Source organism: Lissotriton vulgaris, chromosome 4_1 (genome assembly GCF_964263255.1).
Source record: "Lissotriton vulgaris chromosome 4_1, aLisVul1.2, whole genome shotgun sequence".
NCBI lineage: Eukaryota > Metazoa > Chordata > Amphibia > Caudata > Salamandridae > Lissotriton > Lissotriton vulgaris.
This window is the reverse complement of record NC_141691.1, coordinates 1,794,102,357-1,794,390,714: the sequence shown is the minus strand read 5'-3', so window position 1 is coordinate 1,794,390,714 and position 288,358 is coordinate 1,794,102,357. Positions and strand designations below refer to the sequence as shown.

The window sequence follows — 288,358 nt, the reverse complement described above, 5'->3', positions numbered from 1 at the left end:
AGCCCATTGTATCCATCTTGGATGTATCGCTTTCGCATGTGGGATGCTAGCCTTTGTAACAGCTTCTAAAGCTGGTACCGGAGTTAAGACAATAATAAGTTTCCCCTCAGCCAGTACTCTTTCTCTTGCTACAACAGTCAGAAGTGAAAGGCATTTTTGCATTTGTTTACAGGTGTGATTTGTAAGTGATTGGTACAGTTTCTCCTTGTTAAAGGTCAAATAAGTGTACCCGCACTGACCTGCCATTATTTGGATCACTAAGTGGAAGCAATCATGCCTTCCTGGAGAAAACAAAATATATTAGTATGTTCTTGTGTCCAATTTCTGGCTGAAAAGTCAGGTTTTGTTAAGTTATCGAAAGCTTTACTCTTTGTGCATAATCTAAAATGTATGTTGTGCCAAAATTTAGGAATCCAAGTATTGATTGTAATTTTTTGAAAATATTTTGGAGGCTGGAGCAGCACACATTTTTCTAAAAAGGTAGCTGCCAGACTTTTGCCTTCACTTGACATCTCATATTCTAAAAATAGAACATTGAGGTGGGCTATTTTAGTTTTTTAAAAGTTTAATTTGTGGCCTTCTGCAGCAAATCCCGTAATAATGGTGCTTACCCTGGTCAAGTGCCTCTCTAAGTCGTCGTCTGTCTGATAAATATACTCCACATATGGCAACGCTTCTTCGTCAAATTTTTGAATTAACTCTGTTACTCTTGCTCAAAATACACCTGGGCTGTTTTTATACCCTTGTGCTAGACGACAAATTTGTCGTTGGATCCTTTCGCACTGAATGTGGTTAGATACCTGCCTTCAGGCACTATATTTTGGCAGAAAAATCCATTTCAGCTATCAAGTGTAGTTTTGTACTTTTTGTGCACAATGTTATTCATTAATGCAGCACTATGTGCATTTGGACAGCAAATGTCTTTGTGCATGAGTTTAAATGTCTGTAATCTAAAACTAGACGATATGTATTGTCGGGTTTAGCGACAAGAAACAAAGAACTATTCATTGTAGAGGTACATTTTTCAATTACCCCCTAGTATTTAAGTTGATCTAAGATCTCCCTGACCTGTTTTTTAGCTTCTTGCTTTATTGGATATTGCTCCTGCGCATTAGGTGAAACTTTTAACAGGATCACATGGTAGATTGAGTTCTCATCCCACCCTGCGTGATTTTTGTACAATGCGGGAGCTTGGGCTACTGCCCACTCCTGTGCATATGTATGTTTAAGGTGAACGGGAACATTGTTGGAAAATGCAGGAAAAAGGATACTTTCTCCCCTGGGGCACTCCATTATGAATGCAGGCGTCCAATCTTGTTCTGCTAACAGGATGTCATAACCAGATAACAAGTTCTTCCAAAAAAGAGCATTTACTTTCCTGGGCTTGTCCCCCTCCAACCGGAGTGTTATTTCATATAACTTATGTGGGACGCTCACCCTGGTGCCTGGTGTTTCCACTGTGATGTAATCATTCAACTCCGCTATCGCCAGAAATTCCGTCAGGTTCAGGCGAGTTATTGTTACTTCTGCCGCACTAAACAGCATCGTCAGAGGCAATTCCCCGTTCTGAAGTTGTGTCCTCAGAATTCTGGGCATGTCGGACTTTCTTTTTCTTGAATTGAGGTTTTAAGTTTTGCTTATGTTCTTCTTTAGAAGTAAAGTCTTGAACGAGCTTCTTGTCTCTGGTCTGTGTGCTCTCCTCTCTATTTTCTAACCGTCCTTCTATTTCTGGGGTTTTCTTCGATCCCTGAAAGAAACGAGAAGAACGTGTATCAGTATCCTGATATCTGTCAGGTTTCCTAATCTTATCCCTATTCCTAAGGTTATACCTCCTTTCAGAGGGCTCCTGTGGAGGAGACCTACCTCGGGTTCGAGATCTCTTGTCTTTAGAATTTTCTTTTTTATTATCGCACTTCTTTTTAGAAGAAGTAGGTGTCTGCTTAGAAATGTCCTTTTCAGGACTGCCCTGTAGTTGAGGTTTCATAGCTCTTCCCCCAAACTATCTCCGCCTTATTCTGCCTATGCAGTTTCAATTATTTTGGGTAGTTCAGCCTCCTGAATTAACGGGCCGAACTCCCTTAGGCGTTGGAGGATTGCCACTGATGCTGCTTCCACTTTAATATTAGCTAGTATTATGGCTGATACCTGGTCGTAGCTAAGTAATAACTTCATACCAAAGTTTAGGGAAGGTTCCCCACTGTAGACTTTTTGTATTTGTCTTAATACATCTGGTATTACTGCTAATGAAGGAATACCATTCTGATATATATGACTGCAACAACTGTACCCCAAGAGCTGCAATTCTCTAACTGTGGTCTAATCGCCATGGGCAAACAGATTTTAACATTCTGTTTTTTTCAAATGGTGTTGTATTTGCAAATACTGCTTCTAACTGGGTTATTTTCTGAGCTACCCAGAAAGGAATTTGTTAATGGTTTGTGGGCACTTTGCCCATTACCGTGTGTAATTTTTCCGGACTAATTTTAGTATTAGTGCTCTGTGTAAGAGCTGCAGTAGGTGCAATAACTGTAGGTTGGACCGCTAGTGTCCTGAAGACGAAGTGAGTCATGTTTCTGTAGAGTTTTATCAACTCAATAATTTTAACGAGTAGTTCATCACCTGGCATTGTGTTGAAGTCTGGATGTGGTGCATAGGTTGCTAATATTGGCCATGTTGCTCCTGGTCTTCCTAAAGGACAAAGCCTTGCTCTTCTTCTTGTGTAGGGTAGGGCCCCATTAAATCAGAAAAAAAGGTTCCTGGCAGGTAAGTGGAATCTCAATCTCTGCAAATGGAGTGTACACCACTAGAACTTCTTCATGTTTGTAATATTGGAAGTTTTATTTTACAGCATCTGTGAATCTTTGAGTGCCTCTATCACGAATATTACTGCACCTCCTCTGGGTGATAACCCATGTGTGACAAGTTTACCTGTCATAGTTTGTCTTGCTTTGGGTGCAATATGTACTGCATTTGCATCTTCCTCACCAGACTGATTAAGTCCTAGGTGTACGTCTCTCTCCTCGTCAGACATCGTTTTTAAGACACGGAATTACTGTCCGAGGAAATGATGAAAACGTTTTATGCAAAGGTTTTATGCACAATTTTGGGATTTTGTTTTTTCTTTCAAGCTTGATTAACCAACAGCCAATACAGAGGATATCTTGCCTACTCACCTGTGGCGGAGTTTTTTCCCACCTACTCCAGACATCTCTGGGTTTTGTAAGTAGGGTCTCTGAGAATAAGCATGACTGAGCTACTCACATTCTACTGTTGAGTAAGGGTGCTATGTATATACCCTGTTGGGTGAACCATGTTTGACACATTGGGTGCCATGTTTGACACGTTGGGCGCCAGGTAGTATAGTTCCTGTAGTACCCTTTCATGCCGGCCCTTTGCTGTTTACGGATAACATATACTGTGGGTTTGGTGGCAAACTGACTCTGTACACCCTCACAGAATATGTCAGTCTATGTTTCTGCATTAGCTAGCTCGCAATGCCACTAGAATCTGCTGTTATCAGAGAGATTCGTTTTTGGCAACCTCAGATCATAATAACCTCAGACTCGTGGAAACAACATACTACTTTTCACCCAGTCACTCGTGCTCGCTTGTTTTGCACTCAATGAGATACACAGCTGAAATGGTTGAGCGTGCTTACAATGAGAATTTATTGTACTGTAGTACTTCTCATGTAAAATAAGTGCACTGCTACAACTGTAACACAGGAGCAGAGATATAGAACCAGCAGTACAGCAAATAAAAAGAAATAGTATTGTTCTACCATTTTGCAATAGTCATGAACACATACATGACTATAAAATGCATTTATAAAATAAAGTGCATACTCCTAAGATGCCTGTCTAAATGTGCCTAAGTGTACATAGCATGTGAGTAGGTGTGAAAGAGCCTAAATCTAAGAGCCTAAGTCTAACAGCCAAGAATCCCACTAGGATTTAGTCAAACCCCCACACCTGAATAGTGAGAGTGTGGGACTTCATCCTGGACTTGAGCAGGACACCCCGCAAGGGATAGTCAGTCCGCTGGAGCAATGGCATGCCGGAGCCGCAGCGTTTCTGGTCAGTGTGTCGGCCTAAAAGTCTTGGTTCCCTCCTGCTTTCTGATAGCAAGAGATGCTGTCTTTATATAGTTAATGTGCATATGTTCCCCATTGTTCAGTATGAGGATGATGTTGAGATTACATCTTGTGTGTCGATGAGAGAGGTGAAGTGTACCTCCTGGAGAGTGTACTCATAAATTATTTATATGTGCTAAGGATGATGTCTTAGCAATTTTGATTGGGAAAAAGCCACCCTCAGCATGGAACTAGGTAAAAGGTTTAGTCCATAAAAGGCTACAGTCCTTAGAAGGAAGTCTGTCCTTATTTGAAGTTATGTCCTTATAAGGCTTGTTCATGAAATGATGAGGAAATGATGTAGGGAAAGTGTACAATGTTCCCGGACCTATTCAGGCTGCCAATATGAAATATAACAGCAGATTTGCTAGAGGAATGAAATAAATATTAAATAATAAAGGCAACAATATTGTAACTGTGGAATCATCACAGCTGAGAGGTCTTGGCTTTAATCTGCAGGGTGGAATCATTTCAGTCTGAGATTGCCCAGACAAAAAAGATCCCATCCATTTCAGTACTGTGCCAGAGATCCTAATGCCAGCCAGAGTAGATCCATAATATTATGATCAAGGGTATCAAAGGCTTCAGACAGGTAAAGCAGCACTAAGGCCCATGCTCCACCGTTAGCAACCTTAGTTGAAGACTATCCAAGACAAAGACTATGTGCAATTACATACTCCTGGTGAACACCAGCTTGAAGAGAGTACAAGAGGACATTTGATTCAACATATTCAGATAAGTGTGAAGAGACAATCTTTGTAAAGGGAAGTAGGGAGATTGGCCATAATGTATCAATGTCTCTGGATCAAATCTTTGTTTTTTTAAAGAGGTTTTACTGTGGCCCACCTCCATCTCAGAGGTATTCGCCTTCAGTCAGTCATGTCTTTCAGACAAATTTAGCCCTAAAAGTACATACAATAACAACTTCACTATCCATAAAAGTGCATCTCCAAAAATAAATAGTAAATCACAGTTTCAAAAACCAGATTAAGAAAATCATTTTGCAGATGAAATAGCATTGAATTCTGTAAAAGCACTGTATGTATCAAGAACGCACCAGTTGAGCAGCAAACAACTTGATTCAGCGGGTTTACATGAAAAAAAAAATATGATTTAAAGAATTGGAACCAGATAGAGACAAATAAAACTGCCTATAAAATTTGGAAAATATGTCAACTGGAGCAGTGTCTGAGATGAAACTTCATCACAGAGGCATGGACAGGTCGACGCTGTATCATATTGGCCCAAAGGAAAACACAAACCCCTTTAACTGCCTAACCAAAATCTCATCAGTAACTGTATTTCCCACTTGTTATCAACCACAGAAAGGTAGGAGATTAGGCCAGGGGAGTCTGGAAGATTAAAAACTTTTCCACAGTGGGTTTGGCTTTTTCTACCCTTGCTCTGTTGCCCTCCACCCATTCCCAATAAACTGGCTTAACCCAGTTTTGTCATTAGAATTATTTTATTTATTGAGGAATACAAATAGAGTTGCCCCAGTCTCTTACATAATTGCTTCATATGCTTAAACCATTGGATTCCCACCCTAGGTCACAAGACAAACATTCTTCAATGATGTCCCTGTTTAGTGTGGCATGTCTATTAGACCATATTGACAGCCACAAATAGAAGGGGCTTCATTTAATATGATCTGATACATGTTTTAGTCCTATCTCCCTCTGGACAAAATGATGGGAGCTACTGGGTGGTAGGCCAAAAAGATGTGTCCAGAATATATTTTCTTCCACTTGAAGACACTTGCAGGCCCTATATCCCCAAATAGCCGCTGCACAGGAAAGAATATGGATACAACTTGCAAGACCTATTAGACGTACATGGTGACCCCCAAGTAGTGAAACCTGTCCACCAATTTAAGAAATTTACCAGTAAGCAGTATCGGCGTAATTTTAGGTCTAGCACCTACTGCCAGGTAATGGATTTTGGTCAGATTTGTCTCCAGATCTAATCTGTTCATATAAGCAACAAAGTTGTCAATCATCCCCTTGAGGCCCGAGGGTGTTTGAGACATGAGCACAGCATCATCTGCTTACAGTAGTGAGGCTATGGGTTGATTTTAATGGCCAAGATATCCCTGCCTAATGATGTTAAATATCATTAAGGCCATTGATATATAACAGGAATAACACAGGTACCATAACACACCCATGCCTAACTCCCTAATGTAGCTCAAATAACTCTGTACTCTCAGACCCATACCTAATGCATGTCCTGGCTATCAAGTGTAGGGCATGCAAAAAATCGACCAAGTAATTTTCAAGGCTCAGCTCTATTAACATTCCCCAGAGTTTGAAGTGGTTTATCCAGTCAAAAGCATCACTATGGTCCATAAAGGAGCGATATATCACCGCCTCCAAGCTATAGTATACTTATTAAATGAGCTGCAACTGCTTAAGGCACTGATCCTGGGGGCCTATGTCTTCCCTAAATCCATACGGCACAGGTGACATAATATTAGATTCGACAGCCTCAGGTCAGCATCCACTTGAGGACGATGCGGCTGACAATTTTACTAACCCTGGGCGTGGTATGCGTAGTGGGGCAATGCGAAGCTACGCAAAGTGGGCGAGAAACTACGCCCACCTACGCACTTCGCATAGCCCCACTATGCGCCTCCCTCCCACCCTCCCCTACATACCTAATTTTTGTAAAGGCTGAAATAAAAGTAAATAAAAGGCACTTACCTTGTCAGCTGCGTCCCGCTGCTCCCTCTGCTCGCTCGCTCCACCGTCGCCACCATCTTGGATACCAATGCGCATGCGCGGCCGCCCGCGCATGCGCATTTCTCGCCAAGATCCAGACCTTTCATATAGCTTTAAATTGCTTGTGTTTTAAAAAGCTTTCTTGACAGTAGACTGTTGCACCAACAGCAATTCACCTTTCCGAGAATTTATGCAAATATGGTAGGAAAGAAAGGGAGGGAGTTTATGGATGGAAAGTTTTAATATTTGTTAAAATCTAATTGCTGCCTTTGTATTAGGAGACTGATAAAAGTAAAAAGGGAAGGACTCAAACACGCTTCTTTACATACTTAGTGGAAAGGCAGAGGGAAATATGACATTCCTTTATTAATGTAATGACTGCACTTTCATAATTGCTTTATTTACCTTCTTGCTTCTCAAATTTGCTTAAAAATGCACAATTTACCCATTTTTTTTCCAAAAATTTCTTGGGGGCGAATCCCGCGAACCCCACTTACGATGTTCGGGCTCACTCGCCACTGTACACAAGGTTTATGCCCACCTCTTTCAAATGTCACCAGCCATCACTGGTCCTGGAGCTTTTTTGTTTGCTGGACTTTGGACTCTTGCCGCTAAGACTTCCCCATTGCCGCTGTGGGTGCACCTTGTGTGCTAACTTGGATCCCCTCTTGCCCTGAGCTAAACCCTAGGAGATTTTTTCCCACATCCAACTTGACTCTAGGGGAACCCTGGTTATAACCTCAGAAACCCAACACCGACAACATAGTACCTTTAAACCGATAACTTCATTTCCTCCCATAAGATTGCACTGACTTCTTTTCTGTGAAAAAAGATGTGTGTGGAGTTGGAAACTGTATGAAAACCTAAGCAAATGTGCTCTAATGAAAACTGACTTACTTACCTTTTATCCAGGAAATGTCCCAGTGTGATATCTAGGCACATCAAACTAAGTAGAGCAAGTAATCTGAAAAGTAGTCTAAAAAGTTATCACAAAGTAATTGCAACGCAACTGGAAAGCAATGTCAACTGATTATGAACATTTGACCTACCTCTAACAAAGCCAACTGCATTCAACTGTATTATAATAGAAAAGTAGTATTTTACTTCCCTGCAACAAAACCTACTTGGTTCTAAAAAGACAAAGAAATATTTGTATACAAAACAATTGATTAGAGTTCAGTCTTTGACAGTGTGAAATAATTTCTTGCCTGAGTGCATACAATAAATGCTTAACACTGCCCTCTGATAAAGCCTTACTTCTCACCCACACTACCACAGATAGAGAGTAAGTTAGTATCTATTTTTACCTCTGTAAGCCTTTGTGGATCCGCTGGACTCGGTGCTCTTTGGTATAGTATAAACTGAGCCAGCTTCCTACAAAGTGGAGCATCTAGTCAATCTAAATCAATCGTTGTAGGGGTCACATTCATCACAGTTTGTTAAACAGTGTTCTCTAGCCCAGATAACATGGCAAAGAGGTTCCCATTTAAATATGGTCATGTGACTGATCCCCAAACACCGATGGACAGACATACTGCTTAGAGACCACCACAGGTCATCAATATATATATAAAATTAGCCAAGGGGCTGATCAATCTACCTCTCAGCCAGCAGATAGCATGAAGGAACAGAATATTTTGCGCTAAGTACCCAGCAAAAGTCTTGGTTGTTCGGCCTTACAAGCTTACTTTCCTTGCATACAGAATATTTTTATAATCTGCAGTATTAAGATTTACATTCCCAGAGAACCAGTAAGATACCTTCTTTTTTAACTGCTCTGTGATCTCTGTGGCAGCTAGCACTAATGGGGGTACGTTTGTCAACACAACCACGTAAGGACATGCTTCTGGTGGCAAGTTAATAACCTTATTTCTATCCATTTACATAGACTATCTGGAGGGCTCAGCCTAGCGATACTGGGCTAACCTTGCCACTTGTACAAGCCCTGTAAGCTAAAAACTGTTTCCAGGTGTATCTTGTGTCAGCCTTCTAATAGACCATTCTGTAGCATTTAGCATTATAGCCCTCTGATTGTGTTCTATCAAAGGAGGCAAGACGGTGCCTGAAATTACGTTTCCAGTTGAGTTATGCACATGAGTAAAATCTCCTGCGGATCAAACCTCAACCAAGTTAGCAATCACCTTTCTATGGCTCCTATTCGCTTGACAAAGGGATCAATGCTGACGAAGATTGCAGCCATTAATGTATCAAACAACTCCTCCCAATCAGACCCAATGCACTGATCCCTCGAGCATGTGCTTCGATTTGGTTGGTGCTGAGTTGCTATTTCCTAGATCCATGCTACTAGAACCTTTCTCCGTTTTAACCCTTGGGCCAGAGACAATCAGTTGAGAGCTCTTCACAGTGTTTGGGGTCACGTCAAAGCCCCTTGACAATGAAGGTTCCATAAACGGGGAGTTATAGTGTCACTGAAACTGTTTATGGTATTGTTCTGTTCTTCCGTAGCAAAGGATACGGGAACAAGCAGCTGACCGTTCCATTCCAGTGAGAGCCGCCTCTCTGCTAAGCCTATTTCTTTAGTGATTACACCAACTGCCCAAGCAGGGAAAGTGACTAATGCACTGCGATTGATGCCGGTAAGAGTTCTGGAGCTAACCACTTTTCTCTTTCCCATTCTGACCATGAGTACTTACAGGTCTGATGCTGGAAAGAGGTCAAATCTAAATCACCAGTACCTATTAGGCCCACTTGATGCAAGAAATGGTACTCCAGAACCAAAGGGGGTGGCCCGACCAGCCTTTTTCTGACCGCGGACAGGTCCAGATGAGCCCGCTTTTGGCCTGGTCTTTACCCAGGTCATGCTCCATCACAGTCTGTGCATATCACCTGCTTCAGGACAGCGTGTTGCAATATATAGCGCTGGCCTGCAGGGCTCCTCTCCCTCATGCCTCCAGGGATCTTGAACATTACAGTTCCCGTCGGAGTCTGTAGTAGTGTTCTATACTGCAGGAGAGCATGCCGCACTATACATCCCTGGGCTGCAGGGATCCCCCCCCTTCCTTCTTTGAAGGATCTTGGGGTTGCAGTCCTGGCTTGAGTCTATAGTTGTGTTCCGTAGGTGGGAGAGCATGTCACGCTACATAGCACAGGCCTACAGGGCTACTCCTCCTCCCCCTCCTGCATTGAGGGATCCTGGGCCCTGCAGTCCTGACCTGAGTCTGTAGTGCTGTCACCCTTGAATCCAAAGTGCTGTTAAAAATATTCATTAACATAAACTGTTCCTTCGAGAATGCAAGAGTGATATCATTTGGAGAACCAGAAGCATGATCCTGTTTGCTGCTCGACTGGAATTTGTCAAATGTGTATCTATTGACTTATTTAATGAGACCCAGGTGAAAGCAAGAGGGCTCAGATATAGAATATAGAATCAATCTCAATTTTCAGTTAAATTCATTCCAATTTCCAGAGTTTATTTCTGAAAAGATTTAGCAAGCAGTTTACACAACTCAGTCAATGACTTAGGGCTTGATTGTGACTTAGGCAGGCTCGTAATAGGCCGCCATGCCAGCACCCGGCTGTGAGACCGCCAAAGGTGTCCGCACACTGCCCACCATATTAGGAGTTTAATCCTGGTCTGGCGGGCGGTGCTTTGGCAGTCCCTAGACAGTGCCTTTTTAAGGCTCATATCTGAGCCTTAGAAAGGCACCACAATGGGAGCATCAAAGCAGGTACCTGCATGGCATGGACTGGGCAGTCCATGCCATTCAGGAAAAGGGCATGCATGCACACAGGGGGTCACACCATGTTTCCCCCCCTGCATGCATCCCCTGGCCCAGAGGATTCAGGAGTTTTCCCACTGCCACCCTTTTCATGGCAGGCTCACTGCCATGAAAAGGGTGAAGGTGAGGAAACTCCTAATATACTTGGCGGTGGTGCAGTGGCACCGCCAGCATATTGTGGCCTCACACCGCTGCAACACAGGCAGAGGGATAATAGATCCCCAGCGGTTGCCATGATCCTTCTGACCTCCAAACTCGTAATAGGGTGGTCGGACCGCCGGTGCGGCAGTTCCCGCACTGCCACCCTGGCTATAGCTGTCATAAGGAGGCCATTAATCAAGGACAAACCAGCTTCAGATATTTGCAATTCATTTAAAACCTCATAAAGCTCTTTATGACAGATTAGGAGCTTTCGTCAGACTTTCTGATTATTAGACAGCTTTTCCTCCTTTATTTGCAATTGGTAATAATAAACAATATGGGCATACTCTAATTTGAAATTGGGATCATAATTTCTTTGCCATCTCAGCCCAAGATGTATAGTTTATAGTTTTAGTTAACAGCATTTATGTGTATAACATGGCTCATGATGTTTTTATTTATACTTTATTTTTTTTAAGGAATTATTTCACTTAATACATTGGTTAGTCTTTCATGCTAATATCTACAACATCCTTTCATTTTCAAGCCTTGATCTTTTCCTGCATTGTGAATTATCTGTGCTCTGTATGAGCAGAAATCAGGTTAATCTCACTCTGATTTTTCTACGGTATTCAGCTTCAGTCCACCCTGACTAGATACATCTTTTTGGCTTGTTCCACTGGACGTTTTTGAGCTCCATAAAAGAGACCAAGTGCCTGATGTGTTAGAGTTTGAAAGTCAGGTACTCCATCAAAAACTTGACAGACATCTCTTGTCTGCCTTATTACAAGTGCATTATCATATAAAGCACTTGTAATAAGGTAAAGAGGCTATCCATCACATTTCTAATGGGGTAAATACTCCATCAAACTCAGAATCAGGCCATAAGTTCCCTACATAAAAACCCTACTAGTCCAAGGTGCATCAGATATCTTCTAGAACAGAGTGCTTCAGCTGACATTACATTTGAACATTTCAGCAGAACTTCATCAGATGTGTATGTAACTGTGAGAGGACTTTGTTGGATACAGTCTTCAACCCGGCCCTCCAGAGAGGATTTCTAAGGTAAATATTTTTGACAGGGTCATCCCACTAGATTTAGTAGGGGTATCATGTTTGCCATCAACTTGTACATTGGTCCTAGTCAACTGCACCCATAGATACTATGCTATTCCTTGATGCCTTTTAACTTAAAAATGATAACAATTAATTTACATGATTTCCCTTCTTGAAATGTAATCATTTCTGTTTTGTTTTTCTTATTATATGTTTGCTTCTTTTTAGAAATTGGTTGTGGTATTTTACTTTGCAATGCTTTTACTTTTTGACTGTTGTGGTGCTTCGTTGAGCCTGGATACTCTGTGCCATAAATGTAAAGGGAATACATCCAAGTTTAGTTAGTGAACTTTGTGTATGAACTCACATGTCCCTGATAGACCTGACAGCCTTAATGTGGTCTTCCCCCAAACATTTTGCCTCACCTCCTCATTTCTGCTGCACTTATTGTTGTTGCCCTTATGACTCTTTACCACTTCTAACAGTAAAACATTGCTTATGTTCATTCCATAAAACATGGTTACATTGGCTTATTGCCAATTGACCTATTTAATATACTTATAAGGTGCTTGTAGAGTGGTATACCATATCACCAGGGGCTGTAAATTAAATTCTACCATGGGTCTGCAGCACTTATTGTGCCACCCACTTAAGTAGCACCTTAATACATGCCTCTTAGTGCACTTTTCAACTGCTATGTAGACTTGGCATTAAATTCCCTGCCAAGCCTTAAACTCCCCTTTTATTATATATGTCACCCCTAAGGTAGGCACTAGGTAGCCCGAAGGGCAGGGTGCTGTGTAACTAAAAGGTTGGACATATATTTTTAGGTTTTACAAGTCCTGTAGTGAAAACCTCCTATGTTGGTTATTCACTACTTGAAGGCCTACCCCTCCCATAGGATAACCTTATTACATTTAATAAGCTGTAATTCCTTCTTCTGAGCTGGTAGCACTGTCATATTTTGCATCGTTGGCACTGTGGTGAAAAGCCCTATGAAATGGTAAAGTCTGTTTTTTTATCACAATTTTAAAAATGTAACTTTTAGAAAGTTGTGTATTTCTGCCCATAGCGCTTTTGTACCAACAGCCTGGCCTGTGTCACAGAACTAGGTGTAACTGAGATTTAGACTTAGTGAATTCCTCCCAGACAGTCATACAATAGAGGGATTACGATTGACTCAAAGGGCGATCTGCTGGCAGGTTGAGTGTAGAGCTGAGCACAGCCCCACTTTCAAATAAATTGCCTGGGCTCGGCCTTCCCACAAAGGGCCTAATGATGCCACATTGTCACTGCTGTCAGCTTGGAGCCAGGGAAGGGGAGGCTGAAAATTCCATGCACTTCAACATCTCTGTATAGAAGATTCTACCACCTTCTAGACCCAGGGCACCAGGGTATAAACATAGGAACTCAGACACCAACTCTTCAGTGCACTTCTGAACCTGTGGATACTCTGCCAGGAAGAAAGACTGCTTGCTGCTGAAAGGACTGCTACTCTGCTGGAATGTTGATGTGAAGGGCTGCTGCCCTACTGGACTGCTGCCCTGATTGCCCTTCTACTCTGCTACCTTCTGCGTTGGTACAAGGACTGGATCTTCAACTTTCCCATGATCACCAGAGTGACTCACAGGGGCTTGTTTGATGGCCCCCTTTTCAGAGCCACAGCCACACAAAGGCTTCTTCCATCTTGAACCCGCAACTGAACCCAGCCTGTCCCTCCCGTTTTGGACTCTTGAAAATGGTGCAAAGGAACCCAGACAGCTGAATTCCAAAAGAGGGACTTTTGGCTATAAACTGCTCTGAGAACCAGGAGGAGTGACTTTGATTTTTTCCCCACTACGTTCTTCTCAACAGCAGCAAATAATTTTCAGTGTCCTTTGCCAAAGGGGTATCTGACCTTGTGGAACTGTCTTCGGTTACAGCTCTCTGCCTCGTTCTGCTGGAGATTTTTGAATTCTATTTTGGCGACCAAGTCCAAACACAGAAATCTTTATTGGGGTCTTGACCCAAGGCCATTCGATGACAATCCTCCCTCTTTGGACACCTCCGACAGCCTTGGCCAACTGAACTTTACCTTCTCAGAGTATTTTCCTCAAGACTTTTCAAAGTTTGAAGGTAATCACTGACTAGGTGTAAATCAAGGAGAACTTGCTATAATATCGGTGCTCCTAACGTATGCTTGTACAGGGGAAACACATTTGTGTTTTTAGAAGACCCTCACTCATTCCTGTGTTTTGTCAGTGAATGGCTTAACGTTGTGATTTTCCAGAATAAAATCTCTCTATCCATCCTTCCATCCAACTATCTATCTATCTATCTATCTATCTATCTATCTATCTATCTATCTATCTATCTATCTATCTATCTATCTATCTATCTATCTATCTATCTATCTATCTATCTATCTATCTATCTATCTATCTATCTATCTATCTATCTATCTATCTATCTATCTATCTATCTATCTATCTATCTATCTATCTGTCTGTCTATCTGTCTGTCTGTCTGTCTGTCTGTCTGTCTGTCTGTCTGTCTGTCCATCTAACTATCTAGCTATCTTGTGCACTCGTATTGCAATGCCTATGACCTCACACATAACATCACTCATGATATGTTCTAAGGTATCACTGATAACATCACTGACAACATCTGAAATTACATCATTATTGACATCATTGTGCATGGCAAGTGTGCAAGTTATAGTTACTTCTGAAACCTATACCTGGTAAATTTCAGTGTTTTATTTGTTTAAAATTGTATTTTTAACAGACATTTTCCCCTAACTATAACATCACTTTAAACTTCTTTTCTTTCCACTAAATATGTTGCTCGGCGCAAATGAAGTTCCCATAGCAGTCTTGCAGACTAAAAAATGCCATTGCCAAATTCAAAGTCGTTATTTGTTAGTGTTGTCTCTAATATTTTTAGCAACATGTTCGTGTGCTCCCATTTGTTGATGCTATCCCTTTTTAGGAACTATTTGCTAGCTTGCCAGCCCACACTATTGCTTGCAAATATTTCCGAGAAAGGGACATGCTATGGGGTGGTTCGAAAAGAACGCTTGCTATTAAAAAACTAAGAAATATATGATGAAAAGAATAACATGATTGCAATTCATCTATGATTTACTTTTGATATAGGATGGCATAGAATCCGAGTTTCAAGTATACTTCGAAAGTTGAAATAACAACCTTTTCAAATTTTGGCCAGCATTCGCTATGAGAATTCGCCAAAATCGATCTCTTAGAAACATTAATTTATGTTCAGAATACTAAAATTGAGCAAATGCTGAGCACATAAAAGTAGCTGGCACAAATAACATTGGTCGTGCATACAGCAATCATGACAGACATATAAAATGGACTATTCCCTATGGAGAAATGTTAAGAGTAAAGCGAAATTGCTCATAATAAAAGTGAGATGAAAGTATTGTCACACAAGTAAAATATAGATTACTGTATCGTGGTCAGAAACAAAGCCCATGATTGCATGATGGCTATCAAAATAGAAGAATTATTGGGAACACATGCACAACTCCAAAAGAAAGAGAAAGAAATGCCAATAACATAAGGTGGTATAACTTTGAACAAGGAAATGACATTTATTAAAATAGTGTTTAAAAAACACTGGCATATTTCGCAAGGAGATCCATATCGGAAAGATATGTTAGAAAATCATTCACTAATGACATTTAGGAAAGCACCATTATTTTCAACAATGCTGAGCAAAAGATATTTTGAGAAACCAAAATGAGGAACATGAATGGGAAAAAACAGTACAAGGCTATTGGAAATGCTTGAAATGTAAACGTTATAAACAAGTCAATAATGTAAAGGACTTTAAATATAATGGTGAAGTATACACCAATAAAAAATACATCGCATGTAAAAGCATATTTGTCATTTCTACGTTGGATTGGTCCGGCAGAAAATGAACACTGGGAGCACAACTTGTCAGTTACACAAAGCGACTGGTAGAACATCTCAGTGCAACTTCAGCTAAGATCCTTCTTATCAAATAGGGAGGACTTACCTCATTGAGTATCATGGACCACCAGGTTTTTTACAGTTCTCAGGTATAGACGCTGTTGAAGGATGCAAACGAGGGGGTGACAGTATGAAGACAATTGGAGTCGAAATACATAATTACATTCAAATCAAATGATCCTTTTGTTCATAAACAGGACACGAATTGTTAGTAAATCTGTAAACTTCCTGACATGGATAAAATATCTTGTCAAGATAAGAATGTGACGCTAGGAACAAAGCACCTGGTGCCTCATTTATGAGGCCCGTGCGTCACTTTTTTGCCGCCGATGCGTCACATTTTGTGACGCACCAGTGGCGTAAAAAATGCGCCTTGTTGCGCCATATTTACAAAGTGACGCATTTAGGTAGATGAGTCACTTTGTAAACCCCTGCGCCACATTATACCTGCGCCAGGTATAATGTATGCAAGGGGGGGCGTATTGACGCAAGGAAGGGTAGTAGAAGTGACCCAGTGAAATCTATGAGATTTCACTGCGTCACTTTTAGGACACTGTTGCGTCAAAATCTTGTGCCCGCCTCACAGCAGGCGTAAGACTGACGCAGGCCCTTTCACATGGGGCTTGCCCCATGTGAAAGGACGCATTGCTGGAGTTGCGTCACTTTTGTGACACACTCCAGCAATGCGTCACTTTTGCGCTTACAGATACGTCAGAAATACTGACATATCTGTAACTCCTTGCGACATGATGCGTCATACATTACATATGGCGCATCAGGAATGTCGCAAGGAGTGCGCATTGAAAAGTGACGCATCGCTGCTTTCACGCAGCGATGCGTCATTTCTCATAAATGAGGCACCTGGTACTTTATCAATTATAAAATAAGGTCAAGCCCACTGGAGGGCCGAACTAAGGGGTTGATTACAATGGTGGTCAGAGATATGTACGAGCGCCATCCCTTCAGGAACTGGACCACCCAACTTGGTGTCGGTGGTCTGACCAGTTGAATTAGGATGCGACCACCACCATGTCGGTCACAATGCCTATATTTTGTTTAGTGGCAGGTACTGTGGCCTGCTGCACACGCTGCAGTACAAAAAAAATGGACATGACACATAACCCTGCACTATGTGGCAGGCCCCGTGCAGAGCCTGCCACATGGTGCAGGGATATGTAGGGAGTACCATAGGTGCCCCCCAAAACACACAGCTGAGGGCTAGCGGGGAAAGGGGGACTGCTGCCGGCCCCCAATGTCAACTTTCCGCCTGCCTTTTGATGGCAGGTTAACCGTCATGAAACGGCGGGCAGAAAGGGACTCTGTAATCGCTATGGAGGTGCCTGGTAGGCACTGCCACAGTTGTGGGGGATACAGATCCCTTCGATGGTCCGACGGGCTCCTTCACCGTCACCGTAATCAGGCTCTTAACTTTGGTACTTTATTAATTATATCAGCTAGCCTACTTAACTGATAACCAATAGATGTGACCTAATTACCTAACAATAAATGGCTGAAGTCGACCGACCATTAGCCTCTATCTTATTTGGGGGGAGATACTTCCCTAGAACATATCTAAAGCTAAACTAGCTAGACCTAACATAATTAGTCCCTGCCAGATTTGTTTTGTCATTATTAATTGTGCACCGCACATGCTTATATCATGAAAGCAAGCAGAATGCAACATTGTTAATTTTAATTGTGCAATATGACTCATGAACAGCAGCAACTTAAGGAGCTGTCAGTTTTTAGTGATGTGGCCATTGGCATCGTCATATTGATAGTGCTGTACCACAGTCACTTAAACGGATAAATTACTGGGAGACTCAAGACAATTACGAGACATTATTACTTTTTACTTCCGTTCAATGTGACAGCAGAACCATCACATCACTTCCTGTTTTCCGAATGGCCCTCAAGACCTGGCTGTTTGATTAAGCCTCTGCAGCCTGCAAGCGCCTGGATACCCTATCGAGTGATTAGCTGCACTATTATAAATCCTAATTGATTGATAACCATCAGCCTATAACTGCCAGCCACCTTCCAATAAATGGCCCTTCAATGCAAGCTAACTTGTAAGCATTTCCATCTCCCAAACATCCATATGGTATCAGAGGATCCAGCACAGTGTCTCACAAGCCATGCACATTTGAAGCTGGTGGGATGCCTAAAATAAATGAATGAATCTGTTTGTCTGGGCTCAGTCACTGCAGAGGTTCCTCCCAGCCGTAGCCTGATCAGAGCTACTGTAAATGGGATGGATATAAGGACTTATGCACACTTAATAGTTCAGATAAGTTAACTTGTTATTCAGTTTTTTCACTGCTAAAGAAAGGGTTGTACAAATATTTTCTAAAAATTGTTTCTCACATTTAGGTCTCTGGAGGACACATATTGCTTATCTTTCGGTGATCTGTGGCGAGATTCCCTGCTATGCTCCTTGGACAATACAATGCTTTTCTTAGTGAGAAAGACCACCATTTTTGGCATTATAGTCAACCGCTAACAAGAAGATCACCTTCCAAATATGTGCTTCTGGGATCAAGTAAAAGTTTAAAGAAAATTAGAACGTGCTACAGCAATAGAAAAATTCAAACCAAATGTAAATATACAAAATGGGAAAGTGTTGATTCTATGATCGGGAAGAGCAAGCGGGTGGGTGTATTGCCTGCATACATGTATATGAGAGTCCCTTGGATGGTTAGTTTGTTGTGTTTCTTTTTTGATAAAAATTCTGTTACGTATTTTCGACAATACCAATGAGGGAAACGGGTAATTTCATCTATGGTGGGTAAATTCAGAATACATTGAATCTTCTCTTAAATTTTACTTCAATGTAGTAATCGGAAAAAAAAGTAACTTTGCCTATTAAAAAGAGTCTTCCTTCACTCATTAGACACTGGCAATAACGTCTAGAACTTTAGGCCATATGTTCGACCATACAAATCTGCTTTTCAGTAATTGCGATTCACAAAATTGTATGTACCAACAAGTATTAGATAGAATTCGTGATTTCATATAATGTAATATTTTAAATAACTATTTCCTAATTGCCATTTCTCATTACTCCCTATGTTGTGAGTCACAATTAGGGGAGTGACAATTTTAGTGTCAGTTGCAGTGGCACTTCCTAAAAACATTGCAAGTAGGAAGTGACCCTCCCCTTCCAAACTCCTGGGCCCAGGTGCGCTCAGGGTGTATCAGGAGAGGATCTGTGACTAACTCAGTCACAGGGAACTGCAGTGGGAACAGATACAGCCTGTGAAGACTCTGAATGATCAGAGGTTGCCAGAAAAATAAAAATGAACGTTTTCAGAAATGAAGCTGGAGAATCTCGTTGAAAAATGTGTGGTAAAGAATTATACTTTTTGGCCAGTCTCCTCCAACTGTTCCTGAGGCCACAAAACGATGCATATAGCAAGAAGAGAGAATCAATGTTATAGGAGTTCTCACCCATAGCATTTCAAGATTAAAAAAGGAAGGTTGCCCACAGGTAGCAGGAGGCTTCAGACACTGACTTATGGACACACCTTCCTCCCACACCCATAGAAATAGAGTCCAATGGAGGCAATCGAATCCACCATTGGGCCAGATTCAGTCATTGGGGTGAGTGGGTTTACTATATCTGCAGCAAAGCACGGAAAATGTTAGCAAATTATTTAAAAGTTAAATCTGAATGTAAAACTATTGGACCTATTCACTCAGAAACAACTAACAAACTCCTTTCATCTGATTCTGACATTGTAGACACATTTCAGACCTCTTAAAATCTATTATACACAGAAGACACAAAGCCTTCTAAAAGGGATTTTGACTCATTTTTCCAAGGTATTCCCAAACCTAAATCAATTTCTGATACTTTTTTACTTCTTGAAAATGATATACCTCTTCAAGAGATAACAGATGCCTTTAAATCATTGAAAAAAGCCTAAGCGCCAGGTCCAGATGTCTTCCCAATTGAATTATTTTTAGGTTTTTCCTCAATTTTTGCCCCCAAATTATTAGATCTTTTCAATTCAATCCTTTCTAAATCTAAAGCCTGTGGCTCTTTTCTAGAAGCCCTTAATATCGTAATTCCCAAACCAGACAAAGATTCTTCCTTTTGCAAAAATCAATTATGATTGTAAAATTTTTACAAAGATTTTAGCCTCCTGATTGGAGACGATTATTCCTTTTTTCAATAAACCAGATCAGGCTGGTTTTGTCAAAGGTCAGCTTTCCTCCAATAATGCCAGAATGTGCTCCTCTCCCCTAGCTGCCCTATCACTTGATGCTGAAAAGGCTTTTGACCGAATTAATTGGGATTACATGATCCACAACTTGCAATGGTTTGGTTTTGGTCTTAATTTTATTTCATATGTCAAACTTCTTTACAGGTGGAAGAGTGTGGCTCAATGCTTAGAGCTGCAGACCCTGATGCAGAGGTCTGGCCCGGGACCTGGGTTCAATTCCTGACACGGCAGGGTCTTGGGCACATTTGTCTGCGTACTTGATAATTCTCGCCTTCTCTAATTCTCTAATCATGGGGTCCCACGCTGCAACTCTGGGCAATAGCTTGCTTAATCTTCACAACAGCCCCTACAACACTGGGATGCCTGGCTTCACCTAGGAGGTGCCCAGGAGGGGCATCTCACAGGGAGAGCCAGGAATGGTTCCACAGCGTTATACAGTGCCGGGATGCCCCTGTGATGGGCAGCTGTGCGCTTTACAAGTATCCTACATTTACATTTTATACTGCCCCACGCATATGTATATTTGTTAATGGCTTTTTCTCCTCATATTTTCAACTTCAAACAGGCACACATCATGGTTGTCCACTTTCCCTATTTCTTTTTCTTCTATGCTGAGAACCATTTCTTAAACGAATTAGACATAGTCCCAAAATAACTGTTTTTACATTTAACTCCCATCAAATTAAACTGTCTGCGTACGCAGACGATATCCTTTTTACAAGAGATTACTCTTTTATCTAAGGTTTCGGGTTACAAATTAAATTTCTCCAAGACTGACATTTTACCTTTACATTTAATATGTTATTATTATATGTTTGATTCAACTAATTTTACTTGGTGTCCTCAAAAGATTGAGGGGCCAATTTCGATTCAGGTCGAAAGGGCTCCTTCCGACCTAATCGGTCAGTGCGACGGAGCCATTCCAACTAGGATTTTCGGATTGCCTACGACGGGCTCTAAGGGCCCGTTTGCCATCCGCACATCCTTCAGTACTCCCCCAGTCGCCACTTTACGACCGAGGGAGTAATGATGGCAGCTTTCCACTGCCTTTTCGTGCCTGTCTGTCTGGCACAAAAAGGCAGTCGGAAATTGTCTTTGGGGGCCCCCAGCAGGGCCCCCATAGGTGCAAGGGTGTGGATCCCTGCACCCGGTGTCAGGCACCTTGGGTTGCTGGCCACAAGGTGTAGGGATGAACTGCACCCCTGCTTTTCTCAAAGCAGGCATGCATTCCGATCGGAATGCATGCCTGCATTGTGAAGTATGCGAATGCGACCAAACCTTGTTTGGTCGCATCGTATTAGCAGGGCCATAACCTACGACAGCAGGTCAGTGGGTTACTGCTACTGACCGATGTCAGAGGGATCTGAGTCCGTCCAACATCGGAATCAGCCCCTCAGTATTTAGGTAAATGGTTTTCCTCAAATATTCCTGACACTCTATCTCATAATTTTAATGCTTTAAATTTACTAATTTGTTAGCTTCTTGGTCTCCATTATTTTTATCCTGGTGGGGCAGATTGGATACCATTAAAATGATCATTGTCCCCCAGGTAGTCTTCACACTTTCAATGTTACCTTTTAAAATCCCTAATTAATATTTTACACAGATTAATTCTATATGTACTACATAATAAATGTGCTCGTATTGCTCTCTCTAAATTGATTAACCCTAAATCAGAGGTTGATGTTAGATTTTCTGACTTTAGATAATATCACAATGCTTTTTTGATTCATCAATTTTATACTACGTCTAAAGATTATCAAGATTTACCTATGCCATCTTGGGTTACTGTTGAACGTTCATTGCTAAATGATTTTTCTGTTCAGGATATAATGTTCATGACCAACTGTACCTTCATTTCCAAATATCCGATCTTGAAATATTCTCATTATATAATGCACACACTTTTTTTCAAAAATGTTGATACATACCAATCTCTTTTTTATCTTCTTCTATAAGGTTTAATAAATATAATAAATTCCGTCACAAATCGTTTTACTAAAAACATTGGAGCGAGAAGGGCGTTTTTTATGTTAATCAATTAATTCCATTTTGCCTTTTCATCAATGACAAGAGGGATTCAATCTCCCCAATTTTTATATGCAACAATATAATACATTATCAACTGCTCTCCAAAACATTTTTACAAAAATGTATCTCTAATCCAATTCCAGTTTCATTTACACCTAATAAACCCCTTTATCAAACTCCATCTGACACCATTCCAAGTGCCTCTTTTAGATATAGAAAACCGTATCCCTATCTACGAGCACTCAGAATAAATCTACTATTGAATTAGCTTGGGAACAGGATTTATCTCAATCACTTTCCATTCCTCAATAGGATCGGCTGTGGCAGAAGATTTTCAAAACTTCCAAAGCCACCAATATTACACAATCCCTTTATTTTATTTATAATAGAGTTGTTGTTACTCCCCTCTTTCTGCATAAAATTAACCAATCTGTATCACCAGTATGTTGGTCATGTCTCTCTGCTGAAGGATCATTGATACATTTACTCTTTTATTGTCCCAAGGTTTAAGATTTTTGGAAAGCTATTTGGTCAAAATGCCTGTTGATTTTTTCTTGTGGGGTTCCATTTACTATTCATAATATATTTTTAGGTACAGCATCTCCTGATTTTGACAAACTCACTTCAAAAACTATTTACTTGATCTTTTTATCGCTGTTGCGTTTAAAGTTATACGTGTTGGAAAGACAATTCTCAATTATCTTTTTTGCTTAGGTGGAATTTAATTTGTGATGAACATATAATTTCTTCTGTATCTCAAAAATCTATTCATCTAAAGATTAAATCTGACTTATTATGGTTACCATTCACTACATTTCTCTCATCCAAATCATCTTTCCTATAACATCTACTTTTCCCTCTCTCTCTTTCTCCTCTTCCTCTCTCTTTTCTTCTTTCTGTTTACTTTTCACTCCATTTTTCTTTTTCCTTTTCCTTTTATAACACATTTTTTGAAACTTATATATTCTATCTTCTCCCAATTTCTGCTAGAACACTGTATTTTAGTATAATGCTCAGTTTTAATATTCTTATGACTTCTTTATTTGTATAATATTAGGAGTTTTATGATAATATTTGAAATAATTATATTTCCCTATAAATTTTGCTTTTAAATGGATTGTATTTTGTATGGTACTTTCTATATTTCCTCTAGGAATTGTAATGTGTTTCTTTAAATCGGTGTTCTTGCTCTTAAATAAAAATTCTTTAACAAAAAAAAAGAACAAATTTAAGCAAAAACTGAGGAACAACATGTTACTAGTAAGCACTGTGTTATAAAGTAATGGGATCTACACATACTTATAAAATGCATTGAGAGGTGTAGCTCTTACGAACAAGAAGCACAATAAAATGAACCCAACCCCAAGCAGCTACAAGGTCCCATTCATTCGAGCATGGATCGCTGGTGTGTAATTGGGCTATTATGAGAAAGAGCGTACGAGCCCATGAGAAGACAGGTATTGAAATACCAACAAGAGGACAATTTCTATCTTTAGAAAAATCTATGTTACTAGTGCAATGAAAAACTACTACAAGCAACGCATGCCCTTGGAATTAAGATGGAGTCACCAGTGAGTTTATCTAGGTTGGAAGCAGCATGGTCTTCCAATTCACACTAGTGAGATCTCAGCCTACACACATTTAGTGAAGTCCTACAGAAAAAAACAAAGCTATCAACAACTATCAAATGAAACAATAAGTAACCCAAATTAACTGCTTGACTACTGGGGCTTGTGCTGCCCCACGTGTGGGTAGGCCTAGTGACCTCAACAGAAATGGATCAAACTGCGGTCAATGCAAGTCCTCTGGGGAGGGCAGTCCCAAAATCTATGTTTTAAAAAAAAAATCTGTCCTGGTATCTAGTGGACTTTCTGCTCTAAGGATGGCAGATCAAGGGTACTCAACCCTATCCATTCCGGGGGGTACAGAAAGACCGACTGACTTGCTGTTGGGGTAGGGGCATGGCGGGCATCTTTTACCTCTGTATTTTTCCTGAACTTATTTTATGGAGTCTAGTGGGTATTCTGCTCTCCGGCGTGGACAGATTAGGGGTAATCACCACAAAAACTGTTGGTACATTTTTTGGGGCAGGAATGGTCATGGCTAGCAGCCCTAACCTCTACATTTTTCAATGGGCTGCTTCTCAAAAATCCCCGGTGTCTGTTTGATGGATCCCTGCTTGAGGATCGCTCTCCTATGGCAATCCCCAAGGAGGGATCCACTGGGCGAAGATATCATTCAAAAAGGGAGATTCCCCTCTTTCCAATGATACCTCTTCCAGTATAATCAGTGCTGAGGGGGCTGAGAAAAGCCCCTCGGGCACTGATGCAGTGAATGTAAAACAAGCCCATCCACTTGTTTTACTGTGACTTTCGGAAAGCTCTTAGAATAAAATAGAGTAAACGAATCCCTCTGGTGCAGAACACCAGAGGGGCCTTTGAATGCCTCCCCAGTGTCAGCCAATAGACACACTGGGGAGGTAGTGAAGTTGTAGGACCTTGGCCAACATCCACAAGTAAGAGGTTAAATATGAACTCAGCAACAAACCAATAGAATGTACGGCTACAATGTAAAGTAAAACTCATTATTAACAACAAAGGAGTACACTGCCTATAATCAGTAGCCAACACTCTATTATTAAAAAACAAATGTCCTACTCGCCACCCGGTAAATAAAAGGAAAAATCCAAACCAACATAACTAAAATATTTTTTAACTAAATAGTATAGAATTTTTTTTAAACATCAGTCAAAAAATATACGACTGAAATTGAAATTAAGACTGATGATTGTAATTAATATGTATTGTAATTAGTTAGACAATTAAAGAGTCACAACCATACAAAGCTCAGAACTGCAAGTAAAATCACATACAAGCAATTAACTACAACAGATAAAAAGTTATGTAACAAGTACCAATACCTTTAAATACACATACATAATTCTGACCCACAAAAACATAATTTGAATATAACTTACTGTTAGGTAGCTGCAGATCTTCCTCCATGTCCATGTAGGCAAAAATATAATCTACCAAAAAGTGAAAAATAATTTCAAAAAGCCTAAGTCTTAATGAACTATAAAAAAGAAAAATGAAAATGAAAAAAATGCTCCTGGACACACAAAAAAATCAAAAGAACTCAAAATGAAAAATATTGGTTTACTATAAATCAAAATGATTTTCTTCGAAGAAAAAAAATATCGGCTTCTATACAATACCTTCAGATCCATAAACCTGTAAAACAACATACAATATGCACTACCAAAAAACATTTTCTTAAAACATAACATAACCATCCCAATTATTCTATACCACGCAAATTACATTCAGTTACATGAAATACTGATTCATAACTAAAAAACTATACATAAGCCAAACGAGAAACACTAGAAGGCAAAATTACAAAAACTATTAATGAACATTAGAAAACAACAAAACAAAACAATGACTACCATTTAATAGTGCTCCTACATCCCCCTACCCTAAAAAACCTGTACAAAACCTTAAGAAAAGTCTTACTTGCTTCGATAAACAGCAGCACCTTCCTGTGATGTATTTTCAGGAAAATGAACCAAAAATGAGACAAATATTAAGGGGCCAATTAGGGGGGGGATCACCAACGCCCACACGGCGGTGGCGATCGGCCCGTGACCTGACCCCACCCGCCACCCATTTTCCCCGCCATATTACCATAGTGGGGAGGACCGCGGCCGACTGAAAGACCGTCCGCCACTTTTCCGCCTTGTCAACGAGCAGAAAAGGGTTTAATACTGTGGCGGTGTCAGTTAGACACCGCCAGCCATATTACCATGGGTGCCGTAACATGCCTTTCGGAAAGGTATGCAGGAATAGACTGTGGGGGCGACTCTGTGGGGTGCACATGGGGGGTAGCTATGGTTCCCCCCTGCAGTTCCATGCACAACCTGGCAGGCACCGTGCAGTACCTGCCATGTTGTGCATGGCAGTGCATAACATGCCTTCCTGGCATTGTGGTGGGTGGTGCTGAGTGTACCACCCGCCACAATGACAAGAATGCCCCCACGGAACCCCCACCCTTATGACGAGCGGTCCCGTTTCCCGATAGGTAGGACTTTGTCCGCCTGCCATCCTAATGACCCCTTAAGTTAGGAATTTAAAAAAATGACAATTAAATGAACTTCCTACAGAAAACAACGAGAATTTAATTAGAAGTTTTTTTTAAATAAAATTTAAGGGGCAGATTTATGTTAACTGGCGCATCCCCAGGGATGCGGCAGTTAACATGCGCCACAGTGCGCCACAGCTCCGCCACCCATGGTGCGCCGCATTTATAATGCGGCGCACCATGGTGCAAAAACCGCACAGATGCGTGACACATCTGTGCCGGAAATGTGGCGCATTGCTGGAGTTGCGTCGCAAGCGCGACGCAGCTCCAGCAAGGCTCGGGGGTGCTGCATCTACACAAAGCTGCATCAAGACCTACGCCTGCTTCAAGCAGGCGCAGGGTTTTGACGCAGCATTGGCCTGAAAGTGACTGAGTGAAATCTCATAGATTTCACTCAGCCACTTTCAGGCGGCGTTCCTTTGCAGGAACGCCCCCCCCCCCTGCGCAGGAATGTATCCTTATGGCGCAGGGCTTTACAACGTGACGCATCTCCTAGATGCATCACGTTGTAAATAGGGCGCATTGTTTGCGCCGCAGTTGCGTCAAATAAAGTGACGCAATCGCGGCGCAAGGGCATCATAAATCTGCCCCAACAAATGTAAAAAGATGTGCATAATTTAAAACATGCCAAAAGAGTGATATGAAAATATGAAAAATTATGTAAAGTTTAAAATAAATAGTACAAAAAAAACAATATGGCATTATTTAAAATGTACTTAAAATGCATGTGACAATTGTTTTACAAAAATATATGTGAAATAACTGTATTAATGTAAAAAAAAAAGTCCCCCAATTGAAAAATTGAAAAAATATGAAAAGGTAGAAATGTACAACGTTGTTTGAATATTATTTACATTTTACTTAACATTTTATTTAACATTAAAACTGTATTAAAACAGTGTTTAGAGGCGTGGCCAAGATGGCGGCGGAGTAGGATGTGGTTTCAGTCCCTCCGATGCCACGATTCACATCGCCTTGTAAAGCACCCTCTTCAGGGCCCATCCGTCTGTGACCCTACGCTACCTGGTACCCTGTGACGATCCTGAGCTGATTGTGGGTTTCAGTTTTGATTGGGGTGGCGATCCGCCACAGACTGTGGTGCGGCCTACACTCGGACGGCCCTGGGGCCCAGCGTGAGGTCTGGCGGCAAGACAGTGAAATATCGAAGCGACGTCCGGAGCGGTGTCACTGCCCTCCGAATTGGCAGCGCTCTGCGACCCTGTCGAGGGCCGACGGTAGAGGCACTGTTGACCGCTGAGGGCCAGATGGGGCTCCGGCTGTGAATTGCTACAGAGACGCCCTGCAGACCCGGGAGTGTGCGGCACCAGGAGAGGGTGCCAGGTGCAGAGCGGAGGACTTCGGCGGGGCTGCCTACTTGAGGGCGGGGCATCGTGGCCTGGCCTAGCCTTGAGAGGGACGTGCTCCGTGGCTCCCTGGACGAGCTGCTGTTACCGCCGGCGGTTACTGGTGAGGAGCGGTAAGGATTGCTGGCAGCGGGAGTGGCGGAGAGGAGGTGGCGGCGAGTGCGGAAGATGCGGGGGGGACCCCTGATTCCTCTCAGTGGAGGAATACGAAGGCGTCTGAGAGGCCTGGAAGTGAGTGATTGGCAGCTGCCTGAGCTGGAGTGGTGTGCGGCCTAGTGAAGCCCAACAGCTGAGAAGGGGAAACTTGCCAGGCCTCACTGAGGCCCAACTACGGACCTGAGTGGCCGCGAGGGCGGTTGTGATGAGCGGTCTGCGACGCGGTGGTCGGTGCTTGCCCGGTGCGTGGGGCAGAGAGTGAGGTGTTGGCCCCGACCATCCCCCAGACACAACGGGCCTTGCGGCACATACTGATTGTGGAGGTGGCACTACGCTGACGGCCCAGGGGGTCAGAAGAAGCATGGGAGCTGCGCGCAGATTTCGGAGTGACCCCTACCTGCAACGCACGTATGGTCAGGGAAGCTGTATGATATACAAGAGTGGAAGTGTGCGCAGCAAGCCGGGTGAGGCCTTAAAGTGGTTGTCCAGGGCCTAGCTGTTCCCAGCGTTCTCGTATGGTGAAAGGGGCGACATTGGACCAGTGGCGTCACTAGTGGGTGCGGGGGGTGCGGACCGCACCGGGTGACATCCTCACATGGAGTGACACCATCTGTAATGAGTAATGAGTAATGTTTTGTTCTTTCAAAAAGCGATCGCCATGAGACGTAAAATGCCAAAATAAACCAAGCAGGCGCTCAGTTTTGAAAGCTTTTTCCAAAAGGCATTCACCTTTGAATAAATAAATACATTACCGATTCCGCTCGCAGGTACAGATTAGTTGTATCCATTAATTCAGTATGTGCATAAGAAGGAATAAATAATGCCAACATTAGGGATTTTACAGAAACTCCGAGGCTAATGGTCTTCTTAGCGAATCTGTGGAAATCTCAGATATAACTAAACTGATTCTAATTCCACTTACATTTCAATTTATATTTGAATATCTATGTAGCAGCACTAAAGTAATATATCGCATCCAGGCGCTAGAACAGGAAGGAGGTTTAACAGTCGGATGTAGAAGGAGTTTTAGTAATGTATTATTAAGGGAATAGTTGCTTTACGGCTTTTTTAAAGACAATAAGGGACGGGTGTGAACAATCATTTGAGACCTGGAAATTAACATTTTCTGTCACTTTTGGATTCACTTCGGGAGAAAGGGTGAATCAAAAGATGCTAGCCTGGGACACAGAGGCCAAGTGGGTGAACCGAGAGAACAAAAGCAAACAGCAGTATAGTTAGCACAGAGGGGCTGGCGAGGCATAGTGTACACCTTTGACCAAGCAGTCTTCTAGCTCTTTGCATTTATGGCAGGAAAAGAAAGAAACTTTGAAAGATTTCTTTCAGGGTAACGGTAAGGAAATTCTTAATAGCCGGGCCAGCAATTGCCAGGTGTATGAAGAGGGTGAGAAAATGGGTCATTTCCTGGCCTGGATGGCCAAGGAAAAAAACAATCAAATTCAAATTACTGGTATAAAAGATCCCGGTACGGGAGAGATAGAAAGAGACACCGGGAAGATGGGGCACATTTCTGAATTTTTCTGACTCTCTGTATAGTCAAGCACGTCACCTGATACAAGCGAAGCGACACAGGACCTGCAGGTTTAAGCCGCCACCTCGGGCGTGTCACAAACAACGTGCGTCTGCGCAAACATTTGCACATATGTGCGCTGCGAGATGGTGCAGGCAGAGGGTGAGATGGTGTAGGCAGAGGGAGTTATGGTGCAGTCAGAGGGTGAGATGGTGCAGGCGGAGGGTGAGATGGTGCAGGCGGAGGGTGAGATGGTGGAGGCGGAGGGGAGATGGTGCAGTCAGAGGGTGAGATGGTGCAGGCAGAGGGAGGGATGGTGCAGGCAGCGAGGGAGATGGTGCAGGCAGAGGGTGAGATGGTCCAGGCAGAGGGGAGTTGGTGCAGGCAGATAGGGGGATGGTGCAGGCAGAGAGGGAGACAGTGCAGGCAGAGGGGAGATGGTGCAGGCAGGGGGGAGATGGTGGAAGCAGAGGGAAAGATGGTGCAGGCAGAGGGAGAGATGGTACAGGTGAAGGGGAGATGGTGCAGACAAAGGGTGAGATGGTGCAGGCAGAGGGTGAGATAGTGCAGGCAAAGGGGAGATGGTGCAGGAAGAGGGACGGATGGTTCAGGCAGATGGTGAGATGGTGCAGGCAGAGGGAGAGTTGGTGCAGGCAGAGGGTGAGATGGTGCAGGCGGAGGGGAGATGGTGCAGTCAGAGGGAGAGATGGTGCAGGCAGAGGGAGGGGTGGTGCAGGCAGCGAGGGAGATGGTGCAGGAAGAGGGTGAGATGGTGCAGGCAGAGGGGAGTTGGTGCAGGTAGAGGGTGAGATGGTGCAAGCAGAGGGTGAGATGGTGCAGGCAGAGGGGAGATGCTGCAGGCAGAGGGGAGATGGTGCAGGCAGAGGGAGGGATGGTGCAGGCAGAGGGTGAGATGGTGCGGGCAGAGGGAGGGATGGTGCAGGCAGAGAGGGACATGGTGCAGCCAGAGGGTAAGATGGTGCAGGCAGAGGGTGAGATGGTGCAGGCAGAGGGAGAGATGGTGCAGGCAGAGGGGAGATGGTGCAGGCAGAGGGTGAGATGGAGCAGGCAGAAGGAGAGATGGTGCAGGCAGAGGGTGAGATGGTGCAGTCAGAGGGGACATGGTGCAGGCAGAGAGGGAGATGGTGCAGGCAGAGGGGACATGGTGCAGGCAGAGGGAGATGGTGCAGGCAGAGTGGGAGCTGGTGCAGGCAGAAGGGAGATGGTGCAGGCAGAGAGAGAGACGGTGCAGGTGGAGGGGAAATGGTGCAGGCAGAGGGAGAGATGGTGCAGGCAGAGGGAGAGATGGTGTCGGCAGAGGGGAGATGGTGCAGGTGGAGGGGAGATGGTGTGGACAAAGGGAGCGATGGTGCAGGCAGAGGGGAGATGGTTCACGCAGAGGGTGAGATGGTGCAGGCACAGGGTGAGATGGTGCAGGCTAAGGGAGAGATGGTGCAGGCAGGGGTTGAGATGGTGCAGGCAGTGGGGAGATGGTGCAGGCAGAGGGGACATGTTTCTGGCAGAGGGTGAGATGGTCCATCCGGTAAGTTGTGAGGGGGTGACACCACGAGTTACCTGCACCGGGTGACACCAACCCTAGTGACGCCACTGCATTGGAATGGTGTGGTGCCCTTCCTCATCCCCCACTGTGCCTGGGCGTCAGTACATTAGGATGGCGACAACTAGACAGAGGAAAGATAACCCCGTAAAGGATGGGACCCATAAGGCGGTGGCGCAGCCAGATTCTCCGATGGCGGGTACATCCCTGCGAAGGGGCGAGAATGAGGAGCCAGCAACCAAGTCCTTCATGATTGAGCTCTTTGCGGCCATTAAGGAAGATATATCGGAACTGCGCTTCCAATTGGCCTTTGACCTACGCGAAGTGTGGAGTGACATCAACGGAGTTGGGGAGTGTGTCGCACGCTCGAGGAGCATGACTTGGGGATGGCAGAGGACATCCATCAGCTTTAGCAAGACGTGATTTGTTTGATGGAGCAGAACCTGGACCTACAAGCTCATGCTGAGGACCTGGAGAATAGGTCCCGGCGCAACAAGGTTTGGATTCGAGCAGTGCCCTGGAAAGGTGAGTGGGCAGACCTGAGGGAGTGTGTGTAGGCCCTTTTTAGGCACGTCCTTAATGAAGAAGACCTGCAAGAAATTCGAATGGACCGTGTGCACCGAGTCGGTTTGCCGCGGGGTCCCAGGGCGTCCCCGCCTGATATATTGGTCTGCATACATGATTTTCAGTTGAAAGAGCAGATCCTCCGTAAAGCACACAACTTTAATCCCCTTCAGTTTCGGGATCACCGCCCCCCCCGCTATTTCAGGACCTAGCGGCGTCCACACTGCTGAAACAACGAGAATTCAAGCCCGTCACCGCCCGCCTATGTGAGCAAAATATGCCCTACTCCTGGGGGCACTCGTTTCGGCTCATGTTTAGATGGCAGAACAAGCTGGTCCAGGTTCGGTCCCTGGAAGAAGCCTTGGACCTTTTAGGCCTGGAACGGCCTGATTCACCGTCCGGAAGTGGCAATTCCGCTACCAGAAGGCGGCGACGCTCGGCGGACTGGCAGCGAGTGGGCGGGCCAGCGCCTGCAAGGAAACCCGACTTGTCCGCAAGTCTGCAGGAGAGAGGAGCTGCGGTAGCTTCTGTGGTGTTGGTGACTAAGGCAATGCCAGCAGAGGGCGATGCAGGCGAGTGAGGCCCTGAGTGGACTAATGGCAGGCATTGGGGGGGGCTGCCCCTATGAGGTAACACTTGAGATTTATGTCCTTGCCCATGAGGGAGTCCTGTATCAGGAACTGGAAGACTGGTGACTGGTGCCATGTCCCCTTGCCTTTGGGGCCTATATAACGAACTGTCGTTTGTTGCTCTCTCTTCGTCCAGTTATTTTTAAGTTGTGGGGTTTTTGTTGCTTGTTGCTGGAGGGAGGGAATTGGGAGGGTGGGAGAGGGACTCCACATCTGCTGTAGAAGATTGTCAGGTGGGGCCATGATGAGACGTTCTTTCCCCGCCATGGTGAGGTTGAAATGCCGAGGGTTACGCCGCGCTATCAAAAGGGGAATGCTGGGGACAGATTAGATCTCCGGGTATTGAGTGTGTTGTACTATTTGCTTCTAGCTGAGACTGGTGCAATAGCCTTTCCCCTCTGTGTGGTGTGCAATGCCTAGGGAATTGAAGGTGGTGAGCCTTAATGTTCGCGGGCTCAATAATCCTGTAAAGCGAGCTGCAGTTTTGTCCCTTCTTGAGAACGCGGACAGCGATGTGTGCCTTTTGCAAGAAACCCATCTTCTTGCAAAGGATACACGGCGCATGCAAGACAAGCGTTTTCCCTTACAGCTCTGGTCCTCGGGCCTGAACAAGAAAAATGGTGTGGCGCTGCTGTTTAGCTGTCGAATACGCTGCAAGGTCTTGGCCCATATGGTAGATATTAGAGGGAGGTTGCTGGCAGTGCGAGTTCAGTGGGGGGACATAATTTTTACAATAGGATCTCTGTATGTCCCAAATGCCCAGCAAGAACCCTTCCTATGCACTGCCCTGGCACAGGTTATGGCATCCCCTGACGCGTTAATCTTGGTGGGTGGGGACTTTAATCTTGTGATGGATGGGGGGTTAGACAGATCAGAACACAGGACGCCCCACGCAGGTGCATGAACGCGGGAGGGGAAGGAATGGCTTGTTGAAGGTGGGCTTCATGATGTGTGGCGGGTACAGCATCCCCAAGAGCATGACTTTACCTATTATTCTGCTGCACACAAGACGTATGCACGATTAAATCACTTTCTGGCCTCAACGGCCCTTTTACCGCACCTCTCTGAAGCAGACATTACACCACTCTCCCTCTCCGATCACGCCCTCAAATCAGTGAAGTTCTCCCTGACGAGCGACCGGCCGCCTTCAGCCGGCTAGCGGCTTAAGGACTCTATGTTGCACTCTGACTCAGTGGTCACGAAGATCCGGGACACAATCACTCGCTACCTAGTTGAAAATATGGTAGAGGACACTGTGCTTGCGTCAATCTGAGAGGCCCTGAAGTTAGTGGTCAGATGGGAGTTCATAGCGCTTGCGGCTACATACTCCCGGTTGGGCAAGGGAGAAGCAGGAGGAATTAGAGGGAAAAGTGTGAGGCCTAGAAGCGATACATAAAAGGACTGGTGTACCTAGAGTATGGAGAGAGCTAGAAACAAAGAGACGCATGCTCAAGCACCTGGACCTAGTCAGAGCAGCTTATGCCCTACTGCACCTGCGACACAAATTTTATTTATGCGGAGACAAAGGAGGTAAGATGCTGGCACACAGGTTGCGGGCACGGGCTCAGGCTTATGCCCTCACCGAAATCAAGGAACATCGGGCGACACCCCATACCAACGATACGGACATTGTTAAGTCCTTCCGCCATTTTTATCACTCTCTGCACACGAGGGAGGGTGCGTCCCCGGAAGATATAACACAATACCTTGCACAGGCCAACATCACACCTATCCTCCCTGAGTCGACTGAGACGCTGGATGCGGAGATTCGTGTGGAGGAGGTAATCTCTGCCATCTCCAGACTCAAGTTAGCTAAATCGCCCGGACCAGACGGGTTCTCGGCCATCTTTTATAAGACCTTCTGTAGGGAACTAGCCCCATTTTTAACACAGATCTTCAATTCCTTCCTTGACACTGGAGCAGTCATCCCCTCCATGTCAGAGGCAGCCATTACAGTCATTCTTAAACCCGGAAAGGACCCTACTGAATGCGGCTCTTATAGGCCGATCTCTCTCCTTAACATAGATGCTAAACTGTTCGCTGGGATACTTGCAACGCGGCTTAATCCTCTAATGGATGGCGTGATCGACCCTGATCAGGTGGGTTTTATCTCCACCAGACAGGGGGGAGACAACTCTAAGAGGTTGCTTCATCTGCTTGATCTGGTACATCTCTCTAAGACACAGGCTTTTCTGCTGTCCATTGACGCGGAGAAAGCATTTGATCGTGTAGACTGGGGCTTCCTTTTTGCGGTGCTGAGAGCATGGGTGACAACTTTTTGCGCTAGGTACAGTGCCTTTATGCAGCTCCCACAGCGGTGGTTAGGGTTAATGGACGCAAATCGGCCCCCTTCTCCATCACTAGAGGGACACGGCAAGGGTGTCCCCTTTCGCTGCTCCTTTTTGCGTTATATATGGAGCCTTTTGCCCAGCGTGTCAGGTCTCACCCCGATATATCAGGTATCGGCTTTGGAGCTGACGTGCATAAAATAAGCCTATATGCGGATGACGTCATTCTGGCACTGCAGGATCCCTGCTCTTCCTTACGGTATTTGTCAGCGGAGCTGCGTGCCTTTCATGCGGCGGCGGGGTTCAAAGTCAAATTTTCTAAATCTCAAATCCTCAACATCTCGATCCTGTCCGCTGATGTAGAAGATCTGCGGAGGGACTTTGATTACCAATGGACACAGTCGGACATCACGTACCTTGGCATACGTCTTGCCTCGACCCTGCCCAGAACGCTATCCGTGAATTACACTGTGCTAAAGGAACAGGTCACTAAGTCCCTTTCGGACTGGCCCTGCCTCCACTCAGCATGGTTTGGTAGGCTGGCCGCCATTAAGATGACCATCCTTCCTAGAATACTCTACCTGTTTCAGATGTTATCCCTAACACCACCATTAGGCATGCTGAAGAAACTCCAGGGGATGCTTAACAAATTCCTATGGGACAACAAAAGACCGCACGCCCCGTTCACCATGACCACTTCATCGAAGGCTGTTGGGGGCCTGGGTTTCCCTCAGCTTTCGGCATATTTCCAGGCATCCTATCTACGATATCTAGTGGAGTGGAATAGGCCCACTGGCTTTTCATGGACCAAACTGTTGCAGGATGTAATATTTGGCGAGAGCTTTGGTTGCCGCGTAAACGCAGAGCGTGGGGCTTGTACTCCTCCCCAGTTACATCTCTGACGCTAAAGGCCTGGGATCAATTGGCGCTTCGTAAAGGGTGGAAGTCCTTCCCTTCTCTGATGACACCGATAGTAGACAACCCTGACTTCCCTCCAGGTTGTGCTTCACCGATCTTCCATCGCTGGCGGGAGAAAGGCTGCAAGATGGTGGGTATGCTCTTTGACTTAGATGGGCTAATCCCATTCCCTGAGTTACGGGTGGACTATTTCCCCCTAGCTGAGGAGGATGCATTCTATCATGCTCAAGTAGCACACTGGGTGACCCGTCCGACCAATGTGGCCCTTTGTCAAGACCGCTTACGACCTTTGAACGGTGGCTCCTTGGAAAAAAGGATGATCGAAGCCTAATATCGGAGCTGTATGCCATGATCCTACGTTGCTCCCGGAAACAGCACACGAAAGCGCAGGTTCGTTGGGAGGTACAGCTAGGACTTCCCCTCTCGACTAAAGAATGGGAGCAAGTTTTCTACATAGCGCACCACACGACCTCTACTACAGCGGGAACTGAGTCGGCATATAAAACGGCGACCTATTGGCATTATACTCCAGAGCGGATTGCGCAATGGGATAAGGCTAAATCAGGCCTCTGTTGGCAGGGTTGTGGCATGTCTGGAAATCTGAAACACCTTCTATGGCGCTGCCCGAAATTAGAACGCTATTGGACGACAGCGCTCGACGAGTTAGATGCAGTGTTTCAGATCACACTGCCCCTGCTTCGTGAGAACACCTTATTGGGACTTCCCCATCCTAAATTCTTTCCCTTGCGCTCGCTACCTGGCAGGCAAATTGCGTTGGCCCTACTAGCAGCGAGACAAGTGCTTTTAGCGCAGTGGGGCTCCCCAGCGACTCCTGATTTCTGGGACTGGCTCCAACGTCTGTGGTACACCCTTGCTATGGAGCGACTTTCCCTTGGCATGGATGGGAAGGGTTCGGAATATGCTACCCTATGGGCACCGTTCCTTCGGCTTCTGTCTAAAGACCTCCGGGAGGTGACGTGCCCGAAGTATTTACAAATCTTACAACTTATCCCTCTAGAACCGGTAGGTGCCACACAACGTACCTGAGACTTAGAGGGTCTTCCTTCAAAGAGGAGGGCTACACCAGGGATCAGGTGGTGTTAGTTACAGTGGCTGCGGAGTGGGGTAGTGGTGGCTGGGAGGGGATGGGTGGCTGGGGGTGGCTGGGGGGAGTGGGGAGGGTAGGGTTTTTTTTTCGATTGTTTCCATGTTTGTCTGGAATTTCTTTCATTTAAAATGGCAGATGTGTTGCACCCGGTAGGGTGGCAGTGCTGTCTCGAAAACGCGGGGTCAACCTCTGGGCTGTAGACCCATACGCTGTGTATGATTAATATTGACCTGCGCCATGCCGGCGAGTAGATGTAGGCAGCTGGGCTGTGTATAAAGGTGTTTGGTCCGCTTAATAAAATGTTTGATTCTAAAACAGTGTTTATAAAAAACTATGAAAATTCTTTGCTCATGTGGAAAATATATATGTGAAAAATGTATATTATATATATAGGCATTACAACTACAAAAATATAACTACAAATCACGAACTGTGTTATGTACCTTTATTATTAAAAAAACATATAAATAAAAATATAAATATTAATTATGTATGTGAAAATTGAAAAACCTATGCTAATATACACCATTTTGAGAAATAAATTGAGCACTAAAGGAGTTACATTCACTATTCCTTCCTTAACCTAATTCATTTTGATGAAGCTGTTGGACACAAAGGGGTCGACTACAATGCAGGTTAGAATGGCTCAGAATTGGATTGGGGTCTGCTGAATCCGATTGGGAACCCGTCTTTCCAACTGATTTGGACAGCTGTCCAAACGACCGAATGCAAGGTTTGAAAAGCATTCAGACTTTGCGAGTCAGTTCCAACTTCAGTTCCACAGTTACCCATGAACACTACTACCACGGGCATGTGTCCTTGACACAGGCTGCATCCTCCCACTTGGTCCTGGTTCCTCAGTGACTGGGGTGGTGATAGCGACCTCAGAATCCAGGATAGGGGGCACAGGATGGTACTGACTGAGCCCAACTGTTGCCAGCTGCCCAGGCTGACCAGATGGGCCAGGACCACCATCCACGTCCACATCTCCAGGAGGGCTGGTATCACTGAGGGCTTCAACCTGTTGAGAAACTTTGTTAGTGGTGTAAGTGAGGTATCTACATCCACAATGTTTGTGTCAAAGGAAATGGGACCTAGAATGAAGAAAAAAGGATAGAGATTAGTATTGTCATCTATTTGTGTGGAGTTGAGTTTGGTTACTAGACATTTGAAGACATTCAATACATGTAGTAGATTTCACCAGCTCATTAGATGTGCAGATATGCAGCATTTTAGCTTTAGTAATAGACACTACATTGCCAAATCATTTCAACCAACAAAGGGTAGTTGTAACATGTGTATTTGACCATTTCAAGGCACAGTTGTGCATAATACAGGCGAACACACAGCTTGGTTGTGTATTTAGCATTGTTGATCAGGAGAGGAGTGCAGATACAAGGGGTCACCTGTCACTGCTAATCAGCTGAGTATCCTTCATGGCATATATATATATATATATCTTAGGGGTACACCATTGTTAGGATGTCACTCATGCCATCAATAGTTTCAGTTGATGAGACCCGGACACCATCAGGCAAAGTATTCAGACATATATTTGAGTAGAACATTGTCTGTGCATTACACAGTCCATGATGAGTGAAAATCAGTTGTGACATGGCAGTCAAGTGAGAAGGGGCAAAAGGTGTTGGTTTGAACTCCAGCCACAGGGCCTCATGCTAGAAATGGTAGCTTTTCTACCTCAACCTATCAAAACTTGACAAATGGGAACCCACATGATGAGTGAACATCAGATGTGAAATGGCAGACAAGTGAGAAGAGACAAAAGGAGGCTAGCATCTTGGTTAGAGTTCTAGTCATAGGGTCTCATGGTAGGTGTAGTCAGTTCAATCTCACTTTAACAAAATTAGACGAACAGCTGGTATGCAATACCTGCTAGAAACATACATTTGGTATTGGTCATGCATTTACATAGTCACACATCTCATGGATCTTGGAATGATATGTTTATGATAATCCACTTTCAGACACCATTCCAACATGTCATGGAGTTTCATACATTTGCACTTAAATGCAATAATACACATCGACACAGACAAACCAACATTTTAGATACTTTGGACATTGCATGTAAGGAAAGTAGCTAGACAACACAATAGCAAAAGCAGAGTTGAGGACAAACAGGACATTGTGCTTTGTGACAGTTATTTAAGTGAAACCAACCAGAGTCCACTCCCACCGGTATTTCTGTCAAGCCCTCAGCATGCAGCATGGCCAATACCTTCTCCTCCCAGGGAAAGAATTGTAATAGGGAGCTGAGATGGCCACTGCCAGTCCTCTGGGCCTCCAGGTGGTGGTGTTGTACCAGATACACACCCTCAACACGAGGTCGGTCCACATCCTCCTAATATTGTTGTGTGCGCAGGGTGGTACCAACTGCATTTTGAATATCCTGTCCCACATTTCCATTTTCCTACTCAGATTGCTGGATTGGGGAATCAACAAATTGGGGCTCTACTCTGATGATTTCATCCACCATGGCTGTCAACTCAGCCTCAGTGAACCGTGTTTTTTTTTTGGCCAGGCATGAAAGCAAAAAATATTCGAGTGACTATATGAAAGGAAAACAAACAAGTTATACAGGTAGAAACATCCAAAACTGAAATTACAGGTGGTGGAGTGTGCTAAATGGTGAGATAAAAGAAATATGGGGGCTGCCTTGGGTCAGAAAGCTGTATCCTATCTTCTGTGCTGTAGGAGAGGGATAGGGTGGGTTTTATAGTGTGATTTACAGGTATGTCCACTTTGCAAAAACACATCAGCTGCGTAGTTTTAAATCAATCCAATGGTCACTGTTGTGGTGATTTTGTGCATTTGTACCTTGGCGGTTTACAGCTGTTCGGTAACAGCCACTGGGAGACCGCCATCACTACGGTGTAGTCATAATATGCTCGACTGGTATGCCACAGCCCTGACGGCATCGGAGGATGAAACGCCAACATTGCAGATCGCCGCCGTTCCGGCAGGAACAGAACCATTGTCGCGGCCAGTTTTCCAGATAGCGTAACTTGTAATATGGTGGGGGGTAGATCGCTGGCACTGTGGTGTCCAGGAGGTCCCGGACGTGGTGGTCGGAACTCCAAACTCTTAATCAGGCCCTTAATCATTATAAAATATGTAACGAACATATTAACATAATAAAACATTACTAAAACAGTGCACAAAAACCCCAAATTACACACTAATAAAAGACACTGCCATTAATACAACCACATTTACAAAAATCCCACAAACCATACTATAGCTATCCTCTGCACCCTCCCCATACTCCCCCTACTCACAAAAACCTTAAAAAAAATCTTTCAAAACTATTTACCTGTTCTGATGAACAGCAGCACCTTAAATAGAAGGTAGTGGTAAAAAAAAGAAATGGCTGCCAAAATAAACAAATAAAATGACTATCTCACCATAGAAATTAACAGGAATTTTTTCGAAAAAATGTATTAAAATACGATCAAAAATATTAAACATGTAAAACACGTCAACATTTTTTATAACAAAATGAGGAAAATTGTAAAGTATAAATTAAATTTGAATATAAAATATATAAAATGATTTAATAGTTGATAAAAATGTATGTTAAAAGGATTTTGAAAATATGTATATCAAACAATTTTAAAAAAAGTTTTTAAAAAATGGGGAAAATGGGATAAACTGGTAAATTTACAACATGCTATACAATTTAAATATGAATTATGTAATATTAAAAATTGGTTACAATATATTACTTATCTATATATAAATGTATATTTTTAATTTGAAATAAATGCCTAAAAATATAAAAAACGTAAATAGAATACATTTTTCAAAACGTTGTTACCTATCTCTAAATATAATTATATGTAATTAATAATATGATTCATTACAAACATAAAACAAACAATTTTTTATTTTATTGCTAAACACCAACAATACAAATAAATAACACAAACGATTTCTACTATACATATTGGGAATTAAAAATAATGGATTGCACAGAAAATGACAAAATTAAATAATCACACTCCAAAATTAACAATTTTTAACCTAGGGGCTGATTACAACGTCATGTGACTGACACTGACGTCCCACAAACATTTATATCCGCAGTCAGACCACTGCATTATGTTGTGGTCGGTCGGACCGCATTGCCCCAGGGACCGACTGTTAGCTTCCCACGGACTCAAGGAGCCTATCGAGTGGGCAGTCAGATCGTACTCCCCACAGTGGAGGTGGTCCCTTCTCAGGCACCACCGTAGGGATTACGATTCACCAGCCTTTTCGGAAGAGCAAACGTGAAATGGCTGGTGGAAACAATTTCACGTCGGTTTTTCCGAAAAGGCTGGCAGAAAGGCTTTATTGAGGCCCCAGCAGGGCCCCTGTCCCCCATGATCCTCCACTATGGGACCTAGGGGGGACTTGTGATGCCCCCCTAAACATCCCTAAATCGTGTGGCAAGCACTGCATGGTTGAATGGCATTTCAAGGAAGCATGTACCTGAATAACTGTGTGCCCAGCTGTGTATATTTAGCAGTCACAATTTTTTGTGATGACAAATTAAACCATGGTGCCTGCCACAGGATGCAAGGATGTTTCAAAATATGCCTTATGACACTGGGGCTTCTGCTTAAGGGTGGGCGGTAAATTCCAATCCGCTCGCTGAATATGCAAATTCGGCAATTCCACGTTCCACACGGAACACGGGAAATTGCCAAAAATTCCACGATCCGCGATGGAACGGAATTCATGGGCTGTGACTGAGTAGAGGTATTGCACAAAATGCCGGGCATCTTCTTGGATAAATGCTGGGCAGGATTCATTCTGGCACGATGCTCCTATCACAAAAATTAAACTTCAACAGGAAGCACTTACGGATATAAAGCAGGTGGCCAAGTTAAAGCTCAAATTTGGTAACGCATTAATCAGCCCATAAAGTTTGTCAGCACTCTCAGGGTAGCATGTCTACTTTCTCCACATATCTACAGTCAAAAATTAGCTGTGATCCTTGATGGAGTTCTTTGCATCCATGAGTTTAGCAAGCGCAATCCCTGTGTAGTTCCTGTGACCAGGAGGTTCTTTCTCCTCATCTGCTGCTCTGATCTGTCTCTGACCCTTTATAAACAATAGGCATGTGAACTTGCATAGCAGCCCCGGCCGTTTGGCCCCGCCCCACAAACACTAGCGGTATGCAACATCTTCTTGCCCTTTACTCACTATGTTGGACAGCTCACTCAAGGGACCCTGGCGCCTTTCGGTGCGGTGACAAAGTTAAAGACACACATGGACACTAGAGGCAACTCTTCTGACCCTTTACTCAGCTGTAGGGTAGGTAAAGCACTATACATTTTTCCAGTGAGGTAGCACTTACTGATTAGCGAGTAGAAAGTCCTCCAGTTGAGTAGAGTAATTGTACAAAACGGTGGCATCTTCTCGGGTAAATGCTGGGCAGGATTCATTCTGGCACGATGCTCCTGTCACAAAAATTAAACCTCAACAGGAAGCACTTATGGATATAAAGCAGGCGCTCTAATTAAAGCTCAAATTCGGTAACGCATTAATCAGCCCAAAAAGTTTGTCAGTACGCTCGAGGCTAGGCAGGTGTGCTTTCTGCCCATATCTACCATCAAAAATTTGCTATGATCCTTTATGGAGGTCTTTGCATCCATGACTTTCTCGAGTGCAATCCCCGTGTAGTTCCTGTGACCAGTAGGTTCTTCCTCCTCATCTGCTGCTCTGATCGGTCTCTGACCCTTTATAAACAAGAGGCATGTGAACTTGCATAGAAGCCCTTCCCATTTGGACCTGCCCCACACACAGTAGCGGTATGCAACATCTTCCAACCCTTTACCCACTATGATGGACAGCTTACTAAAGGGACCCCGGCACCTTTCGACACTGTGGCAAAGTTACAGACACACATGGTCACTGGAGGCAACTCTTCTGGCCCTTTACGCAGCTGTAGTCTAGGAAAAGCACTATACATTTAGCCAGTAGAAAGTACGCAGTTGAGTAGAGGTATTGCACAAAAGGGTGGCATCTTCTTGGATAAATATGCAGGGCAGGATTCATTCTGGCACGCTACTCCTGTCACAAAAATTAAACCTAAACAGGAAACACTTGCAGATATAAATAAAGAAGGTGCCCGAGTTGAAGCTAAAATCAGTAATGCATTAATCAGCCCAAAAAGTTTGTCAGCAGGCTCGAGGCTGGGCAGGTGTGCTTTCTCCCCATATCTACCATCAAAAATTAGCTGTGATCCTTGATGGAGGTCTTTACTCTTTGCTTCCATGACTTTCTCGAGCGCAATCCCTGTGTAGTTTTAGTGACCAGGAGGTTCTTTCTCCTCATCTGCTGCTCTGATCGGTCTCTGACCCTTTATAAACATGAGGCATGTGAACTCGCATAGAAGCCCCCACCCACACACACTAGTAGCAAAGTTACGGCTGTAGTGTAACAGGCGGAATCAGCAATTCTGTGAGCTTGTGGAATTCCGCGTGCCCGCGGAGACTTTTTTCCGTTTCGTGGAACTTTGCGTAGCGCGACTACGCAAATTCCGCCCAGGGTTACGTGTGCTGCAGCCCTTTTCCAAACAGATATTTTTCACAACAATCTTAAAAGCAACACTTAATACAGTATTTTTAACTTCGATATTCCTGTTGACAATATTTTTGACATCCTTATATTCTTGAATCAATATTTTTGTATCATGATATGTTTTATTCTGCTATTTTGTCCAAACATCATTGCCTGCTCCTGTCTTCTTGGTACTCCCCATGTTATCTGATTTATAATTCAGATGACACTATACTCCATCACAAATATGACAGATGCCCCATCCATTGTATTCAATTACATTATATCCTATTGCACTTTTATACAGTATATCCTTCACATTTTGGACAGAGTATTTGTTTGCCGAAATATAAATCTGGCCCTAAGACGCACAGAAGGCTGGGGTAGCGATCCAGGAGCTTTCTTCCTGATCCTTGCAAACTGAGTCTCCTAGGATTCTCCTCGTACATTAGTTTTTTGGAGCCTAAGTGGAGGCTGGTACATGCAGGTATTGCTTCCCAGGTTGCTAGGCCCAGATCAGGCTGAACTTCACTTCTCAGTCAGTGCTTTCTTTAAAGAACTGCAATCTGATAATAAGTGTTGTACAGCCAAAAGAGAATCAGGGATGCCTAGAGCATCACCAGGGTGTGGTTTTCTTCCATTTGACATCGGGGAAAGAAGCACCACACAACAGTATGGCCCACATGTGGGGTGATTAGTAAAATAAATCGCACCCACATGACCAGACACCAATGGGCAAGAGGGGGCTCTAATAAGAGATGGGTAGGAGTCTAAGGATATTGTAACCCCTGTGCGAGTCACTTCGTATCATTGTTAAGGGGTAATCCGTCTCAACGTCATTCAATTCTGATGGTCTGTTTAACAGCTCATGATTGTGTGCCCCAACCCACCAATCCATCAGAAGTAAGTAAGCTGCCCAACAGCAGCATTCTTAAGCCCTGCCTCTGTGCATGGGTCTGTTACCTGTCCACTCATATGTGGCCCAGAAGACTCACTTACTCACTCATCATCTATAATCCAGTGTGCCCTGCTCATCAGCACTTTTGGATTTTTCCATGGCCCCCTCAGTTGTATACTTGTCATCTCCTTGTTCCCTGCCTACTGGGTCTCAGCGGTGGCTGCCATTTTGGTCACCCTCATCAACTAATACTCCAATTTATTACACTGGTCCTGTTGTTGATCCATGCAGTAAACTGGATGGGAGAGTCTCATCTCTTTCCCAAATAATGACATCATCAATAGGACTGTGATCTAAACAGGGCTTGGTCCAAGAGTAGATTTAATGAGTTTCAAATTGCAGCATTGGGTTAGGATCAGCAATGTTGGAGCATGACAACCAGAGGGGGGTTGAGGCCATATCTTTTTAGGGGTCTACATTGACTAGGTAAAGGAATTATCAAGGTCCATAGATTCTCCTAAAATAGGGGAATCTCCCAATATCAACCTGTCTGTGTCTTATTTGCCTTGCTGGGTTTACTATTATGGAAGGGAGGACGCAAATGTAGACAGCCCACCTCTCCTCTCAGTCCCCTGAACCCACATGCAGATAGGGTGCCATTTTTTGGCATGTGCATGTCAGAGTACCAAGTCTACAATATGCTTACTGAAAAACAATTTGTGAAATAAAATAAAGTTTGAATGCATCCCCATCCACGTTCTCTATAGAGCAGAAAGTCTCAAGTCCTCCTGAGTGCACTTTTTCACCACCATAAAATAAACAAGCAACCGTAATCCAAAGCATAATATACGCAACTTGAGCTACTGGGGGTATTGCTTATCCTAGGATTACACCATACATCTGCAAGCAAACCACTTCAGCACCCTGGAACTCTAAAGACATTGTGGGGAAATAAATGATCCATCCACAGATTGTAAAGAGAATGGAATTCCGAGGACCTCTTGATAGTGAAGTCCCTCCTTTCAACATGCAGAATGCTCATTGCATCAGCCAAAGCAAAGTACTATAACAACAACTTTAATGAAGCAACTAACAAAAGCGCTGATCGAAAAAATAAAGCATTGCATCAACCCTCTGCCAGAACCATCTATTCCTCACTCCAAAGAAAAGTGCAACACCATCAAACTCTTCTTCAGTGAAAAAATACAGAAGAGCCAATATCACATCAATAACACTAAGCTTGTTTCCTGCAATGGTCAGCTTAAAATTCATATTTCAAATAGATCTTGCCGACATACTCAAGTTCCTCAAAGCCACTTCTTATGAAGATGATGTCTTACCATCATCCTTCATCAAATCCCTCCCTGGAGAATGATATAAATACAATTGTCAATGCAACTCTCACTCTTCGCAGAGGCTCTCAAGACAGGTCAGATCCTCTCTCTTAAAGAAATCTACACTAGACCCTGATAACCTTGCCAGATATCAGCTCAACACTCACCTACCAGTAATTGGCAAAATAATTGAAAAAGCAGTCTATGTTCAACTCCAAGACTACATCAATGCTAAACATCTCCTATACGGCTACCAGTCTGGTATCAGATCATGCTGCAGTACTAAGGCCTCCACCTTACACATCATAGACAATACCTTCCTGATCACAGATGAAGATGACCCCTGCCTCCTGATATTGATGGACCTCTCAGATGCCTTTCAAACAGTTGACCATCCCACCCTTATAGGCATATTGCCAGTTGGATTCACTGGCAATGTCCTTGAATCGCTTTTCCTTCCTTTCTGACTGAAACCAGATTTTTCACATGGACACCTCCAGGTCAAAAAAGATCACTAACATTTGTGGAGTCCCCAGGGCTTAATACTGTCTCCTGTAATCTTCAACCTATGCATGGAGCCACTTGGTGCTCCATAAACAGATAACGGCATCAAGATTCACTAATATTCTGGTCATACACAACTTTACTGTGAAGCATTCTCTGCTTCAGATATCCAACATCTTAAACAATGCTTGCACATAATTCAGACCTAGATGTCCAACATATCCTTGAAGCTCAACCCAAAAAATACATATTTCTTGTTGTTTAAAAGAACAATAAACAAAATACAGTACAACCCTGGCTCAATACCATGAATGTTGATGACTTCGAACCCCAATTTTCACAGAATGCCAAGTCATTTGGGTTCACAATGGCCAGCAACCTCATCCTCAAGGAACACATTTAAAATAAAACAAAGATGGTCTAATACCAACTCTCTTGTCTAAAGAAAGTCAAATCTTTTCTTACCTAGAGGAACTTCAAGAGTGTTGTTCAAGCCCTCATACTCTAACATTTGGATAGTTGTAGTGTTTTACTCCATTACCTCAGTGACTGCATAATGGGAGTACTTAGGGGCATCCTACATGCTTTAGAAAATCACATCCAGGGCCTGAAAAAATATGATCATACCACCCTCATCTTGATGGAACTCTATTGGCTCCCATAAAATGTCTGCACCATCTTCAAAACCAGCTGCCTCATTTGCAAAGGTATCACAACCAGCACTCTTGCTTATCTTGCAGACACGTTCACCATATCCGGTGGATCACACACCACTCAAAGCCAGGACAACACCAGACTGCAGACAGAGAAGTGTAAAGAAAACAAGACAGCATGCCTTTTCCATCTATGTACCCATAATCTGGAACAACCCCATATCCATAAGGGCCATTCCAACGCTGCTTCAATTTCAGAAAAAGTTGAAGGCTCACCCCTTTAAAGAATCCTACATTATAATGCATTACTCATCCACAACCCTGATTCCTCTCCTCTTGATCACTTTTTAGTCTTTTACTATGTACAATGCTGCTATAGAAATACAATATACATACATACATAGACAATCTCTGAAGATGGTAGTTAGGAATTTCTTGTAATGTAATACTTCCAGTTAGTAAAAAATCAAACTGTTGACAAACACTTTACTTTGAAAACCTTACAAGCCTTATCTTGCCTCAACTACCACTATTTTACCCCATTTTGCACCACTGTCTCTTAGCTCATTCGTCCTCTCACTTTTGCTTGGGAAACTATGGCTTCTCACCTTAGCTCATCACACCCCCTGAGCTCCCAGGACACACCCTCCCTGCCTCTTTCTTATTAGAGTTTTAAACAGCGCAAACTTGACCCAAAGGTATCAGAGCACTTTACATGAGCACCAGTTACATTACAGATGGACACATTCATTTTTCGTAGGCACGGGGAGATTAAGTGATTTGCCCAGAATCACAGGATGTTGAGCGCCCCTGCCAAGACTTGATCCCGGTTCCCCAGCTTCGAGGTTGACCGTTCTAGCCGCTAGAACACATCCTTTTCTCTTCTGTATAAGTTATTCAAAATGAGGCAGTCATGAGTTTTGTATTAATTTAAATACCACATGGTTTGCATTCTTGGTTCTTTGAGTGAACTAATCTAGAACCGTGGAATGTGAAAATACTGAGGACAGAAATGGTGACCTACAGATATATAAACTCCAAAATAATGATAATACTGCATTGTTAAGGTAAGCATATATAACTATAGATTTACTAATCTGACTCCACATCTATATACATTGACAATGCAGAGGAAGTTGATGTGGAATTTGTGCAGCTTTTTAGTAAAGCAAGCTTTGAAGCTGATGTCTTTGTGAAAAAAAGTCTTTCCTCCTTTACACTTTTAATTGACATGGAACTTATAGATAACTATTATCCATCATCACTGACCGATATACCTTAACACTGAGATATAGCAATGCCCTACATCTTTGTCTAAATAATACTCTTCTCTAATGCTGACAAGGAAATCAGAATCACGTCGCTAGACTTAGGGGCATATTATCAAGGAACGAAGTTAAAATTATCGCCGCTTCAGCGTCAGGAAACTGCAGCTAAAGCAGCGATACTGGGCTTGATAATATGCCCTTGAGAATTCCAATAGAAGCCCATGTTCTGGTGTTAACATGGGCTTCTATTGGAATTTGCAAGGGCATATTATCAAGCCCATTATCGCCATTTCAGCAGCAGTTTCCTATCGCTAAAGCGGCGATAATTGTAACGCCGTTCCTTGACAATATGCCCCTTACTTTCTCTGACATGTGCTACACCAAACTTAAACCTGTGCTTGACCAACTACTACCTGAGCTCAGTTACCCATGAAGTGAATGGTATAGGCTCAATATTGCAAGTAACAGAAGCTTGCTTCATCTAAGGGGGTTGCATGTGTGATGGCATTAATGACTCCTTCGTAGTCTATAAATGAGTATGGCATTGGAGGGTTCACTGATAAAATATCGATGTAACAAACATCAATGTTCTAAATATCGAAATAACAACTATAGAATGCAAAAATATCGATTCCTCATACTTAAACAGGTAAGTACAAAAATATTGATTTAAAAATATTGAAGTAAAAAATATAGATGTAAAAAATATCGAATTAAAAATGTATATAACATAAAATATTAAATGATATTATTATTTTTAACAAACTAAATTAAATTGAATAAACATCTTAACTAAATACTACAAATTAACCTAATCAAAAAAATATAAACACAGAAATATAATATTTTATGCATATATATATTTAAATGATATCTTGATTTAATTTGTAAACTTTAAAATTATATTAAAAAGTTAAATATATAACAATATTTTAAAATAAAAAACATTTCATAATAATTTAAACCATTAACATATTTAAAAAATGTAAACAATAAATGCAGCAGTAGGGAAAATGTTGGATAGCGAAGGGGTCAAAATTAATATTCCCACAGCAGTGAGTGCAACAGTAGGGTAAGTGATGGATAGCGGAGGGGTAACAATTGCTATCCCACTCCAATAAGTTTAACAGTAGGGAAAGTAATGGATAGCAGAGAAGTAAAAATTACTATCCCCACTCCAGTGAGTGCAACAGTATGGAAAGTGCTGGCTAGCAAAAGGGTAAACATTACTATTTCCCACTCCAGTCAGTGCAACAGTAGGGTAAGTGCAGGGTAGCAGAGGGGGAAAAATTACTATTCCCACTCCAGTAAGAGAAACAGTAGGGAAAATGTTGGATAGCGGAGAGGAAAAAATTACTATTCCCACTCCAATGAGTGCAAAAGTAGGAAACGTGCTGGATACTGGAGGGGTAAAAATTACTATTACCACTCCAGTGAGTACAACTGTGGAGAAAGGGCTGGATAGCATAGCAGAGGGGTAAGAAATACTATTCCTACTCCAGTGAGTGCAACAGTAGGGAAAGTGCTGGATAGCGAAGGGGGAAAAATTACTATTGCATAGTAAGGGACCCCCTCTGGAGAAGTATACTTTCAGGCCTGAGAGAAGAGGGGAAAAAGACAAAGGGTACTAGAAGCACTCCCTCATGGCCTATCTATTAATACCACTAAGGATGAAAACAGCAATGGGCTCAATAACACAATAAATCATATCATTGACACTCAACAATAGAAATTCAGTTCTCATTTCTTTTATTATTTCATTTCTTTATATACTTTATGACATTTTATATGTTTTTCCTTCTTTTTTCAATTGTTAAAAAAATGTTCTTCCAAAAATGAATCAACAAAAGGAGAAGCGGTGACCAGGAGCTTGTTGAGGTCCAGTGTCCGGGCTCCTCAAGTGCTAGTAGATAAAAATGGACACTGCTCCGTGATGAAGGGTGCATGCATGTCACCCTAATAAGAAGGGTGAGGAAAGACTAGAATAGGGGAGAGAGGAGAAAAGAGGGTGAAGTGAGGAAAAGAGGCAGATGTATATCCCCAGTTTCAAGGATCCAATCCCGAAGGGGAGGGCCAAGTCTTGCCTCCTATTCACCCTCACACACTCAGAAGGATGTCATGTTTCATCATCGGGCTTTTTTTGGCTCCTCGCCAGGCCGGTGCTGCATTGCCTGACTGGCCCCCGAAGGGTCTCTTTCACAGAGATCTTTTAAAGAGAAAACTCCGTATGATGAGTGTGGGTGTAGGGCCGGGGAAGGGAGTGGGAAGGAATCCAGAGAGGTGGTATAGTGCGTGCAAGGGAGGTTAAAACTACCTAGGGGAATCCACTGTGGGGTGATTTATTCTTGTGGTGCTTCTGGTAGGCTAAAAAACCCGAAGGTTGGTGAGTTACTAAGGGCTCAATGTGCCAGTGTAACTAAATACACGGTCAATATGTTTCACGCTATCGGAGTCCTCATGATCTGTAGCGTTTCTTCAGGACGAAGAGGGGAGTAAAAGTGTACGTCAGTGAGGAAATGGGGGTACGAGGTGACGACCCCGTCAATAGTGTGAGGCAGCTTACAATGGACCCTAGGAAGAAGTACCTAGACAAGTCAGGTGATCGCTATAGGTAGATCTGTCCATGTAGTGCCCGCTTAATGTGGGGTGGAAAGGCTTCAAAGGCTAGACATCGCTGGTTGTGCCCTCATCTTTGTTGAGGTTTCAGATGGGTGCTCGCTCCTGCTCACCTACCTTTGCCAGTGGCTGCCTGGAAGTACCTATTCTAGTGTTTCCTCTCCATTCTTATTAGGGTGACATACATGCACCCTTCATCACGGAACAGTGTCCATTTTGATCTACTTCCAAAAATGAATACATAACAGAAAGCAACATCAATCCTGTCAGTACATCAAATATATGTAGAACATATTTACATGTATAAAATCTTGACAAGACAGAAACCTGGAAAACACATAAATACATCAGTTTCACACAAACCAATCAAACACATTCAGACTCACACAGAGTCCATGCAAATTGCATCTGATTAAGGGGGAGATTATAGATGGGGAAAGGATCTCCACGACCAGATTGAATCTTATGTTCGAAAAAGGGGAAAGCTAATCTGAACAAACGGTTGACGCGCATTTGGGTGGTGTAGGAAGAGTAGTTAAACCATCTTCATCAGGACCTTTCCAGATACCCACATAACTCTGATAACACCCAGGGAACCTTAAATTACATATACAGTGTAAATGTTATGAGCCCATAACCTATCTTTAATTTATTGATTGGACAAAAAACAAATGTATAAAAGAGAAACATATTTCTCTAAGAATATAGAACAAAACTGACAAACAGTAGAGCCCACATTACCAGGTTCTCTAAACCCCAATACTCACCAGTAGGGGTATCACGATCATAGTTTCCAACAATAAATCAATTATATAATTCAGGTAAGGAAAGAAAGAAAGAAAGAAAGAAGAAAAAAGTGTGCAGTCTAGTAGTACCTTAAACCCATCAACATTATTTGAAAACTCACTAAGACACAGAAAAATTACTATTCCCACTCCAGTAAGATAAAAAGTAGGGAAAGTGTTGGATAGTGTAGGGGGAAAAATTACTATTCCCATTCCAAAGAGCCCAACAGTAGGGAAAGTGCTGGATAGCGGAGGGGTAAAAATTACTATTCCCACTCCAGTGAGTGCAACAGTAGGGAAAATGTTGGATAGCAAAGATGTAAAAATTACTATTCCCACTCCAAAGAGTGCAACAGTAGGGACAGTGCTGGATAGCGGAAGGGTACAAATTACTATTCCCATTCCAGTGAGTGCAACGGTAGGGAAAATGTTGGATAGCGGAGAGGTAAAAATTATTATTCCCACTCCAACAGTAGGGAAAGTGTTGGATTGCAGAGAAACAAAACTTACTAATAACATATATATATATTTTTTTTTTTTTAAAAAACATTTATTGATCGTGTCAGCATGTCATGGCAAATTCATCATCAACAAATACATTCAAGTTTTGTATTGTCCTAACATATCAAAACAAGAAAAAAGAGACAAAATACAGGTCAAATCAATACATAAATACAATTCCTAAAAACGGATGCAAAGCAAAAAAAGAGGAAGAGCAGTAAGGAGATGGAAAGAAAAAAAGAGAAAGAAAAAAAAAGGGATATGAAAGAGGAGGGAAGACGGTTAATAGACTTTACCAGTTGCCTTATACGGTTTGCTCTTTCCATCTAGCAATAGGAGCCCATATTTTCTGCCCCAATTCTCATCTTCTACCCCCTCTCATCCGATATACAGAAGATTCGATATTATGTCTAGCTAATATCCTAGGCCACAAATTGATGAACGTGGGAGAATCGGGGCTGATCCACTGGGAGGTTATACATAATCTCACAATAGTCATGGCAATAAATACAATCTGATCTTGTCTGAGTTTTCCCCTACTCGTTGCATTCTACACCCAAAATGATTAAATCTGATGTTAATATTACCAGGATATCAAGAATTGAGTTCAGAAAGGATTCAATGCCCTGTAAAAATTTAGCTACTAGGGCAAGCAGAAAACATATGTATGGAATCAGCAGCCCATGTCTCACATCTGCTACATGCGCTACCCCATGAGCTCCCCCATTTGGATACCTTTACAGGAGAATAATATAAATCAAAAACGGACAAAAAATGTTAGTTCCTTCAGCTACCTGTTATTAAAATCTGATTAACTAATTCCAATGACCCCTCTAGATTCACCCCTCCCTTCCCAATCTTTCTCTCCCATCTAGCATTCTGGATACTTTTATCATCATGGAGAACTTCCAATAGTATTTGGTATATTTTCCCTATTTCGTATTGTTTCCACTACAGCGATTTTCCTCAGATTTACATTCAGCCCTTGCATGGTTTTGCCCAGGAAGCTCCTAATCTGCAAAAACTTAAACAAATATATCCTAGAGAGATCAGGCTTCTCTTGTAAATATATGAAGGAGACTATTTGACCATCACTACATACATCTCCCAGAGCGTTAATTCCTGCATTCCCTCAGCTATTAGTGATTTGGTCTTGGAATATTGGCGGTAAAAGGCTTTGAGCCAAGAATGGGGTATAAGCATTTCTATTTGAAATAGTAAGCTTACGTCTTTCTCCAGATCGAATAAGCTGTCCGAATTATTTTGAATTTGGTCTTTTTATAGTAGCTGGGTTCTGATAATGTGACTAAACATTGGCAAGCATCGCCCCGAGCGCTATTTCATATATGGTTGGTCTAGCTGTTACTGAGATTTCCCCCTTAACCCCTACCACGAGTACCCCTATATTTTGCAAGAGTGCTGTTCAGTGATACAAGAGAAGACTGGGTACACCCCCTCCCCCTCAATCTTGGAAGAATCATCCATTGAATTGCCCTTCTGGATCTGCGATATCCCCATAAAAATCAGAACATGCCCTTTCTGCTTTTGCAATGCAAAATGCCGGAAATTCCAGAGGTATGGTCCGGAACAGATATAGAAAATTTGGAAAAATTGACATTTTAATAACATTGCTTCATCCATGCAATGAAAGGTGTAAATGATCTAATCTCTCCATTGTCTTATTGGCAGTATCGATCACTGGCAAGATATTTAACTCCGGTATGCTGCTGTGATCTTAACCCCCAGATTGGTAGCTTCTGGAACGGTGGGGATATCTACCAGGAAATGGGTATCCAAATGCAAGATCTGGGCCTTATCGATACTTAATTTGTACCCTGAGACAGTGCCAAATTGTTCAGCCAAATCCTTCACTACTGGGAGAGCTGATCTTATATCACTCGTAAGTATCGCAATGTCATCGGCATACACCAATGATTTGTATTCAATATTGTTGACCTTTGCTGCTTTCATATTCATATTCACGTCCAATTTATTTAGGAAAGGATCAATATATAGAAAAAATAGGAACAGAGAGCAGGGGCACCGCATTTAGTGCCTCTGCTTATATCAAATGATTTCGATTCTTGTCCAGATATACGAATTTGAGCTTCAGGTAGTATGTAAAGTGCCTGTACTGCTTGGACACATTCAAAAGACAATCCCTTTGATTGCAGGACAGACCACAGAAACCTCCAGGAGACCATGTTGAATGCTTTCTCTGCGTCCAACAGGATCATCTCGAGTGGTGACTTCATGGCATGAGCCCAGTCAAAAAGGACGATAACACGCCGAACGTGATCCGTTGTATCCCGACCAGGAATAAACCCATGTTGGTGAATAGAAACCAGTGGAGTAATGATCTTACTGAGCCTAGAGGAAATCTTTTTTGAATAAATGTTATTACCAGTACTGATAAGCGAAATAGGTCTATATGATGATGGGCTAAGTTCAGGTTTGCCTTTTCTTTAAATAATACTATAGTAGTATTTCACCAAGACTCGTGCGTTTGACCCTTTTGGGCTAGTTTAAATAAAGATACAAGCTTAATTCAAAATGCTTGCCGGAATGTCCTAAGGAATTCCAAAGGTATCCCATGAGGGCCCACAGCCTTACTGGTGGCTAATGAGGTTATTGCATTCTGGATCTCTTCCCTGTGATTGGGGCTTCAAGAATCTCATTTTGTTCGGATGTGACCTTCGCTGTTTCCTGTTCACTGAAAAATTCTTCTAAAGATTCTGCGGCCATATCACTTTCCGCTGTATATATTTGCAGGTAAAAATTCTGGAATGTGCCTAAAACTCCTTCCAGAGAATCCTGGATCTGATCAAATTGATCTTTGATTCTACAGATTCTATTCGAACCTCCCCTCTGTTGTGTACGTGTGGTCAAGAGCCTCCCTGTGTTTTCCCCAATCCATATATATCAGCCCTGTTCTGTACATATTTAATGGCAAGTTCGTCCCCAAAATGTTGATGTAGCCTAGCTTTTGTGACCACAATGAGCTGCTGACACTCATCTGTTTTTGAGCCCCCACTATTTTCCTCATGAGCTCAACCTCAGCCAGCCTGAACTGTTCAACCCACCCTCTGATCTTTTCCTGTACTGTCCTGTGCCGATATAAATAAAAGCTAAGGGTCTCGCCCCGTACAGCCGCTTTAAATACATCCCACACTATAATTTCAGAGGTGGTGCCTCTATTTATATTAAAGTATTCCATAATCAATTTAGCCATATGCACACAATATTCCTGATCTAATAACAGTTTTCTTTTAACACCTTGGCTGCTTGTCAGATTTTTCCCCTGTGCTGGAGCACAATGTAAATAGGTGTGGTCATGCTCAGCTCGTCATGAGCACCCTAGAGGTATACTTCATGACGAGCTGAGCTCGTCATGAGCACCGAAGGGGTTAAAAGTCCATGTCGTCTGGGGTCTAGGGAAGCCACTTAACAAGAATTCCACTACTAAAGGATTTCTGGCCTGAGATTATCCTAGGGGGGAGCTCGATGTTAACTTTCTCAGTGGTTTGATATGACATAAAGAAATAGTCCAAACAGGCAGTAGGGGGAGCCGAAAAGAAAAGAAAACCTGGATCCCCCTGCCTATGTCTGTGCCAGACATCAACCAATCTGTGTTTCCCAACTAGTCCCTGTAACGCCTTGAAAGTTCTACCCTTTCTTCCCTGATACAGGAGATTATTAAAACTGCTATCTAGATGAATAAAAAAATCACTGCAAAGGACTAACTGCGACGGCCATGAGGCCAGTTCTATACCTAAATAATTCAGCATTTCTTTGGCATACAGATTCAACTCGTACAAAGAACAAATTGAGAATGAAGTTCCATTGATTACAGCCTCCAGAATCACTCATTGACCCAATTCATCCTCCTTGGTGCGTTTACATATTGTAACTCCATGGTTTGCTAAGATAGATACCCCGTGTAGTAGTGCCTTGACGGGTATTGCCAATAAATAAAGGCCCAAATCCTTCAGCCAGCCTTGTTTACCCCAGGGTATGTAGGTTTCTTGCAGGCATAAAACATCTATCTGCATGTATCGTATGAGCTTGGCCAATAAGTCTCTTTTTTTCTGTCATTGAGACCACAAACATTTAAGGAGCAGATACCAATTTTACCCTTTCTATCTATCATCCTTCTGAGGTACAAACTCTTTACCAGAATTCATAGAATAATACAAATAATTCAAATAAGCTTTGCAAGAAACATTGTTAAATGCTTTAAAAAAAACAGCTGCCTTGACAATGTATGTAGAACGACAATAGTGCACCCTGACCATCCATCCTTACCCCCGTGCTCAACCCTGCCCCCACCCCTCCATCCTGAGACCACCCAATCCCCCCCCCTTCAACCCACCACATGAGGCATAAGGACCAACGTTCCCTGGTGATGAAGACCTTGGCCAACACCCCTTCCTCAAAGCTAACCTCACCTTCCTATAGAATGACAGGCATAATTTAAGACCCGAAAATAGGTGAGAAAAAAAAAGAAGAAAAGCCGCCATAGGGACCAAATACCATAGATTAGACATCCCAAAACCACCCATGAAGGAAGGTCGAATACTAAAGCCTTTAGTACCCGTATCCTTCCATCACCTACAATGATTGCATAAAGTATTTTGCTTGAACTTCAGACAGAAAAATATGCATTTGTCCCTGAGTCACCACCTTCAGTTAGCAGGGTTCAGCAAGAAAACCTGAGCTCCTTTTGCCTGAAACAGAGGATTTAATTGGTGCAGTTGCCACCTGTTCTCAACTGTCGCCTGACAAAAATCAGCTCTCACAAAAAAATGCTCATCAAGTAATGCCTCTTGGGCCAGAAAATTATTAAGACATATAAGGATAGCCAGTGGCCGATTGTCAGCTTGCCCCACTTTTTTTGTTGATTAAAAGGAAACCGATGGGTCCTTTGTAACTCAGTTTTCCAGTCCCATTGCTTGAGTTGTGGGAATGCCTCATTGAAGAGTTCAATCACAAACTGCCGGGCATCCACACCCTTCTTGACCTCAGGAATACCTAGAATCCGCAAGTTATTCCTCCTTGAACGATTTTCAAGGTCAGTCAATTTGCAAAATGTGTCATCTTTCAGGTCAGACTCGGTGAGAGTTTTTTGTGCAGCCAACTCATCTTCCAGCAGTGAAATTCTGGCTTCCACTTCACCAATTCTAGCTGCAAAACCAGAGCAATTCTTTGCAACCCTGCGTATAGAGCTTTGCAATTTACGACACACACCTTGAGTGCAAGAGCTCTCCGATCGAGTCTCCTCACGATGAGCCATGATGCTATGAACTATAGTAGAGAATGTGATTTCTCCGGTCCACTTGGATTTACACTAGTGGTTTCTGAAGGTTCCCCTCCATCTAATACTTCCTTCCCGTCAAATTTATGTGAGGAAGAGTAATCGAATGTCATTGAATCAGCCGAACCAAAAATCTTCTCATGCAAAATAGCTTGATCTTTCTGTTTGCGAATTGGTCCAAGAATGTGCAGAGTCTTATCTTCATCTTCTCCCCAACGCAGGCTACTACCATCACTTTCTTCCTCAACCCAGTCTTTACCAAAACTGTCATCCCCTGAGAAGTTAGAGTGGTCCGACATAGAGTTGAATTTGTCCACCTCTTTTGTGATTCCTGAGGCTACACCCTCTTCTTGAGGTGCCTGCAGATCAGCTTCCAAGCTGTCAGCGCCCTTATTGGTAATATTCTGATCGACTGCCACTTTTTGCGGACAAATGCTAGGCAGAACTCCATGTACCATAATGCATATGCCTTGCTATTTAGCTGCTATTCCATCTACTACCTCCGGATGGCTACTAGGCGAAATCAGGGCTTCTTGATGGTCAACCTGCCCAGTGCTACCAGCGAGACTGACTTCCCCCTCAAATTCACCTTCACCCTCTCAACCAGATGCTTCCACATTCGAATCTTTCACTGCAGTTTCAACAAGGGATAGTTTAATACCTTGAGTTACGTCCTCCTGAATTGTAGGAGCTGCCTCAGGCATAGTCTGAAGCATTCCAGCCTTGAGTGGTGTATTTGTTCCTGCCGCCGGATCCCGAAACGTCCTGTTCTTCCCACTCTTTACTTTGAAGAGGGCAGGGACCGTCTGTCATCCTAGGACAGATACACCACCTTTGCAGGTTTGATCCCCGCTCCTGGTAATCCAGTCGACGTCCACTAATAACATTTAAACAATAGAAAGTAATTTAAAAATCATAAAAATAAATAAACAATATTTAAAAAATATACATTTAAATATATAAAACATAAAATAAACACATATAATATAAATTACATATAGCAAAAAGCTACAAATATTATATTAAAAAAATGAATAAATACATTTAAAAACAATAATTGTTTAAAAGGAGCAACTATTAACAAAATTATTTAATTCATAAATGTATTTATTTTGTTTCCTTCCCTAGAACACCTCACCAATAAAAAAACACTTAAATGTTTTATTTAATTTTATTTACATAATTAACATAATTAATAATCAATTAAAACATATTAGTAATAAAAAAGAAACATTTATTAAATACACGTGCTTTAACACTGTAATATCCACAACACACACCTAAAACTAATTACACAATCATCCTATATAATTTCGAATAAATTCATGTAAATTAATTAACTAATTATTAATTTATCAATTAAAAACAAATTACTTCCTTCGCTTCCTACCATTTACACCTATAAACACCACAACACACACCTAAAACGATTTTCAAAATTAACATAATTAATTACTAATTATTTATTTAAAATTAATTAACAACTAATTATTCAATCATCAATTAAAAATAAATTGCTTCCCACCCTTCCCACCATTTACACCTATACATACCACAACACACAACACACAACACACACCTAAAACTAATTACACAATTACCATGATGATTTACTAATAACTTATTTAAAATGAATTAACAACTAATTATACATTCATCAATTAAAAAAAAATTACTTCCCACCCTTCCCACCATTTACACCTATACATACCGCAACATATACCTAAAATAAATTACACAATTACCATAATTAATTGGTAATTAATTAATTGGAAATCATTAACAAATTAATTCATTCATAAAAAATTACTTTCCACATTTAACACTATAACATTTCAATCAAACAAATAATAATACATAAAAAATAATCAATACACCTAATATAATTACATTAATTCCCACTCTATTTCCGTATAAACCAACAACCTGCTAAGGTACTTAAAACGCAAAATTCAAATAAAACAAAATTAATAACTACAAAAAATAATCAAGAAATTCAATATAGTTAAACTTCTTCCCACCCTATTCCCCTATAAACCCACAACCCGCTATGGTACTAAAAACGCAAAATTCAAATAAAAGACAAAACTAAGAACTACTAAAATTTTAACACATATAATAAAAATACAACAATTTGTATACAAAAAACACATCACATACATATGAAGTATATACTAAAATACGTAACTTTAATAAGAAATCGATAATTTTACCAACTATTTTGTTGCAAATAATATTAAACACTTCGATATTTTAAACAACGATTTTTTTGCAGACGATTTTAAACACTGCGATATTTTAAAAATCAATATTACTTACCTAACAATCGATATTCTTGACCACAATATTTTTTCTGGCGATATTTCTCACCCACAATATTTTTACATCGATATAGGTGCAAGTCGATATTTATACATCGATATTACATCTCTGCACTGTATGGGAGGTATGACTGAGTACCAAATAGAGTAATATGTACAAAAGGAGCTTGGATGATGCTATCAGTGATGTCATCAGTGATGTAATTTGGGATGTCATCAGTGATGTCATTAATGTAATAAATTATGTCATAGAACTCGTAATGAGTGATGTAATGTGTGAGGTCATAACTAGTGCAGGCGGGAAAGCAAGTTTTGGTGAATTTCAGAGTTTTTTTTTAGCAATGATAGTATCACAGAGACTTAGGAAAAACTAAGTGAATGGCATACTGAAGGTTTACTGTCATGGCATGAATTCCGTTTCATTAAAAGGGACTATCCCAAACTTCCCATTTTCTACCTTCTACCGAAGGTTCATAAGAATCCTAGGGCCAATTGTTTCATCAATTGGGAGTATTAACGAAAATCTATCCAAATACATCGACCATTTCTTAAGAGAATATGTGTGCCAGTTACCCTCGTACACCAAAGACACCACAGATTTCCTTAATAAGATAAATAACATCCAATGGACAGAGGGCTCTCTGCTCATTACTATGGACGTGAGTGCCTTATACACTATTATCGATCATGTTCAAATAATGGAAGCCAGCTACTTTTTTCTGAAGAAAAGAGAGATAGGCTATTTAGAGCACACTCGCATGCTGGTGGAAATGATGAAACTATGCTTAAGAAATAACATATTTATGTTCGATGGGGCAATGTATAAACAAATACGTGGTGCGGCCATGGGTTCGGCATTTGCCCCGAGCTTTGCCAATCTTTTTCTAGGAAAATGGGAAGAGAAAATTAGGAGCAATGACAGTTTCGTCCAGGATTTTGCCAAAGTAAAAAGTTGGATGAGATATATCGATGATCTTTTAATTGTGTGGGGTGGAACTAATGAAGAAGCAGAAAGTTTCATCAAAAAATTGAACAACAACACATATAATATACATCTTACCCACACTATATGTAACCACCAGATTGAATTCTTAGACACCACGATAGAGGTCAGCAATGGTACTCTTGTCTCGAAATTACACAGAAAAGAGACGGCAGGCAATAGCCTTTTACATGCCCTTAGTGCACACCCTGAGCCACTCAAGTGGAGCATACCATACGGGGAACTGTTAAGGGCAAAGAGGATTTGCAGTAACACAGAAGGCTTTGTCCAGGAACAAGCAAACATGTTGTCTAGATTCAGAGAGAGAGGGTATCCCGAGTAGGTACTCACCAAAGCAACAAGAAAGATATCAGAGGTGGGGAGACCAGAAACCTTACAGCCCAAGCCTATTAATGAGAGTGAAAATAATCCAACCAGGATTATTACCACCTTCAACCAGAGGTCTGATAAAGTTCACAAAATTTTAGCGGACAATTGGATGATCTAACAGACAGATCACGCAATAGGCACCCATTTGAAAGAAAGGCCCCAAATCACCTTATAGGAGAGGAAGAAATCTGAGAGATCTCTTAGTCAAAGGTGACATATCTGACAACAAAAACAGCACATTCAGGGCCTTAAAGGTTTCTATCCCTGTGGCCACTGCAGGGCTTGCAAAGCTAGTTTTATGGTGAAAGAAATAGAAATCCCAGGACGTTCTGCCAAGCATGAGATTAAACAGTTCCTTACATGTAATATCAACTTTGTTGTCTACGTACTTGAATGTCCATGCAAATTGAAGTACGTAGGCAGCACGAGATGCATGGTTAAGAAGCGGATTCAGGAACATTTGAGAGCAGTGACACACTCAGATGTTCGAAACCCAGTTGCCAGACACTTTCAAGAACACCACCAATCTGACAACTCACTGCTTAGGTTCTTTGCATTAGAACAAGTTAATATTGGCAGAAGGGGTGGCAACCGATATTTGGCACTGAGAAAGAGGGAGTCCACATGGATTATGGAATTGTAAACGATATTCCCTGGCGGCCAAAATTTAGATGAGGAATTGGCAATTCATCTTCATGAAGAGTAGTCAACAATATGAGATAGCCTACACCAGTATAGCGTATGCCCAATCTAGGCATTATGTAAGACTTCTATTGGCTAGTACTAAATTGCCCATTTCCCTGTTGTTCTGGAATATACTGTTTAATTATTTGATGTATGACAATATTTTAATGTATGAAATTTTAATAGTATGTTTATATGTTTCTTTTAGGAGGAAAGGAAGGGAGACATCACTTTTTTAATGCACTTCACTCTTACCTATCCTTTTCTTTGTCGACAAAAGAAGATCACTTCACCTCATAGAGATAAGACTTCCACTGTTTGCACTTTTGACAGTTTTTGGCTCAATTAATTGTGTATATTGGGAGCTGACGAGATTCAATCTTGATGGTTACTTGTTTGCATGGTTTACTGATTGGCCTATTTGGGACTTTTAATGGATAGAATTACCAGTATATGGACAGTACCCTGCTGGTTTGTGGTTACTATTATCCAGACCTAAAAGTAGGATATCTAATAGAAAAGTTTGTTATCGGGCACTAGACTAGATGATTTAACAATCCTGATACTCGACCATGGACTCCGCTGGCGTGGTTATTAGTATAATAAGGGCCATATTAATCTCAGACAGTGTTACCGTTTAGGCACTTGCCGGAACAGGATACAGTTCTTATGACAGAACACACCGGGGAATGAGGCACTGTAATTGTAATTATTATAAAATTGTTGTCTCACATACACTCTGAGTACATTACAATGTAATAATGTATGGTATATACTGTTTACCTTAAATTATTTACCATTCTAAAATAGCCGACATATTCACATGCGAAAATGAACTACTTTTCATTGTCACCTCATTGCTGTTTATGATTTTTTCACTGAACTTTATTTAAATGTGCCAAAATGTCATCTTGGTTAACGTGTGATCAAGGCACAACTGGTGTCGAAACGCGTAACGTTTCCTAAGGAAAAAAATTGAACATCCATAGTCCTGAGTGCGCGTATTGCTTACTGGAAATTTGATTTGGAGATTAAACATAGTTCGGCTTTGGGTCTGCCAAAAAATGCACCAACTGACGACGGGAGAACGATCCCGAAAGGACCTCTTTGGATTTGGAGAAAATATATATATATATATATGTATCTATACATATTAATATGCTTCCCTTCATGAGAACTACACTCATATCTTCTTCACAAACAATTCTCTTGCGGTGGAAAAGCCCGCCCTGTCCTACCACCCCAGTTTTTGAATACTGTTCCACTTCATCTCAAAACCATTACATGCAAAGTTACTTTCAGAAAGAAAATCTGCTTTTCTCAGAATAACTCCTCAGAGAAATACTGTCCACACTCCCCTTTCTACATGCAGTGCAAAGAAATATTTTCCATATGGGCACACTATAAATTTCATATAACACAACATCTCCAGATATTCATGAATCGTGTTCAGGTGGCATCTCTCAACTCTTGCATGGTAGGCATAATTTAAAAAATCTGATTAAAGATTGTACCTTATTGCTGCAAGTGGCTCAATATTCAGAAGGAAATTCCTCTTTTTTAGGTCTGGCTAGAGAGAGTTTCAGCTAAGTGGTAAAGATCATGTAAATGCAAAGAGAAAAAGGAATTGAAAGCAATTTAGCAATGGGGAATTGGGGCTGCTCCTCATAATCTTCTTCATGAAAGACTGATTGGTCAGAAGGTATGATTATCCAAAGAAAAAAGGGGTAAGTAGACATAATATCGAGTTTTTTATTTTGACTAGACATAATATAGACTACAAAAATATCGACTAGAAAAATGTAATATCGACTAGAATAGCAATAATATCGATTCAAAAATATAGCATAGACATAATATCGACTAGACAGAATATAGACAACAAAAAAATCGAATTTAAGTTAAGTTAATATTAATGTTTAATTTTTGTGTAATATAAATCTGTAGCGGGTTGTGGGTTTATAGGGAAATAGGGTGGGAAGTAATTTAATTATATTTAATTAAGTATGTTATTTAAATAATTGGTATTTATTTAGAATTAATTGTTAATTAATTATTAAATGGTAATTAATTAAAATATAATTGGTAATTCATTTTAATTGATTAAGTGATATATATTATATTTTTTGTAATTTATTTTCTGTAGCGGGTTTTGGTGTTATATGGGAATAGGGTGGGAAGTAATTTAATTATAATTGATAAAATATGTTATTTAAATAATTGTTATTAATTTAAAATTATTTGTTAATTAAATATTAATTGGTAAGTAATTTAAATATAATTGGTAATTAATGTTTATTGATTAATTGATAATTTAGCGGGTTGTACGTTTATAGAGGAATAGGGTGGGAAGTAATTTAAATATAATTAATTAAATATGTAAATTAATTAAACGTTATTTATTTAGAATTATTGTTCAATAATTATTAATTGGTAATTAATTACAATATAATAGGTAAATACATTGAAATGATTAATTGATAAATATGTTAATTTAATTAATTTAATTTTGTAGTGGGTTGTGTGTTTATAGAGGAATAGTTTTGGAATTAATTTAATTGTAAGTAATTACATTGTTTTAAAAAATATAATGAGTTTATTTTGTAAAATAATTTTAAAATTTAAATTAATTGATTGTTAATAGGTAAAGTATTAGTATTAGTAGGTAATTTATATTATTAAATAATTAGTATTTTACAATTTAATAGATTAAATAATATAATTTACACAATTCTAAAATATTAAAAATTATTTGTGATAGATTTTACTATTTATGTTATTTATATTTATATAAGAAGAATGTACTTTCCCTACTGTTGAACTCACTGGAGTTGGAATAGTAAATGTAACCCCTACGCTATCCAACGCTTTCCTACTGTTACACTCTCTGGAGTTGGAATAGTAAATTTTACCCCTACGCTATCCAACGCTTACCCTACTGTTACACTCTCTGGTGTTGGAATAGTAAATTTACCCCTACGCTATTCAATGCTTACCCTACTGTTACACTCACTGGAGTTAGAATAGTAATTTAAACCCCTATGCTATCCAACGCTTTCCCGACTGTTGCACTCACTGGAGTTGAAATAGTAATTTTAACCCCTACGCTATCCAACGCTTTCCCTACTGTTACACTCTCTGGATTTGGAATAGTAATTTAACCCCTACGCTATCCAACGCTTTCCCTACTGTTACACTTGCTGGAGTTTGAATAGTAAATCTAACCCCTACGCTATCCAACGCTTTCCCTACTGTTACACTCTCTGGAGTAGGAATAGTAATTTAAACACCTACACTATCCAACGCTTTCCCTACGGTCACACTCTCTGGAATTGGAATAGTAAATTTTACCCCTACGCTATCCAACTCTTACCCTACTGTTACACTCTCTGGAGTTGGAATAGTAAATTTTACCCGTACGCTATCCAACGCTTTCTCTACTGTTGCACTCACTGGAGTCGTTAGTGTACATGTAACCCTCTCGCTATCCTACGGTAAAAATATTGTATATGTTTTGTTATTATTATGTCGATATATATATATATATAAGTATTAATGAACTTTTTTTTTAAGTTACATTAATTTTTCGATTATTTAAGTATTTTAAATATGTTTATAAAAATCTAATTTACTGTTATATTACTTTTAAGGGGGAGACCAAACAAATAACTACTCACTGCATACGCGAGCCAAGCGGGACCAGACCAGCCAATATCGACGTTGAGCACCAGTACCAGACGAGCGCAGGAGCGCAGAAGGTCACACCGCCACCAACCGCACCGCCGCTCCAGGACTACATATCCCGGCAGCCTCTGCGGCGGCGCATTGCCCTGATGCGAATAGAGCGCCAGGAGGGGCCAATAAGAAGCAGAGCCCTCGGTGGAGCGGGGGGAGACCAAACAAATAACTACTCACTGCATACGCGAGCCAAGCGGGACCAGACCAGCCAAAATATCGACCTTAAGCACCAGGAGCGCAGCAGGTCACACCGCCACCAACCGCGCCGCCACTCCGGGACTACATATCCCGGCAGCCTCTGTGGCGGCCTGACGCGAATAGAGCGCCAGGAGGGGCCAATAAGAAGCAGAGCCCCCAGCGTCGCGGGACGCTAGCGGGACGCCTGGGGCTAAGCCCGGGCAAAGGGCGGGCCCTCTACGGCCCTCAGCGTCCATAGGAGGCTGGGCTGGGCCACCCCTCTTTCTTTCTCCACACACATCATCGGCCAGGTAACCATCTACTGCTTGCTCTGTATACCTTACTCTAAATTTTGGAGTGGTTAACCTCAGGATATAACTCTGCACTGATACTTCTTATCCCCTGTGCATTCTCTATTTCTTTGACTTGATACAGTATGAGGAAGGGTTTGAAAACCAGAAGAATGCCTACTTTACAATCAAAAACTAAACAAAAGGAGTCTATCCCCCAACCTATCCCCACCCTTTCTGCAATTGACATTATGTTACAACAGACTATAGGGGTGGTATCTTCTGCTATAGCCAACACAGAAAGGAGGCTATCTTTACCACCGACAATATTTCTGCACGACTCTCAGGAGGTAGCAGCTGATCCCCCGGCCCCATCTCTAGATGCTACTGATGAGTTTGACTTAAGCCTTGGGGTCACTGCCTCTTTCGCTGAGCTTCCATGTGGCCAGCCTTCTACCGAGCTACAAGGGGACTCGCAAAATACCCTGCCAGACTTAAGTCCTACAAGGGATGGGAGAATGATAAGTAATATAACGCCATGAAAAGGGAGTGTAGGTACTGCAAGTAGCGAACATAAGAAAAAGAAAATGTCCAAAACTAACACACGAAATCATAACCTAGTGACCCAAACTCCTAATTCCTCATCAGGCATACCTTGTTGGGTAGCAAACATGGTAGCCGATCTTAAAGCAAGTCAATTTCAAGACAATTAACTTGCCACCGGAAGCTTCACCCTTTGCAGTCGTATTAACAGGTGTACCTCCACTGAAGGAGGGAAGAAGGGAAACCTATGTTGAACTAAGAAATAAATGTGCACAATGGTTACAACTAAATAGACCCTTACCCCCACATATGTCTGGGGAAATACTTGCAGTTAGAAGAGGAGACTGGATAGGTAGGAACACTAAAACAATAGCAGGGGACGTTATAACCATTAATTTCAGGAACACAGAGGTAGTGAATTACATATGTAATGCACCCATTAGTGGAGCTAACACCCAAATCCACCGATTCCCTCTTTCCTAGTAGTTTCCCAACAAATAGGGCTTACTTACAAGCTCCCCACCATACTTTCCACCAGTGGCAGTCACCTTGGCAAGGCCCTCCTGTAGTCGACCCTTTCCTATCTCAGTTTGCACACTGGAACAAGTTCTGTGCCCTTGACGAGGTAGATTGACTTACTCTCAAGGTAACCCGTGCCCCACCCCTGGACTTGAAACGGGGGGAGGAGGAGTACACGATGACTGTACCGCAAGCCACGGGTTCTAATCCCTCAACCGTGACAGCTCCTAGTAAAATCCAGCCAATATCTTCTATGCAGTTAAGCGAGTGCCTGGGATCCCAAAGCAATAGTAAAAACAACGGTAATCTTGATAAGGGATCAATAAAAATCCTTAGCTGGAACCTTGCAGGTATCCACAGGAAACTGGGTTTGCCTAAATGGAATGACCTGGTTGAGGCGCACAAAATGTGTCTGTTCCAGGAGACCTGGAGTGTTGAACCGCTCCATCGGGTCGGATTTGTAACCCATTTTGTGCCTGCTGAGAAAGCTATAAATGGGAAGGGAAGTCCCTCGGGGGGTCTCCTCATCTGGCTAAGCATTTCCCTCAACTGCTGCATAACATCCAAGCAGGTTAACAGCCCAGACATATTAGGAATCTTATTGAGAAATCCTAGTAGGGGCCTATCCCTTGTCTTATATAACGTCTATGCTAGAGGCACGAAAAATGGGTCTACGTCATTGGTAATATCCAACCTTGAAGCACAACTCAGAGACCATACTGAAGGTGACCACACTTTAGTAGCGGGTGATTTTAATTGTACCTATAAGCCACTCCCTATAGAGGACATTCCAGATCTAGGTGAGGATGATAGTAGATAGGGTATTCCAGTATTAACTATCCCCCCAATAAAAAGATGGTCCCGTAGTGCAATCCAGCTAAATGCCTTGACATTAGAGTTCTGCTTAAGAGCTACGAACGGCCGCACAATTTCAGATCGCCTGGGTTCCCCTACATTCAACAGAGTTAATCATACCTCAAGGATTGATTATATCCTGTTGGATTTAAAGCTTTGGGGATTGGTACGGGATATGGTAGTCTTACCTACTGTGGAAAGCGACCATAACTCGCTTTCCCTATCTTTAACCAATCCTTGGTCTAGCAATTCATTTGTAGCCCTACCCAAACGCACACACAAAACCACTGTCTCTTCCTGTGGAAGACGCTTAAAGTGGAATAAAATCTCTACTGATGTTGCCACTATAAACAAACTACTTATGGCCTCACAAATGGAATTAGATACTACCAACTTGGCCCTGTTAGCTGAAAAGGCAACACCCATTTTAAGGCAGCTGTTAAGTCTATAGCGGAAGTATTCCAGGTAAAGGGTTCTGCAGGGAGGAACTTGCCTCATTATAAACCCAGGGGGAAGCATGATTGGTATACATCATCATGCAGACGAGCAAAGTCTCTTTTAATAGAGGCCGTTAAAGGCAAATCCCAACCCCTGATTCAGATAGCCAGGAAAGAACATAAGAGAATATTGGCATACGCAAAAAAAGAGTGGGAAGAGGAGTACTGGCGTACTCTTAAAGGGGCTAGCTTTAAAAAAGACCCAAAATGTTTCTGGGACACAATTAGAGCCAGAAATAGACCAGACAGTGATCTTAGAACATGCAATATCCCAAGCTAGGCGTGGGTCAATCACTTTTCAAAGCTATATACTCGCCAAGACGGCCCTAATTACACTGATGTCTCGAATGTTGTTGAAGGGAGGGAAAAGGCTTTAACTACGATCCATTTAGATTGGGAGACCCACTCTGATAAATTTGACTTCACAATAAAAGAAGTGGAGTATGCCATAAGTACCATCTTGCCCCAAAAAGCTGCTGGTCCGGATGGCATTCCTGGGGACCTGCTGAGATCAGATATCCCGAAGTGGGGAAAATTTATCCACTGCCTACTCACTGCCATCTGCAGGGGTGCTCCGATTCCCTCATCTTGGAAAGGGGCGGAGGTTGTCCCCATTTTTAAAAAAGGTGCTAGAGATGATCCGTCTAATTATAGACCTATTAGTTTTCTGGACATTAGCCAAAAAGTAGTTGGTAGTCAGAATACTGGATTGGATAGATGAGAATAAAATCCTCTCTGACTACCAGGCAGGATTTAGAGTAGGTACTGGTACAATTGAACAAGCTTTCAGGTTGATGATGGTGTATTGGAAGGTCGTGGTTATAGGCAAAGGCAGTCTTTATCTTGCGTTTATCGATTTAAAGACTGCCTTTGACCTTGTACCGAGGGAGACCCTTTGGAGAGTCTTGGCCGACATGGGGTTGCCACACTACATTCTTTCATTACTTGTCAGGCTCCTTGAAAATAGTTTTGCCCAGATAAGGTGGGGCTCAGAAGGTGAAAAAACTAGTAGTATCCCGGTTGAGAGAGGAGTCCGCCACGGATGTGTGTTAGCTCCCACTCTCTTTTCCCTTTATATCAATGGGGTGGTCGAGCACCTTCGGAAACATCCCTCAGATGATCCATCCCTGGCTGGGGAGCGTATACCTACCCTTCTTTTTGCCGACGATACGCTTTTGATATCGAAAACCCCAATAGGCCTCCAAAGACTTCTGAACAATTTTCAGTCCTTCTGTTCTGAACAGGGCTTGGTAATTAATACTGATAAGATGAAATACCTTGTGTTGAACACCCCAAAAAAAACAGTTTGCCCCCCTACTTTGAATGCAGAACCATTGGGGAGGGTTGAAGTATTTGACTACCTAGGCATTCTTCTGTCTCATAAAATGCAATGGGCCCCTCATCTTGACAAAATGCTGCTAACTCACAAGAGATTAACAGGAGCCCTCCTGAAAGAACAACGCTCTTGTGCAACCAGACCCATAGCTGCTGTTCTTGAAATCTACACAGCCGAAGGGGTTAGTTCTGCTCTCTATGGGGCAGAGTTATGGGGCTCATGCATTACTAACGAACTGCCAAGATCCGAGAGGAAATTTTGCAGGGCCATTATGTCACTCCCGCAAGGCACTCCCATGGTCCCATTAATGCTGGATCTAGGACAGAGCTTTCCAAACTCTGTGTCGGGACACAGTATTGTGTCGCCTGCCATGTGTGGGTGTGTCGCTGGAGGATGCATAGCTGCCAAGATTTCAGATGGCCATCATGGTTCCCTCTATAATAAACGTGCACTACAAAGGATTCCACTGCATTCAGTAAATACTTCACAGGAACCTCTGAAGTGCGGCTGATGGTGATGCTGCTGCGCTTCCAAATGCATTTCTAAAGACGTGTTTTTCGTCTTTAGAAATGCTAATGGGGGACGTTTAAATACCTAAAGGGCTTTCATTAAACAGCAGGAGACAATTCCCAGAGCTTTCTCTGCACCCCGAGTCCCGTCTGCCAAGTCGACAGACCTCTGGCTCCTCCACCTTTTGTTTTCTCCTTCTCTGTCTGGCTGTGGCATCACACGTGCTTGTCTGAGGCATTAGCAGTTGGTATGCTGGTTGGTCTCATTTCAGTAGCCTCTGCTATTTTTGCTAGCCATTCACCTCTGCAGTACTTGTTAAACTTTTCTGTACTAGACTTTTGGTTCTCGTTTATAAACTGCAAATAAAATATTAGGAAACAAAAATATGTAAGAGGCACAGCTAGAAGTCTGTGCTGATCTTGGAGGCTGGTGCTTTTTACCTGAAATGTTAGCTTTAGAAACAAGCATTTGCAAAAAGGGTAACCTGATTTAGTCCTTACTAGACTGTACCTCACCTGTAACATCTGTACTTTGAGAACCCCCCCTAACCTTCTTGGGTGCATCAGGCTCGTTTGCTACGCTCGCTGCACTGCTTTACCGTGTCGCGAAATGATGCATGTCTAGAAAGTGTGTCACCAACATGAAAAGTTTGGAAAGCTGTGATCTAGGATGTCGCCCCATTGATGACCTAGCAAAACTTCGGCCACTTCTGCTATGGCCACGCCTGTGGCGAAATCAGGAACTTGCCAAATATGCGCAAGGCCTTTCAGAAATTATGTCACTACCAGGGTGGCACAAAATTAAATGGCTGAGAGACATGAAAACTTTGCTATTTAACTTGGGTCTAAATGAAGCTTGTACAAACAGATCTTCTCCCCCAAAGGCAACCCTCAAGAATCTTTATTGGAATTGGATTGCATCACAACGGAATACTAACGATTCTCTGGGCAGACTCACTGAGGACTTTTTGAAATTCAAGGACCTACCAATTCGGGAACTCTACTTAGACGTTATTGAGAAACCTTTTGATAGGGCCCTTTATTTTAAATTTAGAGCAGGAACTCTCCCTTTGTATGCCTTCTCATCACGGTGGAAACCGCCTGCACAAACTACAGAGTTTTGCCCAGTACGCAGACAGACCAGAGACAGTGGCGCATTTCATGTTTGAATGCGGAGAGTATATCTTACCGAGGAAGAAATGGCTTAAACATCTATGCCGTCAGTTGGGCACTAGGCGGCATGCGGAGGCATTACGCATACTAATGTCTGATAGTCGCACTTTGTATGCCTGTACTCTCGCCAAGTTTTTATCATGGGCTTGCTAAAAGGCTTAAATTAACTGTTTAATTCCTTTTTAAATAACTTATGAAATGCTTCTTATTTAATGAATACTTAAACTTTTTAAAATTGTTTGCATTTAAATTCTTTGTATCTTTGTTCTTTTGCCTCTTTTAATGAACTTATGTAATTTAAGTGAAGCTTTTATGATAATTTTTATCAAAATAAAGCTTTTTGACTTGACTTGACTTACTTTTAAGTTACTTTTAACATATTTAAAAAATTCTATATTTTGATATTCTATATTTTTTACACTCGATATTTTGGAGTTGATATTTTTGTACTTACCTGTTTGAAGATAGGAAGTCGATATTCTGTCAGTCGATATTTTATCCTCGATATTTTGGCATCTTGATATTTTGTCTGTCGATGTTCTGTCAGTGATCCGAAAAAAGGACTTCTATTGCACTGTGTGGATAGTCAAGACGCCAGCAGCCGAACCACTCAAAAAATACTGCCACCATCCATCATATCTTTACCTGCAATCCCCTAATGGAAGTTGGTCCTGCTGCTGACCGAATCGCCCTAGCATTCTGCTCGTGGCAGCATATATGGTCATGTATGTGGAGTACAGTAAACCTCTATTTATTTATTTACACATACCTTGTTGATAGTTCACTCATCAATATGTTTGCTATGATATTATGGTCGTACGACATTAAAGACTCATTATTGGGGTACCGTGCTGAAGACCAGAACTGGAAACGAACTAATCTCAGTAAGGCTCACAAAGGAACCGTATTGGCTTTTGAGAGTCTTCACCTTCCCTAAGTTGGCATCAATGTCAAATGGTAATGAGAAAGCAGCCTCCTCCTCATACTCGGAGGTCTGTTCGCTTCTATCCCCTTGCATGTGACACTGCAATGCCCGACAGCAGACCTCACCCCTACAAACCCAGTGCTGCAGGCAACCTGAAAGTTCCCACAGCCTCAAGCCACCACATGGCACAGCAATTTTCTTTGTTCATCTTCATGTTAGCTCTTTAGTGATCTTTTACACATCTGGAAACAACACCCATTCTCCCCTCTCCTTCCTCCAGCCTGCAGTGGCCTCTCTCGGTGTCAGGAACTTGACGAAGATCAGGACAAAACTAAAAAGCAAAGAGAGAGTGACCTCAGCAAGCAAAGGTTAATTCTGGAGGATGAGTTCAGTATGCGCAAGACAGATAGGTGAACTTCGGGAGCAAAAGGACAAGACAGAATCTGTAGACAAGAACAGGTTGGCACCGGGACCGTGGAACCGAATACCGTAATGCCTGCAAAGACAAAACTACCCAGACAAGAGCTATGAAAAATAATAAACAACGAGATGGCAAGCAAACAAACAGAAGCATGATGGGCATACTGTAGGCAAACTATTAGAACTGATAGTTTCTATGTTCCTTGTAAGTGATCTCTCTGGAGAGGAAAGTATCGTACAAAAGACAACGAACAGTTACTCTCACAGAGCCTGGGAACAGACCCAGAAGTTCTTATAGAAAAAGAGTGATGTGTGATTCCCTAGGCAAGAGGCAGTAAGCTTCACAATCGCACTGACACCCTCAGTAATAATATCAAGATACCAACTCAGCCACAACTAAGCATGGGCGGAAAATCCGTTACGCTCGCGGATTTTGCGGATTTTCGGTAAATTCGCAATCCGCGAACGCTCGCGAATTTTCCGAAAATCCGCAAATTCGCACGCAGTGGATTTTTTTTTCTTGGTGATACAATTTTGCGGCGTGCGGTGTAAGTTCGCAATTGCGAACATGTAGGTGCGGCGGGCAGCAACAATCTCGCACTCGCGAAATTACAAAAATTGCAATTCTGCACAAGAAATCCACTAGCAAGCAGCATAGACCTTCTGAAAATGATGATTTTTATCAGAATAACTCCTCAGGTTGACATTTGCCTGCACTTTTTGGGATTTGAGGCCTTTTGACTTTCTTTGGATCTTTTTTGGATTAGAAATCAACTTTCACAAGTAAGCTTGTTTGGGGCATCACAGTTGCTGTAATGCTGTTCTGCAGAAAAACGAGTTTTGCAAAAGTGAAAGCATTCAGCAGGTGCAAAAGTTCAAACTCATCATTAGTAACCATTCCCTGTAGTGCTTCCTGACTGGGGCCCCTCCAGAGTTCAGTTGCTAGATGCAATAATTGTATAACCCTGCTCTGACCCTCACAGCAGGCTCATAGAATAGCTACAAGTAGGCCACAAAGGTCCTGGAAAAAAAAATTGCACTGCAACAGAAAGCAAATTACAGATAAGGAAGCAGGTGCCAGACTGGAATTTTAAAACAGTGACACATTAATAAATCAACCCCAAATTAATTCATGTCAGTTGAAGCAGAGCAGGTGTGCTTGCTTTTCCCCCCATATTCTACAGTGATGAAGAACCAGAGGGTGGCATTGATGTACCAGAGGGTGACATGGGTGAAACAGAGGGTGGCAGGGGTGAAACAGAGGGTGCTGGGAACCTGTGATGATGAACAAGACACAGAAACAACATAATCGCGACCGTTGCGAGCCAACATGTAAGTTCGCAATTGCGAACTGGTACAAAACCCTCGCGAACTGGCGGAAATCCTTGCGAACAAAAAAAAAATCCGCAAATTCCGAGTTCAGTTGCTAGTTGCAACAATTGTATGACCCTGCTCTGACCCTCACATCAGGCTCATAGAATAGCTACAAGTAGGCCACAAAGGTCCTGGAAAAAAAAATTGCACTGCAACAGAAAGCAAATTACAGATAAGGAAGCAGGTGCCAGACTGGAATTTTAAAACAGTGACACATTAATAAATCAACCCCAAATTAATTCATGTCAGTTGAAGCAGGGCAGGTGTGCTTGCTTTTTCCCCCCATAATATACAGTGATGATGAACCAGAGGGTGGCATTGATGTACCAGAGGGTGGCATGGGTGAAACAGAGGGTGGCAGGGGTGAAACAGAGGGTGCTGGGAACCTGTGATGATCAACCAGACGAAGAAACAACATAATCGCGACCGTTGCGAGCCGACATGTAAGTTGGCAATTGCGAACTGGTACAAAACCCTCGCGAACTGGCAAAAATCCTTGCGAACACAAAAAAAATCCGCAAATTCGCAAGAATTCACGGATTTTGCGGATTGCGAGTTCGCAAATTCGCAAAATTCGCAAAATTCGCAAAATTCGCAAACGCCAGATTCGCAAAATTCGCCCATGCTTAGCCACAACAGAGGACAACAGGGAATGTTATGTTATGTTATGTTATGTTATGTTATGTTATATATGGATTTATAACGCGCTCCGATAGTCGAGACTGTCCTGGCGCGGGGAAGAAACTGAATCAGAGTGTGTAGGGAGTCAGCTATTCATGGATTTATAAAGAGGTGAGTTTTAAGCAGTTTTTTAAAATTAATCAGGTTGGGCGCGTGTCTGAGAGCGTCGGGCAGGACGTTCCACATTAGAGCTCCCTTTACCGTCAGAGATTGTCCCCCCAGGCGAGCTCTTTTAAATCTGGGGACGACCACCTGTTTTCTGGAGGTAGATCGCAGCTGCCCGGTCGGGAGGTAGAGAGTAAATCTTTTGGCAAGATAAGGAGGGTATGGTCCATTGAGAGCTTTGTAAACGAGGACCAGAGTTTTAAAGCGCACTCTTTGGGCCACTGGAAGCCAGTGAAGCTCCTTCAATTGATTGCGAACGCTGAGTCTCCTCGGGATGTTATAGATGAGTCTCACCGTTGCATTCTGGACTACCTGTAGCTTTCTAATCAGGTAATCAGGTGCCCCTATATAAAGGGCGTTCGAGTAGTCCAGAAGGGAGAGCACCAGAGCTCTGGCTACCGTTTCTTTGGCCGTTTGAGGAAGAAGGGGAAAGAATCTGCGAAGAGTGGTCAGGGTTCCAAAACAAGTCCCCGCCAGTCTCGAGATCTGGTCGCGAAAACACAGGTTGGCTCCAAACCAGATACCCAGGTTCTTGGCTATCCCACTCTCTCCCGTTGGGCATGTTGATTCACTGGGCCAAATAGACTCCTTAAAGTCAGTGGGAAATTGGCCGTAGAGCAGAATTTCTGATTTGTCCTCTCTGCATTTGAGGCAGGCTCTAGCTAGCCAGGCAAATACAGAGGATAGGCATTGGCGGACTCCAGAAGTACAAATGTTCTCCTTATTCCAGGTGAAGAGAAGTTGGGTGTCGTCGGCGTAAGCCATAATCTTTGCACCCCAGTTCTCTGCCAGCCGGATCAAAGGAGTTAGATAAACATTAAATAGAAGGGGACTCAGGGTCGACCCTTGTGGTACTCCAGTCTCTACCCTTCGGAATAGGACCAGAACTACTGAAATAGGACTAGGCTCAGGGAAAACAAGGAGCGGACTTAAGAACAGGTACAGGGTGAAGCCAGAGTATACAGGAATGGGAAAATTGAAATCCAAGAAAGGAAGCTAGAGACAAACTAGCTCAGGAGTGGAAAAAGGAAAATAGAGCCAGGAACAAGAATCCAAGATTTAAGTCTGAGCACACACTGGGGCAGGAAAGGGAAACAACAATGAACAGAAACAAGAAGACCAAGATCCTCATTACAAGTTTGGCAGTGCAGGAGAGGGACCTACCTGCTCCTGCACTGCCAGACCCATGGTTGACCCGTCCCAAAAGAGTAGTAGTTTTATTCTGTGTGCCAGACAGTTCTTTGGTATTCGCATGGCAGTGCCTATGAAATAGGCACCACAATGAGAATGTCAAAATCAGTACCAGCATGGCACGAATTGCTCCAGTCCATGCTGTGCAGGTACTGGGGTGCATGCACACAGGGGGGTACAACATGTGCTCCATGCATGCACCCCACGGCCATGAGGCAAAAGGGGGCCCCTTTTGTATCTTCTCCGCCACAGTTTTCATGGCGGGCTCACCACCATGAAAACTGTGGCTGAGAGGAAACTGGTAATATGCTTGGCGGGACAGCAGCAGTCCAGCCAAACATATTGCGACCTCAAAACCGCCCAACAGCACCAGGGATCTCTGATTCCTGGCAGTTGTGGCAGGTCCAGGGTGGCCTAGCCGCCTTTGTCATAATAGGGCGGTTGGAAGACCTCCCCCACTGCCACCCCCGCGAGTCTGGTGGTCCGTGGACTGCCTGGCTCCTAACGAGGCCCCAGGTAACAAAGCAAAGACTAGATAGCAGGGAATAAAAGGAAACCAGCATACATATAAACCGGGAACAAGCCTAGAATCACAGCAGCAAGACAAAACCCAAGCAATTGGGGCTTAAGCACACAAAAGACTGTTGGGAGCTGCTGCACTGGGCTTCCAGGGCAGAAATTGCTGCCATTTATTCGTGGTGTGTGTAACGTCATTGGATATCGTTAATTGCCAATGGAATGTTTATGCACAAACTAGTTTTCAAAAGTACTTTATTATCTACACTGCAACAGTTTCCTGTTAATTCCTCAAAAGAAAGTCACTTTCAGCAGACAGTTTCTTTTCTGTATAAGAGTGTGCGACTCTTTTGGAAAATATACCTTTGCAAACAATCATTATTCCGATGCAAAAAAAGTAGCAAACATTTTCAAATATTTAATAAACGTTTCCCCTCATGAATTTCAGGACGTTACATTATATTCTTAAGGGGGTGGCCCTTCCTAAAATGTCACTATGTGTAAGGAAGTGACATGTTAATTTCACAGCACCGAATAAAATCCAGATCTAAGTGTGTTGGGGCCCTTCACGAGTTTACTCTTCTGAGAAATGTAGAGCATGTGAACCTGTTGCTTGACAGATCTTTGACGATATTCAAATTCCTTAGAGACTCAAAACATATTGGCGCGCACACTTACAATAAGCAGGCTGACCTGGGGGTGATTGTTCAACAGTGTACCACTGAGGAGTTGGAACTGCTGAAACTCCCTGGTAATCCCATAACAACACATATTCAGATTCAAGCTCAGTCCACGTGGACTTCCGCCAATTTATGTACTGGAAGATAAGAAACTTGAAAATGCAGTTATTATACAAAACGGATAAACTGTGCTCTGAGATGGGAACAAGGGCCCAGTTTACTCCTACGACCCTCTCCAGGAGATGCTCGCGCTGCACAGGAAAAGGAAGGGACGAGCGTATCATTTATTTTCCCTTTTATTATGGAGATAAATATTAGTCTGAACTCGACTCAGATAAAAAGAAGATGAAAAATGTAAGTTATTACGGTTCTGCCCAGTCTCACTTAATTTGGAGGGGACCCAAAACAATTTCAGAGATTGCAATCGGCATTCGTCAACTAGTGTGCATGTATTCCAAGATAAACTTACTGTGGCTGCGTCTCTTTATACATTACATCTCGACAAAACTAAGACGCTGTAAATTCGTTTGCAAATTCCTGATGTTATTTTTCATCCCAAAAGCCACGCATGCAGAAGGAAAATCGAAATAGAACAACTATCGAGGGAGGGTCAAAGGGAGGGTGGGTCACGCACTATTACAGTCTCCCTCATGCCACAAAATATGTTTCACAAAGAGGATCAAACACTATATACGAAACTGTGTGAGTTTTGGTGCTTTCCAGCTCGAGGGACATGTTACATAAAGTAAGTATTGCAAGTGCTAACTTAAGAGGCGTCAGAAACCAAAACATTTTAACAGGCACTATTTCATGTCCTTCGTGGTAAATAAGGCAGTGCTTGACATTTCCAACCTAAATCACACAAACGGTGATGGGAGGCTGTTTCAAATAAGTCTAACCACTGGTAATATCATGGGGTAGCATTCCAACCCTTCATTCTTGTGTTGACCATGCCACCTCGGTTTGGACCCAGCCATATCTAAATCAGTCTTGACCCTGCTCCTCATGGGAAAAATCCAGCCCGAACTGCCAGGCCAGGTCCTCCCTGAACAGGAACACATGCAACCATTAGGATGGCGGGCGGATTGCCCCCGCCAGGCCGGCGGTAGTCACCGCCAGCCTGGCGGGGGCATTCCGCCCGCCATCCCTGTACAAATGACCCCCGCCATATTATTATGGCTGGGGGGTCCACAGCGGACAGAAAGACCGTCTGCCGCTTTTCATTTCATTGATGGTTATATTCTGTTTCTATTTCCATTAGTTATGGAGATAGTTCTAAAGTAGTCATTTTGTTAAACTAAAGAAGCAAGTGTGTTCTCTTTGATGCATTTTTGTTTGGGAAATGCATTATTTCAGAATGCTTCAGTATGTTATGATTATATAGTGCTATTCACAAGCCAATCTTCCACTTTCATTTGTTTTACTGTACTGTCATGATAACATGCCCCTTTATCAATGGTACATTATTAGACCTGTCATCCTAAGGTGGGTCTTCCTCCAACCTTTTGCCTGTTTACCTCAACTGTTTTGCTGTAGCTTGTGTGGGCCTTAGGATGCTGAGTACTTTACCACTGCTAACCAGAGCTAAAGTGCATGTGCTTCTCCCCTAAACATGGTGACAATTGTATATACCTGATTGGCATATTTAATTTACTTATAAGTCAATCAATCAATCAATCAGTGAATTTGTAAAGCGCACTACTTACCCGTGAGGGTCTCAAGGCGCTGGGGGGGGGAGGGGAGGGATCCTGCTACTGCTCGAAGAGCCAGGTCTTGAGGAGTTTCCTGAAGGTGAGCAGGTCCTGGGTCTGCCGCAGGTGGGTGGGGAGGGTGTTCCAGGTCTTAGCGGCGAGGAAGGAGAAGGATCTGCCGCTGGACGTTGTTTGTTGGATGCGCGGGACGGCAGCGAGGGCGTGGCTGGTGGAGCGGAGCTGGCGGGCGGGGTGTAGAAGTTGAGTCTGTTGTTCAGGTAGGCTGGTCCGGTGTTGTGGAGTGCTTTGTGTGCGTGGGTGAGGAGCTTGAAGGTGATCCTCTTGTTGACGGGGAGCCAGTGCAGGTCTCTTAGGTGGGAGGTGATGTGTCTGCGACGAGGGATGTTGAGGATCAGGCGGGCGGAGGCGTTCTGGATGCGTTGCAGCCATTGTAGGTGTTTGGTTGGGATTCCTGCGTAGAGTGCGTTGTCGTAGTCCAGTCTGCTGCTGATGAGGGCTTGGGTCACCGTTCTTCTTGTTTCCGTCGGGATCCACTTGTAGATCCTGCGAAGCATTCGGAGGGTGTTGTAACAGAAGGAGGAGACGGCGTTCACCTGCTTCTACATGGAGAGGGAGGAGTCGAGGATAATCCTAGGTTGCGTGCGTGGTCTGTGGGTGCCGGTGCTGTTCCCAGTGTGGTCAGCCACCATGAGTCGTCCCATGCAGAGGGTGTGGTCCCGAGGATGAGGACTTCCGTCTTGTCTGAGTTCAGGTTCAGGCGGCTGCTCCTCACCCACTCGGCAACTGCCTTCATTCCCTCGTGGAGGTTGGTTTTGGCGGTGCGCTGGTCCTTGGTGAGGGAGAGGATGAGCTGGGTGCCGTTGGTGTAGGAGATGATGTTGAGGTCGTGCTGGCAGGCAACTTGTGCGAGGGGGGCCGTGTAGACATTGAACAGGGTCGGGCTGAGGGATGAGCCCTGTGGTACACCACTAATGAGGTCAATGGCTTCGGATCGGAAGGGTGGGAGGCAGACTCTCTGGGTTCTGCCGGAGAAGAAGGACGTGGTCCAGTCCAGGGCCTTCTCCTGGATTCCGGTTTCTTGGAGGCGTGTTCTTAGTGTGCGGTGGCAGACCGTGTGGAAGGCGGCTGACAGGTCCAGGAGGATGAGGGCCGAAGTTTTGCCATTGTCTAGTTGGCGCCGGATGTCGTCTGTGGCGGCGATGAGGGCTGTCTCGGTGCTGTGGTTTCGTCTGAATCTGGACTGGGATGGGTCTAGGATGTTGTTGTCCTCGAGGTGGCTGGTCAGTTGTATGTTGGCGATTTTCTTGATGACCTTCGCCGGGAAAAAAAGCAGTCAGAAGTCCCTTGTAAAGTGGTATAACATATTCCCAGGGCCTGCAATCTAAATGCTACTAGTGGGCATGCAGCACTGGTTGTGCCACCCACACAAGCAACCTGTCTCAGGCCTTCCATTGCAGGGCCGTGTATACAATTTACTGCCACTTAGACTCAGCATTTAAAATTACTTCAGAAACTGGAGCGAGGTAGCACTCAAATCGAGCTGTGTTCGGTTGGAGTGCTACCTCGCTCCACTTTCTGAAGTGTTTTCATGCACGCTGTACCTTGGTAGACCACTTTACCAAGCTTACGCTAATGGATCAAAAAGGAATTAACTTCGTAGAATGAAATAAGTGGAAGAAATAAGTGTGTACTTGGCCCCCCCTTTTTTAATTTAAAATTACTTGCCAAGCATTAAACTCCCCTTTTATTACACATACGTCACACCTAAGGTGCACCCTAGGTAGCCCTAAGTGCTGGGTGCCATGTAAGTAAAATGTAGGACATGTACTTTTAGGTTTTACATGTCACAGTAGTGACAAACAGCTAAATCTGTTTTCACTATTGTGAGGCCTATTCCTCTCTAGCATTGTGAATTCCTTAAAACAAATTTAAGCTTTAATTCCTGATTACAAAGGAGTAGCTAAATCATGTTTCATATCTTTGGAATGGTAATGATAAATTCTCTTTAGTGGAAAAGTTAGTTTTGACATTATTATTTTAGAAATGCCACTTTTAGAAAGTGGACATTTCTCTGCACCTTCCTTGGCTCTGTGGGCCTGCAGCCTGTCTCCAATTAGGGGTGGGCAGTACTCACAGAAATTTTACTTTGTGGAATTCCACAGAGTTATATAAAAGGGTGGGTGTGACAGAGGACTCACCTGCATTAATGTGCATTCTGATAGCCTTCTGGGTCAGTAAGGTGAGCTCATTCTTACATCCTAATAGGCTGTATCCTATCCCCACACAAAGGACTGATTACCTCCCCCAGATAGCCAGGAAGACAGGAATGGGATGAAAGGGTACCTGTGTACTTCAAGGAGCTGCTTTAAAGTCACCCTCACTTCAAGGGCACATTTGGGAAAAAGTACTGGGGTTCTGACTTTACCAAATCAGCACACTTTTTAACCTGTGGCAAACTCTGCTGAAGTAGTGACTGCTATGCTTTAGGGATTGCCATTTTGACTTGACTGACAGTTCTGAGTAGCTGCTTCTCTGCTTTGTTGAGTTGCCCTGCTGCCTGTTAATCTCTGCCCTGCTGAGGATAAGGACTGGTCCATCTCATTTCATCCCAGAGTGACTCCAAAGGCTTGCTGGCATGCGTCCTGTTTTCTGAAGTCTCAGGGACAGTAAATATTTCCTGCAATTCTGCTGGTGCTGTGAAATTCTGCGGAGTTCTGGCCACCAATCCATCACTCTTTATTTTAGGGGCTCCAAAATTGAGGTAAACTACAGCGAGCAGTGTCACAGGTAAACCAATTAAGTAGTCAGAAAACATGTTTTCAATTAGAGAACGATAAACTGTTCTAACATGAGATCGGCTGTTGCACTCTTTGCGCGGATTGGCTGGAGAACAATCTTCCAAGAATTGAAGTTCAGCGGATATTTCATAAGCATATAGCGCTGTATTTTGCTGCTGCTTGCCTGCCTTTCCTGGTGGGTGGGTACTTCCGACAGTGAGTGGTAGCTTGTGATAGGTGTGCTAGATGCTGATTTCCTCTGTGATTGGCATGGCTGAAGTAACCGGGGCATCCTGGAAGATTTCAGCCTCTAACCAATGGTAAACTCGGCATAACTCTAATTCAGCTAAGCTATTTGGTAACATGTGTGGAAAAGTGTGCCCCTAAAGCTAAATGTTTTACTTTTATAGTATTAGCATATTATGGAATTCCCTCGTTTCAAGAGAACAGACGTTTGTGTCTGTCAATCAACATTACACATGATGGACTGATATCTTGTCCGGGGTAGTAAGCACTATTTTAATAAAGCACACTACAGTACAGTACAGACCTTTATTTAGCAGTGCACCATTTGCTCCTGGACAGCCCTAACTCAGCCCAGACAAAAGCAGCAGCACACTGAACTCTAAGCGCTGAGTTCACTTATAGTACCCGTGACACTCCAGCTTCTTTCAGATCTATCAAGCACTTATGCACACTACTATGCCATGCACATGCATTTTTAACAAGGCTGAATGGGCCATATTTCACTGCAGTAAGCAAATACTAGTCTTGTATGGGTGACATAGGTTGTGGCAGTAGGGATACATGAAGCCTTAACCCATACAAGTCTTCTGGCATGGTCCTGCGTGGTAGTTCATATCACAAAACACTCACCTTTCACCCATGGAGATGAACTGTCAGTATTGGGAAATCAAATGGCACATTGAACAGGAGGAGAGAGAGGAGCTGCAGCAACAAAAGAAGCACTAAAAGGCCACCACTAAAGCTAGAGCGCCAGTGTTTCCCTTGCCTGACAGCATCAGGCACCCACGTTGAATGAGGTGGCCCGGGTAAACTCCAATTAGAGCACAGAGTGGCAAAACTCTGCAAACTCCACTGGCGGAGCGGAGATTATTGCCCAACCCCATCTTCAATACATGTCTGGGCTAGGTGACAGTTTGTGAATTCCCCCTAGACAGCTACAAACACAGGAAGGGTGGGTGTGACAGAGGACTCACCTGCAGTAATCTGCATTCTGATAGCCTTCTGGGTCAGTAAGGTGAGCTCATTCTTACATATGTATAGGCTGTGTCGTATCCCCACACAAAGGACTGATTACCGCCCACAGATAGCCAGGAAGACAGGAATGGGATGAAAGGGGACCTGTGTACTTCAAGGAGCTGCTTTAAAGTCACCCTCTCTTTAAGGGCACATTTGGGAAAAAGTACTGGGGATATGACCTTACTAAATCAGCACACTTCTGATCCTGTGGCAAACTCTGCTGGAGTAGTGACTGCTATGCTGTAAGGATTGCCATTTTGCCTTGACTGATAGTTCTGAGTAGCTGCTTCTCTGCTTTGTTGAGTTGGCCTGCTGCCTGTTGATCTCTGCCCTGCTGAGGATAAGGACTGGTCCATCTAATTTCATCCCCGAGTGACTCCAAAGGCTTGCTGGCATGCCTCCTGTTTTCTAGAGTCTCAGGGACAGTAAATATTTCCTGAAATTCTGCTGGTGCTGCTGGGCTATGCCTTCTGTGAGTCCAACCCTTATATGAGGTGCCCCATTCAGTTTTGGGCCTCAACCCAAAACCGATGCATCATCACCACTGTGCCAGTAGGAATCTACATCGCCCTTTGATGCAGATGCTGTTTGACAACCGCAGTTTTACAGCCTGCATGAGTTTCGTAGGTAACCTGCCCTCCATCGCGGTCAGACAGAACTTTGGATTTACATTGGTCCCTTGCGACCTAAAGCAACTTTTTAGCGCTATTGACTTCTAAGCACTGTTTTTGCATTTATTCTTTAAAAATTCCCATCTCAACTTCTACTGATTGGATGTTTGTCATTTTGGTCTTTGTTAACCTAGATAAATACTCACTATGTTTCTAAACCTGTGTGGAGTCTTTTTGTACGGGCTTTCCATGAAGTGGGCGGGGTGCATCGGTCAACAGTTGTGCGCAGCATCCGGAAGGTAGTGCTCGCGTCGGCCAACGGGAGTACGGAATGGGTTAATTATGTTACTGTGTGTGTTTATTGCACAAATACTTCACACATTCCCTCTTAAGTAAAGCCTGTGCCAAGCTGCCAGAGGGTGAACACAGGTTAATTTAAAGTATGTATCTAGCCTACCCTGACTAGGATTGCTGTCCCTACTTGGACATGGTGCATACCTCTGGCAACTAGAGACACACTTCTAACATGGTTCAAGACTGTTTTACATATAGCTGGGTCCAAACTGAGGTGAAATGGTGCGCAAAATAATGATGTATTGTGATACGGCCTGAGTAATGATCAGTGGCTGAGATTATTTCAAGCATTCCATCCATCACTTTTTGTATACTATTAGAAAATTGGCATTTTCTTGTTCTAACCATTTGTTGTTTGTGGCCTGACCCTGGGCCATGTGACTAGGTGCATCTCGTTTTTTGGTCTTTGTGTATTGCTCCCTGACAGTGAGACAAAGGGAAGATAGGTGTTGGCTGGATGGCCCACTTTGAGTTAACGTGGGGGAAGAGTTGGCAACTACTACACTTGCATGCCACAAAGGGCAAAGACAGGGAAGAAAGGGATGCCTGGCAGATCAGCGGTTGGAAACCTCTAGTAGCTTCCTCTACTTCAAAAGTGGGCACCAGGCTTACATATTAGATCCTTAAACCAAACTCTTTAGTACACTTTTGAACCTTGTGGACTCTGCCTGAAAGAAGGACTGCTGTGCTGCTGAAAGGATTGTCACTCTGCTTGACACTTGCTCTGAAGTACTGCTGCCCTGCTGTCCTGAGCTTCTGACACTCTGCCCTGTTGCCCTCTTACCGGGTAAGTCGGACTGGACATGCATCTCTAAACCCAGGGCCCCAGAGTGACTCCATGGGCCTTTTGGCCAACCTCCTGATCAGAAGCCTCAAGGGCATAACATACTTTCAGTAACCTTGAACCCAGCAACTAAGCTCTGCCATTTATGAGTCCAGCCCTCCCAAGAGATTCCTGCCCTCCCAAGTGGTGCCACTCCAGTCCTAGATCTTTGTAAGTGGGCTCAAAGGTGCATTGCCAGCACATCTGTGGATCAAGCAGAACCGAAGCATCTCCTCATTGGCACAGTGCATCTCCTGCTAAAATACTTTGTGCTCTCTCCTTAAAACATAGTAGAATTGGCTTATACCCAATTGACATATCTATTGTACTTGTAGGTCCCTGATCCAGTGCACTTATGTGCCCAGTGCATGTATATAAATTGTTCCTAGTGGATCTGCAGCACTGCTTTTGACACCCACTTATTTAACCCTTTAAACATGTCTCAGGCTGCTATTGCAGAGCCTGTGTGTGCAGATTTGAACTGCCATTATGACATGGCACAAACCTTCCTTTTTATTTTTTTGTAGGTCACCCCTAGAGTAGGCCCTGGACAATGTATTTAAAATGTTGGACATGTACTTTCAAAGTGTATGTGTCTTGGTAGTGAAAAACTCTTACATTCGTTTTTCACTACAGTAAGGTCTATCTTTCCAAAAGGATAACCTTGATATTACCTTATTACCTTTTATAAGTGTAATTTTCAAATTATAATCGATGGGAAGAGATTACTAGTTTATGTTTGGTGTCTCTAGGACCCTACATGAAAATCCTAACTGATGGTGAAGTCAGATTTTAAATTACAATTCTAAAAATACCACGTTTGGGAGGTTAGCAGTTTTTTGCCATAGCCATTTGGTGCCTGCAGTCTGTCTATGGTCACATGACTGGGTGTAGTTGGCAGTGGGGCTTTGTGTATTCCACGTAGACAGTTGCACACAATGGGAGCTTAGATGTGCCTGAATGGGCCAAGTCACTGGCAGGATGGGAGGATGGCGCTGGGCCCAGCCTCGCTTACACCTGAATAGGCTCAGTCCTGTTTCCACATAAAAAACCTAATGACCATCCATTTTAATTTCAGCAATCTTTAAGCCAGGGCAGGGGGCGTAGTGAATTCTATGCACTTCAAGGACACTGTCTAGAATCTTCTCCCACCTTCCAGAACCAAGGTACCAGGGTATAAAAAGGGGACTACAGACACCAGCTCTTTAGTACACTTCTGGACTTGTGGATACTCTGCCAGGAAGAAGGACTGCTGTTCTGCTGAAAGGGCTGCTACTCTGCCAGACAGCTGCTCTAGAGGAAGTTCTCCCCTCCTGTGCTGCCCTGCTGCCTACAGTCCTCTTGCCTGGGTGACCTTCTGATCTGAAGCCTTTGGGACATAATAGACATCCCACAACCTTGCACCAACACCTATACTCTAGAATCTGCAAATCTACCCTGACAAGTTGTGCCACCCCAGTCCTAAGCCCTAGGAAGTGGGTCCAAGGTGTTTGCCAGCCTTTATGTATTCAGCGGAACCAATGCATCTCCTCTGCTGCATGGCTGATCCCCGAGCAGAACCGACGCATTGCAGCCACTGTATGGTTTGGACCCGTTGTAAAGACTTACATCGCCCCCACAGTCCTTGGAATCAACCATCACTCTGACTGTGCATTGTAGCTTAGACATGGACCCTCACATCACTGGTCAACAGCAGCCTCAATGACACAATGAGACTCTGCATCGCAGCCCCACAGCTCTTCATTATTATTATTATTAGGGGCATTTCAAGTTTCAAGTTTATTTATTTATGATGACGGAACTCTTAGGAGATCCACATAACAGTTTATCGAAAAAGAAAAACAACTGTAATTACATAAGTGAATAAAAATATCAATACAATGTTAGAAAATATTTAAAAAAAGAAAACAGTTTAAAACAAAACATTTTGTTTGGGGGATTAAACATGGCTGCTATAAAATCATAAGCAGAGAAAATGCCCAACTGAAAGCACAAAGGTTTTAACCATTTGCGCCTGTGTACCATAAGGGCTGGACAAACAAAAACAACATGGTATAAATCCTGGGAATATAGTTTACAAAAATCACAAGTATCAATACCACCATGCCTTTTAGACAAAAGGCAGTTCAATGGGAGTAAATCATATCTTAACAAAATAATAAATCGCCTAACTGCATGGGGAAGATTCCAACCTAAATATGGCTGAAGTTTTTTAATTTCACAAGAGTTACCAAAAGGTAACATTCCTCTCTTTACTTTACGGGTCCTACTATCTACTCTGAAACTCAACTCCCAAGACGTGGTCTTTAAGGATAACTTTAGTTGGGCAGATGATAATGAGAAAAGACTTTGTTCATCTAACTTTAATAAGGTAATTGCCTGTCTGAAATTCCTTACAATAGAGGAATAGCCGTTGTAGGAGCCCAGCAACTCATTCTTTATTTGGAACCTCAGAGTGCCAGGCTTTCCTTCTGCTATATTAAAAACCCAACGCACCACACTCGCAACTGCCTGAGACCATGCACTGCGCAGGCCAAATTCATGTCTTAACGAACACGTAGAGCTTACAGTATTTACTGAGGCTAAATTACGTAGAATTCTTCCTTCAATAGAATCTAAAAAATTCCAGCATGCCATATCCACTATTTCTAATCCGTAGATTAGGGATGCGGGGATTTTTGCCCGGTAAACCTCGAGCAATATAGAAAAGTGCCTCCTACCTGTCGCTTTATATAAGGAGATAAGACTCTTCCCTTGAGCAAGAGCTTTCCTACTATTGTTCTCAATATGGGATTTTTCGGATAGGTTGCTCGTGACTATCTTCCCAAGAAAGGGATAGGATTTAACTACTTCTAGTCTTTCACCCCCAACGGACCAGTAATAATTATCGTATTTAGGTTTTCTCCTTCCACAGAAGCACATTATTTTGCTTTTTGAAATGTTGATTTTTAAAAAATGAGCCTCTGAGTAGGAGTACAAAGCTTTTAGACGATGATTCAAGCCCTTTGGGGTGAGATCCAGAAGTAAAATATCCTCAGCGTACATTAAGCATGCAATGGATGATCCCCCTAATACAGGTGCAATACCATTGCTAATGGATAGTATGGCTTTGGGAAGATCAGCAATGTATAAGGAGAATAACAGGGGCGCCAGTAGGCAGCCCTGTTTAAGCCCATTATTTGTGGGTATTATCCTAGAAAGTCCTCTCTCACCACCCATTAAAACTCTGCACCAGGTGTCTGTGTGAAGTGCGATAACCAATTTCAATAGGCTGGGGGGCATTCCTAACTTTATTAACTTACTCCAAAGCAAAACTCTATCCACTTTGTCAAAGGCCGTAGAGAAGTCGATAAAAGCTCCATAAATACCTCCTCTACGGACTGTGACATATTTTTCAACCAAAATTTGAAGAGCGGTAAGATTATCCAGGGTACCGTGTTGTTTTCTGAAACCGGTCTGCTCTAGTGGGAGAATTGCAAACATAGTCACCCAGTCATTTATGGAGTTCAATAAACATTTGGTGAAAACCTTGCCTATGGCATCTAGGAGTGCTATTTGTCTGTAATTTTGGGGTAAATTCCTAACGCCCTTTTTATAAATTGGGATTAACAGACTCCCTTTCCAAGAATATGGGACGATGCCATTGGTATAGCAAGCTTTAAAGACAGGATATAAAATTTTTCCCCATAGGGTACTATGAGTTTTCAATACTGAAATTGGTATTTCATCTGGGCCTAGTGCACCAGACGAGCGGAGAGCTTTAATTGCATCAGCAATTTCTAATTCGGAAGGAGGATCGTAAGGAAATAAGTCTTCCTGCAATTTATTAGTGTCAAACTCCTCACCATTACTGCTGTATAAGCTCTGAACAAAATCTACCCAGGTTTGCTCATTTATTGATATAGGAGAAGGTCTGGATCTTACCCCACATCCCTCCCCGATTAATGACCAAAAGGTCTTAGACTGGCCACTCTTAGCTGCTTCACGAAGTTTACACCAAAGGGCGTCTTCTTTCTCACGTTTTAATCTAACCTTCAACCTGTTTCTTCTTCTCCTCAGGAGTGAAATTCTTTGTCTACGATCGGGAGTGGGGAAAAGATATTGGGCCCTGACCAGTTTGTTTATTTCTCTATTTAGATTACGAAGATCAAAGGGAATTTTGGGCATTATCTTAACTGAAAAAGGCTTTCGAGCTTTTAGTTTTATGGTTTGCAGGAATGACGTAAAGCAACGTAGCTCTCTGCCTTCCCATAAGGTTAAGTTATCTACCGTATGTTCTAACAAATTGGTCAGGTTTTTAATAGTCCCGGGGTTCCAATGGCATTTCCTTTTTTTAATATTGAAGTTCAAAAGATCATCCCCGATGTTCCATAAATCTCTTTGAGTAGAAGATACGTTTAATTTTACCATTAAAACATTATGGTCACTAAGATCGGTAACTAACACTGCCAAATCCTTCAGAGAGCTAAAAAAAGTGCTATCGACTATTACATAGTCCAATATCGAACCACCATTCCCTGATTTATGTGTTAGATGGGCAGGGCTATCAGAGGGGAACCTTCCATTGACTATGATACAATCTGCCTCGATTAAACTCTCCAGGATTAATTTCCCTCTTTTATTTGTTTTTATATTCTTTGGGAGGCATTTGTAGAGCGCCTGGTGTACGCCTACAGGCGTGTCCCCGCGCTATAAAAGTGGGGTAAGCAGTTAGACAGCTAGTGCAACCGACTACCCTCTGAAAAGGTAGGTCTTAAGTTTAGTTCTAAACAGAGGTTCTGATGCCTCCAGGCGTATCTCAGACGGGAGGTCATTCCAATGCTTTGGTGCCAAAAATCTGAACGATCTTCCCCCCATACGTGCTTTCCTGATTTTAGGAATTTTCAGGAGGCCTGTACAGGAGGAGCGCAGAGTCCTAGTGGGCTCATACCTGGTCACCAGGCTCTGTAGCGGGGCAGGGGCTTTGCCACCTAGAATCCGGTGACACGTAGCAAGGGCTTTGAATTCCACCCTGCTCCTCACAGGCATCCAGTGCAGAGCCTGAAGTGCTGCCCTGGAGGAAGATCTTCTAGGAAGCCTCAAAGTAAGGCGAGCGGCGGCATTTTGCAGCACCTGTAGGCGGTTGAGAGCCTTTCCCGTGGCCCCCAGATACAGCAAATTGCCGTAATCTAGGCGTAAGGTGACTAAGGCATGCACCAACGTCCGACGAGTGGAAGTGGGCAGGAAATCCAAGACCTTTCTTAGAGTTCTTAGGACTCCAAAGCATGTCCCCACCACACGACCAATCTGGGATTCGAAGGCAAGGTTGGTGTCCAACCACAGAAACGATGCATCACCTTTTCTTCACACCACATCCCCGAAACTGGACTTTGCATTGCAATCCCTCGTCAATGGGATCTTTCATGGCAGTGCAAGGCCTTGCATCTGAGCCTCGTCACATATCGGGACCAGTACATTACTTCACCTGTGTGACACATCTTTGACATATATCCTTGCAGAGCTCCACAACTCTTATTTTAATGTACTTTGGGGCTCATTACGATGGCAGAAAAATAGCCACCATCATCATAAGATTTACCCCCGCACATTATGATGGCCGTGGGTATATCAGCGGATGGAAAGTACGCCCGCTTCTTTTCCCCTGGTAGAAATCGTCACGATTGCCTGGCGGAGCGGTCAGCATGCTCACAATGGCAGGGGAGCCTAGCATGCTCCGCTGGCACAATTATGATATCGGCGGAAGCAAGCCTTTCCGTGGCGGTTGAACCACCATTGAAAGACTGGAGGAGAATGTCTTCAGGTGCCCGATGCGGGCCCCTCATGTGTTGGGGGAGGTGTGGGTGCACTGGGGGGTACGTGTAGTGCCAGCCATGAAGTGAAGTGAAATGCACAACAGGCTCTTTTTAACATTGCAGCCACTGCCGCAATATTAAAGGCGCAGAATCCAACCGCAGTGTTCATGGTCCCATCATAATTGTATATGCGGGACCCCCGCACACATGGCGGTCAGAGCCAATCACCGCTACAGTGGCGGGCGGACAAAGTCTGCCCGCTATCGTAATGAGCCCCTATGTTCCACAGCCGAACTCGGTCCCTGTAGCTGGCAGGCACTTCATCGTGGTTGGCTTAAACTTGTGACTTCGTCCCAGTCTGGCGCAACCAGATATCAACTGCTGATGCTTTGTTCTTTTGGCGCTATTTTCATTAAGGTCTATTAACATCCATAATTCTGGTCCTACATATTGAATTTTTGTTGTTTTTGTCTTGTTTCATTTATTGAAAATTACTCTATTTTACCAATACTGTTGTTGGCTCCTTTTGTGATGTGTTTCCACTGTGTTACTGTTTGAATTGTTGCACAAATACTTTACAGTTTGCCTCTAAGTTAAGCCTGCTTGTTGTGTGCCAAGCTACCAGGGGGTTGAGCACTGGTTAATTTGTGGTTGCATGTGCCTTACCCTGACAAGTACTGTGGTTGCTTCTTGACCAGGGTTCACACCCCAGTCAACCAACTACCCGATTTCTTTCAATATGCAAGTGTGGTAAGTGACAGTTCCGCTGCCTCATTAACTCAGAGTGACCCATCCTCCCTTTGTCTCACTGTCTGGGAGCAATACCCAAAGACCAGCAGCCAGTGACACCTAGTAATGTGATCCGGGATCAGGCTGCAGGCACCAAATTGTTAGGAAAAAGAAATGCCAACTTTCCCAAAGTAGTATTTTTAGAATTGTGATTGAAAATCAGACTGTGGTATAGAGTCAGAATATCGAGTTGGAAATGTCGATCTGCACTAATATCAACTTTGAAAAATCGACAAACAGAAATATAGACAGCAAGAATATCGTGTTCCAGAATATCAAGTTTAAGGTAAGAAATATTGTTTTTTTAAATATCGAATCAATAATATTGTTTGCAAAAATATTGTTGCTAAAAATATCATTTTTTTAGTTCGTTTTATGTGTTTTAGTATGTATATTATATGTGTGTGCTCTGCTTTTTGTCTACGTTTTGCTTTTGTTTTTTAATATATGTGTTACTTTTTTAGCAGTTATTGATTTTATTTTAATAACATTTTGCGTTTTTGTTCCGTAGCGGGTTGAAGGTTTATAAGGGAATAGGGTGGGAAGTATTTTATTTATATAAATGTATTTTTTAATTTATGTATTAGTTTTGATTTAATTTAGATGTATATATATTAATTATGGTAACTAATTTATTATTAATTAATAATTGGCAGTTAATTTTTATTAATTCATTAATTGGTAAATATATTAATTGTGTAATGTGTTTAGGAGCGGGTTGTGGGTTTATAGGGGAATAGGGTGGGAAGTAATTTAAGTATAAATAAATCATTATTATTTTGTATTAATTATTATGTATTTATTTAATAATGTGTGCTGTCAACGTTGAGAACGCATCCGCCACTTTCTGAGAGCGGGGGAAACATGGCGGCGGCTGGTTGAGCCGCGGCAGCACTCCGCATATGGGCTCCTGCAGTCTTTGATATCGGGGGTTCAAACATACCTCCTTAGAGATTCGCCCGCATACTTCTATCGCGGGACGGCGTACAGCTTCTCCGCCATTCTTACCCGCAAAATTGCGGTCTAAACAAGTTACCTCGAAACGGCGGCGTCTCTCCGCTATACCTCTGACTCCCATGTGTTTAGGGGAGGAGACTACTCAGAAGACTACAGCGTCTGCAGCAGCGGAGATTGCAGCGTCTGTGGCAGCGCTCTCGGTACCGGAGGGTGTGCAGGAGCCACTGTATCCCACAGCAGCAGATCAGCCGGTGCAGAAATCCCTGCGTTTTCCAGCGGGGGGGGTGGATCTGGTCGCTGGCCGCCCTGGAGCTTAGGAGAGGTCGCCGTATTCGAGGTGTTCTACCTGGGCGGCATGGCTCTATTGTAGCGTCACAGGCACAGGCAGATCATTGTGAGGAGGGAGAGATTCTGGATGAGAAGCAGCCTCAAGCCCAGCAGCGATGTCAACGCAGACACTGCAGACGCCAGAACAAGAAACGATCCGGTAGTAACAGTGGTAACAGTGGTGAAGGGAGTAGTGGGGATGTTTTAGAGAGCTTGAAATCTGAGGGCACATCGGTGTCTACTGGGGAGGCCATCCGGGGAGGCAGAGAAAGGGGAGGGGGAGAGGGCGCACGAGAGGGAAATGCACAACCACTGGTAAAAAAGAAAAAAGTAACAATAAAACGTCTTTTTTCCAAAACTTTGAATCCAAAAGCAAGCCTCCCGCTTTTAAAGCAGATACAAGTGTAAATACGAGTGATCTGAGGGATCCAACTAGTGTCAGCATTGGAGAGGGGGGTTTGTGCTTAAAGGCTCATGCTAGCTCTAACAACAACACTGCTACTGGTACTGACAATAAAAAATTGTCGACATATCTAACAGGCCAGGTTAAGGCAAAGCGCTCGTATACTCCTAAGTTAGCAAAAAGTAAGTCAAAAAACTTTGCTACCGCTTCAAAAATAACTCCCTCACTGCGTTCCTACTTTAATGTGGTCCCTCAAGTGGTGCTGTTGGGCAATAACCCCCTCTCCCCTTTACAGAGTCAGGAGGTAGGGGATCCTATACCGAAAGTACGGATGGCTTCTAGAGAAGTTGAAGGATTTCCTATGGAGGATACGGTGAGCATGAATGTCCCCACCTCTGATCTTTCACTGGATCTCACTTTAGAAGGTGTAGAGGGACCAAATGAAAACAGTATTTCTGCCACTGTTAAACCTAATGAAGACAGCAATATTGCGAACTATAACAACAATGATAAGGGCAAGAATGATAACGACAGCAATCTGGACCAACTGCTCTCCCCTATGTTAGGAGAGACAGGTCAAGTTGATCCAGTGGATTATCATATGCCCAGTAATCTGGAACACTCTGTGCCTCCCTTGGTTCTGCTCTCCCCACTGGCCCCCCCATTACCTTTTGCTCCTCCTAGTGTAGCACCTGGATTGAGTTTGCAGTCGGTTCTTCAAGATGCTGGCTCAACAGCTTCTACTAGTGGCGGGGGAGATCCTAGCATTGCCTATGACGCCACTCGTGCCTGGAATACTGATCTGGTCACCACATTGCAGGCTTCCTTTCAGGCAATGTTTGCAACTTTGGCCGCAGACATTAACAAGGGCTTTGAGACCTCTGCATCAAATCAAGCTGACATCCGATGCTTCTGTCAATCTCTGGATAGTAAGCTTGGTGCTCTCACCACCAGGACAGAAACTCTCGAAGATTCTGTTACAGAAGTGAACATCAATTTGAGAGCCACAAAAGCAGAACTAGTAAACCTTAGACAAGAGAATCAGAGCTTGTCCAATAGGATTGAGACTTTAGAAAACCATGCCCGGAGGAATAATCTACGAATTTTGAATATACCGGAGGAGAAAGAGGGTTCAGATATTAAACAATTCGTGGTCTCTCTGTTAAAGGAAGCGTTACAACTAGACATGTCTGAACAAGAAATAGCCTTGGATATCCAGCGCATCCACAGAGAGCCTTTTCGAAGGAACCCCCAGAGAACAAAACCCAGAAAGGTTTTGGTTAATTTTCTCACCTATTCTGTTAAAGAAAGTATTCTGAATATTGCGCTGAAACAGAAGGTGGTAAACGCTAAGGGGTTCAACTTCCAGATTAGATCAGACTTATCTAGAATTACACTTGATGAGCAATGGGAGCTCGGTAAGAGGTTGAAAGCCTTCAGGAGTCAGGGGGCCGTTGCCCAGTTAGTTTTTCCGGCAGCACTAAGAGTTATGTATAAGAACACTATGCACAACATAAGATCAGTGCAGGCTGCAGACGAGTTCCTGCTGAGCATGGGTAGGAGGACGGAGACTGCTAAGTAGTTTGGGCTTATTTCCTACTCCATTTGTTCTTTGGTCCATGCTAGTTATCTGCCTCCTTCCCTTTCAGGTTTTTGACAGGCTCACTAATAGCTTACTAAAAGTTAACTTAAGACGTTGTTAAAAACTTGTTAAAGGTATAGAATCTCCATTTATGTTGATATAAAGATATTGAATAGAAAAACTAGGAGATACATAGAATAGAGTAAAGTGGTGTTGGGAAGGCGGAGAAAAAAAAAAAAGAAGAGAAAAAAAAAGAGGTGGAATGCCTTCACACCGGTTAGCACATTCCTGATAAACCTGGTGACAAGATTTACATTCACTTAAGGGTCTAATAGGGCTTAATCTCACTTAATCTCACTTAGTTTTCTTTCTTTCTTTTCCCCCAAATTCGGCTGTTGGTTGGTAGTGGCAGGGGTCCATAGCGGTGTGCTATCTTTCTGGGAGTCCAGATAGATAGAATGGGGGTTTCCCGTGGGTGGGGGGTTTGGAGTGGGAGGAGGGTTAGGGGGGGGGGGGAAAGTAAACATTGTCCTCTTAAACGTCCTTTAAAACACTTTCTAGAGGGGAAAGACAGGAGTCAGCTAATACATAGCTCATCTACCAGAGTATGGCAGAATTGGTCTTCGGTTCTTGTAATTTTTATCCAGTATAATGCATAATCTTCGCATTTTGTCCTGGAACACTAATGGTCTTCGGACTTGTCCAAGAAGAAATGACATTATGCAATATCTACGAGATTCTGCTGCGCAAATATTAGTGCTCCAGGAGACGCATTTGGCAGAAACCGAAATGCTAAACTTGTTGGGTAAGAATAGATGGATAGATTTCGGGGTTGTCACATCACAAACTCCACATATTAGGGGGGTGGCCATCCTTTTTAAAAAATCTATTAGGGCAAGGCTTGTCACTAAACAGGTAGACCCTTATGGCCGATGGGCAATAGCTTCAGTCATTATTTTGGGTTCACCACTTACGATAGTAGGATACTATGGCCCAAACCAGGACGATCCATCAGTCTTGGCCACACTTTTTTCACAACTATATCTATTCCCAGAGCCGGTTATTTTGGCAGGCGATTACAACATAGTATTGGATCCAATATTGGATAAGTCACCTTCCAATAGGGCTATACCTCTATCTAAGACTAGGATGTTTCTGTTAAACAACATGAAAGCATTAAATTATAATGATATCTGGAGGACACTTCATGGGTCTCAAAGGGGGGTCACATTTAAGAACTATAAATTTCACCACCAGTCTCAGATTGACTTCATTTTGATTAGCCACATTTTGGTTAAACAGGTTAAATCAGTCTCTCATTTACCTTTTCATCTTTCTGACCATACAGCTATCCTTCTTGAGCTTGAGGTCATATCAAGGCCCTCTCTAAGAAACTGGTCTTTTGACAGATCAATACTCGCCTCTTCCGATATCATAGAGGCATTAAATCATGAAGTTAAGTCTTTCTGGGAGATTAATCAGGGGACTGCCCCACCTGGGATTACCTGGGATGCATTCAAAGCTACATTAAGGGGTTATCTAACCAATATATCTGCATATAAAAACAAGACCTACAGGGATGCAATAGGCTATCTTGAATTGGAGATAGCAGGAGTTCAAGAAGAGATTGACAGGAACCCAGCATCATCAGGGTCCCCATTAGAGGAGTTGCAGGACAGACTAACGGTTTTAAAAGAAGATCTTGCCTCTGTTTTGAGCGCACGGGTTCTAGAGAGATGGGAGGCTAGTAAACTGGCCCATTTTGAATATGGGGAAGGTGCCGGCAAGCTCCTGGCCTGGAAGTCGAAGACAGATAGGGTCCGAAACAATATTAGTTCTATTAACAAGGATGGAGTAATACACTCTACAGATGAGGGAATTAGTGGAGCTTTTAGAAGCTTCTTCAGCGAAATATATCACGAGGATAAGAATGTACAACCCAACCAAGCAAGGGACTGGTTATCTGGGACTTCTCTTCCTGCCTTAAATTTAGAACAAAGGAAAGCCTTGGATGGCCCTATTACTCTGGAGGAAGTACGTTCTGCTATCTTTAAAAGCAAAAAGGGCAAGGCTGCAGGACCCGATGGGTTACCTTCCGAAATATATAAAGTAATTTGTCCAACAACTCTTCCTCACTTAACAGACTTGTTTAATAGTATCCTACTGGATGGTGTCTTACCTCCCGCCTCTTGGGACAGGGCCTCTATAACTTTGATTTTAAAACCGGGCAAACCAGCAACTAACTATGGGTCATATAGACCAATTTCAATTCTTAGCACAGACTATAAAATCTTTGCGTCGGTGCTTGCAAATAGATTGGGAGGGGTAGCAAACAACATCCTGCATTTGGACCAGAAGGGATTCGTAAAAGAAAGGCAACTTTATGAACTGACTTACGACCTCATTGGCGCAATAGATATGGCCACATTAGCATCGCTTCCCTTAGCAGTTTTCACTCTTGATGCTACAAAAGCTTTCAATAGGGTAAATTGGATGTATTTAGCGGAAGTGTTGAAAAAGATTAATCTAGGTGATAATTTTAGGCGAGCTGTAAAACTACTATACAAAAACCCTTCTGCTTCATTATTGGTTAACGGGGAACTCACTGAGCCATTTAGCATTACGCGAGGAACCCGTCAAGGGTGTCCCCTCTCCCCACTTTTGTTTGATTTATATATAGAACCTTTTGCCCAACTAATCCATGACAACATTAATATAAAACCTTTTATTTTTGAAGGCTGGGAGCGGAAAGTCGCACTATATGCGGATGACGTTCTTATTTTTTCATCTGAGTTGAGCTCGGCGTTTCCTACTGTAATATCCATTGCAGAAGAGTTTGGTGCAATATCCGGCTATGAAGTCAATGCATCTAAGACCGATATTATGGTCTGGAATCATCCTGCACCGGTCGTGGGGGTACAGCCTAGTTCTACTCTCAGGTATCTCGGTTTAAATATCTATACGGATATTAATAAGATCGTCCCTTTAAATTTTGCTCTTGTGGCTAAGGAGGCTCGCAGATTGATGAGAACATGGTCTGCTCTTCCTATTTCCCTGATAGGTAGGTCTAACCTGGTTAAAATGACTATTCTACCTAAGATTATGTTTTTGTTTAATACTATCCCTCTCTTTTTTGATCCATCTTTGACTGCCAAACTTGAAACCGAAATAAATAGATTTATATGGAATAGTCATACGCCCAGATTATCTTGGAAGAAGATAAGACGTCGCTGAGAAAAAGGGGGCCTAGCAGCACCAGATTTGCAGTTTTATGGATGGGCCTTTCAACTTTCTCACATCAGGATGCTTTTAAAGACCCCTAATAACGCCGGGTGTGGGAAACTATTTTCAGCACTTCTTAAGGGGGAAAAAATCAGGCAGACAAACTTTTTGTTAAAATTTGGTGACCCTAAGTACTTTAAGAAGGTTAAGCTAAAGGTTTTGAGGGATCTTGCTAGCACATGGGGTACTTTTAGACGTACACTCAAACTGGACTACTACCATAGTAGGGCCCCATTGTCGGACTCTCCGGGCGCGACGTCTTGGCTTTTGGATAGTCTAGCTCTCTCAGTCAGAGAGGCCGGACTTACATCATGGGGGGACCTGTTTGTTGAAGGAGTTCTACTTTCATGGGAGACTCTGAGTTCAATAATAGGAAATTGTTTCTCACGATTTAAATACCTTCAAATCCAGAGTTGGGCTCAGGCTTATAGTCAAGGTAGGGGTAGGTATAAAATAGGCGCTGAGAGTAATCTAGTAACCCATCTGATTGACAAACCACCTTTCAAAAAAGAGATTACATTTTGGTACAACCTCATGTTAGACGAGACTGATGGCGAATTCTTGCTCCCCCACTCGCTCTGGGAATCATATATCACCAACACTGATGTGGAGGGTTTGTGGCTAAAATCATTTAAGATTCTGGGGGAGACGGTGAAACCTTCCTGGCTTCATCGTAACCACTTGTTTACATTGCACAGGGTGTACTATTCTCCACTACGTTCATCAAAGTTCCCCATTAATGCTCTTGTGGCCTGCCCCAGATGCGGTCTGGTAGCCGCATCAGATGTTCATATCTTTTTTGAGTGTTCATTCTTAACACTATTTTGGAATGAAATCTGCGCTTCCCTCTCGTTAGCGATAGGTTCGCAAGTCAGCCCTTGCCCTATGTTAGTCTTTTTTGGTATCATACCAGAGCTTGATGGCATAAGTAAAAAACTGGTCTTCTATGGCTGTTTGTTGGCTAGAAGAGAAATATGTAGACTTTGGAAAGATAAGGCACCTCCTCTCTTTACCGATTGGCGTGCATCTATGTTATAGATGTCTAAATTGGACATGGTTAGAGCGGGTAACCAACATAAGAGGAGATTTTGGCTACTTTTGAACTGGTAATCATGGATCAGAACATCATGGGTTTTTTTTTTTCCCCCATGTCCTATGATTTTGCTGCTTGGAAGGGTCGTGTTATTTGATCCCCTTTTGCTATATACACCCTACATGGGCGACTTCGGTTACGTAATGGGTTGTGTACAGCAGTATGCTAGCCCTGTTGGTACCATGTGATGATGATTAAGTAGCAGATGCTTTGCACTGCGGGATACTCCGGTAGGAATCATTAAAATCCCCCCCAGTAAATCTGGGTCAGTGTTCCTGTCATCTCCTCTAATTGTTCGTTACTATATGGTCACCAAGGGCGAATATGAGGACACAACAAAAAAATGTGTGCTGTTAATTGTAGTAATTAGTTTATTATTCATTATTTATTAATTGGTTGCTAAATATTATGAATTAATTGGTAATTATGTTAATTGCGTCATTTCTTTAGGATTTGATGTGGGTTGATATGGGAGTAGGGTGGGAAGTAATTTAATTTAATATATGTATTAATATATTTTATATAACATTTATTTAATTTCATTTTATAGTATTAACTGTGGGAATTTATGTATTATTAATTATTAATAATGTGTTTCTAAATTGGTATTAATAATTAATTAATATGTAATTAATTATGTTAATGGTGCCATGTTTGTAGAAATGGGGGGTGGGGTTTGTAGGGGCATATGGTAGGAGGTAATTTATTTATAAAAAATAATTATTTATTAATTAATAGTAATTAATTGATTACATTTAAATATGGCAAATGTGTAATTAATTTGATGTGTTAGTGTTGGAGTTTATAGTGGTAAATGGTTGGAAGTAAACCATTTTAAATTGTGTTTATTGGAGTAGAGGGTGGAAACTAATTTACTTTAAATTATTTAATCATTACTTGATCATTAGGATTAATTTATTACTTGATAAATATTTTTGATAATTGTTTATTTTTATTTTGTTTGTGGATTTTGGTTGTATAGGGGTAACGTTTGGTTATTAGATTCATTCTACCTGTTTTAATGTGTTTTTTAATTATTTTTTGTTTATTTAATAATTATTTGTGTTAATTAGGGAGGTACACTTTTATTTAAATGTTGATGTGTGTTTTAAATTGGGTGGTGTTACAGGGTAGGTACAAAAATATTATATCTGTGATATAGTTAATGTTTTTGATCATAGATAATTTCTATTTAAAAACATATTTATTTGTTTGTAAATTTAAAAAAATAATCTTTGGATGTAAAATTTAGATATTTTTAACATTATAATATGTGTATGTTTTCAATTTTTTTCAAATTTTATATATGTGTTTATTTGTTTTTTTATAATGTTTTGTATTGTAATTAATATTTTGTATGTTTTTAAATTTGAATTTTCTTCAGTGCGAATAGTAATTCATACCCCTCTGCTATCCAACACTTTCCCTAATGTTGCACCCACGAGAGTGGTAATAGTAAGTCTTTGCCCCTCCATTATCCAACGCTTTCCCTTTGTGTTTTACTCGCTGGAGTGGGAATAGTAATTTCTTTCCCCTCCGCTATCCAACACTTTCCCTACTAATGCAGTCACTGGAGTGGGAATAGTAATTGTATCACCCTTGCTATCCAACACTTTCCCTACTGTTGCACTTACTGGAGTGGGAATAGTATTTGTATTCCTTGCACTATCCAACACTTTCCCTACTGTTGCACTTACTGGAGTGGGAATAGTAATTTTTACACCCCCACTCTCCTACATTTTTCCTACTATTGCACCCACTGGAGTGGGAACAGTAATTGTTGTCCCTCCCCTATCCAACACTTTCCTACTGTTGCACTTGCTTTAGTTGGAATAGTAATTTTTGTCCATCCGCTATCCAACATTTTCCCTACTGTTGCACTTGCTGGAGTGGTAACAGTGATTTTAACTTTTACGCTATTCAACACTTTCCCTAATGTTGCACTTGCAGGCGTGGGAATGGTGATTTTTACATCTCCACTTTCCAACACTTTTTCTACTGTTGCCTTCAATTTAGTGCAAAATGTAGATTTAAAATATATTAAATATTTTAATATTTTAATTTATAACAGATATATATATATATATATATATATATATATATATATGTTTTTCATTTTTATGTTACAGGTGTATGTATATATATTATATTTTTTAATATATTTATAACATTTTAAAATTAGTTAAATGTATTATTTATTAGTTGTTTTTAAATAAATATATATATTGCATTTTGTATATGTATGTTAAAAATGTTTTACATTACATTTATTTCTTCTAATTGTTAACATTTTCAAATACATCTAATTTTTTTTTAACTGTACCATTAAAGAGGGTTTTAATTTTGATTCTTTAGACAATAAATTTGACCTGTCCAACTACTCCAAATGGAAAGCTACCTCAGAATAAATGTAATAAGGTTGTTCCAATATTATCCTTTGGGAGAGGTTGGCTTGCAGTAGTGAAAATTAATGTAAGAGTTTTTTATTACCAACACATTTAAAACTTAAAAGTACATGTGCTACTTTTGAAATAGACTGCACCCTGCCCCATGGCTGGTCAGGGCCTACCCTACGGCGGACTGACATTGATAAAAAAAAAAGGTTTGAGCCTGGCAAAATGTTAATTTTACCGAGTTGAAATGGCAGTTTAAAACTGCAAACAGAGGCTGCTATGGCAGGCCTGAGACATGTTTAAAGGGCTATATGGGCGGCACAATTAGTGGTAGTATTTAATTTGCAGGCTCATGGCACATGTAGTATTTCTTTCCTTGAGGCTTACAAGTAAATTAAATAGGCCATTTGAATGTAAGCCAGTTTCACTATGTTTGTATGAGGGAGCACAATCACTTTAGCACCGGTCTGCAGTGGTAAAGTGTGCAGAGTCATAAAGCCATCAAAAATTAAGTCAGTAAAACAGGATGTTTGAAGGCAAAATGTTAGGAGAGAACCACATCAATGATGCGTGTTCTAACAGCCAGTGTGACAAAACTAACATGCTTGTATTGAATTGGATCTTCGCCAGTTCAGCAAAGGGGGCATGCCACTGAGTAAGGCCTCCTGCAAATAACTTCAATGAATGAAACTAGACCTCTCAGCCTAAAGCACCAGCACATTTCCGAAATGTTTGCAATTCGTCCTTTAAAGTCTTCATGTAATTACAAGTAATAGATAAATTTATGTAGAGATACAAATGTATCTATAAACAAATCATTGTATTTAAGTCTGGGTTGTCTGTTTCAGACTGCCTGCTCCACCTCATTCAGAAGCAGGAGACGGAAGCCAGGCAGTACATTGACTTTTTACTATGTTACGCTAAACAGGCTGTTGGTGGCGGTCTCCCGGCCATCAGTGACTGAATCACAGCCTGCCACAGTACAATGGTGGGCAGAGTGCTGGCGGTTGGAAAAACAGACCGACCGACACTGTCCCAATGGTCAGAAGCATTCTGACCACCAGGCGGACTGCCCTCCATGCCTAAAATGGCAGCGGTGGCTGTCAGGCACTGCTGTGGGGATTACAATACCCCTTTCCACCGCTCGTTCTGCGGTGGTCAACCCACCATAAAATGGCTGGGTTAAATGGATTTGGGGGCCTGTAGCAGGCCCCCCTTACCCCATGGGGCTGGAACATGGGCCCTGGGGGCCACCTATGGTGCCCCACCTCATATCCCGGTACCATGTGGAAGGCACTGCTTAGCGTCTGCTACGTAGTGCAGGGATATGTAAACACCCTATTTTGTGTATTCCGGCAGGGGCTGCAGACCGCATCACCACTGCAATACAACATATAGACAATGCGACCATCTGGGTGGGGGTCGCATTTTATTTCGGATTGTGAGTAGGCCTCCTCGTGGGTGGCCGATACCCATTCCGATATGCTGGTGGACGGACTTAAGTCAGTCAGCCATCGTAATGAGCCCCCCAAGATCCCTGACATCAGCATTGGAAGGATACACATAGCACAGTTAAAAGTGGGGTTAAAGCAGATATGCTTCAAGAGCGGAACAAACAAAAGATCAGAGAGTAACGCCATTGAAAATAGAACAAGGAACTGAGATAGAAAATAAAGTCAGCCATTCCTGAACAAGGCGCTAACCAAAAACCCACTCTAATTAGTATTCTTTGTGACAGACCGCAGACGCTTACTGAAGTCAGACCATACAATAGGCTTTGGTCAGCCTCTCATCCGATCAGGTTGCAAATCTTTATCTCTGTGTAAGAGGGCAGGTTTTATAAACAGGCGTGGAGGCGGTAGTGGTGGTTTAAAGGAAGAAGGTTTATTGAAAACAAATGACGATGTGACAGGGATTGGTAAAGGTTCTTCTGTATTTTCTTCTTCTTCTGATGTCTCCGGGGATGTAGGGGGTGATAGGGGGTGATGAAGGTTCTCTGGTGATCTTCGCCTTGTCTTCAGGACGTGGTTGGTCTCCCCGGTGGCTCATAAGAGAAGGGGGGACTAAATGAGGGAACTGTGAGAATGGCAGTAACAAAATATGTAGGATGAGTTTCCCTTCACCACACCTTTGGTGTTTTGTGATAATCAGTAGGAAAGTGACGGAGAACACAAGCACTAGTGAATCCCGAGGTAGTTCTAGGCTAGGAAAGTAGGGACTAGGGAGCAATGTCTTATTGTGCCTAGGGTGGAGGAAAGAAAAGAGTGCTCACAGTTCGCATGTCATAAAAAAAAACAGGAACGTGCCGTGCATTTACAAGGGGTACATATAGTCCCTACCCAGCCCACACTGCACTATCATGGTGTTGTCCGAGTATTTGTATCAACCCTTCTTTAGTCAACGCGCGGCTGGCACCGATAACATACTTAGGAGAACAGCACTAAACAATCCCTCCCAGTCTCCTTTCCCATCCGCTTCCCCCAAATCTCCCTAGAGCCAATGCCACTCACCGACCCCGCCGCAACTCTTCCTAGAGTCACTGCCGCTCTCCAGCATGCACTGGACACTACCAGTCCTCGCACCAGCTGTCTTCGTCGACGTCTTGGTTTTGGGCTGTCTCGGTCGCCATGTCCTCGGGTCCCGCGTCTTCCCGTGCAGGGTCCACTGAGTCTTCTAGAGTTCCTGCCTCTTCTACGGGTCCTGTGTCTTCTTTCTCCGTCTGCACACTGCTGCTTCCGTCTTCGGCGTGTGTATCTGTTTTCTCCACCCCACCTCTTTGTAGCCGCCTCTCATTCGTCCTGTCGTACTGCTTATGGGTTGTTCCTCACCCACTTCCGGGTCATTCCCGTCATCGCGTCCTTGTGCCTGAGGAGAGACAGCAAAGGAGCGTGGTTGCTGAAGTCCGGTTTCAGGGCAGCGAGAGGGTGTTATTCGGGTACAGTCCTCCTCTATTCCGGTATCCTCCTCACACTCGGTCTCTGCTTTTTTTCCTCAGCATTACTAATGTGACCCACGCAGTAATCAACTGTATAATAGTATAACAGTTGCAACATAATTTACACTTACATTTACAGAGTTTTCAAAAATTGTTAGTGTAAATATTACTGCAAGTGCAAATTGCAAATTAAACCAATATAAAAAATCTAAATCTAAATACCTGCATCTTAATACACATACCAATCCATTGCCCCTAAACCCTCTGCATCCCATATCAGTATTTTTGATATTAAAACGTAATTCCTGAGCCAAACCATACTTACCCACCCAGTGCCTCTAACCCCCCTGTATTCTGTTCTGAGAGTATATTATCATATATTATTATCAAATAATTAACTAATTAATAATATATCCTTTTGAATACACTGTAACATTCATTATTATTTTTTTCCTATTCAAAATAATAAGGTGAAAGTTTGCTCAAAGATTAACACTGCCACCTATTGATGAATCGCATGGTAAAGTCTTGCAATGTAAAGACTTGCACAATAACGGTCCTTTCATTGTGAATAATGTGTGGTAAATGCAGTACGATCTGAAAACTTCAGATTAAAGGCTGTTTCCCCTCACCAAGAACCCCTTGTACATCAGGTCGATAGATCTTTTTTGTCAGCTGAGCCGTCAAAATTAGATCTCAACATAAATCATTACCATTTCTTTAGTTTAGTCAATAAAGAGAGTTTAGTTGAGTTAAAAGACTTTATTTTGGATCTTTTAGCTATTCATTCACTTTATTATAAGTGTTATTCCCCCCAAAAAATCAGTAAAGTTAACAATTGATCAAACAATTTAGTAATAGGATCAATCAATCCAATAAATCAGAACAAGCATTACTATATTGAATGTAACAAGAGCGCTCCATTAATAAATATTCCTATTCTAAGCTAATATTGAAATAATTGTGAAAAGGATTTATTTGTATCAGTCCAGAAGTTTGTATAGAGTCCCTGATTAGAGAGAGAGTGAGGAAATGCTCAAATAACAGCAGACCAAGAAATAAACTACGACTTCTCATTAAGAGATGTTTAGGAAACTCAGTACAGAGTCTCCTCTTAGAAAGTCAGAAAAGTGAACAGAATGAGATACTGCTCTGTATCAAAGGGTGGTACAATTTATCAAACACTGCCTACCTACATTGGTTATACACACTAATATAAACACGCATTTTCTATGTAGCATTAAAAGTAGCAACATTGATTATCTTACTTCTTTATGCTGACCAAAACAAGTTTCTGAACACTCCTGGGAACAGGTCTACTCCCCAGCTTCTCACAAGAGTACAATAATCTTTCAACCATGTGTTCTTGAATGTGGCGGGCACATCAGTTCTTCCTTGTAATATCATCTTTTTCATGAATCATCCTCCCTGTTGTAATTACAATGTCTGCAGCAAAGAGAAGAAAAACAATTTCCCACAATTGTTGGTTAAAGTGAAAAACACGCTTTTCAATATTAATGGGCCTTCATGGTAGAACATGGTGTCATTTCATAAGTGTGGTTTCCTACTACAATTGTTGCTTTAAACATACTTTATTTTAAACTTGAATTCTGCACACATGTATTTTAATAAAGCATTTGATGAATAATTAAATTTGTGCTAGCAGCTTCCCACCTCTCATGGTTGATAACCCATCACAATTTCTTCACAAATGAATCTTTAAAGCAAACTCTCTTAATCAGTTGAGTCTTCTTTTCTTGTTCTGTTGTTTCTAAGTTCTTTTAATACCTTGTATTTTCTATTTACCCTCTCTTTCCTTGCTAGTTTTCTTCTAATTTCAGAGTTTTTCTCTTTATTCTTTTTCCTGTTTAAACAATATCTAGCTACTTTATATTCAGCATAAAAAGTTATCAAACAAGTGCCTGTAGTAAGTATAGGTTCTAAAACTACTCAAGAACTCCTCCGCCAACCATTGCATGCCAGCTTCCAATAGTTGAAGTTCCTTTACCTAAAGTGCCTAATACATTAGTGGTTCCTAATGGTTCTAGTTCAGGTAAGAAATGTTCTTTGGAAATTCTTCTATCGTTTTACTTCCATCCAGTATATGGGAGCAGCAATGCTAAGCTGTCAGCATTTTGCAGACTCAGCCTTTCTCTGTCAGTAAAGTGTCTAAAGCTAATTGATTTTCTAAAACCGTTGACCTAACAGCTACTAATTCCGTGTTAGCAGCCAGCAAAGATCCAGATGTACTGGTTGCCAATGTATCTGCTACTGCTGACGGCTTTCCAATCTTTTCATCATTTAAAACTACTAAAGGTAGTGTAAGTGCTTCGAAAATATCTCCCACTAATCGTGTTCCACCATAAACACTTCTTATATGTCAATGAGAAGGTGTCATGTTCAAGGCATCTTAACTATGTACATGGTATATATTTTAGGAAACAATGAAGCTCCATAAAATATTCCCTCCCAATAACTGGAAATAGGCATCTTGTCCACAAACAAAATAAACCACTGGAATAACTGCTTCTTCCCCTGTAAATATTTCAACACTCCATCCCCAAACTTCAAATGTGTGTTCACAACTACTAATTCCAATGTGTCTTTTTCTAAATTAATTTCTTCTTCTATAGACCTAATCATTTCACTTTTTGTTGTCTGTCTAATTTCAGTTTTGAATATATCATTTTCTTTCTAAATTCAACTTCTTTCTTCCAAACATTGTCATAAACGTCCTCTTTTTCTTTCTTATAAAGAATGTGAGATCTCCTTTTCTCTAATTACATAATGACAAGTTAAAGTGTTCTCGTATCCCTTAACAGTATCTATAATAGTGGGTAATCTAAAGAAATAGCATGCAGTTTCTTGATCTTTTGCCTGTGGGTATAAATTCTTGCTTTTGTGAAGAGGTACTTTTGAAAGAATTATGTCACAATTGGAAAAATAATATTCAAGTGGTCCTTTCTACAAAATAAGGTAAGCAGAAGGCTACATGTAATTGCATGACAGTGGCATGTGGTGATAAGTGACTTCATCTACAGTTGAAGAAGGTAAATGAGCAGATACATAACAGTCTTTAGCATCTAAAGCTTGTGTATATTCTTGAACTAATCTAGAACAAATGTTAGTTGAAAATGTATTGTTCAAATAATCTACAAATGAAGCTTTCAATTTAGTTTAATCTATTTTGTGTGCAAATGTTGTAGTTTCAGATGTGGATACAGGCATCTCTATCTCTGGTGTGACAAGTAATCCAACTAACAATGTTATGATTGCTGTTAATACAACTATTAGTATAACTTTTAAAATGTTCCTACATCTAGCTTTGGTAAGGAAACACATAATTGCCGACAGTCAGACCTTTGAGTAGAATTTAACAGCGGGCACATTCAATATGGCTGAGATACCCGCCACCCCCTCTCAACACAATCCCCAAGAATTGGGAAACCGGAAACAGTTCTTGAACTTTTGGAAGGCGGGAAGGGAGTTACCCTTCCCGGCCGTATTTATTAAAATATGAAACAAAATTAAAACATTAAAATAACAGTTTCATATTATGTACAATTTCATTTCCACATTACGATGTTTGGCTAACCTTAACAGATCTCTAATACAAAGGTTCTCCTAGCCGAACTAACATCCTACAAAACATTTGACTTGAAATTGTACATCCTAACGTTAAGGGCCAACGGCAAGGTCGTAACCGGTGTCAGATCCCTAAACCAGAAATACCCCCCTCACTTGTGAGAGGAGCGACCGCACAGAGGCGTACCTCAAGTGCATCTAGCAATTTCCCTTTGTACTTGACGGGGGCCCCAATAAACTCGACGCCATTTAACGGTCGTTCGAGGACTCGTGTGAGGTGTCTAAAAGGTAGCGTAAACCCCCTCCCGCACCCCACACAACTTACCCATCTGCCGTCGCAGATGTCCTGGCCCCGGGAAATTCCCCAGGAGGGGCAGTAGCCCCTCCTATCCAGGAAGGGGCCTTGACCACCTTTCCTTTCCTTCCGGCGGCCTCTCCTTAGACAGGACCGCCTCCCCGTTGAGGGGCCAATTGGCCACCTCCCCCGAGCGCTCCCATCCGTAATGAAGGTGAAGCTAAGGGTTGGTGGCAGCACCCTGCTTTGCTTTTGAGTCTGTCTGTGTAATTCTGAAAGCCTGACACGAGCGGAGAGCTCACTGTTACCTTGCACCAATTCTAAAGCGTTTTTTAATACGTTTAACACGTTTTAGTAAAATTGTGTAAAATTACCTGCGCGCATTTTAAATTGCGTTTTCCTGTGTGATTAACGTTTTTTGTTGTGCAGGCTATTGCTGCCTCTCGTGGCACACTCTACCCGGCCATCAGGGTCTGGAGAGGGGAGTGCGAGGCGCCATCTTGGGTGGGTGTCTCCCGGGAGCCTGGACGCAGTTAGCGTTCTAGTGCTTCCCGAGGGAGAGCATAAGAGGGCCAAGACGACGAGGCTTGCGGTGAAGCTAAGGGTTGGTGGCAGCACCCTGCTTTGCTTTTGAGTCTGTCTGTGTAATTCTGAAAGCCTGACACGAGCGGAGAGCTCACTGTTACCTTGCACCAATTCTAAAGCGTTTTTTAATACGTTTAACACGTTTTAGTAAAATTGTGTAAAATTACCTGCGCGCATTTTAAATTGCGTTTTCCTGTGTGATTAACGTTTTTTGTTGTGCAGGCTATTGCTGCCTCTCGTGGCACACTCTACCCGGCCATCAGGGTCTGGAGAGGGGAGTGCGAGGCGCCATCTTGGGTGGGTGTCTCCCGGGAGCCTGGACGCAGTTAGCGTTCTAGTGCTTCCCGAGGGAGAGCATAAGAGGGCCAAGACGACGAGGCTTGCGGTGAAGCTAAGGGTTGGTGGCAGCACCCTGCTTTGCTTTTGAGTCTGTCTGTGTAATTCTGAAAGCCTGACACGAGCGGAGAGCTCACTGTTACCTTGCACCAATTCTAAAGCGTTTTTTAATACGTTTAACACGTTTTAGTAAAATTGTGTAAAATTACCTGCGCGCATTTTAAATTGCGTTTTCCTGTGTGATTAACGTTTTTTGTTGTGCAGGCTATTGCTGCCTCTCGTGGCACACTCTACCCGGCCATCAGGGTCTGGAGAGGGGAGTGCGAGGCGCCATCTTGGGTGGGTGTCTCCCGGGAGCCTGGACGCAGTTAGCGTTCTAGTGCTTCCCGAGGGAGAGCATAAGAGGCAATGTGCCTCCGGGAGCGCAGCGGACGGGCGCAGCGGGCGCGACGGTGGCGCGCCGAAGGTGCGCCTAAGGTAAGCCCGTCTGTGCCCGTCCGTGACCGCACGGGACTAGGGCTATGTCACTCTGCCCGTTTACCCATCCACACATACACCGCCCAGGAACTCTTACACCTTAGACCTCCTGTATCTCTTTGCCCCTCACTCCCCTGTTACACGCTCAAACGCCTGAGCGATCTAGGTATTTCTCAGGTCATTTCACCTCCTGGACCTAAGTACAAACGCACTATGGCATCTATCAAACTTCCCACCTGCCCTAACCTACCTCTGCTCAAGCTGGACTGCATCTACCTTAACACTAGATCGCTGGTGAAGCACCAATTAGATATCTTTTTGCTTCTTACCTCTCAGAAACCCGATCTATTACTACTCACAGAGACTTGGCTCACTGAGTATTCGCAGCCTGATATCCTGGCCTCACTTCCATCGGACTACTATATACTGGCAGTAAATCGCGCCCCAGGTAAAGCTGGAGGGGGAGTGGCGGCAATTATCAATAAAAAACATAACTTCATTAGTCGCCCGTCCCTGCTGCTACCTGGTACTGAAAACCTAGTTATAAAAACCGACACTGAGAAAGGCGCTATAGCTCTGGTTTTACTTTACCGCCCCCCACAACCTATGCCCACTTTTCCCTTAAGTCTTGCTGAACAATTAGCATCTATTACCACAAATTACCCTCATAGCATCCTTATTGGAGACTTTAATCTATGGTTCGACAACCTGGATTCTGACACCCAAGCCAGAGAACTGTTCGACTCACTCACTGATATCAATATGATCCAATTCACACAGTCTACCACCCACGATAAAGGCCATCATCTTGACCAACTATGGTCGCATAATCTCCCACTAACGTCTATCGTGATTCAGCCCTGCATCTGGTCTGATCACTATTTTGTTTACTTCTCCCTTCAAGTAACGAGTCAACTTCAGACTCCTCCACAGCCTGGAGGGGAAACTCGCAAATGGGGGTCGATAGACCTTCATGCCTTTCTGGACACTTTGGCCTCTACTTTGCCACCACTTAACAACCTGGGAGACGTAGATGCAATTTATGAAGCGCTCTTCTTGTGGATCCAAAATGCTGCCAATACTCATGCCCCTAGTGTAAAATTCTCACGCTCACGCGACAAAGAGGCTCATAAATGGTTCTCTGCGGACCTCAAACAACTTAAACTTGAGGTCAGGCAAAAAGAGAGAATTTGGCGCAGAAATTATCTTCCACAAGATAAAGAGGTCTATTGCCTTAGTCGTCGTCTCTACCAAAAAACCATTCTTAAGAGGAAGACTGATTATTTTTCAGGCATAATTCTGCACTCTCACAATCAAACTAAAGACATCTTTAGAATAGTGAACGACCTCTGTAACGACGAGCGCACATCACTTCCTATCGCACACTCTCAAGCTTTATGCGACGACCTGAACAACTATTTCATTAATAAAATCATCACAATCAAACAAAGTATACCACTACACCCTGCCAGCAATACCATTGAGGATGGTTACAAGAATCCAGAGACTTTAGACCACATTCCTCCGATTGACCCCAAACAACTGTCGGAACTCCTTCAACGGATCAAATCTGGGTCACCCAATGACATTTGCCCCCCTTCCATCTTTAGAGAATTAGGCTTATTCCTTCCACATGCACTCCTGCCTATTCTCAATGAATCCCTCAGACAAGGCAGAGTCCCCACAGATTTTAAAAAAGCCCTCCTTATACCGTTAGTAAAAAAACAAGGGAAGGATCCCTCGGATCTTACAAACTATCGACCTATCTCCCTGTTGCCCTACCTCTCAAAGGTATTGGAGGCCCATGTCTCTAAGAGTGTCTCTAATTTCATCGAGACCACCAACTATTTGGAGCCTAATCAAGCAGGGTTCCGCCCAGGTCACTCAACAGAGGCGGTGATCCTGGCGCTCCAAGACAACCTTAGAGCCAACGCGGACGCCGACATACACCAAGCTTTGGTGTTGCTTGACCTCTCGGCGGCGTTCGACACGGTTGACTATGACATCTTGCTCAACCGTGTCGAACAGGCTGGCCTGAGAGGATCAGCGCTGAGCTGGATTACTTCCTTTATTGAGGGCCGGACTCAGGCAATTCAACTGGGCAGTTTTACAGGCACTAGGCACACATCCACCTGTGGAGTCCCGCAGGGGTCGTCATTATCCCCCTTACTATTTAATCTTTACCTCCGCCCTCTTCTTCACTCCCTCAAGAAATTCAAAGTCACGGTGTTCAATTATGCGGATGATTTACAGCTATTATTCCAACTGAACATCCCTGATGCCGTGTCCGAATTTCAGAACACCATGAGACACATCCAATGCTGGATGAACGAAAACCATCTAAAACTTAACCCGGGCAAAACAGAACTACTTTTGCCCGGGAATAGTTTAGCCAGCTGGAGTGTCAACTACTGGCCAGTAGACCTGGGCACCCCTCCTGTAAAGTCTACTGCTGTAAAGAGCCTAGGGATCACGCTCCATACGGACCTGTCCTTAAAAACCCAGGTGGGTGCCGTGGTTTCCGCAAGCTTTTTCCAATTGAGGAAAATAAAAAAAATTGCTCACTTACTTACCCAGTCTGCCTTAATCCAGGTCACTATTGCCCTGGTTATGTCCCGCTTGGACTATTCCAATAGTGTCTACCTGGGACTCCCAGTGGGCCTATCAAAGAGACTTCAATTAGTCCAGAACCAGGCGGCTAGACTCATCCTAAAACAGCCAAAATGGTCTTCTATCAAACCAGGACTAGAAAAGCTACACTGGCTCCCGATTTCCCAGCGCATTGCCTTTAAAGCCGGCTGCATCACCTTCAAGGCCACACAAGATAAAGGCCCTGCCTTTATTCGCAGCCTGGTCTCTAAATATACTCCCACTAGAAGCCTGCGCTCCGCTCAAAAATCCTTATTGGAGGTGCCTCGCTTTAAAAGGAAGCGACAGGGCGGCTGCTGCTTTCGCCATCTAGCAGCTTCATTTTGGAACTCCATCCCCTTGCTGATTAGGCAGAGTAAGGATTTGCTCACCTTCCGCAAGGGACTAAAAACCTGGTTATTCTCTCAAGCCTACCATTAACCTCTGTCAGTTTAGTGTTATGTTGTTCGGACTCTTCATACTTCCTACAGCGCCATGAAGCCCACGGGCGTACGAGCGCTTTATAAATTGATTTTAACATAACATGGGTGACGCCCCCTCATAGGGATCTTCGAATTACTGCTCACCGATCATGACCTTACCGCCACAGGCCGGATAGTTGACCGGCTATCTGGACCCCCCACAAAACACTCCTACCTAAAGGTCATGCTGTAAACCCCTTAACCAGGCTATGAAGTCTCCTATGAGTAACTCGTTCCCCACCCGGGACAAATGAACACCGTCCCCCAAATACATACTGTCCCCTTTGATACAACCATGCGAAACAGAATGCAGTGTATTTGAACGAAACAATCTACTCACTTTGTTATTTATCTTTCTTACTGAATGATTCAGTGCAGTAACCGAAATAGCCCCCCGCCACACTTTCCGTGGGATCATATGGGACCATGCAATCGTGCACCCTGGAACTCTTCTTGCCAACCAACTTACTGTGGAAAGCATTGCCTCGAGAAGAAGTCGTCTACCAGTGGCCACCAGATCGTTACCCCCAAGATGGACTATGATTATAGACGGCGGTGACCTCGTCCGCTCTAACAAACCCTCAAAAAAGATTTGAAACTGGTCAATACAGAGCCCGCCCTTTCCGTAGAAGGACACCCTGTACCCGTATTCCCCAGCCATGTGACTCATATCACCTGCTTTGAATACGTCCGCGGCACGCCTCACATATGAGTGGCCCACGACCCACACCTCCTTATTCGCAGACGGTGATTTCTGACCGCTGGTCCCCAGGAGTCGGGTCGACTGTACAGTCCGCCCCGCTTCGTAAGCTTGCGTAACTGAAAATCAAACAGAGACAAGAAGCGTGAGTATATCATTATAGCTTCACAACATGTGCAACCGCACATACCTTTTATAACAATTAGAGGACCAACGCCCCACACGTTTTACTTGCTCCACACTCAGACCCCTGGCTATAGCCTCAGTAGCAGCCCCTATCCGAAAGGAATGGGTCCCGAACTCACCGGGGTTCAAGCCCGCGGCCGAAATAGACATCGCAAGCACCCTCCGGAACTGAAACCTCGTCAGTGGGGTGGCGTCAGCGTGTCTCAACAAGGTCCCCCCCCCCATGCTGCCACCCTCTGCGCTAAATATTCCTCTACGCACGCAACAGGGCACGTGGAAGACCCGGGAATCCTCTGAATGATTCCGCAGTCCCCGATTGCACCCTGATCGGATTTGGACCTAACAAACGAGACCGTCATCGTCTCCTCCCTGACCTGAATGTGTTCCCGGCACAGTCCCCCCATCGTATCTCGCTTGTTCTTTGCCACTAATTTGCTTACCCGCATAGCCCCATGGAATGCTAGTGCAAATGCGGCTCGGAACAACACTGCTTCGTACTGGGATGAACACGTTGCCGGTAGTACGGACAATAACAGGGTCAACCTATCCAGACCTATCGGGTGCCTATCGTCTACTCTGCGACCCTCAAGGCGTTGCCACCCACGTAGCGCTTTCTGCACAACGAAAGACGCTGTCGGGTCCTGGATCCCATGAGCCCTTGCCATAAAGGAAATGGCGGCCCGATGCCTCTGGGCCGTAGCTACTGACTTGCCTGCCTGATGTAAAGAGAGCAGGAATCTCACTACAAACTCTTCCTGACCCCAAAGTTCCCCCCCGGCAGTACCCAAAAAGGCCCAATAGGAACGAAACGCCCCTTCATATGCCTTCCTCGTCCTGGGTGCTAAACTCTCTCCCACGAGGTTTTGTAGTTCGGGGCACCGAGAGACCAGAGAGCTTCGGGAAAGGGTGCCGCCACCGGGTCCGCTGTGGGCAGAAAACCCCAGAAGGCCTGCATACGGAAACGAGAAAGCGCATCAGCCGCTTGGTTCATCACCCCCGGCACGTGTCGCGCCCTAAACAGTACATTCAGTTGCATGCATAACAACACAATTTCCTTGAGCAGTCTCAGAATCAATTTGCATCGTGCTGCCTGGCTATTGATATACTCAACCACGGTCATGTTATCAGACCAGAACACCACAGAGTGATCCCTAAACCCTTCAGGCCATGTTTTCAAAGCCACCAGAATCGGGAACAGTTTGAGAAAAGCAATGTTACTCGTCAACCCGCACTCATGCCACCATGACGGCCATTTTTGAGCCGACCATTGTGTACCCAATATGGCGCCAAAACCCATACTCCCCGCCGAATCTGTCCAAAGCCCCAACTCCTCGGAAGACACCGCTGGTTTGTTCCAGACAATTCGACCATTGAAATCCGCCAGGAATGCAATCCAAATGCGCATGTCCTGGCGAACCTCTGCCGAGAGTCTCGTGCGGTGATGTCCTTCCTTCAAGCCGATCATGGATTGTGCAATCGAGCGGGAAAAGGGGCGCGCCATCGGTATCACTCTTAGGGCAAAATTCAACTGACCCACCACCTGTTGCAATTGATGCAGGTTTACTTTCGTTGCACGAATACATGTCTCAAGGGATAACCTGAATTTTAACACTTTTTCCTTGGGTAATCGAAAACAATCTTCCACCGAGTCGAGCTCGATCCCCAGAAACTCGATCAAGGTCGAGGGACCCACAGTCTTACCTGGCGCCAATGGCACACCGAATTGATTCATTAGGACACAAAATTCATGTAAAGCCTGTCCACACTCAGAATCCCCGGCTGCCCCCAAAAACAGAAAGTCATCGAGATAGTGCATAACATGTTGAAAACCTGTCTTCCTTGTGAATACCCACTGCAGAAAACAACTGAACTTCTCGAAATAGGCACATGAAATCGAGCATCCCATTGGCATACATCTATCCATGTAATAGCGACCCTGAAACTGAAAACCAAGGAGACGCTGATCGTCTGGGTGTACCGGGAGCAACCGGAACGCTGACTCGATGTCCGATTTTGCCATCAGCGTCCCGGGCCCCAGGCGATTCAACATGGCAACGGCCTCATCGAAAGATGCGTACCGCACCGAACACACTTCCGGGTCTATCGCGTCATTCACGGAAAGACCACGTGGGGCTGACAAATTATGTATCGGCCGAAACTCACCCGGGTCCTTCTTGGGGACCACCCCTAGAGGAGAACAAACAAAGTTAGCAACCGGTGGCAAATCGAATGGACCGGCGACACGACCTCGAGTCACCTCTTTCCCAATCTTTACCTGCACCACCGCCGTGTGCTGTAAGACCGACATTTGATTCTTACAGTTTGGTACCCCCTGAAAATCCCCCACTGGGATGCGGAAACCATATGAAAACCCGTTTCGTAACACCCCAGCGGAAGCATGATCCGGGTATTCGCTGAGCCAAGGAATCATTGCCATGGTATCAATCGGGGTCGGTAAAGGCGCCCCTCGGACTGTATTAGACCTGTTTGGCGCCTCCCTTACCACCGTTATCACCCGTTTTGGCTCTGCACATGGACTCAGGATGGGATGGCTGCCCGCACCCCCCACACTCATGTCTGAATTTGCATGACCCCTGGGGCCTCGTACATTTCCCTCTGTTAAAATTCCAACAGATCCCCCTTTTACCTGTGTTGCCACTCGGCTTCGAGTGGTACTCGTTACCTGCACCCGTCCGAAAGGGTGTCCCAGAGTTTTGGCGGGAAGATTCCCCCCCGTTACTCCCTACCAATGGCACCTTCAACATCCCTGTACTCTCCATTTTTTGCCATGACACGGAGTCATAACAATCCCAAGTCAACAATGGGTTGTGTTCTTTAGCTTTTCTAAACAGATTGTCATAGCAGAACCACTGATTGCCCCCATATGCCACAGAATACTCCATAATACGCGACTGATAAATGGGTAACTCGGTCAACAACTCGGGCCTGCGCTCACCCATGATGGAAGTAAAAATGCCCCACGCTCTGCCCCAAGTACCAATGGTCTCGTCGACCTTAAAGGCGGCCATTTTTGCGCGCCAAACACTCGGATGCATGAGCTCCTTTTGACTCTTCACATGCTCAATCTCGTAATGGTCGGTAAGCAATGAAAACATGTTTACATATTTATCCGCCCAAATCAATTCCTTAATTTCTTGTGGGACGTGCTGGGCAATCTTCTCCCTTCGAGAAGGTACAGACCCCTCCCCCGCAATTGGCAATGGCCGCTTACCTGAAGTAGACCCCGCGCTTGTCGCCGAACTTGGGCCTGCTGTACTTCCAGCCGCCGGAACCTGCGGGGGAACAGAAGATGTTGCCTTCGCAGCCTCCCTAGATTCCCGCAGTTGCCTCATTACTGCCCGGGCGTCGTCAGCCGTGGCGCCCTCGCTATCGTTTCCCAACCACGCTGCCAATTGTGCCGCTAACTCGGGGGGCATATCCTCCCTGTTCACGGGGGTGACCACCACAGGGATTGGATTCCCCTCTTTCGGCACGGGGATTGGCTCCTCTCGCGGGGTTTCGGGAACCGGGGTCTCTCCCCCAAGTGCTCCCCTTCTGGGCCTCTTGCTTTTTCCACCGGGGATTGTTCCCTGCAAAGGCCGTTTCGGTCCTCCCTCCCCATCCTTAGCCTCCACCTTTTTCTTCAGATCGGCTATCTCCTTCATGAGTATGCGGAGCATCTCCTCGGTACCGACCCGCTTTCCGACTTTCTTGGGCATTCTCAGACGGGATATCTGTAAGACAAAAGAAAGATTACAACGCTCAAAATTGCTCTTCGTTCCGTCTCGAGCTCACGTGCAGCGGGGAGGTGCGGCTTCAGAGCACAGGAACAAGAGGATGCTTTCTTGGCTTCCGCTCCTTTTATCCGTCTTCAGGGTGGGCGTAAACCCGCCCCCGCCTGCCTCCGAGGGCGTGGCCGGCCGCGTCGGTGTCTAGGCCAGCCCACTCTAGGGCGGGAAAAAGGCGCGCCCCGGCTACGCCGCTTCGGGCATACCAGCCGAGACTCGCCTCCCCCCCAAGATGGCTTCCCGGGGGGATCGTGGTACTCCACCATACGTTCGGGGGGACCGAATGGTCGCCCCTTTCCATTCTCTACCTTAACTTATACTTGTGGAAAAAGCAAACACTTTTCTTCCTTTAGAAAGTTGCCTTGCAGTTATTTCACTTAGCCTATATGCAGTAATGTCTGTGAGTCATCCCTAAACCTATTCCATCTTCTTCTAAATGTGTTATCCCTACTATTATACTGCACCCTTGGGCTTAGGGAATTCTTGTTAGTTCTTTATGTTTATTTTTCTATTAGTTCTTTTTATTTTCTCAGTCTTTAGCACAGTTGATCACTTGTCATTGAAGCTGTTTTCATTCCCAAGTTTAATTGATAATGTTTGCCAAGTTCTCAATTGCAATGTTTATTTCAAATGTTTTATTTGAATCAGTGTTGTTTGTCAGTGTTTTACTGACCACAAGGGGGACCCTAGAGCAAGAACCAGGGGTAACAATAGCTATTTTCCAAACAATGGTTCTTGAGCTACGTTAACATACTCATTAACTAGATGAAAATTAAATTAAGAAAACTGTGTATAAAAGGGAAAAGGGAGGAAATCTTATATTAACATAATTTCACAGATAACCATGTACATAAGTGATTATATAAATTAATTTAATGAAAAACAAAGGGCGCTCAGACAATTACACTCATACTATGCACTAAAAAAAATTGACGTGTGAAATCAAAAAACAGTGACAGAGAAAAATATACATACAACAATTAACACAGTACACAATCAAACAACAATGTAATCTCTGATTTAGGCCATGTTAGAGGTGTTGACGGCCTTTCAACCCAAAATTGCTTTAAGGGTCATCATCAGGACAATAGACTTCAAGAGTGAAAGCGACCACTTATTTAGGTTCTTAACAATTGTCCTGCACATAACAGTACTCGCCCCTTATATTTTCAAAGAGTTTGAAGGGGAGTCCTGTTAGTGTGAGAAAAACACACTGAATGGAAAATCTTCAGTAAAAAGTAAATCAAAAAACTCCAGTTTGACAATATAGAACCAGGATATAGAATTCTTGTAAAGTCCCTGAGAGGTTGGGTAATTTATTTATTGGAAACCCTTGTGTGCAGTATCCCGTCCTCCATCAAACAGGAGGCAAAGAGAGTCAGTGTTACATATCATGAAGGCTTAATCATTTTTAATTTCAATAAGCTTTATTCGGTTATGGTAAAACAACCATAAAAGCACATGTAAAACATTATTAAAAAAGCCTATACGCGGGCTACCTCAGGTGACAGGCATCCTCCGTGAATCAGCAATTGTTTATTTATTTGTTCTAAAAAAAGTACTTGCTTTTAAAAATTTAAATGGGTTAGCTAGCTTTTACATTTACGCACTGTTTCTCTTTTAAATCGGCAGCTACCAAAGGCTACAGGGCATTTTGGGCTCTGATATTTTATCCTGCATATTGTATTAAACAGCACTTACTTCTCCCGCTTCCGGGATTTCCCTTTCCACCTCCCCGGTCCATCGCGAGCTTGCTCGTTTGTTTTGGAGGGAGGGCCTTGCTATTCCTGTGTATTCCATCTTTCCCCTCACTACTGGTGAGCTGCGAGAGTACGGTCTAGTGGTTGCCTTCTCTCCCCCATAAAAACGGATGTGTTGGCCTTCGCGCAGCGGACGTGCGCTACCTCAGGTGACAGGCATCCTCCGTGAATCGGCAATTGTTTGTTTATTTGCTCTAAAAAAAGTACTTGCTTTTAAAAATTTAAATGGGTTAGCTAGCTTTTACATTTACGCACCGTTTCTGTTTTAAATCGGCAGCTACCAAAGGCTACAGGGCATTTTAGGCTCTGATATTTTATCCTGCACATTGTATTAAACAGCACTTACTTCTCCCGCTTCCAGGATTTCCCTTTCCACCTCCCCGGTCCACCGCGAGCTTGCTCGTTTGTTGTGGAGGGAGACCTTGCTATTCCTGTATATTCCATCTTTCCCCTCACTTCCGGTGGGCTGCGAGAGTACGGTCTAGTGGTTGCCGTCCCTTCCCCATAAAAACGATGTGTTGGCCTTCGCGCAGCAGACGTGCGCAGCGGGCGTGCCGGCGGCACGCCGAAGGCGCGCCAAAGGCAAGCCCGTCTGCGCCCGTCCGCGGCAGTCCAGGGCAAAGGGCCGGTTATTATGCCCGTATACACACCTATTCATTAGACCAACTAGAGCACCTTCAATGGGAGCATGAGATTGATGACACACTTAAGAACACCTTGGAGCACCACGGCTTACTGGCAGCCTGCCCCACCCAGCACCGCACAGGTCTTACTATGGCTCAACCCACCAAGCTTGCCAACCCAGCTGCTCATGCAAAAAGTGATACTAAACTGCCCTCGGCCACGTGTAAGAGCAGCAATCTGTCTATTTACTACTTAAATACTCATTCCCTGGGCAAACACCAGCTAGAGCTTTTCTCACTGCTGGACATTAATAAGCCGGACATTTTATTCTTAACGGAAACTTGGCTTACGCCTGAATCCACTCCAGATATCTTAGCGGCCATACCCGAACCTTACTACATCCTGCAGTTGGATAGAGGAGGGGGGGGTAGCGGCTACCATTAATAAAAGGCATCAGTTTACGTCACTGTCCACTATCCAAATCTCACATACTGAAATCTTAACTATTAAACTGGAATCACCCCAGTTTTCCCTAGCATGCATTGTTGTTTATCGCCCACCTCACCCAATGCCAAATTTCCCCCATGCATTTGGGGACTTGGTTTCACAACTTGTGATTAACCACACAAGGTTGCTGATAGTCGGCGATTTCAATTACTGGCCTGAGAATAGCAAAGAAGATTCTCACTCGCGATTTTACAGACACCTTGGTCAGCTTAAACTGCACTCAGCATATACATACGGCCACTCACAACAAGGGCCGGATTTTAGACCAAGTGTGGACCCAGAACCTATCCATCTCTTCCAAAAATATATTATTCCTTGCGTATGGTCCGATCATTACCTGATCAGGTTCACGACCTCGATTATCAGCCCTCCTACTTCCATTAAACCAGGCAGTATGACAGGCAGGAATTGGAACCGAGCAAACGTAGAGCAATTTCACATAATACTAGCCAACACAGCTCCTCTGACTCAGGACTGCTCAACTTCCAGTCAGGCTACCAATCTTTCCATCTGGCTAGAGAATGCATGCAACATAGTTGCCCCTTATAAAAAAATAAAATCACGAAGACCCCACAATGCCCAAAAATGGTTTTCTCCTGAGCTTAAAGAAGCAAAACTAAAACTTCGACAAGCTGTATGGAAGTGGAGATGCCACTACAACCCTCAACTTAAACTTACTTACTTACTCCTCCTCAGAGCATACAAATCCTCCATACTTGCGTGCAAAACGGAGCATTTCTCTGCAAAAATTGCGAACTAAGCTAATAAGGCAAAGGAAATGTTCGCTATCATTGAAGAATTAACCAGTCCGGTCAGAGTAACGGCTCAGCCCGAGCAATCTCAGCAGCTCTGTGACTCACTAAATCATTATTTCTTCGATAAAATTACTGCAATAAAATCTAGTATTCCCTATTCCAACATTTCTTCCACTCCCAGCCCCAGCTGCAAAACCCCTGCTGCTTTCAACCAATTTCCGCCTATCACTCTTGATTCTTTCTTCAAACTAATGATAAAAGTCAAGTCAGGCTCCCCTCTTGACAGCGGCCCTCCCCACATTTTGCGTGATGCTTTCACGGCTCGACCTGAACCCCCCATTTCTCTCCTCAACTCTTCTCTTAGCCATGGACAGGTCCCGGAGTCTTTTAAAGTGGCAGAGATTATTGCTATCTTGAAGAAAACTGGTGGTAATCCCCTGGTCATGAGTAACTAACGCCCGATCTCCCTCCTACCCTATCTTGGAAAGATCTTGGAATCCCATGTAGCAGGTTGCCTGAGCTCCTTTGTAGAAGCATCCTCTCTTCTTGATCCCAATCAGGCGGTATTCCGTCTCACTCATTCGACCGAAAGAGTCATCTTGTCGGTCATGGATGACCTTCGCAGAGGAGCAGATCAAAACACCTCACAGGCTCTAATTCTTCTTGATCTCTCGGCAGCATTTGACACGGTCAACCACAACATCTTGGTCGACCATGTCAGAAGTGCAGGGGTTGGAGGTCAAGCTCTGAAATGGCTCCAATCGTTTCTGTCAGACAGGTTTCAATCTGTTCGTCTGGGCCATTATTGTTCCATGAAAGGCAGACTCCCTTGCGGAGTCCCGCAGGGCTCCTCCTTATCTCCCCTTTTGTTTAACCTCTACATGCAACCTTTGATCACTGCCTTGAGGGAGAGGAACATGTTGGTTTTTAACAATGCAGACGATCTGCAACTAATTTTCAATTTACACTCCTCCAGTTCATCTGAATCTCACCTGCGGGACACCATGACTTATATTAGCAACTGGATGAACCTGAACCAACTCAAGTTAAACCCGAACAAAACAGAGTTGATCTTGACTGGCGGTAACGACAGCCCTTGGATCTCCAACTTTTGGCCTACCCACCTGGGATCTCCCCCTACCCCGGCAGTTACGCTAAAGAGCCTGGGGATCACGATAGGCAAGGATCTATCTATGAACCCTCAAATCAACTCAGTGGTTTCTGCCTGCTTCTTTATGTTGCGGAAAATAAAAAAGATAATAAGATTCCTCTCGAAATAAGCAGCCACTTTGGTAGTCCAGGCACTAATTATCTCCAGACTGGACTACGCAAACTCCCTGTATGCCTGCATCCCAGCCTATCAAGTACAACGCCTAGAACTGATACGGAATCACGCAGCTAGGCTTATCTACCTGTACGCTGTACCACTATTTTAACTGATATTTTAAATGATGTACTATTTAAAATGCATTAACTTTTAAAAACGATTTACTGTTTTTAAAACTGCTTACTATTTTGCCCAAATCAGCCGCTAACCACAGTCCTGCCCGCCGGCTCCCCAGTCCACAGCGGGTTTTCCCGATTGAGTGGAGGGAGTGAAGGCGGGGCAGCGACATTCTTCCAGGGTAGAGGTCGGGGGGAGGGAACACTACTCAGAATAGTAGATAAGCGGGCCAGTATCAAACACTCACTGGATTGTTTATTCAACAGGAACCGTTGCACGAGCGGTGTGAGCTAAACGCTGCGAACTGCCATATTTGCACATTGGTCGCTGTACCACTATTTTTACTGATATTTTAAATGATGTACTATTTAAAATGCATTAACTTTTAAAAATGATTTACTGTTTTTAAAACTGCTTACTGTTTTGCCCAAATCCGCCGATAACCACAGTCCTGCCCGCCGGCTCCCCAGTCCACCACTGGTTTTCCCGCTTGAGTGGAGGGAGTGAAGGCGGGGCAACGACATTCTTCCGGGGTAAAGGTAGGGGGCGGGAACACTACTCTGACATACTACTTAAACCGACCATGTGTTCAACGCGCAGCGGGCGCGCGCAGCGAGCGTGCCGGCGGCGCTCTAAAGGCAAGCCCGTATGCGTCCGTCCGCGACTGCCCGGGACCAGGGGCCACCACCCCTGCCCAAACTATAAAACTACTAACCTACTATATAAGAGAACTGTATAATATAAGACCCAAAAGTCGCCAACACTGTGATACTCTGAACCCAGAGGTTCTCAGGTACCAATGCCATGAATGCGCCTTCGCCCCAGCTCATGCAATGAAAAGGATTATTATTATTATTATTATATTTCTTATATAGCGCCAGAATCGACCCCCGAAGGGGTATCTCCGCGCTTGCCTTGGGAACCCGTCCTGTTTTTTCCCTGTGAGATAGCCCCTACAGGGCATCCCCAAGGTGAAAGCCAGGCATCCCGCAGCGGGGGGGCCGTTGTGGAGATTAAGCAAGCTTAATGCCCAGAGTTGCAGAGTGTGAACCCATGATTAGGTCAGGCACCGAAGCGAGAATTATCAAGTCCGTGGACATTTGAGCTCAACCCCCTGCCGCGTCGGGAATTGAACCCTGGTCCCGGGTCTGACCTCTGCTTCAGGGTCTGCCTGCTCTAACCAGTGAGCCACACTTCTCCACTGAGCCACACTTCTCCACCTGGTGGACTGGTGAAATCGGTTGGAACTTAAAGGAAAATATTGCGGACTCTAATAGCAATGAACCCAGATACTTTACATTCTTTAGTACAAACTGCAGATCTCTTCCACAACACAAGGAGGATATTTTTAACTTACTAATGGATCTTCAGCCAGACGCTATGTTCTTGACTGAAACTTGGCTTAACGCCAGTTCGGGCCTGGACATCGCAATAGCTTTACCACCTAACTTCGGCCCAGTTAGAAAAGATAGGTTGAGCCACACAGGGGGAGGTATCGGAATCATTTACAATAAAAATAAAATTTCTTGTAAATGGGAAGATCTAACGATGACCAACTGTGAAGTAGGTCTCTTTAAAATCTCTCTCACACCGCAAATTACTTTTACAGGAATGCTCATATATCGACCTCCTGGGGCAGCAGGAGAAGGGGCAGCTACGCTTCCAGAGTTTATCACCCCTTTTCTGTTAGAAGCGTCATGTTTCTCAATTTTAGGAGATCTTAACCTGCATTTTGACGACCAGAAAAATGCTACGGCAGTTAACCTTCTAGCTGATCTTGAGTCTCTTAATGTTCATCTTCGCAATACAGGCCCTACCCATATAGCAGGCCACCAACTAGACCCAATCTTTGCTAATTTTGATAACCTTATATGTAAACCAGCACTCCCCTTATTATGGTCTGAACATTATCTTACGGAATTTGAAATCAGATTACCCAATAACACAGTTGTAAGTAAGCTTGAAAACACTCACTTTAGGAACTGGAAAAATCTCAACATAGAAAAACTAAATACACAGCTAATTAACACGAGACCAGACATAAATCTAGATACTCTCAATATTGGTGATCAACATAAAATTACCAACTGGCTTACAAAAGCGAGTGAGATAATTAATCCGCTAAAAAATAAAACAATAAATCTTACAGCCCCCCAGTACCCTGGTTCTCAGAAAAACTAAAAACAGAAAAGAGCAAATGCAAAAAGTTGGGAAGAAAATGGAGGAAGGACTATGATACTGACATGAAAAAGTCATACAAGCAAGCGTTGAATGCCTACCATCTATTATGCAAAATAACTAAAGGAGAGTATATCAAAAACACCATTCTTGAGGCTCAAAATGACTCCAGAACATTATTTAAAGTGCTAAAAGACTTAGCGGGAGCTACAACACACCCAGAACCCCCTACGCTGTCCTTAACTCAATGTGACGGCCTGGCGATGTACTTTAATGAAAAAATAGCCAATATCTACTCTGCTCTTGTTGCGGAAGACACCAACAACTTACCCACATTGATAAACCCAAGACCAAATGAGCTTGATGAGCCGATAGATATCCTGGAGAAAACCCTGACAGTCTGGCAGCCTCTAGATCAAACCACTTTTTTAGAAACTCTTAACAGTATTAAATCAGGATCCCCCAAAGACCCTATGCCTGCGGAAATCTTAAAACAGCTCGACCCTGACACTCTTAATGTTATCAGAACTCTGTTGAACGCATCGATAAGAGAAGCTGTAATACCAACCGAGTGGAAACATGCTATGGTAGTACCACTACTGAAAAAAACCAATAGTGACCCTGAAATCTTCTCCAATTACAGACCCGTTTCACTACTCCCGATTTTTTCCAAAATTTTTGGAAAACATATTAACCGTCAGCTAGCAGAATTTATTAATTCCAACAATCTTCTCCATCCCTCACAATCTGGCTTTAGAGCAGGGCATTCAACAGAATCCACCCTATTAGGAGTAACGGAAACGATTCGTCCACAGCTTGATACAGGTGGTACGGTGGCACTCATTCTTTTAGACTTGAGAGCCGCCTTTGACACTATATCCCACAAAATGCTACTTGAAACCCTAGAGGGAATTGGGGTCAGAGGACTAGCTTTGGATTGGCTTGGGAATTTTCTAACAGAACAATCTTACCAGGTCTTCTCCAAAAACAACACCCCCAAGACTATGTTCTCCCCATATGGAGTTCCACAGGGGTCAATCCTTAGCCCGCTCCTATTCAATATTCACATCACCCCGCTAGCGAGTATTGCAGAAAAATTTGGCCTTACTATTTTTTCTTATGCTGACGATACTCAATTAGTATTCTCCCTATCAACTACTGATAATAGCAACACCTCCTCCCTACGTCTAGGGCTTCAGAATATAGCACAGTGGATGCACTCCAAAAAGTTAAAATTAAATGGTGACAAAACGGAACTATTAATCTTTGCGCCTGGACCGCGCCCAGTGCCAGGACCCCTGGCCCACGAGGACCCCGACCGACCCGCCTGACGTACTCCGCCGCCACCCTCACCGCTCTCAACACCGGCCGACTCCCAGAATGCCATCAAGCCACTCCACGACGTACCCACGGACCTTTCTGCTGCCACGCCTGCAAGTTCACCTGCATCCGGACCAGCCTCGCACCAGCACCCGCCAAGTCGAACACCAGCAGCACCCACCTCAAGTGCATCCTGCTCAACACCCGCTCCGTCCACAGACACGCCATCGAACTCTGGAACCTCCTAGACGCCACAGCCCCTGACGTTGCCTTCCTCACGGAGACCTGGATGAACGCCTCTTCAGCTCCCGACATCGCCATCGCCATCCCAGAGGGCTACAAGATCGTCCGGAGGGACCGAAACGCCAACCAGATGGGAGGAGGCATCGCCATCATCCACAGGAGCACCATCCGTCTCACGACCAGCACCGACAACACCCTGACCAGCGCCGAACACCTGCATTTCCAGATCCACACCAACCCGAACACCACCCTCAGAGGCACACTGATCTACCGACCCCCTGGACCACGCACGCAATTCAGCGAGGACATCGCCGACTTCGTCAGCCCGCATGCCCTCCCCTCCGCTCACTACATCCTCCTGGGAGACCTCAACTTCCATCTGGAGAACAACAACGACCGCAACACCAGCACCCTGCTCGACAACCTCGCCAACCTGGGACTCAAGCAACTGGTGTCCACCCCCACCCACCTCGCCGGACACACACTCGACGCAGTCTTCTCTTCCAGCACAGACATCGACTTCAGCCACGCCACAGAGCTTCAATGGACGGACCACAGCTGCGTCCACTTCACCTTCAAGAGAACGACGACCCACCAACACCAGCAACAGGCCGCCCGCAGAAGCTGGAACAAGATCACAGCAGACCAGCTCGCCACCTCCCTGATCCAGCACCCTCCTGCCAGCTCAGCGAACCCCAGCCAGGCCGCCGACAACCTCACGAAGTGGATCAGCAACTGCGCGGACGAACTCGCCCCACTGAGGACCCCGCCTAGCAGACCCGGCAGCAAGAAGGCCCCATGGTTCACCGACGAACTCAAGAGCTCCAAGAAGAACTGCCGAGCCCTCGAGAAAGTCTGGAGAAGGGAACCGACACCGGACAACAGGACCTCCTTCAAACTTGCCACCCGGAAACACCACCAGCTGATCCGCGCCGCCAAGAAAACAGCATTCAAGGACCGGTTGGACAACAACGCACACAACTGCAAGGAACTCTTCAACATCGTGAAAGAGCTTTCCAACCCCAGCGCAGGAAACAACGACATCACCCCATCGCAAGACCTCTGCAACTCCCTCGCTTCATACTTCCACAACAAGATCGCGGACATACACAACAGCTTCAACGACCAACCAACGCACACCATGACCGAGCAACCACCCCCCACCACCACCCTCCACGCCTGGTCCCCGATCAGCACCGAAGACACCATCCGCACGATGAACTCCATCCACTCCGGATCACCGACCGACCCCTGCCCTCACCACGTCTTCAACAAAGCTGACGCTGTCATCGCACCCCACCTGCGAGACATCATCAACACATCCTTCGACACCACCATCTTCCCTGAGAGCTGGAAACACGCCGAACTCAGCGCTCTACTCAAGAAACCAACAGCGGACCCCACCGACCTCAAGAATTACCGCCCCATCTCGCTCCTCCCGTTTCCAGCCAAAGTCATCGAGAAGACCGTCAACAAGCAGATGGCCGCCTTCCTCGAGACGAACGGATCCCTCGACCCCTCACAGTCCGGCTTCCGAGCCAACCACAGCACCGAGACCGCCCTCATCGCCGCCACCGATGACATCCGAGCCCTGATGGACAATGGAGAAACAGCGGCCCTCATCCTCCTAGACCTCTCCGAGGCATTCGACACGGTTTGCCACCGCACCCTAGTACGGCGCCTCAGCAACATCGGAATCCAGGACAAGGCGCTGGAATGGATCATCTCCTTCCTCGACGGAAGAACACAGAGAGTCCGCCTACCACCGTACAAGTCAGAGGCCTCCGAAGTCATCTGCGGCGTCCCCCAAGGATCATCTCTGAGCCCCACCCTCTTCAACGTCTACATGAGCCCCCTCGCGGCCATCGTACGCAAACACAACCTCAGCATAATCTCCTACGCCGACGACACCCAGCTGATCCTCTCCCTGACCAACGACCCCGCCGCCGCCAGAGCCAACCTGCACGAAGGGATGAAAGAGGTAGCCGAGTGGATGACGACCAGCCGCCTGAAACTGAACTCGGACAAGACGGAGGTCCTCATCCTGGGCTCCTCACCCTCCGCCTGGGACGACTCCTGGTGGCCTCCCGCCCTGGGCACCACACCCAAACCGACAGACCATGCACGCAACCTGGGCTTCATCCTGGACCCCTCCCTCTCCATGACCAGGCAAGTCAACAACGTCTCCTCGGCGTGCTTCAACATCCTACGCATGCTACGGAAGATCTTCTGGTGGATCCCCACCGAGACCAGGAAGACCGTCACCCAGGCCCTCGTCACCAGCCGACTGGACTACGGCAACGCCCTCTACGCCGGTACCACCGCCAAGCTCCAGAAGAGACTCCAGCGGATCCAGAACGCCTCAGCCAGACTCATCCTCGACATCCCACGAACCAGCCACATCTCCGGACATCTGAGAGACCTTCACTGGCTCCCCGTCAACAAAAGAATCACCTTCCGCCTCCTCACCCACGCACACAAAGCCCTACACGACCAAGGCCCGAGCTACCTCAACAGCCGAGTCAACTTCTACGCTCCCAAACGCCACCTCCGATCAGCCAACCACGCCCTCGCCGCCGTCCCCCGCATCCGAAGAGCGACTACAGGAGGAAGGTCCTTCTCCTACCTGGCCACCAAGACCTGGAACTCCCTCCCGACCGACCTGCGCCTGACCCAAGACCACCTCTCCTTCAGGAAGAAGCTGAAGACCTGGCTGTTCGAGCAGTAGCGGCACCCCCCCCCACCCCCCAGCGCCTTGAGACCCTACGGGTATGTAGCGCGCTTTATAAGTGTCACTGATTGATTGATTGATTGTTGGAATCCCTCAATTTCCAAATATGAATAATAGAACTTCCTGGTTGTTAAAGGCCCATTAATTTTTGGGCGTTCGTATTTTCTCTTCCTCAAAAATGTATTTTTCATTTCAATTTTAGGAATATCAATTACTTCATTGGGGTTTTCCATAATATTTATATTAAATAGATCTTTAAATGCTGATACTATATATTTAAGCCAAGGGATCTTTAAACAGTTGTCTAATTGAAGGCAGTCTTTAATGATACTTCTGGTGAATAAAGTTTCTTCCTTCAACCATATGGATCTCCATGCAAGCAGTGGTCTTAACCCAATTAGATTTGTCAGGTAATTAAGCCCCACTTCGCTATGTATTAGATCAGAAGATGCAGAAGTGGGTAAACAGACTAGCTTTTTAAGAAACCTGTTTTCCTCTGTTTGCAAGTCTTCATGGTGGTAATGGCCCCATACCCCCGCACCGTAAAGTGCTATTGAGGTACATCTTGATTGATAAATGTGCAACATATCATAAATTCGGCGGTCCCCTATATTAGCAGCAAACCTGAAGACCCCGTGTGCACTTTTAGCCAATTTAGACCTAACGTTCATCATTTCCTGTTGTCGTAATTTGATGGTGGCCGAGTTAGCGCTTAGCTGTAGCTACACGTTTTCTGTGTATATTGGTCATACTTGAAAACGCCATTTTGTGTGTTACGGTGGCCATCTTAGATCATGAGCGGCCTCGTGGCCAGCATGGCCTTTAGTCCGTTGTCCGTACCACTGACCACTTGAGTTTGCCCAGCAACAGGCTATTTTTAGTAATGGTCAAGCCTGTACATGCGCAGACCCCATTGACCAGTCACCCCTTAGGAATGTGCCGCAAACTGACCAGTGGGTTTGAAACCCTCCAATGAGCTGGCAGTGTTCCAAAACATGACCATATATGTACATAATGTTCTGTAACTTTGTGCCGCCTGTCCTTTTTATTACCTGTAAAACGTATAAAAGAGGGGGTCACACCGATGTTCGGTGTGATACTTCTTGCATTACCGAAGGGTGCTGTAGGAATGTACCACCACCCCATGGGGTTTTAATGAACCTGTTCTTTGCATTTTTCAGTTTCCGTGCCAACAGTTCTTTCGGTGTAAGTGGGTTATCTTCGGAGCATGTAGGCCTTGGGAACCCAATACCACAAATTGGCGACTCTGGTGGGACTCATCGGCGACTCGGATGCCCGAAGGAGAGGTCGTGACGAAGGTCTGGATACTCGCCATGGACGCGCGCTGCCACTGAGTGACCCGAGTCTTGGCACCCACGGTGTTTTTTCCTTTCCTTCCGATCTGACCTTCCAGGTGGCGCCGGTCTCCGACTGAGTCCTCGATTGTCCGTGTTGCTGGATAAAGCGCCGTTTGGCTGATTCGATTACAAGACCTTGGCAGTTGGAAACTGGACCTTTGAGGCTTTGGGTAAGATTTGTGATCGGTAAGGTAGTCTGCGGACGCTTACTGAAGTTCTATGAGTTGTGATCGGTAAGGTAGTCCTCGGACGCTTGCCGAAGTCCTATGATCTATGATTTTGATTTGAGTTAGCTAACATTTGTGAATTTGTGAATTTGTGATCTTTGAAAAAGTATATGTGTAGTGCACTTCACATAGGCAGGCATGTAGAGATGTTTCTCTAATTTTGTTTTTTCCCTTTGAGCGGCACATTTGTGTGAAGTACTGTAAGTGCCATTTTATATGGTATCGCGCTTTCGTGATACTTTTTGAACATGCCTGTTTTAAGCACACTCCGAGGAATGTGCTGTTTTGGAAATGGTACCACAATTAGGTTAGTGGAATCACAGCCGGCTCCCCCAGAAGGAACACCGAATCGAGAAATGTACATTAAATTTGGCCTTCCCCCTATAATGTACAGTAAATTATGGAATAAGTATACAAGATCAGATCCTGAATTGCAATGGCCACTACATGGGTCGTTCGATTTGCGTAAAGTGCAATTTGTGGAGCAATGTTTGTTTCAACGAAGGTCTAGACAAAACATGTTTGATTGTGTGCGAATGTGGGAGAAAGCGGTGCGTGAGCGAATGAAACGTGAAGTTGCCTTGGCGGACAAGGAGCAGCGCAAGGCTGCTCGGGATAAGGCTTTACAGCTTGAGGAAAAAGAGGAGCAGGAACAGAAAGAAAGGGAGGAACGGGAACGCAAATTGCAAACGACGGGTCAATTCGTCGACCGCTTTATCCTGTCCTTAATAATGAAATTGATGATTTTTCTTTATTAGATCGATCACCGCCTCCGTACGTCTCGCCTACGGCTCCTCTTGCGGTAGATGAAGGACAGGATAAGTCGGGAAAGAAAGGGGTATCTGGTCTCAGGTTTTCGGCGGAGAGATCCGCACATTTACGTAGTTGGGCTCGTAGAGTGAATACGATGTATGCTTCTCAGTCTGAAATTGTTTCTGAAAGGAGTACCTGGACAGACCAAGAGTTATTGTATTTTATGTCCACTTTGGCAGACGAAGTTGTTACCTCATTTCGTAAAATTTCAGATACGCTAGAACCTACGCATGTGTCAGTTCATCGTGAGAATCTAGAAACAGGTGTATTTGTTCTTGCAGATGTCGATGCCTTTTACAAGCAACTGATCAAGCTGCGAGATGAGACTATCAGATTGCGGGACGAGCGGAAAAAGATTAAGGAGTCCGGGCTGGAGTCTGATGGGCAGTCTAAGGAGTGTTCTCTCCGGGGTTCAGATAAGAGTTCTGCCATGCATGTTATGCCTATGCGTGAAGCTGCACCTTTGTATGTTCCACCAAAGGGGGAAGGTACAGATGATGATAGAAGGTCAAAAGATGCGAAGGGGTATTTTGTATATAATTGGGTGTATACGCCTTGGAATAGAGCGGATGTTATGGCGTTGAAAAATTCTTTACCTGATCTTCGTAAAAATCTGGCAGCATTCTATGAAGGGGTGGAAGGGGCTATCTCATCTTGTGTGATGACTCTGGTTGATATAGATTTGTTTTTTGGGTTAATACTTCCGCCTGACATGTGGAGACAAATTCGTAAAAATAATGATGAGACAATACTTGGGGGTACTTGGAAAGAGATAAATCAAGCTGACTTAGAGAGGAAACCGGCATGCAAGCCTTGCCAGCTGATTTTAGACCTTCCAACGGCTATTCTGGTTAAATTAAAAACGCTCGTACCTTCTAAAAAGATAGATTGGACCATGTTAGCTTCGTGTAAACAAAAGCCAGATGAAACGGTTTCAGACTTTTTTACAGGCTTTGAAGAGGCGTTTCATGATTACAGTGGTCAATCTTTAACAGATGATACAGGTCGACATTTGTTTGTAGATAAGTATGTGGCTAATCTCCTGCCGGAGATTGCCAAACGATTGAAGTCGAGTGAAAGTTCCTGGGCCACGGCGACCCCTGCGTCTTTGTTAACTATGGCTCAGTATTATGAGCGGCAGGAGTTGGAGGCTAAGGAAAGTGTTGATAAGAAAGCAAAAGAATTGAAAACGAAGGTGATGTTGGCACAGGTTCGTGGAACACAGGGTAGAGGGAACGATAGGGGTAGACGAGGTGGAGGAAACTCGTCGTATGGTCGTACGGATATTGCGGAGGATCAATGTGCTTATTGTAAGGAGTTTGGTCATTGGGCTGAGGATTGCCCGGTACTACGGGAACAACGGAGCCAGCGTGGTCGAGGAAGTGGTAGGTCGCGGGGTGGTTATACGGGAGCGAGAGGTGGCGGAGGTGATCGTGGAAGGGTTGAGCAAGGGGGCCGTGGCCAGGATGAACGAAATACTTTTGATAGACGGAACCAATATCAGATTTCCAAGGGTGAGAATGTGGAGCACCAGGATTATGTGCATGCATAGGACTGCGTAGGATGGGGTGCGGAGCCAATTGAAGTGCCGGTAGATCAGGAAGGTCCATATGTAACAGCGGGCATTTTGGGTTCTACTGATCAATTCTTAGTCGACACTGGAGCTACTCGTAGCGCCTTGTCAAAGAAATTGGTTCCGAGGGCTCCCCTGTCTGGCGAAATGATAACATGTGTAGGGTTCGATGGCACACCCTCCCCTAGCCCTTTGTCTAAACCCCTTGCACTCTGTCTTGATAAATTTTTTAGTTTTGGCCAATTTTTGTTCTCTCCCTATACCCCAGATAATATCTTGGGCCTTGATTTGCTTAAATATTTTCGAGCGACGATACGGTGCGCTCCTGAAGGAGTGTGGGTTATCCTGAATGACAATTACCCTGATCCGAATAGGTTCTATACCATATCAGACATTCCCGCTTTGGCCTCTCTCCCGCACACGTTATGGGCGACCTCAGACACGGATGTGGGGGAGATGCGTATTCCACCTATTCATATTACTGTTAAGGAGGGGGCCTCTTTGCCACGGGTGCCACAGTATAAGATTTCGAAAGAAGGTGAAATTGCCCTGACTCACATTGTCCAAGATCTTATTGCGGCTGGGGTGGTGGAAGAGGTTTCTTATAATGTTTGTAACAGTCCTATTCTCCCGATTCTTAAAAGAGACACTGATGACAAAGTCTATCGCTTTATTATTGACTTGAGAGAGATCAACAAAATTGTCGTTCCCCAATACCCGGTGGTGTCCGATATTACGACCTTGCTTACTCTGGTACCACCAACGGCAACGACCTTTAGTGTAATTGATTTGAAAAACGCTTTCTTTTCTATCCCTGTCCATCCCGATAGCAGATATCTGTTTGGCTTCACGTTAAATAATAAATCGTATAGATTTTGTCGTGTTCCCCAAGGTTACACTGAGAGCCCGAGTATCTACAGCCAGGCTTTGAAAAGACTGCTTGATTCCTTTGAGTTGCAATCGGGGGTTGTTCTGATCCAATATGTGGACGACCTTCTGCTTGCCGCAGATTCTTATACGCAATGTGAGGAGAGTACGATTGCGTTGCTTTCCTTTTTGGCACAGAATAATCACAAGGTTTCTAAGAAAAAGCTACAATATTGTAGACCCAAGGTGACCTACCTCGGTCATCTTTTGTCTAAGGAGGAGCGTGCATTGACATCAGATCGTATTCAGGCAATATTAGATACACCAGTCCCCCGCACACAGAGAGATGTACGCGCCTTCATAGGGTTAACGTCCTTTTGTAGGCAGTGGATCATGGGGTTTTTGCATATTATCAAGCCTCTGTTAGCGTTACTGTCCAAAACGACACCAATGCCCCTTGAATGGACAGATGAATGTCAAAATGCTTTTGATCAATTGAGGCAAGCCCTTTGCTCTGCACCCGTATTAGGTACACCAGATTATACGAAGATTTTTACATTGTACGTGCATGAGAAAGATGGGTGTGCATTGTCGGTGTTAGTGCAGACACACGGGGACAAGCAGAGGCCATGTGCATACTTCTCTGCCATTCTTGACCCTGTAGCGCGAGGGTTACCTGGGTGTTTCCGAGCAGTCGCAGCAACAGCAGTAGCGATACGGCAGAGTGAGGGAATAGTGCTATCGCACAAATTGTTGGTGTTAGTTCCTCATGCAGTAGATGCCCTGCTAAACCAAACAAAGACCCAATATCTCACGAGTGCACGGTTAACAGGATACGAGCTTACCCTGTTGGCGCCACATATCACACTAAAAAGATGTGCTACTCTGAATCCTGCCACTTTATTGCCCTATCCGGTTGAGGAGGGTCAGGAAGAAAAACACCATGACTGTGTTTTCCTGACCGAGGAACAGACAAAGGGTCGTGTTGACCTACAGGATATGCCACTTCAAGATGTGGATGGGGAACTGTGGGTTGATGGATCATGTCTGAGGCTGCCAGATGGCACAACTTCCGCAGCCTATGCAATAACGACACTTAAGACAGTGGTGGAAACAGCTAGAATACCACAGAAATCGGCTCAAGCAGCGGAGCTGATAGCCCTGACAAGAGCATGCAAATTGAGTGCTGGCCTATGTGTGAACATATACACAGACAGCCGGTACGCCTTCGGAGTAGCACATGACTTCGGTCTACTCTGGAGAGAGCGTGGGTTTTTAACTTCTCATGGAGTACATATTATGCACAGAGAGTTGGTGCGTGATCTCCTCAACGCATTGCTTTGTCCAAAGAAAGTAGCGATAATCAAATGTAGCGCCCATAAAAAGATCACTGACGAAGTAGGTCAGGGAAATGCCTTTGCGGACAGCATAGCGAGACAAACGGCTATGTCCCGAGCTGACTCCCCCATGTATGTGACCAAATACCAAGCAGAGCGATGGAATGATGCTAGAGCGGAAATATTAGACATTCAGAAATCAGCTACTGAATCAGAACTTGCGGCATGGGCAACTGATGGGGTACTAGACGATGAAGGGTGTTGGAGAAACAAGGACATGGAGAAATGGAAATTGCCTGCAGCTTACTTGCAAGCGATGGTCCAAATGACACATGGGTTAGCGCACGTGGGGGCTCTTGCAATTACTCGATTGTTAACACGAGTTTGGGAGCATCCCGAGATAGCTAACACAGCCAAGAGAGTAGTGCAGACCTGTCTGATATGTTTGCAGCACAATCCTGCTAAGGGGACCCATACTCCGAAAGGAGGGTTCGTTCCACCTTCTGCACCATTCGAGGTACTCCAAATGGATTATATCCAGCTTGAGCGCTGCAATAACCTGAAGTATGTCTTAATGGTGGTATGTGCTTTTAGCAAATGGGTAGAGGCCTTCCCCACGAAAGATAATACAGCACTGACAACAGCTAAGGTTTTGCTCAAGGAGTACTTCCCTCGATTCGGAATTTGCAAATTTTTGTGGAGCGACAATGGGCCTCATTTTGTCGGGAAAATTGTGGAATACGTGCTGAAGGGGTTAGGGATCCAGCAGAAGTTTCATGCTGTGTTCCACCCTCAGTCGGCAGGTCTTGTGGAGCGGTATAATGCTACGTTGAAACTAAAATTGGCTAAGATCGTGGCGTCCACGTCATTGAAATGGCCGGATGCTTTACCGCTGGCATTACTCTCTCTTAGATCAGTGCCCCACTCTCGAACAGGCCTCACACCACATGAAGTGGTGTTTGGAAGGCCTATGAATATCTGGGGGGTGCCCAAGCCGCGATTGATACATGATGTGCCTTGTATAATGATGAACGATTATTTGGCACGATTAACAAATGATTTGCTTTCTATTCATCAACAGGTTCGAGAAGCGCTCCCTGACAACTCTACTGGAGAGGGCCATGATCTTCGCCCTGGTGATCATGTAATGATCAGGTCGTTTGAGAGGACGAATAGCTTGGAACCGAGGTGGCGTGGCCCCGAGCAGGTCCTCCTGGCTACTCGAACGGCTGTACGAGTGACCAACAGGAAGCGGTGGATACACTCAACTCACTGCCGTCGTGTCTCTCCTGACCTGGTGAATCCTGCTGTGTTGACCGACTACAAAGAGATTCTGGATAAAGAAAAGAGCCCAGCGGTGACATCGGCCGAAGCTGAGCCCCTTCCCGGACCACACTGTTTCTGGACGAGAGCACTACAATCTACGGCCACGATAAGAAGATTTTTGGGTTGTTTTTGAAACTGGTTGGTTACCGCTCCAGGTTTGTGAAACGGAAACCGGGAATTCCAAGGGGGGGGGATCAATTCTTCCAAGTGTAGCGACACCCGTCTTGGCCCGGAGAAGAAAACAACGGCTACCTCGGAGCTCAGCACTGTTTTTTTCTTTTTAGGTATAATACATACATATGTACATTTGAGAACTTGTGAACTTTCTGAACTTTTTTGAACATTTAAGACTTTTGAACTACAATTGAACTATGGCGTCGTCTGCATCACGGGATAAACGAATACTTGGTGCCATCCTTTTTGTCCTAACGATTGTGGTAATAGCAGTAATAGCCTGGGTAGTTGAACTTGTGGTACCTGCACGTGAACATTTGCTGCCGACTACCCCGGCTCCATCTGAACATTTTCATTTCACCTTGCCTTACCATGAAGAACGGCACCGACAAACTTATCTGAACAATAGCTTCATTCAGATCTTGCATCATACACATAATATGACAAATACCTCAAATTGTTGGGTGTGTGGGATGCTACCTGGGCACCAGAAGAAAGGGGTCACTCCACTCATTCCACTTTCGTTCTCACATAATGGATCCTGCAACGCCTGGTACACCCTGCTCTTCACTCTGAGATGGCCAACAAAGGGGGGGGTGCTTTTCTGTTTAAATAAAGTGTGCTACCATGACCGAGATGGGTATCCGCGAGCTGAGGGTACTCGATTTGAATGGGAAGAATACCGGCCCGACAATATCTCTGCCCCACGTGTTTACAGCAATCAACGTAACATAAATGTCTCCAGCTCACATGTTATAAATGTCATTGCCACGAAAGCTGATCTATGTATACGTAATAAAGGTAAGATTTCGGTTGGGAAAAGCGAATGTAATACCACAATAACGTTTGATAGCCCGAATGGTATATCGTTTGTAGCATCACGAAATACGTATTTTATTTGCGGAACGAAGGGTTATCATCAGCTCCCTTTGGGATGGTTAGGTACTTGTTATGCATCTTTTGTACTGCCTCCTGTATTCATTGCCCCACCAATGTACCATAATGATTATATTTTGTACCACGATTTTATACTGAACCGTGTTAAACGTGCCGTTGTGTTAGATGACATAGACCAGACAGACACTGCTTTGCAACAGTATGTGGATTTTAATCTCGGACTGTTTTCTTTTGTTGGGGCTGCTCTGAATAGTCGGAAAATACGAAGACTGACTCGTGTAGTTGAGGCTGTAGCAAATGACACTGCTATCGCATTGGGGAACATTACTGAGGAACTGCAGATTTCTAGAATTGTTACGTTACAGAACAGGATGGTTTTAGATGTAGTTCTAGCCGATCGTGGGGGGGCATGTAGAATTATCGGAAGTAGCTGCTGTGTTTACGTACCTGACAACTCACCATCCGTTTATGATGCAATTTTGAAACTGCATAAGATAGCTGCAGAAATACATCCAGATAATGGTACTTGGACTCTTTCAGGGTGGTTCTGGTCAATGCTTACCACTTGGGGTTGGAAACTGCTAACGATTTTATGTATTCTTGTGGGAATACTGTTTTCTATATGTCTATGTATTCAATGTGGTCCAGCTTTGTGTTCTATGTGCCTATCGGCTTGTATACCATCAAGACGAGCTCTTGCTCATGACAAAATGATGCTTCATAAAGAAGTAGCCCAGATAATGTTGATCGATATCGAAGATGAACACCCCGATTATGTTCACTATGAGGTAGCTTCAGCTGAACGCTAAAAGGGTTGTCTGTCGTAATTTGATGGTGGCCGAGTTAGCGCTTAGCTGTAGCTACACGTTTTCTGTGTATATTGGTCATACTTGAAAACGCCATTTTGTGTGTTACGGCGGCCATCTTAGATCATGAGCGGCCTCGTGGCCAGCATGGCCTTTAGTCCGTTGTCCGTACCACTGACCACTTGAGTTTGCCCAGCAACAGGCTATTTTTAGTAATGGTCAAGCCTGTACATGCGCAGACCCCATTGACCAGTCACCCCTTAGGAATGTGCCGCAAACTGACCAGTGGGTTTGAAACCCTCCAATGAGCTGGCAGTGTTCCAAAACATGACCATATATGTACATAATGTTCTGTAACTTTGTGCCGCCTGTCCTTTTTATTACCTGTAAAACGTATAAAAGAGGGGGTCACACCGATGTTCGGTGTGATACTTCTTGCATTACCGAAGGGTGCTGTAGGAATGTACCACCACCCCATGGGGTTTTAATAAACCTGTTCTTTGCATTTTTCAGTTTCCGTGCCAACAGTTCTTTCGGTGTAAGTGGGTTATCTTCGGAGCATGTAGGCCTTGGGAACCCAATACCACACTGTGACCATTTACCATTGCCAGTAAAGGTTGACCCTTATCAACTGTTAACATTTTCTGTTGTTCTACAAAAAAAGATTTTGTTCTCCCAGGCCTCGAACCACTGATCATAGTATACATTTTGGTTTTATTAATCTGCAACTTTCTACCCTTAATAAAATCGGTAAACTTATCTATCAACCTCTGTAGACCTAAAGGTGTCCTTGATAAAAGTACGGCATCATCTGCATAAAGCAGAACCGGCACATCTTGACCCTCCACCTGGGGTGCATCCGACTTTACAGATTTGAGTGCTGCATCTACTTCATTTATAAATAGGGTAAAAAGAAGTGGGGCAAGGACGCAGCATTGCTGGATGCCTAATTTAACCTCAAATTCGGGGGTGCACTCTCCCCTTTGGCCATACCGCACAGATGTTAATAATTTTTCAAAAAGCCTTGCCAAAAAGATTATAATAGACTCCGGGGCACCAAGACCCAATAAAATCGGCCATAACAGGGCATGGTCCACTAAATCAAATGCGCTGCTAAGGTCAGCGAAGCCTTAGGACATCCAAATTAATGCATTGTTCAAGAGTTCTCCGCCCTTTTCTAAATCCATATTGGGACTGCGTTAAAATCCCATTTTCTTCTGCCCACTCCTCTAACCTAACAAGTAGAACCCTGCTCATAATTTTTATTGATGAATCTAAAAGAGAGATTGGCCGATAATGTTTGGCTTCAGATCTGTTCCCTTTCTTAAATATGGGAATTATTATAGATTCGCCCCATGTTGAGGGTGCTCCTTCCATTACGGTAGCATTAAAAACTCTGTTTAATATGGGGCCCCAGAGTGCATATCTACTGGTACACCGTCTGGGGCCGGGTGCTTTCCCTCCCTTACTACTGTTAATTCTGTGCAAGCGTGATATTAAGAGGTACAATTGGCCAGTTATCTGGGTCCCTAGACTCTGTTCTAATTACATCTCCTGAATTAAAAATGCTAGTAAAATGTGAAAACCATGCTTCGCTACTGACATGAGATGTCAATTCGGGGGCCTCGTCATTTTTTAAAAAGAGTGAATTAACTGTTTCACAGAACAACTGGCTGTTAGATGTATCCACAGCCATTGTTAATTTGTCCCAGGCCTCCTCTTGAAGCTCCCTCTTTCTCCGTTTTAATTGTAGTTTGTAAGCCAGTCTTAGATTCTTAACAAGCATCATTTCCCTATTACTACTAGACAAGGTTTGTTTTAGCTGGTTAAATGAGTGAGTACATGCGTGGTCAAACCATCCTCTATTCTGCACAGATTTTGTATTTGAGGTCGTAGTCATGATACTATTGCTATTTCCATTTATTTTACAAAAATGTATTAAAATCAACATTGGTTCGACCTTGTCATCCAAAGTCTCGATAATCTCAGTGTGACATACCGTAACAATGTTTTTTAATACCTTGTCCGGGTTCACCTCTTTCCACTTTATCCTAGTACCATTAGGTCTACAAGGAGTTATATTGGCAATCATAGTTTGAATTTGAATTTCTTGGCATCTATTTCCCCAAATAGTTAGAAACATACTGATAAAGTTATGATCGCTTAATAAAAGATCTTCTATCTCCGGGGTGGTACAGGAAGATGCAACATTTACAGATGCCAGTACATGATCTATAGTAGTATTGGCATTTCTGCCTGTGAATGTTGGTATAATATTTCCATTTCTATCTCTTGCACACTGCAATACATCCAGGTCAAATTTAGCTATATGTACAAGCAGAGGTCGGGTTTTTTCTTCCACTCCTCTCCTGTGGCTGTAGCCCAGCATGTATGTTGTTTTAAATCGTTTTTATAGCCATGAACTAAATGAATTGTTATGTTATGTTATGTTAAAAATTATTTCTATAGCCCGGCATATGTCCGATTCTTGATGACCCAATGACTCAGACGAACAGGAGCAAGAAACCCTCGACAGGGTGTACACAGGAGGAAAATAAGACAAAAACACATTAAAAATCACTAAGGATGCTGATATCGGCAAATTCGTTCCTGTACCGGTGAGAGTAAAGGCTGAACAAAAAGGCCCACTTCAAGGACATGAAACTCCAGACGCACGACAAATAAACGTTTTTGGGGCAGTAATAGACTGCTGTTCAGTGATCGCCAGGGCAAGGAAAGTGATGAATCCGACTATCAAAAGCATGCAGAAGATTATGCCAACGATGAGGAAGAACCTCAGACCTTTCAGCCATATCCGCCAAAAATCCTGTGCATACATCACATGGGTAATGAGAGACCAAAGTGCAAGCACCCCTGAAAGACCCCCATGGCCGCCGTCAAGGGCTGTCCAAAATTCACGTTTCATGCCAGGAAGGCAGAAACTCCAATCAGTGTCCCCATCGGCGCATAAGCAATGCGCAGCCAGAGGCGCCGGCTAAGCGCCATAGGCTTAATCAATTCTGGGCTCGATCAATCTGGACCTTGTTTTTACTCGCTTGGCATATTTTCTTGGCATCTTGTTCTTTTGGATCTCCTCAGTGTCTGCAGATCCTCTTCTGTGTCACCTATACCACTGGATTCTGTTTCTTCGAGGATTTCACGAAGCATTTGTTTGATTGACATACTTGACCTCAATTGTCTGCTATTACTGGGCCATTGAAATCTCCAGATCCATTCATTTTGTCTCACACTCCTTGCTTCATCAGGGTCATTCAAGTGGCTTGGTGAAACTCCAGTGTTTCATCCAGAGGATTCTTCCACCCCATTCTTTGATGTTTCAGGAACTTGCACTAGTGTGATATCTCACTGTTCTTCACCCCTTTCTTGTTCTGAGCTGAAAATGATTCTCTCCGACCAGTTTCAAAGAACACTACTTCTTCAATTAGACACAATACTCTTTGAGTGTGCAATGCATACACCCAATTTGGCCTCCCAGCACATTTGACAGCAGTGTTTGTGATTAAAATAACTTGGTAGGGGCCTTTCCACCTTAGCGCCAAACAAGACTTCCGCATATGTTTCTTCACCAACACCCTGTCACTGGGACTAAGATCATGGCACTGCTCCAGTTGTAGATTGGCAGTGGTAGGTCCAACCTTATGAGAAACAGAATGCACCACATTAGCCAGTCCTTTGCATTAATCATACTTCATGGTATCTGTGATGTTCACAACTGCATTTGTAGGCAAAGCAGGCAGTCTCATTGCACATCCCATGAGTAGTTAATGAGGCGATTCTCCTTCGCTCCTGTCAGGAGTACGTCGAAAACTCATGAGAACCAGTGGTAATGCACCTCGCCATTTCAATGATGTGGAAGCACAAGCTTTTGCCAATCAGGACTTCAAGGTTCCATTTTCATTGTTCCACTATTCCTGAAGTCTCATGACAATAGTTACAGTGTAATCTCTGTTCCACTTGAAGAGCCACACACAGCATTCTACGGAACTACTACAGACTCTGGGGTTATGGATGGCTACTCCCTCATCCCAGCATAACAGCATTGGAAACCACACCAAAATGTTATATTTTTGGATTAGGGGGGGTGTAACCCCCGGCCGTATTAATTAAAAGTTAACAAAACTATTTTTAAAAGATTAGATACAGAAATGTACGCAGTAAGTACAGATACATTGATAGACAGATGTTGTTCCAGGGCTAACCTTAACACAGTCTAATACAAAAGACACTCATACCGTAAATCTAACAATGCATGTATTTACTTTCTGCATGTCCCATCTAGAGCCTACGGCAAAGTCAAATGGCTGGCAGCTCCCCCGGTCCCAGTGTACTACCAATACTACTCCGGAGTAAGGTTCCGCAGGGGTACAGCTTATTAGACTATACCCTGTGCCTTAAACTCCATTATGGGGGCTGAAGACTTCTGCATATTGGTGTCTTGATGCGCATGCGCGTGCGGCGGTGGCCCCAGACCCACTGGGAAGGATGACTCCCCGGCCCCCCGCATCCCGACAGCCTACTTACCAGCTGTCACTACCCCTGGAGTTACATGGTGCTGACTGCTAAGGACCGAAGACTATGCTTACCAATCATGACCTTACCGACACAGGTCAGCGTAGTTGCCCGACTACCTAGCCTCCCCCTCACTCACTAGGAAGGTCATGCACTGTGCCTCATACTCGCAAACCAAGCTAGGATGCACTCCATGAAAGCCTGATCCCTTTTATGAGAGAGGTGCACCCTGTCCTGCAGAAAAAACTGTCCCCCCTGATGTATCGGTGTCCTATGGACCTTAATCTAGGGGTCCCGAATAACTTATCAAATTTGTTGTTGATCCGCTTTACCGTGTGATTCAACACTCTAACTGACTCGCCCCCCCTCTACTGGAACCTGTGGATCATGTGAGACCATGCTATTATCGACTGAGAACACTGCTTTGCTAGCCACCCTACTTCTGTGAGCAGATCGTCCACTAGTACTCTCCTGCCTAATCGTGCCAAGTCATTACCCCCTAGGTGCTGGATCCAGATCGCCGGTGGTCCCTTACTTGCTTTCAAGGCACGGTTCACCAGCTCCCTGAATTGACCTATGCACAAGCCACCCTGTCCATTAAATGATAACCTTACCCCCAGTTGATGGGCCCTAGTCCTGACAGATCCTGAAAAGATTCTTCAAGCGGCGAACATATGAATGCCCTACCACCCAAATATCTTGATCTTCCTGGTGCGAAGAGTGAACTTGCGCCACCACTTCTGTTGTTGGCCCGGAGTTCGTCGTCCAACGCTCTCCCGGTTGCTCCTGTGGTTTGTGAGTACAAACGAGTGCAGGCTTTTCCCCTGAGTCACAGGATGAAGAAAGTGCAAATAACCTGGAAACAAGAGAGCCAAGGTGAATGCATTGCCACGCCGGCATGCAGCGCACAAATACAAAACTGTACATAGCACTATCTGGTAGTGAACTACACCCCCCTATCTGAGTCACCGGAAGAAGGGAAAATGCAATTTGTACTTAAAAAAGTGTACAGGCATACCGTGCTAGAGCATGTGCAACCGCACATACCTCTTGTAACAGTTAGAGGACCACCTACCAATCCTCTTGAGACGCACGTCCCCAGTACCAAAGTCGGCAATGTCTAGCCCGGCATTCCCCAATGCCAGAAGCATGACTCTCTTGAACTGGAATACCGTGAGTAGTGACCCATCCCCATGTATCAACAGAGACCCTCCTGTGACTTGTGCACATTGGGCCATAAAAGCCTCCAGCCTGTAGACAGGGCAGCATGAAGTGTTCCCTGTCCTGTGTAATACTATGCAAGGATGGAAATCAGCACTGAATCCTTCCCTATGTTCACGTGTCCTATCTGCAGGCCACCCAGCCAATCTTTCTTATTCTTTGCGACCAGTTTGCCTACCCTAAATGCGCTGTAAAATGCAAAGCAGAATGCTGCTTGAAACAGAAGCACTTTGCTTGGGGAAACGTAAACCTGCGGCAGTGCCCCCACTAGCTTCCCTAGTGTCTCTAAACTATTGGGTCTCCTGACATCTGGCTGCCCTCCCTGCAGACATTGCCACCATTTCAGCCCCTGACGCACCACAAAGTTCCTCGTGGGATCCCCTCTTCCAATTATCTTTACAAAAAATGATATGGCTGAGATATGTCCCCTTGCCCCTGATACTGTGCCCTCTTGAAAGCAAGATATACCACTATTGACTCATGGTCATGTCACTTGGGATCCCACTGTTCCCCCAAGAAAAGACAAAAAGACCCAAACTTCATAAGCACCTCTGGTTCTGGGTGCTAGGCTCGCTGCCACGAGGTTTGAGACTCTGGGGCACCTACTGCCAACGCTGTTCTGGGAAAGGTGTTGGGTGCACCGCTGCCTCTGGGATGTGTGACCTGAATGCCTGCATTTTAAAACTAGACAATGCATCAGCCGCATGGTTCAGAATACCCGGCACGTGTTTGCTTTAAAAATGACATTCAATTTCATGCATTGTAACACAATCTCCTTCAACAAATGCAGTATCATGCTACATTTAGCAGTTTGGTTGTTTATGCATTCTACCACCGCCATTTGTCAGATCAGAATATTACAGATTGGTTCCTCAGTCCCTCAGCCCAAACAGACAGCGCCACTAGAGTTCCTCCACCAGTTTGGCCAACGCTGCACCACCCAGTTGCACCTCAAAATGGCCCAAAACCTTTGCTGCCCGCTGCATCCATCATCAGGCCATGTTCCGGGTTGGACATGGGTGGGCTGTGCCACACTGCTCTGCCAACAAAATCATGTAGGAATGCTTTCCTGATCAGCATGTCCTGCCTGGCTTTCCCGGACAGCCTGGTGTGATGATGCTTTTCCCTGTGGCCTGACATGGCGTATGCAATGGTGCGGGAGAATGGGCCGGCCATTGGGATAATGCGCAGTGCAAAATTCAATTGTCCTACCACCTGCTGTAACTGGTGCAGAGTAACATTCTCTTTGTTGAGGCAGAGTTGCAACGCAACCCTAAAGTCTTTGACCTTGTCTGATGGTAATCTAGACACGCCCTGCACAGAATCTAGTTTGATCCTCAGGAATTCAATCATGGTGCTCAGACCCACTGTCGTACCGGGTGCCAAAGGCAGCCCAAAATCCTGCATCAGGGTACAGAATTTTGCCAAGGCTGCCCGCATTCACCTGAGCCTGGTGCCCTTTGGAAAAGAAAGTAATCCAAGTAATGGAGCACCCATTGATGTCCTGAGTCTCTCCTGAATTCCCACTCTAAAGAAGAGATGAAATTTTTTCAAAATAGGCGCAAGACACTGAGCAACCCATTGGCATACACTTGTCCCCGTAGTACTTCCCCTGGAATTGGAAGCTCAGCAAGTGAAAATCTGAGGGGTGGGCCGGCATTAGCCTAAAAAGCGGACTCAATGTCGGATTTTGCTAGCAGTGTTCCTTGACCTAGAGATCTGAGCAGGTCCACTGCCTGATCAAAAGATGCGTATTTCACACTGCACAGTGCGTCTGCAATGGCATTGTTCACCGAACTGCCCCAAGGTGCTGAAAGGTTGTGAATCAGTCTGAATTCACCTGGCGCTTTCTTAGGTACAACCCTTAGAGGTGAACATACAAAATCCTCCATTGGGACGTCTATAAAAGGTCCAGCCACCCTTCCCAGGCTTAATTCTTTCTGGATTTTTGCTGTTGCTATGCCCATATTGGACCTAACTGACAGCTGATTCCTGCAGTGTATCACCCTGTTGTAGCCCTGGGCTCGTTTCCTAAAACCTTCAACAAATCCTTCCCTAATCGTTCAGGGCAATTGTACAGCTCTAACTAAGGTATCATGGTGATAACGTTAACTGGGGATCTAGCCTTTCTCAAATCAAATGTTCCTCGCTACTCTTGTTTTCTGCCCCCTTTTTCTCAGAATTTTTTGTGACATTTGGACTCGGTGGGATGCAAAACAGACGCCTTTCTTTCCATTGATCCCTGTTTTGTCCTTGAACCACACCGTATTACTAGCGGGCTTGTTTTTTAGGGCTGAAACTGCACGTTGTCAGGTACCTGTCCCCGCATATTATCTGTTGGATCCCTGCAAAAGATGTCTCAAATGGATAAACATGTCAGTCTGGTTCCATCTTAGAGTTGGGTCCTGAGCTTTTGCCCCCTAAACTCTTTGTCATATTCCTTCCACCCATCACCTCCTTTTGTCGCGTGTGCGTGTCGCGTATTCTGGTAACATGCCATTTCAGACCCCACCTCTGGGAAACGCTCTTCTACTCTGTACTTCAGAATAATATTTAACCTCTCCTTGTGAAGTATCCATTCTTTGTTTTTCCTTGCCTCTTCCCTCTCTGCCTTGTCTATCTGGAGGGAAAACATGCTGAAATATTACCCCTTCCAGATTGTTTCTTTAATCTCTTTAAACAGATGCTGCGTTCCCTTCCGGAGCGCATCTCCCCCAAACCTAGTGAAGCTAATAACGCACTCGTACCTGCTGGTGCTGCTGCATCAGCCGTCTTGTGCGCTTCAGGGTTCTTTGCATTGCTGCTTGTTACCAGGACGCCTTTGCCACTGGGGACCGGTATTGCGGCCGTGGGTGTTGCCCCCACTCAGCCATCAATTTCTTTGCCCTTTCAATTGGATCGCCCCCCCGGAGGTCTCACCCACGGCATGGGACCAGTTCCCAACTGTCTCCAGCCATGGGAGTACTGCCCCAGACTGGCCGCTATGTCTGGCAGAACTGGTGTGGCTTCACCTGTCCCTCCCCCTTGTGGGGGCACAGGGACACTAGCTTGGCCCTCTGATGGCCCCACGGGTACTGTGTCCTTTGGACTTGGAGTACGTGCAGGCGGCACCTGTGGCGTATCTCCCGGTGCCACCCCATCTCTCCCCCAGCCCCCTTACCACTGTGCCTGTGCCTGTTCCACTTTGGTGGGGGCGGGAATAGGTTCTTGGTGGCACAATAGGCTGCCTGGGCCCTCCTCTGGCACCTCTGGACCCTCAACCTTATCTTGCAACCTGTTAAGGGTCTGCCCCATCACCTGGACTTGCTGCATTAAAGTCTCCAGCAAGACGTCCGTGCGCAATCGCTTCTTGTCCTGCCGCACCTTAGGGGCCATGGCGAATGAGGCTACCTCAATGTGGGACCTACCCGAATACAACCTGTCACACGTGTGGACTGTAGCCCAAGATAGATGACTGTGTCACCTCTAACCTTCCAGATGCAGCAGCCCCAGCCAACCACTAACCCAGTAGGCTCAGGTGAGCCGCCCGCTCGAACCCTCTGGGGCTCCCAGAAGTGATGAGATGCTGGCTAGCTGGCGCTGCCCAAGCAGATCCCTCCAGTGACCACCAGCGACCCTCCTGAGCCAGGAACGGTCTCGTTCTCCCAGGAAAGCGCACTGTGACTGTGAAAAAGAAAACAGTACTGGTTTTGCTGCACAAGGCCCTACCTGTTTTCTACTGAACTCCTGGCCCTGTTTGCCCCTTCCCTAAAATTATTTGAAACCAGACCCCAAGCGCTATGCGTGTTAACAATATGCAGCTGTGTGAGTAATAATCAGCTTGCACACTATGCACCTCAATTACAGGCCAATACCAGTCCCCAAGCTCGCCTTCCAAGACAAACTCCGCAGCCTGTGAGGGCACAGCCCCACAACTGTGTACAAAACGATGTTAAGCGTCACCAATATATCCCACGCTGTGGTAAGGAGCGGGATAAATGGGCACAATACTCCCTCAGAAAGCCCAGTAATGGCAAACAACAGTTACAGAGGAGACCTGAATTCAAACAGCACGGGTTGAGGCGAGCTTGGAGCTGTGACAGTGCTTCCATGCTATGAGAAGCAGCAGTTTCTATTCCCCAGGACCTGCTTATAAATGCTGGCCCTAAAAACACTGTGCTGGTACTGTTTTGTAGATTCCAGCAGAACAGCCATCAAGCATCAGCACCTGTGAGAAGCTGAGCTCCTGACCCAACACAGCGCATCCTGCTGTTGTTACCGTGGGCTTTAAATTAAAACATCCCTCGGTGATGGGAACGGGAAGCCGGGCACTTAACTGACACTAAGAGCGCCTCACCGCAATTCTGCCCACGAAGCCTCACAACGGAGCCCCTGCCCCTCGCCTCTCCTTAAATTAAAACGTCCCTCTGGGATGGGAACCGGAAGCCAGGCACTTAACTGATACTTAGAGTGCCAGCGAAGCCTCACTCCGAAAGCCTTGATGCGCCGCAGACAGCAGTGCAGTCTTCCGGAAGAACTCTGCTCCTCCATGCAGGCTTGGCGTCAAGGAACCACCATCCTGTCCGCGAAGTCTCACTCTTGGAGCCTTGATGCACCGCAGAAAGCTGTGCAGTCTTTCGGGAAGAACTGCGCTCCTCCACGCAGGCTTGGCGTCGGGGAACCTGCAAGGGGGAAAACACAAGGTTGCTCTCCCATGATGATCCTCTGCGATATCGATGAGGTTTCCACAGCACCTTCTTCCTCTGGCGACGTGACACCTGAAAGACAAATGAAAGAAAAAGATTACGGGCCCGCAGCCGGCCCAATGAATGTTCCTCTGGGGAGCAAGAACAAGAGACAGTTCTGCTCCCCACTTCCCCCTTATAAGGAGGGTGCCCAGGCTGACCAGATCAGATCGGTCTACCTGGGTGCAGGCTGAACGTTTTGGGCCGTAAGCACCGAAGTGCTTCCGGGTCAAAAGGGGGCCGCCTCTTTCTATTGGTTTGCGAAGCGGGGGGAGCACTGTCTCATTGCTGATGCGGCCTCCCCCCCTCCTAGCCGGGGACTAGTGCGACCGCCATAATGGCGGCGCATTCTATGCTAGCCCTCGCCTTTTCCAGGAACATATTATTAAAATGAACCCCTTTGCCTGACTCTAGAGAAACTGGAAAGCCATACCTGGGTATCAGTTCTTGCAACAGTACTTTAGCTACAGTGAGGCTGTCATTTATCTGCATTGGGTAGGCTTCCACCCATTGAAAGAAAATGCACATTATAACTAAGACGTATCTCAACCGGCTACAGACAGGCATCTCGATAAAGTCCAAATGCATTCTATTGAATGGTCCACCTGTCCTTCCTACATGACTCATGATTACTTGTGTTCTTATTCCTATATTCATGTGTTGGCATGTTACACGTCTGTGGCACAATTCATCTGCTATAACTCTGTATCAGGGATTGAACCAGTTCTGTCCAAACAATGTAACCATTGCATCTCTTCCAAAATGTGTAGGACCATGAAAATATTGTGTCAAAGGGAACAACAAGCTACATGCTAAAGCAGGTCTTCCATCAGCTGAAATCTAAATGTCATTTTCATCCTTAACACAACCTGCTCTGATCCAACCTTGTTGTTCTGCTTCTGAAACTCTTCTTGCAACGTCTTTATCTCTTCCAATTTATCAGCTACTGATAACAACAAAGAGAAAGCAATGTCCACATCAGAATAATTTGTGCAGTCTCCATTAGCCTCTTCGATGAGTCGGACAGCCCCCTGCCGTCCAACGCAACAGTGGGCATGTGAGTCGGACGGCTGGGGGCAGTCCGTTCTGCGCACGTATCAAATTCCACTGCATCGTGACTGAATTCACGCCACCGTGAACCGGTTATATGAATTGCCCACAAGTGGACAATACTGAGCAACTTCATATGCTTGTCGATTTAAAACCGTAACATAATCATTACCAGATCTATGGTCAGTATATTTTACTACAGCAGTTTCCTGGGGCAACTGTAATGAATCGAACAATTCTTTTGCATATTCCCAATTTCTAATGGGCGAGCCTGAAGATATCATAAACATCCTTTGTGACCATAACTGTCAAAATAATGGGACATACCAAAGCCTTTGTTAGGACATTCAATTCTGCCACTTGTGCAGAGATAACACATTGAAGCCATGAAGCTTCTGCCACTTCTTTTATTGTGAAAACCACATAAGCTGCTCTCAGAGTTCCTTCATTGTTTCTCAAGCATGAGCAATTCTCAAAAAATATATATCAGACTCGTCAAGGAGCTCACCTTTAATGTTTGATCTTGGTTTAGTGCATATGTCTAGACAATCATGCTGAACTTCATCCCCATCAACTTCAATCTCAAGAGTGGTCAACAAGGTGGCTGGGTCAGCATGCAACATCTCCTTATTAACATGTTTTTGGATGTAAGTATGTGTTGTTCATATTTTGTAAGTCTGCTGTTTGTCAAATACTATCTTTTAGTTTGAGTGAGCAATAGCTCCACCGAATAAAGGACCATCACTGCAAAAGGAAGCCCCATCACTATTACCTCACATCTCTGTGTACTGACACCAACAGCCAAGTCCGCTTTAATGCACCATGCAGTTCTGTGGCAACAGGGCCAAGGGTAGTCGAAAAGTATGCCACAAGTTTCCGCAAATCTCCATGCATCCGAGCAAGTACTAAGAGAGTGCAGCCCTCCCTCTCACTGCAAAATAATGTAAACATCTTTTTTCAATCAGGCATTCTTATTGCAGGGGCATGACAGAGACTTTCTGGCAACTACAGACACGCTTTCAAGCAATTGTTGTCCCATGGATGTGGATCTGAAACATATTTGTGCATCAGTCTCTGGAAAGGCTTGGCCACAAGGAAAAAGTTTCATATCCACTGTCTACAGTAGCCAACCAATCCCAGAAACATTCTGACTTCTCTCAGAGTTCTTGGTTGATTTACTGTTAAAATGGTTTCCACTTTCTCCTCTGACACCTTCCTTGTTCCGTGTCAGTTATGTGTCACAAATATTGGACTTCTTTTTTAAAATATTGCAATTTGTTTGGAGACACCTTATGTCTATGCTCAGCCAGGTTGTTTAACAGTGCAATATTATCCCGTTTGCAATCTTTTTGTATGTTTGATGCCACCAGTAGATCATCAATGAACTGCACAAGAACTGAGCTGCAAGGCATCTGTAGAGTTTCAAGATTCATTTTCAAGATCTGATTAAAGATTGATGGACACTCTTTATATCTTTGTGGAGCTTGGCACCATGCCAACATTCTATCTCTAAACATGAATTAGAACAAGTAGTAGCTGTCTTCATGCAACAAAATAGAGAAGAACAGTAAACCATTCTGCGGTGCAAGGAATCTGAAAAAGTATGGTTGCTGGAGTTGGTACCATGGGACAACATAGAAAAACGATGTTTACATTTGTTGACGATCCTGTTCAATATGGCATTTCCCATTTAGTTTTTGTAAACCCATGATAAGTGAATTGCAATGGTTCGCAACAATTTTTTTTTATTGGCTGTTTTAGCAGGTTCTCAATCATAAGTGTTATTCCTCCAACTGTTTCTGACATCAAATTATAATGTGTTTTTACTTTAATTCAAAACCTTTCCACACTTTTGATCAGGCCAATGTCCTTTCCTTAAAAATGCCAAACTTCTGGGTTCACTGTGTCTTTTAAAATCTGGAGATAATTCTTCAGCAGTTCTCACTCGATACAATCCTACAGCTGTTCCTTGTCAGATCATTTTAAATTCAACATCTTAATCATGCATTAAAAATTCAACACCCTCCGGTGTGCAGTAAATAGTGCAATTTAACTTGCACAAAAGATCTCTCCCTAGTAGGTATACAGGACTAGAACCACATATTACAAACTGATGATTTTCTTCAAATGAACATATTTTTAGAGCCACTTTCTCTGGAACTGTATTTATTATGTGTTTATTGGTAACTCCTACAACTTGGATCTTACTCTCTTTTAACATTGGATCAGATAGCTCCGGTGTCAATACGAAATGACATTTGGTGGCCATTAACTTCTTCTTCTACAAATGGTCACTCTAGTCTACCTCCAAGACTGTGCCAAGTACATAATCTTCCTCCCTTCTCAGGAACCTCCATTGGGAATTATCAGAATCAAAATGCTTATTTTCCAATATAGGGAACTATTGCAATGGTTTCTGGTTTTGAAACAGATTTAGATTTGTTCTCGGTATTGGGTTCGCAATAAATCTAGGATTTCCCATGTTCTTTGAAACGACTGAGACTTGTGGAACTTGCATCATTGGAACTTTTGACTGTACTGGCATTTGTATTCTTTAGGCAGACATCTGAACTGGAATATTCTACATCTGTACTTAATTTGATTCCTGCATTTGCCCATTACCTCTCATTGTATTAGGATTCTGTCTGCACTCCCTTTTCCAAAACCTGATCTTTTCACATTTCATGAAAATGAGTTGTTGCAATGTCTATCCGAGAATTTGGATAAATCAGAGCACCTCTACCCTGTTGCTAGACCTGTAAGCTTTAGGATGGTTTTCCTCCAAACATTTTTGCCTGCTTGCCTCCAATGTTCCTGAGTTCGTTTTTGTAGGCCTTAGGACTCTGTGCACTTTGCCACTGCTAACCATTGATAAATTGCTTGTGTTCAATCCCCTAAGCATGGTTTGATTGGTATATGCCCAACTGGCATATTTAATTTACTTGTAAGTCCCTTCTAGAGTGGTATACCATAGACCCATACCCAGGATCTAAAAAGGTAATGCTACCAGTGGGCCTGCAGCACGTATTGTGCCACCCACTTATGTAGCACTTTAAAACATGCCCCAGGCCTGCCATTGCAGTCTGAATGCAGTGCTACCCTGTCAGTCCACCTTGGCATTTACACCCACAAGCCTTAAACTCCCCTTTTATCACATATTAACCACCACTAAGATAGACCTCAGATAGCCCATAGGGTGGGATGCTGTGCAAGTAAAAGGTAAGACATGTACTTTTTAGTCTTACATTTCCTGATAGTTAAAAACTCCCAAATTCATTTTTTACTACTGCGAGGCTTATCCCTCTCACAGGATAACATTGGAGATTCCTCATTACATTTAATAATATGTAATTCCAAATTGAGAGGACATGGATCTGTCCTGTTTGGTACCTATGGAATTGTAATAATAAATCCTCTTAAATGGCAATGGCAAAATAATCATTGCAATTTAGAAAATGACACTTTTAGAGAGTTTGGGGAACTTTAGGATGGCGGGCGGACACAATCCTTTCGTAAAAAGGGTCCGCCCACCATAAGGGCGGGGGTACTGTGGGTGCCATTAGGATGCACCCGCCACAGTGGCGGGTGCATTCTGCATTCCTAACATTGTGGCCGGCGGTGCACTCAGCACTGCCCGCCATAATGCCAGGAAGGCATGTTGTGCACTTCCATGCACAACATGGCAGGCACCACGCGGTGGCTGCCATGTTGTGCATGGAACTGCAGGGGGTACCATAGGTACCCCCCCATGTTAACCCCCCACCCCAAGAGTTCCTTGGGATCCTCAACGGGCCCCCACAAGCAATTCCCGCATGCCTTTCTGTGGCGGAAATGCCGCCAGGGAAAGGCATGCTTCCGCCCTTAAAGTAATATGGCTGGCAGTGTCTAACAGACACCGCCACCATATAAACTGCTTTTCCGCCCAGTAGGTAATCAAGCAGATTGCCAACCAGCGGAAAACTGGCGGACGGTCTTCCTGTCCGCCAGGGTCCCCCCTCCATGGTAATGTTGGGGGGGGGGGGGATTTTTAGCGGGTGGAGGTTTTTAACAGGCGGATCACCACTGCCATATGGACGCCTGTTATCCTGATGTGCCCCTTAGTATTTTCCTGCTCTTAGCCCTGTGTGCTGCAGCCTGTCTCTGATTGCATGTCTGGGTAGGGTAACAGTTGGGCTTTGTGTATTCCCCATAGACAGCCACACACAATGACAGCATAGGTGTGACTTAACAGCCCATCCTGGCAGCATGGGAGGGAGGAGCTTGATACAGCCTCACAATTACGCACTTCAAAGGCACCACTGGGTATTGAAAATGGATCTTTAGACCCTACAGCCTCAGTTAATTTCTGGACCTGATGATACTCTCCCAGAAAGAAGGACTGCTGTAATGCTGAGGGATGTCACTCCGCTGGGCCCATGTTGTGGGACCAGAACCGGACCATCACCTCTGCTGTAAGGATTGATGTTGACACATCCAGAACCAGCACTGTGCAATGCTCACCACAGCTTGAGGTCTTCACATCTCTGCCGATAGCAGGTTCGATGTCAAGAGCTCTGCATCGCAGACCCTGTGCTCATCAAAGCCAACAAATCACTGTTGCTGTGTGGATCACGACCATTGCGTCAGAACCACTGTGAGGATCGAAAGTGACCCTTCACTTCAACATCAATGCATAACTTTAGCTGCATCCCCCATCCTGCTCTGCTACAGCATCTTCGACATTGGCGCAAACCGGACTAATGTACTTTTGCTCAGTGTGCCTAACCTGGTCCCTGTAGCCGGCCCATGCTCCATCATGGTTGGCCTGAATCTTTGACTTTTTCCTGGTCCAACACAAGCAGAAGTCTTTTGTTGGCGCTTAGTGCGTTTTGAAGCAATTTTCAATCATTTCTTTTAAATGCAATTTCTCTGGTTGTCTTCATTGGATTTATTGTCGTTTTGCTCTTGTTATATTTATTTAATTTAAAGCCATTTTTCTAATTTAGTGTAGAATCTTTTTGTGTGGTGTTTTTACTTTTTTTACTGTTTGAAGTGTAGCACAAATACTTTACACATTGCCTTCAAGTTAAGCCTAACTGCACTGTGCCAAGCTACCAGAAGGTAAGCACAGGTTAAATTGGGTATTGCTAGTGCCTTATCCTGACAAGGATTGTGGTTACCACTTGACCAGGGCTCACAACCTGAGCAGGGATTCTGCTCAGGAACAGACTATTTGTGAGACATTAAGACATTAGTCTGTAGAGACTGAGTCACCATTCTACCTCAGTATCTATGAGCCTGAGTCTGATTAGCTATAGTGCCTGACTTGCCCTCCTAACCTTTCCCAAGAAACAAGAACACAACAATATTGACCCTCTCAGTGATCGCGGTAACAGGGCACACCCTTTTGATCTCTCACTCATACTTGTCCACAATAAGATAAACAAGAGACATAAAGGACGTTTATGACATTTATTAAACTATCGTCCTCTAAGATGCAGTATTTGGGCCACAATTAGACAACACATGCATACCAAAAATATCAGTAGTATGGTTAACAAACCATATACCATAAAGAGCCCTGTCATGTTATAAGTCAGACTAGCCTATGCCACCCCACCCTTCAGCTGAAGCTAAATGATTATCTATTAGAGATTTCTGGGATTAGTGTCGGACCCCATACTTTGGCATGTTTAGGTGGACATCCTAGATTGCAGCTGACCCAGCACTTTTCCTTCAGGACCTTCACTCAGCTGCATTTTCTTATGTCTAAGTGCTACTGGCTGACCAGAGAGAATAACAAGGGGCATTGTTGTTTGAGCTTGTCTAGTGTGTTCAGACTAAATCAGAGGAAAAGAATAAAACATAAAAACATGTTCAGGTTATATGTGAAAATACAATGTGGCGCAAATACAAGTGTGCTATATAGTAAGATGTGCAAAATAAAAGCGGCCTACACCATGCACAGTTAGGCTAACATTGGAAAAATGACAATGGCCCATGCAAGAAACACACAACATCACGAACCCAATTTCTAATACCTGGGAAATGCCAACTGTTCCCTGGGCAACCTGACCTCCAGCCTGAAAACCAACCACTTGCATTCAACCAACATTCCCTCCAAATGACAGATTCGGAAAACCTTTCTGCACCAATTTTGCCTGTGCAAGCATTACCTTCAATCTTTTTTGTTTTATTTTTTGCTCATCATTTTTGCAGTATTCTGCATACCTCATAATCACATCTAAAGGTTTTGTTTTCCAACAAATCATGTATGTGCCTCGCGATCTCTGGTCGCAATCCAAGAACAAATTGGGACACACAACTCCTAAATATCACTGTTCTCAGATTATTCTTGTCTGCTGTATTGTTAAAACATCTGGAATAAATGTTTATAATATGCATGCTCAGACTTTTTTGCTTCTTGAATAGTTCTATTAGACTTTCAGACAATCAATGTCTCTCGCTGGAAGTTTTTCTTTCAAAAAGGTAATCAACTCCTTGCATTTTGTCATTACCACAGGTGAGGGTTCACAAGTACTCATGTGGACACTCAGTTCACAAATCACTCTGCACTACAAAGTCAAATACTCTATTCAAGTCTGTTCACAAAACATTTGAAATTTTAACAAATGTGTCAACTTGTGTATCCCGCTGTGCAGGACTCTCCCTCAATGTTGGAAAATTATCCATAAATGTTGCGAGATCACCTCTACTCCATGGCACAAGTAAATAACCTCCACCTGATATTTCCCTGCTTGGAAAGGTGAATGCGTCATCTTCGTCTAGAGGTTCTGGTGGTGGCTTACTATTTGCTTCTGCTGCATCTATCAGTTTCTTTTTCTCATCCAGCTTCTTTGCCCATTTGCTTTCTAGTCTGTCAAAATCACTCCACTTGTGGATGCATTTTACTAATTCCGCAATGTGTAACCTCATTCCTGAAGATCTCATTTTCGCAATAGCTTCATCATCTAATAGTGCCCTAAAACTTATTTTTAAAGGAACACTTTCTGAATGATCTACTTTGTATTGTCATGACAATTCAGGTAGTCTGCCATGTGTGGCAGCTGCACGTCTTGAAATGTATGTACTCAAATATATCGGTTCATTTTCCAGATAAAGATCCAATTGTGAAATGTCCAGACAACCACTAATAGTTTTTCTAGCTCTACCTTTAATTATGGCACAGCTAAAGATCTTGCTTTTTCTTTACTATCAGGTAGTCACTCTGATCTCTCCACTCTCTTGGTTTACGCAGTATCTTCAAACCATGGGGGGGAAATCCCACCCTCGAAATTTCAATTCTCTTCCTGTGCAATTGGTGTTGTGAAGAAAAACCCTCTCACTTCCCTCAATGATTCAACATTTTGCGGTGGTGTGCAGGCAACAATCAGCAAATTCTGCGATGACGAGGTGAACCCTGTCACACAACTCCTCCTACAGCTCCTTAAGCTTTAAGATTTGGGACAATATTTATTGGGGCATTCACAACTTGCCTTACCAATGTCTGTGGTACTCGAACAGTAACAGTCACAATTGAAGCAATAATACATAGAGTTATCACAGTATGAGCCACCTCAACAGGTGCAAGTGCAATTTGAAATGCAGGAAATGGTTTCCCAATCTGCATTATACTTGTTTCAACAGGGGTTGTAGCTACTCTAGCAGCAGTAATTGCATCAGTATCAGTATTTGTTGTAGGGGTCACATAAGGTGGTGGACGCGAAGCCAAGAAAGCCTAAAAATATCAGCCCCTGAATCAATATCAGTGTCTGTTTTTTTTGCAGCTTTTTGCTCATTTTCCTATTTCCAATTCTTTTTTGTCTTTTCAGTTGTTATAACTGAGTACATTCTAGTGCCATCTATTGTACATTTTCTCCACCTGCTGTTCTCCATCCCATTGAACATCTGCATAATTTTGCACCGATCTCTTTGCCTTATTCTGATATTTCGCTTTATCATTTGTTGCTTTTTCCCATGCATTTAATGCTTCATATTGTGTGGGTCTAGGAGGTGGTTTCACCTCTTCTAATTTCTGCCTCAAATTTCCAATAACTTGTAAATAAAATTATCATAATGTGGAAATTTAAATGGACCATCATTTTCAGTGCTCTTGCACCCTTGATGAAGCCATAGACATGTATGAAGTCTTACATTTGTCCTCAAATAATGAGCTGGCCTGCCATCTGGTGGCACCTCTTCACCTTCCCTAACCGGTACTCTAACTCTAACATCACCCCTCATCAATTCTCTAAAGGTTTTAAACCTTTCATACTTGCAAGAATTTAATAATAAATGTACCATGATCCAAATCCATTTCAATTCTTTGCTTCTGTTTTAATTTTATATATGTAATTTTTTGTATCCAATCCTGTTACAGCTGAAATACTAGAAGGCTGTCAACCAATCTCAATGCAGTGCTTTCACAATTGCTAATCTATGCCAGTGCGGCACTCTGTGTCATCATCAACCAATAGCAGCGCAACAGTACACCAATCAACCAATCTCGGCACAGCACACTATGACGTATTCTCCCACTCCTCACAGCAGCTCACCCTCCTTTACAGTTCTCTCATACACAAATTCTAAAACTCTAAGCAAGCGTAATAAACAAATACTTTGTCTGCTCCACTAAAGAAAGTCAGGAGTTCCTCAACCATACAAGAATGAATTGGAAAAAGGATTGTAACACCCATTGACTTACCTGCACTTACATATACAAACAAATGAAATGTCGACCAGTGGGAATAGACTCTAAGTGATCTAGCCTTCCCTTTGTGCAAATAGGCTCCACTAACATCAATCAATATTAGTACAGTCACAACCACGGTACAGTCCCTATCTCAACTATGCGATGAGATGGTACCTCATGAATACACACTACAAATCTTAGAAGACAATTATCAACACAATCTCATTTGTTCATTTATCTATTTAACTATCTATCCTGGGATCTTAGACTACGTTGCATCTAATAACCACTAAAACTGCTCAATATTTACTGTTTACACACCACTTATTCTCAACCACAACAATCAGACAAAAATCTCAACAAAGTCAATTGGTACGTGTGATCCTAATGATGCTCACACCTTCACCACAGCAAGTGTCTTTTAAATCGCAACTCCGTTAATATACAAGTTTGGGCTTAAGGACATGGGCCTTTCTAAATTAAGGCTAATTAATATTACAGCTATTGTTTTGTGACATGAACAGTCCTTCTGCTACCACCTGTTGGAGCACAGGGTTCTGTTGTACCTCACTCCTCACCAAAGACCCCCACATACATCGCGTTAACTGAGACATCAAAGTTAAAACCCAAAATACATTATCATCATCATTTCTTTTAGTTCATTGAATAAAGAGGGTTTAGTTGAGTTAAAGGGTTTTATTTGAAATCTTTTAGTAATTAATTCGTTTTCATAGAGTATTATTCTCCCAAAAATCATCAGTAAAGTTAACATTCTATCAAACAATTTAGTAATAAGGTGAATCAATTCAATAAATCAGAACAAGCATTCATATAGTAAATGTAACAAGCATGTTTCATTAGGAAAACCTTACTCTGAGCTAATAACAAAATAAATATGAAAATGATGAATTGGTGTTAGCCCAGAAGCTCACGAAGAGTCTCTTATGAGAGAGAGAGAGAGAGAGAGAGAGAGAATAAAGCTTTCGCATAATAAGCTTGCAATAAACACACATTTTATATGTAGGTTTAATAGTAGCATCATTGATAATCTTCCTTCTTCATGTTGACCAATAAGATATCAAAAAGCTCCTGGGAACAGGTCTAATCCCTATTTTCTCCCATGTTCTGTGGTGTGAACCTCCTTATAAATCATCTAATACAACAAATGTCTAATCAATAACTAATAAACTGTAGCTTCTAGGATTTCAATGTCTTTGCACAATTGTTGGTCAAAGTGAAAAACAAGTATTTTAATAATAATGGGTCTTCACTTTAAAACATATTGTCAACATATTTAATTTTAAACGTTAATTCTGCACATTTGTATTTTTAATAAAACATTTGATGAATATTTAAATTCATGTTAGCGGTATTTATTTTGAGTGTCCCAGTAACTGAATGAACATTGAAACTCGGTGAGTTTCTTTTTTGTTCCTAGTGCTGTTTTTTTACATTGTGTTTATCCACTTTGTTTCAAAGTATTACGCTATTAGAAGCCATTCGTCTGACAGCTTATTTAAAATATTGCTCCTATATTTTCAGGTATTTAAGCAATCCAATTAATAAAAAGCTGGGATAATCTTGCTCCTTAGACTCAGGTAAGAAAAAAGTGACATACGGATTGCTTGCAGTAAACTCAGCCAAGAGTAAATATTTGGGCTGCATTTAAGTTCAGAATTTTTGAGAAAGAAAAAGAGAGAGACCAATTTGGTCCCAGCTGCTCATATCATGTCACTTGCAGAACTGGTTTTGGCAAAAATAAAGTGTTCAACAGTTATTTCTGTCTATAATTACAGTCACCTCAATGTGCTCTAAATGTGCCCAGAACTTAGTAAAACCTTCTTATAACCCTCCATGAGATGCAGAGGATATACGGCAACTAGAAACATTTCATTAAAAACATTAGAAAATGGAAGTTATTAATAGAGTACATGTTATGATTTACCATGGATCAACTGGTATCCTGTACCAAGTTCATTGTTAGCTACATCAAGTGAGCATTGACCTTTCCTTCACATGGTGCCAAATACCTAGCAGCGGTTTAGCTCCAGGCACAACTGCAGCAAAACCAGAGTACCTGTGAATACAAGGGCCAGTGACTCAGAGGAGAGTACTTGTGAGGGGCTATTAAAGCTTTCTCATGAAAAGTAATATAATGGGAGATTTTACTTTAACCCTAGATCAAGGATATCACAGCAAATGAAACAAGGTAGCTTGTGTAATCACTTTTGGCACTGATATTACATGCATCAAAAAACAAATAACTAGAAACAGATATATCACAAATGAGTTGAAATCCAACCATTTACTGTTTGTCTTTAAAAGAAGCACAAATCTGAGTCCTCATCTAGTGAAATCAAATAACGCTCCCTATAAACCCCACTAATACTGAAGTCTAGGGACTACCTAATGTTGTGGGCCATCTAAGATAAAGGGGACTGGTGGGGGGTAATAACATTTGGGCAATGCAGGACATCAAACAAAAATTGAAATATGTCCTGAATAGCCTATTTAAAGGGGAGACAACCTTTACAATTCGGACGTTTCACTGCAGTAGGTTTACAACGTGGGATTTACAACAACAGTCGTATCAACGACTTGCGCTGGATGGCGCTGTAAGCTAAGGAATAGTATGGTTTACTATTTCAACACCTTCCCTACAGTTCGTAGACTGTTTTTTTTTCAAATTATTGAAGTTGTTTTCAATATTATACAATATATGTAATAAAAAAATAAAAATTTCACAAAAAGTACAATTGCATTCATTTTCAATTTAACCCAATGTGTAACAATTTACTCAAAATAACACCCCCAGATTTGATCGAACTTTTTTATACCCCGACTCTTTTTGCATATAGTTGTTCACTTTTCCTAACCCTTTTCATTTTCTCAAACCATTCCTGAAACGTTGGAACTTGTGGTGAGAGCCAATCCTGTAATAATAAAGATCTAGCAACGGCCATTATAATATAAATCAATTTTGCCAAATAGTATGTAAGTGTACATTCAGGATCATATCCAAATAGTAACATTTTTGCATTACATGGAATTAATATCATACAATAAGTTTTTAGAAAAACAAAGATTTCTTCCCAAAAAGACTTGAGTTTAGGACAATATGCCATAATGGGAGACCAATTAGCCTGATCGCAGTTACAATGTCTAAAACAAATAGCAGATGCATTGTTATACATTTTGGCAATGATTACTGGTGTGCGATATAACAGCCATTTGCTAAAATAAAGCATTCGACGCCAATTGGTGCCACGCAATACACAAAAATTTAACTGATTGATAGTTTTCCATATTTCAGTTGATAGTACTAGGTTTTCCTGTGTATACCATTTACGAATAGCTTTATAAGTCAACTCATCCTCCCAGCTCTGTGTCAGGCACTGTTTCCATGCCCCAGGTTTCTTCCCCAAATCGTTAACAAAAAGATCTAAAGCTAGTGAAGAAGAATTATTAGTAATAGTGCTGGGGTCTAATTGCATCAGAGTAGGATAGATCAAGTTAATATAGGACCCGATTAACTGAAAATTGCCAGAGATGAAAAGTATCATTTCATCATCAGTGAACCAGGTCCCATTCCCCAGAAAATCAGATAACATTTTAAACCCTGCCTGACCCCAGTTTTCTATAACAATGGGATCAATCTTAATCCTTAAAAAAGAAAAGCGCCAATTAAAGGAGTTGTTAAATGAAAAGGAGGGAGCGAATATCGCCTATGCATAGCATCTTGCCATTTAAAAAAACAATTTAGGGTCTTTTAACGGACAAATTTGGGTAATTTCGGCACAAGCAAAGGGGATGGAATCTGAATTTCTAAACATATCAAATCAAAAAAACATTTATAAAAAACCCAGTACTTGGGTTTATGTTTTTAAATCTCTCTAGGTACTGCGCAAAGTATGCGTAATAATAATCTTTCAAATTTGGTAAAGAAAGACCTCCATATTCAGTTTCTACAGTTAGAGTCCGTAAATCTAATCTAGGCGTTTTTTTCACCCAAATAAATGTGGAGAAACAAAGATTCTATTTTAGAAAAAAAGGAACCAGGTAAATAAACTGGAATTGATGAAAATAATAAATTAAAGAGGGGGAGGATTGACATTTTAATCAAAGCAATACGGCCAGGAATAGATAGCGGCAAAGGGTCCCAACGAGCAAACATTATGTGGACTTTTTTAATTAAAGGAACAAAATTGAGTGTGTATAAGTCCTGGATGGTAGAAGAGAAAAAGATCCCAAGTATCTTTTCGGTTTTAAGTTGATACAGCCTTGTACATCTATGTGTAAAAATGGGTCTGAACCCCCACAAACCAGTATTTCTGTCTTTTTTTTATTAATTCGATAGCCTCCTAGGGCTTTGAACTCTTCAAAATTTTTAAGAATATGTGTCTGTGATATAAGGTCTGGTGTAATTAATAACATAATATCATCTGCATAGAGTTTGATCTTGGCCATGGCAGTAACCAGTGGAGTGATCTGAAGACAATTCCTAATAGCAACAGCAAGTGGTTCGATAAAAAAAGCAAAAAGAATAGGTGACAAGGGGCAACCTTGCCTGGTGCCTCGTTGAACTACAATTGAGCCTGCTGATGATTTGTTTATAATTATATTTGCTCTAGCACCCGTGTACAGATTCTGTATCTTATAAATAATATGTTGTGGAATAGCAAACTTACTTAAAATAAAAAAAAGAGTGTCCCATACCACCAAATCAAAAGCTTTCTCTGCGTCCAATAATAGAACCAAGGCCTGTATCCCACGTGATTCAAAATAATCTAATGCCTCAACTAAAAATTGTGTATTTGTAAATAATTGTCTACCTGTAATGAAACCGTTTTGGTCGGGATGGATCAGCTCCGCAGTAAAATTATTGAAGCGAAGTGAAAGCACTTTGGTGGTAATTTTATAATCTGAGTTTAGTAAGGTAATTGGCCTATATGAGTTCGTAGTTTCTCAAACCATTCCTGAAACGTTGGAACTTGTGGTGAGAGCCAATCCTGTAATAATAAAGATCTAGCAACGGCCATTATAATATAAATCAATTTTGCCAAATAGTATGTAAGTGTACATTCAGTATCATATCCAAATAGTAACATTTTTGGATTACATGGAATTAATATCATACAATAAGTTTGTAGAAAAACGAAGATTTCTTCCCAAAAAGACTTGATTTTAGGACAATATGCCATAATGTGAGACCAATTAGCCTGATCGCAGTTACAATGTCTAAAACAAATAGCAGATGCATTGTTATACATTTTGCAAATGATTACTGGTGTGCGATATAACAGGCATTTGCTAAAATAAAGCATTCGACGCCAATTGGTGCCACGCAATACACAAAAATTTAACTGATTGATAGTTTTCCATATTTCAGTTGATAGTACTAGGTTTTCCTGTGTATACCATTTACGAATAGCTTTATAAGTCAACTCATCCTCCCAGCTCTGTGTCAGGCACTGTTTCCATGCCCCAGGTTTCTTCCCCAAATCGTTAACAAAAAGATCTAAAGCTAGTGAAGAAGAATTATTAGTAATAGTGCTGGGGTCTAATTGCATCAGAGTAGGATAGATCAAGTTAATATAGGACCCGATTAACTGAAAATTGCCAGAGATGAAAAGTATCATTTCATCATCAGTGAACCAGGTCCCATTCCCCAGAAAATCAGATAACATTTTAAACCCTGCCTGACCCCAGTTTTCTATAACAATGGGATCAATCTTAATCCTTAAAAAAGAAAAGCGCCAATTAAAGGAGTTGTTAAATGAAAAGGAGGGAGCGAATATCGCCTATGCATAGCATCTTGCCGTTTAAAAAAACAATTTAGGGTCTTTTAACGGACAAATTTGGGTAATTTCGGCACAAGCAAAGGGGATGGAATCTGAATTTCTAAACATATCAAATCAAAAAAACATTTATAAAAAACCCAGTACTTGGGTTTATGTTTTTAAATCTCTCTAGGTACTGCGCAAAGTATGCGTAATAATAATCTTTCAAATTTGGTAAAGAAAGACCTCCATATTCAGTTTCTACAGTTAGAGTCCGTAAATCTAATCTAGGCGTTTTTTTCACCCAAATAAATGTGGAGAAACAAAGATTCTATTTTAGAAAAAAAGGAACCAGGTAAATAAACTGGAATTGATGAAAATAATAAATTAAAGAGGGGGAGGATTGACATTTTAATCAAAGCAATACAGCCAGGAATAGATAGCGGCAAAGGGTCCCAACGAGCAAACATTATGTGGACTTTTTTAATTAAAGGAACAAAATTGAGTGTGTATAAGTCCTGGATGGTAGAAGAGAAAAAGATCCCAAGTATCTTTTCGGTTTTAAGTTGATACAGCCTTGTACATCTATGTGTAAAAATGGGTCTGAACCCCCACAAACCAGTATTTCTGTCTTTTTTTATTAATTCGATAGCCTCCTAGGGCTTTGAACTCTTCAAAATTTTTAAGAATATGTGTCTGTGATATAAGGTCTGGTGTAATTAATAACATAATATCATCTGCATAGAGTTTGATCTTGGCCATGGCAGTAACCAGTGGAGTGATCTGAAGACAATTCCTAATAGCAACAGCAAGTGGTTCGATAAAAAAAGCAAAAAGAATAGGTGACAAGGGGCAACCTTGCCTGGTGCCTCGTTGAACTACAATTGAGCCTGCTGATGATTTGTTTATAATTATATTTGCTCTAGCACCCGTGTACAGATTCTGTATCTTATAAATAATATGTTGTGGAATAGCAAACTTACTTAAAATAAAAAAAAGAGTGTCCCATACCACCAAATCAAAAGCTTTCTCTGCGTCCAATAATAGAACCAAGGCCTGTATCCCACGTGATTCAAAATAATCTAATGCCTCAACTAAAAATTGTGTATTTGTAAATAATTGTCTACCTGTAATGAAACCGTTTTGGTCGGGATGGATCAGCTCCGCAGTAAAATTATTGAAGCGAAGTGAAAGCACTTTGGTGGTAATTTTATAATCTGAGTTTAGTAAGGTAATTGGCCTATATGAGTTCGTAGTTTCTCAAACCATTCCTGAAACGTTGGAACTTGTGGTGAGAGCCAATCCTGTAATAATAAAGATCTAGCAACGGCCATTATAATATAAATCAATTTTGCCAAATAGTATGTAAGTGTACATTCAGTATCATATCCAAATAGTAACATTTTTGGATTACATGGAATTAATATCATACAATAAGTTTGTAGAAAAACGAAGATTTCTTCCCAAAAAGACTTGATTTTAGGACAATATGCCATAATGTGAGACCAATTAGCCTGATCGCAGTTACAATGTCTAAAACAAATAGCAGATGCATTGTTATACATTTTGCAAATGATTACTGGTGTGCGATATAACAGGCATTTGCTAAAATAAAGCATTCGACGCCAATTGGTGCCACGCAATACACAAAAATTTAACTGATTGATAGTTTTCCATATTTCAGTTGATAGTACTAGGTTTTTCTGTGTATACCATTTACGAATAGCTTTAGAAGTCAACTCATCCTCCCAGCTCTGTGTCAGGCACTGTTTCCATGCCCCAGGTTTCTTCCCCAAATCGTTAACAAAAATATCTAAAGCTAGTGAAGAAGAATTATTAGTAATAGTGCTGGGGTCTAATTGCATCAGAGTAGGATAGATCAAGTTAATATAGGACCCGATTAACTGAAAATTGCCAGAGATCAAAAGTATCATTTCATCATCAGTGAACCAGGTCCCATTCCCCAGAAAATCAGATAACATTTTAAACCCTGCCTGACCCCAGTTTTCTATAACAATGGGATCAATCTTAATCCTTAAAAAAGAAAAGCGCCAATTAAAGGAGTTGTTAAATGAAAAGGAGGGAGCGAATATCGCCTATGCATAGCATCTCGCCGTTTAAAAAAACAATTTAGAGTCTTTTAACGGACAAATTTGGGTAATTTCGGCACAAGCAAAGGGGATGGAATCTGAATTTCTAAACATATCAAATCAAAAAAACATTTATAAAAAACCCAGTACTTGGGTTTATGTTTTTAAATCTCTCTAGGTACTGCGCAAAGTATGCGTAATAATAATCTTTCAAATTTGGTAAAGAAAGACCTCCATATTCAGTTTCTGCAGTTAGAGTCCGTAAATCTAATCTAGGCGTTTTTTTCACCCAAATAAATGTGGAGAAACAAAGATTCTATTTTAGAAAAAAAGGAACCAGGTAAATAAACTGGAATTGATGAAAATAATAAATTAAAGAGGGGGAGGATTGACATTTTAATCAAAGCAATACGGCCAGGAATAGATAGCGGCAAAGGGTCCTAACGAGCAAACATTATGTGGACTTTTTTAATTAAAGGAACAAAATTGAGTGTGTATAAGTCCTGGATGGTAGAAGAGAAAAAGATCCCAAGTATCTTTTCGGTTTTAAGTTGATACAGCCTTGTAAATCTATGTGTAAAAATGGGTCTGAACCGCCACAAACCAGTATTTCTGTCTTTTTTTTATTAATTCGATAGCCTCCTAGGGCTTTGAACTCTTCAAAATTTTTAAGAATATGTGTCTGTGATATAAGGTCTGGTTTAATTAATAACATAATATCATCTGCATAGAGTTTGATCTTGGCCATGGCAGTAACCAGTGGAGTGATCTGAAGACAATTCCTAATAGCACCAGCAAGTGGTTCGATAAAAAAAGCAAAAAGAATAGGTGACAAGGGGCAACCTTGCCTGGTGCCTCGTTGAACTACAATTGAGCCTGCTGATGATTTGTTTATAATTATATTTGCTCTAGCACCCGTGTACAGATTCTGTATCTTATAAATAATATGTTGTGGAATAGCAAACTTACTTAAAATAAAAAAAAGAGTGTCCCATACCACCATATCAAAAGCTTTCTCTGCGTCCAATAATAGAACCAAGGCCCGTATCCCACGTGATTCAAAATAATCTAATGCCTCAACTAAAAATTGTGTATTTGTAAATAATTGTCTACCTGTAATGAAACCGTTTTGGTCGGGATGGATCAGCTCCGCAGTAAAATTATTTGAAGCGAAGTGAAAGCAATTTGGTGGTAATTTTATAATCTGAGTTTAGTAAGGTAATTGGCCTATATGAGTTCGTAGACTGGTGTTGGAATAGTAAATCGTACTATCCCTAAATCCAGAGCCCTCCAGCGCAAGTCATTTAAACGATTTGCGTTATAAAACCTGCATTGTAACATACCGCGATCAACATTATTGTGTAGTAACATTATTTATTCATTTAAGGTGTATGTACTTTGTAAGAAAGTGGATTATTATTTGAAGTGAATGGTCAGTACCCTAGAGGGCGGTACTCTCAAGGAATAGTAACACTAATTTGTCATAGTGAATCCTTAAGTCTCTAAATTAACCTGAGCTCAACCCCTGGTTGCTGTAGCACAAAGCAAACAGGCATAACATAAGGCTATTTATAAAGTATGTATGCAGTACCAAACAGTAATAAAGTCAAAACATCAAACAATAAAATTCCGAATGAATTAGACAAATATAGTAGATTTTCATGAACAGAATGACACCAAAATAACAAAAATCCAGTAAGGGGAACTGGACATATGAATTTTTAAATTTGAAGTACACATAGCACCAAGGATGTCTATGAAAGACTGGGATCATATAATAGGGGCTTATAGACAAATTAAATATGTCAATCATGGACAAACCAATATAACCAAGTTTAAAAGGGCAGAATGACACTTTATGCCAATTTGGAAGTGATAACAGTACACTGATTTGTAAGGCAAGCAGAAATAGGGTCAAGAAAAAGGCAAAAGATCTGGGGTTGCTTTGGAGAAAAGGTGGATTTCCTACAGAAGTGTATGCACTCTAAAAATGGGCAGAAATGACTTCCGAAAATTTGATACAAATTCAAAGAGAACATAAAAACATTTTTAAAGAGCACCATTACCTTGAATACGACATGCATACCAAGTGTAACTTGCAGAATGTAGTCTATAGGATATAATGACCACATATTTTTATTTGTGTGGGTAGAACTCCAAAAAATTGAAAAAATAATTTTTCCATAGTGCTTCAAACTGAGTTGTCACATGTCCATGCAAAAATAAAGGCAAAAGAACACAAATGCAAATAAAAGCATTGGCAAACGTGTTGTAGGTCATCCACTTGTCGTATAAAGGAAAGACCTTTTGGCTTTGCTAATGCTTGTTGATCTTTCTGGGAAGGAGTGCTCTAGTGGGAAGGTCCTGCCATAACTAATGTTTTGCAAATGTATCTCTGTAAATGTGTGTGTGTGTGTATGTACCATGATCATTGGCAGCCTTCTTTAGTCCTGCTTCTAATCCTCTGTCTGTCTGGTCACGGTTCTTACTTCTAAAAATCTGGTCACCCTACCCACAGGCATGTGACGCAGCAGTGTGGTTTTCTGCGCCTCTGTGCATCTGCAGTGATTTATGTGGGCACAGAGTTAAGTTACAGTCCAAGTGACAGCTTTCAAGCCTGTATGGATTACCCACAAATCCTTCATGATATTCTGATTAAAAACAAAAGAGTAGTAAATGTGCAAATTGCACTGACACCCAATAGAAAACAGCATGCTGAAACTATTTTTTGCACTGCTTATTTTTTTAAATTTAGAGCAGCCCTCCTGTCCTCTCCTTGTGCTAGACTGCTAACAGAAAAATAAACTTGAGCTTAATGTGACTGTCAACTGAATTCTGTTTAACATGAAATAAGTATCTGTCTTTACATATTTGAAATGTGTTGCAAATTCAGATGTCTAGACTGTTTAGGTAAAGATCAAGTGCGTTTACATATAGTCTTGGGTAGAAAGGTCGCTTAATTTTAACAATATTTACTGGCTTTGATCTAGTGTCATAGTGTTGTAACAAGATGTGTATACATTTGTTTCACGGTGCAACTGCATTACTTGCTTTTTAGAAAGCAGGTGCACTGATGAAAAATACAAATTGTGTAATAAAGAATACAGAGAAATTAATGCGGTCATCATAAGTGATGCATTTTCCAAAGGTATACTGATGTAGAGGAGTTGTAATAGTTAATTTATGCTAGTTGGAGCCGGTGGGCCTCACCAGCACTTACTTGAAAGGGCACTCTTCAGGCAGAAATCCAGGCTGTGAGTTGTAAAAATAATCAGAAACTGACTTGAAAATGGTCCCAACATGGCCCTATATTCATTTCCCTAACTTTTCCGGCAAATCACAGATCGATTTACTCCACGATTATTATGAAAACAACAACTAGTCCATGTTCTTGATGGAATCCCTGTTTATATTTCTCTTTATGTTGCCTTCCCTGTGATTGTTTTTTCCAAATGATGTGTTTCTGTCGATTTTTTAATGCAACATATGACTCTTGCATTGAGCATGCTGTGAACTGAATCACCTCTAGGTGTCAGGGTAAGTTCAGAATGTGGGAGAGTGTTCATGATGTGCACAAATGAAAGCTCTGGAGTTGAGGTTGAAGGCAGTGCGAATCAGTGCGTGTCAGTGGGTCATACGGGTGGTCAATTTCTTGATCACAGACGCCCTTATTTGGAGTGTATGTTAGTTGTAGAAATTAGTTTTTTAAAGATTACCAGTCACATTTAACACCACCATCTCCACTGAGTAAGGGTTTATTTATCACATAAAATTAACAAACATGAATACCACGAGGATACATTTTTGCAGTAGCAAAAGTAATAAAAGATTGAAGCGCCCACACTGAGCAAAAGCTCTGAAAGCCATTGTTAATCTAATTGGTGTATCTAAGAAGATAGGGAAAGAAGATGAACAAACTGAATAACAAGAGCATCACATTTCTTGTCCCTACAAAACATGTTTGGTAGCCTGGGAATGTGGACAGGCAACAGAACATGGCCAACAGGATACTGAGGGCTATGAAAGACCACTGGACTCGAAACAGAGATGCAGGCAATACTCAAATATCCAGAGATCGTGTTAACAGAATCATATGATTGGGAGCTGCCATATTCATCTTTCAATTCCAACAAACCTAAGACATCCCAGGATCATCGTCTAGCTCTACTCAACATGAGAAAAAAGCTTGGTGAAGTCAAAGAAAAGGTAATAGATTGTAATGGATCCTTCCATAATGACCTTGTTTTTTCAAGATGGTGCCTCTTTTTTAGTCTTATAGTCCGTTGACGACGGCTATACATGTTGGTGAAGGTCCTGAACCCGCGTTCAAACCTGTGTTGCTGTGAAAAAAAGGCCTCTTGGAGCCCAAATGGATTTAAACCCCCTGGGTCTCCGAGAGGCCTTTGTTTTATTTGTTAGAACGTTCTGCCCTCTGATGAGCTATGTTAGAATTAAAATTCACCGTTCTCTTTTCGTATTCAGCAAATTATATTAGATTTGCAATGTGTGACTAAAGTACATGTAATTATGCTCACGGTATGCAACCCGATGAGTTATCCCGGTAACATGCAGGCTTTCGTTAGCCAGTGTGACTCCATTTTGTATTTCGTAATCCTTATTAGACTGTCCTTGCTGAGCCCATGTTTGGCCTTAGAATTCAGAATAGCTTGCCTCACCAGAATACTATAATTCATTATATTTCTTTACTCTGTCCAAGGCTGCAGCTCGACTTGCTAACAAGACAATTATTCTGCTTTGCATTCTATTATATACATGCAGTCCTGCTGTGTTGGGTCATCTCTCTGTACCTCCTTTGTTTGTGTCCGGCTCAGGCCGGTACTTTTCCTCCAGAGGCGTGGTCGAAGTCTCCTGAAGGGTTTACCTTCTATTGGCAAATGTTGGGGAGTCAGTCCCCTCGACAACATCTGATGGTGATGGTCTGACTGGGCTCCTCTGCAGAGAATAACAATAAATACATAAGTTTTCATTCTCTACTGTCTGATTGACTCTTCATTTGGGAAGGCATAGCAGGTGGTCATAAGTACCCACGGCCCGTCCTTCAGCTATACCGGCCATTAAAGTCATGCTCCCTTATTAAAGGCCCTTCCCTTCAGCTCGGGTCTTTAACGCTGGAGTGGGCCTTTAATGGCCGGTTTAGCCCGCTACGGCTGGCTATAAGGCTATAATATATGATTGTGTTTCCTGTTGGCGCGTATTATTGGCCTATTAAATACAACTGAGTTTCTGTGACTCATATTTCTGAATAAGGTTATGATGTCTTCTTGAGCGATGTGGTTATAACACACTATAGACTTTGTGGCATAGATGTGTACATTCAAAAATGTCAAACCATACACATATATTTAGGTTCTATCAAATTCTTGTCTGTTTAGACTATCATGCACTTTGTATTTTAAGGCATTCTTCTTGACTAAGTGCTGTGGTTTGTTTAAAAAAAAGAAGATAAAATTGCATTTCTGAAGTGATTTCTAACGTGCAGTGCAGTAATTTTTTTTCTAAGCAGTGTACAATCTGTTTTATTGCCCTTTCTCAACTCATTTATAAGTATGTTTTAAAACCATTCAGAGGGTGTGCATTACATGCTGGAATATGAAGTGTTTTTTAATGACAACATATGTTCTCATACTAAGTTACATATTGGTACTGTGGTGCTATTGCAATGATTCCATTTCATCCTCACGGTTTCTCAATTACATGGTATTGGCTCCTCATGTCCATCTATTTGCTATCATGATATCCTCCACCGTTGATGTATGTTTGGCTTGTGCCCTCCGTACCATGGGAGTAGCAGATATATTCAATAAAAAAAAACAAAGGTTAAGGATACGTTAGCAACATTTAATTTCTTCCTTCTTCACAATCCCAATTTAAACTACACAAACATCGAAATTCTAAAGTTATAGTCATAGACTCCTGTGGGAGTGAGCGCTATGATTCTCGCTCTTGGCTGAGAGAGAGAGTTCCACGGTGGGAGGAAGCCGCCCTGTTGCTCCGGTGTTGGGGTTTCTTGGACCTGCTCGAGGTTAGAGGGAAGCAGAAGCAACCGTGAGTTCATCACATGGGATGTCACAGAAAGGTTTATGAACACACCCTTCCTTGGAGATCATTGACTGGCAGCTCAGCTACTTTCCTAGATTTCAGCATGTCCCAAAGCGGAATGCAGTGGTGATCATAACTACGCATTTCTGTTTCTGGAGTGGTTGGTTTTGACATTTATCAGCTGGAAATATTATTTGAGTGCTTGCTATTCCGCTGACCATAGCGGAACCCATTGGTGAAAGGAACCACACATTTTCGTGTATGAAGGAGTACTTTTGGATAGCCATAAAAGTGTTGCCTTTTGTCAGAGGGGACTGCTGTGGGTTCAACCACGCTTTACCGTGTCTGCGGATTATTTTTGGAGGCATTGGTATTCATTTTTTCCTTTGGATTTATTTGGTACATTGGGAATGGGCAGAAGAATGCCAACTAATCTTTGAACTCATTTGGGACAGTGTTGTTTGAGATTATCGAATTTTCCTCTGGGACATTAAACAGTCATTCTTGGTGGGTCTTACACAAACAATAGTATGTATGGGATATGCATGAATATGAATATGCTGAGACATGTTGTGCACATAGGTTCACTGATGTGTGAGACTTCTCTGTTTCAGGCCCGATGAATAGACAGAATGATGTTCCAGTGGTTGTACTGAGCAGAGGAATTGCTGTCTACTAGCAAGGATCAGAAAGGGCATAGTGAGACTTTATGAGAGTAGTCTATTTGCTCGCTCTGTCTATATCTTTGCCTTTTATTGTTACAGGTTCCTTTTCCCCGCTGTTCCTTCTCATTCTTTTCCCTCGCCTGATTGTATTAGGGTGTTGGTGATATCAGAAGGTGGACCCTTACTTGCTGCAACTGGATCCTGCGGAGCGCAACCTGACAGTAAGCTCTGGAGTCGATGGTGAGCAGAGCGACTGTTATGATCTATATTGTTTAATGTTACTCTGGGACTGCATTCCTGTTTCCAGGTAACATGTGTTTCCACTTCTACAATCCAGTATGTGAGGAGATTCTGAGAGGCTGGAAGTAGACTGTTGCCAGGAGCCAGGCACAGTCCAGGGGTCGTTGTGTCCTGCTGAAAAAATAATCTGAATTATATAACATCTTCCGAGGACTGCCTGCCAAAACTGGTGACAAGGATGGGATCCTGTTGAAGAGGACTCTGTGCTGAAGAAGAAGATAGAGATTGTGTCAATTTTTTTTTGTCACAGCAATTTTCAGAGCAAGAAATACATTCAAAATATGACCCATGGTCTTTATGTGGGAGCTGCTGTTTCAAGGAGGACTCCAGGTGATTACCTGTACTGGAGTATCTAAGAAGGAAGGTGGCCTGCTAGTCGTAGTGTCCTGGTGCGCGCCTATTTTGATTTCTAATTCAAGCTGTCAGCACATGTTTGTCAGAGCACTTTCCTTGCTGCATGGGATTGCAAGATGCAGAATGAGCAGCACGTGTGCGTCTTGTGGCAGCTACACTCGTTGTATTGTACTACCATCAGCACGTGTACCAGCATGCAGAACAAGGAACTTGAGGTACCTTGTTCAAGAGCCTATGCAGAGGAATCTTCCAAAACTTGTGAAGGGGGGAAGACCTGCTGAGAGTTCCGTCCTCTCTGCGGCTGTTGGTTTCAAGTCTGAGTACAGCATTCCAGTGAAGAGATGTCTTTACATCAGAGCATCCTTTGTTTTCAGCAGCCTGCTAGTTGCTATCCTGGTAACCCTGACGCAGACACCCAGCGTAAAAGGCATGACACCATTTTAATCTATATGTAGCTTGTACGCATCTGGACATGTGGTGAATCGCACACCATAGCGTGTTTACATGTGGTGACGCGCACACTCCAGAATATATGTATGTGTATCACACTCACTCACACACACACACCATAACATGTGTGTGTTAAGGCAAAATAGCATTTTAGCAAGCTCAAGGAAAGCCTGAATTATTCTTTTTGCTGTTACATGCACATTAATGGAAGCCTACCTGCATCAATTGAACCAATCCCAGGCACATTGTCTAAATTATCGCCTTTTTGAAGGTGAAATTACTCGAAATGGAACTTAAGAAGATTAATATACTGTGGTATTCTACTCTAGGTGAATATCATGATGTTGCAGTCTATTATTGTTCCACGGTTGGTTTTACAAAACCCAGGTCAGCCGTGCATATGTTGGGAGGGCTGGAAAGTAACATTTGAGACTTACCTAGAAGCCATAGGTGGGGATGTTATGTAGCAAAAACAAACTTGTACATATTTAAGCATTGGTTGCGTCTAGAAGGGAGAAATGTGCTGAAGACTTTACCCATGCCTAGAGTAAAAGGGAGGAATGTTGATGCGGGTTCCGATGAGGAAAGTGAGAATGTGTATGAGGATAGCCTTAAAATGGTAAAAGACAATTTAGGAAAGAAAGTAAGTGTAGTAGTTGAAAGACATACATTCTTCTCTCAAGCTCAGATGCAAGGAGAATCGGTGGAGCAGGACGTGGCTAATTTGAGAAGACATGCTGTGACATGCAAGTTCAAAGATCTTGGGGACAAGATCATAAGGGATCAGAAACACAGTGAATCTTGTGGGCAAAGATGTAACTGCAGACTGACAGGGTATTTAGGCCCTCATTGATTAGAAGTGTCGCATCACTGCGTGAAAGCAGTGATGCAACACTTCTCAGTGCTCCCGCCTTGCGACATGATGGATGTGTCATATTTACTGTAAGATGCATCATGTCGCAAGGAATGACAAATACGTCAGTATTACGGACGTATTCGTCAGTGAAAATGTGCCGCATTTCTGGGGTGTGTCTGAAAACAGATGCAACTCCAGCAATGTGTACTTTCACTTTGGGCAAGCCCCATGGGAAAGGGCCTGTGTCATCCTTAAGCCTGCCTCATGGCAGGTGTACGGTTTTGACGCATTGGCATCCTAGAAGTGACCCGGTGAAATCTTATAGATTTCACTGCACCACTCCTACTACCCTTTCTTGTAGGAAACGCCCACCCTGAATGCTTTATACCTGATGCAGGTATAATGTAGCGCAGGGTTTATGAAGTGACGCATCTCCCTAGATGCATCACTTCGTAAACATGGCGCAACTTGGCACATTTTTTGCGCTTCAGGTGTGTCACAAAAAGTGATGCAACAGCGGCAAAAAGTGGCACAGGGGCTCATAAATATAGGCCCTTTATGTGTAAGTGAAGAAGAGGAGGAGGAACTGCTAGTGGTTCGCGCTATGGAAACAAAGAGTGGGGTGACAGTTCTCGTCCTCCTAATTGTTTAATCAAACATGTTAGTATTCTAGGATGACGTATTGGTATGGAGTCAATGTAAGAGTCAACATTATGAAGTATTGAAGGATGTATTGCAGAGGCTGATTGAAGCGGGCCTCAGAATAGGACTTGATAAATGCAAATTCAGTTTGAGAAAAGTGTCATATCTAGGGCATACACTCACCCACACTGGGGTTAAACCTGAGCCAAGTTTTCTTGAGGTCATTGAGAAAGCACCTTTCTCACAAGATAAGAATCAACTAAGATCGTCCCTTCGTCTCGAGGAATATTATGCAAAGTTTGTTTGCATTTAACATATAAGGTCCGGGTGTTGCATTTTTTGATAAAGAAGGGGGTGAAGTTTGAGTGGCCAAAATAATGTCGTCAAGGTTTTAAAGAGATGAAAAGGTCTTTAGCCAATGCAGGCTTGTTAAAACCATTCAATCCTAAGGACAACACTGTAATAGTAGCTGATGCTAGTAATCATGGTCTGGGATAGAAATGGGCGGATTTTGCGGATTCGCAATCCGCTAATTTGGGGATTTGCGAATTTGCGGATTGCGAAAATCCGCAAAATCCGCGAATTCTCCCGGATTTTTGTTTTTTTGTGTTCGCACGGGTTTCTGCAAGTTCGCGAGGGTTTCGTACAATTTCGCAAATTGCGAACTTACTTGTCGGGTCGCCAGTTTTGCGAACTTGTTGTTTCTACGTGTCCAGCCTGTTTGCAAGCCTTTCTTCATCACTGCCACCCTCTGTCACCACTGGCACTCTCTTTGTTCACCCATGCCACCCTCTGGCTCACCCATGTCACCCTCTGTGTCATCACAGCACCCTCTGGTTCACCAGTGTACATTATTGGGGGAAAGCAAAGCACTGCCATCCTCTGTCAACACTGGCACTCTGGTTTACCCATGCCACCATCTGGCTGGCACACCCATGCCACCCTCGGTGTCATCACAGCACCCTCTGGTTGACCAGTGAGTGTACATTATTGTGGCAAAGCAAAGCACACCTGCTAAGTGCTTTAAGTTTTGCAAAATTAAATTACAACACCTGCCCTGCCCCAACTGACATTAATGAAGGCTGGCACCTGCTTGTCTGCTCCCTTTACTTTGTGTTGCAATGTAAATTTTTTTAACAGGATCTTTGTTGGCAATGGCATACTTGTAACTATTCTGTGACTGTCAGAGCAGGGTCACACAATAGTTGCAAGTAGGCAACCGAATTCTGGAGGGCCCCTTCAGGAAGCACTACAGGGAATGGTTACAAATGATGAGCTTGAACTTTTGCACCTGCTCATTGGTTTTGCTTTTGCAAAAATCATTTTTCGGTAATTTCGCGCTATTCGCGAGGCGCGGCGTCGTGCGAAATCGACCGTGGAAGCCGCGAACTCGCGCGAATTACCCCAAGGTCGAGTATGGGCGCCGCCATTTTGTTTGCGTGACGTATTTCCGTTTCCGCCCGCTATGTGTAATCTCGCGGAATGAGCGCCTTGCGAATACAAGTTCGCACGAGTTAGCAAGAGAAATCGCGTGCAAACTTACTTAAGCGCACGTGATCGGGAGGCCATCTTGTTTTTCATTCATTCCTATGTGTCTGGGCATGGTGTTTCTATCCTCTCTATATCTCTGCCAACCTTTGCTTGTTTTAATATTTTTTTGATCTATTTAACTTATTATCTATCCCTCTAATTTTCTAGCTCTAGATTTCTGTGTTTTAGGCTACTTTTGTTTACTTTTCAACTACTTTTTTAAACTTTTATTTTCTTCTTCCCTAGTCTTATTCTTTTTCATTTTTTCTCCTTGTTGCTACCACCTGCCCAGACCATGGTGAAGCCAGCAGTCAAGCTGCCCAAGACGGGCCCCGCAGCCCGTGCCCGGCTCCCGTGTGGCCGTTTGAGGGCGGAAATGGTGAATGTGTGAAATTGATCCACATTCTGTCCATCACCTGTTTTGTTTGCAATTGCCGCCATAAGTGCGCTGGGGATGCTCAGACGTGGGTCCCAGGCACTCCACACCACTGGAGTCAAGCTAGCCGGGCTGATGAGAGGTGTTACCTCGAAACCGGGCCGGTCCTCGGATGCTTGATTCCGTTGTGGGAAGGACATGGCTTTTGTAGTTCGGACTGGACTGTTCCCATGGGGCACAGGGTCAGAGCTGATTTGCATATCGCCATTGTCTAACCCAGGGTGGTGTGGAGTGCAAAAAACGATGGATTTGGGCCCAGATCTTTGGACTGGGGTGAATGTGTGACATTGATCCACATTCTGTCCATCACCTGTTTTGTTTGCAATTGCCGCCATAAGTGCGCTGGGGATGCTCAGACGTGGGTCCCAGGCACTCCACACCACTGGAGTCAAGCTAGCCGGGCTGATGAAAGGTGTTACCTCGAAACCGGGCCGGTCCTCGGATGCTTGATTCCGTTCTGGGAAGGACATGGCTTTTGTAGTTCGGACTGGACTGTTCCCATGGGGCACAGGGTCAGAGCTGATCTGCATATCGCCATTGTCTAACCCAGGGTGGTGTGGAGTGCAAAAAAACGATGGATTTGGGCCCAGATCTTTGGACTGGGGTGAATGTGTGACATTGATCCACATTCTGTCCATCACCTGTTTTGTTTGCAATTGCCGCCATAAGTGTGCTGGGGATGCTCAGACGTGGATCCCAGGCACTCCACACCACTGGAGTCAAGCTAGCCGGGCTGATGAGAGGTGTTACCTCGAAACCGGGCCGGTCCTCGGATGCTTGATTCCGTTCTGGGAAGGACATGGCTTTTGTAGTTCGGACTGGACTGTTCCCATGGGGCACAGGGTCAGAGCTGATTTGCATATCGCCAGTGTCTAACCCAGGGTGGTGTGGAGTGCAAAAAAACGATGGATTTGGGCCCAGATCTTTGGACTGGGGTGAATGTGTGACATTGATCCACATTCTGTCCATCACCTGTTTTGTTTGCAATTGCCGCCATAAGTGCGCTGGGGATGCTCAGACGTGGGTCCCAGCCACTCCACACCACTGGAGTCAAGCTAGCCAGACTGATGAGAGGTGTTACCTCGAAACCGGGCCGGTCCTCGGATGCTTGATTCCGTTCTGGGAAGGACATGGCTTTTGTAGTTCGGACTGGACTGTTCCCATGGGGCACAGGATCAGAGCTGATTTGCATATCGCCATTGTCTAACCCAGGGTGGTGTGGAGTGCAAAAAAACGATGGATTTGGGCCCAGATCTTTGGACTCGGGTGAATGTGTGACATTGATCCACATTCTGTCCATCACCTGTTTTGTTTGCAATTGCCGCCATAAGTGCGCTGGGGATGCTCAAACGTGGGTCCCAGGCACTCCACACCACTGGAGTCAAGCTAGCCGGGCTGATGAGAGGTGTTACCTCGAAACCGGGCCGGTCCTCGGATGCTTGATTCCGTTCTGGGAAGGACATGGCTTTTGTAGTTTGGACTGGACTGTTCCCATGGGGCACAGGGTCAGAGCTGATTTGCATATCGCCATTGTCTAACCCAGGGTGGTGTGGAGTGCAAAAAACGATGGATTTGGGCCCAGATCTTTGGACTGGGGTGAATGTGTGACATTGATCCACATTCTGTCCATCACCTGTTTTGTTTGCAATTGCCACCATAAGTGCGCTGGGGATGCTCAGACGTGGGTCCCAGGCACTCCACACCACTGGAGTCAAGCTAGCCGGGCTGATGAGAGGTGTTACCTCGAAACCGGGCCGGTCCTCGGATGCTTGATTCCGTTCTGGGAAGGACATGGCTTTTGTAGTTCGGACTGGACTGTTCCCATGGGGCACAGGGTCAGAGCTGATTTGCATATCGCCATTGTCTAACCCAGGGTGGTGTGGAGTGCAAAAAAACGATGGATTTGGGCCCAGATCTTTGGACTGGGGTGAATGTGTGACATTGATCCACATTCTGTCCATCACCTGTTTTGTTTGCAATTGCCGCCATAAGTGCGCTGGGGATGCTCAGACGGGGGTCCCAGGCACTCCACACCACTGGATTCAAGCTAGCCGGGCTGATGAGAGGTGTTACCTCGAAACCGGGCCGGTCCTCAGATGCTTGATTCTGTTCTGGGAAGGACATGGCTTTTGTAGTTCGGACTGGACTGTTCCCATGGGGCACAGGGTCAGAGCTGATTTGCATATGCCATTGTTTAACCCAGGGTGGTGTGGAGTGCAAAAAAACGATGGATTTGGGCCCAGATCTTTGGACTGGGGTGAATGTGTGACATTGATCCACATTCTGTCCATCACCTGTTTTGTTTGCAATTGCCACCATAAGTGCGCTGGGGATGCTCAGACGTGGGTCCCAGGCACTCCACACCACTGGAGTCAAGCTAGCCGGGCTGATGAGAGGTGTTACCTCGAAACCGGGCCGGTCCTCGGATGCTTGATTCCGTTCTGGGAAGGACATGGCTTTTGTAGTTCGGACTGGACTGTTCCCATGGGGCACAGGGTCAGAGCTGATTTGCATATCGCCATTGTCTAACCCAGGGTGGTGTGGAGTGCAAAAAAACGATGGATTTGGGCCCAGATCTTTGGACTGGGGTGAATGTGTGACATTGATCCACATTCTGTCCATCACCTGTTTTGTTTGCAATTGCCGCCATAAGTGCGCTGGGGATGCTCAGACGGGGGTCCCAGGCACTCCACACCACTGGATTCAAGCTAGCCGGGCTGATGAGAGGTGTTACCTCGAAACCGGGCCGGTCCTCAGATGCTTGATTCTGTTCTGGGAAGGACATGGCTTTTGTAGTTCGGACTGGACTGTTCCCATGGGGCACAGGGTCAGAGCTGATTTGCATATGCCATTGTCTAACCCAGGGTGGTGTGGAGTGCAAACAAACAATGGATTTGGGCCCAGATCTTTGGACTGGGGTGAATGTGTGACATTGATCCACATTCTGTCCATCACCTGTTTTGTTTGCAATTGCCGCCATAAGTGCGCTGGGGATGCTCAGACGTGGGTCCCAGGCACTCCACACCACTGGAGTCAAGCTAGCCGGGCTGATGAGAGGTGTTACCTCGAAACCGGGCCGGTCCTCGGATGCTTGATTCCGTTCTGGGAAGGACATGGCTTTTGTAGTTCGGACTGGACTGTTCCCATGGGGCACAGGGTCAGAGCTGATTTGCATATCGCCATTGTCTAACCCAGGGTGGTGTGGAGTGCAAAAAAACGATGGATTTGGGCCCAGATCTTTGGTCTGGGGTGAATGTGTGACATTGATCCACATTCTGTCCATCACCTGTTTTGTTTGCAATTGCCGCCATAAGTGCGCTGGGGATGCTCAGACGTGGGTCCCAGGCACTTCACACCACTGGAGTCAAGCTAGCCGGGCTGATGAGAGGTGTTACCTCGAAACCGGGCCGGTCCTCGGATGCTTGATTCCGTTCTGGGAAGGACATGGCTTTTGTAGTTCGGACTGGACTGTTCCCATGGGGCACAGGGTCAGAGCTGATTTGCATATCGCCATTGTCTAACCTAGGGTGGTGTGGAGTGCAAAAAAACGATGGATTTGGGCCCAGATCTTTGGACTGGGGTGAATGTTTGACATTGATCCACATTCTGTCCATCACCTGTTTTGTTTGCAATTGCCGCCATAAGTTCGCTGGGGATGCTCAGACGTGGGTCCCAGGCACTCCACACCACTGGAGTCAAGCTAGCCGGGCTGATGAGAGGTGTTACCTCGAAACCGGGCCGGTCCTCGGATGCTTGATTCCGTTCTGGGAAGGACATGGCTTTTGTAGTTCGGACTGGACTGTTCCCATGGGGCACAGGGTCAGAGCTGATTTGCATATCGCCATTGTCTAACCCAGGGTGGTGTGGAGTGCAAAAAAACGATGGATTTGGGCCCAGATCTTTGGACTGGGGTGAATGTGTGACATTGATCCACATTCTGTCCATCACCTGTTCTGTTTGCAATTGCCGCCATAAGTGCGCTGGGGATGCTCAGACGTGGGTCCCAGGCACTCCACACCACTGGAGTCAAGCTAGCCGGGCTGATGAAAGGTGTTACCTCGAAACCGGGCCGGTCCTCGGATGCTTGATTCCGTTCTGGGAAGGACATGGCTTTTGTAGTTCGGACTGGACTGTTCCCATGGGGCACAGGGTCAGAGCTGATTTGCATATCGCCATTGTCTAACCCAGGGTGGTGTGGAGTGCAAAAAAACGATGGATTTGGGCCCAGATCTTTGGACTGGGGTGAATGTGTGACATTGATCCACATTCTGTCCATCACCTGTTTTGTTTGCAATTGCCGCCATAAGTGCGCTGGGGATGCTCAGACGTGGATCCCAGGCACTCCACACCACTGGAGTCAAGCTAGCCGGGCTGATGAGAGGTGTTACCTCGAAACCGGGCCGGTCCTCGGATGCTTGATTCCGTTCTGGGAAGGACATGGCTTTTGTAGTTCGGACTGGACTGTTCCCACGGGGCACAGGGTCAGAGCTGATTTGCATATCGCCATTGTCTAACCCAGGGTGGTGTGGAGTGGAAAAAAACGATGGATTTGGGCCGAGATCTTTGGACTGGGGTGAATGTGTGACATTGATCCACATTCTGTCCATCACCTGTTTTGTTTGCAATTGCCGCCATAAGTGCGCTGGGGATGCTCAGACGTGGGTCCCAGGCACTCCACACCACTGGAGTCAAGCTAGCCAGGCTGATGAGAGGTGTTACCTCGAAACCGGGCCGGTCCTCGGATGCTTGATTCCGTTCTGGGAAGGACATGGCTGTTGTAGTTCGGACTGGACTGTTCCCATGGGGCACAGGGTCAGAGCTGATTTGCATATCGCCATTGTCTAACCCAGGGTGGTGTGGATTGCAAAAAAACGATGGATTTGGGCCCAGATCTTTGGACTGGGGTGAATGTGTGACATTGATCCACATTCTGTCCATCACCTGTTTTGTTTGCAATTGCCGCCATAAGTGCGCTGGGGATGCTCAAACGTGGGTCCCAGGCACTCCACACCACTGGAGTCAAGCTAGCCGGGCTGATGAGAGGTGTTACCTCGAAACCGGGCCGGTCCTCGGATGCTTGATTCCGTTCTGGGAAGGACATGGCTTTTGTAGTTCGGACTGGACTGTTCCCATGGGGCACAGGGTCAGAGCTGATTTGCATATCGCCATTGTCTAACCCAGGGTGGTGTGGAGTGCAAAAAACGATGGATTTGGGCCCAGATCTTTGGACTGGGGTGAATGTGTGACATTGATCCACATTCTGTCCATCACCTGTTTTGTTTGCAATTGCCGCCATAAGTGCGCTGGGGATGCTCAGACGTGGGTCCCAGGCACTCCACACCTCTGGAGTCAAGCTAGCCGGGCTGATGAGAGGTGTTACCTTGAAACCGGGCCGGTCCTCGGATGCTTGATTCCGTTCTGGGAAGGACATGGCTTTTGTAGTTCGGACTGGACTGTTCCCATGGGGCACAGGGTCAGAGCTGATTTGCATATCACCATTGTCTAACCCAGGGTGGTGTGGAGTGCAAAAAAACGATGGATTTGGGCCCAGATCTTTGGACTGGGGTGAATGTGTGACATTGATCCACATTCTGTCCATCACCTGTTTTGTTTGCAATTGCCGCCATAAGTGCGCTGGGGATGCTCAGACGGGGGTCCCAGGCACTCCACACCACTGGATTCAAGCTAGCCGGGCTGATGAGAGGTGTTACCTCGAAACCGGGCCGGTTCTCGGATGCTTGATTCCGTTCTGGGAAGGACATGGCTTTTGTAGTTCGGACTGGACTGTTCCCATGGGGCACAGGGTCAGAGCTGATTTGCATATCGCCATTGTCTAACCCAGGGTGGTGTGGAGTGCAAAAAAATGATGGATTTGGGCCCAGATCTTTGGACTGGGGTGAATGTGTGACATTGATCCACATTCTGTCCATCACCTGTTTTGTTTGCAATTGCCGCCATAAGTGCGCTGGGGATGCTCAGACGTGGGTCCCAGGCACTCCACACCACTGGAGTCAAGCTAGCCGGGCTGATGAGAGGTGCTACCTCGAAACCGGGCCGGTCCTCGGATGCTTGATTCCGTTCTGGGAAGGACATGGCTTTTGTAGTTCGGACTGGACTGTTCCCATGGGGCACAGGGTCAGAGCTGATTTGCATATCGCCATTGTCTAACCCAGGGTGGTGTGGAGTGCAAAAAAACGATGGATTTGGGCCCAGATCTTTGGACTGGGGTGAATGTGTGGCATTGATCCACATTCTGTCCATCACCTGTTTTGTTTGCAATTGCCGCCATAAGTGCGCTGGGGATGCTCAGACGTGGGTCCCAGGCACTCCACACCACTGGAGTCAAGCTAGCCGGGCTGATGAAAGGTGTTACCTCGAAACCGGGCCGGTCCTCGGATGCTTGATTCCGTTCTGGGAAGGACATGGCTTTTGTAGTTCGGACTGGACTGTTCCCATGGGGCACAGGGTCAGAGCTGATTTGCATATCGCCATTGTCTAACCCAGGGTGGTGTGGAGTGCAAAAAAACGATGGATTTGGGCCCAGATCTTTGGACTGGGGTGAATGTGTGACATTGATCCACATTCTGTCCATCACCTGTTTTGTTTGCAATTGCCGCCATAAGTGCGCTGGGGATGCTCAGACGTGGGTCCCAGGCACTCCACACCACTGGAGTCAAGCTAGCCGGGCTGATGAAAGGTGTTACCTCGAAACCGGGCCGGTCCTCGGATGCTTGATTCCGTTCTGGGAAGGACATGGCTTTTGTAGTTCGGACTGGACTGTTCCCATGGGGCACAGGGTCAGAGCTGATTTGCATATCGCCATTGTCTAACCCAGGGTGGTGTGGAGTGCAAAAAAACGATGGATTTGGGCCCAGATCTTTGGACTGGGGTGAATGTGTGACATTGATCCACATTCTGTCCATCACCTGTTTTGTTTGCAATTGCCGCCATAAGTGCGCTGGGGATGCTCAGACGTGGATCCCAGGCACTCCACACCACTGGAGTCAAGCTAGCCGGGCTGATGAGAGGTGTTACCTCGAAACCGGGCCGGTCCTCGGATGCTTGATTCCGTTCTGGGAAGGACATGGCTTTTGTAGTTCGGACTGGACTGTTCCCATGGGGCACAGGGTCAGAGCTGATTTGCATATCGCCATTGTCTAACCCAGGGTGGTGTGGAGTGCAAAAAAACGATGGATTTGGGCCCAGATCTTTGGACTGGGGTGAATGTGTGACATTGATCCACATTCTGTCCATCACCTGTTTTGCTTGCAATTGCCGCCATAAGTGCGCTGGGGATGCTCAGACGGGGGTCCCAGGCACTCCACACCACTGGAGTCAAGCTAGCCGGGCTGATGAAAGGTGTTACCTCGAAACCGGGCCGGTCCTCGGATGCTTGATTCCGTTCTGGGAAGGACATGGCTTTTGTAGTTCGGACTGGACTGTTCCCATGGGGCACAGGGTCAGAGCTGATTTGCATATCGCCATTGTCTAACCCAGGGTGGTGTGGAGTGCAAAAAAACGATGGATTTGGGCCCAGATCTTTGGACTGGGGTGAATGTGTGACATTGATCCACATTCTGTCCATCACCTGTTTTGTTTGCAATTGCCGCCATAAGTGCGCTGGGGATGCTCAGACGTGGATCCCAGGCACTCCACACCACTGGAGTCAAGCTAGCCGGGCTGATGAGAGGTGTTACCTCGAAACCGGGCCGGTCCTCGGATGCTTGATTCCGTTCTGGGAAGGACATGGCTTTTGTAGTTCGGACTGGACTGTTCCCATGGGGCAGAGGGTCAGAGCTGATTTGCATATCGCCATTGTCTAACCCAGGGTGGTGTGGAGTGCAAAAAAACGATGGATTTGGGCCCAGATCTTTGGTCTGGGGTGAATGTGTGACATTGATCCACATTCTGTCCATCACCTGTTTTGTTTGCAATTGCCGCCATAAGTGCGCTGGGGATGCTCAAACGTGGGTCCCAGGCTCTCCACACCACTGGAGTCAAGCTAGCCGGGCTGATGAGAGGTGTTACCTCGAAACCGGGCCGGTCCTCGGATGCTTGATTCCGTTCTGGGAAGGACATGGCTTTTGTAGTTCGGACTGGACTGTTCCCATGGGGCACAGGGTCAGAGCTGATTTGCATATCGCCATTGTCTAACCCAGGGTGGTGTGGAGTGCAAAAAAACGATGGATTTGGGCCCAGATCTTTGGACTGGGGTGAATGTGTGACATTGATCCACATTCTGTCCATCACCTGTTTTGTTTGCAATTGCCGCCATAAGTTCGCTGGGGATGCTCAGACGTGGGTCCCAGGCACTCCACACCACTGGAGTCAAGCTAGCCGGGCTGATGAGAGGTGTTACCTCGAAACCGGGCCGGTCCTCGGATGCTTGATTCCGTTCTGGGAAGGGCATGGCTTTTGTAGTTCGGACTGGACTGTTCCCATGGGGCACAGGGTCAGAGCTGATTTGCATATCGCCATTGTCTAACCCAGGGTGGTGTGGAGTGCAAAAAAGCGATGGATTTGGGCCCAGATCTTTGGACTGGGGTGAATGTGTGACATTGATCCACATTCTGTCCATCACCTGTTTTGTTTGCAATTGCCGCCATAAGTGCGCTGGGGATGCTCAGACGTGGGTCCCAGGCACTCCACACCACTGGAGTCAAGCTAGCCGGGCTGATGAAAGGTGTTACCTCGAAACCGGGCCGGTCCTCGGATGCTTGATTCCGTTCTGGGAAGGACATGGCTTTTGTAGTTCGGACTGGACTGTTCCCATGGGGCACAGGGTCAGAGCTGATTTGCATATCGCCATTGTCTAACCCAGGGTGGTGTGGAGTGCAAAAAAACGATGGATTTGGGCCCAGATCTTTGGACTGGGGTGAATGTGTGACATTGATCCACATTCTGTCCATCACCTGTTTTGTTTGCAATTGCCGCCATAAGTGCGCTGGGGATGCTCAGACGTGGATCCCAGGCACTCCACACCACTGGAGTCAAGCTAGCCGGGCTGATGAGAGGTGTTACCTCGAAACCGGGCCGGTCCTCGGATGCTTGATTCCGTTCTGGGAAGGACATGGCTTTTGTAGTTTGGACTGGACTGTTCCCACGGGGCACAGGGTCAGAGCTGATTTGCATATCGCCATTGTCTAACCCAGGGTGGTGTGGAGTGGAAAAAAACGATGGATTTGGGCCCAGATCTTTGGACTGGGGTGAATGTGTGACATTGATCCACATTCTGTCCATCACCTGTTTTGTTTGCAATTGCCGTCATAAGTGCGCTGGGGATGCTCAGACGTGGGTCCCAGGCACTCCACACCACTGGAGTCAAGCTAGCCAGGCTGATGAGAGGTGTTACCTCGAAACCGGGCCGGTCCTCGGATGCTTGATTCCGTTCTGGGAAGGACATGGCTTTTGTAGTTCGGACTGGACTGTTCCCATGGGGCACAGGGTCAGAGCTGATTTGCATATCGCCATTGTCTAACCCAGGGTGGTGTGGAGTGCAAAAAAACGATGGATTTGAGCCCAGATCTTTGGACTGGGGTGAATGTGTGACATTGATCCACATTCTGTCCATCACCTGTTTTGTTTGCAATTGCCGCCATAAGTGCGCTGGGGATGCTCAAACGTGGGTCCCAGGCACTCCACACCACTGGAGTCAAGCTAGCCGGGCTGATGAGAGGTGTTACCTCGAAACCGGGCCGGTCCTCTGATGCTTGATTCCGTTCTGGGAAGGACATGGCTTTTGTAGTTCGGACTGGACTGTTCCCATGGGGCACAGGGTCAGAGCTGATTTGCATATCGCCATTGTCTAACCCAGGGTGGTGTGGAGTGCAAAAAACGATGGATTTGGGCCCAGATCTTTGGACTGGGGTGAATGTGTGACATTGATCCACATTCTGTCCATCACCTGTTTTGTTTGCAATTGCCGCCATAAGTGCGCTGGGGATGCTCAGACGTGGGTCCCAGGCACTCCACACCTCTGGAGTCAAGCTAGCCGGGCTGATGAGAGGTGTTACCTCGAAACCGGGCCGGTCCTCGGATGCTTGATTCCGTTCTGGGAAGGACATGGCTTTTGTAGTTCGGACTGGACTGTTCCCATGGGGCACAGGGTCAGAGCTGATTTGCATATCACCATTGTCTAACCCAGGGTGGTGTGGAGTGCAAAAAAACGATGGATTTGGGCCCATATCTTTGGACTGGGGTGAATGTGTGACATTGATCCACATTCTGTCCATCACCTGTTTTGTTTGCAATTGCCTCCATAAGTGCGCTGGGGATGCTCAGACGGGGGTCCCAGGCACTCCACACCACTGGATTCAAGCTAGCCGGGCTGATGAGAGGTGTTACCTCGAAACCGGGCCGGTCCTCGGATGCTTGATTCCGTTCTGGGAAGGACATGGCTTTTGTAGTTCGGACTGGACTGTTCCCATGGGGCACAGGGTCAGAGCTGATTTGCATATCGCCATTGTCTAACCCAGGGTGGTGTGGAGTGCAAAAAAATGATGGATTTGGGCCCAGATCTTTGGACTGGGGTGAATGTGTGACATTGATCCACATTCTGTCCATCACCTGTTTTGTTTGCAATTGCCGCCATAAGTGCGCTGGGGATGCTCAGACGTGGGTCCCAGGCACTCCACACCACTGGAGTCAAGCTAGCCGGGCTGATGAGAGGTGCTACCTCGAAACCGGGCCGGTCCTCGGATGCTTGATTCCGTTCTGGGAAGGACATGGCTTTTGTAGTTCGGACTGGACTGTTCCCATGGGGCACAGGGTCAGAGCTGATTTCCATATCGCCATTGTCTAACCCAGGGTGGTGTGGAGTGCAAAAAAACGATGGATTTGGGCCCAGATCTTTGGACTGGGGTGAATGTGTGACATTGATCCACATTCTGTCCATCACCTGTTTTGCTTGCAATTGCCGCCATAAGTGCGCTGGGGATGCTCAGACGTGGGTCCCAGGCACTCCACACCACTGGAGTCAAGCTAGCCGGGCTGATGAAAGGTGTTACCTCGAAACCGGGCCGGTCCTCGGATGCTTGATTCCGTTCTGGGAAGGACATGGCTTTTGTAGTTCGGACTGGACTGTTCCCATGGGGCACAGGGTCAGAGCTGATTTGCATATCGCCATTGTCTAACCCAGGGTTGTGTGGAGTGCAAAAAAACGATGGATTTGGGCCCAGATCTTTGGACTGGGGTGAATGTGTGACATTGATCCACATTCTGTCCATCACCTGTTTTGTTTGCAATTGCCGCCATAAGTGCGCTGGGGATGCTCAGACGTGGGTCCCAGGCACTCCACACCACTGGAGTCAAGCTAGCCGGGCTGATGAAAGGTGTTACCTCGAAACCGGGCCGGTCCTCGGATGCTTGATTCCGTTCTGGGAAGGACATGGCTTTTGTAGTTCGGACTGGACTGTTCCCATGGGGCACAGGGTCAGAGCTGATTTGCATATCGCCATTGTCTAACCCAGGGTGGTGTGGAGTGCAAAAAAACGATGGATTTGGGCCCAGATCTTTGGACTGGGGTGAATGTGTGACATTGATCCACATTCTGTCCATCACCTGTTTTGTTTGCAATTGCCGCCATAAGTGCGCTGGGGATGCTCAGACTGGATCCCAGGCACTCCACACCACTGGAGTCAAGCTAGCCGGGCTGATGAGAGGTGTTACCTCGAAACCGGGCCGGTCCTCGGATGCTTGATTCCGTTCTGGGAAGGACATGGCTTTTGTAGTTCGGACTGGACTGTTCCCATGGGGCACAGGGTCAGAGCTGATTTGCATATCGCCATTGTCTAACCCAGGGTGGTGTGGAGTGCAAAAAAACGATGGATTTGGGCCCAGATCTTTGGACTGGGGTGAACGTGTGACATTGATCCACATTCTGTCCATCACCTGTTTTGTTTGCAACTGCCGCCATAAGTGCGCTGGGGATGCTCAAACGTGGGTCCCAGGCTCTCCACACCACTGGAGTCAAGCTAGCCGGGCTGATGAGAGGTGTTACCTCGAAACCGGGCCGGTCCTCGGATGCTTGATTCCGTTCTGGGAAGGACATGGCTTTTGTAGTTCGGACTGGACTGTTCCCATGGGGCACAGGGTCAGAGCTGATTTGCATATCGCCATTGTCTAACCCAGGGTGGTGTGGAGGGCAAAAAACGATGGATTTGGGCCCAGATCTTTGGACTGGGGTGAATGTGTGACATTGATCCACATTCTGTCCATCACCTGTTTTGTTTGCAATTGCCGCCATAAGTGCGCTGGGGATGCTCAGACGTGGGTCCCAGGCACTCCACACCACTGGAGTCAAGCTAGCCGGGCTGATGAGAGGTGTTACCTCGAAACCGGGCCGGTCCTCGGATGCTTGGTTCCGTTCTGGGAAGGACATGGCTTTTGTAGTTCGGACTGGACTGTTCCCATGGGGCACAGGGTCAGAGCTGATTTGCATATCGCCATTGTCTAACCCAGGGTGGTGTGGAGTGCAAAAAAACGATGGATTTGGGCCCAGATCTTTGGACTGGGGTGAATGTGTGACATTGATCCACATTCTGTCCATCACCTGTTTTGTTTGCCATTGTAATTGCGGCGCATCTGCCGTGACGCAAGGTTAGTTTTGCGTTACGCATTTGTTCTGGCGCACCTCTGGAGGTGTGCAGCCCAGAACTCGTAAGTATGCCCCTAAGTGTCAGATTTGCAATTACCTGCGCATCCCTGCAAAGTGTGCGGCACGCCAGCACCACCCATGGTGCGCCGTATTTACAATGCGGCACACCATGGTCCCAATACGTCACCGAAGCGTTACGCATCGGTGCCGTAAAGGCGGCTCATTGATGGAGTTGCGTCGCAACGATGGCGCAGCTCCAGCAATGCTGCATCAAGCCGTACGTCTGCTTCATGCAGGCGCACGGTTTGAGTGACGCATCATTGTCCTAAATGACTGATTGAAATTTTATATATTCCCCATAGCCACTTTTAGCATGCGTTCCTGCGCAGGAACGCCCTCCCTTGCGCTGGAACACTCGCTTATGGCGCAGGGCTTTAGAATGGGATGCATCTCCCATATGCGTCACGTTGTTAATATACGCCACACCATGGCGCCTCTCTTTTTGTGGTGCTGAGTCACAAAATTGACGCAAGAACGGAGCAAAAGAGCTGCAAGGGGCTTGTAAATCTGCCCCTAGAGTAGAGGCTCAGGTGCAGTCCTTCCTTTGTAGCCCTCTTTTTGGCTGAAATAGTTGGTTCTTGTTCTTTCTAAATGTTTGATTTGGTTGACAAGGACATCGACAAGCAGCAATCATCAATGTTTTCTGTTCTTTCTTTCATGTTGTACGTCAGGTCCCCCCAGGGGCAAGCGGACGGAACAGGAGGATGCTGTGGCTCCAGAGGAGGAGGATGCAGGCCAGGGCGGCGAGTGCTCCTTTGCTGGCCCCAGTAAGTTTTCATTTAAATATAGAGGACCTATTGTTGTCCAAGCGTTCCTGATTTAATTTTTTCAAAATAGTGTTTAGATAGGAGCACAATCCATAATACTACTGTTGCAGGGACAATTCTCCACAAACCGAACTATGGACACTAAACACCAGAGTAATAATATTTCAGAGTGGAGTTTTTGGCGCACTGTATAAACCTGGTAGTGTCAGAGGCACGGACTCTTCCTTGCAAAAATTGCAAAACCTTTCACTCAGTCACTCTATTCAAGTTTAAAAGCTTTATTAAAAGTAAACACATATATTAAAATTAGGTTAGCTGGAAATGGAAAAGTGCTTGGTGCTGAGTTGATGAGTAATGGAACACATTTCTTGTGGTCGAGCCGAGGTTTCACCTGGTTTGAAGTTGATGTTGCTCTTGTCCTTAGAAGTCCAGCTTCTGTCTGTTCAGAGAAAAATGGTGTGTGTTAAAATTAAGCAAGCATTCATCAATTGTGACAAAAAAGTGCAGCAAGACAACAGCCTTCCCCGGAAGGAGGGACATTTTTATTTTAGAGTAGACAGTCAATTACTTTTTCTGTTGTTTTCACATTTCTTCATTCCTAGACCAAATACTAGTGAGTGGTGTAATCTAACATTCTTAAATCTACTTTGTAGGTGGAACATCTGGTGGCGGGGCCAGCTCGGATGTGGTGGTCGACTCCGAGGACAACTCTGGGGAGGAGGCGGCGCAAGTGGCCCAAGAACATACTGTGAGGAAGCAGACAGTGGTGGTGGCGGGTAGAGGTAAGCTGGATCATGGTACTATCTGACTCTTAGATAGCATATGATGTGTATCTACAGAGAGTAGACGGTGACTGGATGAACTACGTGTTACTTTGAAGAGCATGTAACACCGCACCCGCACATCCGTTCCAGTGTAGGAAAGGCAAGGAAAAGAAGTTGTAATTTTGTCAAAAAACTACCATGAATAGTAGCAGTAGTTTTTATTGCAAGCACAGCATATATCCGGTTAATAGTACGGTGGCCACTCCCCACCTCTTAATAATTTTAGTAGTAGTACGTCATTCATGTGTGGATGTATCACTGGTCACTCAATAAAAAGAAAAGCACCTGAAGTCATCCCATATGTAAGCAAATACATCCCATGTGAAGTGATAGATAATCCCATTATTTATCTCCTTGATTTTCCTTTCCTAGTACTCATTTGCACTGTAGGGTGAAAGTTAAATTAATTAAGCAGTAGCCCTTGTAACAGAGTATTCTCAGTGCCACCCGTAATAGAAAAGTAAGAGCTTCACCACCTGCATGTACTGGACCGGTACAGTAACGCAAGTGTATGTCACTCATCATGGCGTGCGTCTGTTATTTTTCTCGGGTGCAAGTTCACTGCGCTGGCATTATGCCGGCTTGCAGATAACGTACCAAACAATTTTCCTAAACAAGAGAGAAGAAGAAGAATAAGACTGGTGTGTACTGTCATAGTCTACTCTAATGGAAGTCCATAGTGCTCGAACAATTTGTTCCTTAAACTCCCACTAATGTTAGAGCAAGGATGAAGAAGTGGGAGGTTACATAGATACTGGCCATGGGCGTCCACAGAAATGTTTCCAGGGGGGGGGGGGCAACATCATCACCATCTCCTGACATGATTGAGCACAAGTATTAAATAAATTTTTTTTAAATCTAACACGACATAGAGCTTAAATAAACAAAGAACCCCATAGGGGGAAGAGAAAAATCTTGTGCGGCACCACAGCATACGACCTGGCAACTACATTAAAACAGAGGGAAAAACTAAAAATGCCAGAAAAAAACAATTCTAAATCAGGAGGATGTGGTTATAGAGCATGGGTCGTCACAAACTTTCTCTCGGGGCCAAATTGACAGTGTGGTTTGTGGCCAAGGGCCGCACCGATGGGGGCAGGGTCAGTGGGGGAGGGGGGTGGATCTAGAGCAACAAAAAAAACTATGACCATGAGGTTGAACTCATGCCCCTGCAGCGGACGCCTTCGTCCACTGAGCCACCAGACCTGGCATACACACATCTTTCTTTCTCTCTCTCTCTGTCTCTCTCTCTGTCTCTCTCCCTCCCTCTCTCTCTGTCTCCCTCCCTCTCTCTCTGTCTCCCTCCCTCTCTCTGTTTCCTTCTTTCTCTCTCTCTGTCTCCCTCTTTCTGTCTCCCTGTGTCTCCCTCTACCTCGCTGTCTCTCTCTCTCTGTCTCCCTCCCTCTCCCTCCCTCTGTCACCCTCTGGCTCCCTCCCTCTCTCTCTCTCCTTCTGTCTCCCTCTCCGTCTTCCTCTCTGTCTGTCCCTGTCTTTGACCCTATCTGTCAGTCTGTCCCTGTCGCTATCTGTCCCTGTTTCCCTCCCTCTGTCTCCCTCTCTGTCTCTCTGTCTGTCTCTGCCTGTCTGCCCCTTTCCCTGTCTCTGCCTCCATCTGTCTCTGTCTGTGTTTCTCTGTCTGTCTCTGTCTCCCTCCCTCCCTCTCTCTCTCTGTCTCCCTTCCTCTCTGCCTGTCTCCCTCTCTTGCTCTCTCTCCCCTCTCTCTCTCTCCCTCTGTCTCACTCACTCTGTCCGTCTCCCTCTCTCTCTGTCTCCCTCCCTCTGTCACCCTCAGTCTCAATCCCTCTCTCTCTCTCCCTCTGTCTCCCTCTCCATCTCCCTCTCTATCTCTCTGTCCCTGTCTCTGCCTCTATCTGTCTGTCGGTCCCAGCCTGCTGTAATTACCATATTGTCACTGGGCCAGCACTAGATGGACCTGCGATCCAGGGGGGGGGGGGCAAGCGCCCCCCCTTGCCCCTCCCTGCGGACGCCCATGATACTGGCCTCAATAGTTTTGTACTGCGCTGGCTAGTTGCTAGTTGTACTGTGACACAACTTTCTGCTGAATCATTTTGTGTTAATCATATTCTTAAAGAGCATTGGTTACAGATTATGTCTTTCTTTCTTCATACAGTTGGTCGTACTAAAACATCCAAACCATCCAGGAGTATGCAGGCTCTACTGGCCCGGCAACGGAGGCTGGATGCCACTGTTGCCAAATATCGGCAGCTGGTGGAACTGGAGGGGGAGGACACGCAGTCCAGTACATCTACTGGGACACCTGCATCCTCCTCCGCGCCCCCACGTTCTGCCGGTCAGCGCAGTGCTCCGGCGGTACGGAGCCGGGCTGGCAGACGCCACCGCCGAGCAGCAAAGGCTGCCCCTCACAGTACTCTCAAGGCTCGCTTGAGCCGTGCAACCCACAGAGTGTCCGACCTGGAGGCGGAGGTCCGCAAGTTGAAGGAAAATCAAAATTTGTTGGAGGGCCTCCGCTTAGACCACGCCATCCTCCGGGAGCAGTACGATGCCCTGGCCCTAAGGCATGATGCCCTGGAGGCCAAAGTCCACAGCATGCATCCCTAGAGTGTCCCTTGCCCCTTTTTTAGAGACTTTTGGGGGTGGAAATTGGGAGTTAGGGTTTTTGGGGACTTTTGAAGGACTATTTATTTGTTAGGGTTAGGGAGGGTCTTGCAGGAGATTATTTTGTTAGGGATATAAAAATATACTTTTTCAAACTTTATCTGAGCATACCTGTTTTTTACTACTTTTGAGCCTGGTGGGTGGTGGTTTTGCAGTAAGTTTGTTTTACTGAACACTGTCATCGTGTTGGTTCACGTGTAATTGGCCAAATGTTTTCCAAATTAAATGCCTTTCACAGAGTAAGTTAATTCAAGAGTCCTAGGACTTTACTAGTAACACCGTCACTCTCTTGCCTCTCCTAATACTCCATTATACTACCTCCAATCCAAACGCTTATCTTACCTGTAATTTGTGTTTGAGGGCTGGCTCCACCTGGAATTCACAGTGTCCTAAAGAGTTCTGCAGCAGGGCCCCAACTGGAGTTTCCCGGCGTGGATTTTCTGCAAAACAAAAGCAATCAACATTAGAAATGTGGCAGCGGTGCTCACAGACCCCAAAACCCACCCCAAAAACCTAGAAGCCCCACAGACAGCACCCCTAAGACAGGCAAGCGAGCAATAACGCCTAAACGTTCACGTGTAATTGGCCAAATGTTTTCCAAAGTAAATGCCTGTCACAGAGTAAGTTAATTCAAGAGTCCTAGGACTTTACTAGTAACACCGTCACTCTCTCGCCTCTCCTAATACTCCATTATACTACCTCCCATCCAAACGCTAATCTTACCTGTAATTTGTGTTTGAGGGCTGGCTCCACCTGGAATTCACAGTGTCCTAAAGCGTCCTGCAGCAGGGCCCCAACTGGAGTTTCCTGGCGTGGATTTTCTGCAAAACAAAAGCAATCAACATTAGAAATGTGGCAGCGGTGCTCACAGACCCCAAAACCCACCCCCAAAAACCTAGAAGCCCCATAGACAGCACCCCTAATACAGGCAAGCGAGCAATAACGCCTAAACGTTCACGTGTAATTGGCCAAATGTTTTCCAAAGTAAATGCTTGTCACAGAGTAAGTTAATTCAAGAATCCTAGGACTTTACTACTAACACCGTCACTCTCTTGCCTCTCCTAATACTCCATTATACTACCTCCCATCCAAACGCTTATCTTACCTGTAATTTGTGTTTGAGGGCTGGTTCCACCTGGAATTCACAGTGTCCTAAAGCGTTCTGCAGCAGGGCCCCAACTGGAGTTTCCCGGCGTGGATTTTCTGCAAAGCAAAAGCAATCAACATTAGAAATGTGGCAGCGGTGCTCACAGACCCCAAAACCCACCCCCAAAAACCTAGAAGCCCCACAGACAGCAACCCTATGACAGGCAAGCGAGCAATAACGCCTAAACGTTTTCACCTCCCATTTCCTCCTAACCAATTTCATCCCTTAATAGACCTTGCCAGCAATGGCCCAGCCAAGACCCGTAAACCCAGGCGCAAACAAGTTTGACACCCCCAAACAGCCAAAAAGCAAATCCGGGAAAAAAGCCACACCTAGCAAAATGTATTTAAATGAGGACTCACTACTTCCAGTCCCTCTTTAGGGGACTCGTCAACGTAAGTTGCTTCATTGTGCGGAATCCAGGCATCAGCATTACGGGAAATGGATAGGGTGGGCCCGATTCACAGAATGAACTTAAGACTCAATCCTAAACTTACTACTATTTTGGCATTCACAGAATGAACTTACTACTTTTGATATTCACAGAAGTTAGGATTTTGTCTTAAGTTTGTCTTAAGACATCTTAAGACAGACTTAAGACAGACTTAAGACAAAATCCTAACTTCTGTGAATACCAAAAGTAGTAAGGGCAGTCTGTGAATACCAAAATAGTAGTAAGTTCAGGATTGAGTCTTAAGTTCATTCTGTGAATCGGGCCCCACGAGTCTGGAGGAGGAGGATAGACGACCAGGACTGAGTTCTTGTCAACTTGTGAACCTGAGGAATGCTGCGGCATCAAAATCAAGACAGTTCTGCTGATGGGCTTGTTGTTGTGATTGGGTGATTACAGTTTTGTTGTGAATGTGATCAAACACTTGCTAAACAAAGAAAGACAGACACACAGGAATAAAAGTGAATAAGGACGAAAAATAAAGTTACTGATTCATTGACTCATTTTCAGAACTCGCTGTCAGGGAAGCAGAGCTCGTCCTCAAACTCTGCAAATTGAGTTGGTAGTACTTCTGGTAACTGAGGAAAACTTCCCTCAGGTAGGTCGGTGTCCTCTTCTTCCTGCGTGCATTCTCGTACTTTGTAATCTGGTGGTATGAAGTGCTGGTTCATCTTTATCATGGTGAGCCGCTCCACATTTGCAGGCAAGAGGCGGGTCCTTTTGGAAGTCACAATGCCACCAGCAGAACTAAAAACACGTTCTGAAGACACGCTTGCGAGTGGGCAAGACAAGTAATTGATAGCCAGGTTGGTGAGCTCTCGCCATATGTTTCTTTTCCCATGCCAATACGCCAATGGGTCCTCAATAATATTGACCGCTGTTGAGTCATCCAGATAGGCCTGCACCATTGAAACATTGAAACAATGTTCTCCCGGATTCCTGTACTTTGCACTTCTGTGTCCTTTCTGGGACAAGCAAACCCTAGCTGACTTAGCCAATCCTCTTCAGACATATCGCCTGGGCCTGGTGCAGATGATACGGTTGCTGGTGTGGTTAACGGCTCAGAGGAAAAGTCACTCACTTCTGCCACAGGCACAGATGCAGAAGTGCTTTTTTGGGACGCCTGATGGCCTGCTGATTCACTAGTAGTACTGTCTTCTCCTACAGTTTCCTTCCGCTCTCTTTCAAAATGAATGGCTGACTGAGCTAGCCAACCTTTGTACTCTGTAACATCTGATGTTTCAAAAGGAATTAATACTTTGCCAAACAATGCCTTTTTGTAACGTGGATCCAGAATAGTAGCACAAATGTAGTGCTGTTGTTTCTTGATATTTACAAGCCGTTCATTGCTAACTAGGCGTTGTAATAATCTCTGCGCCAACTCATATGCTTCATTCTTTCCAGCATCCTTTAATTTTGAAGACACCGCCTTGACTTGGTGCTCGAGCTTCAGCAACAATGGGATAGCTTTTCCCAAATTACAGTCCTCCCTGCTGACTTCACGCGTGAAGACCTCAAAAGGACGAAGCATGTCTGTCAGGCTTTTAACTAGCTGCCATTGCTCCACCGCTAGCATAATTTCTGTCGTACCACCACCCAGGTTGTAGACATACTCGTTGACTACTGGAAACAGCTCATGCAGACGCTCAAGCATGTAGAAGGTTGAGTTCCAACGTGTTGCCACCTCCTGGATAAGTGCTTTCACTGGCATTCTACGTTCATTTTGCTTGCGCCTCAGCTCCTTCCGGGCCTTAAAAGAATGGTTGAAATGTGTGCATATTCTTCTGCAGATGGTCAGTATTTTGTCGACTGCAAGTTCTTTTTTCAAGAACTTTTGCACGACCAGGTTTATACAGTGCGCCAAACACGCCACTCTGAAATAGTCAGCGTCCTCCATGGCCTTAACTACATTGCTGCCATTATCAGTGGCAACATAACCAACCTTGCATTTTCTTGGGGGCAGCCATTGCGAGACCTTTTTGTTAAAGTCATCCAAAATGTTGTCTGCAGTATGACTTTTCTCCATGCCAAACATGGCTAATGTTGCATGTTTACGAGCACCCTTAAAAATCTCGACCAAGTCACCACCTGCATTTATCTGTTTTGCAACCCCTGAAAAAGAGACCCAGTGTGCAGTGATGCACATATAATCAAGGGCTTGGCAACTGGTCCACATGTCTGTTGTCAGGTGTATAGTGTGAACAGCACTCTTCTGCAAAGCTTCCCCAATCAACTCAAGCACCTCTTTATGTAGTGCTGGAACAGCAACCCTGGCAAAATAGAACCAGCTAGGAACCTTCCATTTAGGGGCCAGTGTTGCCACGAGTTCAAGAAAACCCACACCTTTGACAAACGAAAAAGGGAGAAGGTCCACCGCTAGCATTTTAGCCAGCTTAGTGTTATACAGGCGCACAATTGGGTGGTTGCGTTGAAATGGCGCATCTGAGGAGAACATGGCTGTAATGGTGCGCTGGACAAATTTACTGGATGATGCTGATGACTTCTTCGACCCAGTTGTGCTCAGTGTTGACATTTTCCGCATTGGTGTGTCTCCCAGACTCTCAGTGTGCCTCCTATGTGTTGCGGAGGGTGTGGTGCTGCCAGGGGTACTGGGTGCAACCGGACAAATGTCTGACGCTTCTACCTCCCCGTCATCTTCAGATGAAACATATAGTACGGGTATATTTTGGCCACTTGCCCTTTGGGATTGCTTTCCCTCGATGTTTGCTAGGTGCGCATACCATTCGAAACCGTGCCTTCTTTTAAGATGACCTATCTGGCCTCCGGTACCATAGTTGGTGCCAGGCTTACCACGGCTAACACTAGTCTTACAAATGGAACAAATGGCTATGTAATCATGCTTTGCATGGACACTAAAAAAGTTCCAAACTGGGGACCGGAAACTTCTGGTTTTGCCGCACGAGGTGATACTGCCAATGCCAGATGAAGCAGTGGTGGATGAGCCTTGCAGACATCTACTGGGTTGTGCAATTATTGCAGCAACCCTACTTGAGGGAGTTGAGCTGGATGGAGGTCCCCTCTGGGGAGAAAATATGGGAGCTGTAGGTTTTGTTGAACTTGTTGTACTACCTGACTGCGTTGGTGGTGCTACCAGTGCCACGTCGCCAGGGTCACGCTCAGCATGATGTCGGGATAGGGTATAAATGTCTGTCTGCTGCATGGCCGGTGTAGCTGGAATGACGTGTGTGATGACTAGGTCATTGCTGTCATCCTGTTCATCAACATCAGAATGCACCACTTCATCAAGTCCGACGTTCGGATCCATAAGTATGAGCTTTCCGGGGCCCTTCCTTTTAACATTTGATACCTTTCTCAGCTCATGGTGTGCCTCCCTCTCAGACGTCGGAGATGGTTGCCAATCTAGATCTAGATCATCTGATGGAGCGGGGCTTGAAGAGGAACTTCTACGCACCCTCCTTGATCTTTTCCTTGCTGGGGAGCTGGGAGAAAATGAATCATCAGGAGGAGTTGCTTCGTCTTCCTGACATGATACCCCGGCTCCAAAGTCAATTTCCTCCTGTGCCCCTACTTCTGGAAGAACAACCATTATGGGCACTTGCACCGCTCCATGCGCCGCTACATGGGCCTCTTCACTGACCTCTTCTTGCAACTCTCCATAGACCTCTCCTTCTCGGCCTTCTCCTTCTCAGCCTTCTCCTTCTCGGCCTTCTCCTTCTCGGCCTTCTCCTTCTCGGCCTTCTCCTTCTCTGCCTTCTCCTTCTCGGCCAGCTCCTTTTCGGCCAGCTCCTTCTCGGCCTTCTCCTTCTCGGCCAGCTCCTTCTCGGCCTTCTCCTTCTCGGCCAGCTCCTTCTCGGCCAGCTCCTTCTCGGCCAGCTCCTTCTCGGACAGCTCCTTCTCGGCCAGCTCCTTCTCGGACAGCTCCTTCTCGGACAGCTCCTTCTCGGACAGCTCCTTGGACAGCTCCTTGCGCATGTACTTGTGCTTGTACTAGTAGCCCATGCAGTTGTTGTTGAGGCTTTGGTTGTTGAATAGTACTTGTGAGATGAGTTACAACCTGTGTTGATTGTGTGCTGCTACTTTCTTGCGATGAGCCAGCATCACTGGTCGTTGGTGATTGAACCACTAAACAGGCTACCTGTGCAGCACTCATGGTGGACTTTTGTTTTTTCCACAAAGATTTAGTGGTCGAGGCACCAGTCTCCTTGGTAAGTGGTGCCACTTGCTTCTTCTTCTCCTTAGTAGAGACATCTTTCTTGCAAGAGGAGCTACGGGCACCTCTTTTTGGAGCCATCTTCTTCAGATGTCGGAACAGCAGGCCGCAGCAGGACTTCTTCCTGGCACTGATGCTCAACGATGATGCGGAGTTCTTGACTTTGTGCACCTAAAAGCAAACGAAGACAGAGGAACATCAGTTAAATATATGTTGCATATGTAGCGCTTCAATTAATAGTTTGCAAGTAGGCATTTATGAATACACACGTGCACACCACAATATGGAAATATCAAAAATAAGAATTGCTAAATTTTTGGGAAAGAGGAATTTAACATTGATCCAAGAGAGCCCACAGAGAGGGTTGTAGTTTCATGTACCACTGACTCCCCCTGGGCACAATGGGTGAAAGCAAGGCAAAATGGGTGCAGGCCTATGGCACAAAGCTCACTGCCTGCCTTCAAAATGGCCGCTTGACCCCCATCCACATGGCCAGGACCATGCCTCAAAATGGCCCCCACCAACATAGCCAGCCCCCAACCCCTACTCCAAAAAGTCAAAAAACACAACACAAATCACCACAATCCAATGCCATCCATCAAGTTTCAGAAGGTTTATGCTGCCTGCTGGTGGTTTTCTGGTGCAGAATTGCAATTTTTGCAATTTTGCGAGTGCGAGATTGTTGCTTCACGACGCGAACGTGGCGAAAAACCCGCAAAATCCGCGAACAGACCGATTCTGGGCCCCCTGGGCATAATGGATGAAATCAGAGCACACTGGGTGCAGGCCTATGGCACAAAGCACACAACCTGGCTGCAAAATGGCCCCTAGACCCCCACCCACACAGGACCAGGCAATAAAATGGCCCCCACCCACATAGCAAGCCCTCAACACCACCCCAAAAAGTCGTAAAACACACAAAAATCACCACAATCCAATGTCATCCATGCCCTGGCCAGAATCATGTTAAAATTCAACAAAACAGTTGTATCATGCACCCATAACTAAGCCTGGTCCAACTGGATACTGTGGCTAGCCAGTAGCCACTATATAATATTTTACTTAATGTTTTGAAAAAAGTTCCAAAATTGTAGCTAATGCCCCAAACAAACATCAACTTATCAACTTACTTGTGAAATCAAATTTCTAATCCAAAAGTAATCCAAAGAAAGTCAAAAAGGCCTCAAATCCAAATATCCAGCAGCATCCACAATAAGTAATCCTTCCCAGTCAAGATCAAATTCAAAATGGACAAAGCAATGGGAGGAGCTTGCTGGACAGGAACAGGAAGAACTTGGTGACTGGGGCACTTCCTTCACCCCCCCCCCCACCCCACAAAATGGACTCCTTGCAATTAATTATGGTGCCTGCTGGTGGTTTTCAATTCATGTGCAGAATTTTAATTTTTGCAATTTCGTGAGCGCGAGATTGTTGCTGCGCGGGACGCAAGCAGTGCGAACACAAGCAAAAAAATCCGCAGCTCGCGAACTTGCAGATTTTCGGTAAATCCGCGGGAGTTCTAGGCCTCCTGGGCATAATGAATGAAATCAGAGCAGACTGGGTGGACCCATGGCACAAAGCACACTGCCTGACTTCAAAATGGCCGCTTGACCCCATCCACATGGCCAGGACCTGCAGGACCATGCCTCAAAATGGCCCCCTACCAACATAGCCAGCCCCCAACACCACCCCAAAAAGTCGAAAAACACACACAAAAATCACCACAAACAAACAACATCAACTTATCAACTTACTTGTGAAATCAAATTTCGAATCCAAAAGTAATCCAAAAGGCCTCAAATCCAAATATCCAGCAGCATCCACAAAAAGTAAACCTTCCCAGTCAAGATCGAATTCAAAGTGGCCAGGAAATGGACTAAGCAATGGGAGGAGCTTGCTGGACAGGAACAGGAAGTTGGAGACTGGGGCACTTCCTTCACCCCACCCCAATGGGAGGAGCTTGCTGGACAGGAACAGGAAGTTGGAGACTGGGCCACTTCCTTCACCCCTCCCCAATTGTAATTTTTGTAATTTTGCGAGTGCAAGATTGTTGCTGCCCGCGCCGCGGGCCGCGAGCAGTGCGAACACAAGCAAAAAATCCGCAGCGTGCGGATTTGCGGATTTTCGGTAAATCCGCGAGAGTTTGCGGATTGCGGATTTACCGAAAATCCGCAAAATCCACGAGCGGAACGGATTTTACGCCCACGCTTAGTCTGGGAGCTATCCTGATGCAAGTATGTGAAGGTAAAGAAAGGGTGGTTGCACTAAGTAAGGTAAAGGGAGCAAAAAACACTTATTCCACAGTGAAGAAGGAACCGTAGGTATGCTGGTGGGGGATGGAACACTTCCGGATTTATATATGGCATGAGAAATTTGAAATACGCACAGATCATAAGCCATTGGTGGATCTTTTTAGCACAACTGGTGCAGGGAAGGCTACACCCCAGATAGCGAAGTGGCTTTATCGCCTTCAGGAGTACATGTTTGAGGCGAAGTATGTGCCTGGCGTAGATAATGTCAATGTGGATTGTTTCTCGAGGTTGCCATTGAAGGACAATGATGGATGCAAGGAAGATAAATGGGTGGTGGCGGAAGTGATGGAAGTATGTGGTGCGATTGGTGAAAATTAATGGAAGTTAGCAGGGTCAGAGGATCCTAAAATTGTAAAATTGATAGAAGCATTGCCCGAGACACAGGTTGGAAATTGGGTAAAGATTTGGACTTGTTCAAGTTTGTATTTTCAAAGTTGTCTCTGGATGATGGTATTGTGAGGAGCGGTGAAAGACTAGTGGTTCCAATCGTACCCAGGGAAAGGTTGTTGAAACTTCTTTACAAGGGTCATGGTAGCATGTCAACCATGAAAAGGAAAGCTATGGAGGATTTCTGGTGGCTGGGCATGGACAGGCAGAATGAGAGATATGTTCATGATTGCATTCCTTGTGCATGCAGTGAAAAATCACATGCAACTCAGTAGACAACTAGAAATCCGGCGGTGTTGCCAAAACATCCATGGGAGAAGATGGTCATTGATTTTTGTAGGCCTTTTGATGGTTTGAACATGAGTGAAAAGTATGCCATTGTAACAATGGATTATTTTTCAGAGTGGCCTGAAGTTGTATTTGTGAAAGATGTAAAGTCTAGTAGGGTGATTGCATTTTACAAGAACTTCTTTCACAGTGAGGGATGTCCTGCTGCAAAATTTACTGACAATGGTTCTCAATTTGTTTTGGAGAAGTATGCCAGTTTTCTGAAAAAATGGGGAATGAAACACAGTAAAAACTCCTGTATATCATCCAAGTGTGAAATGGTTTAATTGAGCGTTTTAACCGCTTATTGGGGAATTGCATCCAACTATCTGATGCAAGTTATGTGTGATGGAAACATCAAGTTAAAAATATGATGTGGAGCTACAGAACCACTCCACATTCCGTGACCAAGGAAACCCCATTGAGGAAAAGGAAGAGTACTATGCACTGTAGCTGTTCCAGCATGGATGGCCAGGTCAGGCAAGTGGAATGTTAATTACCGACAGCTGTGCAAGAGAGTTGAAAGGTATCAACATGTATATGGTCAGAGACACAGTGAAAGGATAAAGAAAAGTGGTAAGACATTTGTGTGGGGATTGCTGGTGACAGTGTCCCTTGGAAACTGGGTGAGAAAAGGTTGTTCCAAATTGTCTTCTCCGAAGGAAGTGATGGAGGTAAAGGGCAACAATCTCAAATATTCCGATGGCAAGTGGTGGAATGCCAGAAGGGTATGCGCTTGCAGTGAAGCAGAGCAACAGGAGTGGATGAACTCTGGAGGTCACCTGCTGTTGGTAGAAGATGATGTTGTGGAAAAAGACATATCAGTAAACAGGGAGTTTAGCATGTGTGTAAAGATGAGGCGCAAGCTTTTAGAAGACTAGATTTGTATATGGGATGTTATTTTATATATTTATTTAGTTAATATGCTTCTTTAAGGAAGGGAAATGTTTTATGTTCTAGATTGTTTAATGTTACTCTGGGATGCCATTCCTATTCCAGAGAACATGTGCTTCCACTTCTTGAATCCAGTATGTATGGGAATTCTGAGAGGCTGGTCGTAGACAGTTACCAGGAGCCAGTGACAGGCCAGGGGTTATTGTATCCTGCAAAATAAATCTTAATTATATGTTATCTTTGGATTCTTGTCTTCCACAGCGACAATGTTGGTGATGAGGGTGGCAAAAGTTGCTCGTAGTCTGGGTGGTCAGTAGGTGAGTGTTCCGTTCAATGTGAAGTATTCAGAGATTTTCAATTTGATGTACAGGTCTTCCATGAATGGGGTGGCATTCTTTGCAGATGATGTACATTCGATTGATTCCTTGAAGATGAGAGCAAGTCCTCCTACTGGAAGGTGGTTCTGTTGAGCAATATTATAACCCACTGGGTTTGCTATGGCGATATCTGGAGCCAATGAGGGGTTAAGCTATGCCTCTATGATGCAGAGGATGTAGAGTGCATCGTTACACAGCAGGGCCCATATATTGGTTGGTTATTTGCTGAGTGATCTTGTGTTGAGAAGCATGCATGCAAGTGGGTGCTGGCATGTGGGATTGCTGCGGCATGTGTTGTAGGGTGGTGGTGCATGCATTGTTGGTGTTGTGTTGCATGTGTGTTGGGAAGGGGTGTTGAAGGCATGGGTACTATTTGTGTGGGAGGTGTGGGAGAGTGACTGCTAAAGAAGCAGCAGTGGGTGCAGGAGAAAGCTTCTACTGTTGTGTGAGGTGTGACATAGCAGTCGTTGGTGGTAGGGCATCCGTCTAGTGACATGGAAGGGCTGTAGAGTATGACAGGGTTATGATTAGAACATGGTTCCTGGTGATGGGCATGGCCCGGCCACGGAAGGGCACAGACGGGCTTGCCCTTGGTGCCTCTTCAGCACACTTGCTGTACATTCATGTTGCAGCTGCCATTAAGTAGGTCATGTGAGTGGAGAGGAGTGCTGGGTGCCATGATGTCATTTCCTGTGTTGATGGGTGATGGTAAAATGAAGTCCTTTCGCTTGCCGCGTTCTTTTAAAGACTTATTTTGGGAACAAAAGTAATGTCACTTCCTGTCAAGATGGATGATGGGATATCCAGTAATGTCACTTCCTGTGCTGATTGGTGATGTGCAATTAAATCACCTCTCCTGGTTCTTCTTTTAAAGATGATTCGATGGGAAAACCAGTAATGTTACTTCCTGTCCAGATCGATAATGAGCAATTCAGTGGTGTCACTTCATGTGTAGGTGATTGATGAATTGATGGGCGATCCAGTGATGTCACTTCCTGTGCCGATGGATGATGGGAAATACATTAGCAATTCTAAAGTTATAGTTATAACTCCAATTTATAATTTACACACCATCTTCAATTTACGATGTGATAGTTACACATTATATTTATATTTTATGCACCATTTCCAAATTACTAGGGTGGGCGGAAATTGCGAAATTGCCTTTCGTAAAATTCCGCAAAACGCCAAGAAATCTCTGCGAGCACGCAAAGTTTAGCGTGCTCGCAGAGATTTTGCTGCGCCCGTCGAAAGTATTGCCTGTAAAGTGACTCTACTGTGTTTCTGTGAGAATAAAACCAACCTGGTCACAGTGTTTTGCTTTATTTATTTATTTATTTTATTTATTTGCCGCTTTGCGGCCAACGTGCCGTGCTTTATTTATTTATTTATTTTTCATGTTTTCTTAAACTTTCTTTTTCCCGCCCTTCTCCATCCATTCCAGACGTGGCACTTTTCCAGCAACAGAGTTTCATTTGATTTTGGATCAATTTCACTGGGGAACAAATGGAGGAAGTTTGTCAGCAAGTCAGTAGGATCGAGATCGAGGTAGAGACGGAGCAGAAAGAAAGAGAGAGCGGGAAGAGGGAGGGATGGAGGCAGAGAAGGGGGCACTCGGACTGACAGGCAAATGACAAGGGCAGATCCACCTTAATGCCAAGATTGTTTAACACAATTCTGATACCATTCCAGACGCTGCACTTTGAAAGAGAAAAATTAAGGAAACAAACAGCTTTTCCAGCAACAGAGTTCCATTCGATTTTGGATCCATTTCACTGGGGAATAAATGGAGGAAGTTTGCCAGCAAGTCAGGAGGATCGAGATCAAGGTAGAGACGGACGGATAGAAAGAGAGAGAGGCTGGGAGGGAAGCAGAGAAGTGGACACTGGGGCTCTTGGAAGTGCTTCCTGGTGAGTTTTAACCCCTTGCATGTGGCCGCGCTTCTGCGCCTGTGCGGCAAAATCGCAAGTGGGCGGGTTTATGACGGCCCCCAGCCGTCATCAGCACACGAGCGCCGTAGTGCATGACGGACGGGGGCTGTCATCAGCATGCAAGGGGTTAAAAATACTTCATGCCCCCCGAATTCCGTCCTGCCGCGGATCGTGGAAGTTTCGACATTTTAGCATTCCATGTGGAACACAGAAATGCCGAAATTTTGCAAGTTCCGCGAGCAGAATGGAATTTGCCGCTCACCCCTACAAATTACTATAAATTGCTCACCTCCATAAACAGTCTGGTTGCCTCACTCACTACAATACATTAACTATAACTAACCACTCTACCAATCAATCAATCAATCATTTGTAAAGCGCACTACATACCCGCGAGGGTCTCAAGGCGGTGGGGGGGGGCGCTACTGATCGAACAGCCAGGTCTTGAGTATTCTCCTGAAGGTCTTGGGACTTGGGTCTGTTGTAGGCTCAGTGGGAGGGTGTTTCATGTCTTGGCGGTGAGGTGGGAGAAGGATCTCCCACCGGTGGTTGTTCTTCGGATGTGCTGGATGGTGGTGAGTGAGAGATCGGCAGAGCGTAGCTGGCGGTTGGAGATGTAGAAGGAGAGTCGCCTGTTGAGTTAGGCTGGGCCGGTCTTGTGGAGTGCCTTGTGCGCGTGGGTGAGGAGCTTGAAGGATATCCTCTTGTTTATGGGGAGCCAGTGCAGGTTTCTCAGGTGGGAGGTGATGTGGCCGTGGCATGGTATGTCGAGGATCAGTCGTGCCGAGGTGTTTTTGATGCGTTGTAGTCGTTTGATGAGCTTGGTCAGGGCTCCCGCGTAGAGGGCGTTTCTGTAGTTGAGTCTGCTGCTGACGAGGGCCTTGGTGACTGTCTTTCTTGTATCTGTTGGGATCCGTCTGTAGATCTTGTGAAGCATGCTGAGGGTGTTGAAGCAGGAGAAGGAGACTTGCTTGGTCATTGAGAGCATTGATTCGAGGATGAGTCCCAGGTTGTGTGCGTGGTTGGTGGGTGTCAGAGCTGCCCCCAGTGACGTCGGCCACCAGGAGTCGTCCCATGCTGAAGGGTTGGATCCGAGGATGAGGATCTCCTTCTTGTCCGAGTTTAGCTTCAGACGGCTGATCTTCATCCAGTTGGCCAAAGACCTTCATCCCTTTGTTGGGGTTGGCTTTGGCAGTGATGGGGTCCTTTGTGAGGGAGAGGATCAGCTAAGTGTCAACGGCGTTGGAGATTATGTTGAGGTTTTGCTCTTGGGTTACGTGTGCGAGCGGGGCCATGTAAATGTTGTACAGCGTAGAGCTGAGGGAGGATCCCTGTGGTACGCCGCAGATGCAGTGGTTCTCACAAATCATGCAATTTCAGATGCCATATAAATAGAAAGACTGCTTGTGCAGTGGAAACGCGTTACCTGGATCAACGTGGCTCGAAAATAAATCCCTTTTCTGCCATCCTGAGCATGCTGGAGTCTGTTTCTTATGAGGGAACAGTTGTTTTGCCAAGATATAGATCTAATTATATATAAAAGAAAAATTCACCCTGAGGCAAGAACCACGCCCACGACAGGATGATTTTCATCATATATTTTACGGGAAACCAGCAGCCACCGTCCAGTGTACATTCTTCACAATCCTAACGCTTTTCAGAGCTTCACTCACTCCTTCATCAGAGGAAATGCAGGCAGAAACCATAGAGCTGCTTATTCAGGACTTTAAATGCATGCGCCAATTAGCACCGAAAGTAGTACAATTCAAAGCGCCAGTGTTCCCCAAGTGGGTTTGGTTATTCGGCTACCGTTTTGAAAGTCAATAAAAAACCCCGGTGGGCCATCAGACCGGGGTGCTGGTTTTTCAATTCCTGCCCTGTTGTACCCATGAGGACTTGAACGCCTGTCCAGTCCGGGGTCCCACATCAGCAAATAATGTAGTGGTGTGCTCTCTGCGGCCAGGCTACTGCATTACATCCAAAACAAAAGTTCGCCCTGAGTCAAGAATCACACCCACAACAGGATGATTTTCATCATATATTTTACGGAAACCAGCAGCAACCGTCCAGTGTACATTCTTCACAATTCTAACGCGTTTCAGAGCTTCACTCGCTCCTTCATCCAAAACAAAAGTGAGATCAAGGGCTTTTGCGCCCGAAACGAGTCATTTGTATTACTTGGCATTAAAGAAGATAACATCTTGCCGTATTTCAGTGGTCTGTTCTCCTTCTTCGCTGGTTCTGCAGAGCTGGAGGTGGTCTGGAGAGTTACTGGTTGATATATATATATATATATATATATATATATATATATATATATATATATATATATATATATATATATATATATATATATACATTCACTGAAAAAACCATAGGTTTGACACCAGTTATAGTTAGCTAGAAATTTTACTGACATAAAACCATTGAAATTCCCACGTTATAGTTAGTTGGACTCACTATAACTTGCGCACCTGCAATGCACTGCTGATGACGTCACATATTACATCACTCATGACATGGTCAGTGACATCACTCATGACATCAATGATGACACCATCCAGTGAATGTGTGTCTTTCTGAAAAATAAATATGTTTTATATATGTATATGTAAAGGTCGACGGAAGTGTCTTAATGGATGTCTTTTTAAAAAAAAATTGATTGGTTAACTGGCTTATTAAGTGTATCTTAGTGAATACATATATTAGCGAGTATTGTTTAAATATTTAAATGTTTGTATCAGTGTTTCACTTTGTGTATAAGTGGCTGCATGGGTTGGTGAGTAGATACATGTGTGTGTGTATGGGTTATTAGATTTTTTTTAGTATCAGTATGAGTGTCTGTATGGTTTGGTGGGGGTGTTACTTAGCACATAGGTGCATCAATGACTGACTCACTGTTTGTATGTGTTTTGAAGACAGCATATGTGCAGGACTGTATGGGTGGATGAGTGTGTATATGTGTGTGTTAGTGAGTGAATGACTGTCTCACTAGTGTCTTTATCAGTAACTACATATGTTTTAATCTAGTATATGTGAGTATTGATGTATATAAGTGAGTATATGTGAGAGTGAGAGACTGAAAGAGTTCTTGTTTAAAAAAGTATGTGTTTCTATAAGTGATTGTTTAAGAGAGTAAGTATGTGTAAGTTTCCTTAGAAGTAAGGTGGTAGTGTGTGTATAGTTATATATGCAAATAAATGGATGTTCAATAGTTTATTAGTTTATTTGCATGTATGATTATGTGTATGAGTAACTTTTGGATGACTTTTGGATGACTGTCGGTGTGTAACAGGATGTATAGGTGTTTCACTACATATGATGAGTGAATATATGTATGAGTGACTATATAGAACTGTTGGTGAATGAGTGGATGTGTATATAGATGGTGGTATTACTGAATTGGTTGTTGTAACTGGTATGGGTATATCTATTTTTTTGAAAATTTTAGTTTCTATTTTTGAATATGTGTTTCAAGGGTTACATTACACTGAAAGGAGGTCTGTCACTCTGTCACAAGGATGGTGTCATCAGTGATGCCACTGACCATGTCATGAGTGATGTAATATGTGACGTCATCAGCAGTGCATTGCAGGCGCGCAAGTTATAGTGAGTCCAACTAACTATAACATGGGAATTTCAATGGTTTTATGTCAGTAAAAATTTCAGCTAACTATAACTGGTGTGAAACCTATGGTTTTTTCAGTGAATATATATATATATATATATATATGAAGAAGAAATCCCAACCCGTCAATGGATGACAGGCTACGGCAGGGTGCAGACCTCAGAACGCCACAGCAAACAGTCAAAGGAGCTCACAAACGATCCAACTCGAGTGAGTATGCAGGGAAAACGTTTATTACAGAAATGACGCGTTTCGCTCCACAAGGGAGCTTGTTCACATACAGGCACTCAGAAAAAATAAAGATATATATACACAACACAGGGAGGGGCTTAATTGAGGGAACACGCCCAGACAAAAAAAATAAAAGAACAGTGCACATAAATTTTGCTTTTAAAATTTGCAGTGACATGAGCATTTGAGATTCAAAATTAAATAGTTAATTGAAAAGCATTAATCTTTACTGCGTAACTATAAGCTGATAGTGGCAAAGTGGACAAATATTAACAATAAGTGGTAGGTAAGTAAAAATACGAGAGCTGACACGTTATAGAATGCTAACATACAAGCAATGACTTTTGGCAAAAATAGCACAAAAAACTGCCTTAATAATAGTCTAATACCGTAGTGAAGGCACAAAAACAAGCAGACTGCAGGTATAACGGCATAGTGCCAAAATCTGAGTTATGTGCCAAAATTAACCAGAAGAAACAAATACGAGTCAGCAAATTTGAATCAAGACATAGTGCCTGAATACACATAACCACATCACTGTAGCTAATTAAAGAGCTACCACATCAGCAAAGGAACCAGTAATAATATGAGTCATGTTATGCAAAAGAGGTGCAGAACATAAAATACATGTGTATTAAAAATAACAGTAAAGTAAATGTGGAGGTAAAAATAATGAAAAAAGAGCCCAACCGAAAAATGTGTGAAATGAAAAGAAGTCCAGAAAAAAGCAAAAAGGGAATAGCGTATGAAGCAAAAGGATAGATTCTAAAACCAAGCAAGGGTTAAAGTAACACTGATGCTTTGACGGAAAGTTCCATAGACCAGATGCTAAAAGCATCAGAGCAGATGAGCAAAAGTAGACCAAGATCAATAGGTGACGCAGTTTCTTGAACAAGAAAAAATGGAAAAATCTAAATAGTCACAGTCTAAGAAAGAGGCGGACAGAAACCAAGATCAAAACCAAATGCAGATCAAATTAGAGAAAACTTTTCAAATCTTCCGTCAGATTTAAACCATTTGGGGCCTTAGTATCGAGGGACATGATAAGTTGGGATTTACATTGTCTTAGTAGTTTTTCGCGGTCCCCACCGCGACTCGGTTGAGGTACTGAGCAAAGAACAGTATATTGTAGATCTTTCAGCTTTTTGTCATGGATTGCCTCAAAATGCCTGGCCACGGGATAATTGCTGTCACTGTTTACAATAGCTCTAATATGTTGGAGTATTCTTTGGTGAACAGGCAGCTTGGTGCTGCCTATATACTCCAGATTGCATGTACATTTGAGCTTGTAAACAACAAACTCTGATCTGCATGTCAGATATTCTTTGATCGGGATGGGTACATCGCTAAACGCAGTGACACAATGAGTGGTATTTATGGCAAAATTGCAGGCACGACAAGAGGTGCATTTGAAAAAGCCCATTTTGTTGATTTTGTTGATTTTAGGTGGATATTCAGGTGCTGCTCTATCCAGAGCATCACGCATGGTAGGCGCACGTCTGAATGTGATTGTGGGTGTTTCAGAAAACATTAGGCCAAGAATAGAGTCAGTCAGATTAATGGGCCATTCAGTGCCAATGATGCACCTAATCTTACGCTCCTGTGAGCTGAAAGTAGTGACTGACTGTGCAGTGAGTAGCATCCTGTGTGTTGTTGGTGCTCGCAGTGGTGGAGTCATTGGGTGTAAGAAGTGAAACTCGATCCACTGATGAGGCTTTGGCTAAAGCCTGATCAAGAATAGTTCTAGAATACCCTCTTTTTATGAAGCGCTGTTTGGATTCCTCGAGGCACGTGGCTAAAGAATCATGATCACTGCAGATTCTATGAATTCTGATGAATTCACCATAAGGAATGCTGCGAATGGTGTGTGCTGGGTGAGAGCTGCTCGCATGCAAGATAGCATTGCCAGCAGTGCTCTTGCGATGCAGTTTAGTCTCAAGTTTGTTATTTTTGACAAATAGATGCACATCAAGGAATTCTGCTTCATTAACACTTACATTAGCAGTGAATTTCAGATTCAGAGAGTTAGCATTACAGTCAGATACGAATGAAAGGGCTTCTTCCTGTGTACCTTTCCAAATGATGCAAATGTCATCAATGTAGCGCCAGTAATGCGCAATGTGAGATGACCAATGTGCGTGTGTGGTTCTGAGCTCGCGTTCCTCCCACCAACCCACATGAAGACATGAGTAGCTGGGGAAAAACACGAGCCCATCGCCACACCACGCAATTGATGGTAGGTATTGTTTTGGAAACGGAAGAAATTGGAAGTTAGGCACAGTTTGATCATTGAAATCAACATAGAGTTATGTTCTCTGAAACAAATGGCACGTGTGTCCAAATAGTATTGACATGCATTGACATACAGCTCGAACTAATGAACAGACAGAATAACTCCAAATTTGGCAGAAAGGTAGAGCTTGGTTCAGAAAGTGAGCTTTTTTAAAATGGTGTAAATCCGTTCAGTAGTTTTTGAGAAATTCAAAACAGAAGAGTGAAAAAATCATTTTCACATAGGAAACTTTGTGCAAGGCTACAGCCGATACTACTGAACAGAATTGCTCCAATTTGTCAGAAAGGTAGTGCTTGGGTCAGAAAGCGACCTTTTTAAAAATGGTGTAAATCCGTTCAGCAGTTGCTGAGGAATTAGAAAAATAAAAGCTTTGATATCTAGGAGGAGCCTAAGTCGCGTGTGCGAGCTTCACTGTGATTGGCCGCTAGCACTCCAAACCAGGACATTTTGGCAGCCATCTTGTGGCTCGGTAGAAGCGAGTCGTATGAAAACCGAGTAACAAAGGTATAAAACAAGAGAAGGGGGCAGGGTAGAAAAACCCACAAATCGATAAAAATTTGCGCTGGGGTCGTGGATTCTTGTGTTTTATTTTAATCAGGTGCTTGGGTGGGCTAGGTTCCGGGGTATTTCTTAAAAAATAATAGCAGGAGCTTGCAGGGATTGCGGGGGTACCGGCAGCCCCGGGGCATCACTCATGTTGGGAGGGGGTTGCACTGCCCCCCTCCTGGAGTCTTCTATGCACTTGTAACTTTGGCGTTGTTTGATGAATCTTTATGAAATTATCCAAAAAGTTTCTATTTTTTTATTAGCTCCTATATTAAAAGTTTAGGGGTGAATGGTGTAGGAGGGGCTGAGAAAAAAGAGGGTCCTAAAATGTGTTTTCTCCTTGCAATTTTCATACAAATGTTTTCAGAAGACTACAGGTGAAACTGCTGGACAGAATTACTGGAAATTTGGCAGGGATAAAGGTGATGGTCCAGAAAGCACACGTTTGTTTAAATGGTGTAAATCTGTTAAGTAGTTTTTCAGAAAGATGACATTTTACAGATATCGATATTTGAGAATTCTGACATGTGATTGGCTGAGGGGTTACGAGTACCAGCTTACGGCTTATTGGCTGTGAATGATTGAAACCAGGAAGTGTTGGCAGTCATTTTGTGATTTACTCCGTCAGCTCGCATCTCTCAGGTAGAAGCCATTGGGTCCGCAGTTTTACCTGTGAGAGGCAACGCTGGCATCTGTGTCTGTGTGAGATATGCCTTTCACGCTGCCTCTTCTCATATCACCAGGTCGCTGGTATGCCTTTAGAAACCCGTCCATCAGCTCAGAGCTCTGTGAGTCGGTCTGTCGGTATGATCCCCTACCCTACCCAAAGACTACCCAAACACCATTGCATTGTCGTTATCATAAAACAGTACCCCTAGCAGGACCCCCTAGACTACCTAAACACCACTGCAGTACCCTAAATCTTAAAACACTACTCTTAGCATGACCCCTACACTACACAAACACAACTACACTACCGTAAACCCTAAAACACTACTCCCAGCATGACCCCCTACACTACCCAAATACCAGTGTACTGCCGTAAACCCTTAAACACTACTCCCAGCATTTATTTATTTTTATTTATTTTAGGAGCTTTATGTAGCGCTAGCTAGACCCAAGGGTATCAGAGCGCTTCACAACATGTACAATTATGTGCAAATAGATGGTACAGGTAGTAGGTATAACGTGAAGGTTCTAGCCGGGTAAAGAACGAACACAGAAGGGAAAAGGCAAAGGGGAGGTGGGTGCAGGACAAGCCAGACGAGCATCCGAGCAGATTCATTGTTCAGTCAGGACGGGAGTCCAAAAAGTTTTCTTGCTCCTAGTCAGTGTCATCGGTCCCCAATTTAAGGGAAGGTGGAGCACCGGCTAAGGTATTTCCTTGGATATTATTGGTTCGCTTGAGAGCATTCGGGTAAGAGGACTTTGAGTAAGTTCCTGAAATTTGGAAACAAGAGGGTCATTCTGATGTGGGGGGGATGGAGTTCCAGATTTTAGGGGCGTTTCCAGCAAATAATTTGGCTGCCGTTTTTTGATTATTCATTTTCAGCGGGATGAGTAGCAGAGTGTTGGAGCTCCTGAGGTTTCTGGACTGGCCGGCCCTTTTGAGTTTGGCGGTCAAGTATTCCGGTTTGCCTGTGTGCAAGGCTTTGTGCATGAGGCAGGCTGTTCTGAAGCTGGCTCACAGCTCAATTGGGAGCCATTTAAGTTCTCTGAGAGCGGGAGAAATGTGTTCGAATTTCTTGATTCCAGTGACAACCTAGCAGCTGCATTAAAGGTTGTCTTCAGGGGGGCAAGGTGTGATTTTGCTGTCCCGGTCAGGGCTGCAATCCCATAGCCAATTCTGGAGAGTACCAGTGCTTGGGTGGCTTGTTGGAGGTCCTTGGGTGGGAGGAAAGGTTTTATTTTGTAAAGTAGTTTCAGGTTGAGAAAGGCACTTTTAGCAGATCTTGAAATTTGTTTTTTCATGTCCAGTTTCGGGTCTAGGGTTATCCCTAGAGATTTTACCGAATCTGCCAGGGAGAGGCTACCGTTGAGGGCGTCAATGTCTTTGAGCCATTCTTCAATTTGGGGGTTTTCGTCTTTGTTGGAGAGGAGGAGTATTTCTATTTTCTCTTGGTTGAGTTTCAGGTGTTTACTTGTGAACCAGTGTTGAACCTCCTTGAGCGTGGCGTTAAGTCTCCGGATGTCGTCAATGGAGGTGGTTTCCAGATAAAGCTGTGTGGCATCAGCATATAAGTGAAAAGGGATGTTGGATTTCCTGAGTGGAGTGGTAAGGGGTTCAATGTAAATATTGAAAAGCTGAGGGAAGAGCACTGATCCTTGTGGAACACCCCTGATGACGGGGTGGAGGTCGGACTTGAAATTTCAGTATGACCCTATACACTACACAAACACCACTGCACTACCCTGAACCCTAAAACAGTAATCCCAGCATGACCCCTTACACCATCCAAACATTAGTGCATTGTAGTAAACTCTAAAACACTAACTCTAGCATGATTCTTACTCTACCAAAACACCACTGCAGTTCCTGAAATGCTAATATGCAACGTCCAGCACAAACCCTCTACAGTACAGAAACACTACTCTACTACCCTAAAGCATAAAACAGTACCAGTCTGTCGTCTTGCAGATATGCGTCTGCGAGCCGTGGTGTCCCGAGCTGTTCATGTGCGAGTAAGTCCGTTAGGTGATAGGTGTGTCTCTGCTAGCAGGGCCGTTGGCCCGTTGGTGTTCGTTTATGAGTTAGACCTGAGTTCTCCTTCTGCGAGCCAGCTCGTTGGTGTGCGTTTGCGAGCCAACGGCCCATAGATCACACTGTGTGAGCCGAGACGACTGGCCGCAGCTCTCCCTTTGCAAGCCTGCTCGACGACCCGTAGGTCTCCCTGTGGTAGCCGGATTGCAGCTGTCACTCTGCGAACCATTATTGGGAATATAAGGTGGTTTTAAAAAGAGCACTTGTGTTTATTAGTTGGAAGTACATATAAGTGCGGATGCATAGCTTCAGGTTATTCAGAAAAACTCGATTTCCCTGATCTGTGAAGTGTACTCCATCACTTCTCTAGATATCAGCCATAGCAAAACATATGTTGTTGTTGTAGATCGACCCCATTCTATGGTTTTTGAGGTATGCAGAAACAGCTTTGTTGATATTCTTCCTCGATTTTTCAATCTGAGGACAAAATTGGTTTGACCATTTCCACTTCCGTCTTTGGCATATATTGGAATATACAAAGACAGTTTAAGGCAAAAGCAGCATCAATTGTCTAAAGGTGTCCTTCATTAGCATAGCTATGTCCTATGATCTGCACTAACATTTTAAAGTTATGGCTGGGAGGTATGGATAGACTCAACCACACCTGCTACTTCCATTTGGAAAATTACAAAAAACAATTTGATGGACAGAATGTAGATCAATGTCTTACATTCACCCCAGTACAAGGATCTGGGCCTAAATCCATCGTTTTTTGCACTCCACACCACCCTGGGTCAGATAATGGCTTTATGCAAATCAGCTCTGACCCTGTGCCCCATGGGAACAGTCCAGTCCGAACTACAACAGCAATATCTTTCCCAGACCGGAATCAAGCATCCGAGGACCGGACCGGTTTCGAGGTAACACCTCTCATCAGCCCGGCTAGCTTGACTCCAGTGGTGTGGAGGCTCTGGGACCCACGTCTGAGCTACCCAGTACACTCAGGGAGAAAATTACAAAAAACAATTTGATGGACAGAATGTAGATCAATGTCTTACATTCACCCCAGTACAAGGATCTGGGCCTAAATCCATCGTTTTTTGCACTCCACACCACCCTGGGTCAGATAATGGCTTTATGCAAATCAGCTCTGACCCTGTGCCCCATGGGAACAGTCCAGTCCGAACTACAACAGCCATATCTTTCCCAGACCGGAATCAAGCATCCGAGGACCGGACCGGTTTCGAGGTAACACCTCTCATCAGCCCGGCTAGCTTGACTCCAGTGGTGTGGAGGCTCTGGGACCCACGTCTGAGCTACCCCAGTACACTCAGGGAGAAAATTACAAAAAACAATTGACTGGGGGAATGTGTGACATTGATCCACATTCAGTCCATCACTTGTTGTTTTTGCAATTGCCGCCCTAAGTGCGCTGGGGGTGCCCAGACGTGGGTCCCAGGCACTCCACACCACTTGGAGTCAAGCTAGCCGGGCTGATGAGAGGTGTTACCTCGAAACCGGTCCGGTCCTCGGATGCTTGATTCCGTTCTGGGAAGGACATGGCTTTTGTAGTTCGGACTGGACTGTTCCCATGGGGCAACAGGGTCAGAGCTGATTTGCATATCGCCATTGTCTAACCCAGGGTGGTGTGGAGTGCAAAAAAACGATGGATTTGGGCCCAGATCTTTTGACTGGGGGAATGTGTGACATTGATCCACATTCAGTCCATCACTTGTTGTTTTTGCAATTGCCGCCCTAAGTGCGCTGGGGATGCCCAGGCGTGGGTCCCAGGCACTCCACACCCCTTGGAGTCAAGCTAGCCGGGCTGATGAGAGGTGTTACCTCGAAACCGGTCCGGTCCTCGGATGCTTGATTCCGTTCTGGGAAGGACATGGCTTTTGTAGTTCGGACTGGACTGTTCCCATGGGGCAACAGGGTCAGAGCTGATTTGCATATCGCCATTGTCTAACCCAGGGTGGTGTGGAGTGCAAAAAAACGATGGATTTGGGTCCAGATCTTTTGACTGGGGGAATGTGTGACATTGATCCACATTCAGTCCATCACTTGTTGTTTTTGCAATTGCCGCCCTAAGTGCGCTGGGGATGCCCAGACGTGGGTCCCAGGCACTCCACACCACTTGGAGTCAAGCTAGCCGGGCTGATGAGAGGTGTTACCTCAAAACCGGTCCGGTCCTCGGATGCTTGATTCCGTTCTGGGAAGGACATGGCTTTTGTAGTTCGGACTGGACTGTTCCCATGGGGCAACAGGGTCAGAGCTGATTTGCATATCGCCATTGTCTAACCCAGGGTGGTGTGGAGTGCAAAAAAACCGATGGATTTGGGCCCAGATCTTTTGACTGGGGGAATGTGTGACATTGATCCACATTCAGTCCATCACTTGTTGTTTTTGCAATTGCCGCCCTAAGTGCGCTGGGGATGCCCAGACGTGGGTCCCAGGCACTCCACACCACTTGGAGTCAAGCTAGCCGGGCTGATGAGAGGTGTTACCTCGAAACCGGTCCGGTCCTCGGATGCTTGATTCCGTTCTGGGAAGGACATGGCTTTTGTAGTTCGGACTGGACTGTTCCCATGGGGCAACAGGGTCAGAGCTGATTTGCATATCGCCATTGTCTAACCCAGGGTGGTGTGGAGTGCAAAAAAACGATGGATTTGGGCCCAGATCTTTTGACTGGGGGAATGTGTGACATTGAGCCACATTCAGTCCATCGCTTGTTGTTTTTGCAACTTCCATTTGGAAGGCACTGTTCGAACCTAAAACAATCGTGAACTTTCAACCAGCACGTGTTGTAGAATGTATTGATAGAATAAGTTGCACTTCTGACTTCTACGTGTCCTTGAATATTAAAAAACTCTTAATATGGAAAATTTAAAAAAAAAACAATAGAGAGAAGCTTTGCGATCTAAAATAATAAAGGAACTATTCTAATTTGTTCTTTACATTTATTTATGTGTGGAGGAACAAAATTACAGACACAACAGCACCAGGAAAAGGAACAAGCAGGGAGTGGGGGAACGGGGGGAGATGGTCACAATGGCACACATGCACAATTAAGTAGAGCACAACTACAAACAAACTGTAGCCAAAATGAAACACACCAACAAGGAGCACAAGTCACAGAACTCGCCAACATCACACCACTGAACAAGCATAGAAGTGTAAACCACACTGCCTGAAAGGGAGAAGGGTGAACAAAACCTCACATGAAGGGACATCACACATAGAAAGCAGAGTACACCAACATCCAACAGAATGTTGTCCAAACACAAACATTCGCACAATTGAACACAGGACACAAATGCTCGCAGGATAGCTTTGAAAAGAACCTTGCTCGCAGGATAGCTCAGACAAAGAACCTTTTATCCCTACAGTAACTTCTCTAGCTGCATTCATACAGGATGTGTATAAAGGCCGGTCGTGGGTGTTGTGGGATGTCTGTGACCCTGATCATCATGGTTGAGATGCCCAGCATGCTGCACATGGGCGGGATCACTATGTGTTATGTTGCGAACAGCTGCTTCTCTCTCCCATGAGCCACCACGCTTTTGTGTGGTGCGCTGTTGTATCCCGTGCACTCCTAAGGCACACCATTGTAAGGCCTATTTATTCGCGCATGTCCTGCTGCATTCCAACCACACCATGACACTGCTGTTTGGAGGTGGTGCATGCCACTTTACAACATCAACTGCTGCAGCCCTTGTGTCGGCTACACCAGAACACATAAACACACTTACCGCACTTCCTGAACACTGACATGTCCAAGACACCCTGTTCCCCTTGCCGGATAGGCACAACCGTCCGCTGACCTGTGTACGCTGGACCAGCACATGCCGCTTGTGCATGCAGGAGGGTGCGTGCGTAGCTACATGTCCAGGTTTACTGCCAATGCTGAGGTGACATGGTAACGCCTGCAGAAGACAGCACACTGTGATGTTGCAGGGCCCGTGCCCATCGTGCTAACACAATGACCACACTGACACACTAGCTTAGATGTAGGTTCTGGGGGCGTTGGTTGTCCCGGGGTTGTTGCAATGAGTGTTGTGGCCCTCATGGGTCTCTGTGTATCATGCTCATTGACTCTATGGCACCTGTGGGTGTTCCGGTGTGGCTCTTGGCTGTGTTCCCTTTAATGCTGTAGGTAGTCTTCCTGCTTAACACCAGCAGAAAGCAGGTGTAAAATCCCTTGTGCTAATGCGGCTTATCGCCGAAGTTTCTTTTGCAGCGCAGTTTTTGCCTTTCATTGTGAAAGTTGTGATGTCGTTTTTTTGTGTACAGAAAAATAAACAAACTGGGCAGTGTATCCCGTCAAGATCCAGCACCTGAGTCACTATTCCTAATCAATGTAAATACAAAAAGATTTCTTCACTGATTTTGTGTGTACACTGTAAATGCACCCCCACCACAGCACAATTCAATACAGGATTTTAGTATTTAGAATAAATCGTAAAGGTGCACGTTGTGTCTTTTTGCACGGCAACACCTACTCTGCATCTCATTATCAGCACTTTAATTCAACTAAAGTTGAGATAAATCTAACACACTATTCAGAAGCTGGTGCAAACAGCAGACATCACCATCATTCCAGCGATAAGTGCCCCAAAATGTAACACAATGGTGTCCTTGTGCAGTTGGACAAACAAGTATCTTACTCATGTATAGATTTACGTATAAAACATTTTATTTAAAGAAAACAACAGCAAATAAAACAGAAGGGAGTCCCGGCCTTGCATATGGAAATATGCCTTACTAATCAATGGGAGTCTGGTACTGTGGTCGCTGCCACAAAGTTGGGGTGATTGCCATTCAGGACTCAGTTATGCATGTGGGATCAGCTTGTGTTAAAGAGGGTTAGTGGGACTATGTGTCGCCGGCCTTGCACATGGAGATATGCCTCACTAATCAAAACTGTTATTTTCTGTACACTTCTCTTGACTACCAAAGAAACGTAACTCTATATTATCACAAAGTTGTTTTATATCATTTATATTAAAACTCCATTTCGTGCTGCAGCAAGACCTAGACTTATTCACATGATTCCTCTTGACTTTGAATATAAACTTGCTGATGTCTATCGGCGCGAACATTCGTAGGATCTAATTTCTCGATGTGAAGGCATCTATAAGCTGAAGCTGAAGCTTTACAATTTTTTGCTAAGTGTCTTCTCCTGTGAAAGTTTTCCCACATTTCTTTCAATTCTGTCTTCTCAGACTTGGTAATATATGACTTGACATAGTGAGAAACAGCAATTCAGTTATCTGCAACATATTGTATGTCCATATTTGCATTCCACATCATCTAAATCACTGCATTGTAATTATTAATGTACTTCGATTGTTCTGTTCTTTTTTTTATTTATTTTTTTGTCCTCATTTGCCTTGCCCTCTTTCCAACAAAACTCGCCAACCACCTTGCGTGTCCTAGCTTGAGAAATAGGACTCTTTGCTCCCGCTATTCCAGACACGAGTCGTTTAGTGGCGGGAGACGAATTCATAGGAAAAAGAGAGGGGGGAGGGGCGGAAGACCAGCTCTTACTCCATCGAGGTATTTCAACCTGTTGGACCTGTTACTCTATCCGCGGGAACCGTCAACCCAGGGTCCATGGAGTGTAATAGGCATAATCATAGGACCTGGGAAAAAAAAAACGGCAATCCTATCTCCACTGAACCAAGAAGTCCCAAAAAGACAGATTTCGTTTGCTGCAGGATCTGGCCAAATCCACCTTCGAGGTTTCAAGGTTTCATATAGTGACATTAGCCAGCCTGCATGCGATGGCGCCATGGTGTCCACCCAGAATTTACAAATCTGCCGCCCAGCAAGGAGAATTGCATAGAAAAGGCAAGTCTTTGCCTTGCCTCTGACCTTTTCATCCAACCCAAACATTATTAGTGGCAGAGTAATAGACAATGACGTCTTAAGGATGGACTCCAATGAAGATTTTACTTTTTCCCAGAAAAGGCTAATGGAGGGGCAATCCTTAAACATATGTATATCGAATGCTTCGGGGAGGTTGCATTTGTTACACCTCTTTCCCGGCTGGAATTTTGATAACCTTAAGGGGGAGAGGTAAGTGCGATGTAATGTAAACAGATGATTGCGCCTGAGCCAGGCTGGTTTAACTGATTTGTAGAGGAGAGTGAAAGATCTTGTCCATAACTCCTCGCATTGAAGGCCCAACTCATCTCCCCAAAGCTCAACTGGAAGGGTAAACTCCCCATCCACCTCCTCCAAAATGCTCCAATACCAAATAGCCACCTCTTTGCCTCCCTCTTGCCTCTCTACCAACTGTTGTTCTAGGTTGCTGAATTTTCCCAGTTAGACACCTTTCCTACCCATAGCCCGTACCCAACTGTCAAGCTGTATATATTTAAATCTGGATAGAGCCGGGCCAATCCTTTCCCTTAATGCTTCCCAGTCTAATACTGATTCCCCTACCAGTAACTCCCCCATCTAACAATCCCTGCCTCCTTTACTGGGGTTGCAAGACTGTCTTTCAGGCACGGTGGCTGCCCCGGGGAGTCTCACAAAGGGGCAAAATTTGCGAAAGGAGATATTCCTATTGTCTTTTTTATCTGCGCTCAAGCTCTTGCAGCAGCTTGCAAAGTCTTCAGCCTCACCTTCTTGAAAAACTTCTGGTCCCCAAATTTAAATAAAAATCCATCAATAGGCAAGTTTACCCCTACTAACATGGCTATCCACAATAACCCTATCGATGAATTTGATGGTGACTTCAAGAGCATCCTGGAGTGGAATAGCTCGAATGCCCACGCATAGTACTGTAAGTCTGGTAATGCCAGCCCCCCCTTTTCCCTCCTCCTCCTCAACTTCTTCCAGGCCAGCCCTGGTGCCTTATAGTTCCATATAAACGAGTTAGTCTCCCGCTGACATTTGTCCAGTTGTTTGGGGTCAAAGGCCAGGGGGATGGTGTTGAAGATAAAAGTAAATTTTGGAAGAATGGACATCTTATCCAGACTTGTTCTACTGAGTATGGAGATCGGAAGAGAAGCCCAAGATTTTAAAAGCTTTGAGATTCATTAAAGACCTGATATAAATTGGTCTGCACCATATCCCCAATCTCTTGAGTAATCCGTATTCCCAAATAACGCATAGATGGGGTCACCACAAGCTGTGAGTTGGGAATATTCCAGATCATAATTTCTGATTTACTTGAGTTTATTTCGTATCCCGAAATCCGCCCAAATTCTTCCGCCCTCTTAAAAACCATGGGAAATGAACGCTCCGGATCAGACGTATAAATGAGAATGTCGTCTGCATAAAGGGCTACCCACTTCTCCCATCCACTAAATTCGAAAGAGGGGATCTTATCCTCTTCTCTCAAGACCTGAGCAAACGGCTCGATATACAAATTAAAGAGAAGGGGAGAAATCTGGCAGCCCTGCCTAGTGCCTCTAGTGATTTTGAAAGGGTCTGTCAGGGCACCGTTGACCAACAATCTAGCCCGTGGGGCCCAATACAGTAGATCGATGACTCAGAAAAAGTCGTCCCCAAACTTAAACTTCTTCATTACCGCGGCCAGATAGGGCAAATTGACCCTATCAAATGCTATGGTAGCATCTAAGGTAAGGGTGGCCAGAGGAAGCGAGAAGGTGGAGCGATGTCTATTGCTCCCACCAGGTTATGGGTAAGATCTGCCAGCTGTCACCCCTTTACAAACCCTTTTTGATCCTGATGAATTATTGAGCCAACTACACTACCCAATCTAACTGGCATAATTGATGTAAAAATACTATAGTCGTTATTGAGTAATGAGATCGGAGTAATGAGATCGGCCGGTAGGATCCGCAATCCGACGGACCTTACCCGGTTTGGGGATCAGGACAATGGTTGCATCACTCCATGACTCTGGGGGTGCCTCCCCATTCAGAAGAATACTATTAAAAAGTACCGTCAAAGATGGAACTATGACTGGCCTTTGCACCCGATAAAGCTCTCCTGGTAAGCCGTCTGGACTGGCCGCCTTCCTGCGTTTTAGTTGGCTAATAGCTTTCCCAACTTCTGCCTCAGATATCTCCATCTCCAAATGGCTACTCTGTGGTTCAGAGAGAGTTGGAAGGGAAAGGCTGTCTAACCAGGACTCCCTTGCCACAGGGTCATTTGTGATATCCTCCTTATATATTGCCTGAAAGAATTCTTGGAAAGCGCTTCCAATTTCCGAATTAGAGGTCCTAGGTGTACCTTCGCCTGCTACATTGATTTCTCTAATATACTTTTTGCTTGGTCCGATTTAGTTTTCCAAGCCAAAACCTTGCCTGTGGCTTCCCCAAACTCGAAATGTGAAACCTTGCTCACCTCCCATCTCTTAGCAACCCTCTCCTGCAATATATTTTCAATCTGTTTTTTCACTTTGGCCCGTTTCTATTGCTCTTCCACCGAGCCTATGGAGGAACTAAGCTTTTGATCTAGCAAATACAATTCTTGCTCCAGATTTTTGATCATGTCTCTGTGTACCTTCCGTCTATAGGGGGTCAATTATTTATACAACCTCTCAAATAGGCTTTCAGGGACTCCCACACTGTACCTATGGCCGCAGATTCCAAATTAATTTCTAAAAATGCCTTCGATTCAGCTATCAGAAAACTAAAATTGTACGGTCAAAAGACCACAAGGCATGTCTCATCTGCTGATCGTTTTTTAACATAAATAAGATGGCTGAATGATCAGACAGGTGGGAGGGAAGGTATTCCAACTCCCTCAATGTATCTTTAAGACAAAAGCTAAATAATGCAGTCGATTCTTGACTTATGCTTATATTTGAGATTTTGAATGGAGCCCCCAGTTTTTTGCCTGACCTTTCCCTCAATAGGTCCGCTAGCCCCAGCTGTTTCATTATTGATATCAGAGTTTCCCTGGATTTAGATTGTGTATAGGCTCTGGAATTAGGTGACTTATCAAGCTTATGGTTAAGGACTACATTAAAGTCCCCAACCCAGATGATCGGTTCCTGGGAGGAGATCAGGTGATTTTGAATCAAATTCAAGTAAGACGGATCGTCTTGATTCGGGCCTATTTATTCGTGCATGTCCTGTTGCATTCCAACCACACCATGACACTGCTGTTTGGAGGTGGTGCATGCCACTTTACAAATTCGACTGCTGCAGCCCTTGTGTCGGCAACACCAGAACACATAAACACACTTACCGCACTTCCTGCACACGGACATGTCCAAGACACCCTGTTCCCCTTGCCGGATAGGCACAACCGTCCTCGGACCTGTGTACGCGGGACCAGCACATGCCGCTTGTGCATGCAGGAGGGTGCGTGCGTAGCTACATGTCCAGGTTCACTGCCAACGCTGAGGTGACATGGTAACGCCTGCAGAAGACAGCACACTGTGATGTTACAGGGCCCGTGCCCATTGCGCTAACACAATTACCACTCGGACACACTAGCTTAGATGTAGGTTCAGGGGGCGTTGGCGGTCCCGGGGTTGTTGCAATAAGTGTTGTGGCCCTCATGGGTATCCGTGTATCATGCTCATTGACTCTATGGCACCTGATGGTGTTCCGGTGTGGCTCTTGGCTGTGTTCCCTTTCATGCTGCAGGTAGTCGTCCTGCTTAACACCAGCAGAAAGCAGGTGTAAAATCCCTTGTGCTAATGCGGCTAATCGCCGGAGTTTCTTTTGCATCGCAGTTTTTGCCTTTCATTGTGAAAGTTGTGATGTTGTTTTTTCGTGTACAGAAAAATAAACAAACTGGGCAATGTATCCCGTCAAGATCCAGCACCTGAGTCACTTTTCCTAATCAATGTAAATACAATAAGATTTCTTCACTGATTTTGTGTGTACAGTGTAAATGCACCCACTACCACAGTACAATTCAATACAGGATTTTAGTATTTAGAATAAATCATAAAGGTGCACGTCGTGTCTTTTTGCACGGCAACACCTACTCTGCATCTCATTATCAGCACTTTAATGCAACTAAAGTTGAGATAAATCTAACACACTATTCAGAAGCTGGTGCAAACTGCAGTCATCACCATTATTCCAGCGATAAGTGCCCCAAAATGTAACACCATGGTGTCCTTGTGCGGTTGGACAAACAAGTATCTTACTCATGTATAGATTTACATATAAAACATTTTATTTAAAGAAAACAACAACAAATAAAACGGACAGGAGTCCCCAGCCTTGCATATGGAAATATGCCTCACTAATCGATGGGAGTCTGGTACTGTGGTCACTGCCACGAAGTTGGGGTGATTGCCATTCAGGACTCAGGACTCAGTTACACATGTGGGATCAGCTTATGTTAAAGAGGGTTAGTGGGACTATGTGTCACCGGCCTTGCATATGGAGATATGCCTCACTAATCAAAACTGTTATTTTCAGTACACTTTTCTTGACTACCAAAGAAACGTAACTCTATATTATCACAAAGTTGGTTTATATCATTTATATTAAAACTCCATTTCGTGCAGCAGCAAGACCTAGACTTATTCACATGATTCCTCTTGACTTTGAATATAAACTTGCTGATGTCTATTGGCGCGAACATTCGTAGAATCTAATTTCTCGATGTGAAGGCATCTATAAGCTGAAGCTGAAGCTGTACAATTTTTTGCTAAGTGTTTTCTCCTGTGAAAGTTTTCCCACATTTCTTTCAATTCTGTCTTCCCAGACTTGGTAATATATGATGTGACATAGTGAGAAACAGCAATTCAGTTATCTACAACATATTGTATGTCCATATTTGCATTCCACATTATCTAAATCACTGCATTGTAATCATTATTGTACTTCGATTGTTCTGTTCTTTTTGTATTATAAATATTTTTGGGTGATAGTATGCCTCACTGCTGACATAAAACAGTTCCCTCCTCCTTGCAATGATTTATGGTTCACTGAGTTAGTAGTACCTTTGGCACTCAGCATGTACGTACCCTGCGATGATGTGTGGTCCAGGGGGCCCCACTCGGAGCAATGTCTTTTGTGCATTGAATTCTGTGTTAATAAGGTCACGTGGCGATGATTATGGTGCACTGAGTTAGTAGTACCTTTGGCACTGAGCGTGTACCTATCCTGTGATGTTGCTTTGTCTGGAGGGCCTGCACTCGGAGCTATGTTTTGTCTACTGAATTCTGCTTCAATACGGCCATGTGGTGATGACTTATGGTACAGTGAGTTAGCAGTACCTTTGGCGCTCAGCGTGTACGTATCCTGCGATGAAGCGTGGTCCGCGGGGGCGCACTTGGAGAAATGTCTTTTGTCTATTGAATTGTTCCTCAATTTGATTTTGGAGTAATAATATGCCTCACTGATCGAAAGGAGTCTGATGCTGTGGTCGGTGCCACGGACTTGGGGTCACTTCAGGACTCAGGACACAGTTGCACGTGTGGGATCTACTGTGCCCATGATGTGTTGTTATGGCAGGCAGTACTGGTAACAATGACTGTTGCTTGCTGGATAGTGTCATCTGCAATCGTGACTTGATTTGTATTGTGAGCCCTACTCACCGCAGTGTAGGCTGGAGGCAGCAGCGTGGAAGGGCCCACAGTCACATCATGTTGACTTAAGCAATGTCTGTTGCCCACTGGACTGCTTCATCTGCAATTGCGTTTATCCAGAAAACAATGGTTCCTGTGTCATATTATTTAAGAGAATACTTAATAAGTGTAACAAGCTCAATGGCATTTCAATGCAATTGCGGCTTGATCTGAATTGTAAGCCATGCTGTCCGCACTGTAAATTGAAGGTAGTAGTTTTGTACAGACATAAGTCTGTGGTGCTGTGACGCAAGAGGCTTGTGTGCCAGCGATCAGCTGAGGAGGCTGGCGGTCACAATGGCGGCATTGTGGCAGGGTGAGGGGCTCCGCCCTGGCAGACGTTTTGGCTTTCCCACAAGTAACCCACACCCAGAACTCCGGCCTATTTATTCACACTCTTACGCTGAAGGGGCGTACGTCGGACCAGCCCACTCCGGTTACGCTTATGCTTACAGAGGGGGACAACACAGCTACATAACTGAGATCTTCCCCAGTGTTTGACGTAACATGGTTAGGTCCACTGTCCACAACACTACAACCACCAGTAGTATTTGTCCACATGGAGAGGTGTGTGTTGTGCACACTGAGATGAATCCAGCACATCACCGCTACACTTTGCATTGTGTGCAATGGTATTCATGGCTAAATTGCTTCCTTCACATATAGTTTGTTCCCAATATTGAGCTATTGTGTGGCTGAGGGGCCATGCTGTTTTCGGAAATTTCGCTGTCTTGTTCTGTGCTGTCTCGTGGTAGAGGGAGGGGGGTCCTGGGGGTGGTGGGGTTCTTGGGTGTTGGAGATGCTTGATCAGTAGGTCTATGACATGTTTTTGGTCTTGAAATGTGGCTGTGGGCTGGGCTCTCTTTCATACTGTATGTACATGTTTAATATTTTAAAAACTAGAAGACATTATATAGTTTAAATAATAAAATTTAAAAATCGCAAAAACTATTTTTAGGATATTAAAGTTACAAAATATAACATTTATTTTTAAAATTACTGAGAAAACATAGATTTTTTTTATCTTTATAACTAGAAATTAATATTTAAATAACCTTTGAAATTCACACAAAAAATAGGTCTCAGGAACATTAAAGTTAGAAATTAGTATTTCCCCCCCAAAATTCTAATTTACTGAAAAAACAATTGCCACATTTCCCAACATTGAGCTAATATATGGCTGAGGGACCATGCTGTTTTTGGAGGGTTCGCTGTACTGTTCTGCACAGCCTTGGTGGTAGTAGGGAGAGGAGTGGTATGGAAGGGAGGTCCTGAGGGTTGTGGCAGTGGATGTTGTGCCTTCTTGGATGTCGGAAAAACTATAGGTTGAATGAACATTATAATTAGAAGTTAGCATTAAAAAAACATTGAAATTCACTGACAAAACATAGGTTTCAGGCATGTTATAGATAGGAATCAGCATTTAAAAAACCTTAGAAATTCACAGAAAAAAACATAGGTTTCAGGCACGTTATAGTTAGAAATTTGCATTTAAAAAACCTTAGTAATTCACTGAAAAAACCATAGGTTTGTGGCATGTTATAGTTAGAAATTATCATTTTAAAAACCTTAGATATTCACTGAAAAATCCATAGGTTTCAGGAATATTGTAGTTAGTCGGACATTTCACTTGTACAAAACCATAAAAATTACCCTGTTATTGTTAGTTCAGCTAACTATAACTCGCGCCCCCGTAATGTACTGCTGATGACATCACATATTACATCATTCATGACATGGTTAGTGACATCACTTATGACATCACTGATAACATCTCAAATGACATCACTGATGACATCACTGACGCTATCATCCACATGACAATCTGATGCACCTCCTCACACCCTAAAATAACCTTTGATGCCCGGCCTGTAAAATACAGATTTCTATTTTTAAACCATCGAGACACCAAAACCAGTTAATACAAATGCACGTACTAATTCCTAGGTTTACAGACACAGGCACTCATTCACCCATACAATCATTCCTACATGTAGTCACTGATTTATACAACACTATCATATGCACTCATACAGCTGTACAGACACTGACACACCACCATTTATCCTACTCACTCATGCACTGATCGTAGTCAGACATGAAAAGAATGAATCATAGTTTCATTTACTCACCTACACAGTTATACACACCCCACCTCACTTATTCATATAGATAGTAATGCATATTTACTCTCTTATATAATCACTAATACAAGTATACACTCATCCACACAGCCACTCCCACAATCCCTGACTCTCACATACAGTCATTTATATACTCCAACTCTCACATACACTGCCTTTTACATATGTAGTTACATTTTTTCATTAACACATCCATACACACACTCACCCTCCCATACAGCTATTTCCACATCCACTCTTAAACTCATACACCCAGTGAATCAACCACTCACATAGGTATGCACAGAGTCACACACCTCCCACCCACCCAAACATACTCAGTCTTCCATACAAATACTCAGGAAACCAATCAATAACTCATATAGACACTCATGTAGCACCTGATCAATACATGCAGCAGCTTAACGAAAAACAGACATACTGAAACAGACATTCAGCAAATTTAGTCACTAACCCATGCATTCAGTAAGACACATTTAATCAATCACTTATACAGTCAGTCACGCACCTACTAAATCCTTGATCCAGACACTTAGACACCCAGTCATTCTTCAATACACCTTGGAATATATATATAGAACATATTCAAAGTTTAAAGAAAAACACATTCACTGAATGATGTCATCAGGGATGTTATCAGTGATGTCATTTGAGATGTCATCAGTGATGTCACTGACCATGTCATAAATTATGTAATATGTGATGTCATCAGCAGTGCATTACGGGGGCGTGAGTTATAGTTAGCTGAACTAACTATAACAGGGGAATTTCTATAGTTTTCTACTGAGCAAGAGCATTTTCTGCTCTCGCTTACTAGACGTGGAGCAGAGTTTGCTATGGCTTGGCAGAAGTGGTGCTCCTGCCAAGCCATAGCAAACTGCAATGTCCATGGGGTGGACACCACAGGGGAATTGCTGGAGCCTGCCCTGGGGAGTGGCTTATAAAGTGCGGGAGGCCGCACTTTGTTTTTTTAAAAAGAATTTCAGCAAGATCCACTGATCCACCCAAAAATGAAAATAAAATGCTTTTTTGGGCCTTGCGGGGTCCCAGTGGCAACCCAAGAGGCCTAGGGGGTCAGTGTGTTTCTACCCTGCCCCCTTTTCTTTTTAGTTATATTTTTTCTGGGTCTCCGTTCAACCAAGTCCCAAGATGGTTGCCAACAGTTCCTGGATGAAGTGTTGGCAGCCAATCAAATTTCAGTCGAATTTCAATCAATCATAAACCTTATTTTGGTCATTACGACCATAAAAGAGCAAATGCATGCAGTACAGAATTACGAAATGGATACATAGCAATACTACATTAGATACATTACAACTGTAAAAGAGCAAATGTGTAAAGTACAGAATTTCAAATTTGGATACATGGCAAAATTGACTAGATGCAGCACAAAAATGCGGCAATCAGATAAAAAAATTAAAACAACAGCTAAAAAGATAACAAATTTGCTGCCTGAGGGAAAAGCTCTGGTAAAGTGCATAGAGATCCCACTGTAAAATCAAAATAAAAAAGGTTAAACCATGTGCTACATTTTACAAACCTATTGTTACTACCTAACTCTAATTAAGAGAGTTGGGAGCGTGGAGAAAGAGAATCACGGGGCATGCCATATCACATCTTTAATGTGTGCCTTCTATTATCCACATTTTACCAAGAAACTTGGCAACTGGGCAAGCAAATAGTGGTCTAGAATTAGATTGTAGAATGTGCAGCGCTTCTTGGTGACAAAGTGTTACCAACAACCTACAGACAAGTGCAAATCATTTGCGTCTCAGGGAGTTATACATCGGACAAGCGGATATGGGTAATTGACTAAATATAACAAGGGTAACCAGGACACTGCAACTGCACAGGGGAAGGCCGTCGCCAAGCAGATATAAAGGAGTGCACAGGAAGGGAGCCAAATCTAAATTGGATGTAAAGCTTCCTATCCCGTGGGATCGTAATGAGAGCTCTGAGGTTAGTTTCAAGCACAGCCAAAAAGAGCAGGGGCGAAGTCGTGCTTTGCCCACAATAGATGATCTGCACATGTCTAACCTTAGAGGAAGGAGCGGAGTACTCTGAGGAAGACAACAGAGGGATCTCAGAAATTTGTTCTCAGTGATGAGGAGACCCTCCAAGTTTTCAAACCCCCAGAGTTCGGCCCTGTACAGAGCAGAGACCACTACTTTGTGGTCATAAATCTGAAGTAGTGCTGCTATTGGTCTTGACTGGGAGCATCTGTGCTCCTTCAACAGAGCCCCATTGATCTGCTTCAGTCGAAGAATCTGCTTCGTAATGTGGTGCTTTTAGGTCATTTCCTAGTAAAGGGTCACACCAAATAGTCGAATGGTACTACTCTCTTGAAGGGTATCTCCCAGAGAGATAGTTTTCCTTTAAAGGATTTCTGGGGGTTCATCAATACAAGTTTTGTTTTCAATGTGTCAACCTTCAGGCAACTCAACCCACAGAAAGGGTAGAAGTGATCTAATAGCAGTTGGAGACCGCTGGGGGTCTTGGAGACCAACAGTGTGTCGTCTTCAAATAGTAGGGTTGTTACTTTGACACTCCCCAAAGTGGGGGTATCAGTGGGGACTTCCGCTAGGTGATTGACCACTATGCTGATAAAAACTCAGAACAGGGTAGGAGCCAACACACAGCCCTGTCTGACCCCCCTGTCAACACTAATTGGGTCTGTCAGCTGCCCTTGTTCACCCAAGCGGACCCTCGCAAAATCCTCCTTGTGAAGGTGGATGACCAGCTCAAGGATCTGGGAAGGGAGACCCAGCTCCTGAAGGACATGCCATAATTTGTGCCTGGGGATGAGATTGAAAGCCAACTTCAAATCAATGAATGCTATGTAGAAACTGGCCTTTTCTATAGTGACTGTTTTCCAGGACAGTAATGAGAATCGGAAGCCTGATCTAAGCCCTGCTTGGAAAGGGGATAAGCTGTTGGTCTCCTCCATCCATGACGTGATGTTCATAAATAGTGGGAGAAGACCTTTTGAGAACCATCAATCAGGCTAATGGGCCTGTAGTTGGATGGTAGCAAGCGATCACCCTTTTCAAATCCTAGGATAACCTCGGCTTCCTTTCACAAATGTGGTATTGGAGCCCTGGCAGCAATTCCATTAGCAAGTGCCCAGATAAACTCAGACCAGTTGCCATTGTCATTAGGGAAAACATCACCGGGAACACCATCAGGCCCCTCAAAGCTTTATTCCTAACCACTGAGTTTATGCTTTTGAGATTTCATCTAAGAAAAATAGCTCATAGTTCTGGAGGCTAATGTAGTTGGAGATCGAGCTTTCACTAACCATGGCTCCTGTTCCAGTGTAGACTGCAGAGAAGTGTTCATGTCAGGTGGGAATGGCACTGCTGTTTGTAAGTGGCCTCGGTCTATCGGTGTCTCCCCTAGTCATAAGAAGCCAGAATTGTTGTGAATCCTTACTCTGGCAAGCATCCTTAATCTGGAATCATCGGTTCTCCTCCCACGCCTTTTGGCTTTGGCCTTAAATTTGGCCTGAAATTTCTTGCAGGATCTCCTTGCTAGATCCACTGCGTTGTTTGCTCCAATGTCGGTGGCCAGTTGTGATCTTGATTTTCTGATGCTAGCTGATTCAAGTAGTGTGTTTGGCAAGACGCAAACTTTGAAAGCCCATCGTACTGCTCAAGTAGGCTGAGTAGCTCACTAGTACGCTCTAGGAGATTCCTTTCATAGCCTTGGTAGAAAGTCTTATATGTGGGTTGCCAAGATGTTTGCACCACAGTGGTGACATATCAAGCTCGAGATGGTTGTGGTCACTGTCAGTGGTCAACCCAACTACCATGTCCATCAGCCCATGCCACAATCTGGCATCTAACAAAATGTAATCGATGCAGCTCATATTAGTGGTTCTATTAAAGGTATTTTCTCCCAACTTATCAGACTTGGTCCAGGCCTTGGCAGCCCAAAGACCATACTCAAGAGTAAGGGCATGAAGCTGTAGTGCTGTTCGAGTCCATTTTTTCATAGGTGGCAAGTCTAGGGGAGACGAGCCACATCTCGTCCACTTTGTGACTGTCAGCTATATCTTGAGAGTGTAGACGTTCATAGGTGATGTTCAAATCCCCTGCTACTATTAACGCTGACTGTAGCTCATTCTTCTCTAGACAATTTCCAATACCAGAAGAGTGGGAGAGCTACAACCAGCCTTGGAACCCCTGGCATAAACATTAAAAAGGTCAAGCCCTGTGCTGTGCCTACCCTTGATATGAATTTGCTAGAATGTCTGGGCTTTTGGTCTTGAGTAACCCTGGGCTTAGTTTGCGAAGTAGCGCTACCTGTAGCAACGCGAAGTGCACTTCGCACTGCACGAGCCACGCATAGTACTATGCGAACTGCGTAGTGGCATGTTCGGGAATGATTGCACAGTGCAGGATGCTTGTCCGCACTGTGCAATCATTGAAAACGGCATCTCGCACAGTGCAAGCTGTCGTTTTCTGCCGCTCAAGTAGACTTTTACTTGAGCGGCAGCTTTCTCAACGCGGGCTGGTAGTTTCTCATCCTGAGCGGTCGTGAGCATACGTGACCACTCGCAATGAGAAACCTGATCTCCCGGTGTTGAGAATCTCACCGAGAGGTTTATTTTCCACATTTGCGATCGGCAACTTGATGTTGCTGATCGCAAACAGGGAAAAAGTCTCGCTGGGATGAAATTTTGCTTGCTCGCGGTTGCCAAATTGATATTGAGGACCACAAGCAAGCAAAAAATTATCGCTGCACTACGCTATGCTACGTGTGTTTGCACTGTGCTACGTGCAATTCCCGTAGTGCGAAGTAGTGCAAACTTTACAAACTACGCACGTGTAGCGTAGTTGTCCGCCCAGGCCAAGTCTTAAGTTCCCAGTATGGTACACTGAAGATCAATTTTTACCCAGATCAACAGCCTTCCAGCTGGTCATCCTGTTCTACTGGCGACTGTTGGGCAGCAGTAAGTGACATATTCGGGGATGAAGACAGGGGTAGTGGACCAAGTTTCCCTCAAAATGCAGATGTCAAATTGCTCTATATACTTAGTCCAATGAGTAAATGTCAACGTGGGCCTCACGCCGGCAACATTCCATGATAGTATACAAAGTTTGGGAGGCAAACCTTCAAGGGCTGTGCAGGTAGATTGGGTCCCCTTCCTTACATAGTCTACCTCCGGGCCTGCAGTGGTTTCTCGCCGAGATAAAATCTCCTCTCTGGGTGTATTGCTAGTAGTCTGCTGTTGGTCAGGTGGCCCAAGACTAATAGGCTTTAGAGTTAATTCGGTCAGTTTGATTCCTAAGTGCTCGGCCTTTCTGGTAAAAGGAATTATCAAATGGGCTAGGCTGGCTTGGCTTGCCATTCAGTCATTTGTAGCTATTGGTGAATCAGACCCTAGTGGAATATCTTGCCTAGTTGTTGCTGTGAGGTGCCGAAGGGACTGTATTTTATTGAATGCCCCGGGTGGGTGAACCTGAGCTTGCCTCTAGGGCTATAAGGTTATGGACTAAATTCACATCCCTTAGATGTAATTCTATATAGTCAGTTTGAGTGGTGTGATGTGATAGCCTTTTTGCCCATAAGATGTCATCCCTAATGACAGATCTGCACCCCCCTCACCTTGCAAATCCAGTTATGGATTTGTTTATCAAAGTATCTTTGTGCTTCATGAGGGACTTTTGGGCACATTTGACATATAAATGGACCTAGCGCAACTTTGGGCTTGATAGTTCCTTTAGCTTAGTTGGCAACCGATGTCTGCTTGTGTACGGTCTCTAATACGCAAACATCTAGTCTACTCTTATCAGAAGAGATTGTAGAAGGGAAAGTGGGGATAGACATTAGAGGTACTATACTAGTCAAAGAGTGTGATGTTTCCTTTGTGGGTCCCTTTGCCTGCTCTAGGTGGCGTTCTTCTGGGGTGCCTCTATCTAGCAGGAGTATAACTTGGTCTTTAAGTGCTAAAATTAATGTTTTTAATGAAGTGACTTTGGCCCTCAGATCTCTACAGGGAGGCCCCAACCCTTTGCATGGTTGGGTCTTTCTCTATTGGTTCCATGGTAACCCTTGACAAGGGGAAATATACCTCAAGTTACAGCACTTCCCTCTGTCAAGAGCAGGTCTGATCTTGAAGAGGTAGAAGCCTATTTGATAAGGTAATATTGATAATTCTATTAGTGTCAGTTCCTACTAAAGATTTATCTACAACAACAGTGGGAAATAGGGGAATCCCTGCCTCTAAATCGCCGGTGACAGCTATAGATTGTGTAGCAGTGGCAGTTGTTGTGCTCCTCATATTCTGCTTTGTAAACATGGTGGAAATGTGTTTTCAGAATTGAGAGTGGGGCTAGGGGGATGAGGTGGCTCATCAGAAGAATGTAAGTTATATGTTATAGCCATGTAAGTATCGGGGCTAGGATTCCCTGGCATTCCACTATTGGGTCATCAATGCGATCCAGTACACACTTACTGGATGAAAGTTTTTTGAGCCAGTTTACTTCTGCTCGATTTTGAATGAGACCCATCAGGCCCAACTCCTTCCTAACAAGCAGATGATTTTATTTACCCCATAGCGTTGACCAGCGAAGTTAACAGTTAAAATCAATGATACCTGCAACAATGTAAGTAAAAGAAATATCACAACAATGTTCAATTGGCATCCGAGTGTATCTTACAACTGTGACTTGCCAGACGAATGTGTATTGAGCGAGCACAAGGCCCAAGTCACAGTTCCTAGATGCATGAAAAGTGCAAGAGGTGCTCAAGAGTAATGTTGTGGGAACCCTACGACTTGGCTTTAAGGACTGAGGGGTGGTTAAGTCTATATATCATATGTAACTAGGCTAATGTATGGCCTAGTATAGTTCTTAGGAAGACAGAGCCTCTCAGGACATAGAGCGTACTCAAACCAACCGAGGTAGGAAAATATGGCAGATAAATCAGCAATTGGGTTAACAACCTCACAGCAGAATCAGTTAGCTATGGTTAAAAATAAAAATGATCACATAGGGATAGGCGTTTTTGCCTCAATTTCTCTCGTGCCCACTATAGATGAAGGAAGGATGACGACAATCGCATCTCCAACCAAAAGCAAAGAGTCTGTCACCTAATGGTGTGCTTATAGCATGTAGTCTGTGCAAGCAAGTTAAATTTAAAAAAAAGCAGCCCATCTTCTCCCTGGGTCTGGCGACGCGGCTTTGGCACTGCTGGAGAAGAAGCAGCACATAGAGTGTACTGAGGTCAATTCCTTCCTATTGTTAGATAGAGGTGAAAAAGGAGTTGTGTGATAGCTCTGGGGCCTAAAGTCCTACCAGAGTCAGGGGCAGACCAGCAATAGTAACGAAGCAGAAGGGAATAAGGAAAATCACCCAACAAGTCAGAGAAAAGTGCGTCCGGGATCCAGATGTCAGAGAGGGGGCCAGCCCAGCCACTTCCGGGCTCCGACAGGCCTGGACGGGCCTGCCCTTGGCACGGCGGGAGACCTGGCGTAGTTATGAGCACCTCCTGGTGCACTCGTAGTGCGAGTAACGTCGCTGGCGGCTCCCAGGCCGTAAGGAACTCTAGGGGATGTGGTCCAGCTCCAACACCACGGTAGAGCAACAAGAGTACAGGAAAGCGGGTGTCCCATGCTGCGGAGCCCTGGCGTGGGTATGAGCACCTCCTGGTGTGCTTGTAGCGCAGGTAACGCCGCTGGCAGCTCCCAAGCCGCTAGGAACTCTGGGGCATGTGATCCAGCTCCCCCCTACCGGTACGGCAAAAGAAGTGCACTAAAACAGGCGAAAAGGGTTTCAGTAGTAGCTGTTGGGCTCCCATATATTTATATTTCTGAAACTTAAATATCACTGAAGGTACTGAACAGACTTTTACCAAATTGCATAAAGCAAGCTTTCTGGACCAACATCTAACTTTCTGCCAAACTGCCCTATTTGGTGCAATTCCTTTCAGCAGTTCAGCCTGTAGTCATGGTCAAAAAGGAAAAATTCCCATTGACATAAACATTGGAAAATGTGTTTAGGGAACCCCTTTTTTCTCAGCCCCTGCATGACGGATTGCCCTGAAATTTTTAACAAAGCACCTAACCACAAAGGGGAAGTTTACTGAAAATTTCGTGAAGATTTGGCAAGCGGCACCAAGGTTATTGGCAAAATGTTTTTCCCATGGAAAGTTTGGTCTTAACTATAACTACATATATGTGTATATTTATATATATATATATTTATATATATATGATCAAGGCTTAACCGCTGAAACGCGTTGTTTGTTTGCCGCATTAAATCATTTTTCACAGAAGGAAGGTGTCCGAGTATCTTTTGATATATGAAAAGATTGCTGAAAGAATATATATATATATATATATATATATATATATATATATATATATATATATATATTCACGCACAGCAAAGCTCCTACTGCAACCCTTCGCCTTCGTGAGTGTGGCTCGAGCCGGCGGAGCAGCCGGAAATCAATATTCAAAAGTAACGGCGTTCCTCACGAGCACTCGGGTGAAGGACCACACAACACACCACAGGATTTCCAAGACGATAGATTTATTCCTTCATAAATCTCGTGACGCGTTTCGCACTCCAGAGAGTGCTTGATCACACAAGTTGCACAAAGTCATTCACATTATTTATGTTAGTTACCCTGAACAAGCATCAAAGACGGACTAATGGTAACAGTGTGTCCTGTAAGTGTGAAACACTTGGGTAGCCATGTTGAAATAGTATAAATCCCACATGTTTAAGTATTGATACAGTGCTAGTCGGATTATTTCCACTCCCCTGGTGAATCACTGTTGTTAATAATCACAACAGTGTTTCTATGCAAATAGTATTACACTAATTTCGTGTTCAAAATTATGTATTGAACAATTTATTAAGAGGCTAGTTACCAGCGGAGCGGGTCAGGGCAAATAGTGAGGTCCTAGAGTAACGTGTATCCAGATGGATTGGAGTGCGTTAAAGGGATCCCCGGTAGGGGTCCTGTGACGAGACTCCTCCCAGTTGCGCGTCATGCCTGGACAGTAGTCATGGCTACGCGAAGTTAAACAAGATCTGCTCGCGCCGAGTGTGACGAGACTCCTCTCAGTTGCGCGTCATGCCTAGACAGTAGTCATGGCTACGCGAAGTTAATCAAAATCTGCTCGCGCCGAGTGTTCGAAATTACGTACACTCTGGTCACGGTGGCAAGATTGATGGTTATTTATCCCTCTGGTTAGTGAGATGGGGATAGGGAGATAAGGAGTTCTCTTATGAGATGCGCAGCTGTATCTATAGACAGCTGTTACAATGTCTAGTTGTCCATCCTGGTTAGTGGAACGGACCTAGAACCTTAGGGAGACCTGTTAAAGAGCCATACTTTCGTCCCAAGCTAGTGTAGTTTGATGTCGGTTGTTCAAGTACCCATTCGGGTATTACAATAAACAGCATGTACAATTGATGGCACTGGTGCATAAATTGGTTAAAATTATACTTTCGAAGTTGGATGAGGAGAGGAGGGGAAAGTCACAGTACAGGTTTAGATTAATCATATCATTCCTTTCTGACATCTCCCTCGTTAGGTATCTGAAAATAGATAGAGAAGAAAAGAAAAGTATAAGATAGGGAAGGGGAAGAGGAGAATACTATCGTAAATAATGATAATTTGTGGTTCAAATTACACATTGACTTTACAAATACAGTATAATCGTACCAGGATCAAGACATAACACAATTCATTCTTGTAAGTGTACATTATATTCCTCATCCATATTGTGTCCCTTAGGGTAACGAGTGCATAGGCTAATAATGTATTTGGATTCTTTCTGCCTTAATTTTAACAATCGGTTACCTCCTCTAGGGCCAATGTTAACCTGTTCCAGCACAAAATAGGTTAGTTTTTTGGGGTCAGAGAAGTGATGACTCTCAAAATGGCGTGCTATCGGATATTGCTGGTCCAAATTACTGATAGCTCTGGTGTGTTCCAACACTCTTTTTTTCGCCATATGTGTCGTGCTCCCTATGTACATTAGATTGCATGGGCAGGTTAGTGCATAGATTACAAATGGAGTGGTACATGTGAGGAATTGTTGAATTTGTTGCATCTTGTTTCTGCTGGGATTCCAGAATTCCTTCTTCATGTGGCTATTTGCACAGGCTTTGCAATGGCCACATGGGTAGAAGCCCTGCAGGTCAATGCCTCTGGGAACAGTAGTGTTGCTGACATCATTGTGAACCAGCAGATCTCTAAGAGTTGGTCCTCTCTTATAGGTTATGCTGGGGCGTTTAGGTAAACTGTCTCCTATTATGGGATCAGAAGTTAGAAGATTCCAATTTTTGACTAGACTTTTTTGTATTTGTTTGGAGTTCCCATTGTATGTAAGAATTACTCTGGTGATGTTGGCCTTTCCTTCCCCCTCATTACTTTTAGTCATGAGTAAGTCTTTTCTCTCAATCTCAGACACCTTTTTGCTAGCTTTCTTAATCACCCATAGAGGATATCCTTGATGGAGGAATCTCTGTGTCATTATTTTTTTATTTTTTTTCTTCTGCCACATAATCTTTGTGGTTGCTGCAATTTCTTTTCGCTCTAAGGAGTTCCCCATAGGGGATACTCCATCTCAGATTGTCAGGGTGGTTGCTGTCTGCATGTAGCAGGGAGTTGCCTGCCGTGCTTTTTCTAAATAACACAGTTTTGATGGTGTTACCTGTGATCTGAACTTTGGTGTCAAGATATTCCACCTCTCTATCACTGATATTGCTCGTGAGTTTGATGTTACGGTTGTTGTTGTTCAGTTTATTAATGAAGTCATTGGCTTCCGATTTACTGCCTGACCAGATGACAAAAATGTCATCTATAAACCGAAGCCATAACCGGACTTTCTGCAAGTCTCTTTTCAGTTCTGTGTCATTTCTGATATCTGCCTCCCATGCTCCCATGAAGAGGTTCGCCAGGCTTGGCGCAAAAGAAGTACCCATCGCGGTGCCGTGGGTTTGCAGAAAGATCTCATCATTAAAACAGAAGAAGTTATTTTCTAGACAGTGTTTTATCATATCTAGTATCATGGTAGTGTGCCCAAGAAATCTTATGTCCCTCTTTTTTAAATATCTGGCACATGCTTCCAACCCCTGACTGTGTTCAATTATGGTGTAAAGAGCGTTTACATCCATAGTCATTAGTAAACACTCTTTGTCAATCTTTACTTGGTTGATTTTGTCAAGGATATCCTTGGTATCTCTCACATAAGTGGGGAGATTCATGACAAAATCCCTCAGAAAGTAGTCGATGTAGCGTGAGACATTTTCAAGAACACATCCCCTGGAAGAGATGATGGGTCTTCCAGGGGGATTATCAACGCATTTGTGCACCTTTGGGAGGAGGTATAGGATGGGTAAAATGGGGTAGTCCTTTTTGAGGAAACAGTATTCCTCCCATTCTAGCCAACCTCTATCCTTCCATTCACTCAGTTTGTCCCACATATTTTTTACGCTGTTACTATACTCTGTCCGGTTAGAACTTTTGTACGTTTGTCCATCATGCAGTTGTCTTTCCGCTTCTGCGACGTACATCTCCCTAGGCATTATCACAATGTTCCCCCCTTTGTCTGCTGGTCGGATAAGGATACTGGGGTCATTGGCAAGGTCTTGTATGGCTTTCTTTTGAGCAACCGAAATTTTATATTTGACTTTTTTCTTGCCGTTGGCCCGGTTGCGCCTGCTAAGCTCCAATAGTTCATTGCCTATCTGGTCTTGAAAGGAGTTTATATTGTCGTGGTTCATTTTAGGGGTGAATGTGGATTTCGGTTTAAAGTCAGTAATAGCTGCCTGATTATGTTGGATTTCTAAGACATCCAGTATTCTCCTGGCTTCAGTACTGAGATTTAATTCATCTTCAACAGTGGTTAGTTCATCAATGGCCACTAGATTATCTATGTCGCCTATGATCATATGTTCATTGTCTGTATCTTGTTAATTTATGTGTTGTCTTTTACTTCTTTTAGGCTTCATTTTGTGCCATTTCTTGAGTTTCAGTTTTCTGCAAAATTTGAAAATGTCAATCTTGTCTTCAACATAATCCATGGTTGCCGTGGGACAAAATGATAGACCTAGACATAATGTTCTTTTGTCTCTCAAGCTTATTTGTCTATCAGATAAATTGATTATGGTTTTGTTTACCTGTATGTCGTCCATCATTCTTTCCTCTTCTTTTGAGCCCTTCTTATTCCCACTGGCCTTTGATTTCCTGTGTTGTTTGTTCCTCTGTTTCCGTTTCTTCCTCCTCTTTGTCTGGTATTTCTTGGTCTTCCTCTTGTGCTCTGTACTTGTGCTTGGTTCTTTTCTTGTAGTCTCGTGGATGATCTTGTTGCTTCCCGGTTCTGTTTCATGAACCGGTATTGTAATAAAAAATTGCCCTTTTTTGGTCTTGTTTCATCTGTTGATTTGATGCTTTCTGAGCTCACGGTTAGATCTGACATATCCGTCAGTGAATCTGCTTTTTCTTAATCCTCTGTTGCAGTTTCCTCCAGGGTGGGTGTGGTCTGGTCAGTTTGTGATTGGTTTTCATAGAGATGGTCATATTTCTTGCTGTGTGTGAGTATCCTCCCAGACTCATAGTCACCACAATCTCTATGTAATTTATATTGTTTCCTCTTTTTGATATCATCTTCCAGAGTTTTTAGACGTTTTTTCATTTCTTCTAGAAATTTGATGATGATTTCCTGTTCCTCATGTTTATTCAATTCCTCCGATATTTCTTCAATTTCTTTCTTGATTTTTGTTCTGTCAGACCATGCATATTTAATTAAGATTTGCATCATCACCTTGGAGCTGTTTGTGGCATTCTCAGACCAGTCTTCGAGCATTTGTGGGTCTAAGGAGTCATATGATGGGATCAGATAAATTCTCAATCCTCTGGGTATCATGTTCTTGTCCAGGTAATCTTGTAAAGATGTTGCCTCCCACCATTTTGAAACTTCTAATTTGTGAAGTTTTTCATACCTCCTTAGTCTGTCCATGATACTTTTGTCTGCCCGGACGGGTGTGGGAAGTGTAATTGTTTTTCCCGGTGCTCTTGCAAATAGGGACAGTGCTGCTTCTCTCCTCTCACTCTCATCATCCATTGTGTGTTGCTTGGCAAAAGATGATTGTTTTTTTGCCCTTGGATATCCGGTGTGGTGTTTGTTGTTGTGTCCTATGACCTCCCTGTTAATTCAGGGTTCACTCTTGTTTCGACGTGTGTTGCTCTTTAATATACCGTCCCCCAACTTTCGTCACACCAATGTAGGGGCAATAAGTAAGATCAACAGTCAATGGGTCCCAGCTGATCATCAGTGTACATTCGGCTGGCGAGAGCGCTTACCTTTGTAGAAGTATTCACCACGTGGGTATGCGTCTCTTGCAGCCCTTGGTCCGGTCACATCCGATGTACTTTTGATGCACTCCAATCCATCTGGATACACGTTACTCTAGGACCTCACTATTTGCCCTGACTGCTCCGCTGGTAACTAGCCTCTTAATAAATTGTTCGATACATAATTTTGAACACGAAATTAGTGTAATACTATTTGCATAGAAACACTGTTGTGATTATTAACAACAGTGATTCACCAGGGGAGTGGAAATAATCCGACTAGCACTGTATCAATACTTAAACATGTGGGATTTATACTATTTCAACATGGCTACCCAAGTGTTTCACACTTACAGGACACACTGTTACCATTAGTCCGTCTTTGATGCTTGTTCAGGGTAACTAACATAAATAATGTGTATGACTTTGTGCAACTTGTGTGATCAAGCACTCTCTGGAGTGCGAAACGCGTCACGAGATTTATGAAGGAATAAATCTATCGTCTTGGAAATCCTGTGGTGTGTTGTGTGGTCCTTCACCCGAGTGCTCGTGAGGAACGCCGTTACTTTTGAATATATATATATATATATATATATATATATATATATATATATATATATATATATATATATATATATATATATATATATATATATATATATATATATATATAAGTTTGCAGGTTTTACCGTAGTAAGTATCACACGCACTCAAAGTGGTACAGCTGGTGAAGGTTTATTTTCCAAAGTCACGCTACGCGTTTCAGCACCGAGGTGCCTTGTTCACACGTTTAACCTAACCAGAGTGAGAAGCAGTTTTAAAGTGCAAACAAACTGATCACATTGTGACATAAACATAAAAAAGGTACATGATACAGGTGGAAATCATGGCGGCCATTATTAAGTGTACTCAAAATCAAGGTTCATTATAGACATGATGGCTCATAATCATAGAACGGATACCCCATATGTACTCTAAATATCCGAGTTATTACACTTAATAAAACCATATTTACATTCATAAGGTTTTTAAGGTTTTTAAAGAGACGGGGTTATGATTGACATATAATGCTGTCAAAATTGTCCAATGTGGGCGCCATTTTGCACCGGGAAGATAACCACTGTTTCGAGGTCCCCCGACAGTTAATTATACTTGACCAGTTACCCAGTACGTTACTATCCCATGTGCAAGTACTCACAAGAGAATTACAGAGACACGAATTTGCCCTCGGTCTAGTGCCCGATTGAAACAATGTAAGATAAACATCCACGATACTCGCGGTCTAGTGCCCATACGCATCGTGAACATATTAAGGAAAACTATATTAAACAAAACATTTGTATAATTAACACGCTCATGATCCCTTCACTGGTATACTGTGGAGTCCATACGATATTTTTAAGAACACAGAAGTGGTCAGGCCAGTCTATTCAAAGGAACCCAGTCTATGCACTTGGTGAAAAGTCATTAAACACTCTTTTTGTTCCCACACACTGGAACGAAGTGCAAAAAGGGATTAAGACAACAGAGAAAAGTGAGGGTGAATGTCTTAGCTTTAACGTTTGTGAGGTGAGAGTCTTCCATTCACGGATGCCATGTGGGATTCAGTGCAGTGCTCAAAAAATGATAGAGTTCCCCACATGCTCCTAGAAGAGAAAATTACAAACACATGGTTAAAATTGGTTAAAATTCAAAGATTCAAAGACTTCATCATATATAGTTACAGAAATAACAACATTGCTAATTTTCGGATAGCAGCTCTCATATTTAACAATTCAAGACAGATACAGTGTACATTTGAAAAGAACTTGAAACATTAGTCCATAAGGAGATGGGTTGCAAGCTCCTCGTCCTGGTTGTGCCCCCCAGGATAGTTGCTTTCCAACTCCAATATCCATTTCGATTCTTTCTTTCTTAGGGCAAGTTCACGATTGCCACCTCTTTTCGAAATGTTGACCTGTTCAATTGCAAAGTACCTAAGCAGATCATTGTTGGATTGATGCATTTCTTGGAAATGTCTGGCAATTGGGTATTTGGGGTCTTTGTTGGTGATTGCTCTCAGGTGTTCTTGTACCCTTTTCTTTGCCATGCAAGAAGTGCTGCCCACATATCTTTTTTGACATGGACACTCCAGGATATAGATCACATAGGTGGAGCTGCAGGTCAAGAATTGTTTGATTTGTCTTTTGTTTTGAGTACCTGGCACATCAAAGTCCTTAACCATGACACTGTTACGGCAGGCCCTACAGTGACCACAAGGATAGAAGCCTTTAAGTCCTTGTATATGTTGGCCAGTGGGGTTCGTTATCTCACTTTTGACCAACATATCTCTAAGATTGCGGCCTCGTCTATAAGTTATACGTGGTCTTGTAGTTAGTTTGGGGCCTATGATGGAGTCAGCTTTAAGGATTTTCCAATTGTCAGCCATGATTTTTTGGACCTGATAGGACTTTTGGTTGTAAGTGGTTATAATTCTAGGGGATTCTGTAGGTTCAAGGGCTCTAGGTTTGGGGATTAGAGTATCTGATCTGGGCACTGTAGAGGTTTTGGTTACAGCTTTGGTAAGTACCCATTCTGGGTATCCTCTTTCTCTAAACCTTTTTAGAACGGTGTTCATTTCCTGTATGTAATCCTCTTCTCTGGTACAATTTATTTTTGACCTCAGGAGTTCTCCGTAAGGGATATTCCATTTAAGGGGGTCAGGATGGGCACTTAAGGCATGAAGTAGACTATTGCCAGTGGTATCTTTTCTGTGCAGTTTGGATATAAGTTTACCTTCATGGACCTCAATGCTGGTATCTAGAAATTCAATCCGACTCCTACTGATATTATATGTGAGTTGGATGTTATAGCTGTTCTGATTGAGTTTGGCAATAAAGTTAGCTGCTTCTATTTCACTGCCCTGCCATATGACAAAAAGGTCATCTATATACCTGATCCAAGTATGTACCATTTTGAAGTCCTCTCTCAAGTTTTCATCCGCTCTGATTTCTTCTTCCCACTTGCCCAAAAAGAGATTAGCGAAGTTAGGAGAAAAAGACGATCCCATGGCCGCGCCGCGGATTTGTTTGAATAGAGCCCCATCAAACATAAAGATATTATTACGAAGGCATAATTTCATCATTTCGATGAGCATGACTGTATGGTTGCTGAATCCTATTGCTCGATTTTTTAGAGAGTAGTAACAAGCCTCCATTCCCTGGACGTGGTCAATGATGGTGTACAATGCACTAACGTCCATAGTTATAAGTATAGAGCCTTCTACCCATTCTGTCGTGTCAATTTTGGTGAGAAAATCAGTGGTATCTTTTATGTAAGATGGAAGTTTGATGACGTATTCCCGGAGGAAGTGATCAATGTAAATGGAGAGGTTTTCATTGACACTTCCTATGGAGGAAATGATGGGTCTCCCTGGTGGTTCTGCTAGGTTTTTATGAACTTTGGGGAGTAAGTAGAATATAGGTAATTTAGGGTAATCTCGCTTGAGGAAACAGAATTCATGCCAGGATAGAAGTCCTTCTATTTGCCAGTCATGTAATCTGTTCCAAGTTTCCTGAATACTATTCTGGCACTCAACAGAGTTGGACCTAGTGTAGAAGATGTTGCCCTCTAGTTGTCTAAGAGCTTCTTTGACATACATATCTCTGCCCCATAAAACAATGTTACCTCCCTTATCTGAGGGTCTCAAGACTATGGTTTTGTCATTGGATAAGGAAAAGATAAAGTCTTGTTCTTATTTGGATAGATTTCTATCCCAGTAGTCTTTGTTATTCTGTTTATGTTTAAGTTTGACAAGTTCTTTATTGACTACTTCCTGGAAAGTATCTATAGGGTCATGTGGCATGATGGGATAGAACACTGATTTAGGCTTAAAGTTTGTGCATGCTGCCTTATTCATGTTAGTCTCCCTCACACCCACAATATTATCATCTTGTTGGCTCTCAGTGATGACTTCACCCAAAACATACACGTCCCGTAACAGATCATAATCATTAATAGTGAGTTCAGGCGGGCCTGTGTTAGCTGTAGGCACTTCGCTACATTGTTTAGGTTCCAGTGCATGCCATTTCTGCAGCTTAAGTTTTCTTACAAATTTATAGATATCTATTCTAGTATCAGAATAACTGAATAGTTCGTTGGGGCAAAAAGTCAATCCTAAGCAAAGAATGCGTTTCTCTTTAAGGGTAAGTGTTCTAGAAGACAAATTAATAATAGTTTTATTTACAATTTCATCATCCATGGTTAACGTCTTCTTCTGTAGCCTCCCCTTTTGGATCCCATTGGCTTTGTATTCTTTCCGTCTTCTCTGCTGGAACTTGAGTCGTCTATTTTGTGATCGGCTCTTCCTCTTGCTTGTCCTCTCGGTCTGCCCCGTGATGGTGTCTTCTGAGTTGATTGTTTTTGTTGTGCTTCCGCCTCCTTCTTTCTTCTTGTTCTTAGGACCCTGAACTCCTCTAAAAAAGTCGCCGGTATCTTGATGACCTCTGTATCCGAGACTGTACTTGTCGATTGGTGTGACGCGTCTGATTCAGGTTCGCTTGCAATAGCTGTGGGTGTGCTTTCGCCTCTTGCTTCCTGTGGTTCGGATATGTCTGTGGCTGTGTTGCCTTGTTTGTATAAGTAGTCGTATTTAGGGCTATATGTTAGTATACAACCGCTGTCGTAATCACCACAGTCTCTATGCAGTTTGCGTTGTTTGCGGTATTTGATGTCTTCTTCGTTCTTCTTTAGGCGTCCCTTCAAATCATCTTTGAATTTGTTGATCATATCTTGGTTCGGGTGGGTGCTAAATTCTTCCTCAAGTTCTTTTAATTGTTTCAGTATTATCTCACGGTCTTCCCATGCGTATTTTATTAGAATGCAAAGCATATTTTTGCTACTGGCGGCTGAATTTTCTGACCACTCTTCGAGCATTCTGGCATTGGGGGAGTCATGTGATGGGGTTATATAGATTCTTAAACCCCGGGGTACCATCTTTTTGTCCACATAGTCCTGGAGGGAAGTGGCCTCCCACCATTTTGAAGTTTCTTGTTTTCTCAGCTTTTCATACTTTCTTAGTTGGGATGCTAAGGAACTGCCTTCAGTTTTTTCGAAAACCACAGGACCTATTCCACCTTTGCCTGGTCCCCTCGCAAACAATGTAGCTGCCTTCCTTCTACGTTCATCTTCTTCCTCCATGTTTAATGTTAGCAATTCAATGTTCTTTCTGTAAATGTAACATATGTTCACAAGTGATAGTTGCACTTGTAGGTTACTCTTTGGAAAAATAACGGTATAGTTCTCCGTATATGCGTATGTTCGCAGGGCTGTACACACTCACTGCTTAGATAAGCAGTTCCTGATGCCGTGTAGTTGGCTCATTCTCCCGAGGGATATGGTAAGAGTATTACGGGTAAGGCTTAGTTGCAGTCTGTCAGGTATTATATTGGTCAAATACCGCCCGTCTCTTATCCCGCTGATCCTTGGCAACAACCCGCCCAAGAGCTACTACCCAGCTGGATTTGATGCCCCTTCGCCAACGCGCCGATGCCTCGACCCGCAATGGCAGCAGTCAAGAGCAAGTCTCACCGTCAGGGTCAAAAAGCGGTCACCTCTCCTCTTCGGATTTTTGACATTGATCGTCCTTTCTTACGGCCGGTGTGGATCCCTCTGTAATGTATCCAAGTACTGCAAGAGGGTTAGTTTCTGGGATCCCGGTCCCGTTGTCAGGTGGCGTGTCAAAGCCCGGCGGCCCCCAACCGCCGAGGAAAGTTCAATAAGTTTGCAGGTTTTACCGTAGTAAGTATCACACGCACTCAAAGTGGTACAGCTGGTGAAGGTTTATTTTCCAAAGTCACGCTACGTGTTTCAGCACCGAGGTGCCTTGTTCACACGTTTAACCTAACCAGAGTGAGAAGCAGTTTTAAAGTGCAAACAAACTGATCACATTGTGCCATAAACATAAAAAAGGTACATGATACAGGTGGAAATCATGGCGGCCATTATTAAGTGTACTCAAAATCAAGGTTCATTATAGACATGATGGCTCATAATCATAGAACGGATACCCCATATGTACTCTAAATATCTGAGTTATTACACTTAATAAAACCATATTTACATTCATAAGGTTTTTAAGGTTTTTAAAGAGACGGGGTTATGATTGACATATATTGCTGTCAAAATTGTCCAATGTGGGCGCCATTTTGCACCGGGAAGATAACCACTGTTTCGAGGTCCCCCGACAGTTAATTATACTTGACCAGTTACCCAGTACGTTACTATCCCATGTGCAAGTACTCACAAGAGAATTACAGAGACACGAATTTGCCCTCGGTCTAGTGCCCGATTGAAACAATGTAAGATAAACATCCACAGATGACATCAAATACCGCAAACAACGCAAGCTGCATAGAGACTGTGGTGATTACGACAGTGGTCGTATACTAACATAGAGCCCTAAATACGACTACTTATACAAACAAGGCAACACAGCCACAGACATATCCGAACCACAGGAAGCAAGAGGCGAAAGCACACCCACAGCTATTGCAAGCGAACCTGAATCAGACGCGTCACACCAATCGACAAGTACAGTCTCAAATACAGAGGTCATCAAGAAACCGGCGACTTTTTTAGAGGAGTTCAGGGTCCTAAGAACAAGAAGAAAGAAGGAGGCGGAAGCACAACAAAAACAATCAACTCAGAAGACACCAACACGGGGCAGACCGAGAGGACAAGCAAGAGGAAGAGCCGATCACAAAAGAGACGACTCAAGTTGCAGCAGAGAAGAGGGAAAGAATACAAAGCCAATGGGATCCAAAAGGGGAGGCTACAGAAGAAGACGTTAACCATGGATGATGAAATGGTAAATAAAACTATTATTAATTTGTCTTCTAGAACACTTACCCTTAAAGAGAAACGCATTCTTTGCTTAGGATTGACTTTTTGCCCCAACGAACTGTTCAGTTATTCTGATACTAGAATAGATATCTATAAATTTGTAAGAAAACTTAAGCTGCAGAAATGGCACGCACTGAAACCTAAACAATGTAGCGAAGTGCCTACAGCTAACACAGGCCCGCCTGAACTCACTATTAATGATTATGATCTGTTACGGGACGTGTATGTTTTGGGTGAAGTCATCACTGAGAGCCAACAAGATGATAATATTGTGGGTGTGAGGGAGACTAACATGAATAAGGCAGCATGCACAAACTTTAAGCCTAAATCAGTGTTCTATCCCATCATGCCACATGACCCTATAGATACTTTCCAGGAAGTAGTCAATAAAGAACTTGTCAAACTTAAACATAAACAGAATAACAAAGACTACTGGGATAGAAATCTATCCAAACAAGAACAAGACTTTATCTTTTCCTTATCCAATGACAAAACCATAGTCTTGAGACCCTCAGATAAGGGAGGTAACATTGTTTTATGGGGCAGAGATATGTATGTCAAAGAAGCTCTTAGACAACTAGAGGGCAACATCTTCTACACTAGGTCCAACTCTGTTGAGTACCAGAATAGTATTCAGGAAACTTGGAACAGATTACATGACTGGCAAATAGAAGGACTTCTATCCTGGCATGAATTCTGTTTCCTCAAGCGAGATTACCCTAAATTACCTATATTCTACTTACTCCCAAAAGTTCATAAAAACCTAGCAGAACCATCAGGGAGACCCATCATTTCCTCCATAGGAAGTGTCAATGAAAACCTCTTCGTTTACATTGATCACTTCCTCCGGGAATACGTCATCAAACTTCCATCTTACATAAAAGATACCACCGATTTTCTCACCAAAATTGACACAACAGTATGGGTAGAAGGCTCTATACTTATAACTATGGACGTTAGTGCATTGTACACCATCATTGACCACGTCCAGGGAATGGAGGCTTGTTACTACTGTCTAAAAAATCGAGTAATAGGATTCAGCAACCATACAGTCATGCTCATCGAAATGATGAAATTATGCCTGCGTAATAATATCTTTATGTTTGATGGGGCTCTATTCAAACAAATCCGCGGCGCGGCCATGGGCTCGGCTTTTTCTCCTAACTTCGCTAATCTCTTTTTGGGCAAGTGGGAAGAAGAAATCAGAGCGGATGAAAACTTGAGAGAGGACTTCAAAATGGTACATACTTGGATCAGGTATATAGATGACCTTTTTGTCATATGGCAGGGCAGTGAAACAGAAGCAGCTAACTTTATTGCCAAACTCAATCAGAACAGCTATAACATCCAACTCACATATAACATCAGTAGGAGTCGGATTGAATTTCTAGATACCAGCATTGAGGTCCATGAAGGTAAACTTATATCCAAACTGCACAGAAAAGATACCGCTGGCAATAGTCTACTTCATGCCTTAAGTGCCCATCCTGACCCCCTTAAATGGAGTATCCCTTACGGAGAACTCCTGAGGGCAAAAAGAAATTGTACCAGAGAAGAGGATTACATTCAGGAAATGAACACCGTTCTAAAAAGGTTTAGAGAAAGAGGATACCCAGAATGGGTACTTACCAAAGCTGTAACCAAAACCTCTACAGTGCCCAGATCAGATACTCTAATCCCCAAACCTAGAGCCCTTGAACCTACAGAATCCCCTAGAATTATAACCACTTACAACCAAAAGTCCTATCAGGTCCAAAAAATCATGGCTGACAATTGGAAAATCCTTAAAGCTGACTCCATCATAGGCCCCAAACTAACTACAAGACCACGTATAACTTATAGACGAGGCCGCAATCTTAGAGATATGTTGGTCAAAAGTGAGATAACGAACCCCACTGGCCAACATATACAAGGACTTAAAGGCTTCTATCATTGTGGTCACTGTAGGGCCTGCCGCAACAGTGTCATGGTTAAGGACTTTGATGTGCCAGGTACTCAAAACAAAAGACAAATCAAACAATTCTTGACCTGCAGCTCCACCTATGTGATCTATATCCTGGAGTGTCCATGTCAAAAAAGATATGTGGGCAGCACTTCTTGCATGGCAAAGAAAAGGGTACAAGAACACCTGAGGGCAATCACCAACAAAGACCCCAAATACCCAATTGCCAGACATTTCCAAGAAATGCATCAATCCAGCAATGATCTGCTTAGGTACTTTGCAATTGAACAGGTCAACATTTCGAAAAGAGGTGGCAATCGTGAACTTGCCCTAAGAAAGAAAGAATCGAAATGGATATTGGAGTTGGAAAGCAACTATCCTGGGGGGCACAACCAGGACGAGGAGCTTGCAACCCATCTCCTTATGGACTAATGTTTCAAGTTATTTTCAAATGTACAATGTATCTGTCTTGAATTGTTAAATATGAGAGATGGTATCCGAAAATTAGCAATGTTGTTATTTCTGTAACTATATATGATGAAGTCTTTGAATCTTTGAATTTTAACCAATTTTAACCATGTGTTTGTAATTTTCTCTTCTAGGAGCATGTGGGGAACTCTATCATTTTTTTAGCACTGCACTGAATCCCACATGGCATCCGTGAATGGAAGACTCTCACCTCACAAACGTTAAAGCTAAGACATTCACCCTCACTTTTTGTATTTCGTTCCAGTGTGTGGGAACAAAAAGAGTGTTTAATGACTTTTCACCAAGTGCATAGACTGGGTTCCTTTGAATAGACTGGCCTGACCACTTCTGTGTTCTTAAAAATATCGTATGGACTCCACAGTATATCAGTGAATGGATCATGAGCGTGTTAATTATACAAATGTTTTGTTTAATATCGTTTTCCTTAATATGTTCACGATGCGTATGGGCACTAGACCGCGAGTATCGTGGATGTTTATCTTACATTGTTTCAATCGGGCACTAGACCGAGGGCAAATTCGTGTCTCTGTAATTCTCTTGTGAGTACTTGCACATGGGATAGTAACGTACTGGGTAACTGGTCAAGTATAATTAACTGTCGGGGGACCTCGAAACAGTGGTTATCTTCCCGGTGCAAAATGGCGCCCACATTGGACAATTTTGACAGCAATATATGTCAATCATAACCCCGTCTCTTTAAAAACCTTAAAAACCTTATGAATGTAAATATGGTTTTATTAAGTGTAATAACTCAGATATTTAGAGTACATATGGGGTATCCGTTCTATGATTATGAGCCATCATGTCTATAATGAACCTTGATTTTGAGTACACTTAATAATGGCCGCCATGATTTCCACCTGTATCATGTACCTTTTTTATGTTTATGGCACAATGTGATCAGTTTGTTTGCACTTTAAAACTGCTTCTCACTCTGGTTAGGTTAAACGTGTGAACAAGGCACCTCGGTGCTGAAACACGTAGCGTGACTTTGGAAAATAAACCTTCACCAGCTGTACCACTTTGAGTGCGTGTGATACTTACTACGGTAAAACCTGCAAACTTATTGAACTTTCCTCGGCGGTTGGGGGCCGCCGGGCTTTGACACGCCACCTGACAACGGGACCGGGATCCCAGAAACTAACCCTCTTGCAGTACTTGGATACATTACAGAGGGATCCACACCGGCCGTAAGAAAGGACGATCAATGTCAAAAATCCGAAGAGGAGAGGTGACCGCTTTTTGACCCTGACGGTGAGACTTGCTCTTGACTGCTGCCATTGCGGGTCGAGGCATCGGCGCGTTGGCGAAGGGGCATCAAATCCAGCTGGGTAGTAGCTCTTGGGCGGGTTGTTGCCAAGGATCAGCGGGATAAGAGACGGGCGGTATTTGACCAATATAATACCTGACAGACTGCAACTAAGCCTTACCCGTAATACTCTTACCATATCCCTCGGGAGAATGAGCCAACTACACGGCATCAGGAACTGCTTATCTAAGCAGTGAGTGTGTACAGCCCTGCGAACATACGCATATACGGAGAACTATACCGTTATTTTTCCAAAGAGTAACCTACGAGTGCAACTATCACTTGTGAACATATGTTACATTTACAGAAAGAACATTGAATTGCTAACATTAAACATGGAGGAAGAAGATGAACGTAGAAGGAAGGCAGCTACATTGTTTGCGAGGGGACCAGGCAAAGGTGGAATAGGTCCTGTGGTTTTCGAAAAAACTGAAGGCAGTTCCTTAGCATCCCAACTAAGAAAGTATGAAAAGCTGAGAAAACAAGAAACTTCAAAATGGTGGGAGGCCACTTCCCTCCAGGACTATGTGGACAAAAAGATGGTACCCCGGGGTTTAAGAATCTATATAACCCCATCACATGACTCCCCCAATGCCAGAATGCTCGAAGAGTGGTCAGAAAATTCAGCCGCCAGTAGCAAAAATATGCTTTGCATTCTAATAAAATACGCATGGGAAGACCGTGAGATAATACTGAAACAATTAAAAGAACTTGAGGAAGAATTTAGCACCCACCCGAACCAAGATATGATCAACAAATTCAAAGATGATTTGAAGGGACGCCTAAAGAAGAACGAAGAAGACATCAAATACCGCAAACAACGCAAACTGCATAGAGACTGTGGTGATTACGACAGCGGTTGTATACTAACATATAGCCCTAAATACGACTACTTATACAAACAAGGCAACACAGCCACAGACATATCCGAACCACAGGAAGCAAGAGGCGAAAGCACACCCACAGCTATTGCAAGCGAACCTGAATCAGACGCGTCACACCAATCGACAAGTACAGTCTCGGATACAGAGGTCATCAAGATACCGGCGACTTTTTTAGAGGAGTTCAGGGTCCTAAGAACAAGAAGAAAGAAGGAGGCGGAAGCACAACAAAAACAATCAACTCAGAAGACACCATCACGGGGCAGACCGAGAGGACAAGCAAGAGGAAGAGCCGATCACAAAATAGACGACTCAAGTTCCAGCAGAGAAGACGGAAAGAATACAAAGCCAATGGGATCCAAAAGGGGAGGCTACAGAAGAAGACGTTAACCATGGATGATGAAATTGTAAATAAAACTATTATTAATTTGTCTTCTAGAACACTTACCCTTAAAGAGAAACGCATTCTTTGCTTAGGATTGACTTTTTGCCCCAACGAACTATTCAGTTATTCTGATACTAGAATAGATATCTATAAATTTGTAAGAAAACTTAAGCTGCAGAAATGGCACGCACTGAAACCTAAACAATGTAGCGAAGTGCCTACAGCTAACACAGGCCCGCCTGAACTCACTATTAATGATTATGATCTGTTACGGGACGTGTATGTTTTGGGTGAAGTCATCACTGAGAGCCAACAAGATGATAATATTGTGGGTGTGAGGGAGACTAACATGAATAAGGCAGCATGCACAAACTTTAAGCCTAAATCAGTGTTCTATCCCATCATGCCACATGACCCTATAGATACTTTCCAGGAAGTAGTCAATAAAGAACTTGTCAAACTTAAACATAAACAGAATAACAAAGACTACTGGGATAGAAATCTATCCAAACAAGAACAAGACTTTATCTTTTCCTTATCCAATGACAAAACCATAGTCTTGAGACCCTCAGATAAGGGAGGTAACATTGTTTTATGGGGCAGAGATATGTATGTCAAAGAAGCTCTTAGACAACTAGAGGGCAACATCTTCTACACTAGGTCCAACTCTGTTGAGTACCAGAATAGTATTCAGGAAACTTGGAACAGATTACATGACTGGCAAATAGAAGGACTTCTATCCTGGCATGAATTCTGTTTCCTCAAGCGAGATTACCCTAAATTACCTATATTCTACTTACTCCCAAAAGTTCATAAAAACCTAGCAGAACCATCAGGGAGACCCATCATTTCCTCCATAGGAAGTGTCAATGAAAACCTCTTCGTTTACATTGATCACTTCCTCCGGGAATACGTCATCAAACTTCCATCTTACATAAAAGATACCACCGATTTTCTCACCAAAATTGACACGACAGTATGGGTAGAAGGCTCTATACTTATAACTATGGACGTTAGTGCATTGTACACCATCATTGACCACGTCCAGGGAATGGAGGCTTGTTACTACTGTCTAAAAAATCGAGTAATAGGATTCAGCAACCATACAGTCATGCTCATCGAAATGATGAAATTATGCCTGCGTAATAATATCTTTATGTTTGATGGGGCTCTATTCAAACAAATCCGCGGCGCGGCCATGGGCTCGGCTTTTTCTCCTAACTTCGCTAATCTCTTTTTGGGCAAGTGGGAAGAAGAAATCAGAGCGGATGAAAACTTGAGAGAGGACTTCAAAATGGTACATACTTGGATCAGGTATATAGATGACCTTTTTGTCATATGGCAGGGCAGTGAAACAGAAGCAGCTAACTTTATTGCCAAACTCAATCAGAACAGCTATAACATCCAACTCACATATAACATCAGTAGGAGTCGGATTGAATTTCTAGATACCAGCATTGAGGTCCATGAAGGTAAACTTATATCCAAACTGCACAGAAAAGATACCGCTGGCAATAGTCTACTTCATGCCTTAAGTGCCCATCCTGACCCCCTTAAATGGAGTATCCCTTACGGAGAACTCCTGAGGGCAAAAAGAAATTGTACCAGAGAAGAGGATTACATTCAGGAAATGAACACCGTTCTAAAAAGGTTTAGAGAAAGAGGATACCCAGAATGGGTACTTACCAAAGCTGTAACCAAAACCTCTACAGTGCCCAGATCAGATACTCTAATCCCCAAACCTAGAGCCCTTGAACCTACAGAATCCCCTAGAATTATAACCACTTACAACCAAAAGTCCTATCAGGTCCAAAAAATCATGGCTGACAATTGGAAAATCCTTAAAGCTGACTCCATCATAGGCCCCAAACTAACTACAAGACCACGTATAACTTATAGACGAGGCCGCAATCTTAGAGATATGTTGGTCAAAAGTGAGATAACGAACCCCACTGGCCAACATATACAAGGACTTAAAGGCTTCTATCATTGTGGTCACTGTAGGGCCTGCCGCAACAGTGTCATGGTTAAGGACTTTGATGTGCCAGGTACTCAAAACAAAAGACAAATCAAACAATTCTTGACCTGCAGCTCCACCTATGTGATCTATATCCTGGAGTGTCCATGTCAAAAAAGATATGTGGGCAGCACTTCTTGCATGGCAAAGAAAAGGGTACAAGAACACCTGAGGGCAATCACCAACAAAGACCCCAAATACCCAATTGCCAGACATTTCCAAGAAATGCATCAATCCAGCAATGATCTGCTTAGGTACTTTGCAATTGAACAGGTCAACATTTCGAAAAGAGGTGGCAATCGTGAACTTGCCCTAAGAAAGAAAGAATCGAAATGGATATTGGAGTTGGAAAGCAACTATCCTGGGGGGCACAACCAGGACGAGGAGCTTGCAACCCATCTCCTTATGGACTAATGTTTCAAGTTATTTTCAAATGTACAATGTATCTGTCTTGAATTGTTAAATATGAGAGATGGTATCCGAAAATTAGCAATGTTGTTATTTCTGTAACTATATATGATGAAGTCTTTGAATCTTTGAATTTTAACCAATTTTAACCATGTGTTTGTAATTTTCTCTTCTAGGAGCATGTGGGGAACTCTATCATTTTTTGAGCACTGCACTGAATCCCACATGGCATCCGTGAATGGAAGACTCTCACCTCACAAACGTTAAAGCTAAGACATTCACCCTCACTTTTTGTATTTCGTTCCAGTGTGTGGGAACAAAAAGAGTGTTTAATGACTTTTCACCAAGTGCATAGACTGGGTTCCTTTGAATAGACTGGCCTGACCACTTCTGTGTTCTTAAAAATATCGTATGGACTCCACAGTATATCAGTGAATGGATCATGAGCGTGTTAATTATACAAATGTTTTGTTTAATATCGTTTTCCTTAATATGTTCACGATGCGTATGGGCACTAGACCGCGAGTATCGTGGATGTTTATCTTACATTGTTTCAATCGGGCACTAGACCGAGGGCAAATTCGTGTCTCTGTAATTCTCTTGTGAGTACTTGCACATGGGATAGTAACGTACTGGGTAACTGGTCAAGTATAATTAACTGTCGGGGGACCTCGAAACAGTGGTTATCTTCCCGGTGCAAAATGACGCCCACATTGGACAATTTTGACAGCAATATATGTCAATCATAACCCCGTCTCTTTAAAAACCTTAAAAACCTTATGAATGTAAATATGGTTTTATTAAGTGTAATAACTCGGATATTTAGAGTACATATGGGGTATCCGTTCTATGATTATGAGCCATCATGTCTATAATGAACCTTGATTTTGAGTACACTTAATAATGGCCGCCATGATTTCCACCTGTATCATGTACCTTTTTTATGTTTATGGCACAATGTGATCAGTTTGTTTGCACTTTCAAACTGCTTCTCACTCTGGTTAGGTTAAACGTGTGAACAAGGCACCTCGGTACTGAAACGCGTAGCGTGACTTTGGAAAATAAACCTTCACCAGCTGTACCACTTTGAGTGCGTGTGATACTTACTACGGTAAAACCTGCAAACTTATTGAACTTTCCTCGGCGGTTGGGGGCCGCCGGGCTTTGACACGCCACCTGACAACGGGACCGGGATCCCAGAAACTAACCCTCTTGCAGTACTTGGATATATATATATATATATATATATATATATATATATATATATATATATATATATATATATATATATATATATATATATTCACTGAAAAAACACAGGTTTTAGGGACGTTATAGTTGGACATTTCACTCAGACAGAACCAGAGAAGTTTTGCTGTTATAGTTAGTTGAGATAACTATAACTCGCTCCCTCACAATACACTGCTGATGGCGTCACATATTACATTACTCATCACATGGTCAGAGACATCACTGATGACATCTCAAATGACATCACTAAGAGCAGAATGGCTTTTGGGCAAAGGGAGCTGCATGTTTGCAGCTAACCTTGTCCTAAAACAATGCCGGCTCCAGCAGGAGGCGGGGACATAAGGCACAGCGGGGGCATTGGGGCGACCCCCCACAGTCCCCAACATGAGGCCAGGCTTCAGGGGATGGGGCCCCAAAAAGGGGGGCCATGCATCCCCCCTCCCGAAAATAAATAAATGAACGAGGCAATACCCGGGTGATGGGTATCTTTTTTAAAACATATTCAGTGGGATTCACGTACCGTACGTGATTCCTGCTGACATTTAAAAAAAAATGCTTTTTTGGGCCATGGGACCCCTTGACCAGGTGAAGGGGCTCAGGGTGTTTCTACGCTGCACCCTCTTCTTTTTTTGTAAACCATTTTTTCTTCCCTTTTTCTTGTGACTCAATTTTACCGAGTCACAAATTGGCTGCCAATACAAATTCTCCAATTTGGTACTAGCTTACACAGCCAAGCCAACACGTGGTTTGTGAGTTTCTTGTTGCTTGCAGGGCTGTCGCCATAGTCTATTTTATCTAATGTTAGATGAAATAGACCATAGCTACAGCTCTGAAAGACAACAAATGTAATCTCAGATGATTTGGTCATGATCACAAGAAATAATGGAAACTTGAAAACTGTAAGTCTGTACTTGATTCATAATATTCGAAACACCTGAAGAAGCAAGAAACTCGTGAAACACGTGTTAGCTTGGTTGTGGAAGTTATGTACTTAAATGGAGAACTTTGAATAATGTCTTGAGTGAAGACATTTAAAAATATATATTTTTTTGCCCTGGCTGAGGGTTCCTGTGGGACCCCAACACCAGGCCTAGGGGGCTAGAGTATTCCGACCCTGCCCCTTTTTGGAGGGGTTGCATTTTTTCTTGGGACTCTGCCATGTCAGAAATCCAAGATTTCTGCCACCACTTCTTGGTTAAAGTGGTGTCAGCCAATCAGATCGCACCATGACATCCATCAGATTCATGGAGCATCCAATTCAATTTCAAAATACTTTATTCGGTTTACATGATAGAAAACCATAAAAAGTTATATTTTATCTTTAAAAAGTACAAGGCACAAGTATACATATCTGGAAACACTAGACAAATATCCCAATCTATATAAAAATATAAAAAGATATGAATACAACAACGTCGAAATTTAAAAAGGAATTACTTCATAAAGTACAACAGTCAAATTTTAGGGATCCAGACAGTTTATGTACTTTAGAGAAGATTTCAGGAAATCAACCACAAAAGGAAAATATTTTGGCTTTAATAATAGCAATAAATAGAGAGCGGGGCGGACCGGTATAAAATTAAATTTTTTTAAAAGTGATTTCAGAAAGAGCCTCAGAGGGGCTTCATAAAAGCTATAAAAAAAATAAAGTGCAGCAAATCCTGTGGAGTTATTCTGTGTGCTAACGCTTGTTCTTTATAACATCCCCTCAGTACTGCAAGTAAAAGATGGAAATAATCCAATCAGAACCAGATCAGTAAAAACCGTTCATGAGCCAACAAAGGCCACGAGAGGTATGGCTCCATATCTCTGGTGGATTTGAGCACCACATACTTACGGACGTTATTTTTTAGCAATTCCGTGTCATCCCTTTTTAGTTTCTTGTGCAAAATAAAGAATTGTTTCACAAAAGCCACATCTGCTCTAGTAATGCGATCAGGTCTTAAAAAAAGGTCCGGGCGCCCCAGCTCTCCAAAGCAGCCCTTTAGGTATTTTAACCATGGTATTTCAATCATGTGATCCAAGCTCAAAGTTTCTTTCAATAATTCTTGAGTAAGGCCAAGATCCTCATTCAGCCAACAATTGAGCCAAAAAAGCAATGGGCGCATAGCCAGAATATTGCAGATTAATGGTAGTCCAGTCTCTTCATGAACTATTATGTTCGGAGTCCCTTTAGGAACCCCCAACAATTGTTTTAAAAAGTTATTTTCTACCACCTGGATACCCTCCAAACCTCACGGAGCGTCCGAATCACTAGAGATACATACACCTTTTTTCTTTAATAACTCCAAAACAGCTTTACACCAAATTACAAAAAGGACTCCTTCTAGACCAAGATCTAGCCTTCTGACAAGTTTGGCGTAATTCTGTCAAGCAGAAGAGGTTGTAGTTGTGTCTAAAATCCCTATGGGAAATTGCATGAGGAAACACATTTTTGGATTCCCCCCCTTTTTCTCATCCCCAGCTTGACAAATCGCCCCGGAAGTTTCCAAACTGCTGCTGCTGTGAGTGTAAAACTAGTTTTGAAACTTTTGTGAAGATTCATCCAACAAACAAAAAACACTTTTCTTATGGAAAATAGGCCCTAACTATACATACCTATGTGTGACCACCAATAGGTAGTATATCTCTGAATAAAACAAATGTTAAAGTAATGTTATTCCTAGGTGTCATAACAAGACCAGTTTTTGTTTACAAAACAAAACTTTAGAAATTCACTGAAAATAACAAAGGGAAAATTGTAGTTCGGTGAATATATCAGTGACAAAATTATAGTTTTGAACTAAAGAAAACACAAATATTCACCAATTACAGTTATCAGAGCTAACTATAACTTGTACCCCCTCCATGCACTGCTTATTACCTCACATATTACATCTTTCATCACGTGTTCTTTGACATCATTGATGACATCATTCTTGCCATCATTGATGACAGCATCCAAGATTATTTTGTACACATTGCTCTATTAATGGATATCTTATTAGAGCTTTGAAACCAAGAGCAAAATATCTAAGAATAATATGACATATAATTATTGCCATCATACATATAACCATCATTGGTATATACCATACACAACATAGGTAGCCGAGTTCATGTTGACTATGAACAACAGATTAAAGGGTAACTTACCCTGCATATGGTATTCGATCTGTATTAAACTGTTCAGGGAAAACCAGGTTTCTCCACATACATAACTAGTGCCTGTATCAAACCCCTGACTGTCACTGAACCTACATTGAGAAAAGACGTGATATAGGTAAAAATGAAGGTACTGTTAACACTGTTTACTCTATGGAGAGAGTTTACTTTGTACCACACTAAATGCAGACAGTGACGCTCTTGTGAGAAATACACCACAGAGTATTAAAAATGTATCTACTAAAAACAGTGTATACTCTATGCTAAAGACGCTAAAGATCATACTACCTGAAGCTGACCTACTGTAGTGAAAACATTGCAGATAGCCCATCTACTGAAGCAAAACAAGCAAATGTGAATATATTAGTACCAGTTGCACTCAATGTTCTATCTTAAGTACAAATTGTCATGCTGAGATGATTTTTCTAAGTACTCAAGTCTGCTTACAATACTTAGTATGTAGTACATAGGAACTTTTGCATTTTGGTTTTTGCAGTTACTACCACCTGGATACCCTCCAAATCTCATGGAGCATCCAAATCACTAGAGATACATACACCTTTTTTCTGGATCACTAACTAAATATCGACAGACACAATATAGACTACCCAAAATATCGATCCCAAAATATCGACAGACAAAATATCGAATTCCTATCTACAAACAGGTAAGTGCCAAAATATTGAATCCAAAATATCGTTTAAATATATATACTTTGTAAAAATATCAAATTTCTTAAAAATAATGTAAAATTAAAAAAATATAAAAAATAAATAGCTAAAATATACTTAAAAATACTTAAATTACCTTAAAATTATTAAATAATTAATTTAATATATAAAAAAATATACAATCATATCTGTTAAAACATATATATATATATATATATATTAACATAATATTACTAAAAAATACACAATATTATTACCATAGGATAGCGGGAGTGTAAAAATTACTATTCCCACTCCTGGAAGTGCAACAGTAAGGAAAGCGTTGGATAGCGTAGGGGTAAAACTCACTATTCCCACTCCAGAGAGTGCAACAGTAGGGAAAGCGTTGGATAGCGTACGGGTAAAAATTACTATTCCCACTCCAAAGAATGCAACAGTAGGGAAAGCATTGGATAGCGTAGGGGTAACAATTACTATTTCCACTCTAGAGAGTGCAACAGTAGGGTAAGCGTTGGATAGCGTAGGGGTAAAAATTACTATTCCCACTCCAGAGAGTGCAACAGTAGAGAAAGCGTTGGATAGCGTAGGGGTAAAAATTACTATTCCCACTCCAGTGAGTGCAACAGTAGGGAAAGCGTTGGATAGCGTAGGGGTAACAATTACTATTTCCACTCTAGAGAGTGCAACAGTAGGGAAAGCGTTGGATAGCGTAGGGGTAACAATTACTATTTCCACTCTAGAGAGTGCAACAGTAGGGAAAGCGTTGGATAGCGTAGGGGTAAAAATTACTATTCCCACTCCAGAGAGTGCAACAGTAGGGAAAGCGTTGGATAGCATAGGGGTAAATTTTACTATTCCCACTCTAGTGCAAATAAATTAATATAATCCACATAATTATCAATAAATCAATTAATAAAAATAAATGATCAATTAAGAATTAATTAATTACCAATTGAAAATAATTAACAATTTATTCAAGATAAATACCAATAAATTATTTAACATATTTAATTAATTATAATTAAATTCCTTCCACCCTATTTCCCTATGAACCCACAACCCGCTACAGAAAATAAATTAATATTATTCACAGAATTATCAATTAATCAATTAATAATAATTAACTATCAATTAAGAATTAATTATTTACCAATTAAAAATTAATTAACAATTTATTCAAAACAAAATACCAGTAAATTAATTAACATATTTAATTAATTATAATTAAATTACTTCCCGCCCTATTCCCCTATAAACCCACAACCCGCTACAGAAAATAAATTAATATTATTCACATAATTATCAATTAATCAATTAATAAAAAATGTAATATCAATTAAGAATTAATTAATTACCAACTAAAAATGAATTAACAATTTATTCAAAATAAATACCAATAAATAATTGACATATTTAATTAATAATAATTAAATTACTTCCCACCCTGTTCCCCTATAAACCCACAACCCGCTACAGAATTAAATTACGCACACATTAAATAACATAAAATTAATTACTTAAAATAAATTACTAAAAATATACACTTTTCACACATATACTAACATACAAAACACTTAAAAAAATTGATATTATTAAAAATTCGATATTTTTAAAAACTTATATTATGTACTTCGATATTTTAACTGTCTATATTTTTTAAATCGATATTACATTACTTACCTTCTAAACGTTATTTGTGATGTCTATATTCTGTCCATTCGATATTTTGTCCATTCTATATTTTCGACTCGATATTTGTGTTCCTCAATATTTTGGACTCGATGTTTAGACCATATACCCTTTTTTCTTTAATAACTCCAAAATTACTTAATTAGTTACTTAATTCGTTTTTTCACTGTACTTATAGCCGACCTCGACACCGAAGTATCAGGGCACTTTACATGGCAACAAGTGTATTACAGAAGGACACATTTATTTTTAGGCACAGAGAAACTAAGGGGGACGTTTTAAAAAAAGTCATGAAATGCAGCGCAGCCCCCCGTGAGGCTGTACTCCGTTGCATGACAGGGAGGGAGCAGGAGAACGCCATATCTTCAGAGATACAGCTCTCTCCTCCACCTTTTCTTTGCTGCTCCGGTGCAGATTTCAGTGGCCGTGCGCCATGTACACACCTTAGCACCATAGAGCTAGGGTGTGTGCATGAGTCTAGCATAGGTTTTGTACAGAAAGGGTACCCTTGTTGTAAAAAATACTATGCCTGGACAAGACAGAAAGCTTTTCCCACTCTGTATCCATGCTGCACAGTGCAGCACGCATAAAAAGTCAGAAAAGCGTGGCGAAATGAAAGCATTTGTCCTGCTCAGCACCTCCTTTAACCTCTTCACTTCTAGGCCTTTTCCCCTCCTGTGCTAAGCCTTTTTTTTAGCTATTTGGGGTAGTGCATGCTTAGGCCCCTGTACCTTTTGGGCCACATGAGGTATCCACGCCAATTTTGCTTTCTTTTCTTCCAACATCATGGGGATTCTAAAGGTACCCAGGGTTTGTGGATTCCCTTGGAGGGGTCCTAGAAATTAAGCAAAATACAGTACATTTCTAGTTTTTTCAGAAAAATGGGGAAAACGGGCTGCAAAGGAAGGCCTCTGGATTTTTCCCGGCAAATTTTATCAAAACATGGTTTGTGGGGCTGAATTCACCATTTTCCCAGCTTTTAGGGAATGACAGTATATTGTCAGAGAACCAACATTTTTCACACAGTTTTGGAAGTTTTCTGGGACATAGCCTATTTTTGCTATTTTTAGTGCTTCCAACCTTCTTCCAGTTAATGGTAAAAATGAGTATGAAAGCAATAATGGATCCTGGAAATCTATACACTTTATTAAAGTAGACAAAATTTTAAATTCAGAAAGGGGTCGTTTGTGAAAATCCATGAAGATTTCTTTATATAAACTAACAGTTAAATATTGGAAAAAATGAAAATCAGTTGAAAAAAAGAGCCTTTTGTGTCAACAGTTTTCACCTGTAACTTCTTATAATAATGACAGCTCTTTGCAAGCAATATACCGTTACATTTGCTGGACCTTCCTGGTTGTGGGGATATATAGGACTTGTAGGTTCACCAAGAGCCCGATGAACCCAGAGCCAAAAACTGTGCAGGAACTTGCAATGGAATTTTATTATGTACCGGGTTTAGAGCAATTATTCTTCGAAAATGTATACATGGAAAAATCGGTATGAAAGACACTTATGTATTTCTGAAATGGGTACAAATTATAGAGTTAAACAGTACATATTTGCACATTTTCAAAATTGGGAATACTCATACTAGCGTGAGAATTATTGGTCATTTTTCAAAATGACTTCTTTTATACACAATGTCTTTCATTTGGAAGGCAGAAATGCATCAAAACTCAACAGGTAATAACAGTTGCTTTACAAATCTAAATTACCCTAAGTCTCCTAATAAAAATGGTACCTCACTTGTGTGGGTCGGCCTTGTGCCTGCGACAGGAAACGGTGCTAAACACAACGTGGTCGCACCTCAATTTTCGCTGTAAAAAATGCCCCTTTGTGCCTAGCTGTAGTTTTTGTGCCCTAGCTCTGCCAGCACCTAGAGAAACCTAGAAAACCTATACATTTTTGAAAATTAGACACCCTGGGGAATCCAGGATGGGGTGGCTTGACTGCTTCCCACCAGGTTCTGTTGCCCAGAATTCCTTGTAAACCTAAAAAAATTGTTTAAAAAAACGCATTTTCCTCACATTCCTGTGGTGGAAAGTTCTGGAATCTGCGTGGATCAACACATTTCCACCCCCCCCTGTTCTCCAAAGTCTTCTGATAAAAATGGTACCTCACTTGCGTGGGTCAGCCTAGTGCCTATGACAGGAAACGGCGCAAAACGCAACATGGTCGCACCTCAATTTCGCAGTGAAAAATTGCCTTTTTTTGGCAAAGTGTATACCTGTAGTTTTTGAACCCTAGCTCTGCCGGCACCTAGGGAAACCTAGCAAACCTATACATTTTTGAAAACTAGACACCCAGGGAAATTCAGGATGGGATGACTCGACTGCCTCCCACCAGGTTCTGTTACCCAGAATACCTTGCAAACCTAAACAATTGACAAAAAAATGCATTTCCCTGATATTTCTGTGGTGGAAAGTTCTGGAATCTGTGTGGATCAACAAATTACCATGCACCCCGTGTTCCCCAAAGTCTTCTGAGAAAAATGGTACCTCTCTTGCGTGGGTCAGCCTAGTGCCTGTGACAGGAAACAGTGCAAAAATGCAACATGGTCTCACCACAATTTCGCATTGAAAAATTACCCTTTTTTGGCAAAGTGCCTACCTCTAGTTTTTGAACCCTAGCTCTGCCGGCACCTAGGGAAACCTAGAAAACCTATACATTTTTTTAAACTAGACACCCAGTGGAATTCAGGATGGGGTGACCCGACTGCCTCCCACCAGATTCTATTATGCAGAATCCCTTGCAAACCTAAAACATTGAAAAAGAACGCATTTTCCTCACATTTCTGTGGTGTAAAGCTCTGGAATCTGCGTGGATCAACGAATATCCACCCACCCCGCGTTTCCCAAAGTCTTCTGAGGAAAATGGTACCTCACTTGCGTGGGTCAGGCTAGTGACAGTGACAGGAAACAGTGCAAAAACGCAACGTGGTCGCACCTCAATTTCGCAGTGAAAAATGGCCCTTTTTTGGCAAAGTGCCTACCTGTAGTTTTTTAACCCTAGCTCTGCTGGCACTTAGGGAAACTTAGCAAACCTATCCATTTTTAAAAACTAGACACCCAGGGGAATTCAGGATGGGGTGACTCGACTGCCTCCCACCAGGTTCTGTTACCCAGAATCCTTGCAAACCTAAAAAATTGACCAAAAAACACATTTTCCTCACATTTCTGTGGTGGAAAGTTCTGGAATCTGCGTGGATCAACAAATTTCCACCCACCTCGCGTTCCCTAAATTCTTCTGAGAAAAATGGTACCTCACTTGCGTGGGTCAGCCTTGTGCCTGCGACTGGAAACTGCGCAAAACACAACATGGTCGCACCTCAATTTAGCAGTAAAAAATGGCCCTTTTTTGACAAAGTGCCTACCTGTAGTTTTTTAACCCTAGCTCTGCCGGCACCTAGAGAAACCTAGCAAACCTATACATTTTTGAAAACTAGACACCCAGGGAAATTCAGGATGGGGTGACTCGACTGCCTCCCACCAGGTTCTGTTACTCAGAATCTCTTTCAAACCTAAAACGTTGGAGAAAAAAATGCATTTTCCTCACATTTCTGTGTTGGAAAATTCTGGAATCTGCGTAGATCCACAAATTTCCTCTCATCCAGTGTTCCCCCAGGTCTCCCGATAAAAATGGTACCTCACTTGCGTGGGTGGCTCAAGGACCCTCAACAGGCAAGGGCCCAAAACTTAATGAGGCGACATTAAATTTACCTATCACAAACCAACCTGGTTTAGCAAGTGGGTTTCCATGAGTTTTTGTCGACCATCTAGGGAAACCTACCTAACCCACACATTTCCGGAAACTAGACACCTGGGAGAGTCCAGTGAGGTATGGCTTCCATGGATCCCTCATCATTCTCCTACCCAGAATCCACTGCAAACCTCAAATTTTGCACAAAAAAAACACTATTTTCCCACATTTCTGTGTGGTAAAGTTGTGGAATCTGTGTGGATCCTCAAAGTTCCTCCCACCCAGCATTCTCCCATGTTTCTCAATGACAATGGTACCTCACTTGTGTGGGTAGGCATAATGGCTGCAACAGGAATAGGCCCAAATCGTACGGTAGAGACTATAAAATTACCTATAGCAAAACTACCTGTTTTTTGGGAGGGTACCTGAGTTTTTTGCCCCGGGCTCGGCGGCCATCTTGGGAAACTACCAAACTCAAAATGTTCTGAAAACTAGACACCCGGGGGAGTCCAGCGAGGTATGGCATGCATGGGTCCCCCAGCGTTTTCCTACCCAGAATTACCAGCAAATCTCAAATTTAGGTAAAAAAAACAAATTTTCCACATATTTATGTGTGGAATCACCGTACCGGCACAAATTTCCAACCCCACAGTGTTACCCTTAGTGTCCCGAGAAAAATTGTACCTCACTTTTGTGGGTGTCCAAAGCAGAACTGGCTAACAATGTATTATTAAAAAAATGTAACGTTTAGAATTCTCGGTGCTATGTTGTGAATACCACTGTTTTGGGCTCTTCCTAGTCACAGGCGTTTCGCCCACCCACACAAGTGAGGTTTCATTTTACTCAGGAGAACAAGGGGAACGCTGGGTGGTAGGACATTTGTGCCGGCACGGAGATCCCATGCAAAAATGTATGGAAAAAGTGTTTTTTGTACCTAAATTTGAGGTTTGCAGGGAATAATGGGTAGGAAAACATTGGGGGAACCATGCATGCCATACCTCGCTGGACTCCCCCGGGTGTCTAGTTTTCAGAAATGTTTGGGTTTGGGAAAAACCCTTTCCTTTCCCCCAATGCCTCTTTAGTTTAAATCCCCACCGCCCCAGCCCCCAAACGTACCTGTTTCCCCTCCGACGTGCAGCTAGCAAATGGCTTCCCTGCGTGTCGGAGGAGAAAGGGAACCTCCAATGACGTCAGCGCGCCTTGCGCGCTAACGTCATTGATGACATGGGCGGGGAGGGTGGGGGGAGGCAGGGGAAGGTCTTCCCTGTAGAAACAAAGGAGATCAGGCACCCACGGGGGGAGCGCCAGCGCTCCCCCGTGGGTGGGGCTCATGACGAGTTGAGCTCGTCATGAGCACCCGAGCACTGTATGCCATGACGAGCTCAGCTCGTCATGAGCATACAAGGAGTTTAAGGGATGTTAACTTTTGGAGCAAAACCATTTGTAAATATGGTTTTGCGTCAAAAGGCATGGATGGTTGTATGGGAACACCCACTATGTAACGTCCACTCGGCGCTAAGCAATGCAAAGCAGGGCCTTGCGCTGCTGTGCTCTACTTTGAGGATTCTTTCCAGCGCAAAACAAGTTTTGGACTGGGAAGTAAATAGCTAAATAAAAAAATTGTACTGGGTAGCATCACTTTGAGACACTAACCCATCGCAAAATGTTTGTAAATCCCCCCCTGTGTGATTTGCCCAGAATCAAAGGATGTTGATCTTCCCGCCGAGATTTAAACCTGGTTCCCCAAGTTCAAAGTCGGAAGCTGAAGCCATTAAGCCACAACCTCACCCTTTCTCCTTTTGGAAACTTTTTCTGTAGTCCCAAAACACTTGTGTGGAACATAACAAAAGTTGTCAACTGTCTCATGCACACACATTTACTATTCATTACAAAGATTTATAACATGTTCAATACCTCTACGCACCTATTGTGCATTAAAGCACATGCATTTTGTAAATACTTAAACCCATAAGCTGGACCAGGCTGTAAAAAATTAGGTTGAAAAGTAATATGGTAGTTACCATCCACTATGTAAACTATAAAACAAACTAACACACTCATTGGATGAAGTCATCAGTGATGTCATATTTGATGTCATCAATGATGTCATTTGAGATGTCATTAATGATGTCATAAATTATGTCATTGAACATGTCATGAGTGATTTAATATGTGAGATAATAAGTTGTGCATGGCGGAGGTACAAATTATAGTTCTTATAGTAATTTCTGTGTTTTTTTAGCTCAATGTGGTCATTGACATATTCACTCAACTATAATGGTACTTTAACCTTTGTTTTTGTGTTTCTGTGAATTTCTAAGACATTTTTTAATCAGAAGCAGATCTTTTTTCACATCGAATTTAATGTAAAGTAATATTTTATCACTGTACTTAAATCCAAACTCCTCTACACACAGGTGGAGGTTCCTGGGGACCCCATATATTAGGTCTTTTTTGCCGAAGGGGGGCTAACCTGTAACCCTCCCTCCCTGAGCCTTATCAGGTCCTAGGACCCATCCCTGGGCTGTCTTTTGTAATTGAAAGGGAGTTGGGGCACATGGCCTAGTAAGGCTCAAAAAGGGTAGCCACTTGGACCACCCTCCCCTTTAAAAAAAAAAGACCTCCGGGATGGGAACCTCTTTACTTAAAATAAAGGGTAGGACCCCATCCCGCAAGAACTCTTTTTAATGTAAGGGGATGGAGGCCAATTGACCCCACCTCCCTTTGCCTTATTTCACCCTGGGGACCCCGTCCCTCAGGGCTGTTTTTTTAAATTAAAGGGGAGGGGTGCTGTGTGCCTCCTTCCCCTAGCCTTGTTAGAATGTGAGGATCCTATCCCCGAGGGCCACTCCTACAATTAAAGGGAAGGGTGCCACATGCCCCTCAAGTCTTGTTAGACCAAGGGGACCCCATCATCCAGAGTATCTTTTTTAAATGTATGGCAGGGGGCCACACGGCCCTCTCCTGAGCTCCCTAGGGCCACTACTTAGAATAAAGGGAAGGGAGCCATGCAGCCCACCTCCCCAAGCCTTGTTAGGTGCAGGGAACCCTATTCCCCCAGGGCCCTATTTTTAAAATTAAAGGGGTGGGGGGCAGTTTGGTCCTCTCTTCCTGAGCCTTGTTAGGCCCTAGGCAACTCATCCCTAGGGCTGTTTATTTTAATTAAAGGGAAGGGGGACATGCAAGCCCCCTCCCCAACCCTTCTTAGGCCTTAGGGACCCCATCCTCGCGGCCTTTGTTTAATGAAAAATGTGGGAGTTATGCGGCCCCTCTCTCTAAGTCTATTTAGGCCCTGGATACCCCATCTCAAGACCCTTTCTTAAAAATTAAAGGAGAGGGGGCACCATGAAGCCTCCCTCCCCAGTTTTTGTTAGGCCCTTGGAACCCCTTCCCAAGGGCTGTTTAGTTTACTTAAAGGGGAGGGGGGCATGTGCCCCCGCCCCCCAAAATTGTTAGGCCCTGTGGACCCCATCTCCCAGGGCTGCCACTAAATTAAAGGAGAGGGGGCTGTGTGGCCACCAACCTGAGTCTTTTCTGGCCCTTTGGACCCCATCGTCCAAGGCCCACACTGTCAAAGATGGGTGCCCTGGTGTCCACCCAGGGCACCCATTATAGACTCATTTGGGGTCTGTGGGGAGGAGCCCCACGGCCCCTGATGTTCCCCACATGCAGCAGGAGCCAGCAATGCTACTGCCCGGATGAAACAGCTACAATTGTTTCTCCCTACTTGCGGGACAAACAATTTGATGTATTTTCCTGCCCGCATCAGTGTAGACTGGGAAACAGATCAAAAGTATCCTCCCAGCTTATGGGGGCATTTTTAAAGATCCCGCTAGCTGGGAGAGGACTTTGCATCTGCTCCCGCTTGAGGGGGGGGATTAAAAAATGCTCCCATCAAGTGTGAGCAAAATCTGGTTTCCTTGCCTTCTCTAGTGTGGGCAAGAAATTCACTAGTTCCTGTGGGTGGGCATCCCGGAACATAGCATGAGTGCTAGCCCCAGGGGATGGAGTCCCTGGAGAATTAATTGATCAGAGAGGGGCAGTGTGGCCACCTCACCATTTTGAAATATTTTACCCTGGGGTAGGTTCCCCAGGGCCTCTCATGGCTAGGGGAGGGTGGCCACGCGCTTCCCTTCCACTATTATGTAACTTTTGGTCTGGGGTGGGTTCCCAATCCCACTGATGGCTCAGGGAGTGTGGCTGTGCTGCCCCCCCCTCCACATATACATTATCATTGCCTGCTATATAAAATATATATAAATATATTTTAAAAAATAAAATGAAATTTTAAAAAAACAATATTAGAATTTCAATATTTAAAAAAAAAAAAATTGTCAATTTATATTGAAAATATGTAATTTAATTTAAAAAATAAAATATCTAAAAATAGATAGTTTAAAAAAATGAAGCTAATCAGTATAAAAAAATAAATGTAACAATTAATACATTTAAAATTTTCATTTACAAAACCTTTGAAATTCACTGAAAAAACCATAGGTTTCAGACAGACAGATAGGCCCCAGGGTCGGGCTCCCTGGGGCCAGCCACGGCTCAATGAGGGGTCTTTTCCCTTCATTATTGAAATCAGCTCCCGGGAATAGGTTCCCTGGCGCCTCTAGAGGCTCTGGGAGATTGGCTGTATGGGCCCCATATGTGCAAATCTCAGCCTGGAGTCTTTACGGCTCAGAGAGGGGGAGGTCATGCAGTCCCACTCCCCTTATTGAGTGTGACCCTGGGTGTGGGCTTCCCAGGTCTTAAACTTAATAAATGCCACCAGCTGCAGTTCTGTGAGATAACAGCAATTTTTGCTAATTTTGTTTTGTTTTTGCTGCAGGGGAGTCCCTGTGGGTCCCCCCTAATGGGGCCTGGAGGGCAGGCCATACCTACCTCGCCGCCTAATATCACTTTTAATTTTTACTTGAGGACTGGAGACTAACTCCTCATGTCCTGTAATAGCTGCCAGCAACATTTTTCTTATGTTGCTAGCAGAAAATCAGAGCGCTTGCTTCCACAAGAATCTGAATGCCAGGGTAGGGCGATGGCCCAAGGAAAATAAAGCTCTGTGGGCCAATCAGAACACTCAATTTTTAAATTGACGCTGCTGTGAGAGTCTCTCGAGCCTCTCATGGACCCAACCATCCAAACATTCAATTATTTTTTTAACCTTAATTTCCCAAATCCTACTGAAAGGATTTACACAAAATCACAAAAAGCACAATTTGTGGGCCAAGTCCTACCTTCCTGCAAAATGTGGTGCAATTCCGTTCAGCAGTTTTTGCTGTTGCCTTGTCTAAAGAAGTTTATGGAAAAACTTTCCATGCACAAACTAGTCAAAATATAGCACCTTTTTGAAAAGTTTTGTGGTAATTCGCGTAGCAGAGCCACAGTTATAGAAACACAGAAAATAATGTTTCCTATGGAACAGCTGACAAATCTATAACTACCCAGTTACATATATATATATTTACGAACTAGCACTCCAGCACTTCCAACGTCGAACTGGAGAAAAACGGACCTCCAAGACCTTCTAATGGCAGATTGAATGTTTATTTCACCTCCTCATTCTAAGACGCGTTTTGGGCATCGGGTGCCCTTGATCACATACAGATTAAGCAGTACGCCATGTTATTTTATAATTTTTTTTCTTTTTCAAAGGTAACACCACGTGATCTATAAACAGTAAAGAAACACTTTGATTTTGGCAGTAGGATGTTAACCCCATGCAAAAACACTCTTATTCACCATTGTTATGCATATAACATGCACATTGATTTTATGCAACATTATCACTCATATTTTTATATAAAAAAACATGAGATATTCGCATTACTCAATATTGTGTGGTTTCAAAATAAATAAGTAGAATAAATAAATTCATTCAATATTTAAAATGACAATAAATATGTATAAATAATCTAAAATATACACTTTATCACACAATAATAAATATCACAATGTAAATTCATAAAATAATGTGCAAAAACTGTGTTTGTCATCTTAAATGTTTGATAAAGCTATAACAATTTGGTTTTGATATCTGCAAAATACAGTTTCCTATTGATTTTTATAAGGTAAAGTGCATAGTGCCATAGTATACAGCATTTATGTATAATTATGTGTTCCATTGATACAGCTGTGTCTAAATTTCTATTTCTTTCTATTTTTTTCTCTTTCTTTTTTTTTGTTTTATAAAGTGCAAGATGCAATACACTTATATGTAGCTAGATAAAAAAATATATTTGTTTTAAAATGTGGAATGGTGATGTTTTACTATATAAAAGTGATAAAAAAGAATACCTAACTACAAAAGGCAGGTTATCTACACCACACATTATTTGTGGTGGACAATGGACGAGCCTTTATTCCTCCACCAAAATCTCAGTTTGCCCAGCAAGACTGCTAGGTACAGAGGCTACAAATGTGGTAATCCGACACAGAAATCAATATGTGCAAAGAATTTATGTGTTAAAATGTAATCTGGCAATCCTAACCTCATGGGTTAAAATGTTCCTAAGTAGAAAAACACATAAAAACACATAAAAAACATATTGAAAAGAGGCAAAACTGAGTATGAATATACCAAGAAAATGAGCAGCTTTAAGAAACCTGGCTTATAGAAAGGTATGCATGTCCTCTGTATTGTTTAAGCCGTTCAGGAATTTACTATCGAGTTAAAAAATGCATCTTGTTTCTCTTTGCCTTAGTAATTTTTCCTGATTGCCTTCTCTGCGAGGCGCAGGTACCTAGTCAATAACAAAGTATGTAAGGCAATTAACATCATTATTATGTGCTTCCTTAAAGTGTCGAGCGACATGGTAGGACGGATCATTATTAATGATGGCTCGGAGATGCTGTAAAATTCTCATGTGCACCTGTAGTTTTGTGCTTCCCACGTATCTGAACCCACAGGTGCACATGAGAACATAAACCGCGTGATCCGTTCTACAGTTGTAATTCCCTTTAATCTTGATCTCATTCTCACTAAATGGAGTCTTGTATTTAGATGCGTTTGCTCCAAATTTACACGCACGACATGATGCACATTTAAAAAAAGCCTTGTCTCGGTTTGAGTCAAGTTTCTCTCACAGCTGTCTCAGTCTTAATCTTGGTTAGCATTGACCCCATACTCTGTGTTTTTCTGAACGTTGCAGTTGGTTTGGATGGGAGTCTACTGCTCAAGACACTGTCAGTCAACACTATAGGCCAATTTTTGTTGATTATAGATCGTATTTTCCTTTCTTGTAGACTATATGTTGTGATTAGTCTAGGGGTGTCATTATTAGTATTACAAGGATTGACCTCATATTTTTCTCTTTGTATCAACAACAACACTCTTGACCTCTCCTCAGATTTTTTGACAGCATTTCCCAGCATTTTATTAGTGTATCCCCTCTTTCTTAACCTCATCCATGCTGCCACGATTTACCGCCGGTGCTGGGGCCCAATGTTAATGGGTGTGGTCATGACGGAACGGTTCCGTCATGAGCAAAGCCCAACCGATGCTCATGATGGAACCGTTCCGTCATGAGCATCGAAAGGGTTAACCTGGTAAGGTGTTTTATTTATACTTCTCAAATTCATCTTCTGTATTGCAAGCACGATTCAACCATAATATCTCACCAAACTGGATACTGGCTATGTTTTGGATGGGGACTAGTGGCATGCAGTGTTGCGTTGCCTGCTGTTGGCTTTCTATGAATTGTAGTGGCAAGTCTACCTTCTTGTACAAACGCTCACATCTAAAAGCTCTATCCTGGTCTGACTGATAATGATGAGAAGTGCAGATTCATACTATTAGTGTTAATAGCTTCCCCAAACTCTTTTGCACTTTTAATTCCGTCATTCCAAACAATTAAAACATCATCGATGTAGTGTAACCAATGTACTATTTTTCGTGAAAAGATTTCCTGGTATTGTACCATGAGAACCCGCTCCTCCCAATAGCCCACATGTAAACACGCGTAGCTCGGGTAGAAGCAGGCCCCCATGGCAACACCTTGTATTTGACGGTAAACATCCTTGCCAAATGAGAAGAAATTGTTGTACAGGCACCATTCAATCAAGGTCACTAACAGCGACCTGGGATTGGGGTAACATTCTTGTGGACTTTGGGAAACAAGTACTGGAATGGTAAAACTGGATGTTCATTAAACATATATTAAAATTCACTAGTGGTGATCAGACCCTCTCCTTTCCAGTGTTGTAATTCCTTTTTTGTAGAGTCTTTCGCTTTGTTATAGTTGTTTTTACATAGCAGCATTCATTGTTAAGCTGTCTCATTGCTTCCCGTACATAGTCCTTTCTCGGCCACAGCAATATGTTTTGTCAGATTTTTTAGTGACAATTTCCAAACCTTTACTAAGTCTGTTCATTAGATTTTGTAATTGTACTTGATAGTATTCCAACTTGCCTCTCTTGTAATTTACTTTGCGATGTAATTTTTTGATTTCATCTATGACGCAATCGTGAAAGGTATCAACTGCGTCTTTGGGCATTAGTGGTAGAAAAGTTGATTTGGGTTTGTATGGGCTTTCTCCAGCTCCTTTCTGTAATAGGTTGATTTTTTGTATTCTCTGTTGTGTGGACTCAATGTGTGTTTCTGATTGGCTTGCAACACTCAGTTTATTACCAAGATCATGCATAGTTAATAAGGTCTGTAGATCCGATGCCTGTAATTTTGATATAGCCTCAGTTTCAACAGACTGTGCACTTTTGGTTGTTTTTTCAAGTCCAGTTTTATTCATGAAGAATTTTTTCAGTTTCAACTTACAAATGAAACAAAACACACAAAACACATCTATCCTTGTTCTGGCATAGTCTAAATTTTTCCCTGGGCAGAAGTTAAGTCCTAACGCAAGCAGTTGTTCCTTTGCCCTTGTCAATTCAACAGTGGATAGATTAATGATTGTTTTTCTATCCTGGAATAGGTCTACTTCTTGCGCCACTGTTTTTTCGTCTTTTCTTTTGGCTTTACGCTTCCCCGCGGTGCCATGCTCTTCTGTTTGCGTTACGCCTTTTTCTATTGGCTTCTTTATATTCCTGGGTCTCAGCGTTTGTCTCCGTTCTTCCACCAAAAAATCAATCTCTTTTCCCAAGCTTAATATGGCCATATTCATTGATCTATCAGCGCTTGCACCTTCCATACTTGAATCACTAGTCACGGATTCTGCATCATTGCTCACAATGTATGCATCAGTTGTGGCTGCTTTTCAGGTGTTTCCGAAATTCACTTTATTTTTGCCACTTATTTTCAATTTTTTGGCAGTATCATATTTGCGCGCAAACGTATAAATCTGTCCCAGTTCGTAATCGGCCTGGTCACGTGCAAACTTATGCACTTTCCTTTTTTTGATTCTATCCTCATGTTTTTAAGACGCTCGTCAATCTCTTTGCGTTTGGCAGTGATGAAGTCTTTCTTATCAGATTTTTGGAAGATTATTGAACAGCTCGTCCGCAGCTGCCTCTCGTTCACGTACTGCGTCTATGGACATATTAGAGCATATATTTGTGAACTTGTTACCCTCGCACACTGTGAGTTCAACAGCTTACACTGCCAGAAGGTCTAATTGCCCTCCTACGCAATGCCGTCTCACTCACTAAATATGTATATACACATATATTACCTACTGGCGGTCGCCAGTAGGTAGTTATAGTTAGGACCTATTTTCCATAGGAAATTTGCAACATTCTATTTGGAATAACTTTGGCGTCGGTTGATGTATCTTTGCGAAATTTTCCAAACTAATTATCAGCTCTGGTCCACTCGTATCCTGAAAGTTTCTGGATGATTCATGTAGCAGGGGCTGAGTAAAGAGGGGGGTCCCAATAAGTGTTTTCCCTATGCAATTTTCCATAGGACATTTTGACGTAGCTACAGCCCGAACTGCTGTACGGATTTACACCAAATTTGGCAAAGAAGTAGTCCTCAGTTCATACTCATGCCTTTTGTTTAAATGGTGTCAATCTGTTCAGTAGTTCCTGAGAAAAATACAGTTAAAACTATTTATATATGTATGGCTGCGGTGGATCCGCTCACCCTGTGCCCAGAATAAGCGCACCAGGAGTGCACCATAAGCGCACCTTTCTGATCACGAGCTGAATGCTAATTGGCTGTCAAGTAGTTGTCAAAATTCGAAACCAGGAACTGTTGGCAGCCATTTTGTGCCTCTGTAGAAGCGAGGCTGAAGAAGTAATTGGAACAAGTGTGCAAAACATATAAAGGGGGTGGGGTAGAAATAGCCTGATCCTAACCAGTTTAGGGGACCCCAGGGCTCAAAATTGTATTTATTTATTTTTGTTTAAAACATGGCATGTGCGCGCAGGGTGCGCGGATTCTGCCATAAAAAATTAAAATAAATATAATGGGGATGTAATATGTGACATTATTAGCATTGCATTGAGGGCATGCGATTTATAGTTAGTCAAATTTTCAACTAACTATAATGTCCCTGAAACTTATCGTTTTTTGTGAATATATATATATACATATATATATATAAGTATATATATATATATATATATATAAGGCGAGGTACTGTCTCCCGCCACTGAAAGCACCCGGCCGCGAGTGAAGGAGAGCAGACGGATAGTGAGCTTAAAAAAAAATATATATATATATATATATATATATATATATATATATGTATTACCTACTGGCGATCGCCAGTAGGTAGTTATAGTGAGGATTATTTTGAATAGGGAAATCGCAACATTCTATTGGGAATAACTTTGGCGGCAGTTGAGAAATCTGCCTGAAAAATTCCTCAAATTTGCCTCGCGGCGCTCCGCTCCTTCCCTGAAGGTTTGGGGGGGATTCGTCAAGCGGGGGCCGAGATAAAAGGGGGGTCCCAAAACGTGTTTTCCCCATGTTAATTTCCATAGGGCGATCAAACTCACTTTTAGCCCGAACGGCTGAATGGTTTTCAGCAAACTTGGCAAAATTGTAGGGACTGGTAGCCCGATGTGCCTTTGCTATGTATCAAGATATGTGCTCCAGTGGATTTTGAGTAATTTAGGTTAAAAAAATATATATATCTATAAGCGCGCCCCGGTACGCGCACCGGGGCGCGAACCAGCGCGCAACGCGAGTTCGCGCGCGGAAAGCTGATTGGCTCTCGGGTGTCTGTCAACATTCCAAACAGTCTGGAGCGGCCGCCATCTTGTGTCTCGGTAGGATCGAGACACAAGAGGTGGAAAAACAAAGGGGGAAATGACCATAAGGGGGCAAAGTAGACCCCCCTGACCCCCTAGGTTTGATGTGGGGGCCATTTTTTCGATTTGCGCAGGGGAGCGCCCGGTACGCGCCCCGGGGGGCGGACTGGGGAGTGTACCATGGGGAAAAAAGAATGACAGAGTTCTAAAAAAATGTAGCCTTTTTTTATAAATTGGAGGTAGTTCTAAAAAGAACTGGTTTTTTTCTTCTTTTTGTTGTTTTATATTTTTTTTCATGCTTGAACATTTTGTACTTTTTTTGTCTTTTATGAACTATTTTATATTTTTTTTGTTATTTTTATGGGGAGAAACAAAAAACAGGGAATTGAAAACGGCTCAACTGGAGCAAAAAAAAATCAGGAAAAAATTGTGGTTTTTGGGGGCAATTGTGGTTGTCACCAGCACGGTTGATGAGCTTTATGCTTTGCTCACCATAGGTGATGGTTTTACCACAAAATATACTGGTAATAAACAGGGACCCCCTGAGTACAATCAGATTCCTGGATCAGGGCTCAACAATTAGTAAAGAAATAAAGTATCCAGGCAATAACAATATAAGTGGCTGGCATTAAAATAATTATACAAGTATAGATATAAAACACAGGAAAAGGAGAGAAATCTTCTAAAGCAAATAAAGTAGTCATACATAAAATTTAATCACATTTATAAAAAATGATGGATACATTCAATCAGATACAGAGTTATAACAAAATATAAAAAGAGAATACAATTTTCGATTTTAGTAGTCTCTAGTATTAAAAGGAAAAGTTAAAAACTTGTGATAATTCCCATAGTTGATTTACAATAGATGTTTTTCTGCCAACGCGTTTCGACGCAGACAAAGCGTCTTCATCAGGGCAACAGCATTTATCTATAATTCAGAAGATTATATTATTTAGACAACTATTTCCTGTGTTCAAATGGATAAGTTTTTACATTCGATTCTAATATATGTATTAAAACAAGAAAGCCACACATTTCTTATAAAAGAGACATAATATACCGCAAGATAAGGACACATAACACAACATATAAACATATAATCATACAATTTACCTCTATAATTTTTATATAAGGACACACCTCCATACATTTCATAGTAGGGTATAGACATTTTCTTTTTTATCTTCTTTCTACCTTTTTCCCCCCTTCCAATCATATAACAAACCACAGAAATTGTTACAGATTTAAATAAACAGTAAATATGAAATCATTTATGAACAGGTTCTTATAAACGTCAGACAGATAAAGTGCACAAGATAGAGACAGGGTAGAGAGGGGCATGGATTTCCTTTTAATTTAATTCAAGGTTTAAAAGCTATGGTTAGAAACAACCATTTATTTGTTATTCTATGTGGATGGGATTTTCACGTCTGTAACTGGTGAAGCCTGCTAATCCTATCAGTACTCTTATCCTAAATATTCAATGGGTAATTTGGGACTTCTACTTGTCTCACCGTTTGATCCATTAAGATTAATGTGAATTTATTTATAACATCAACACCTACCAATGGTGATTTTTCACTCGTTTTTTTCTTTTTTTCCTTTTTTCAACAAAAGGGATGGTTTCAAAAGTGTAAGGTGTGAAATACTTTTTTACTCCTTCTCATGTTTAAATCTATAAAAACAAATGTATTACAAACGTTTGTTAACAAGAGTCCTATGTGTATACATGACTACACTTTACTAACAGGCCATGGTTCACTATTGTTTACAAGAAGTCTAATTACCTGACAGAATCTGGGCCAGAGGGTTAGTACATCTGAAAGGATAGTTCAGTTCGTTCACAGCTTTCCTCGTTTTAAAAACGTACACCCTGTTTAGAGATCTGTTGAAAATAGAAAAAGAACGATACGAAAAATGTAACCAGTGTACTAAAATGTATCTAATGGTCGCGTCATGTTACAAACCCACCTTGGATACTTTAGCAGTTAAATGGAAAGGGGCGACCACTCGGTCCCCCCGAACGTATGGTGGCGTACCCCGATCTCCCCGGGAAACCATTTTGGGCGGGAGGCGTGTCCCGGCTGGTATGCCCGAAGCGGCGTAGCTGGGGCGCGCCTTTTCCCGCCCAAGAAGGGGTTGTCCTAGACACCGACACCGCCAGCCAAGCCCGGGGGGCGGATTGGAGGAGGGTCTACGCCCGCCCGAAGAAGGATAAAAGGAGCGACAAGCCAAGGAAGCATCCTCTTGTTCCTGTGCTCTGAAGCTGCACCCCCGCGTTGCACGTGAGCTCAAGACGGAACGAAGAGCCAATTTAGATGTAGATGTGGAATATAACCATACACCAACAGAGATGAAGTGGTGCATTTTAGAAAGAATTCACATGCCAGAGGAAAGAGGAGGTGAAAAAATACGGAAGAAAAAGGAGGTCTACTGGATCTTTACGCTTGGAACTTTTAAGCAGGGACTTAACCTTGATTTACCGTGGGAGAACGCTATTATATAAAATTGCCCAAAGATACTGCTTCCACTGTTCCTCAGTCTATGATATGAGCCTGCTTATTACATATTTGAATTTGAGTCTTTTTTATCCCCCTCGCGTATTTTTACCACTACATTCATATATATATTTTTTTCCTTTTTTTATCGTGTATAATTTCCTTTTTTCCTATGGAATAAATATGAGCTTTAGTTAGAGGTAATCTAAGGGCATTTACGGATTCCCTGTTAACACAAGATATAGTGATATTTCACTTATATGCGTTGTTTATCCTGACACAACATAAGTGATATGGCCCCTTTAAAACAGGAGGAGCCATATCCAACCACGTATTAGAACCTACTATATATAGACCAATAGGTCTACGCCTTTCATCCTTTTCACTAATCACGGACAGAATTGCCGCCATTTGACCACGTTCGTCTTGACCAAGAAAACAGGTATGCGCTGTAATACGATAGTGAGAGAACGACATTTGCCGATTTCTCCTCTAGACGCGCACTGGAGTAATGCGTACAATCCAAAGATATAACCTGGATTAGTTTATATAGTCTGCTCGGCTTTAAACATTTATAAACTGTCGGCCTTTAGTAAACGTAGGAACTGTCATCTTTGAAACGCCATATACATGCGTCTCACTATGCCATATTGTATCCGCAGGTCTTCCAGATATATCGGAAGTTTGGTGCTGTTGTCTGGCTCCCACCGCTTTTTCTGTTTAGACCCGAATGCATCGCGCATCTGAAAGTGATTGAGTTTATACGAAGAACTGAAGAAGTTAATTATAAGTACGTTTAGTTATAGATCCTCCCATGCTATCCGCATACTCACGCTGCTTATTTCTGCCGTTTTATCAATTCCCTCTTTTTCTCTTTTTACCGTTTGCCCAGATAAATATCCGGCACTTGTATACGCCGTGCCTTATGCTGCACCGATTGTATCTACATCGGGATTACTCACCTTCGATGTTGGATACCGCAATTTCTTTTTAACTGCTAAAGTATCCAAGGTGGGTTTGTAAGATGACGCGACCATTAGATACATTTTAGTACACTGGTTACATTTTTCGTATCGTTCTTTTTCTGTTTTCAACAGATCTCTAAACAGGGTGTACGTTTTTAAAACGAGGAACGCTGTGAACGAACTGAACTATCCTTTCAGATGTACTAACCCTCTGGCCCAGATTCTGTCAGGTAATTAGACTTCTTGTTAACAATAGTGAACCTGGAAAGGGGCGACCACTCGGTCCCCCCGAACGTATGGTGGAGTACCCCGATCCCCCCGGGAGGCCATCTTGGGCGGGGGGCGAGTCCCGGCTGGTATGCCCGAAGCGGCGTAGCCGGGGCGCGCCTTTTCCCGCCCTGGAGTGGATTGTCCTAGACGCTGACACCGCCGGCCACGCCCCCGGGGGGCAGGCGGAGGCGGGTTTACGCCCGCCCGAAGACGGATAAAAGGAGCAACAAGCCAAGAAAGCATCCTCTTGTTCCTGTGCTCTGAAGCTGCACCTCCCCGCTGCACGTGAGCTCGAGACGGAACGAAGAGCCAATTTTGAGCGTTGTAATCTTTCTCTTTGTTTTACAGATATCTTCGCTTGAGAATGCCGGGCAAGAAGGTCGGAAAGCGGGTCGGGACGGATCAGATGCTCCGCATGCTCATAAAAGAGGTAGCCGATTTGAAGAAGCAGATGGCGGCTAAGAACGGGGAGGGAGGACCGAGGCGAGTCATCGGACCAGCTTTGCCAGGAGTAGTCCCTAGCGGGAGAGGCAAGAGGTCCAAAAGGGGGGCACTTGGGGGGGAAACCCCGGTTCCCGATACTCCGCTTGAAGAGCCAACCTCAGTTCCGAAGGAGGGGCATCCGATCCCCGTGGTGGTCACCCCCGTAAACGGGCAAGATATGCCTCCTGAGTTGGCGGCGCAATTAGCAGCGTGGTTGGGAAAAGATAGTGAGGGCGCCACGGCTGACGACGCCCGGGCGGTAATGAGACAACTGCGGGAATCTAGAGAGGCTGCGAAGGCACCATCTTCTGTTCCCCCACAGGTTCCGGCGGCTGAAAGTGCAGCAGGCCCAAGTTCGGCAGCAAGTGCAGCATCTAGTTCAGGTAAGCGGCCATTGCCGATTGCGGGGGAGGGGTCTGTACCTTCACGAAGGGAGAAAGTTGCCCAGCATGTGCCACTGGAAACTAAGGAAAAGATTTGGGCGGATAAGTATGTGAACATGTTTTCTTTGCTTACCGACCATTATGAGATGGAGCATGTGAAGAGCCAAAAGGAGCTCATGCATCCGAGTGTTTGGCGCGCAAAAATGGCCGCCTTTAAGGTTGACGAAAACATAGGTACTTGGGGCAGAGCGTGGGGCATTTTTACCTCCATCATGGGTGAGCGCAGGCCCGAATTGTTGACCGAGTTGCCTATTTATCAGTCACGTATCATGGAGTATTCTCTGGCGTACGGGGGTAATCAGTGGTTCTGTTATGACAATATTTTTAGAAAAGCTAAAGAGCACGACCCAGTTCTAACATGGGATTGTTTCGACTCCGTTTCTTGGCAGAAAATGGAGAGTTCAGGAATGTTAAAAGTGCCATTGTCAGGGAGTAACGGGGGTGAATCTTCCCGCCAATCCTCTGGGACACCCTTTCGGACGGGTGCAGGTAACGAGAACCACTCGAAGCCGAGTGGCAACACAGGTAAAAGGGGGATTTGTTGGAATTTTAACAGGGGAAAATGTACGAGGCCCCAGGGGTCATGCAAGTTCAGACATGAATGTGGGGGGTGTGGGCAGTCATCCCATTCTGAGTCCATGTGCAGAGCCAAGACGGGTGATAACGGTGGTAGGGGAAGCGCCAAACAGGTCTGAAATAGTCCGAGGGGTGCCTTTACCTACTCCGATTGATACCATGGCAATGATTCCTTGGCTCAACGAATACCCGGATCATGCTTCCGCTGGGGTGTTGCGGGACGGGTTTTCATATGGTTTCCGCATCCCAGTGGGGGATTTTCAGGGTGTAGCTAACTGTAAGAACCAACTGTCGGTCTCGCAGCATACGGCGGTGGTTCAGGTAAAGATTGGGAAGGAGGTGACTCGAGGTCGTGTCGCCGGTCCATTTGATTTGCCACCAGTTGCTAACTTTGTTTGTTCCCCTCTAGGGGTGGTCCCCAAGAAGGACCCGGGGGAGTTTCGGCTAATACATAACCTGTCAGCCCCACGTGGTCTTTCCGTGAACGATGCGATAGACCCGGAAGTGTGTTCGGTGCGGTACGCATCTTTCGATGAGGCCGTCGCCATGTTGAATCGCCTGGGCCCCGGGGCGCTGATGGCTAAATCAGACATCGAGTCAGCGTTCCGGTTGCTCCCGGTGCACCCAGACGATCAGCGTCTCCTTGGTTTTATGTTTCAGGGTCGCTATTACATGGATAGATGTATGCCAATGGGGTGCTCTATATCCTGTGCCTATTTTGAAAAGTTCAGTTGTTTTTTACAATGGGTATTCACAAGGAAGACGGGTTTTCAGCATGTTATGCATTATCTCGATGACTTTCTGTTCTTGGGGGCAGCCGGGGATTCTGAATGTGGAAAAGCCTTACATGAATTTTGTGTCTTAATGAATCATTTTGGTGTGCCATTGGCGCCAGGTAAGACTGTGGGTCCCTCAACTTTGCTCGAGTTTCTGGGGATCGAGCTCGACTCGAATTCTGGACGTCACTTGAAACATGTATTCGTGCGACGAAAGTAAATCTGCATCAATTGCAACAAGTGGTGGGCCAGTTGAATTTTGCCCTGAGAGTAATGCCAATGGCCCGTCCCTTTTCCCGCTCGATTGCACAAGCCATGGTCGGCCTGAAGGAAGGACATCACCGCACGAGACTCTCGGCAGAGGTTCGCCAGGACATGCGCATTTGGTTGGCATTTCTGGCGGATTTCAATGGTCGAACTGTCTGGAACAAACCAGCGGTGTCCTCCGAGGAGCTGGGGCTTTGGACAGATGCGGCGGGGAGTATAGGTTTTGGTGCCATATTTGGTACACAATGGTCGGCTCAAAAATGGCCGTCATGGTGGCACGAGTGCGGGCTGACGAGTAACATTGCTTTTCTTGAACTCTTCCCTATTTTGGTGGCCTTGAAAACATGGCCGGAGGGGTTTCGGGATCACTCTGTGGTGTTCTGGTCTGATAACATGACTGTGGTTGAGTGTATCAATAGTCAGGCAGCACGTTGCAAATGGATTCTAAGACTGCTCAAAGAAATTGTGTTATTGTGTATGCAGTTGAATGTGCTCTTTAGGGCAAGACATGTCCCGGGGGTACTGAACCAAGCGGCTGATGCACTTTCTCGTTTCCGTATGCAGGCCTTCTGGGGTTTTCTGCCCACAGCGGACCCGGTGGCGGCACCCTTTCCCAAAGCTCTCTGGTCTCTCGGTGCCCCGAACTACAAAATCTCGTGGGAGAGAGTTTAGCACCCAGGACAAGAAAGGCATATGAAGGGGCGTTCCGTTCCTATTGGTCCTTTTTGGGTTCTGCTGGGGGGGAGCTTTGGGGACAGGAAGAGCTTGTCGTAAAATTTTTGCTGTCTTTACATCAGGCAGGCAAATCAGTGGCTACGGCCCAGAGGCATCGGGCCGCCATTTCCTTTATGGCAAAGGCTCATGGGATCCAGGACCCGACAGCGTCTTTCGTGGTGCAGAAAGCGCTACGTGGGTGGCAACGCCTTGAGGGTCGCAGAGTAGATGAGAGGCACCCGATAGGTCTGGATAGGTTGGCCCTGTTATTGTCCGTACTCCCTGCAACGTGTTCATCCCGGTATGAAACAGTGTTATTCCGAGCCGCATTTGCACTAGCATTCCATGGGGCTATGCGGGTAAGCGAACTAGTGGCGAAGAACAAGCAGGATACGATGGGGGGACTGTGCCGAGAGCACATTCAGGTCAAGGTGGAGACGATGACTGTCTCGTTTGTCAGGTCCAAAACCGATCAGGGTGCGACTGGGGACTGCATAATCATTCAGAGGTTTCCCGGGTCTCCCATGTGCCCTGTTGTTTGCGTAGAGGAATATTTAGCGCAGAGGGTGGCATCATGGGAGGGACCTTGTTGAGACACGCTGACGCCACCCCACTGACGAGGTTTCAGTTCCAGCGGGTGCTTGCGATGTCAATTTCGGCCGCGGGCTTGAACCCCGGCGAGTTCGGGACCCACTCCTTTCGGATAGGGGCTGCTACTGAGGCTACAGCCAGGGGTCTGAGTGTTGAAAAAGTAAAGCGTTTGGGGCGTTGGTCCTCGAACTGTTACAAGAGGTATGTGTGGTTGCACATGTTGGGAAGCTGTAATGATGTACTCACGCTTCTTGTTTTTGTTTGGTTTTCAGTTGCGCAAGCTTTCGAGGCGGGGCGGACTGTGCAGTCGACCCGACACCTGGGCACCAGCGGTCAGACATCACCGGCTGCGAAAAAGGAGGTGTGGGTCGTGGGCCACTCATACGTGAGGCGTGCCGCGGACGTATTCAAGGCAGGTGACATGATTCACATGGCTGGGGAATACGGGTACAGGGTGACCTTCTACGGAAGGGGCGGGCTCTGTATTGACCAGTTTCAATCCTTTTTCGAGGGTTTGTTAGGGCGGACAAGGTCACCGCCGTCTATAATCATAGTCCATCTTGGGGGTAATGATTTGGTGACCACTGGTAGACGACTGCTTCTCGAGGCAATGCTTTCCACTGTAAGTTGGTTGGCGAGGAGAGTTCCAGGGTGCACAATTGCATGGTCCCATATGATTCCACGAAAAGTGTGGCGGGGGGCAATTTCAGTTTCTGCTCTGAACCACTCAGTGAAGAAAGTAAATAACAAGTTGGGTAGATTGTTTCGTTCAAATGCACTGCAGTCTATTCCGCATGGTTGTATCAAGGGGGACAGTATGTATTTCGGAGATGGGGTCCATTTGTCCCGGGTGGGGAATGAGTTACTCATAGGAGACCTCATTGCTTGGCTGAAGAGTTTAAAACATGACCTTTAGGTAGGAGTTGTTGTGGGGGGTCCGGATAGCCGGTCAACTATCCGGCCTGTGGCGGTAAGGTCATGATCGGTGAGCAGTAATTGGAAGATCCCTATGGGGGGGCGTCACCCATTACGGATGGGAGCGCTCGGGGGAGGTGGCCATTGGCCCCTCAACGGGGAGGCGGTCCCTTCTAAGGATGGGCCGCCGGAAGGAAAGGAAAGGCGGTCAAGGCCCCTTCCTGGATAGGAGGGGCTACGGGCCCTCCTGGGGAATTTCCCGGGGCCAGGACATCTGCGACGGCAGATGGGGTAAGTTGTGTGGGGTTTGGGAGGGGGTTTACGCTAAATTTTAGACACCTCACACGAGTCCTCGGACGACCGTTAAATGGCGTCGAGTTCATTGGGGCCCCCGTCAAGTCAAAGGGAAATTGGTAGATGCACTTGAGGTACGCCTCTGTGCGGTCGCCCCCCTCACAAGGGAGGGGGGTATTCCTGGTTTAGGGATCTGACACCGGTTACGACCTTGCCGTTGGCCCTTAACGTTAGGATGTACAGTTTCAAGTCAAATGTTTTGCAGGATGTTAGTTCGGCTAGGAGAACCTTTGTATTAGAGATCTGTTAAGGTTAGCCAAACATCGTAATGTGGAAATGAAATTGTACATAATATGAAACTGTTATTTTAATGTTTTAATTTTGTTTCATATTTTAATAAATACGGCCGGGAGGGTCACTCCCTCCCGCCTTCCAAAAGTTCAGAACCGTTTCCAGTTTCCCATCCTTGGGGATTGCGTCGAGAGGGGGTGGCGGGTATCTCAGCCATATGGAAAGGGGCGACCACTCGGTCCCCCCGAACGTATGGTGGAGTACCCCGATCCCCCCGGGAGGCCATCTTGGGCGGGGGGCGAGTCCCGGCTGGTATGCCCGAAGCGGCGTAGCCGGGGCGCGCCTTTTCCCGCCCTGGAGTGGATTGTCCTAGACGCTGACACCGCCGGCCACGCCCACGGGGGGCAGGCGGAGGCGGGTTTACGCCCGCCCGAAGACGGATAAAAGGAGCAACAAGCCAAGAAAGCATCCTCTTGTTCCTGTGCTCTGAAGCTGCACCTCCCCGCTGCACGTGAGCTCGAGACGGAACGAAGAGCCAATTTTGACCCACCCACCAGCCCCTGAGGACAGCTAGTTGTTTTAAATAAAGTTTTGATGGGGTAACTCTATTTCTTGCAGGTTGTGATGATTGTTGTGTTATTTTGAGTATGCAATAAAGAATGGTCATTTACAGTATTGTTTTTTCAAATAAAATAATTCCGCATTAGTGTTGATCAGTAATCATACGTGAAATAGTTATGGTTGTTGTGTAATTTAGTTTTTTAGTTAAATTGTCGTATTTATTTTGGTCGGGCGGTAAGGTCATGATCGGTGAGCAGTAATTGGAAGATCCCTATGGGGGGGCGTCACCCATTACGGATGGGAGCGCTCGGGGGAGGTGGCCATTGGCCCCTCAACGGGGAGGCGGTCCCT

The 288,358-nt window shown here is 43.8% G+C and overlaps 1 pseudogene; it reads right to left on the bottom strand.

Moving 5' to 3' along the window:
• Nucleotides 1-140,271: 140,271 nt before the first annotated feature.
• LOC147724567 (heme transporter hrg1-A pseudogene) lies at nt 140,272-140,801 on the bottom strand (annotated as a pseudogene).
• Between the last annotated feature and the right edge of the window lie 147,557 nt (nt 140,802-288,358).